Raw genomic sequence first — 265,245 nt, 5'->3', positions numbered from 1 at the left:
GGTATATACATATATGTACCGCTGGAATGGGTCCCTTTTTTGATACGTCAAATATATCAATGGGGTGCAATTTTACCGAGGAAATATATCAATAGGTAGTAATTGACCAATTGTGATATATTTACGTACTATTTAGGCTGATAAATATATGAATGGGTTATGATTTCGCGGTGAAATATTTGTATAGGTAGGGATTTCACAATTATTCAATATATGAATGGGGGGGGGGGGGGGTGTTTTTTAAATCCCAGCTGCACAACTGTAGCCAAAATTCCATGTTGAGACACCACCCCCCCCCCCCCCCCCGTGAAAATGACAAACTGAAATGCTTGTCATACTATGGCAACAATCAACTATCATAAAACAGATAGCTTATATAACTATCTGTTTTATGATAATATTTCTACCCATGATTTCTTAGTTGAAAAACGAGATTTGGGAAGATCACATAGAGAGTTTTTCACTGATAACGGCCTAGACTCAGTGTGGTCAGTCGCTCAACTATATACAGCCGGCATGTATATACTTCCCCTAGAAATGGACTTCTGATAATATATAGTATATGGTACTGTATATGTCTTTAGGATTACTAGTACTTACGTTGAAAAAATGGCTGTGAAATCCATAATTAGGCTTATATAGTTAGAGGTTAAGCTCTTCAGGCCAGAGTATTTACAGTGGAGATTAAAAGAACCATGATCGAGATGTAACCAATCTAATTTTCTTGCTGTATCAATATAAGAAAATTTTTATAACATTATACCTACCATATTTATTCATTTTAATATGTCCGCTAATAACCATGCAGCGTGTCTAGTTTAGCACCGAGCCATGGTGTTTAGCCCCAAGTGTAACTAGGGAATAAAATTATGTTCATTTAGGTTTTCTTCCGACCGGCAGTAAAACCCTTGCCAAAGTGGGGCGTCCGTTTGGATAGGCTGGATGTACTAGTTCGCATTCACGTGCGATCAGAATGGGGACGTTTAATCCGAAGCCTCGTGTAAAGAGAGTGCCACGTTTTTTGCACGTTAAGAATCCTCGTAACAACTCTTTGAGGGAGGCCATAGCTAGGTTGCCTGTTGCAAGGTAAAATGGCATACCCTAATTTTCCAGTGGCAGTCCAAATTATCCCGACCTTCATCCCGGATGGCCTCTATTACAGCACCTATCTATTGCACTTATTATTAATTTGTTCTTGTCCTGAACATGGATGAACTATTTGCCACTGGACGTTAAGCAACTAATAAGAAATCAATTATGCCACGGTGTTTTGTGGCGTGTATAGTAATATTCGCCGTAGTTTTTCTCTACCACAAACAGAAAGTATGCTCTTTTCCAATTTCATATTATACCATTTATATTATTTTACTAAAGTACTTTTATAAAGGGCTATTTTCCTTCACTAAACGCTCTAAATTTTGTCTGGCTGCGTACATTTTGCTACATGGGATTTTATGACAAAATTTGTCATCTTTGTTATCATCCCCTCAATGGACCTTTAATTGGATTGATCTAATACAATTATTATAGATAGAAAACTTCAAGCAAAAGACAGCCGCTGGTCAGCGTTCCATCTGAATAATCATATGACAGCTTCTGCGTTCCGCATACCGTACACATTTATAACTATAGACACTCCATGCAAAAAGCCTGTGTCGCTCAACTGGCAATTGGTACAATGCAACGAGAATGTTTGTATTGAATGGAAATTGTGTGGCCCAAAATCTACTCTGACTGATAATTTTTGCTGGACAGAGTTTCTGTCTATATATATATATATACCCTTTATAATTATTAGATTAAAGGTGCATTAGCTGTCAAATTCATGTTCACCGATCTGACTCAAATTTTTATATTTGATTTATAACATACTAAAACTTGTATCCAAATTATAAAAAGTATAAAATAAACAATTTACGATGCATGTATTCTGTAATATGTATCACCGCTTCGTGTGTATTTTATTCTAGACGCCATCTAATTAACCATGGAGGTGACCATATAACCCGATATAAACATTCATTCATTCATATCTTTAATTCCTCATAAATGAGATTCAATGAACATATAATTAATGAATATAAGTAAACGTCATAATTACACACAAAATATTAGTATAAGAGCAAAATATAAAGTAAATACACAAAAGATAAATGACTGTTTATACAAGCAATATTTATAAATACTGATGCAGTGACACATCATGTATTGGCACATCTAATAACACTGTCTAAGAGATCGACTATATTCTGCTACACGCTGGATAACATGTGCATGACACAGCTTGAGATACTGAACCGATTCATCTTTGTTTGAAAAATTGTCAGTGGTTTTCGACCGAGTAACATTTGAAACAGGATTTCGTCGTCATACATGCTTAATTCACAGTAAAGCTGCACTGGAAAATTGTCAACTAAAATGTCCCACCAGACTTCGCGCTGCGCATTAGTACTTGGGCAATTACAACACGCGTGTACATAAACATCTTTAAAATTCATTGTACATATATCGCATGTATTACTTGTTGTATTTGGTATTTTAGTTAGTAATTTAGTGATTAAAAGGGAATTTTTAATCTCCTTAAAAGAATTTGAGTGTTTCCAAAATTCCGTAATAGTCACTGACGTGTGAATATTCCTGAAACGTGTGAAATTGTCATCAGAATTAACACGGTTTAACCAATTGTTTAACTGTATACTATCAACTGCGCTATAAACGATAGACTTCCAAATTTGTTTTGATGGGAATGTTCCCTCTTCAATATAGTCAAGAAGGTAACTAATAAGTCCATACTGTTTTAAAATGTCAACGAAATCAGGAATAAATCCGTAGTGTTTCCTTTGAGAGTCTACAAAGAAAGTAAACAATCTGGTGAGAAATATTCTCTTAGAAAGAGAGGAAATGTCTAAGATACACAGTTTTTGTAGGAATATGAGTTTTCTTTTGTCAATATATCCTGTTATTGGATGAATACCAAGAATACTTTCGCACATATCAGATCGAGTCGACGTTTTCAAGTTGAGAATATGTTTCCCGTTTGAATGGTTTTACACTAGTAATTTTTTGGGGCCCTTTATAGCTTACTGTTCGGTGTGAGCCAAGGCTCCGTGTTGAAGACCGTACTGTGACCTATAATGGTTTACTTTTATAAATTTTGACTTGGATGGAGAGTTGTCTCAATTGCACTCTTACCACATCTTCTTATATCTATTCACTATAAAATGTTGAAACCGGTTTAAAGTAGCTTTGTCATAAGATTTCATGTTATTCCACATCTCACACCCGTATAAAACACTGGGTAGTATCACAGTTTTATATATAGTTTGAGTAATACACACGGATTCGTTGCGTTTGTCTTTATACCATTCAACGCAAAGTATGCGTTTCTGCCTTTTCTGCTTGAACTTTCAGTTCTTTGATTTGATTTAAATCGAGAGTTTAGTTCTATACCTAAGTGCAGATAGTTATTTGCTATCGAGATACGTTCATTACCAATTAACCATGGAAAATTGACATTGATCTCTCTTGTATTTACAGAAAATTGAATAATACACGACTTATTTGCATTGAAACGAAAACGCCATTTCTTTGAATATTGGTTACACACATTAAGCATACGTTGTAAGGATACTGGAGATGTGGCAATACATGATATGTCATCTGCAAGAGCTGGTGCACAACAATTGATATTGAAAATACCTGTATTTGGATTAAATTTTTCCAGATCACAAATTAAATCATTTATAAATACTAAATACAATAAACCTGAGAACACACCTCCTTGTCGTACACCTTCTAATACAGAGAAAAAATCTGATTGACATTGATTGACAACAACTGCACTTTTCGTATTATAATGGCAGTCATTAATTATTAACCATAGCTTGCCATTTACACCAAGTTTAAACAGTTTGTACATTAAACCTAGCCTCCACACCGTATCAAATGATTTCCTGCTATCCAGGAATGCTACAAAAATTTTACTAAATAATTCAATATTATGAAATATAGTTTCATGTAAATTAAAGGATGCAGTAAGACATCCGAGATATTGAAGGTCACATGAATACGGATTTAATAAGGTCGAATAATTCACTTGCAAGTTAATAATTCATCAGCAATGTTTCTTAGCTGATTTTGGCAAAATTGAACCATAATTGAAAAGATAAAAGGGGTTAAAATTGTGATCTAGTACTCCTGTAATGTTTCATCATATTGATTTATTTGAGGATCTCGTGCTGCGGTCATTTTTTTTGTCACAGTAGTATTCTATCTTTGTAATTTTTTAAAAATGTAATGTATGTTGTGTATAATACACTAAAATTGGTTGAAACAATACCATCTAAAAACTACTGTAATGAGTAGACTGAAAATTTCGGACAATTGACATGTCATATTAGTAGATATTGTTGTGAAATGATGCCCTTTATGGGTTCTTGATTAGATTAATAAAATTCTTATCTTATCTTATCTTCTTATTGTCTTGCTTTATAGAGTTTCCCTCTACTCTAATTTTAGCCGAAATCGCGAAAATTGTCTTTTTATGGCAATAACTCCTATACGAACTCATCAGATGTTTTTGATTATATTACCTTATTTGAAGATCTTATTTTGCTGTTTATTGTTTCAATCTTTCTATTATCAATTTGGACAACATCATGAACATGGGTAAAAATTCGTCAATGAAGGGCTATTATTCATATACGAAGTCAACTAATAATTAAAGTCATATATTGATTTATTAGTAGAATAGAGAATGGAAACGGGGAATGTGCCCAAGAGACAACAACCCGACCAAGGAGCAGAAAACAGCCCCAGGCCATCAATGGGTCTTGAACACAGCATGAAATCCCACACCCTGACGGTCTTCGGCGAAATGGACGCCACTATTAACTCCGAAACATACAAATGAATCAAAATATAAATTACACACAAAACTAACAAAGGCTAGAGGTTCCTTGTATAGCAGTTTCACTCTATGATATTATGATTATAGGAACAAATGGACCGATGTTGAAAAAGTAGTCATTGAAGAGCAATTACTCCTTTAATGCGTCGTATGAGTGCTTCACTTTTTTTACAATTGCTTCACTGTTGAAGTAAATTAATGACATTTTCCTGTAAGAATAACGGCAAAATTAAGCCATTTGACATCATTGTAAAAAATCCAAATTTGTAGCAAGAAGTTCAAATTTTGTTTTTAAATAATTTATATCATTAAAGAGAAGACACATTAAGGATTCTGGGGATCGAAGCAGCTAAAAAAACCACTGAGAAAAAAAATTGAATATCGTCTTGTAAAGATTATTTTCCATGTGACATAAGTACGTCCGTTCGTATGTTCCGAAATTGGTTTAGTTTGCCTCAACCAAATGTTATGAAACTTATACACAATGCTAATTACCATGCACAAAACACAGATCAAGTTTGAATTCTGGTGGCATCACATTTACTGTTCTAGAGTTATGCCCCTTTACAAATGGAAAAATTGATGAATTTTTCATTTCTGTTCTCTAACTTAAGTTTGCCTCAACCAAATGTTATGAAACTGTTATAAATTAATAAATATATCATTAGAATGCAATATCTAAAACGCATTATTTTAAATAAATGCTTGTTCATCTGGATGTTTTATCAATACACAATCAAATTGTTTTTCAATGGCATTAAATGGTTTCTATTCACATTTAATTTTTTTTTTAAAAAAGAAGAAGATGTTGTATAATTGTCAATGAGACAACTGGCTCGTTTTCTTGACAATCCCTATATAATCTTTTTTGAGGCAATCTTAACACGATTTGAATACACAATCATATAGGAGAACAATTCGATTACATTGCACTTTAAAGAGTGTATAAAAACAATATTTAGAATACTCCACGAATTCGACCACTTGATACGTCAAAACGAAATCTAATAATATATTTTACATCAAACCGAGTTTCTGTTATCTAATTTCTTGAAACTAAATACACGAATAATAATATGTGCGCTCAATAAATTGGAAAGTTTGCACCTTTCAAGACCCATTAAATAGTTTTGAAATACATTCATTACTTAAATTATACATTGGCCGTCAAAAAGAAACTTGTTGATGACAAAAATAATCAAAACGAAAAGTGTATAAAATGAAGAAAAAAAACCCAACCAAAAAACTACTTTTTATTTAATTGCCTTTGTCAATCTTTTATCACTAGCTTTTCATCTCAATTTAAATTTATTGAATCGAAACAATATTAAATACAAAATCAATAATTTCTTCACAAAACGATAAAGATTGTTAGCTTTGAACAGGTACTTGTATGACAATTAACATGTCAGCTTCAGGGTATATACCTGTGGATATATGATGGAAACGATGTTGGAAGCTTGTATTATTTTGTCAAAAACAGGAAAGGGTCAATAAATATGACATTTCCGAGATTTCGTTTTCAGACATAAAAGTTTATTGTCATAACGTAGAGAGAACCTGCTTCTGAAATGACGCATTCTCACTATCTCCGAGCTCATGTTAAATGTCGAAACAATTAAAACGGGAAAAAACCCAACGGACTGGTTTATGCTAAAACAATAACAACAAGAAAATAAATATTTCAGACAGCAAGAAACAACAACCACATAATTACAAGTAATTTGTTCCTGACTTTATAAAACAGAACTAGAAACCTTGGCATGCGGCGGTGTTAAACAAGTTGGTGAGTGCTCAAATCTATCTTAATCCCACTGAACCTGGGACAGTGGTATAAAAGCACAACACAAGACCAAACTGTTGAAATTAGTAGGAAAAGGCTTCCTTGTCAGATGGGCACGAACTGACTTATCTACAGAAGACAAAAGATCTAAAGTACCGATCTGAAGATAAATTATCTACCAGTAAACATCCAACATACATATAAAGATAAAGAGATGTGGTATGATTGCAAATAAGACAACTATCCATCAAAGTTCAAATGAAATGGAAATTGAAGACCCATTGGTGGCCTTCTGCTGTTGTCTGCTCTTTGGTCGGCTTGTTGTCTCTTTGACATATTCCCCATTTCCATTCTCAATTTTATGTAATCAATTATAGGCAAACCGTACGGCCTTCAGCAATGAGAAAAACACATACCGTATAGTCGGCTATAAAAGGCCCCAACATGAAACTATTCAATTGAGAAAACTATCGGCCTAATTTATAACAAAACAATTTACGAAAAACAAATATAACAGACATTAACCAACAACAGCTTATTTAACTAGAGGAATTGTGTTGTTATCCTCACTCAATGTATACTGTTAAATTCAATAATTATGACTGACTGTCAATGGATGTTTCAAATTAAAAAAAATGACAGACATTCTGAATTCTCGAGGTACCAGTTTTATATATATATACTTTTTCACTTTTTTGGTCTTTTGGAAAATGTTGTTTGTGCTGTATTTAGACCCCTTTAACAAGAAATTTGTTTTGCATGCACACGTATAAAAATTGCGGTTTTTATCCAACGCAATCATAGGTTTGAACGTTGTTTTCAATTTAGACTTGTTTATATTTTTTCGTTTGGGCTTGTATTATATTTGCCTTCGGGTTTATATGATCCGTTCATCCTATTTCGACTCTTTCAAAATTCAAGAGTCTATCCTAAATTGAGGTAAATTATATGGCCTTCCAAATAACGTTTCGATTCCTAACATCACTGAAGAGACATTAATTGTCGAAATCCGGATATGGTGTTCAAAAATCTTTGCACCTTTTGTTTGCGGTATACCATCTTTTCCGCAAGTTTATTGTTTTCTGTTTAATATTAAATTTATAATTAAGATCCATTTATTACATCGGTGATCCGTTTATTTGGCAATCGCCAATGGCAGTCAGCAGGGTTTAAGAACATTTGTTGTTCGACCTGTTAGTCAAATGCGTTTTGTTAAAATATACTTTTTCACTTTTTTGGTCTTTTGGAAAATGTTGTTTGTGCTGTATTTAGACCCCTTTAACAAGAAATTTGTTTTGCATGCACACGTATAAAAATTGCGGTTTTTATCCAACGCAATCATAGGTTTGAACGTTGTTTTCAATTTAGACTTGTATATATATATATATATATATATATATAAAAGAACCGTAAGACAGCGGCTTTCGGCCAATTATATGTGAAATAGTTGAACAAAAATGCCAATTACATTTCAGTCAGTTTGATACTCAATTCATTTTGAATAAGAATATCTATTTTTATTTATATGCATTTTTCATTTACCAGTTTGGGTAAAACAACTCGCGCCGTTTCAATGTTTCAACTGGGACTAATACACCAGGTTTCAACAAAGATCGAATAGGAACTCCGGCCTTCAATTAATTTTACAAACTGCACCAAAATACAGAAAACATGATTCTAAATTATCTTATCGATAACGTCTGGTATTAGTTTTCACTGAAGTTATCTTTACAGACCAGCGTGTGTTAAACCCCTTAATTGTGCGTCTTATCGCATATGTCAAATTAGCAAGTGACATCATATGGAGAGGACGGGTTATCTTCCTTGTCGATACAAATAATTGTTTTCAACTTGGGTTATCTCCCTTAAACCGGACAGATTCTTGGCAATGATCTGGTCTCTTGTGGAGAGTTGTCTCATTGGTAATCATACCAAATCTTCTTATTTTTATATTTAAGTACTAGTATAACATGATTAGTTTTGATTTAATTGATCAATAGTCAATTAATATCTATGTAAATGGAATAAGTGATTTGTAATAATAAAAATATATGATATGACCCATTATAAAAATAAGGAGATGAGGTATGATTGCCAATGAGTCAACTATTCAACAAAGTTCAAATAAAGTGGATGTAAGCAATTATAGGCAACCGTACGGCCTTCAACAATGAGAAAACCCCATACTGTTTAGTCAGCTATATAAGGCCCCAGCATGAAAAATATGAAACAATTCAACTGAGAAAACTAACGGCCTAATTTATAACAAAACAATTAACGAAAAACGAAAACCAAATATGACAGACATGAACCAATGACAACCACAGAACTACAGGCTATGGACTTGGGACAGGCACATAAAGAATGTGGCGGGGTTAAACATATTTGTGAGCTCTCAACCCTCTCCCTAACATGGGACAGTGGTGTAACAGCACAACATAAGAACAAACTATAAAAACCAGTCGAAAAAAGCTTAATTCATCAGATCGATACAGAGGGAAAACATCAAACATAAACACAGACCGGACGTGGAAGGGTATTTATTCATCCCTCATCCCCAACAAAAAAAGGGCACTAAGTACAGATCTGAGAGTACTCGCAGTTACTGACAGCTAGTTCAAAACCAATAACAAATAATAAAAATATCATGTATCTTAAACTAAAATATCAATCAGTACACATCCAACATCCAATAGATTTAGTGTAAAGACGTCATCAACAGAGAAAAACATGACCTTGTGCAATGCCAAAATAAAGGTATCGACAGATTGTAGTACCGTCAAAGTGCATATGTGTATAACAATTCTATTTAGTATGATTTTAATTTACTGATAACAAAATCAATATTTATACCAATAAAACAATATTCAAAGATCTATTTATTGTTTGTTACTTTGCACCCTTTACTGGACAGCACACTTCTATGTATATAATAAAATGCTCCGCGGGGCGCAGCTTCATACGACTGCAGAGGCCGAACCATGAACAGTTGGGGCAAGTATGGTTACTACATTTAAGCTTGATATAGCTCTGAATTTGGATTGTGATTAAATATTCGACACATCATAGGTTTCTGACCCAGAATGAATGTGGTCAAGGACTGAAAAATTTGAAATTGGACTTTTACCTATTATTGTCCAATATCCCAAATCTACATACATAGATATAAGAAGTGCCAATGAGACAACTCTCCATCCAAGTCAAAATTTATAAAAGTAAACCATTATAGGTCAAAGTACGGTCTTCAACACGGAGCCTTGGCTCACACCGAACAGCAAGCTATAAAGGGCCCCAAAAATTACTAGTGTAAAACCATTCAAACGGGGAAACCAACGGTCTAATCAATATTAAAAAACGAGAAACGAGAAACACTTGTGAACCACATCAACAAACGACATCAACTGAACATCATATTCCTGACTTAAAACAGGTGCAAACAATTGCAGCGGGTTTAAACGTTTTAATGGTACCAAACCTCCACCCTTATCTGAAACAATAGTGTAACATCACAACATAGAAAAACACACTATAAAATATCAATTGAAATGGCTTAACTCAATCAAAAGACATATAAACACCAGTGAACATACACTGAACAAATAAATTTGATCTATGATACAATGTAAATACAAAATAAATAAACTAAGGGAAGAATAATAAAAGTAACATGTTATACCGCTGTGAAATGTTAAACAATTTAAGAAAAACAATATGCTCGAACAAAAATATCAGCCATTTGCAATTACTTTAAACACAGGTAAATGAAAATAATTTTGTTGTTAGGTATACGTGTACAGTTCAAATGGAGAAAGGAAATATTTTTACGAAATAAATAATTTTGATGTTCATAGTACGAAGAAGTGAAATTTATAGTAATACCAAACACTTATCAAAGCTGGTATATAGACCAGATATAACACCGAATAAATAAACATTAAATAACAAAAAAGCATTACAATTAGTATCAACAGGTCAAATAAACAAGAAAATACGATTTGAGAGTACTCGCAGTTACTGACAGCTAGTTGAAAGCCAAACACAATTAATAATAAAAAATCATGCATCAGAGACTAAAATCAACTAAAAGACATCATAGGGATTTAGTATTTTAACGTCATGGACTGTCACAGTCAAAGAAGACATGCCTTGTGCAATGCCAAAAAATAAATGTATCGACAGGCAGTAGGATAGTTAGGAGTTAACCTCTTTATAGATCAAAATGAACGTGGGTGTATCTTTATACATCCCGTTTGAAAAGAATACAAATTTAGTTATGTTTTAATTTGCTGATGACAAAATCGATATTAGTGCCAATGTAAACTTTATTCAAAGATCTAATTATAACATTGGTAAGATAACATGGTTAGATTCAGCATAATAATAATAATAATAATAATTTCCAAAATAACTATAGGGTTACATATCATTTCTCATTATCAAAGAACCCCAAGAATTTAATGTTTGAAGAAATCAAACAAGTTGTATTTTGGACCCTTTTGACCTTAATGTGGACCAATTTAATAACAGGGCCCAAAATCGAAATACAAGGTAAGATTCAGCATATCAAAGAACCCTATATATACAATTTTTGTTGAAATCAAACAAAGGTTATTTTTGGACCCCGACTTGGACATATTCAGCATATCCAAGTACACCAAGAATTTAATTAATTTATTTATAGATGGACAATGTAAGCTAATTTTTTCAAGGGGTTCGCTTCATCAAAATAAAATAATATATATATAGATATCAAGGATTTGTATAGTATAGTTACTATGCAAATCCTTGTAGATATATATACCATACCATTGTTTGTGTTTTTTATGTATTTTCTTTTTTCTCTCAGAGCATTGGGACAAGTTGTGCTAGAGGCTGCATCCAAATCCAAATATTTTCACACAAAACTTTTACACAATATATTGCTATGTCCTTTTAGCACCTGCCCTTGGTGGCTCCTGCATTTGGATAACTACATATTAATTTTATTTGTGTGCATTAGCCACAAGGAGGACTATAATATAGTAATTCTTTTTGAGTATTAGTTTATGCTTGTGTTGTAAAGTGTTTAAGTGTTCATATTTCTGTGTATTGGCTTGAGTGTCCTTTAAGCACCTGCCCTTGGTGACTCCTGCATATGAACAACAATACTATTTGTTCATATGCATCAGCCACGAGGAAGGACTTGACTCAAAAGCATTTTTTATAATGGATGTGATGCTGCTTCTGGTGCATGGTCAATAAAACACTAAACATACTGGTTTACATGACTACATGTATTATTAACTCAATTTATATTTCATGTTTTTTTTAGTTGTATTTCTTTTCTTTTTTATTTCCTTGTGTATTGTCTTTTGCAATTGTGTGATATAAAAAAAAATCAATGTACTGACTATGCCTATAATGGGTCCTCTATTGGAAATAAAAAAATTATCTATATAAATAGCATTCTGAAAATTAATATATACAGAATAACAAACAAACCTACAACGAAGTTCTTCAAAAAAATTACCAGAAAAAATGAAAAGAACAATTTCCAAAATGGCATCAAATGATGATGGATTGAAAATCAGCTTATCAGCCATGCCACTTAGAAAACTCAAAATTTTCAAATAAATTTGTCACTCCAATTAGTGTGTTAGTTGATGAATACCACGTTTTGTTTTCTTGATAATATTTGGTAATTGCTGCATGAATGAATTAATAGTAAATACACAACACTTATCCATATTTATAAATGTGAATATTTAGTTAATTACAAATGTAAGTATGAAATACAAATTGTTTGAAGTTTTTATAGGAAGCAAAAATAAAAATTTCATTTTTTTTTTTAATATTAATAAAAAAAAATTATTCAAAGAGGATTATACAGTTAGCTGTAAAACTAATCTTCCCTGGGGCCCTCTTTGATATATAACAAACAAAGAACTGCAAAATAATCAAACAACTGCACACATAAGCTAATGTGTAGGGAAATAATAATCACAAACTTTCTTTCATCCAAATTAATATTAAATTTCCACAATAAAAATGTTAAAATAAACAAAATTTCAATTAACTTCATTGTTCCTGTCTTGGAGTGGTATTAGTATCAGAAAGTGGACACAATCATCTCTATACATGTAATATTATCCGTCCCTTTATTAGCATGAGAGAACAGATTTACAGCTCTACTTAACCATTTTATAATTGAGAGAAGATATGAAACTTTCATTCAGAAGGGTTTAGATTAAGACTGAATAAAAAAGACTTTTAAAAAATCTACAAAACTTACCTTTATACATAATTTCTTCTTTAAAATTAGATTGATTTGATGCTATATTAACTATGACTCTACCTACAATGTCTATTAATTGTGCAATACATCTCTGAATTTGGACTCTGATCAAATATTTGATATAGCATAGTCTCTGGCACAGAATGAATGTGGTCCAAGTACTTAGATAATTTTAAATTTAACATTTACCAATTATGGTCCAATATCCAAATTCTTAATACATGCTTGGAATCAGCATACTAAAGAAATTCAAGAATTCACAATTTTTGAAGGAATCAAACAAAGTTTAATTTTGAACCCTTTGGACCTCAATGTGGACCAATTTGATAACGGGACCCAAAATCCAAATACACAGTTAGATTCATCATATCAAAGAGCCCCATATATTCAATATTTGTTGAAATCAAACAAAGTTTAATTTTGGACCAACTTGAAAACTAGACCCAAAATCAAAAATCTAAATACATGATAAGATTGAGCATATCTAAGAACCCCAATAATTTTCCGTTTTTGTGTTTCATTTTGGATACTTTGAACCTTATTGTGGACCAGTTTAAAAAAAACCAAACTCAAAAACACTGTTAGATTGGGCACAACAAAGATCAACAATAATTCATTTTTTGATGAAATCAAACAAAGTTTAATTTTGGACCCTAATTTGAACCAACTTTGAAAACGGGGCCCAATATCAAAATTCTAAAACACTGTTAGGTTAGGCATATCAAAGACCACCAATAATTATATTTTTGATGAAATAAAAAATAGTTTAATTTTGGACCCAAATTTGGAGCAACTTGAAAACTGTGCCTAAAATCAAAAGTCGAAATACATGCTTAGATTCAACACATCAAAGAACCACAAATATTCAATTTTTTAAATATTAAACAAAAGTTTAATTTGGGACCCTTTGGACCTTAATGTGGACTAACTTAAAGACAGGCCCAAAAATTACAAAACTAAATATTCAGCATATCAAAGAAAATCCAATAATGCAATTTTTGATGAAATCAAACAAATTTTAATTTTGGAACCTTTTTTAAGACCTTAATATGGACCAATTCTAAACCTGGGCCCAATATCCAATTTTATTTTTTTACGGTTATATTCAATATGTTAAAGAACCCCAAGAATTCAAGACTGAATTAAACCCCATTGTAATTGGTCAAGAAATTAGCAATTCATACAAAGTATTACAAAAGTATTGTTTTTTGTCCCTTTTTCCTAAACCGTTAGGGTCATAACCCCCAAAATCAATCCCAACCTTCCTTTAATAGTATAAAACCTTGAGGCACGATTAAATAGCAATCAATAGACTTATACTCAAGTTATTGTTCAGAAACCAGAAAATCCTAGTTTTTTTACCCCTAATCCCTAAACAATTTGGGCCATGACTCATAAAATCAATTCCAACCGTCCTTTTTGAATTATGGAACCTTGTGGTGAAATTTCATAGAGATCCATACAGTTATACAGAAGTTATTGTCCTGAAACAAGAAAAATGCTTGTTTTTGGACCCTTCTTACTAAAAAGTTAAGACAATAACCCCAAAAACCAATCCCAACCTTCCTGTTGTGGTATGGAATCTTGTGCTAAAATTTCATATAGATCCATACACTTATACTCAAGTTATTGTCTGTGAACCAAAAAATGCTTGTTTTTGGCCCTTAATTACTTAACAGCTATGACAATAACCCCCAAACTCAATCCCAATGTTCCTATAATGGTATGGAACCTTGTGCTAAAATTTCAGAGAGATCCAAGTTATTGTCTGCGAACCAAAATGTCTTCTGACTACGACGCAGACATCGCCACAACATAATGCGAACACAAAACATTTTGCGGTCGTAAAAAAATGGGTAAAAAACGGTATGGGGTTTACTCATAAGTGAAGACCGTACGGTGACCGTTGGTTTGCTTCAATCCACTTCATTTATAATCAGTTTTCTCATTGGCAATCATACATCTTATCCTTTTATATTGCAATGGCAATAACTTGTATGGAGTCAAATAACAATATGGTACATGTCAACTTAATAGTAGACCCTGATCTTGCTATAGTCTATCTACCAGATTACACCAAAATATGCGTCTTTCAAGGGCAATAACTCATATACAAGGTGAACTGGATTTTTGTCATTGAAATGCTGATTTTTTTTTAGGTTGGCTAAGTTTCTGCATTAAAGTCACAATAATTGGTAAACAATCGTCTTTCAGGGGAGAACCAAGTGCACACGTTAAATGTGTCAGAATTATGAACATTCTTCCTTTGGCAGGTATTGTTTAAAATTTTGAGTGGTTCTGACTATTTGCATTTTAAGACAAATCCAGTAGGTTAGTCAGCTCCAGCACTGTATTTAATAAGACCAGTTTAAAACTAAATAAACTAAGGATGACTGGCCAAGTTTGGTTGCAACTGACCAGTAAGTGTCAGACTTGCGTATAAGATGACATATAAACTTCAAAGTTCTGGCAATAGTTTCTTCGGGTCAGGCCAAATAAAATGGGTAGGGTTTATAACTCTGAAATTAGTTTAAACCCTGCTATATATTCATGTGACAGTCTCAAGTTGGGAATTTCATCAGTGGTAGCTTTTGTCTCGTGTATATATTTTTTTTAATCAAGTCACATGTCATTTACTTAGTGTAGATGGATTGCTAATCATTGACATTACAAAGAATCATTTAACCAAATACTTTCTATTTTGTGGATCATCTTACTCAACTTAATTTCTGATCAGTAGACAGTACAGCATGAAAATGGGATTCAAATCAAGAGATAGTTAACATAACAATGTCCCTTTCGCTTCCTGAACATAACTATGCAAATTGTCAGTCATCAGACCATGACTGAAGGGTCAAATAATCTTCATGGAAGAAAAAAAGAACTGAGTTCTAATGTCCCCCACGTTGCACATAATTTATCTATTCAAAGTACAAGGGCAGTAAATAAATAAATGTGGAATGTGTCCATGGGACACAGATGATGCCCCAAGCTTGCATATAACGTTATAAAGTGACATAACTCAAGAACGGCATAAGACGCTACCCAAATTTAATACTTGATCTGAGTTTTGTGGTAATAAGAATTGTGTATAAGTTTCATAACATTTGGTTGAGGCAAACGAGAAGGAAACGAAAAATTCAGCAATATTTCCATTTGTAAAGGAGCATAACTCTAGAACGGTAAAAGTGACGCAAACTTAAGTTAGAGAACGGAAACCAATTTCGGGACGCAGAGGGACAACAGTAAAACTTAATGCCCCCTACGCTACGACGGGGGCATACAAATACACCTTTTTTGTTCTTTAAATTGTTCATAAATATCTTGGAGAAATAAATGCTTCAGAGCAAATTCAATGTGATTTCCGATCATTGAGATGGGAGCCATCTCTGTGGGCCCCGCTGTAAATAACGCGTATTAAAAAATGTGTATCTTTACCATAGGACATGGGGTTGTCAACTGAAACCAAAGTTTTAGACCTTGACCTTTGACCTAGGAAGTTGTACATACATTATGACACACCCTCTGGTGTTGGTTAATATACATGTCAAGTATAAAGTTTGAAATCATAACGGTTCTCTAGATATAGAGCGGACACAATCTGTTACGGACGGACGGAAAGACTGATCACTATATGGCGGGGCCCTAATTAATATTATATTAAAGGGGCACAACTCGTTAAAAATACTTGATGAGCACTTCTTTTTGAAAGTGTCAAAGACATTGCTGATATAAACCTGTGATACAAGTTACATAAAATTTTGGCAAGAATTGTACACACGAGAGCGCTAACGATGCAACTTTCCATATAAATAATATTTCCAAGGGGCATTACTCCTTAAATAAACTGCTGCGCCGAGCGCAGCTTGACACGACCACAGAGGTCCAACCCTGCACCGTTGGGGCAAAAATGGACACAATATTCAAGCTTGATACAGGTCTGAATTTGGATTGTAATTAAATATTTGACACATTATAGGTTTCTGACACAGAATAAATGTAGTCAAAGAACTTAAAATTGGTTTTATGATTTGAATTTATATTCAATTGAAGATTTCTTGCTTTTGTGCAATACACTGTGCTGTTGCGCAATACTTAGTAAATCTGTTTTCAGACTATATACAAAGAATTAGCAATTGTGACCCCCAATTTTTTTTGGGAAAATTTAAATTGACAATTTCTTAAATCTTGAAGGAATAAATGTGAATAGTGTCCACATGTGGCACTGATGATGCCCCCGCTTGCATATCATATAGTTATAAAGGGACATAACTGAAGAACGGTTAAAGTGACGCTACCCAAATTTGAACTTGATCTGAGTTTTGTGGTAATAAGCAGTGTGTGTACGTCTCATAACATTTGGTTGAGGATAACTTAAGTAGAGAACAGAAACTTAAAATTCAGCAATTTTTCTATTTGTAAACACGCATAACTCTAGAACGGTTGTGTATAAGTTTAATAATATTTGGTTGAGACAAACTAAAGTTAGAGAACGGAAACGAAAAATTCAGCAATTTTTATGTTTATAAAGGGACATAACTCAAGAATAGTAAAAGTGTCGCCACCAAATTTCGTACTTTAATTTCTGTATTATGTAGTAATAAGCATTGTGTATAAGTTTCATAACATTTGGTTGAGGCAAACTAAAGTTAGAAAACAGAAACAAAAAAATTGTACTTGATCTTAGTTTTGTGGTAATGAATATTGTGTATAAGTTTCATAATGTTTGGTTGGGGCAAACTTAAGTTACAGAATGGAAACTAAAACTTTTGCAATCTTTCGATTTATAAATGGACATAACTCAATAATGGTTAAAGTGACACTACCCAAATTCAACTTGATCTGTGTTTTATCAGTGGAAGTCAAAATTATCATTGCATTGTATAAAGCATTGATTGTAGTTGATTCAACTATAATCTTGGACAAAGGAAGATAACTCCAATTTTAATAAACAGCTGCGCCATGAGCGCATGATACGCCCGTCGTCTTGTGTGTGAATTTTTATGCAATAATCATAAATAGTTTCTGACATACGGCGCGACATGCGAACCCCCCTCCCCCCCCCCTTTTTTTTTTACAAAAAACTCAATATCTCTAAAATAAAATCTTGAATCAAAACCAAAAAGTATAAAGATCTTTAGATTAATATAACTAAGTGTGTAAAATTTTAAGCCATAATCATAAATCGTTTTTGAGATACGACGCGACATGTGAAAAACCCCTCCCCCTTTTTTTTACAAAATACTCAATAACTCAAAAATAAAATTTTGAATCATCACCAAAAAGTATACAGATCTTAAGATTAATATAACTAAGAAGTGTGTAAAGTTTTAAGCAATAATCATAAATTGTTTTTGAGATACGGCGCGACATGTGAAAAAGAACACACACCTGTTTTAGTTACCAAGTCCCGTAACTCAAAAAGTTTTAATCTGATTTTCACCAAAAAGTATACAGATCGTTTGACCATCATAAGAAACAAATATGAATAAGTCGTTCTCAAGTTACGGTGCGACATGTTTACGCCGGACAGACAGACATTTGTATACCATAAAACGTCCCGTCAAAATTTTGACGGGTGAATAAAAATTACTTGATATTTAAAAGAAAATAAAAATTTTGCAATTTTTCCATTTATAAAGGGGCATAACTCTAGAACGGTTAAAGTGACGCCACCAAAATTCAAACTTGATCTTTGTTTTGTGGTAATAAGCATTGTGTATTAGTTTCATAATATTTGGTTGAGGCAAACTTAAGTTAGAGAACGGAAACTAAAACTAAAAATTTTGAAATTTTTCCATTTATAAAGGGGCATAACTCTAGAACGGTTAAAATGACGCCACCAAAATTCAAACTTGATCTTAGTTTTGAGGTAATAAGCATTGTGTATAAGTTTCATAGCATTTGGTTGAGGCAAACTTCAGTTAGAGAACGGAAACTAAAAATTTTGCAATTTTTCCATTTATAAAGGGGGCATAACTCTAGAACAGTTAAAGTGACGCCACCAAAATTCAATTCGATCTGTGTTCTGTGGTAATAAGCATTGTGTATAAGTTTCATAACATTTGGTTGAGGCAAACTAAAGTTAGAGAACGGAAACCAACTTTGGGACGTACGGACGAACAAGGGTAAAACTTTATGCCCTCTCCGCTACGGCGGGGGCATAAAAAAATTTAAGAGACATCAATACACTTAAACACAAGTTATTGTCTGAAAACTAGAAAAATGCTTGTTTTATACCCTTTTTGGCCCCTAATTCCTGAACGGTTTGGGCAATTACCCCCAAATTGAATCCCAACCTTCAACTTGTGGTATTGAACCTTGTGGTACAATTTTAGAGCAATCAAAATACTTATACACAAGTTATTGTCCTGAAACTAGAAAAATGCTTGTTTTGGGACCTAATTCCTAAACGGTTCGGACCATCACCTTCCTTTTGTGATATTGAACCTTTTGGTCAAATTTCATAGAGATCCATACACTTAAACTTAAGTTATTGTCCGGAAACCAAATGTCTTCGGACGACGACATGATAGCAATACACGACCCCAAAAATTTTTTGCGGTCGTATAAAAATAATTGATCAGCACCGAGTTTTGAAATCGTTCAAGACATCGCTAATAAAAACCTACAATAAAAGTTTCATAAAAATCTGGCAAGAATTGTACACGAGAGCGCTAACGGTGCAATTTTCCATATCATTAATGTTTCCAAGGGGCAGAACTCTCTCAATAAAATGCTCCGCTGGGCGCAGCTTGATACGACCGCAGAGGTCGAACCTTGAACAGTTGGGGCAAGTATGGACAAAACATTCAAGCTTGATACAGCACTGAATTAAATATTTGACACAGCATAGGTTTCTGACACAGAATGAATGTGGTCTAAGAACTTAAAATTTTAATTTACCTATTCAAACCATATCATTATTATTTGCTTTTATATATAAATCAGAAATAACCAACTTAAAATGGAAAATTTTAAAGAAAATAAAATGCTCCGCTGGGGCGCAGCTTGATACGACCGCAGAGGTCGAACCCTGAACAGTTGGGGCAAGTATGGACACAACATTCAAGCTTCATTCAGCACTGAATTTGGATTGTAATTAAATATTTGACACAGCATAGGTTTCTGCCACAGAATGAAAGTGGTCTAAGAACTTAAAATTTTTTAATTTACCTATTCAAACCATATCATTATTATTTGCTTTTATATATAAATCAGAAATAACCAATTTAAAATGGAAAATTTTAAAGAAAAAAAAAGGAAAAAAAAAATCCCCCCCCAAAAACTTTTTGAACCCCCTTATGATCCATCACCCCCAAACTCAATCCCAGCCTTCCCTTTATGGTATGGTACCTTGCAGTACAATTTCAGAGAGATCCATACACTTGAACACAAGTTTTAGTCTGGAAACAAGAAAATGCTTGTTTTTTGGCCCCAAATTCCTAAACGTTTAGGGCAATTACCCCCAAACTCAAACCCAGCTTTCCCTTTGTGATATGGAACCTTGCAGTACAATTTCATAAAGATCCATACACTTACACACAAGTTATTGTCCTGGAACTAGAAAAATGCTTGTCTATTTGCCCTTTTATGGCCCCTAATTACTAAAATTTTGAGGGAATTACCCCAAAAATCAATCCCAGCCTTCCCTTTGTGGTATGGTACCTTGCAGTACAATTTCAGAGAGATCCAAACACTTGAATACAAGTTGTTGGCTGGAAACTAGAAAAATGCTTATTTTTGGCCCCTTATTCCTTATCTTTTTGGGCAATTACCCTCAAACTCAATTCCAGCTTTCCCTTTGTGATATGGAACCTTGTAGTACAATTTCATAAAGATCCATACACTTACACACAAGTTATTGTCATGAAACTAGAAAAATGCTTGTTTTTTGCCCCTTTTTGGCCCCTAATTCCTAAAATTTTGAGGCAATTATCCCCAAAATCAATTCCAGCATTCCCTTTGTGATATGGAACCTTGTGATACAATGTCAGAGAGATCCATAGACTTACACACAAGTTATTGTCATGAAACTAGAAAAATGCTTGTTTTATTGCCCCTTTTTGGCCCCTAATTCCTAGAATTTTGAGGCAATTATCCCCAAAATCAATCCCAGCATTCCCTTTGTGATATGGAACCTTGTGGTACAATGTCAGAGAGATCCATACACTTACACACAAGTTATGTCTGGAAGTTACAAAAATGCTTATTTTTGGCCCCTAATTCCTGAACTGTTGGTACCATAACCCCCAAAATCAATCCCCACCTTCCTTTTGTGGTATTGAACATTATGGTAAAATTTCATTGAGATCCATTCACTTAAACTAAAGTTAAGAGTGCGAAAACTAATGTGTCTTCGGACGACGACGACGACACCAACGTCCTACCAATATACCACAAAAATTTTTTTGCGGTCGTATAAAAAAGGAAGAAAAATCCCTCCCCCAAATTTTTTGAACCCCCTTATGATTCATCACCCCCAAACTCAATCCCAACCTTCCCTTTGTGGTATGGTACCTTGCAGTACAATTTCAGAGAGATCCATACACTTGAACACAAGTTATTGTCTGTAAACTAGAATAAAATGCTCCGCAGGGCGCAGCTTGATACGACCGCAGAGGTCGAACCCTGAACAGTTGGGGCAAGTATGGACACAACATTCAAGCTTGATTCAGCTTTGCATTTGGATTGTGATTATATATTTGACACAGCATAGGTTTCTGACACAGAATGAATGTGGTCTAAGAACTTAAAAATTTTAAATTGGACATTTACCTATTATGGCCCAATATCCAAAATCTTAATACATGGTTAGATTCAGCATATCAAAGAACCCCAAGAATTCAATTTTTGATGAAATCAAACAAAGTTTAATTTCGGACCCTTTTGACCTCAATGTGGACAAAGTTAATAACGGGGCCCAAAAATCTAAATACATGGTTAGATTCAGCATATCAAAGAACCCCATATATTCAATTATTGTTGAAATCAAACAAAGTTTAATTTTGGACCCCGATTTGGACCAACTTGAAAACTGGGCCCATAATCAAAAATGTAAATACATGTTTAGATTCAGCATATCAAAGAACCCTAAGAATTCAATTTTTGTTAAAATCAAACTAAGTTTAATTTTGGACCCTTTGGACCTTAATGTAGACCAATTTGAAAACGGAACCAAAAATTAAGAATCTAAATACATGGTTAGATTCGGCATATCAAAGAACCCCAATAATTCAATTTTTGATGAAATCAAACAAAGTTTAATTTTGGACCCTTTGGACCTCAATGTGGACCAATTTAAAAACGGGGCCAAAAATCTAAATACACGGTTAGATTCAGCATATTAAAGAATTCCAAGAATTCAAGAATAAAACCCCATTGAAATTGGTCAAGAAATAAGCAATTTATACGAAGTATCTTCTTTTGCACAATACTGTGCAATTAAATATTTCTTGCTATTGCGCAATACTGTACAATTGACAATTTCTTGCTATTGCGCAATATTGTGCTATTGGATATTTCTTGCTATTGCGCAATACTGTGCAATTGAAGATTTCTTGCTATTGCGCAATACTGTGCAATTGAAGATTTCTTGCTATTGTGCAATACTGCGCAATTGAAAATTTCTTGCTATTGCACAATACTTATTATATAATAATTTACACATCCTGTTTGGTTTGTATCTCCTACCATATCATTATTATTTGCTTTTAAATATAAATCAGAAATAACCAACTTAAATGGAAAATTTTAAAAGAAAAAAAAAAAGGAAAACCCCACCCCACCCCAAATTTTTTGAACCCCTTATGATTCATCACCCCTAAACTCAATCCCAGCCTTCCCTTTGTGGAATGGTACCTTGCAGTACAATTTCAGAGAGATCCATACACTTGAACACAAAGTTATTGTCTGGAAACTAGAAAAATGTGTTTTTTGGCCCCTTTTTTGGCCCAAATTCCTAACGTTTAGGGCAATTACCCCCAAACTCAAACCCAGCTTTCCCTTTGTGATATGGAACCTTGCAGTACAATTTCAGAAAGATCCATACACTTACACACAAGTTATTGTCCTGGAACTAGAAAAATGCTTGTTTTTTGCCCCTTTTTGGCCCCTAATTCCTAAAATATTGAGGCAATTACCCCCATCATCAATCCCAGCCTTCCTTTTGTGGTATGGTACCTTGCAGTACAATTTCAGAGAGATCCATACACTTGAACACAAGTTATTGTCTGGAAACTAGAAAAATGCTTATTTATGGCCCCTTTTTGGCCCCCAATTCCTAAACGTTTCGGCAATTACCCCCAAACTCAATGCCAGCTTCCCCTTTGTGATATGGAACCTTGTAGTACAATTTCATAAAGATCCATACACTTACACACAAGTAATTGTCATGAAACTAGAAAAATGCTTGAATTGCCCCTTTTTTGGCCCCTAATTCCTAGAATTTTGAGGCAATTATCCCCAAAATCAATCCCAGCATTCCTTTTGTGATATGGAACCTTGTGGTACAATGTCAGAGAGATCCATACACTAACACACAAGTTATGTCTGGAAGTTACAAAAATGCTTATTTTTGGCCCCAAATTCCTTTACTGTTGGTACCATAACCTCCAATATCAATCCCAACCTTCCTTTTGTGGTATTGAACCTTGTGGTAAAATTTCATAGAGATCCATTCACTTATACTAAAGGTAGAGTGCGAAAACCAATGTGTCTTCGGACGACGACGACGACGACGCCAACGTCATACCAATATACGACCACAAAAAATTTTTTGCGGTCGTATAAAAATGAGTTTTTTGGGCCCCAAATTCCTAAACGTTTAGGGCAATTTCCCCCAAACTCAAACCCAGCTTTCCCTTTATGATATGGAACCTTGTAGTACAATTTCAGAAAGATCCATACACTTACACACAAGGTATTATCATGAAACTAGAAAAATGCTTGATTTTTGCCCCCCCAATTCCTAAAATTTTCGAGACAATTACCCCCAAAATCAATCCGAGCATTCCCTTTGTGATATGGAACCTTGTGGTACAATGTCAGAGAGATCCATACACTAACACACAAGCTATGTCTGAAGTTACAAAAATGCTTATTTTTGGCCCCTTATTCCTTAACTGTTGGTACCATAACCCCCAAAATCAATCCCAACCTTCCTTTTGTGGTATTGAACCTTGTGGTAAAATTGCATAGAGATCCATTTACTTAAACTAAAGTTAGAGTGCGAAAACCAATGTGTCTTTGGATGACTACGACGACGCCAACGTCATACCAATATACGACCGCAAAATATTTTTGCGGTTTTTATAGTTCTGATTTTCGAACTTGTCCAAGACATTGCCGATATAAACCTATGATATAAGTTTTACAAAAATCAGCCAAGAATTGTACATGTGAGAGCGTAACAAGACCAGTATTTCTATGTCCCCCCGCAACGTGTTGCGCGGTGGACAATAAGATATGCCAACGCCAGCATAACTGCATCAAAATAGCAATGATCTACCATTAGATGTTCCTCTAAAACTAATCAAACTAATATTTTTTTGTGGGCAACAGCATAAATACATCATGCTTTCACAACTTTGTCATGGTAAGGCAAAACACAGGAATTTGGAAAAGCCTCATTACCTCTACTTTCAGTGGACAAGTAGTATATATTCTCCTGGTCACATTTGAGACAATGAAGTTAAGCATGCAAAATTATATCCAACTTTCACATTCACCGACTGTAAGCATCATAGGATTTTCTATGTAATATACGTTACAAAAGGTACTTTCATAACTTTAAATCAAACCAAATAGTAACCCTTTATTGGCAAAAATGTTTTGGGAGGCTAATTTTTAAATTGCAATCAATGACAATTAGGTTTAGTGTAGTTAACTTTATTGATCAATTGCACAAAAATTTCTTTCCTGTAAGTGTTCCATTTAAAAGGTAAAATGTTTGTTCAGTTTAATTTCCACCACGTAGACGCAATACCAGATGTAGTGTGGATTCCTTTTGAATGTTGTAGTCGGACAGGGTCCTTCCATCTTCAAGTTGTTTTCCTGCGAAGATTAATCTCTGCTGATCTGGTGGAATACCTTCTTTGTCTTGAATCTTAGCTTTGACATTCTCAATAGTATCTGATGGTTCAACCTCTAGTGTTATAGTTTTGCCAGTTAGTGTTTTGACAAAGATCTGCATACCTCCTCGAAGACGGAGTACAAGATGGAGTGTTGACTCCTTTTGAATGTTGTAGTCAGACAGGGTCCTTCCATCTTCAAGTTGTTTTCCTGCGAAGATTAATCTCTGCTGATCTGGTGGAATACCTTCTTTGTCTTGAATCTTGGCTTTGACATTCTCAATAGTATCTGATGGTTCAACCTCTAGTGTTATAGTTTTGCCAGTTAGTGTTTTGACAAAGATCTGCATACCTCCTCTCAGTCGGAGTACAAGATGGAGTGTTGACTCCTTTTGAATGTTGTAGTCGGACAGGGTCCTTCCATCTTCAAGTTGTTTTCCTGCGAAGATTAATCTCTGCTGATCTGGTGGAATACCTTCTTTGTCTTGAATCTTAGCTTTGACATTCTCAATAGTATCTGATGGTTCAACCTCTAGTGTTATAGTTTTGCCAGTTAGTGTTTTGACAAAGATCTGCATACCTCCTCGAAGACGGAGTACAAGATGGAGTGTTGACTCCTTTTGAATGTTGTAGTCAGACAGGGTCCTTCCATCTTCAAGTTGTTTTCCTGCGAAGATTAATCTCTGCTGATCTGGTGGAATACCTTCTTTGTCTTGAATCTTGGCTTTGACATTCTCAATAGTATCTGATGGTTCAACCTCTAGTGTTATAGTTTTGCCAGTTAGTGTTTTGACAAAGATCTGCATACCTCCTCTCAGTCGGAGTACAAGATGGAGTGTTGACTCCTTTTGAATGTTGTAGTCGGACAGGGTCCTTCCATCTTCAAGTTGTTTTCCTGCGAAGATTAATCTCTGCTGATCTGGTGGAATACCTTCTTTGTCTTGAATCTTAGCTTTGACATTCTCAATAGTATCTGATGGTTCAACCTCTAGTGTTATAGTTTTGCCAGTTAGTGTTTTGACAAAGATCTGCATACCTCCTCGAAGACGGAGTACAAGATGGAGTGTTGACTCCTTTTGAATGTTGTAGTCGGATAGGGTCCTTCCATCTTCAAGTTGTTTTCCTGCGAAGATTAATCTCTGCTGATCTGGTGGAATACCTTCTTTGTCTTGAATCTTGGCTTTGACATTCTCAATAGTATCTGATGGTTCAACCTCTAGTGTTATAGTTTTGCCAGTTAGTGTTTTGACAAAGATCTGCATACCTCCTCGAAGACGGAGTACAAGATGGAGTGTTGACTCCTTTTGAATGTTGTAGTCGGACAGGGTCCTTCCATCTTCAAGTTGTTTTCCTGCGAAGATTAATCTCTGCTGATCTGGTGGAATACCTTCTTTGTCTTGAATCTTAGCTTTGACATTCTCAATAGTATCTGATGGTTCAACCTCTAGTGTTATAGTTTTGCCAGTTAGTGTTTTGACAAAGATCTGCATACCTCCTCTTAGACGGAGTACAAGATGGAGTGTTGACTCCTTTTGAATGTTGTAGTCGGACAGGGTCCTTCCATCTTCAAGTTGTTTTCCTGCGAAGATTAATCTCTGCTGATCTGGTGGAATACCTTCTTTGTCTTGAATCTTAGCTTTGACATTCTCAATGGTATCTGAAGGTTCAACCTCTAGTGTTATAGTTTTGCCAGTTAGTGTTTTTACAAAGATCTGCATACCTCCTCTCAGACGGAGTACAAGATGGAGTGTAGATTCCTTCTGAATGTTGTAGTCAGATAGGGTCCTTCCATCTTCAAGTTGTTTTCCTGCGAAGATTAATCTCTGCTGATCTGGTGGAATACCTTCTTTGTCTTGGATCTTAGCTTTGACATTCTCAATAGTATCTGATGGTTCAACCTCTAGAGTGATCGTTTTGCCAGTAAGTGTTTTTACGAAGATCTGCATTGTCTGAAAATTAAAAATTAAATGATTAAATAGAATGTCAATTGATAAAGCATCATAAAGGAATAATTTTCTAAAGACTAAGTAACCTTTTTAATGGTCAGAACTATTGTTTTTTACAGTAGAAAGCTTGGATTAAGTGGTTTTTTTTCTTGAATACCAACTACCGTACACACAATAAATGTACAATGTTTAAATTTTGTATTTTTTCAAAACAGTTTTGTGTTTCTGTGTTGTGTGATGATTCACTGTTGTATTTATTTATAATCATCAAAATATCGCAACTATAGGACCAAAATAAAACAGAAATTCATGCATTAGTATGCCTAGCATGCCCCTACTTGAAGTTGGATTCAGGACGTTTCTTAAAACAAGAAGTATGCGTAAAGATCAGAAAAGCTCTCAAATATAACAACAACTCACTGCCGAGCTGCTGATTGCATATAAAGAGATAAAAGAAAATGTGGTAAAACATTCTATTAATAAACAGCTGCGCCATGAGCACATGAATTCAACAAAGTTTAAGGAAAACTGCTCAAAGCATTTTTGAGTTATTTTGCGAAAACTGGAAAATCCCCCTTTTTGAAATGAATAAAACCCCACAACTCAAAAACATAAAATCTAAAATTTATAAAACTCGAAAAGGAGCTCATGTCAATATATATAAACAATTCACCTAAGTTTGTTGCAAATTGGTTAAAGTGTTTTTAAGTTATTGTCCGAAAGCGTTTTTGAGTTCATGTCTGACATGTTGACAACGGACAGACAGACAACGGTATACCATAATACATTCTGTAAACCGGCCTTTAATAATGAATGGGAGAATATTTTGACATAATTGTAAGCTAATTAAACATATTGAAAAATTTAAAGTATTGAACAACAGATTGCAAGGGTCTGCAAGATCAGCAAATCCTGTCATTTGTATTGACTGACTTCAGGTCAACTGGTGCAACTCAGTCATACAAAACAACTCTAAATTGGTGTGTTACTGTTAGTGAGGTATAAAATGCTTCAGTTTAGTGTTTTCAGTTGTACCCTTTTGTAGTGAATAAAACTACAATAGAAAATTCATACATGTAGGTCAAACTGACAAAAAAACAAAGGCCAAAATAAAAAAAATATACTTGTATTAAGGGGTTTTTTTTGCCTTAAAGTACCTACCCCGAGTTATGATGGGCATTTCTTATGGTGAACCTTTCTAAAATTGAGGTTTTAAATAATATAAATTGCCAAAAAAAGTCATAAATGATATTAAATCCACATTTTTCTTGTTGAAACCAAAAATATGTACGCTACAGGACAAGAGGTTCAAAGGAAGTGTACATATCTTTTGATTTGTGTTACAATAATGCTTCCTTCTTGAAGTTTAACAGGAAATCCAGAAAATCAATATCTGTTTCCCGTAGTATTAAAAAGGTTACAAGCCCCTTATTAAATTAAAAACCCGGAGAAAAACTGTTTCTAACAAGCAATTCGACTTCGACATGCAAATCATTGAAAGTATAGTTTATGTAGTCCATTGTACTTCTGCGATACCACCATCGCGCTTCAACGCCTTCAGTGACAAACCATCGCGGTTCAGAGTCCAACATATATTCTCATTTTTTCTAAATAAAAATGGATGGTTCAAGATTGAATGTAGGACAAAAAGTCACGGACGAAAAGTCACAGGACAAAAAGTCACAATTCAGTTTTGAGATTATTTTTCTCTGAACAAGAAAACACTAATTTAAAAATAAATTTTTGATTTTTTCTTGAACTAATATGAAGCAACTTTGTAATTAAAATGTATTCAATAAATATCAATGATGACCAAATAATTGTTATGATAACAAAATGTCAAAGTGGTTTGGCACTTAAATGGCTTCATGGTGCCAAGAAATATATCATTTGCATGATTAAAATTTAATCATTTTTCACTTATCAAGGCTTATGAACAATTTCCTAAACTTAAAAATGAATAAATGTAAAAAAAGAAATTATTTGAAGATCTGTCTCTTATATATTCAAACAATTGTCAACAAATTATTTGTGACTTTTTGTCCTATCCAATTTGTGACTTTATGTCCTGTGACTTTCTGTCCGTTTGCCTTCAAGTCAACAGGTAAACAACATGATTGACGTCGAAGAAACCTGGCATAGTCTAGTTCGTTCAAATGAGATGAATTTGTAAAGTGTGACAGTATCCATGCGAAATTAATGGATTTGATTCTGTTTGAAGAGAATATCGAATAGAAATATATAAAAAAAAAATATTTTCAATATGGCGACTGAGAGTGAATAATAAGTTATAACCCCACGTAATGTCTAAATCCAGAAAACAGACAGAAATAAGAATGGTATTGCCATACGTATTAACTATCTTTTGTCAAAAAATTAAAAATATTGTATTACACTTACCAATCCTTTTACGTTATAGTTTTCTTTAGTAGTGACTGTTTTCTCTTTGTCGTTAGTTGCGTCTATGCAGGAAGATGGCGGGTTTCAGTATTTATACAGGTCATGTGACTATTTTTATCCTTTGTGATTGGAAAGTTCTAGACATTACGTCATAATTATTACTAAAGTTAGACTTCTTGCAATATGATCCAATATGTTCTATTTTTAAACCTAATCTGATAATTTTTAAAATTAACATTTCGTTTCAGTTTTTGTGGTAATTATTTTTGATTTTTTACATCTTTTTAGGATGTCGATCATCTTGTCTTCTTTGAACACTCCTGAAGAAATGATGGAAAAAATCTCAGGACAAAATAGAGGAGTTACAACTTACTGGATCCTTACTACGGGTGCATCGTGCTGAAGAATGCGTGCAAAAAAAAATAGAAGACTTTTAAATGAGTGCACTACTCAGGGTCCGTGTAACACTTATCAATTCAAAATTTCAAAAAGTTTTGAAATTTTAGATTTTTGGAATTTTGATCAAAGTTTTAAAATATCAAAATTCCAAATTTTTTAAAAATTTTGAAATTTTGAAATTTTCACCAAATATTTAAAATTTTAAAATTCTAAATATCGTTTTTAAATTTGATAGTTTAGATATTTGATCAAACTTTAAAAGTACTAAACTTAACGTGCAGTTTTGATTATTTCGCTTTTTGAAAGTTTGATTTTTTCAATTTTTGATTAACATATCAAAAATAGAAAAGGGGCGAAAAGAGGGGTACCTGTAAACACGGCTCTGATTATGATCATTCTTAGTTGGGAATAAAAAAACACAAAGTATATCAAATCAGTTTTGATTACAAACTAAATAATTAAAAGGAGAATTCGGATTTTTATAAATCATATTAGACATCACAGTATCCTGAAATTTTTAATGTTGTGCATCTATTAAAAAAAAATTTAAACCTATTTAAACCGGCATCAAACAAGTTGATTTACTTTTAAAAAAAAATCTCTAATATTTGGTGTCCCCAGCGCCCAACATTTGGGAGTAACAGTGAAAACTGACCAACTCGCAGTAAGCCAAATAGTATTATTCGACTTTTGAGCGTTCCTGATGAAGGTAGATAAAAAAAAAAAAGCGCTTCGGTCGCATGCAATTTTTAACGTTTTGTTTTCATTTTTTATCGATTGCATGACGATAATATATTGCCTTTTATGATTGATTTCAGTTCCAATAGATATAAAAAGATGTGGTATGATTGCCAATGAGACAATTAACTCTCCATCCAAGTTACAATTTATAAAAGTAAACCATTATAGGTCAATGTATGGTCTTCAACATGGAGCCTTGGCTCACACCGAACAGCAAGCTTTAAAGGGCCCATTAAAATTACTAGTGTTAAACCATTCAAACGGGAAAAACAACTGTCTAATCTATATAAAAAACGAGAAACGAGAAAAACTTATCTGAAACAAAAGTGTAACATCACAACACAAGTATTGATACAGAAGGAATACTGAATTTATGGTGTCGCAATTAACGTTGTGATAGGCGTGCTTCAGCTAGCCCCTAGACAAAAATGTGTACTAGTTCAGTGATAATGGACGTCATACTAAACTCCGAAATATAACAATGAACTTAAATAATACAAGACTAAAAAGGCCAGAGGCCCATGAATTGGGACAGGCGCACAAATGGGCGGGGTTAAACATATTTTGTGAGATCTCAACCCTCCCTTATAACTCTAGTTAATGTAGAAAAAACAAACACACAGCAATACGCACAGTAAAACGCACTTTACAAGAAGTCTGAGTCCTACGTCAGAATAGGAAACAAAAGAAACTAATCAAAATGACAATGATATATAAATTAACAAAGGACTACTAGCAGTTACTGACATGCCAGCTCCAGACCTCAATTAAACTAATTGAAAGATTATGTCTTCATCATATGAATATCAAGCACAATCCCTTCCTGTTGTATTTATTGCTAATTTGTTATTGTCCTGAACATGCATGAAATATATGCCACTGGCAACCAACAATCGATCATTTAAAATAGTTCGTTTACATACAAATTACAAAGAAACTTAGGTTTCAACTGCCTCGTGCAAAGTAGCCCTTAGATGGATTTTGATATGGCCAAACACCTTTTCAATTGTTTCGGTTCTTATATTTACTTGACTTTCAAATATTCAGTTTTCAGCGTTCTGTAGGTGAATGCTTTAATTAAAATTCAGCGTTTTTTCGAGAGCAACATTGGTGTATGGCCAAAAATTAAAAATCCATCATGCAGACAGCGTGGCACTCTCTTTACACGCCCCATTCTGACTGGACAGGTACTGTCTTCTTTTACTTTGCTGAAAGTTGATTGTCGTACGATAACTTAAAAATGCACAAATAACAAATACGGAACTATCCCTTTATACAAAAAAAATCTCGTTTCCTTTTATTTGCTATTTAAAAAAAGTGGCGGATTGAGGACCCCTAATCGAGCTACGTATATGATAAATGCATATACTTTTTACAAGCATCAGTCCAAACGTTGTCTACAAAATAACCATTTAACTTCAAAAGTAGGGGTATGGTTGTTTTGTCGAGGTGAGATTTTTTTTTTCGCGCTAAGCGCGAACAATTTTATTGAGTTTTTCAACGTAATTAATCAAATTATTTGGTTCATAAGTTAACACTATATGGCATGGGGAAATCTGGATACAGAATATTTTTTTTTGTCCTCTGCTTGTACAGAATATTTTTTCCCCATCAAATTGGGGATCAGAATATTTTTTAGGAAAAAGACATATCCCCTTTGAAGTTAAATGATCGTTCCCTGACTAGTCCCCACCTTTTCAAATTCATTGATCCGCACCTGAAAAATGTACCATTATTGTGGGAGGTCAAATATAGTGTCACCTTAGTGACAATATTTATATTTCGGATTCCCAAATAGATTACCATTTATCGCTGATATAAACTTTTAAAAATTAATTGCAATTTTCAAAATGCCGACACTTACAAATGGATTGATGAGCGCTTAATGTACAGCGGCAACTATTACATAAGTATGCAGACTGAAAATAATGTTAATAGTATACGTTTATATGATATGAATGTGTTCAGCTTTTACAAAACCAGAACGATGAGTTTGATGTTAACGTTTACTTTATTTGGCCTTTTTAATTTTATTTGACTGTATTGGCCTTTTTAGCTTAATTTGATTCGAGCGTCACTGATACGTCTTTTGTAGACGAACGCGCGTCTGGCGCAAATACAAAATTTACATCCTGGTATCTACCTATGGTGAGTTTATGTAGATACTTTATAACAGTATCCTGGCTCCAAGCTACTAATATTTGGTCTTACTCTTAAATTCAGCGTAAAAAAGATATCAACAACCACCCACATTCGAGGCTAGCAACACGTTCATTGAATTCATTTTTCCTACTGTACCAATACTTAGAACTAAAATCAATGATACAAGGCAACATATGATCGTCATGCAATCGATAAAAAATGAAAATAAAACGTCAAAAATTGCATGCGTCCGAAGCGCTTTTCTGGATCTACCTTTATCAGGAACGCTCAAAGCCGAATATTTGAAGGCCAACAATTTATAAAGAACTGAAATAGTTGATTAAAAGGTTAAAGGTGATCGTTCAAAATCTACAAGCAATGATTTCATCTGCCGACATGATTGCAGAAAGTAAGAAGTCGTAGAGCAAAACAGAAAAATTTGAAATCAAATTTGAGATAACACAACGTGTATTGAGCCATTTTATTGCTTAAAGTTCAGTAGAAAATATATATACATACTCAACCTAACCATACTATTTGACCTACTGCGAGTTGGTCGGTTTTCACTGTTACTCCTAAATGATGGGCGCTTGGTAAACCACATTGTTCTGAATTATTTATCTGAAACGCTATAAAGCTTATGTTAGAGATTTTCAAAACGTAAATCAACTTGTTTGATGCCGGTTTAAATAGGTTTACATTTTTTTTTTCAATAGATGCAAAACCTTAACATTTTCAGGATACTGTTATCTCATGTGATGTCCAATTTGTTTTAAAAAAAAAAACTTCTTCTGTAGATTATCTATTTTGCACTTAAAAATGATTTGCTATATTTCGTGATTTCTTTTCTAAGGTAAGAATCATCATAATCAGAGCCGTGCGTCTTGTTTTAAAATGAATTCTCTTCTTTTGAGAAATATTTATTTTGCTGTCCAATTTTTAACCACTTTCAACTGTCTGCCTCTGGTTTTATTTTATACATTAACTTTTATGTAACAGTAAGTGACTAACTTTTCACTTCATTTTGTTTCGCTTCGTTCCGCTTTTATTTCGTTTCGCAGTTTATAGGTATACTTCGTGCTTTTTATTCCTAACTAAGAATGATCATAATCAGAGCCGTGTTTACATGTACCCCTCTTTTCGCCCCTTTTCTATTTTTGATATCTTAATCAAAAATTGAAAAAATCAAACTTTCAAAAAGCGAAATAATCAAAACTGCACGTTAAGTTTAGTACTTCTAGGTTTATAAGTGGTGGTAAAATTAATGTACCAATTGAGAAGTTTTATGGACCAGATAGTTTACACTTATCAAACCAAGTTGTCAGTGTATTTGTGGCTAGTATTAAGTATTATATGAAGAATATTCTTCAGGTCACTGAAACACTGAAATGAAACAACAGGCGTCAAAACCTGGAAGAGGGCATAAACAAAACAGACATGAGCGGTCATTGGTTTATACATCTATGCTCAAACCAAACTCATAGTGCATATCAGAGAGCAAATGACCAATCACCTATGTCCCCCTTTTTCATGTACCCGTGGGGACCAGGATATAATTATAACCAATGACGTATCCCCTCAAATGAATGACTTTAATAGGCGATACTAAATTTACATGAAGATTTCCTAAACTTTATGACTTTATGATTTTATGATGTTATCTATCATGTTGATAATTTAAGTAAAAAGATTCCTTGAATATTTAGTATTGTGTTGTGGGTTATAAAGACAAAGACAATTATAGATGTTTGAGAGAGTGATTTGGACATTTTGGGTACAAAAAAATCTTACAATTACAAAAGTAAAAAATGTATGAATTGTGTTAGAAGAATTACATTATACTGATTATATATATATTGTACATGTATTGTATTGTTATGAAAATTTGAAGTACTTTATTGTCATGACAATTTATTTAATAAATATATGTAAAATTAGTTTTGAAATTTAGTGAAAACTATTTCTTTTACATTTTCATCAGAAATGTTGAAGTCTATTACTCATGAAAATAAGAACCAAGTGATGGTAAGGAGTAAAACAACTACAAGATCACCCCTTTTTTTATTGTAATTATTATTAATTACTTTGTATAGAAACTTGATTAGCCGAAGTTTCTAAATTTAGATTATCTCCTTTATACCATGCATACCAGAGATTGGCGTGTTGTCGTTATATTATAATGCAAGTGTATTTACAAAAAAAAAGTTATATATGTCACAGGTTCTGTTCCATTTTGCTTTGTTTATTATTGCTTCAAATGTGTTTAGGAAAAGCAAAAAAATCGCGATTACACATTGGTTGTTGGAATATAAATGGTCATAAAAACAAGGGCTTTGACAAATAATGTGACCCAAGATTTGTAAATGAAATATGTAACAAAGATATTGTTTGTTTAATTGAAACTCATTGTTCTCTAGAAGAATCCTTTTCACTAGATGGTTTTATACCAGTTCATCTTACTAGACCTAAATCTAAAGGCACTCAGTATAAACGTATAGGAGGAATCTCTGTTTTTGTTAAATCAGAATTACGACCAGGTGTACAATTTTTGAAACATGTAAATAATGATACCATATCACAGGCACTTGTCTCAGAAAAAAAATTCCTATATACCTTAATATAACACAAGGTACTTAACTCGCATTTTTGAAAAATGTCACCCGGTCGCGAAATTCCGTTATATTTCGATTTGTCAACCCAGCTAAAACTTGTTATGACGTAAATCTACATTGATTTATCTGTGTTATATTAAGGTATGTAGGGATTTTTTTTCTGAGACAAGTGCCTGTGTACCATATGGCTGCAATTTTGCAGAAACGTTTTTGGAATGACAGATGATATTTTTCTTTGTTATATCTGTAATCCTCCAGAAAACTCTTCATATAGAATAGAATAGAATATTTTTATTTCCCAAATTACAGGGCCCATAAAGGGCATAAAATCAGATACAATTGATTTACATAATTGGAAACAACAACAATAATAGTCACTTGTAAATATATATTTAGTATATTAGCATTGGTCAGAATCAGAGCCAAAAACCACATATATATTGTGAATAAAACAATAAAATTACATTATATGCATTCATTCTCAAATCATTTACTTGACTTAGTGTCAATATTCATACCTGATCTCCTTAATTCAAAACAGTCACAAATATAACAGCCCAGTTTTTCTATAAAAGTTACATTTTCTTGGGTCAAGAGCCATAAAAATTTAGAAGATTTATTTAAATTTTTAAAATTATAACAATTGTTAGAAATGTATTGAAAAAAATCTTCCCTTTGAATATCATAAAGAGGGCACTCTAACAAAAAATGAAGCTCATCTTCAACTTTACCAAGTGAGCAATTTGAACAAAGACGCTCAGATCTGTCTCAATTTTTAAAGAGTGAGCGCTTATTCTTAATTTACAAATTGACTGTCTTTTTTTTAAATCCTGTAGTTCTAAATATTTTTCTTTTTTTAAACAATTTTTTATAGAAAAATAAGTACCAAGCTTCCCTTTTTCAGAGTTAATTGTCTGATACTTCAGTCTATTCCAAAATGTTATAAATAACTTTCACATAGTTTATTTTTAACATACTGACATAAAGAACCAATTGATTGTTCAAAATTTGGAAATACAATATCTCTCTGAATATAATCTATACTAGAGTACCATGTATTTACATTAGAAATATGTAATTGTTTACAACACATAAATGCATCAAATAATAATCCTTCTTTCAAACCTTCCAGTCTATGACAATATTTTAACATTGATAAAATTATAGTAAAAATAAATAGGAAATCTACCAAGCTCTGACATCACAGCTATGTTACTGGACTTTCTGTTTACAGAATACAAAATCCCTACAAGAAGATATTTTTGACCTTATAGAGAAAGATATTTCCAACTACTCAGATTCCGGAAAATTTTTATTAGCAGGGGATCTAAATGCCAGATCTTGGGTAACTTTCTTGTACGTTACAGTATGGATGAGGTTTTGTCCACACGTGGTAAAAGTTTAAATGAGATTTGTATGCAATCTGGATTGAGAATATTAAACGATCGTTCCCCAGGCGACTTTACTGGCGACTTGCTACACACCAAATGGTAGCAGTGTTGTTGACTATTTTATATCCTCTGAGAATTTAATGGAAAATATCTTATTTTTTAAAGTACATAATTTTTTGGGTGAGCTACCAGATCACTGCCAAATTTCAGTAATGTTAAAGATAGATTGTAAAATTAAGAATACCGTGAATGATAAGACACAAATCCCCCCATCAACTTATATATGGGATGAAACTTCACCTCAAGAATTTCAAACTGCCTTATCATCAAATGAGATACAAAACAAAATAAAAGAAAAGAACTTAATGAAAATATTTATGATAATACTGATACTTTTGTTTCTGATTTAAATTCCATCATAACATAAGCAGCCGACATCTCCCTTAAACTAAAACGCCACAAAAAAGAAAAACCCCAAACATTTAAAATAATATAAGACAACCTAAATGGTTTGATATATCACTTACACGCTTAATAAGACGACAATTAGATAGTAAGGAAAAACAGTGGCGGATCCAGAGGGGGGCGTAGAGGGCGTACGCCCCCCCTTTTGCTTGCACTTTTTTTTTTGTAAAATGATTAATCAGACTAGACTTCGTGAACTTTGCCATTTCCCGTGTATTTCATTTTTATGTGACAATACTTTACTTATAAAGATATTTTTCGCTCGTATTTACTGTAATATATTACTAGTACTGATTATGTCAAAGTCATGTGATTCACTACGGTGGAGTTGACCAGTGCGTCGAAAAAAACGTCACTCAGTCATTTTGAAATTCAAATTTCAGTAACACATTGCTTAGGCTGATAAGCATGACACCTTCAAAGCGACAAAGGATTTAGCAAGAACGTATTGACTTCTATTTCACAATTCCGCCAAACAGAAAGTAATACTCTATTACACTCTCATGAAAAAAAATTCCACAGCAGTATTATTTACCTTCGAAAACATGTTTAACCCCACACGCCCCAGCCTATTAATAACATAGCTGAATAATGATCCTCAGTCAGTAAGCTCTAGATAGATTTAAAGTCTAAGGTACGGACCATTTGATTTTGGGGACAGTCTGAGATATTTGAGAGAAAAAATTCTGACCCTGATTTTTGCCTTTAACAAAATTTCTGGCCGTATCAAGATTGAAAACAATAATCTTGTCCACTTTTTTGCTATTAGAAACAAAAATTTCCAACAGAATTATTTAGCATTAAATGAACATGATGAATAAAAAACGGGTGTAATTTTTTTGGGGCCGGGGGTTTGCATGTAAATCCCATATCTGACCGGAATGTCTGTTTCGTCGAACTAATATTTTGAATACTTTTTTCAAGGCCCGACTGCAACCTGCCTGCTGAGTGTGGCCTTTATGTCGCCACTTGTCGACCGTCATTCATAAATTCCTTGTCATTTCAGACTCATTCGTATCCTTTGGTTGATTTGGAACCCCTCACTTCCCTTGTTAGGTGAAACATTTCAACCAAACATTTGGATAAAAATTGCTTGTTTTTCTTTCTTAACTCGTGTCGGTCGTATTGTAAATGTCATTGAATAGACTGGCGTATATCTTGTTTACAACAAGAAATCTGTGAAGTTATGCTAACTAAACATACAACAAACGAGTATTTTCCATGTCCATTTTTTACTGACAAGTCCCACATCAAATATATTAGTACATAGCCGTTTGGATCCAATCATTTTATAATAGACAATTAATGGGGAGAATACGGCATCAAAAATGTCCAACCTTTAACTACTAGTATAAAATATACATGCCCCACGTCAGGAACCGTTTAAAAAGTGCATTTTACACTAATTTTATGTTTTTTAGCCAAAAAAAGGTCCAAAAAAATTTAACATAATTCGCCCCCCCCCCCCACCCCACCCCACCCCCCTCCCCCGTTTCCAAAATCCTGGATCCGCCCATGAAAAACTCCTTAAAAAATATAACAAAGATCCAATTGTTAGGACATCTTATTATTCACTAATAAAATTGTACAGAAGAACTAAAAAAAAAAAGAAATTAAAGGAATTTAGACGAAGTGTTATGGACGAGCTTGACAACCTACAAGAAAGACTAGTAATCCTTATAAATACTGGAATTTACTAAAGGATTTATCTAAAGATAAATACAAATCTACATCTCCAGACTTTCCAAGTAATACATGGTTTGATTATTTTAAAGAGCTAAATAAAAGTAAAATTAATACAACCGATAACAATTTTATTCAACCTTTTAAGCAATTGGAAAAGGAAAAAATATTTTTCAGAAGTTGACTTCCAGATTAATGATAAAGAAGTAATTGCAGCAATATATACATTAAAAAACAAGAAGTCAAGTGGCTTTGACATGATCTTAAATGAAATGCCTAAATGTAGCCAGTCATTTCTATTAACAAGTTTTAAAAAACTATTTAATCATATGGTGGTAACTGGTTCCTTCCCTACTATGTGGGCAAAAGGATTGATAGTGCCAATATTCAAAAGTGGTTCTACTGGTTATCCCTCAAATTATAGAGGTATAACCACTGGAAGTGCACTACGAAAACTATTTGCAAAAATATCAAACACAAGGCTATAGAGAATTTTTTATGTAAAAGAAATATGATATGTAAAGAACAGATTGGTTTTTGCAAGAAAAAGAGAACAAGTGACCATAGGTTTGTTCTCAAAACATATATACTCAAATGGGTCATACGCTTCTCTCTTCTTGTTTCGTCGACTTCAAAAGGGCATTTGATAGAGTGTGGCATATGGGTCTCTTCTATAAACTAAGAAATATGGTATAAGTGATTTATATTATAATATTATTAAAAGCATGTATCAAAAGACTGAGTTGAATGTGAGAATTGGCAGATCTCACATGACGGACTCCTTCTCATCTAATATATGGGGTTCGCCAAGGGGATCATGATATTAGTCCTAACTTTTTAAAAATTATTCATTAATGACCTGCCCGAACTATTTGATAAAACTTGTGACCCAGTTCAACTTGACTCAATTCAGTTGATGATGTAGTTTTGCTATCTGAAACAGCAGAAGACTTACAAAATTGTTTAGAGAAGTTATGTCTGTACTGTAATAAATGGGGATTAGAAATTAACCTTAAGAAAACAATCAGTTCAGTGGACCGTGAAATTGGGGTCAAAACTCTAATTTGGCATTAAAATTAGAAAGATCATATCATAGGGAACATGTGTACTAAGTTTCAAGTTGATTGGACTTCAACTTCATCAAAAACTACCTTGACCAAAAACTTTAACCTGAAGGGGGACACACGGACGGACGGACGGACGGACGAACGGACGCACAGACCGAAAAACATATTGTCCATAGATTGGGCATAAAAAGTTAACTGACAAAGGAGATTTTTATTTTGAAAAATTATGCAAAGAACTGCAAACTGAATCAGTCCATTCCAAAATCTGTAAATTTTCACTGGGAGTAGGAAAAAGAAGCACAAATATGGCAGTGGTAGGTGAGCTAGGGAGATACCTATTATTTATTGAAAAGTAAAATAACAAAAATACCGAACTCCGAGGAAAATTCAAAACGGAAAGTCCCTAATCAAATGGCAAAAGCAAAAGCTTTTTTTGTGATTTTACTTTTTTTTCAAACACATCAAACGAATGGATAACAACTGTCATATTCCTGACTTGGTACATGCATTTTCTAATGTAGAGTTATAGAGAAGTTATAGTTAATATGTTTTCATACTTATCACGTTTAACAAATACAGAGGACAAATCATTGTCTGAGGCCCTCCTTGTATCAAAATCCTTATCAAACCATAGTAAGAAAAGTTGGTATAATTCTATGAGGTCATTAGCAAAATACTTAGACAAAGATTTATCACATTTTTTAATACGAAATCCAATTTGTTCGAAAACAACTATTAGATATAAATTTTACTGTTAAGAGGACCGTTTTTTTTTCTTGTAAATCAAAATCAAATAATTTTATTGGTGTAAATTCCAATATAGGAATGATACCAGCTGACATTTACAACATACAAATGCAAAAAATAGACAAAAATAAACAAAAACAAATATACAGAGACATATTTTCTCAATGATAAGAGACACATATTTTATATCTACATTGCGTGGAGGTGTTATTCATACTATATTATTAATTCAAGCTATTACAATAAGCTTTAATACTACAACAGTTCTTAACAACATTGTGTTTGCTTTAAATGAATGTTCGAATCATACATATCGCTTATTCCAGCTACACATACAGTACAAATGTCAGTATCATTACTTTTCAAAATGAAACTAAATTTATCTTGTTCAGACATATTGTCAAAAGATGGAACTATATCACTTAAATTACAAAAGAGTATATTTCTATTAAATTCTAACGCTTTATATTTAATGAGGAAATGGAATTCATCTTCAATTCCATCCTTGCAAAGTGGACAAATTCTCTGTTCTAAAGGCGTTCTAGTATATCTACCAATTTCTATTAGTAATTTGCTATTACTAATTTTAATTTTTACCATTTTAGAAATAACACTTTTGTTAAGGGTCCAGTAGGAGATAGTTTTCTAATTCGAAATTATTTTTAACTTTGCGATACGTTCTTAGTTTATTACCATGACTATCTTTATTAGAGTCACAAAAAAGAGCTCGTTTCCAGGATTTTATAAATTCCTCCTCTAATTTCTTTTGAAATGAAAAAAGTAATTTTGTCTTTGACATAGTATTTTGATTTTCCCAAACACGCCGAAACCCAAGTTTACCTAATAACACTTTTATTTTACTACAAAAACCATTAGACAGGTTAAAGTTTTTACTGTATGCTTTCTTTACCATACTCTCACTATTCATATTAATGATATGAAGCCAGAAATTAATTGTATTTTTAAGGGCTGACAATGAAAGTGGGAATGAACATAATTAAGAGAGTACGGCATTATTAACAGCACCTTTATTTACACCCAATAAAAAATTAGCAAATTTGATTTGAATCTTATTTGGACTAAAGTTTGTATAGTTTGACTCGATGGTAGTATTTTGTTTCACTAAACTAACAGTAGCCCAAACTTCACTGCTATATAATAAAATTCGTAAGGGTTCCGCGGAACCCAGTGTCTCGCCTACTTTTGCTGTTAATCGCAGGCTCAACAAAAATGAGGGAAAAAAATCAATAAAAATACTCCTTTAGATACTATCTTTTGATTGTAAGAAGCTTCTGTCAAAGTTTGGTATAAATCCAGGATAGTTTATGAATCTAATAAATGTTTTAAAAACTTTAACTGCAGACTGTATTTAATGTTAACTGGAAGAAAAACTAAGTCCATTTATAAGTAAAATACGGATAAACAGGTACAAATTTTAACAAAATTTCCTTCTAGATACTAGCTTTTGATCATAAACAAGCTTCTGTCCAAATTTGGTACAAATCCAGGATAGTTTAAGAAAGTTATTAAAATTTTAAAAACTTTAACCAGAGTGAAAATATTGTTTCCTGGCAGAAAAACTAAGTCCATTTATAAGTAAAATACGGAAAAAAATGAATTTTTTTTTAACAAATTTACTTCTGGATACTATCTAATGATCATAAACAAGCTTCTGTCCAAGTTTGGTACAAATCCAGGATAGTTTAAGAAAGTTATTAAAATTTTAAAAACTTTAACCACAGAGTGAATGTATTGTTTACTGGCAGAAAAACTAAGTCCATTTATAAGAAAAATACGGAAAAAATGAATTTTTTTTTTTAACAAATTTACTTCTGGATACTATCTTATGATCATAAACAAGCTTCTGTCCAAGTTTGGTACAAATCCAGGATAATTAAAGAAAGTTATTAAAATTTAAAAAACTTTAACCACAGAGTGAATGTAATGTTTCCTGGCAGAAAAACTAAGTCCATTTACAAGTAAAATACGGAAAAACAGGAATTTTATTTTTACAAAATTTACTTTTGGATACTATCTTATGATCATAAACAAGCTTCTGTCCAAGTTTGGTAGAAATCCAGGATAGTTTAAGAAAGTTATTAAAATTTCAAAAACTTTAACCACAGAGTGAATATTTGTGGACGCCGCCGACGACAACGACGACGACGACGACGACGACGCCGACGCCGACGCCGACGGAATGTAGGATCGCTATGTCTCGCTTTTTCGACTAAAGTCGAAGGCTCGACAAAAATAGGTTTAAAACACGAACCAAAAAGCTTTAATTGTGGTAGTAAATTCATCTTTTCAGAAAATAATAATTTTCTTATACAAAATATAGCTTTGCTAGCCTTTTTAGATAACTGATCAATTGCTGTAGTAAAAGTAAAAATTATACCTAGATACTTGTATTTATCAGTCAGCTCTAGTAGTTTTCCATTGTAATAGAATTGGTGTTTTTTAATTATTTTCCCTGTTTTATTGAATATTATAATCTTGGTTTTATTAAGATTAACAGATGATTCCATTTATCACAAAATATATTTAATTTATCTAAAGCATTTTGCAGGCCAGATGCAGATTCTGATATTACTACTAAATCGTCTGCATAATGAAGACAAGACACTTGTTTATCACATTTGTGGTCAAACGTTTCAACCAGTTCATTTATATACAATGAAAATAATGTAGGCAGGGCCGTAACTAGCCTCTTTTAAAAGTGAGCCAAATATGTTTGCCGAGCGGAGCGAGGCGAAAACATTTCCGGCAAGGGGTCTAGGGGCCGCTCAAGGCCCCTAGAGGCATTGGGGGAAATGACGCAAAATCGTGCATTCTGAGCGTTTACCGGACCCTTTCATAATCTAAAACGCAAGTTTTGTTTCAATTTATTTTTTCGACAATATTCTGGTCTCAAAGAAAATATATAGATTCAGTGTACGACTTTTTAGTTTTTAGGGACAACATCAAAAGACCGATATGTAGGATAAAGCAATAATCGTAATTCACATATATATAGTCAAGTGTGTGGCTGCTGTCTTTTTTTTTGTTTTTTTCTTATTGAGTTTTGGCTTGCAGAAAACGTATTATACCTGTCAATTCTGTTTTTTTTTTAATTAAGTTAAGAGGGGTTGATTATCATTGATATAACTATGTGAATTCAGTTTTTATAACACATTTCAATTACAACTTGATGTAATTTCTAACTGGGATAAAAGGGTACACTCATGAAAACTGTTCTAAGACCTCATTGCTTCATTTTTGTGCAGTTTTAATATGTATACCGGCTGATTAATGTCGGATATGTCTGTTCTGGTCTTGCATTGTGTTTAGACTTTGGTGTTATATTTTTGTGACTTTAAAATTTATTCACAGTACAATACTTTAAGTACTGCTTAAGTTGCAAGGGACCGTCTTGACCTTGTTGTAGGGTATGAATGATTCGACGAAATTTATTCACAGTACAATACTTTAAGTACTGCTTAAGTTGCAAGGGACCGTCTTGACCTTGTTGTAGGGTATGAATGATTCGACGAAATTTATTCACAGTACAATACTTTAAGTACTGCTTAAGTTGCAAGGGACCGTCTTGACCTTGTTGTAGGGTATGAATGATTCGCCAGGGCCGTAACTACATTGAGGCAAATGAGGCAAATGCCTCATGTTGGAAATTAAAAAAAAAATAATAATAAGTTGAAACAAAAGCTTGTCTTCATATCAAATTGTTTTCACGGCGAGTGTCTTGCAAGAACCTCTGACGTCGCCCCTGTTTTTTCGAGATCCATGTTTCTCATTTATTTTTAGTTTTCAGTGTTGATTGTCTATTGTTTGTCGTAATGTGTCTAATATCAGTTCCCAGTGTTGTCTTTTGTTCAATGGTTGCCCTTCTTTATGACTATTCTCCTAGTGTTGAATTTCATTTGTAAATTAGTAATTTTGTTTTAAACTTGAGTTTTATCATATTTAAGGACCTTTTGTCTAATTTTAAAAACCGCTTTAAATTGTAAAAATAATTGAAATTAGCTCTCGACTTTTTGTTCTGAGGCGGCATTAAGCGAACACCAATAAATCAATCGATCTATATGACTATGGTTTCAGTTGTCTAAAAGAGGGACGAAAGATACCAGAGGGACAGTCAAACTCATAGATCGAAAACAAACTGACAACGGCCATGGCCAAAAATAGAAAGACAAACAGACAAATAATAGTACAGATGACAGAACATAGAAAACTAAAGACTAAGCAACACGAACCCCACCAAAAACTGGGGGTGATCTCAGGTGCTCCGGAAGGGTAAGCAGATCCTGATCCTCATGTGGCACCCGTCGTGTTGCTTATGTTATTACAAATCCGGTAAATAGTCTAATTCGGTAGGTCACATTCGTGAAAAGGGAAGGGTATTGTAGTTACGACATAAGGAACATATCCGATATCATCTGTGAAACGGTTATTTCATAACGGTCAACCAACTCGTGATGGCGTCTAAATTAATATTCCTTGTTGTGAACGTTCATTCTATGCTTTGCGTAGACTTAAGACTTTGGAAAGATCTACGATAACTAGTGAACGGTCATGTGTGGTTTGCCAATATAACATGCCCACCGATGTCCAGATATTGTTCGAGAAAATGCTTTGAGAAGATACGATGCTACCCGTAACCGGACATTAAAAAAATGTCGTTATTCCATGGAAAATTAAACTTTATGTTAAATAATACAAAACTGGCTCTCTTTTCAGTAAATAAATACTAAAAAGCTGACATGGGTAAAATTAAAGTGAAACAACCCAATTTCCCGGAATAAGATCATTTGAAAAGAAAATAATGTATTGCTATATGACCTTTTCAATTGAGGGGATAAACTTGTTCATGCCCTAAAACAGAAAATAAAGGGATACGGAGTAAATGCCCATGGGACAAAATCGCACACAATACGTAGAAAAAATACAAATTATCAATGAACAGGACTTTTATTCCTGTTCTTAATCTTGACAGTCGCTGGAGGGTCTTCCGGCAACAATGAACGATTTGGCAAATTCATGAAATCAAATATTCCCTGAATATACAATTTTTCCTAAATCCATTAAAATTGGAACCTACAAAAATTAAAGAATCCACAGTATTGAAAAAAAGTTTCCAGATGGTAGCTTGAGTTAAACTTACAGAGATTAGTTATAGGGAAGGGGAAGAAGACTATTTATTTTGGGATTAACAGGTCAAATGTCACATATTAGAATAGAAAAAGAAATAAAATAATATTTTTCAGAAGGTAGCTTTAGTTTCCAGTGCTTGATAGGAATGAAATGAATACAAATGTAATGGAAAGAAAAGAAACCCATACATTTTTATGTAAAAGGCCACGGTCACTGTTATCAAAAATATGAAAAAAAATGTTTCTGGATGGTAGCTTGAGTTTCCCTTCAAAAAGTTGATTGGAATATGAAACTTGTACATATGGCAGATATATGGAAGGAGAAGAAACATATTGATTTAAGGGTCAATGTGACAAAGATCAAGGTCAACCCTTGAAATAAATTTTGTTTTTTATCAATAAATGCAAATCTTGGGCATCAGTGAACAGTGCCACATTTTTACTTGTTTTGACTGTTGTAATAATATTTTTATTGTTAACAAGAGATCTGTAAAACCATGGTTGGTATATATGAAATAAATATCTAAACTTAAATAATTTAAATTGTTTTGTGTTTTACAGTTATTAAAAGATGAGAGATTTCTCTGTTATCTGAACACCACTAATATATTATTAAGATTTATACATGATACTAAATCTTGTACCTGATTATTTGGAACAATAGAACTTCTTAGGTGTGAAGAAGTGAGTAGTTTTTAGAGGAAAATTTTAATAGCCTTTATGGTCATGTGAGAGACTGGTTTAGTTTTTAACTCTAAATTATTTTCAACCTAGTTTTATTAGCAGAAGACTGTTCCTGCATGTATTTTTAGAAGATGTAAACCTATCAGAACTTTTAGGTATGTATATAGATAGTATCATAATTTAGATGCAGGTAATTATAATGCGAAAATCAAATTGAACTAAGACATATTTGCATTATAAAGACAAAGACCTGATAGATAGAAACATGTTTAACTAGATTTCTGTGCAAAGAGATCACAAATTTTGCAAACGAAAAAAATGATATCCCTCCAATTGTTTACTTGATTTATTTCTCCTATACCTTGGGGATATTCATAATGTTGTAAACTTATTAATATGGTATTTGGGAGGCATACATGCCTTTCTTTAAAGAGGTCATGTATTCATCCTGACCAGGTAAAACCAAATACTTTAGATCTTATAGGAGTAAAACAAAAGACTGGTTAGATGAGCGACATGTTTTTCTGCAGACTGTTACCTTATAATCTTGCAAGTGGACATTAATAATATGAATCTCCCTCTTTTGCCAATATAATGCAGAATGTACTCATGTCTCATTAACATGTTATTTTCCGGAATAGTATTTGGCGCTGGATGTTAAGTATCTATCCAGAATTTATCATCTTCATAATATTTTTAAAACCTCATAATTTATATGAACAAAAGGTTAAAAAGGAGATGTAGGATACATGTCAATGATCATAAGACAGCAGTCCAAGTACAAAAAAATGTAATTTATTCCTTGAAATGTCTTGACATTTAAAAATCAAATATATATTTTATTAATCTGTTATAGATCTAATAAAGGACATAATTTAACCAACTTAGCTACTTCTCAAGTTGATGCTTTTAGAGATAGTCATTGTTATGGATTTAAGATAGCCTCCTTCACCTTCAAAGGTGCTAGACTCAATGTATATAAGAAATCTCAGATGGAAAAAAAAGTTTGTATGTAAATAATCCCTGATAATCAAGAATGATATGAATTTGATGTAAGTTTTACAGCATCATTGTTTTACTATTTCAGAGCTTTAAGGGATGAAGATCAAACTTCTACAGTTCTATAACTACAATAGTTGTAAAATTCTTGTACATGTACCAATAAGCCAGCTCTCGGTAAGTAGATTTGTTATTGTTATTTTGTTTTGTTTTTTTTTCTTTTGGGGGGAGGGGTGACTCACAGCTTTTGTAGTTGATTATGCTGATATTGTTTAATGCCCATAATATACATATTTCTTTATTCCATTCTTTACATGCATTTTGATAATGGTTGTGTCCAAGAGGGTGGGATAATTAAAAAAAATAAAATTAAACTGCAAAAAATCCTTATAGAATTCCATATACAATGTACATTGAATAGCAGCATTTGTTTGTTGAAAGAGAGAAACTTAAATAATTGCCAGTTTTGAAGAGTAAGTCTATAAGAATCATAATACTACTAGTTTTTCCACTATTTAAAGATGTCAGTAAACAAGATTTTTTGGAAAGTTATCTTTCCTGTTAAGACTAGTACTGTGTACCTGACATGTTTCAAATCTCCCAATGTCATTACTGGAAGTGAAAATGACAGCATGTCATTAAAGAGTTGATGATGATGATGGGTGGCTGCTTAACGTCCAGCGGCAAATTAATATGCATATTCAGGATGAGAACATGTTTTAATGTAATATCAATATTTACCTTGCTTTGTACTAGTTGAAATAGACATATTCACATAACAGACTGTTTTCATTTTGTCTCTGGTGGATAGATGTCTCATTGGCAATCATACCACATCTCATTATATTGTATATTATAGTTATTTATCATGTGATGTTTTCAATACAAAAAATCCTCTCATCCAACCTACTCAAAGATCAATTTTTTATGTTTTTACAGGACCTCAAAATCATGTGAAGGTAGATTGATGTTAAATTTGAAAGTTTCATAGTGTATGTATTTATTTTTTTTTAACTAAGCTAACCTAAATATCAGTGGTTATACGTGTCGGTTAGTGTATGGAAAGGTATATACTATGAAATTTAGAGCGAGGGGCTTGCCCCGAGCTCTTAATTTCATAGTATATACCTTTCCATACACTATCCAATTTAGCACATATTTACAACTTGAGTAATCCTGTAATTAGTCTATTGATATGTTTTGGCTGACTAGGTGTAGCTCATGTACGTAGTTTTGTAAATCTACTCACTAGCATCATTGTAAAATATTGAATCCAGAATGAAAAGATGGTAGCTGCTGGTGTAAGTATGTTTTTTGACATAAAGCGGTGTTTTACTATTCATGTACTTCTTCACATGGTAAGATGACAAAATAAATTGACCAAAAGCAGGCAATAATTAAATTGCAGTTGAAGCTTTACATTCTTGAAAACATTTTTTCAATTTCACCTAAAAACTAAAACTATAATAAATTTTACACATATAGATAGTTTGCACTGGCGGATCCAAAAAGGGGGAGGGGGAGTTCAGGAGGGGGATGGAAAACGCCCTTTTTGTGATGATCAATGCTTTTGAATGAGGACATACAGTTGGACCCCCCTTTTATCTTAGGTTGGAGCCCTTTTAAAAATGACTGGATCTGCCCTGGTATGTACTCATAGGTAGTCTAGTGGATAGTTTACATGCATGAAATATTTGTCACTGGACATTAAGCAACCAATAATCAATCAATTCATGACGAAATATATCAAATTGCTGTAATTTTCCTTCACAAGGTTTCATGGTTCACTCTTTTTTGTGTACAAAGTAATTGCATGGAAGATAAATGATTACAATTTTCAGATGGCGTTGTACTCTAATCAAGGTATAAAAAAAAACATATGTGTTACTCTTTTTTTAAATGAAAGAAACTTTTAATCGTCAAAAACATTTTTAGATCCAAAGATTAAATAGTAGGATGTTTAAAAATCAATTTGAAAACTAATTACAAACTATTTAGTTTAATTTGGAACACAGCATTTATTTCAAAATAGCCAGTAGCAATTTTTGTTTTAATATCTTGATTACGATACAATGAAATCTTACCCTTGTGGTCATTCATGCGTAGTTACTTAGTACATGGAAAAAGTATGTAATATGAAAATTAGAAGGCAAATATAAGCAATTTGATTGGACGAGAAGTTGTAAGTATGTGCTAAATGTACTCATTTAAATGCTTTGGCCAATATCATGCATAGTTTACAAAATTAATATTATAATGCAGGTTCTTGGAGCCTCATGTTTTAGGTTTTTCTGTTCTTAGATTAAAACGTTGCCCTTTAGGGCTATTCTTTATCATCTGAGTAAAATTCTGTTACATAATTTTGTGAAATACCTTTGTCAGGTAAAAATATTTTTCTACACAGCCAGTTACTCAAGTGTGAAGTGAGTAGATGTGAGTGAAAAGGTTTTATTACCTGTAGGAGGTTAGGATTTGGCTTCATATCAGTTTTAATTGATCTTTACTTGGACAAAGACCTGTATTTTTTCCTTAGAATTTTTTGGGGACATGAATATGTTTAAAAGTGTATGAGGATTTTAAGGTATAATTTAGTTATTAGTTAATTGCTTCAATGTGATCTGTTGTTGACTTTGAACTTTCAGTTCCAACAAATTATTTTTGAAGAATTGAATGATTTAACAAATTTTTCATACAGAATTAGATTGGATGTGAAACAAAATGATGACTTTACCCCATTTCTTCAAGTTGATTGATTTACCAGAGATGTACAAAAATATTCCAAATGTCTGTGCATGTCTACAAAATTTACAAAATTACATGTAACCATGTAATATTCATCTAACTTGACAAGAAATGGCTTCCAAATAATATCTTCAACAAAAGGAATAGAGGTCACATTCATGTATCTGTCTAAGGGACCATAAAAGTTTTACCAATTGAATTTAAGTGAAGTTTTTGTACTGGTTGGGCACAACCTACCAAATACATTTATGTTGAAAACCCTGAATTGTAGGCACATCATTGACTAAATGTATATTGAAATGTGTTGTGGTGAGTTTGAATTTTTCCCTCAGCAAGTAGATAGTTCTTAATATAACATTTTTTCTTAAATTGTTTAATATTAAATGTTTCTTTTCAGTTCTTGGATACTATGAACTTAGTCATCTAAATTGGTGTTCAGATGCATTTAGGAAAGCCATACAGTATATCAACTCCTTTGAATACAAACATGTTGTTTTTCCTCGGATGGTAGACCAAGTGTAAACAGGTATAGTCAAATAGTTTTTTTAAAAACTTATTCAAACTTTTATTTTTTACAACTAACAGGTTAATCAGATAATGCATTTTACTTTATATACATTAACAATTAGATTCTAAGTTTCTCTGCTGCTTAAAAAAATATACCCAAATTAATTAAATCATTAATATTTGAGACAACTGGATTACTGTAAATTCAGAAACTATTGCGTGCATTTATTATTGCGATTTTGTCATTTTAGACTAAAATGCGATTTTAATTTATGCGATATGGAGAAAAATCCTGTTTAATTAATATAAAAAAATTCAAAATGCGAGTTTAAATTATTGCGATTATAACCCTGTCGCATTTTTCGCAATAATAAAAACATCGCAATAATTTCTGAATTTACAGTAGTTTATTTGCCAATGAATTTCTCCAATAATTCTTTTTAATATAATTTTCTCAGATTTGACTACCATTATATTTTGGACATTAAAGTATAAAGTGGTATTCATCTTCCATAGAGCTAGTGCTACAGTTTGTACATATATTATTTTCATTCAAAAGTTGAAATAAGTTGAAAAAAAAATTTGAATGTATGAAATTGTACTTTCTGTGGCTACTGAAGTCAGTTATACAGACGTAAATTTTACCAAGGAGGTAATACATATACTCCTTGATTTACTTAATAAGTACCCTTATTAAAAGCTTATCATATGTAGTTTCCTGCATGTGCAGTATGGGAAATGATGAGAGCAAATGGGTGAATGGCTCCAGTGGCGGATCCAGGGGGGGGGGGGGGGGGGGAGGGGGGGGGGGGGGTCCGGGGGTTGCATTTGAATGGGGACATATAGTTGGAACCCCCTTTATCCTGGGTTGGGAACCCCCCTTTTTAAAATGGCTGGATCCGCCCCTGGGCTCCAACCTGTTTATGGTTCATCATAACCATTTGTCAAACATGGCTGGGTTTACACTAAATATTTTATTCAGATTACAGACAAACCTGTGCAACTGAAAAATTTGAAGACCTGGCAGGATTAAGATATACAAAAGTAAATTGCGTTTTGTTTTTCAGAGAATTTACAAGACTATCCAGAAGAGTCTCATTTTGATGAATTCGTTCACAGAAACATTTACAGACACCTAGACCTTAAAGTAACCGTTACAAATATTAAAGAATCATCTAGTTGTATTCATCAATCAGTTAGAGCTTAAGTTTGACAGCATTGAAAATGACTGATAAGGTATGTATTGGTTGAAAATTTTACATTTGCCCTAATCTTTTCCCATAGGAAATCTTAAGTAGTTTTCAGTTGCTCTGTTTGATGCACTTACACACACATTTTTGGTGCAGCATTAAAAGATTAAAACATCCAAATAGTTTAGAAACTTTTGCATAGTTTATCCTCAACATTAGTGGCTATATGTATCAAGTATTTCAAATACTCTTTTCTAAGGACAGAAACAATTATTTATTAATCTTAGTATAGAACTAATACTTTATATCATGGCTAGTAAATGTAATCACATGAGAAGAAAAAGGATGAAATCTTTTTTGGCAATTTGTGAAAAAGATGTACATATGTTTGTATAATAACATCTTTTCGGAAATTGTAAAGATGATGCAGTCCATCATGCATTGCAACTCATTCACTGGATAAATGACCCATGTGTAAAAAAAAAAAGTAATATTTTAAGCAATTCTATTTTATACTAAATCATGCATACCTGTAAAAGGTATTTTCCCAGACCTATTAAGCCATGAACTAAAATGCTTTACCAATTGATCAATTTGAAGAAATGAATTCAAACTGAAATTTGGTAAAACATTTTAGCAATTGATATTGTGAAAGGACCAAGCCTTTTAAATAAGCTAATAAATCTGAACAGAGAGAAAGAGTAGATGACTTGGTTTGACAGTGTAAATAATACTGGCATAATAAGGAGATTTGGTATGATTGATATTGAGACAACAATCCACTGCAAGACTGAAACATAAGGTTATAAACAGCCATAGATCACTTAACAATGACCTTAATCACACTTCAAATGATATAAACATGCATGTTTGATAGAGTTACAGGATAATATTAATATTTGGTTGGATATTTGTATTCTTTTTGAAATAAATATATAGAAATTAGGTGAAATATGGCATTGATTAAAGGAGATGTGCCAAACAAACCATATGTCTTAGATACATGATTTTTTTTATTAGTTATTGGCTTTGAACTAGCTGTCAGTAACTGCGAGTACTCTCAGATCTGTACTTAGTGTCCTTTTTGTTGTTAAGGATAAGGGATGGATAAATACCCTGCCACGTCTGGTCTGTGTTGTTGTTTGATGTTTTTCTGCTTTGTATCAATCTGATGAGTTAAGCCTTTTTCAACTGATTTTTATAGTTCTTATATTGTGCTGTTACACCACTGTCCCAGGTTAGGAGAGGGTTGAGCGCTCAAAAAGTATGTTTAACCTCGCTGCATTCTTAATGTGCCTGTCCCAAGTCCGGAGCCTGTAGTTCAGTGGTTGTTATTGGTTTATGTCTGTCATATTTGTTTTTCATAAATTGTTTTGTTATAAGTTAGGCCTTTAGTTGTCTCAATTGAATTGTTTCATATTTTTCATGTCGGGGCCTTTTATAGCCGACTATATGGTATGGGTTTTTCTCATTGTTGAAGGCCGATGGTTGCCTATGATTGCTTACATCCACTTCATTTGAACTTTGGTAAATAGTTGTCTCATTTGGCAATCATACCACATCTCCTTATTTTTATATATGACTAAGATTTTAAGTTTCCATCCTTTCAAATATTAAAAAAAAAACCCTGATGTTTTAAAGGAACCCAACAACTGAGCAGATAGCAGAACAGTATTCAATGACCTTAAAGAGTAAGCAATGTGTACAGTAAGACAGCTATCTATTTGGTTACCAAAGAGTATGGTAAGAACCTCATCTATAATTATACATGGTGAGTATTTTTTTTGTTGGTTAAAATTATGCATCATGATACTATAATTTTTGTCTTAGATCCTCATTATGTAAAAAAGGGATGCAGTGATAAATCAACGAGGCAGTAACCCAATGAAAATAAATAAACACACATCCAGAGGTCTTCAACCATAGACTGATGTTTATACAACAAGTGAAGTTGTAAATCATCCAAAGTCTAAAACATTTGTGAATAAAATGAACAGACTAACAATGAACTTATATGAACACCAAATTCTGACAGGCACATAAGAATGTGGCAGTTTTTAAACACGTTTTTTTTATATCTCTAGCTCACCCTTAGTAATGAATTCTTGCATTTACTGAAAGCAAGCTCAAAGTTCTAGACCTGTCGATATGAAATCTTGTGCAATGCCTAAACCAAACTACAAAATTTCATGCAGAAAATGTTTTTTTTTTTTTGAAAGACTTCAAATTTTGAATTAGCTAATTAATGTTTCTTTTAAAAAAAATACCGGATGCAAATACCTATCAAACAACAACAATATTTTGAAAATCAATGAGTTGACGCCAAGAGAAAAATGTCACTCTTATTATTTCATTTAATACTATCTCATTGGCCTTAAAGATTATTTCTATTTCAATTGCTCTGGTACTTTTTCAAGTTTTTACAAGTGAATGGAAGTTGTTTTGATGAAGTTTACCTTTAATCAATGGGAGATAACTTTGACCACATGGATTGAAATTTTCAAAAATCAGTGCTTATATCTGTGATAAACATTAAGATTATCATTTCATTCTGACTAGTAGTAAAATTTTATTTCCATTTGTTTTTGGCATAGAAATTAATACTTTTCTTACAGTTAAGCAATTATTGCCTTCTTTATAAATGTTTTGTTTTCTAATTTTTACTAAGTTGTGTCAAATATGTCAATTCTAAAATATTTCCACCATTTTAACGTATGTCAGTGAAATTGATTTTTATTTTAATTTTTACTTAATTTATCAATTGTATTTCAATACTTGATAAATTTATTCAAGTGAGTTATTTCACATGTATGCTTTTTCTAATTTGTGGTTTTGTTTGAAACAAAATTGTATTCATTAACCAGACATTATATTTCTTTTCTTCTCAAATGTTCTTTTAGTTAGTGTCTGGTATTCATAATTGATAACTAAGATAAATAAATACAGAAATTGTTTATATAACATTACCCTTTGCCATGCTTTCATCAACAAAAGAATTTTTTCATTTTCCACAAAAATAAGGCTATGATGTAGGATGCCATTCTTCTAACAAAACATCACAGCATGGAGACCCACGTCAGCACACTAAAATGTCAAATGTGTATCCTACATCTTAAAACAAGTATGATTTTATAAATGTTCAAATACAAGAAGAACTTTGATTAAAAGATTTTTGCTCATTTCTACTCTGTAGAGATTATTTCACTAACACTGCACTTTTGACTGATACACGAAAACAAACAACATATATATTTGAAGTTGAATGGCACTAGTGACGACTTGGTTGAGGACATGGAAAGCACTTTGTCATTGTTGGTAGTTTTATCAGCTTTGACCTCTTGAGTCACAAAGAAACCCTATGTTCGTGGGGCATTTTTTCAATGCTAAACATCTGATTGACTTTGACTGTAGATTTATTTTTAGTTTCTGCAGAGTATAAATGGGTTTGATCAAACACAGCTAATTGATGTCAATATTTGATAAATGTTCACCATTTTTTACTATTAATAGCAAGGCTTAGGGTTTGTGCACTAGAATATACTTTTCATCATAAGGAGATGTCACTGTTTTTAACAATTTTGTAAAGCTAAGCATGATGTTGATAAGTTAGACACACTTAGGAGCAACACCTTTTTTCTTCGAGCTTAAAATTGTTACAAAATTAATTTTCTTGTGTAATTTAGCCAGCTTCCACTCGCTTTTTTAAAGTTTGAAAAAATACATTTAGAATATTTATCACTTAAAAGGTCATACGCTATGATTTAGACAAAAAAATAACATCTTTTTTTTTATAAACATTTATTAAAGTGGAATAATGAAGTAATAATTTGCTAGTAGCAGGCAGTTTGGTTAAATTTTGTAAAAATGAGTCCAAAATATAACTGATATATTATTGTTTTCCAAGACAAAATTCAACCTCATTTTGGTCTGTATGCATGCAACATTTAATTTGACCATTGTAGTAGATGGTTGCTCCCCTTGGTCAGATATAAAACAGAAAGGAATGTCAAAATAAAAAAAATGAAACAAGGGAACCACCACAAAAAACGGTTTTACTGACTGATTTGGCCCACAAAGATTATTCCTTGACAGGTTAAACTCAAATGTTTATGCTTCCACTTTTGATTAGCTTGAGTGCAGTTATTTGAAAAGTATAAATCTTATATTGTATTTTGACAGCTGTTATATTGCTAAATTTTATGCAAAAATGAAGTAAAAAACTGGAATCATTTTTTTGTAGCTACCCTGGCCCCTTTGAGCCAAGTGAGCTTTTCTCATCACTTGGCGTCTGTCGTCCGCAGTCGTCGTCTGTTATTTTTTACAAAAATCTTCTCCTCTGAAACTACTAGACCAAATTTAACCAAACTTGGCCACAATCATCATTGGGGTATCTAGTTTATAAAATGTGTCTGATGCCCCCACCTGCCAACCAAGATTGCTGACATGGCTAAAAATAGAACATAGGGGTAAAATGCAGGTTTTGTCTATTATTTTGAAAACCAAAAGTCAAATTTTGCTGATATAGCTAGTAGACTGTCACTCTTAATAGGAGTGATTGCCATTAAATAAGGATTTTTTTTTACCCTCTTTTTGTGTTTTAAGGAAAAACTAAAGATGTTAGAGTTATTCCTAAACAGACCAAAAGATCAGCAATAGAAGATCAACACAAAAGAGATTTTTTTAATGAATTCTTCTTGTCTGCAATGTTGGAGAGTGTCCTTTGTTGAATATGAACATAGACCTCTAGTTTTTTAATATATTTAGATTTTATAAAGGTTTGAAAGTTACTCCAAAGAATAGAAAATAAGGTTGGTTGATCCATTTTATACTTTTGTGTGTAATGTTGTATATATATTTATATTTCATTTCAGATTTCACCCACAAATGTATAATTTATGATTATGATTTTTTCAGATGCAGCCAAGAGGATGTTAGTTATAAACCTTGAATATGGCTCCGTTGTAGCAGACCAGGAAGAGTGGCATATAGTTTCCGCAACTCTATACAATAGTAACAAGATCACTCTACTCTGAGCTTGTTAAAGGGCCTGTTTGATGGAAGTGACACCAACGTTCTCCAATACACTACTAATTTATAAATTTTATTTTTGTTACAGAGGCAGACGAGAGGATGTTTCAGTCATAGACCTTGAATTTGGCTCCGTTGTAGCAGACCAGGAAGAGTGACATATACATTCCGTAACTCTATACAATAGTAACAAGATCACTCTACTCTGAGCTTGTTAAAGGGCCTGTTTGATGGAAGTGACACCAATGTTCTCCAATACACTACTGATTTATATTTTTTTTTTGTTGCAGAGGCAGCTGAAAGGATTTTTCAGTCATAGACCTTGAATATGGCTCCCTTGTAGCAGACCAGGAACAGTGGTATATAGATTTCCATACGTCCATATCTTTGATGGAAGTGACAAAATTTTCTCCAACAATTCACTAATGTTTATCATTTATTTCCATTTCAGAGTTCTTACAAAGATGTATAGGGTATTTATTATTTCTGACTGTCTTTATGTGTGTTATTGTTTGTCTTTTAGAAATATCATGTGGTATTAATGTCAATGGGATAAAACACACAGAAGAAATCAACTTAAATTCCTTTAAAAAGTATCTGTGCCGATAAAATTCTTATCAGAATAATTAAAAAATAACTACATGTACATTTAAAAGTAAAAACAATCATGTTTAGTAGCCAAATGCAGGCTGGGAACAGATATTTCTGAGTGAGAAATCATTGATTTCTGAAGTAAATGGTGTAATTTGAGACTGAACTCCCTGGAACACAAAAATATATCCTACCTCACAAAATTTAACATATGAGATGTCTTTATTTTCCTCTTTTTTCATGAAGCAGTGCACAAAATTTAATGAAGTAGAAGGTATACATGTCCTAGAACATCTGGGAATGGCTTATCTCTAATAGTATTTCCACAATAATCATCAAGATCCAAACAGTCAGGTATAATGATCAACAGAGATAAACAAAAAAGGAAGATACCAAAAGAAATGACGGACAATAGTCTACAAAACACTACACCCAAAACAAAAAATTGTACAGCACCAACCCAACCAAAGATGAGCAATGATCTCTGGCACTGCAGAAGGGTAGTAAGTATTTGATATGTTAACTAATTTACAAATTGACAAAGTTAATTGTTTTTTTTTTTCATTCATTTGCACAAAAGTTTCTTTAATTTTAAATGTAAAATACCTTTTATGATAAGTTAAAGATGGCACACTATATGTAAATACAATTTTCAACTTAAAGGTTATTTTTCATCTGTTACTTTGTATTATCATGTATACTATTTGTTATCTCATGGACATATTCCCAATGTCTCCATTTATTCTAACAAAAATTGTCAAAATGCAACATTAATCTCTTGTATGTTTTTTTCATTTCTTTCTACAAAATGTATTAATTTTTAATTTCCATTGAACTAGTAAAAATGATAAGTAAATAATTTCTTGAATAAAAAATGAAATGTTAATTCACTTGAATATACTTTAATCCACCAATATAAACAAAAATTTGCAAACCTTTTTCATGCATCAAATAATTAAAGTATTAAATGTGTTAAATAATAGATAATGAATAACAAATTTCTATATTTTTTTGAAGTAAACAATGGTATACTACTATGAATTTTTACATTTAAACTGTTCCAAAATTTAATCAATGCACCTTTTTTTACAGAAAATATTAAGTCAAGTTGCAGAGGCAGCTGAAAGGATTTTTCAGTCATAGACCTTGAATATGGCTCCCTTGTAGCAGACCAGGAACAGCAGTATATAGATTTCCGTACGTCCATATCTGTGATGGAAGTGACAAAATTTTCTCCAACAATTCACTAATCTTTATCATTTATTTCCATTTCAGAGTTCTTACAAAGATGTATAGGGTATTTATTATTTCTGACTGTCTTTATGTGTGTTTTTGTTTGTCTTTTAGAAATATCATGTGGTATTAATGTCAATGGGATAAAACACACAGAAGAAATCAACTTAAATTCCTTTATAAAGTATCTGTGGCGATAAAATTCTTATCAGAATAATTAAAAAATAACTACATTTAACAGTAAAAAAAATCATGTTTAGTAGCCAAATGCAGGCTGGGAACAGATATTTCTGAGTGAGAAATCATTGATTTCTGAAGTAAATGGTGTAATTTGAGACTGAACTCCCTGGAACACAAAAATATATCCTACCTCACAAAATTTAACATATGAGATGTCTTTTTTTTCTCCTTTTTTCATGAAGCAGTGCACAAAATTTAATGAAGTAGAAGGTATACATGTCCTAGAACATCTGGGAATGGCTTATCTCTAATAGTATTTCCACAATAATCCTCAAGATCCAAACAGTCAGGTATAATGATCAACAGAGATAAACAAAAAAGGAAGATACCAAAAGACAACACACAACCAAAAGAAATGACGGACAATAGTCTACAAAACACTACACCCAAAACAAAAAATTGTACAGCACCAACCCAACCAAAGATGAGCAATGATCTCTGGCACTGCAGAAGGGTAGTAAGTATTTGATATGTTAACTAATTTACAAATTGACAAAGTTAATTGTTTTTTTTTTCATTCATTTGCACAAAAGTTTCTTTAATTTTAAATGTAAAATACCTTTTATGATAAGTTAAAGATGGCACACTATATGTAAATACAATTTTCAACTTAAAGGTTATTTTTCATCTGTTACTTTGTATTATCATGTATACTATTTGTTATCTCATGGACATATTCCCAATGTCTCCATTTATTCTAACAAAAATTGTCAAAATGCAACATTAATCTCTTGTATGTTTTTTTCATTTCTTTCTACAAAATGTATTAATTTTTAATTTCCATTGAACTAGTAAAAATGATAAGTAAATAATTTCTTGAATAAAAAATGAAATGTTAATTCACTTGAATATACTTTAATCCACCAATATAAACAAAAATTTGCAAACCTTTTTCATGCATCAAATAATTAAAGTATTAAATGTGTTAAATAATAGATAATGAATAACAAATTTCTATATTTTTTTGAAGTATACAAAGGTATGCTACTATGAATTTTTACATTTAAACTGTTCCAAAATTTAATCAATGCACCTTTTTTTACAGAAAATATTAAGTCAAGTTGCAGAGGCAGCTGAAAGGATTTTTCAGTCATAGACCTTGAATATGGCTCCCTTGTAGCAGACCAGGAACAGCAGTATATAGATTTCCGTACGTCCATATCTGTGATGGCAGTGACAAAATTTTCTCCAACAATTCACTAATCTTTATCATTTATTTCCATTTCAGAGTTCTTACAAAGATGTATAGGGTATTTATTATTTCTGACTGTCTTTATGTGTGTTTTTGTTTGTCTTTTAGAAATATCATGTGGTATTAATGTCAATGGGATAAAACACACAGAAGAAATCAACTTAAATTCCTTTATAAAGTATCTGTGGCGATAAAATTCTTATCAGAATAATTAAAAAATAACTACATTTAACAGTAAAAAAAATCATGTTTAGTAGCCAAATGCAGGCTGGGAACAGATATTTCTGAGTGAGAAATCATTGATTTCTGAAGTAAATGGTGTAATTTGAGACTGAACTCCCTGGAACACAAAAATATATCCTACCTCACAAAATTTAACATATGAGATGTCTTTTTTTTCTCCTTTTTTCATGAAGCAGTGCACAAAATTTAATGAAGTAGAAGGTATACATGTCCTAGAACATCTGGGAATGGCTTATCTCTAATAGTATTTCCACAATAATCCTCAAGATCCAAACAGTCAGGTATAATGATCAACAGAGATAAACAAAAAAGGAAGATACCAAAAGACAACACACAACCAAAAGAAATGACGGACAATAGTCTACAAAACACTACACCCAAAACAAAAAATTGTACAGCACCAACCCAACCAAAGATGAGCAATGATCTCTGGCACTGCAGAAGGGTAGTAAGTATTTGATATGTTAACTAATTTACAAATTGACAAAGTTAATTGTTTTTTTTTTCATTCATTTGCACAAAAGTTTCTTTAATTTTAAATGTAAAATACCTTTTATGATAAGTTAAAGATGGCACACTATATGTAAATACAATTTTCAACTTAAAGGTTATTTTTCATCTGTTACTTTGTATTATCATGTATACTATTTGTTATCTCATGGACATATTCCCAATGTCTCCATTTATTCTAACAAAAATTGTCAAAATGCAACATTAATCTCTTGTATGTTTTTTTCATTTCTTTCTACAAAATGTATTAATTTTTAATTTCCATTGAACTAGTAAAAATGATAAGTAAATAATTTCTTGAATAAAAAATGAAATGTTAATTCACTTGAATATACTTTAATCCACCAATATAAACAAAAATTTGCAAACCTTTTTCATGCATCAAATAATTAAAGTATTAAATGTGTTAAATAATAGATAATGAATAACAAATTTCTATATTTTTTTGAAGTATACAAAGGTATGCTACTATGAATTTTTACATTTAAACTGTTCCAAAATTTAATCAATGCACCTTTTTTTACAGAAAATATTAAGTCAAGTTGCAGAGGCAGCTGAAAGGATTTTTCAGTCATAGACCTTGAATATGGCTCCCTTGTAGCAGACCAGGAACAGCAGTATATAGATTTCCGTACGTCCATATCTGTGATGGCAGTGACAAAATTTTCTCCAACAATTCACTAATCTTTATCATTTATTTCCATTTCAGAGTTCTTACAAAGATGTATAGGGTATTTATTATTTCTGACTGTCTTTATGTGTGTTTTTGTTTGTCTTTTAGAAATATCATGTGGTATTAATGTCAATGGGATAAAACACACAGAAGAAATCAACTTAAATTCCTTTATAAAGTATCTGTGGCGATAAAATTCTTATCAGAATAATTAAAAAATAACTACATTTAACAGTAAAAAAAATCATGTTTAGTAGCCAAATGCAGGCTGGGAACAGATATTTCTGAGTGAGAAATCATTGATTTCTGAAGTAAATGGTGTAATTTGAGACTGAACTCCCTGGAACACAAAAATATATCCTATCTCACAAAATTTAACATATGAGATGTCTTTTTTTTCTCCTTTTTTCATGAAGCAGTGCACAAAATTTAATGAAGTAGAAGGTATACATGTCCTAGAACATCTGGGAATGGCTTATCTCTAATAGTATTTCCACAATAATCCTCAAGATCCAAACAGTCAGGTATAATGATCAACAGAGATAAACAAAAAAGGAAGATACCAAAAGACAACACACAACCAAAAGAAATGACGGACAATAGTCTACAAAACACTACACCCAAAACAAAAAATTGTACAGCACCAACCCAACCAAAGATGAGCAATGATCTCTGGCACTGCAGAAGGGTAGTAAGTATTTGATATGTTAACTAATTTACAAATTGACAAAGTTAATTGTTTTTTTTTTCATTCATTTGCACAAAAGTTTCTTTAATTTTAAATGTAAAATACCTTTTATGATAAGTTAAAGATGGCACACTATATGTAAATACAATTTTCAACTTAAAGGTTATTTTTCATCTGTTACTTTGTATTATCATGTATACTATTTGTTATCTCATGGACATATTCCCAATGTCTCCATTTATTCTAACAAAAATTGTCAAAATGCAACATTAATCTCTTGTATGTTTTTTTCATTTCTTTCTACAAAATGTATTAATTTTTAATTTCCATTGAACTAGTAAAAATGATAAGTAAATAATTTCTTGAATAAAAAATGAAATGTTAATTCACTTGAATATACTTTAATCCACCAATATAAACAAAAATTTGCAAACCTTTTTCATGCATCAAATAATTAAAGTATTAAATGTGTTAAATAATAGATAATGAATAACAAATTTCTATATTTTTTTGAAGTATACAAAGGTATGCTACTATGAATTTTTACATTTAAACTGTTCCAAAATTTAATCAATGCACCTTTTTTTACAGAAAATATTAAGTCAAGTTGCAGAGGCAGCTGAAAGGATTTTTCAGTCATAGACCTTGAATATGGCTCCCTTGTAGCAGACCAGGAACAGCAGTATATAGATTTCCGTACGTCCATATCTGTGATGGCAGTGACAAAATTTTCTCCAACAATTCACTAATCTTTATCATTTATTTCCATTTCAGAGTTCTTACAAAGATGTATAGGGTATTTATTATTTCTGACTGTCTTTATGTGTGTTTTTGTTTGTCTTTTAGAAATATCATGTGGTATTAATGTCAATGGGATAAAACACACAGAAGAAATCAACTTAAATTCCTTTATAAAGTATCTGTGGCGATAAAATTCTTATCAGAATAATTAAAAAATAACTACATTTAACAGTAAAAAAAATCATGTTTAGTAGCCAAATGCAGGCTGGGAACAGATATTTCTGAGTGAGAAATCATTGATTTCTGAAGTAAATGGTGTAATTTGAGACTGAACTCCCTGTAACACAAAAATATATCCTACCTCACAAAATTTAACATATGAGATGTCTTTTTTTTCTCCTTTTTTCATGAAGCAGTGCACAAAATTTAATGAAGTAGAAGGTATACATGTCCTAGAACATCTGGGAATGGCTTATCTCTAATAGTATTTCCACAATAATCCTCAAGATCCAAACAGTCAGGTATAATGATCAACAGAGATAAACAAAAAAGGAAGATACCAAAAGACAACACACAACCAAAAGAAATGACGGACAATAGTCTACAAAACACTACACCCAAAACAAAAAATTGTACAGCACCAACCCAACCAAAGATGAGCAATGATCTCTGGCACTGCAGAAGGGTAGTAAGTATTTGATATGTTAACTAATTTACAAATTGACAAAGTTAATTGTTTTTTTTTTCATTCATTTGCACAAAAGTTTCTTTAATTTTAAATGTAAAATACCTTTTATGATAAGTTAAAGATGGCACACTATATGTAAATACAATTTTCAACTTAAAGGTTATTTTTCATCTGTTACTTTGTATTATCATGTATACTATTTGTTATCTCATGGACATATTCCCAATGTCTCCATTTATTCTAACAAAAATTGTCAAAATGCAACATTAATCTCTTGTATGTTTTTTTTCATTTCTTTCTACAAAATGTATTAATTTTTAATTTCCATTGAACTAGTAAAAATGATAAGTAAATAATTTCTTGAATAAAAAATGAAATGTTAATTCACTTGAATATACTTTAATCCACCAATATAAACAAAAATTTGAAAACCTTTTTCATGCATCAAATAATTAAAGTATTAAATGTGTTAAATAATAGATAATGAATAACAAATTCCTATATTTTTTTGAAGTATACAAAGGTATGCTACTATGAATTTTTACATTTAAACTGTTCCAAAATTTAATCAATGCACCTTTTTTTACAGAAAATATTAAGTCAAGTAAAACAATGACAAATGATGACTCAATCTTACTGCATGAAAACACTGATATTTTGAATGACAGTAGAGGGAAAAACTCATTCATTCAATGAGAAGGGGAGGTAACTCGTATGAAATGGTAATACCAATCTGAAGCAGTATTTCAATTCATTGATCCAATTGTGCTATAAATTTGTAATTATAAATTCAGGGACACTATGCCAAGATAAAAGTCATGTATATTTTGCCCTTTGGAAAGTTGAGGGAGTACTATATTATACCAAGGGTATTTTATTATGATATACTGCTTGAATGTGATGCTATCTGAAATGAAATCAGTTTGCATAGATGAAAAAACCTACTATGATGCTGGGGTCAATACTTCATTTTCAGATTTACATTCTATGATTATAATAAATATTCACCATCAAAATTTTTAATGATATTTCTGATAGATTATGATGAGCAATTTTTAATTGTAAAAGTTTTCATCTTATTAATCATAGCAGTAGACAAATGATCATTTGATCCATGATAGCCAAGGACATAATGCCTACTTAAAGGAGTTCTTTTAATATACTCGAAACATGTTATTATAAAAATATAAATTAACAATACTCTTCTAAAATATTTTTACCATTATTCTGATAATTTAAAAATATCAATATGAATATACCAATGATATATTTAAGTAGTAGTTCCTACATATTACATTCATGTCAATGGGTTCTTCAATAAGTTTATTTTATTTTAAAACATACCAAAAAGTATTTCCTAATACATGTTAAGGTAAAATTTATCAATGAAATTTTAATTTTTGGGGTTAGAACAGTTATTTTTAGTGTGCAGTTCATGAGTAAAATGTAGTTTGAATTTTGACCCCCCAAAAAAAGAAACAATTCATGCATTCAGTAGTGATGTATAGATAAAAAAAAAAATTTTACTATAAAAATTGGAAATTTAATGAATTAAAAATCAGGAAGAAGATTGATTTAATTTGATTACAACATGCAAAAAGTATTCCCCATTATTTTACAATTGAACTAAATTTTCTTCTGGAATGCTGTAAAAAGATTTGTCCATAATTTTCAATAGTTAAATTAGGCATAATTTAATATGCAACAACCTTTGAAGCAAAAATTAAGGTTGGAGATTAACCCAGGGTGGAAAGCCCACTTATTTAATTTGTTACTTTATTATCAAAGTGGTCAATGCAGAGATGGTGATAGTTGCAATGACTTTGGATGAGGTTTATTAGGTTGTAATACACTTCTGGGTATTTTCAACAGTCTGTCATTTGATCCATTGATCGACAGATATCTTTTTAACCAGTTTTGAACATTGTCTTGTTAGCTCTATCAGTGCTTTTTTTTAAAGATAAAAATGGGTTGGCAAAAAAGTACAGGGAGTTTAGTTTTTTGCACTGCAATTAAAAGTTATGATTAAAATAAAAATTTCAGATTTATAATGAAACAATTTTCTTAATTATTTTTCTATTTTCAATACATTGTGATTGTCAAATTAGAGAATAACACTTACTTAACATTAAATTAATCTATGGTCAAGGGCATTCACAGTGTCATAGCTGAACATTTATCTATCTTAAAAGTTTTTTGTAGACTAAGCAAATATCAAATTATCATTTCAGAAATACATTGAGCTTGGAGCGCTGCGTCTCTACTAACATTTAACATAGTTTCTTTTTGGTGTAGCTTGCAGTAGGGTCTGGTTATATCTTCTGTTTCTTCATTTGATTTTTGGATGGTTTTATGGTTTTCAAGTATTCAGAATATGGTGTTTTGCATTCAAAGGAACTTTTAAATGTAATTCTGAAATGAAATATATATTTGATATTTTTACAGTCATTTATATTAAAAAAGAGAAATGTTAGAGCATAAAGCTGCTTTGAACTTTGAATCTGTACAATAGTTAAACTTTTTCTAATTCTCAAAATTATGTTAAAAGCAAATATCTAAATTGTATTTGATATACATGTATTATGATGCATTGGAAATGGAAAAATTAAATATACTTGTATATCAAATTGAAGTCAAGTATAGTTAAAAAAATATCAAAAAAGTGATATTTATTTTAGCATCTTCAAATTTATTGCTGGGTATCTGCTTCTTCAAAGCACTGATTGCTAACAAGGTAATCGTGAAGTAAAAGTAACATTTAAAAAAAATTATAATCTAATATTGGATATATCTCTTATCTAAAATACAATCACTTAATACTTTGACCAAAAGGGAAGAACCATTATTTTAATAATTTCCAATATCCCCCAAAAAAACCTTCATTCTGAATTATCTGAAACTATCATCATCTCCCAGATTTATTTCAAGTATTTATTCTTAATATGATACAGTAGGAATATCTCTTTTTTGCTTCAAATATCTCATACCTTGGGTTAATTTTCAACTCTCACCTTCAGCACTAGGCTTTCGTTCAGACATTGAATGATTACTTTAGTTACATGGATTCATGGTTTTGACCAATTCTCCATACAAGTCTATAAAAATTTATTTTTTCAAAAACTTCAATTTGTGGTTCACCTGAATCCACAAAAAAAAATGAGTAACCGGGGAATAATAATGAATCCACAGTATTCTCTTTTTGCAAACAACATACTTGTAATCAAATTTCATCAAGATGCAAATGTAAATTATTTTTTTTTTTTGCTTTTTCTATACACAGCTGTAAACGAGTACTATGTAGTAAGGGAGATAACTTGCCTTAATTTTGATTTTATCAAATTAATATTTTTAAAAATTAGTTTTGGGAACAGGCTATTTTTTTATATCTTTGTCCATTTAGCATCAGATTTGACTAAATTCATTGTAATTTTATTCTATTTAAAAATATAGAGTAACTATTTTGTTTAAAATTATTGTAACATAATTGACAACTTGTTTTAATTTAATTTTTTAATCGCATTTAACAATTGCTCATCATGATTTGTAGACAAGAGTTGTAAAATTTGGATTTTAATCCTTTTTGAAACTTTTTCAAAAAAATGTTTCCTGGCCAATCCAACAGGAATCTGAGGGCTTTATTTTTAATGGAGATCCTACTTTAGTCTCATTAGTTCAAAGTAGTTTCCAATTAGTTCATAGTAGTCCTTGAACTGCTTTCATTATAACAGGGATCCTATTCAAGACTCCCAACAATTTTCAAGTATTGCATACAATTTGTTGTATTAACCAAGCAGTTTTAAATACAAATTTTTCCAGACTCTGGGGGTTTTAATAATTGCTAATTAATCACTTAATGACATTAAAGAAAACCTATTTTAGTTTTTACTTGGGATCTGTTTCCTTTCCCAATAGCCAAAAAGAGCTGTATATTGACTGCAGCTGGTTCTGTTTTGACTGTTATCCTTTTTAGGAACCAGTGATTCCCAAGAGTTACCTTGTGTCAGTTCATCTCTATTAATTTCAAGATATCAGTGATTTTTTTGTGGAGTCATTGGAAGCAGTCGTATGAAAAACAAATTTTCATACCACCAATCTATACAATTCCTATATATACCCCTATGTTTGAGCTTTTGATTTTGCCATTTGATAAGGGACCTTCCGTTTTGAATTTTCCTTGGAGTACGGTTTTTTTGTTATTTTACTTTTTATGCTATCAAACTTAATTTGGGAACAAAAACATTATTTTTTTAATTGTAAATTTTGGAACTATTTTTCTTCAAGTATTATAGTTTGAAAAACAAATTTATTGAAGGATCACATGCAATTTGAATTTTGACAATTATTTTTACTATCTTTGGGTTCACAATTTTTCTTGTCCTTAATTTAAAGATTTCATAGTCCATAGTACCATTTTGCATCATATTTGTATTTTTTTTATTTCAGTGTTTCTTGTACCAGTCCAAACTTCACAGAAAGATTGAACACATGTTGAAGTTGTGTACCTGCTAGTATGGAGTTGCTTGAGGAATTTTTCCCCATTTTTCCAAAATTTATGAACTTAATAATTTTTTATCAAAATTTACAAAGACAGTACCAATTTTGTGTCAACTCCTGCAGTTTTCAATCTAGATCTTTTAAACTTCACACAATGATTGCACAAATATATAAGTTGTGCACTTGTTACTGTGGAATTGTATGTTAAATTTTTCCCAACTTGAGAACTTTTTCATCTAAAAATTTCAAAAGAAGGTAACAATTTTTGTTTTTAATCCATGTCTTTGGAACTTCTCAGAGAGTTGCATATCAATTGAGGTTGATCATCATCCCCCATTTTTACATTTTATATTTCCATATGTATAAATTTCGGTAGAGACCATTCTCCATTGTTTATTATAAAAGAACAATCTGTACAACTCAGTTATTTGAGGCTTTGATCAATTTTTGGAATATGACTACTATGTGCATGATGAGTAAACCTTAAAAGAAGGGATATTTTATTAAACTATGCTTCAAAATATTAAAAAATGTTGGTGATTTATAGGTGTCAGGCTATTACTATATTGTTCTTTTTTTTATTACATTTGTATAAGTATTAACATATCAGATGTCAGCTAACTAATAAAAAAGCTATTATTTAGAGCTCTGTAAATAAAAAAAAATGTAAACATAGTTCTAAATAATACTTTTAATGGGAAAGAGAAATTCTGGGGTACCAAAAACATTTGGTAAAAGTTACCTGTATACATCTGGTATTTTTACAGTATTTTATGAATGAATTAAATAAATTATTTGTATTTTACATTTTACAATATGAGTAGCAATGAATGGAAAAAGAATATGTTGTGAGATGCTTTGGAACAATCTTGTGAAAATTGTATATTTGATTAGATACAATGGAAAGGACATTTCATTAAGTGGATAAAATGAATTCAGTGAACTGAACAGCATAAAATCCTATGTGGAAAAGCATATAAAAGTAGCCACGGTAGCAGCTCCAAGGAAGATGGTTAAATAAATCTTCAACAAAGTCTGAGGCTTTACCAAGAAAATTATAAGGCAAGTTTAATTAAGCCAAACAACTTCTATACATTATGTAAATAATTTTATAAAAAGTGTATATTAAGACAACAAACATCACCCTTCTAATCTTATGCATTCATAACACCATTGACGAATTAATTTAGGTACATGGACAAGATTTTCTATTTAAATAGCAATACTAAATCCAGAATTAGTACAACTTCAAGGGGAGACTACTACAATGAACAGCAAGATGTTTTCATTCAATGGGAGATAACTCATTGTAAAATATGCAGATGATTTGTCTTTTTGAACAATAAAATATGTTTAAACTAGATGATTTTGTGTGGAGTTGAAATTCAAATCATAAACTTATAAGAGTTTCCATCTTTTATATTAATTTTACAAACTGTTGTTGATGTTATACTATTGTGTACATGTAGTAAGAAATCAGAACAAAATTTAGCTAATGTCGGAGAAAGGGAATTGTAAAATATGTAAATATTCAATTTTAATATTTTAGGTTCTTTTTGTAAGATGTTTTCATGGTGTGGGAATAAGACTTGGTGGTCTAATACAGCTAATATGTAGGTAGGTACCAGTATATTGTTTTGAAAAAAAAAAATGCATTATAAAAATTATTTGGAAATGTGCTCTTGGCTTAAAAATTTGAGAGTTTGGTCAATAGTCTACTCTTTCTTTTATCAGTACAAATATATGTGTAAATTTAAGGATCTAACTTGATTATTTAGTTTTTGGGTTGTTAGATTGCTGTCTATACAATTTACATACAGTATAACAACAGTGAATCTTTTAAACAATTTTGGTATAACTAAGCATTTTATATTTCAGGTTAGCATCACAGCTTGTCCGTAAGGATTGAGGCTGAGAATGGCCATTGGAGCTGACTTTTATGGTAAGAACCAATACATAGATTTTTGAACTATTCAGCCAAGAGCATGTAAATACCCTAGATTTTTATTATGCAGAGAAGATCATCTTACATTTCAATTTTTCTTAAATTATAACTCTATATATAATCCCAAAGGAGGTATCAAGATGAATAAGGACAATCAAAAATTATATTGGTACTTAGAAAATCTATCTGTTTTTTTTATGCCCCACCTAAGATAGTAGAGGGGCATTATGTTTTTCGGTCTGTGTGTCCATTCGTTCGTTCGTTCATCCGTCCTTCCGTTCGTCCGTCCATCTGTCCCGCTTCAGGTTAAAGTTTTTGGTCAAGGTAGTTTTTGATGAAGTCCAATCAACTTGAAACTTGGTACACATGTTCCCTATGATATGATCTTTCTAATTTAAATGCCAAATTAGAGTTTTGACCTAAATTTCACGGTCCACTGAACATAGAAAATGATAGTGCGATTGGGGCATCCGTGTACTATGGACACATTCTTCTTCTTGTCTAAAATTGTCCCCATATAAAATGTGAGGTGGTATGATTGCCAATGAGATAACTATCACCCAGAGACCAAATGACATGGATGTAAGCAACTAAAGGTCATTGTATGGCCTTCAACAATGAGCAAAACCTATACTGTACAGTAAACTATAAAAGTTCCCAACATGACAAAATGTGAATTCAAACGAGAAAACCAACTGCCTGATTTATGATTGAACAATGAAATAAAATCAATTATGTCAAACATCAACCTACTACTTATTTGTCATCCTTTTTTGCTAATAAAGACTGGTAGTTTAAAATTTATGTCAACAGTTGAACACACCACTTTAAAACAAAGTAAAAGAAATGTTATATACATCATAATTAAGTATTGTTTTGACAGATATGTTTAAGAATGTATATTTCTTTTTCAGGTAACTTTAACTGTGGCTGAATGAAATTATTGTGTGAACTAACAGCACAGAATGTAAATCAGACAATTTTTGTGTATGTTTCAAAAAATGTGTATAAATTTTTACAAAAAAAAAAAAATGTGTAAAGATTCTCCATTTTCAACAAGATTGGAAGTTGAAGGTTAACTTGTATTTGAAATTTCAAAAATTCTCTTTATTTTTTCCATTCAAACCCATGGCTATATTCTGGTATCTATACTCATATCCATTATTGGTTTAACACTTTTTTTTTGTCATGCTTATGGATACTGAACTAGTTTTTTTGTATGTAGTTTTGTAATGATGAGTTTATAGTTCAGATCCTTATTCATTATTTTCCCCCCTGTGACTAGATTTGATTGATACTTTGAAAATGAAGTGAAAAGGACAAATTTTACAATTTTACTTGTAGACCTACTTGAGATGTCTTAATAATGGTCCATGTGTAGTCAAAACACTTCCAGTAGGTTAAAAATGGAGAATCTAAAAAAAAAAAAAAAAGAAAAAAAATTATTTTATTGAAATGTGCTTTTGGGGTTTTCTGAATTGTTAGATATATAAATTTTTTCCAACTTTTTGTTATTTTTAGCAGGGTTTTTGGCTAAAAGAAATTTAAAGATTATTTCACAAGAAGCATAGTAAAGGAACATCTTTGTGAAAAAAGATTGCTTGATTGATTTTTGGTGTGAAACACCACTTTCAGCCCGATTTGTTATATCTTGGTGACCGTTTTTTTTATTGGTTGAGGTAGAGTAACGAGAGAGAAACACCAACTTTCCCCCTGAAAACTGGCACTCCTAGTCAATTAAGATTTGAGTGGAACACACCTACCACATGCTGGGTTTGAATTCTTAACCTCAGTTTTGACAGGCTAGTGATACAGTAGTTGAACTACTTAGACCACTCTGCCACCAAGGCCCCTAGGTGAAAATTGAAGTACTAAATATGTTATTGAAATGTGTTGTATTTTTTATATTAAATTATTTTTTAATTTTAATTATACTATATTTTGTATTTTTGTTAAATATAGAAAGGATGTGGAGTTCCAACAGGGTGGAATATTCAGGGCAAAGGGAGGTAATACCCGTTTAACTCCTCATACTTGAATTTCCTCAGTGTATACGGGAATATAACTTTTTTTTACTTATATATTCACTTTTGTATAAGTTTTCTTTAAATATCAGATGTAAACTAGCTAAAATTGACTATTATTTAGAGTTCTGTAAATAAAAAAAATGTAAGCAGAGCTCTAGATAATAGATTTGGAGGGTGGGAGAATTCATGGGCCACTACAATTGATTAGGTAAAATTTTCAAAAAAAGGTGATTTTTTAAAAGTGCATCTGATATTTTTTATATATATAATTTTATTTCTAAAAGCAAAAGGACAATAAGATAATGAGGACATGAACCACCTGAGCCAGGAGACAGCCCTAAGGAAGATGGTCAATTAAATCTTCAACCAAGTCTTGAGGCCTTACCATGAAAAATCTGTGGTGAGTTTAATAATATTATTATAGGCTATTACAATTATTTGTTTATTAAGGGGTTTTGTTTGATTTTGAGGATATATACATTATTGCATAACTGTTTTTGTCTTGCTTGTCTCAGTATGCGAGACTTAGGTATTACTATCCAGCGGCGATGTAAACTATTTGTATAAAGATTTATATTTCAGAAGGTAGAAAACCTGGATGCTTCATATCTTGTATGCAGATACCTTATGTGGTCCGAGTACACAGTTATCGTCCTTTGATTTTCGTTGTCCACACATATATAGTCCCTAGTGTGGACTGTGTTACTTGCCAGTTTTTTTTATACCCCTTCCAAATTTATTTCTCCATGTTTTATGCCTCAAATAGCAAGAAGGGGGATGAAATTACACTGTAAAAAAATTTGGGTCATGAATTTTAAGGTAAAGTAGTGATTTGGTCCAGCTGAAAAAGGTTAAAAATTAGCACTTCGGAAGCTGTCAAAAGATTTCAAGACCCCCTTAACATAAAATTGTCCATATTTTGAGTTAGAGCCGATGAAGTTTTCTATAATTTTGATATAATTTGTCCCAAAAGTAGTACAACACACTGTAAAAATATTATTGAGAAAGCGCAGGTGGGATTTTTTTAATTTTCATTTATTGTCTAAAAGATATGCACTACGAAATAACTCTGTACTCGGACCATGTAAGGAAATTTTCGTCTGTCATATGTCCATTGTCCTTGACCTCATTTTCATGGTTCAGCGACTGCTTGAAAAAAAAAGTTTTTTTGTCATGTGAATTTCTCACTTATTATGAGTAAGTACCATAAGCAATAGGTCAACTATATTTGGTGTTTAAAAAAATTGTAAGGTGTATATGTCCGTCTGACAGGATTTATCTGACCTTGACCTCATTCTCGTAGATCTTTAAAAATGTTATGTTTATGTGATACTTGTAGTAAAACCTTCATCTTTTAAGACTTTCAACATAGAATCAATGGTCATTAAAGCAGGCGAGACATTTCAGCGTGTGCACTCTTGTTTACAACATAACAACTGTAATCATTTGTATTAAATGTATTTGTTTTCTACCTTTAGTATCAAGTTTACATATTGAAGATAAAAATATATAACAAATTTATAAGAAATAAAAACATAGCATAATTTTGCCTTCTTAGACATAGTTTGATCTTTAAAAAAATAGCATAATTTTGTCTTCTTAGACATAGTTTGATCTTTAAAAAAAGATTTTTTTTTTTATTTTAGGTTGTTGAAATGACAGTTTTCATGGTGTTGGGAGTAAGACTTGGATATCTGATACTGTTAACATGTTGGTAGGTATTCAAGCTTTTTAGAATAATTTTATAGTATTTGACAATTTATAAAGGTTTTAAGTACCAAGAAAGGAATCATACAATATGATGAAATACAAGTTGATTTTTTCTATTGCTAATTTTAAACCATGAGCTTATCGTTCAGTATACCAAATATTTTATTCCATGGATTTTTTTTTTGTTATCCTAGTACTATTTAAAATTTATTTTGATTTAGAAAAGTTTAGAATAACTGACCAACTTTGTATTGCAGGTTAGCATCACAAGTTTCCATAGGGTTACTAACCCGTTACTTGCTGGGATAGTAATTACAGCTGTGTTTCAGGTGAGAATTTATTCAACATACAACTTAGAATTTATTTATGCTATCTAATGTAAAATGTTGTACCTTTACTTTAGAAGTGTATCCATATTCAGTGATATTTTTGTCTCGCTTGTCATTTGATAAATGTACCTATCACCAGGTACTGAATAAGAGATAAGAAGGGGAGATAACCATATATTTTGCCTTTCATTCAGTCTTACATATTTTCATTACAAATTTCAAAAGAATTTATTCCTACATTTTATCATGGAGAAAAATGCGACAATAAAACAACAACCAAATAACAAAATAATCACTAATTTTAACTTTTTATAAAGTGAGTATGACAATAGTATATGAATTTATCAGCAGCCTCAGCATTCATTGCGTTTTATATATCAAATAATTGTTCAGGTATTTGAGGTCGTCTAAGTTATGTCCAGAAAGTTGTCTTTTGTGTATTGACTTTTTCATATTTACAATAGTTGCATTTTTTTGATACATGTACCATATATTTTGGAGTAATCAGTAAATATAAGTAGCAAAAAAAGAGTTCACATTCATTGATATGTTTTTTTTAATTCAAAAATTGCCACTTAAATTTTATTACATACCCTTAAGATTACTTTGATATTAAGAATTAAGAATTAAAACTTAATTTCTTTTCAGTTGAAAGTGTTACTGTTGCTGCCTTGTATGGTAAAATCCTCAGATAATAATCCTGCAAACCAATTGATGAACTGTTGTTATCTTTTTTTTAGACAGTAGTCTTGTAAGCAGAATAATGAATTGTTAATAAATTTTGTTTTTATTGCTGTATTGAGTAATCCAAATTATAAATATTTTTTTATTATTTTTACTTGCATTTGATTATTGTTTTGTGATTGATGAAAAATAAAACTGTGAAATAATAGTCATTTGAGGGGTCCCAAAGGTATGCCATATAGTTTCACAAAGTACCCATAAAACTTACATCAGTTTACATATATTTTTAAAGTTATGTATGTGTTAGTCTTATAAGTGCTTTGTGAAATGAATTTTGCCGGTTACAAACCAATAAAGTAGGACTTTGATGGCCAAACACCAAAGAGAATATAAAACAAATCCCCTGTTAAACATTTACAGTATTGAGTTTTTGACTCCAAATAAAAATGTTTGCCTATTCGGTTGGGTTTGACTCCCTTTCTGTACATTTATATAAATAAATGGCTGTCAGTTTTATTTATTGGTTTTGTTTATACATTATAAATGTATTATTCAGCATCTGAGGCCACTCAAGTGAAAATAATTACACTTTTTTTGTAGTTTGTTTTATTTTTTCATTTTTATGTGATTGATGTTTATGATTTTTCTCCATCATAATTTATATTTTGAGGAATTTAATGTTCATCTTTTGAGGATTGTGCTCAACTTCTTATTTACCCCACCCAAGATTACTCAGAAACCTGTAAAATTATTTTTACCTTGATTTTGATGGATGGCTGTTAAATGTCCAGTGGCAAATTAAATGAAGATTTAGAATGAGAACATATTAATGTGATATGAATATAGACCCTGCTTTGTACTAGATCACCATGCTGAGCTGGATTTTTAATGTGCTAGTTCACAATGTAACAGTCCCCAGGAAGACATTTCACCCTACCTGGACACAACATTCTGACTACGAGCTGAAGAATATTTGCTCTTACTCCTAAATGCAGCACAATTTGCAGAGGAGAATCAAATACCAATTTTCATTTCTTTGGTTTGACTAATTCGTGGATCAAATACTCTTCTGCCCTAGAGGCTAGCATGAAATGGGCTGTTGGAGAAGATTTGTCTGTCTGTCTGTCCATCATCATCTCTCATCCACAGATTATATACTATTGGTAGATTGTCATTGAAACTTTCAGATTATCTTCTGTAACTAATGGCAGTGTATTTTATTTTATTATAATGAAATTTTGGGGTTCCCAATTGAAATGAATGGACCTCCTAAATATTTTTATTCACTTTGGAAGCATGTCCTACAATTTTATCATGAGAAGGATAGGTTGGTTTGAATATTTTTTATTGTTTTTATTCTGCTTTTAATCTTGTTTTTAGTAGTTGGATCTCATTATGACAAAATTTTCATAACATTGACGAGAATTCTCAATATATTCTACTTTAAGACACTAGTATATTACAACTGCAGCTTTTAAGTAAATTTTATACGGTTTTGCTATAACAAGATTTGTGTTTTATCTAGTTTTATATTATTTTAGTGGTTTTTATGTGATTTTATTTGTTTTTATTGTCAAATCTTGTTATACCAAGCCTTAATGTGATTGAATTTGTGGGAAATGATGATAGATTTTGCTTACACATGCAATACAAAATATTTATTTAGTAATGAGATCTGACATTTTTATGCTTTTAACTCCTCCTGAAAATGATAAAATAGAAAATAAATACATTAAACTATTGGTGCAGTCCTTGAAAATTGACCTAATTGCAAGATTTATGGTTCAGAATCTGCTCTAACTATAAATCTATGTGCATATCAGCTGAACCATCCTATCCTTCAATACGAGTAATAAGATGTAGGAAATAGAAACATTCATTCTTCAATTGGAGAACCTTTAGAAGTGAAAAAATGGTACACATGTCAACAGATACTGAAGATTATTTGAAAGTTTAGGTAAAATCCATTTAATCCTTTAATTGTGGGTTGAATTTGTAGATGGATGAGCAAACGGATCATACGCTTGGTCACTAGCACATTTCCTAATGGATAAATCAGACTATGAAATAACAACTGCATACTAGTTATCTCCCTTCCTGGGAAAAAAGTACTGGTTCCCTAAAATGAAAAAAAAATATACTAGATTAAAAAAAAATAACTTTGCTTAGAAATTGGGTGGGAGTAAAGAACTTTATATTATAAAGCAGCTTGGGGTTAAAAATGTGGAATGAAAGGCAATTAACTATTTCCTTGGTGATCTTATAAATTTTGCACAGATTAAGATATTTAGATTATTTTAATTACCCGGTAAATAAGTTGAGTACTTCTCAAAAAATAATTTGATTCATGTATTTTTTAATATTTTTATATTGTAGTTTTACCATAGTTTTCCTTTGTATAAGAATTATTATGTTTTTGAATGTTTTTTTAAAAGTTGAGACAAACTGAGGATTCTATCTTTTTATGGAATTCTATTATTTTGTTATAAGTTTGGTATTAAATAATGGAAAGCCTCAAGTTTATATATTAAGCAAAAAAATAGTCACTTTAGAAACCAATGATAACAAAATTTCATACATGTGTCTCAAAACAGACATAATTTTCTAAAACAACCAGTCTTAGAACTGGTATCCAGGAAGTCATAAAGAATCCTCAGTACTGTCATTTATTTTGTATTGTAATATTTTGCTAATGATACCAAACCCATGATGCAGATCCTTTTCCTCCTTTTTATTGTAAAGATAATGTAAACTGGTCAAAATATAAAAATAAGAAGATGTGGTATGATTGCCAATGAGACAACTCTCCACCATAGACCAAATGACACAGAAATTAACAACTAAGCATTATCTCACTAGTAACAATTTGTTTGATACACACACGATGGAGCAGATTGTGTTTGGTTTCATTTTGGGTATTTTGTATCGATGCATGATAATAATGTAAATAAAATTGGTAAATAAAATTTATTTGAGAAAACCCATCTTATATTTTATTTGAGTCTGGATGACCAATGGAGGGGGAAGAGGTTTCTGCGGTCAACGGTATGTCACATATGATTTATATTTCCATCACTTGGTGTCTATCATCATCATGCTTTAAATGTTTTTAAATGGTCATGAAACTTCTTGGCTAGTTAGAACAAGACTGGACACAAATGAGGCATTACTTTACAGAATTGTTCATTGGATTAGCTGATTACCTGATTGGCTGCCAATGCTTTAAATAGATCAAGAATGCTAAAATGATCTTATTGTCTTGTCTGTCATATGCAAAACATTGACCAGGGATACTTATCTGGTGTGGGAGGCGTCTGCATAAAACTTCATTATCCAGATGGTAGAAGAGCTGAATAATCCATATCTGGTATGCCTTGTGGTCTGAGATTTTCACCTGGCATATGACCATTGTCTTGACCACATTTTTAAGGATCAATAACCACTTAACTGTATATTTTTTATGCCCCACCTACGATAGTAGATGGGCATTATGTTTTTCGGTCTGTGCGTCATTCATCCGTCTGTCCTGCTTCAGGTTAAAGTTTTTGGTCAAGGTATTTTTTGATGAAGTTGAAGTCCAATCAACTTGAAACTTGGTACACATGTTCCCTATGATATGATCTTTCTAATTTTAATGCCAAATTAGAGTTTTGACCCCAATTTCACGGTCCACTGAACATAGAAAATGATAGTGCGAATGGGGCATCCGTGTGCTATGGACACATTCTTGTTTAAGATATAAATTTGAGTGTTTATGTGTAATAAGGACAACTATATTTTGTATATAGATTTTTCCCACACTAATTCATAAAGTAATTTATATATTCAATAGATAGAACGAATGAATTTTAACAATGAGCAAAAACCATACCACACAGCAAGCCATAAAAGGTCCATGTCTAACAGGGTTCAACTTACCTTGACCTAATTTACTTTTTTTTTTGGTTGACATTTAGTTTATTAATATCAATATTAGGTCTGTTTCTTGGTATAGATCAAATATACATGTATTTGGTGTTTAAAATGATAGTAAATTGAACATGTTTGTCCCATGAGGTTCATATGACCTTGATCTTATTTTCAAGTTTTTGGTCAACATAGTCTTTATCATTAGGTCCCAACTAAAGTGGGTGTATAGAATGATTGTAAGGTGTACATTTCCGTCTAACAGTTTATCTGAAATTAACCTTATTCACATGGACCATGGAAAATATTATCTTTTTATTGAAACCTTGGTCCTAAAGACTTAACATACAATTCAATTATCATCAGTTACATAAAAAGGACAATTCATTGTGTGCATTCTTGTACAAATCATAAAATCAATTTCCTTGAACATCTTTTAAACATTTGGAATATGATTCACACATGGCTGTATCTGCAAAAATATATCATAGTTTGTCTCCCTTGCAATGCATAGGATATTAGATGTTTTTAAAGGATCCTAGGATATTTTTGTGGAGCCTGCCATTTTGGAAGGGAAGCTAAATCGTCAACAGTTAAAGATAATTGAAGCAAAATTTCTTTTTCTTTTTTCATTTTACTGATGGATGGTCTTAGTTTTTTGCATATAACATTTACATATAGACATGGATTAAATTTTTTAGACATCAATTACTTAGTTAAATCCTTTAGGGAATGTCATGAAACTTGGACAGAGTTACTGCATTTGAAAGAATTTTTTACTGATGGAATATTCATAAGGTTATAAATGTTTGTCTGCAAATTAAAGTCAATATTTTGTATGTAAAGATGAATACCAGGGGCTGGAATATCATTTTGTGAGCTTTGCTTGCTGTTACCTTTGGTATGAAATAGGTATAATGAATTATTCATAGCTTGATATTATGATGGTAGAAGAAGCCAAATAACAGATTTGTTTTTAAAGTTTACGACCAAATGACACTGACAGAAGGTTATGACGATGATGGTCACAATGTGATAGCAATAGCTAACCTGGCCCAAATTCTCCTAGTCGAAATGTAAGCAAACTTTATTATGTAAATTTTCAGGAATTTAATTTTACATTTGTATCTGGGGATTTGATCCATGAAAACACTGCTGCTGTTGCTAAAAATAAATAAAAAATAGCTGTGCTGTACAACTTTTGCCTTATTTCTAAAAAAAATAATGTAGTTAGTACAAAACTGACTTGGTAAAAAGGATCAGCAGGTCAATTTCTATCCACCATGAAAATTTTAGTAAAATTGGACACCCTAATTTGGAGTACTTGTTCCCTTAAATGTACCTTTTAGCTCACCTGGCCTTGTGAGCTTTTGCCATCACTTGTCGTCCGTTTTTATCTTCCATAGTCATAATTTTTATTTAAATCTCCTCTGAAACTACTAGGCTAAATGTTACCAAACTTAACCTAAATGTTCCCAAGAGTATCAAGTTTAAAAATGTATCCAGGGATTTGATCCATCTACAAATATGGTCGCTGTTGCTAAAAAAAAGAAATAGGGATAAAATGCAGTTTTTGACTTATGTCTCAAAAACTAAAGCAGTTAGAGCAAATTTGACATGTCAAAATAATTAGAAGGTCAAGGTCTATCTCCTGTAGAATTTTCATATCAATTGGACAACCAATTTTGAGTTATTGCCCCTGATATGCCAATTGTTTTGCAAATTTTGCAGTTTTTGATTATTATCTTGAAAACTTTAACAGATAAAAAGAATTTTGAACAGTAAACATGACCAGAACAGTAAGATCTACAAATAATTACTTGACAAATGACCCTTTATATGAGAGAATCTTTCAGTAGTAAAACTGTTCAACAAAAAAGTTAACATGGACAAATCATGTATTGACTTCTTATAGGAGTTATTTCCCTTGAAAGTCTAATTTTACTATTTTTGTTTTTTGCAGAATTTATAATAGATATTAAAAAGCATTGTTGAAAGCAAAAGTGTTCAAGCAAAATAAAATCTACAAATTGTCAATAGACTGCTTAAAGGAAATATTGCCCTTGAAAGTTGGATTTATCCGTTTTTTAAACTTTTAGAGAAACCGTTATAGATAGAGAGAAACTTAATTGTAACCATGTTGAGGTCAATAAGATCACAAATAAGTCAACATGGCTGAAATCGTCATCTTCAGGAGTTATTGCCCCTGAATCGCCATTTTTACCCCTTTTTATGATTTTTTTTGCAGTAACAAAGACAGAGAGCAGCAATTCATTTCAGAATTTTCAGCAAAATGAGATCTACAAATAATGCTTGTAAAAGATTTTTTTTTTACATTTTTGCAGTTTTTGCACATACATTTTTTTGGACTATGATAGATAGAGAGAAACAGTTAAAGCAATAAAAAAAAAGCATATTAAGATCTACAAATCAGTCATGATGACCGAAATTTTCCACAGACTCCTTATAGAAGTTATTTGCTTTGAATGACGATTTTGATCCATTTTTGCATTTTTGTCAAAAACTATAGGAGTTAAAAAAAAACTTTCAAATGCAAAAAAGATCAGCAAAATAAGATCTACAAGTAAGTCAACATGACCAAATTGTCAGACTAGTTATAAAATTTATTGGCATGTGAGCATGTGAGCGAATCAGGCTCTTAGGAGCCTTGTATTTGGAAATTTCAGTGTTTTTATATGACCCAAAATTTTTGAAAAGGGGCCAAAAACCAGCATTTTTCTTGTTTCAGGACAATTTTTTTTCTTGTTTCAGGACAATAACTTGTGTATAAGTGTATGGATCTCTATGAAATTGTACCACAAGATTTTCAAATGGAAAGTTGGGATTGATTTGGGGGGTTATGGCCCAATCCGTTTAGGAATTAGGGGCCAAAAAACTAGGATTTTGTAGTTTCCGCACAATGACTTTTGAGTATAAGTCATGGCTAACATAAAAACATAGGGGTAAAATGCAAGTTTTATCTATTATTTTGAAAGGGGCAAAATATATTCAGAATGTTGAGCTCTACCTATTGTCCATTTTCGTCAAAATTGGCAGACTACTTATAGGGGTTATTGCCCTTGCATGAAAAATTTAACTATTTGTTTTCCATTTTTGTCTATTATCTTGATATAAAAGATACAGAAAACTTTAAATTGCAGAAATGATCAGCAATACAAGATCTACAAATAAGTTTTTGCATGGCCAAAATTGCCAGATGACTCCTTATTAGAGTTATTGCCCTTTAAAGACGATTTTTACCTTTTTTTCCTTTAATATCTTACAAAAATCTTTTTTTCTAAAACAACTACGCCAAATTTAACCAAATTAAGCCACAATCATTATTAGGGTTTCTAGTTTAAAAAAATATTTCCGATGATCCCGCATGTAAACCAACATGGCGGACATGGCTAAAAATAGAACTTAAGGGTAAAATGCAAGTTTTGTCTATTATCTTGAAAACCGCTATGAATAGAGAAAATCTGAATGGGGGCAGAAATGATCAAAAAGTTGAGATATACCTGCTGTCCATTTATGTCAAAACTGTCAGACGTTTTCTTGTAGGATTTATTGCCCTTAAATGTCAAATTTTACCTTTTTTTTCCATGTTTGCCTATTATTTTGAAAACTATGATAGATCTAATATATAGATATGAAAAAATGATCAGCAAGACAAAATCTACAAAAAAGTCAAAGGCTGTAATCGTCAAAAGAATAAGTGCTCCTTATTGACGAGTTTTATCATTTTTAGGGGGGGGGGGGGCATTTTTGCCTATTATCTTGAAAATTAAAATAGATATATAGAAACTTTAAATAGCAAAAATGATCAGCAGGACAAGATCTACAAGTACATCAACATGACTGAAATTGCCAGTTAACTCTTTTAATAGAGTTATTGCCCTTTTGTGGTGATTTTTTACCAAAAAGTGGACATTGTTGAAGATGCAGGTGGGCGACACAGGCTCTTTAGAGACTAGTTATATTGCCGTATAAATTTCATTATTTGAATTATACTGCTAATATCCAAACAGCTCTATATGTCAACAGTTTATGATAGCTTAGATTAGACTCAGATTTTACCTTTCCATTTAGTGTTTCCAGCATCAGCAATTGTCGTTTTCAAAAAACACGAGATATGTATTTGATGTATAACTGCAGTGTAGAAGGACTTATAAAAAGAGTGAGAAAGAAGGACATTCTTATTCTATCGGAAGTAAAGATATGATTGTAGGCCACATAGTGTCGTAAAACTGTCTTTCAGGAACAAATGAATTCACCCTTCGAAATTAAAAGTTTAAGAAACGTGGTATATTGCTATATTGTATCAACATTGTCTTCAGCTGCAATATACAGGACCGAATAACATCAGTTTGAAACTGATTTTATAGTTATTTACGAGATTGTAAAATTTGAAGGATTTGTACGCGATATAAAATAATGTAACGCATTAACCCCATTTTTTGTAGTTTCAGAACCTTGATTAATTGCTTGACGTCCAGTGGCAAATATTTCATGCATGTTCAGTTCTATAACGAATTAAACAATGCATCAAGTAATATAGAAATAAAGAAATGTTGTATGATGGCTAATAGGTAATACAAAGGATAGACAGGAATAAAGAGCGGGAACGTGTATGTCTTTCGGATACAAATGAATTCATTTTGGTTAGAGACGTCCTTTGATGAAAAAAAAATACAAAAATTTAACGCTGAATAACATTTTGATGTTATGAAAATATGTAAAATCGTGTAGAATGAAATAAACAATAGACTTTTTTATATTCAAATTTCAAAAACCTTTAGATTTTGACTCAGTGAGTGACAAAAATACAGGATAAATTAGCCATACCTCTGTTGCCTTACAAAAATTTGTAACATGCACCTACGGCCTTCAAATTTGCGCGTAAAAGGGTGAGAAAATTAGATAGATTAGATATAAAGTCCAAATAATGAATAGAACGACAACATTGATATGGAGACTTGCTTTTTTCACTATCTTTATAAAGTTTTGAATATTTTGTCGATTGATTGTTTTACCCCACATCTCCTTTTAAACAGATTTTAAAGTATCTGGTTTGGATTTTTTTCTCTAGAACAAATGACCATTAAATTATAAATCCACACAATGGAAAAAAATTAAAAAAACCAAACTAGACTATAAAAGTGAGTCGAAAGATACCAAAGGGATATCTAAACTCGTCAGTCGAAAACAAACTGACAATGCCATGACAAAAATGAAAAACGACGAAAAGACAAACAACAGTACAAAACACAACACCGGAAACTAAAGACTGAGTAACACGAACCCCATTCAAAAGCGGAGGTTATCTCAGGTGCTCCGGAAGGGTAGACAGATTCTGCTCCACCCGTCGTGTCACTCATGTAAGTACGAACCCGCTAATGATTCTAATTCGGTAGGTCACATTCGGGGAAAAGAGGACGGGATTGTGGTTACAGCAAATTGGAAAATATCCGTCGTCACCTGTGAAACAGAAGCCCACCTCCGGGTACGGGATTTTCTCACTGTGTTGAAGATCCATTGGTGGCCTTGGGCTGTTTTCTGCTCTTTGGTAGGTGTGTTGTCTCTTTGACGCATTCCCCGTTTCCATTCAAAATGTTATTCCATAACGGTTAACCAACTCGTGATGAAGGCCGTAAATAGTTTGAATGAAACATTTCAACTTCACCATTAGGAACTCTTGGTTCAATAGCTTCCTTGTAAGCAGCAACCCTCTATCAAGTAAATCACGATAGGAAATGCAAGCTCTGGAATATCGTTTCAGCTGGGAGATATATACTCCATATGCAGTTGCTGCTGGTATGTTGCTACATAGAAATAAAAATTTCACAATTGGGAAGCTGAAATCATCTCTTTTGTCGTAAAGTTGTTGCTATTGATGAGTTTTTAATAATAGAAATGATATCTCTTTCTTGATAACGCGTGAGCTTTAGGGGAGTTTCCTACCTGACTGGGATGCCCTTTGCCCTGGACCCGCTGGGGCCCCCAGACCCATCGCCGAGGTTTGGGCGTACACGTAAAAATTGCCTAGCTACGCCACTGGTTTAGAAAGCAATTCTTGGAAGAGTACAGTCAGGCAATGAATTTTAAAAGACCTTACATAAGATAAAAAAAAATGTCTGAACCATATTAAGATAAACTTAAAAAAAGGCAGGCAACTGATAATTACAAGATTTAGAACTAGCCGCTGTCATAAATTTGAAATTGAAAGAGGGAGGTATATTGGTATAAAAGATGAAGACAGAAAGTGTAAGATATGTAAGAACGCAGTTGAAGATGAACTACATTTTCTTTAAAGTGTCCTATTCTGAAACTACAAGATCTCAACATCTGTCTAATTTAAATCTAAATTCAAAAATTGTTCATAGTTATCTGATGAGATGAAATTTGTTTGGATTCTTGAGTCTGAAGATTTGTTTGTTACTGCAAACTTATCTAAATTATTGCACTCCCTATTTAAAGAACCGAAAGAAACTTCTAGAAAACGAATAAAGCTTATAAATTGAATAAGAAAACGTATTTCCCCCCGGTCACAGTGGCTTCCAAAATACTTAATAACTTGTCAATGACATTGTAAATATGTTACTTTGTTTAAATGTGTTTCATGTTTTTGTTTAAATGTACTTCAACCACTCTAATCATTCTGATCATTTACTTTGCTTTTTTTTGTGTAATAATTCTTTTATTATATTGCTCAAATCATGTTTGGGCACCATATGACTGGTTAATAAGAATGTCTTATCTTATCTTATGTTTAGTGAAATTTCCAAATTTGAAACTTTCAAGATTGTAAATAATAGTTGACGTCTTCTAAAAGTTAATAATAAAACTATTAAATATTCTCCTAGATACAGTAATATATCAATGATAATAATTATATTTATTCAGGCCAGTTAATGGCAATATATATAAATGCAAATTAGAGTTGGAAACAGCTGAATAAAACCTAACGAGATATAGTAATGGTTGTGGTTATAGGCCTGTATAATGAATGCCCCTGGATCTCATCATAGCTTATGCTTCAATATATGTTTTTATACAAAGCCGAATTCAAATAAAGTTTTCTATTTCTATTTCTAAAATATCAGAAAGCCAAAGGTCAGAATATAAACATTATTTTTTATGTAAGATGTTTTAAGCTAGACGAGCAGTAAAATTAATGAACTGCATGGTAACATGCTGTTTGGTTTTTTGCAATCTGATTATTTTTAAACAAATGCATATCCTGTGTTCATGCTTTGCCTCCTTGTAAACATATGCAAGTGTTTCTAATCAATTGTTATGTGCCCTCCTGGTGCCTTAATTTGGTGAATCAAATTCGTCTTTTCTTCTTCATAGTATCTGTAGTTTAATCAGATTTGGGTTTGTTGTGACATTGGAAGCATATTGCTGAAATATGACTTAAATCAGAGACATATATATACAATCTGTATAAAATGTCTCTGCTTAAATGTAAATGACCGTGAATGGTGTAGATGTCTGCTTAAATAATTCAAACGTAAGAGTTGCTACTTTAATCATGATCGTGCTTTAAAGAAGCATGTTTGGCCCGGCTTTATTTCTATAAACTTGCTATACTTTCTTTGAGCTAACCTAGCTGGGACAGTATATTGTCAGCTATCCTCTTCACAGGAGCTAACAACACAACACCCGAAATATGTAGAGTTATTTAACATATGTTTTCAACATGATAAACAAGTATTTATATCACATTTCATGTTCCTGATTGTAATTCTAAATTTTAAAGACCTCTATAAAAGGGGCATTAGCTACGAGATATAAACTTGAAAAAATAAAATATGATTTCTCTTTTTGTTCAATCATTAATGAAAGTGAAATAGTGAAATAGTGAAATGATAATTCGCTTTCAGCATCCAATTTGGTTCAATTTTGTCAAAATATGGCAAGAAACATCGCTGATGAATTACTCACTTGCAAGTGAATAATTCGACCTCATTATATCCGTATTCATGTGACCTTCAATTTAACCCCTGGAGATGGGTTTACCGTTACGTATGTATTCAGCCTAGAAAGGAAAATAATGTTAGCATTGAAAGTGAAACAAGGATGAATCATTTGATTGACTGATTCGATCCACAAAAAATCATTCTTATACAGGTTAAAACGATGATAAACATACTTTTAACCTACAATATAAATCACACAGACCAAGAAAAATCCAAATGCACGTGGCCGCTATCTATTTATATTTTTATATTTATATTTATGTTTATATCGTGTTATATGACCATCGGCAGTTTTGGGAGGTCAACTCGATGACGTGTAGACAAAAATACACACAAAATGTTGATACATATTATCGAGTCCATGCATTGTTAATTTTTTATTTTAGACTTTTTGTAATTTGTATATACCTTTTAGTATGTTATAAATCAATTATGAGAAGAGTCAATTCAGTGAACATGAATTTGACAGCTAATGCCCCTTTAAAGAGTTCGAATGGGTTCTATGGGTCTGGATGGGGTTTACAGAAAAGAGAACATTGTGTGAAAACTGATGAATAAAGGACAAAGTTTGAAAGTACAGAATAGAAAAAAATAGGCAAAATTAAATGAAGAAATAGAGAATAATTGGGTGCTAAAATATAAAGAATAGAGAAAATGGGCAAAATAAACAAATAATACAGAAAATGGTATAAAAAAATAAAGAATAAAGAAATTTAAGGTCCCAATCCAAACTCTCTTGTATGCTTTCCCGTGAAATTTAGTTCAAAGATTTTCAAAGTTGCACATATTCTCGTTGCACGAGGCTTCCGGACATTTTTTGGGTGAAAATGCAATTCAAAATCAAAATATATAGTTATTAAACTGTAGACAATTATATTAGCTTTTTAAATCCATTTCAATTTTAAATCTATATTGAGCCATTCCATAGAAATTACTTAAAATATATCAATTTTCTCTTCCGTCTTTTCCTACTTCCGTGTTTTAGACATTCTCAAATTATTTCACACAAAAACTGATGACGTAAACACATGTGCAAACATTTTCCCACAACTAGTTAAGCTTGGATAAATGAAATGCCGCCTAAATATAAGTTCCAAGAAGGTAGTTAATGAAATCATTAAGTAATTGAGTGAATCTGACATTTATAAATAGCTTGGTAACCTGTCTTTTCACTGCGATGGATTTTTTTTGTTTCGGCAAGGATTTCGGTGAAAAATACAAACACACCAAAATTATCTCGCTTGCACCAAAAAGTATAGTCCAAATAATTATAACGTCTTGAAAGGCTATTTTATTGTTTGCTTTGACGCTTTCCTGCAAGACGTCATAATTATTCAGACTACAAAAAGTCCAGAAATCCCCCCTTACTGGAAAAAGTTTACATGTCATGCCTGAGTTTTCTTTTAGAATCTTTATCAATTTATTATTTAGGGGAAGATCCTATAATAACTATTATGAGACAGGTGTTGCCTGTGAAAGAGGACGAAGTCTGTATTAAGAATTTTTATCTTCATTCTATTTATTGTTGTCATTATTCTTTTGGTAATCTTAGATGCACATTTGCTGGAAACGGGTAACACGAATCACCAAATAACACCGTTATTAGCCAAATAACAATGGTATCCGGTCGTTCCGGCCCCAAACCGATCCGGCCCCAAGTCAATCCGGCCCAAAGTCGATCCGGCCCAAGTCGATCCGGCCCACGTCGATCCGGCCCCACGTCGATCCGGCCCCATAATAAATGATAAGGAATAAACTATATAGACATTTAATCAGTATAAATGAGATTTGTAAAAAGTATCAATGATGGATGACAACAGGTCAGTAAAGTATGAATATATTGGAGTACCAGTAAGATGAAAGATTTAAAATTTTTAAATGGTTGTGATTGTGTCTGTTTGTATAGCAGCTTCAGCATAATAATATTAAGGTATTTTCCTTGATAACTTTGAATGTCATGGCGATTTTTTAATTATTTAAATCACACAAAGAAGAGATAAATAAATATTTACAATCCAATGAAACCTGTAAAGTTTAACTCATTATAATGACTTGTTTAATCAAATCATTAGTCTATAATAATTGGTTTGTTTATTCAACTATAAATGTCTGATGATTGTGAACTAAGGTAATGCAACTTGTAATCACTTAATTCAATCAAATCCTGATTGATTAAAGTTACGTAATCAACAAGGCCTTTATAGTTTGATCTTTTGTTTGGTGTTATGTCTTATAATAATTATTTGCCGGTATTTTTTTTTCGGGTAACATCAGAGGCTTCTATAACACTTTTTTTTTTTTTTTTTGTAATATCGAATGTAGTCAATACATTTATTTTAAAGTTGACAATATTTTGAATAGTTGTGTGTAGATAAAATAAAAACAAGTTATATGAGTATCCATTATTCTTTATTCCAAGATAATAAATAAACAATTACACTGCTAATTACTGCTGATTAATGTTGATGTCTTTTGATTGTCCTAAATTCTGTTATATACGTTTTTAATATAATTATACCCAATAATTTTGAAAACTTGTAATGAAAACATAATCAACCTAGTTGTTTTATACTCATGTAAAGACAATATTTGTCAAAGGCCTATTTTTTTTACCGTACTGCAGTACACATTTTACATTATAATAAAATTCTATAACATTTATGAATTACAATTAATATATATCTTTATTTTTATTCCTTATAAATATATTTTTATTGGGGCCGGATCGACTTTAAATATGGGCCGGATCGACGTTGGGCCGGATCGACGTGGGCCGGATCGACTTGGGCCGGATCGACGTGGGGCCGGATCGACATGAAAGCATAACACTTGTAATCACCGAATAACACTTGAAATTTTAATATTAGCACATATTGGTGACATTTAAACATTGATAATTAAATAATATTGTATTATAAGTGTATTTTATAACTTAAAAATTATTTATAGAAAGCAGGTAAGTTCATAAAGATCGCATTAAATATTAGTGTGTATATCCAACATGGCGACCAAGGAAAACACAATGGGAAGAATAAAAGAATGATTGCATACAATCCCTCAACGTGTTCATTTTAGACCACCAAAGTGGAGCCCTCACGCCACGTCAAGGCAATGAACAATGTGAGGGTGGGCGCCTCCCCTTTAAAAAAAATATGGAATATTTAACTGTTTACAATAATAATTTTTGTGTTTATAGTTATTAAAAAAATAATATTATATTTTTTAATTTAAAAATGGAGAGTAACCAAGCCCTTTTAAAACTAATAAGATATCCTGCACAAGGCACGGGCTTATCTGTTATAGTCCGCGAAAACAATTTATTTAGAAATTATTGTAAAAAATTAAAACTACTAAGATATCCTGCACAAGGCACGGGCTTATCTATCGTAGTCCGCGATAACAATTTATTTAGAATTTATTGTAAAAAATTAAAACTACTAAGATATCCTGCACAAGGCACGGGCTTATCTGTCATAGTCCGCGAAAACAACATTTAAAATTTATTGTAAAAAATTAAAACTACTAAGATATCCTGCACAAGGCACGGGCTTATCTGTCATAGTCCGCGAAAACAATTTATTTAGAATTTTATTGTGAAAAATTAAAACTACTAAGATATCCTGCACAAGGCACGGGCTTATCTGTCATAGTCCGCGAAAACAATTTATTTAGAATTTTATTGTGAAAAATTAAAACTACTAAGATATCCTGCACAAGGCACGGGCTTATCTGTCGTAGTCCGCGAAAACAACATTTTATTTAGAATTTAATTATTTATAATTTCATTGTATAAATTTAAAACTACTAAGATATCCTGCACAAGGCACGGGCTTATCTGTCATAGTCCGCGAAAACAATTTATTTAGAACTTATTGTTAAAAAATATTTTCTTCAAGTTGTACCTGAAAACATGCGCAACAATACTATACATGCATTATTTATCCAGTCTATAAAACAGCAATGGGGAACAGTAAAAGAAAAATGCATTAAACACAATACAAATTAACTGCATAAACAATACAATATACTTACTTAAACATTAGGAGAAAGCAATTAAAATAGATTATTAACATACATTGGTTGGAACGTATACATGTACCTACCAGTAAAAAAAATATACACAATAAAAAAAAACAGCATGAACAATATAGAAATGTATACACAATACAAACAAAAAGCATGAACAATTTGAAAAAATATACACAATACAAATAAACAGCATGAACAATACATAATCATTATACAATATACTTACCAATGAAACAGAAGAAGAAAGCAGTTAAAAGTAGGTTATAAACATACAATGGTTAAAAAGTTCAACACCATTCAAATAAACAGTATCAACAATACAATATACTTACCAATAAAACAGAAGAAGTAAGCAACACAGTAAGTGCAATAAAAATATAAACAATTAAATAACACAATAAACTTTTTTAAAACAAGTCATAATTTACCCACTGCTGTAATAATAATGTAATGCATGTATAGTATTAAACACACAATCAGTTCAGTCCTTCTTCTTTTTGAAGGTTGTTGTTCTCTCGTTTATCTTTCTTTTACGTTGTCCGATTTTCTTGCCCAATGCTCTCGGCTTTATGACATTCATCCTGCCATCTGTGGATGTAATTACGCGCTTATCGGGAGGAATGTAGCTCTTGAATCTCTTGGTCAATCTTTCTCTTTCTTGTACGGTTTTATTTACCCATGAAGTTGCTGTTATTTCGAAATGTTTATGCGAATCAGCCACACGGTACTGGCCCCTGGACACCAAAGCACGCTGTTGGACAATACTCTGTATATACAGTACATTATTTAATATTTTATTTTCATAGTTCTTCCCTTTGTATGCATATGCAATCATTCTTTTATTCTTCCCATTGTGTTTTCCTTGGTCGCCATGTTGGATGTACACACTAATATTTAATGCGATCTTTATGAACTTACCTGCTTTCTATAAATAATTTTTAAGTTATAAAATACACTTATAATACAATATTATTTAATAATCAATGATTAAATGTCACCAATATGTGCTAATATTAAAATTTCAAGTGTTATTCGGTGTTTACAAGTGTTATTTGGCTAATAACGGTGTTATTCGGTGATTCGAGGTACCGGCTGGAAACTGTATGACTTACAAGTTGGCAACGTCCGTCAACAGAACAGGAACAGGGTAATGCTTAAGCGCAACCATTGAGAAAAAAAAAAGTTAACGATTTTGAGTTCATTAGTATATATAGACGACTTTAGAATCATGCACTTTCCTGTAAATTTCCTATGTCACAGTGCTTTTTTTGTTACCTCACAGTAATAATCACCTACATGTATTTAAGTAGTACAAATAAATCCCTAGATTAAGTGATTTAATTTTATTGTACCTTTGAGGTTCATGTGGTCGTGGACCCTTTGGCTAAAATGGCTGTGTTTTCACCTCAAAATTTACCAAGTAATTTAACTAAAGAGAAGTTATTAGAAATACCTACACATGATAACTTTTGTCCCTCAGACTACAAGGGGGAAATTTTCATTGTCAGAGGAGATAAGCCATGAATGTTTCTCATTGATTGACATAAATAAATTAAAATGTAAAATACAAAAAAAAAACATCAGTCAAAATTCATATATGGTACATTTTGTACAGACCATGATAAATTATTTTATTCATGAGATTATGTTTTCTTGTGACAGTGTCTTGCAGGAAAAAACACTGAACGAACAGGATTGAATGTATGCTTAAGTCTTTATATTGCACATTTTCAAAAATTTGTTTAATGCTTTTTAGTAATATATCAAAGCTTATTACCATTCAAAAAAATGCTATGATTTAAGGTTATTTTGACTATCTCCTTTTTCTTAAAATCCAGGAGCTTCCATGGGGCGTTGCCACCCTGCTCCACTTACGAGGCTTCACATCCGACCTGACTGGTGGCCTGAGCAGCCCACTGGACCCCTCGCTTGATCTGTTACTTTCCCAATTTCATCAGTTACTTAAAACATTATTGAAAACCCTCCTTGAAGGATACCGGATATACATGTATGAACATTAATTTAACATTGAAGATTTAGTCACATATTAGTGATTATTGTTTTTCTTTTCAAGTAAACATGAAAGTAACAAATTAAATATCTTTTACAGGAGAAAAGGTTCTTTGTTTCCATGGACCTTTATTATATGAGGCAAAGGTATGTATTTGTATTATTCTCCTTATGCTATATACATATATATTTAGTTATGATGCACAAACACATGTTTATTTTCTGTAATAATTCTTTCATTGGCAGCACATTAATAGTAATCTGTTTTTATTATTTTAGAATAAGTTCTACACTCCCACACCTGAAATAGTTTTGGCTAAATAAGGCACTGAACATACCAACTTATGTTGTAATAATAGATTGTTTTCTGAGAAAAGGTAAATTTTAAAAATAAAATCATACAATATAAAAATAAGGAGATGTGGTATGATTGCCAATGAGATAACTATCCCCCCAAAGTTCAAATGAAGTGGATGTAAAGTTAGTTTTTTAGAATTTAAAGTCTTTGTTCTTAATTTCCTTTTTCAGTGTGTTAAAGCAGAAGTAAAAGACAAAATAGTGAGATACTTCATTCACTACAATGGTTGGAATAAAAAGTAAGTATTACATGTACAATTTAATCATTATAAGCAAACAATTTGACACACATTATCAAATTAACTGCCCGATAAAACGACCCTGAAACACAAAAAGGTCAATTTTTATATGACCGCACAAAAATTTGCGTTTGTATATTGCTATCATGTCGTCGTTCGAAGACATTTGGTTTCCGGACAATAACTTAAGTATAAGTGAATAGATCTCTATGAAATTTAACCACAAGGTTCAATAGCACAAAAGGAAGGTTGGAATTGATTTTGGGGGTTATGGTCCCAATTGTTAAGGAAGTAGGGGTCAAAAAGGGGCCAAAAAAGGCATTTTTCTTGTTTCCGGATAATAACTTGTGTATAAGTGTATGGATCTCTATGAAATTATACCACAAGGTTCCATACCACAAAGGGAAGGATGGGATTGACTTTGGGGGTTATGGCCCAAACCGTTCAGGAATTAGGGGCAAAAAAGGGGGGAAAAGGTTTTTCTGGTTAATGGACAATTACTTAAGTATTAGTCTATGGATCTCTATGAAATAGAAACACAAGGTTCCATACCACAAAGGGAAAGTTGGGTTAGACTTTGGGGGTTATGGATCAAACCGTTCTGGAATAAGGGGCAAAATGGGGGGGGGGAAGGAACAAGGTTTTTCTGGTTTCCAGACAAATACTTAAGTATTAGTCAATGGATGTCTATGAAATTGTACCACAAGGTCCCATACCACACACAGAAGGTTGGGGTCGATTTTGTGGTCGTGGGTTGTGGCTTTAATCATTAAGAAACTAGGGGTCAAAAACAAGACTTTTCTGATACTGGCTAAGCTGGGTTTTTTTTTGACATTTTTAAATAGGTCTACATTGAGGTCCAAAGGGTCCAAAATTAAACTTAGATTTCATCAAAAACTGAATTCTTGTGGTTCTATGATGTGCTGAATCTAACTGTGCATTCAGATTTTTAATTTTGGGCCCTGTTTTCAAATTAGTCCATATTAAGGTCCAAAGGGTCCAAAATAAAACTTTGTTTGAAATCATGGTTTTTTTTATATGCTGAATCTAACCATGGAATTAGATTTTTGATATTGGACGATTAAGTAGATTAAATGCCCCATTTCAAATTTTTAAGTTATCTGACCACATTTATTCTGTGTCAGAAATCTATAATGTGTCAAATATTTAATCACTATCCAAATTCAGAGCTGTATCAAGCTTGAATATTGTGTCCATACTTACCCCAACTGTTCAGAGTTCGGCCTCTGCCGTCGTATCTAGCCGCTCCACACAGAGCGCATTTTTTTCTAATGAAATGTTGTATGTATGGAGATTGTAACAGAAAGAAATGGATTTGTACTGGAAGTTGAAGAAATGTAAAATTTTAGCAAAAGTTAGGGAAAGTATATTTAAACAAATTGAAAATGAAGTAAATTTTACAAACAAGAGAAATTCAATCAAAATTTGACAAAGGGTAGCAGAAGTACTTTATGGAGTTAATGAACAATTTTTACCAACTCAAGTATGCATTTGTATGTCATAATATTAAATTTATTGTTATTTTTGAAAGCTTTTTAATGCATATTTTTTTGTAGCTGGGACGAATGGGTACCAGAAACTAGAGTATTGAAGTGCAATGAAGCTGGACATCAAAAACAAAAGGAACTACAAAAAGCTCACCAGTAGGTTTTATTATAACATAAAGTTCAAAATAGAACATTCCTGAAATGCATGGTGGAGTTACAGCTCTTAGATTTGAAAATTGTACTTGACTGGGGTTTTTTTTGTAATGCCTGTAAATCTGAAGCTGATTAGTTGTGTAATGAACACTTTTTTGCACCTGTCCCAAGTCAGGAACCTATGGCCTTTGTTAGTCTTGTATGTTTTTTAAATTTTGGTTCATTTATATGTTTCGGAGTTTAGTGTGACGTCCATTTTCGCTGAACTAGTATACATTATTGTTAAGGGTTCAGCTGAAGCCCACATGTGGGTGCGGAATTTTTTGGCTGTGTTGAAGACCCATTGGTGGCCTTTGGCTGTTTTCTGCTCTTTGGTCGGGTTGTTGTCTCTTTGACACATTCCCTGTTTCCATTCTCAATTTTATTAAGTTTGCATTTCATTCCAGTTAACCTACTTTTGGCAGAATTAAGGCACTTTGACTTACTGTGGATTCATTTATTTTCGTGGGTACCAATTTTAGTGGATTAAGGAAAACTTACATGTTCGTTGATATTTAATTTCGTGGTTTTGTCGAAGTCTGCATACAAGCCTATGGAAAATTTGTTATTCGTTGAACATTTAATTTCGTGGTTCACCTGTTCCCACGAACTCCACGAAAATTGGTATCCAACGAATAATAATGAATCCACAGTATAAAATTTCATGAACATTTTACTTCTCAAAACTTTTTTGGTAAGGCCTGCAGATCTGGAACTGATATTTGCTACATAAGTGTATAATGATGTACAGAACTCATTTGTTTCGTCCTGGTTGACGGACTTTAGATAGAATTATAGCTGACTTTTTTTATAAGGCTGATGATGGAGACATTCTTGTTATATTAAAATATCTAGTTCCTCTCTGTATCATAGCATTTACTGATTACATGAGATTCATTGTGGTGGATATACTTGTGACATCATCACAGTCCGTTGACTTAAACAATCATGAACATAATAGTTTTCTTCTCCTTTCTCAGCCTTCGTTGAAGATATTGTGCTGATATTTGGTTCAAAAATGTCTGATTAGTTGTCAAACACCCTTGAGTTTGAAAGACCATTGATAATCTGTTTATCTCTATTTTTCCTATGATGTCGTTGATGTTTACATTGACAACAGCATGTGGGTCCTTAGTTTCTAGCGATAATTTTCTATCTCAAGTGAGTAGCATGATATGAAAAATTATCACAAAACAAGGTCAGAGGAATAATACACAAAATATCAATAATGTTAATTATACAATCATTAGATGTATTAATAAAGAACTGCTGAACCAACGCCTCCTAAATTTTGTGCTGGTAGAGTTCCCTTAAGTGGATACCAGATTGTATGCAGGGTTGACAGATAAAAAATTAAATACCGCTAAATTGACAACAACACTAAAGTAAACTGCAACTATTATTGGTCGACATGTTTCGCAGATTAGATCAGTGTCTTCAGGACAAAGTATATAAAATTAGAGTCCCTGAAGTACTAAGAAATGGTATCAGGTATGGGACTTCATAATAATATATTGTCTATTGTTGACGTTGCTATAGGATTCTATATGACATTATGTAATGTTGAACAGAAAATGAATCAAACATAATACAATGAAAATGAAATTATTAAAATTCAGAGTTAATCTATTATTGTTGTAATCTTTATCTGGAAAAAAATGTTTTAAACTATTCTGTTGTTGTCAATTTAGTGGTAGTGAATCATAAGATTTATAAAAATTTAAAGAAGCTGGGTGAATGAAAAGTGTTTCAATCTCTTACCTGAATATTTCTGCTAGACAAAGACTAGTAATAATTCCATAACAGAATAAAACTAGCATAGTTTCTTTAGAAAATCTGAGTTATCTCAAAATAAGCTTCTTTTAATTTCAACCCTAGCTATAATTTTCATAGTGCTTTCTTATAATTTGTGTTTATCAAACCTCATCTTATTTTTATCATCTTAGCTTTTTCAAGTAATTTGTTTCACTATTCTTATGTTAACTATTACTTGTAGACACACACTTATAAGTCATTTATTGTAAATTTGAATAAGTTTTTGTTTTGTTTTGTAGAAGTCAGAAAAAAGCAAAAGCAGCTGCTAGAAAAGCTGAAAGAGAAAAGGAAAAAGCTGAAAAACAAGATAAAGACAAGAAAGATAAAGACAAAGATAAGGACAAAGATAAAGACAAAGATAAAGACAAAGAAAAGGAAAAAGACAAACATAAAGAAAAAGAAAAAGTTGAGAAAGAAAAGGGAGATAAGGAGAGACCAGCTACACCTACTGTAGAGAAGCTGAAGAAAGAGAAAGCCAAAGAGACACATAAAGACCAGCTACAAACACCAGACAAAACAAAGAAAGATAAAGAAGATAAAGGTAATGGAAGATTAACTACACACACTGTAAAAAAATGAAACCAGTTACACACTGTAAAAAAAGGAGACCAGTTACACGTACTGAAAAAAAGGAGACCAGTTACACACACTGCAGAAAAAAGGGACCAGTTACACACACTAGAAAAAAGGAATTAGTTACACATTACACACACTGTAGAAAAAAGTGGCTAGTTATACATACTGTATAAAAAAGTGGCTTCTTACTCACACTAAAGAAAAAAGGAACAAGTTACACACACTGTAGAAAAAAGGAACAAGTTTCACATACTGTAAAAAAAGGTACCAGTTAAACACTAGAAAAAAGTGTCTAATGACACATACTGTAGAAAAAAAGTGGTTTGTTACACACACTATAAAAAAAGTGGCTACTTTCACACACTGAAAAAAGGGACCAGTTACACACAATGTAGAAAAAAAGGGACCATTCATACACTGTAGAAAAAAGTGGCTGTAGAATAAATAGTACATTAAGAGACCAGTAAAACATACTGTAGAATAAATAGTACACAAATGAACCAGTAACACATAGTGTAGAAAAAAATAATACACAGTGTACAGTAACACATAATGAAGAAAAAAAAAATAAAACATAGAGAACAGTAAAGAAACCAGTAACACTGTAAAAATAATGCATGAAGAGACCAATTACACATGCTGTACAGGGGTTGACAATAACACTAGCTCAACACCCAGGGGAAGTATTTCTTACTAACTAGTGAATTTTGTGTTACGAAAAAGCCTAATGAACTAGCACAAAAAATGTTGTCTAATCATTTCTTGCATAAAAAGTAATGTGATTGAAAATTAATTTTGAAATTACTTGTATAACATTATTATGTTGTTACCTTTCCAGGGAAGGAGAGTACTACTACTACACCTGCTTCATCTCAAGATTCTACTGCAGATACCAAACGTAAACGAGGACGGGTAGACACACCAGTAGATACATTATCAGTCTCATCAGTGGTCAGTTCATTATACTTATAACATTTTAGATTTTTCATAGAACAAAATAACTTTAACTTATAGATAGAAAAATAAGAAGATGTGGTATGATTACCAGTAAGACAACTACCCACCAAAGACTAAATGCAGAGGATGTTAACAACTATTAGGTAAACTATTGCTTCAACAATGAGCAAGCCCATCCCATATAGTAAGTTAAGGACCTTGTGTGACAAAATGTGAAACAAATCAAAAGAGAAAACTGATGGCCTGATTTATGCTAAAAAAGTAAATTAACAAAAAAAATATGGGTCAAACAGCAACCAACAACAACCACTGATTTACAGACTCCTGAATGTGGACAGGCATGTAAAGGATATGGAGGGTAGTTTGAAAATCAGAAAATTATATACAAAAAAAAAACACAAATTTCTGATCTAAAGAGCCTTTCCTGAAATTTCATTTATATTATTCTTATGAGTAACTGCTAAATAGATACTTGACTGTATATTCAGTCTTCTTTTTTCAATAGATTCCTTTGGCATATAGCTTAAATTTTAGAACAATTGCATAATTCCTTATATAAATTCCTTTGACGTATTGTTTTACTTTGAGGGTAATTATACTTTAACTCTTTTGACATATATCTTAGATTCCTTTGACATATTGGTTAATTTGCAGGCATCATCACAAGAAAGTACAACTAGTCATGCTAGTATCACATCTACTCCAACAACTGTTGATCAAAAGAGAAAGAGAGCTAGGGCTGAACCTACTGTAGAAACGGTAATAATCTTATAGAAATGTACATTAAAGGGAAATTTGCATTGTAAGATCTCTCACTTCTACATTTCTTGTCAAATCTTTATGAAATTAATATCAGCAGTGTCTATGATCAGCATATATCAAATTTTTTTACTGAAGTTATGCTCCTTGGAAATGTTTTTTTTTTTTCAAATATCATTTTCCTTAAATGAAGTCCCTTGTTACATGTAAAGTCTTTGATCATGATATCTTCTTAGTTGTGTATAATTCACCAGATTTCTACACACCACAATATCTTTAATATTTGTATATACCATTATTAGTACATTGTAATACAATGTTATTGACTATTAACCCAATTCTGAAAAAGAAAGCGAAAAGCCTGCAACAAATAAAATATTACAAACATGCTGTACTTTTGTTGTTATTTTGCTGTTATCATTCAATGTATGTAAAGTTCAGTTTTGTCTATCCATGTCAACAGAACGTTTCAATGTCAATTAATTGCTATTTGTTATTTTATAGGAAGAATCGTATATGACAAAAATTGAAGTAAAGATAAAAATGCCTGATGAAATGAAGCCTTACCTGGTGGATGATTGGGATTTAATAACAAGACAGAAACAGGTAAATACTGGGGTAGTCATAGCAACAGTTTGTTAGATATTAGTGGACGTCAGGAAGAATTAGGTTTGGTTCAGTATAAACTGGTTGAATTCAAGTCAGTGGAGTAGGTCATAATGAAATGGATTCTCCATTTAGTGTGAGGGCCACTTTTTAAACTAGTTTCTTTAGGAAGATGTGGATACCAGCTACACTTCTGAAAAACTGTGATCATTTGAATACTTGATAATATCTGAAAACATAATTGTTAAAATTGATCTGAATATGAAGGGGATCCCACCTGGTTGCAACATTTTTAGAAAGAAAATAGCATCTACACAATTCTCATTCCTCTATATTATTTATATTTTTGCATATATTGTTTAACCTGCTGTCTGTCTGCAAATATGATACACAGCTTGTTTACCATACCACTGGTACCTTTGTATTTTGAAAAAAAAACTTTGGTGCAAATATTGTATACCAAATGCTTGTTTGTTTAGTTTATTACAAGATTATAAAAGTTTTACATCATCAATTAATAGGAAACATTTGATTGTACATCACATATTTGTCAGCCTAATTCTCTTTCAGTTAAAAAAAAACAGAACTGTTTTATACTATTTCAATACTTTCAAAAGTCGAAAAATAAACAAGTGCCTCTCAGTAAAAACTGTTTTAGGGGTCTTTTACCCCTAGAGGATAAAGCTTACTTGCAATAGTTGGTTGTTAATAAGTAAATTAGTTGTATGTATACGACGTTGCTTACAAGCTTGTAATTTCTGAAACATTTTTGATTCTGTGAATTTAATATCATAAACAAAGAAAGTATATTCTTCTGTTATTTAAGGTTTCTAGTAAATAATACAATGAAACTAAGCCAGACAGCGTACTTTGATAATAAGGTTTAACTATCAGTGGGATGAAAGTAAGCCAGACAGCATACTTTGATAATAGGGTTTAACTATCAGAGGGATGAAACTTAGCCAGACAGCATATTTTGATAATAAGGTTTAACTGTCAAGAGGAATATTGAATACCAGTATGTTAAGTTAATGATGTTTTAATTGTAGCTTGTCTCCCTGCCATGCAAAACAACAGTTGAATACCAGTATGTTAAGTTAATCATGTTTTAATTGTAGCTTGTCTCCCTACCATGCAAAACAACAGTTGAATACCAGTATGTTAAGTTAATCCTGTTTTAATTGTAGCTTGTTTCCCTGCCATGCAAAACAACAGTTGATGATATCCTTGATGAGTATGTGAAGACGAAGACAAAAGGAAATAATCCTAACAAGTAAGTGTTAAACAGACCTTAATACACACATATCTTAAGTGTTAAAGAAGGCATGATATACAGAAGAAAAAACGACAAATTAATGCAACATTTGAACAATGAAATAAACTTATTGTTAGGAACTGGTATATTTACATATCTATATCCAGTTTAAAAAAAGATAATTATTTGAAAGCCATTAACCAAAGATGGACTTGCTGTACAAACATTTGAAAATACTATTTCAATACTTTCAAAAGTCAAAAAATAAACAGCAACCCATGTTAAGATTGAATTTTCAGGTTATGTTCTGTATTTCTGTAATCTACAAAATGAAACAAGTGCCTCTCAGTAAAAAGTGTTTTAGGGGTCTTTTACCCCTAGAGGATAAAGCTTACTTGCAATAGTTGGCTGATAGTTACTTGTTAAATGTTCTGTATAATTGGCACATAGGATATAAATAAGAAGATGTGGTATGAGTGCCAATGAGACAACTATCCATCCAAGTCACAATGTGTAAAAACTAAAAAATTATAGGTCAAAGTAGGGCCTTCAACACGGAGCCTTGGCTCGCACAGAACAGCAAGCTATAAAGGGCCCCAAAAAGACTAGTGTAAAACTATTCAAACAGGAAAACCAACAGTCTAATCTATATCAAAAACAAGAAACACTTATGAACCACAACAACAAACAACAACCACTGAACAACAGGCTCCTGACTTAGGACAGGTGCATAAAAATGCAGCGGGTTTAAACGTTTTAACAGGTGCCAACCTTCACCCTAACCTGAAACAGTGGTATAACATTACAACATAAAAAGACACACAATAAAATATCAATTGAATTGGCTTAACTCTATCAAAAAGACAATACACAAAAACAAGTAAATATATACTGAATGAATAAGTTTGATCTATGACACAAGGAGTCTTGTTGTAACTCTTTATGGTCCTTGGTTGTTTGTAATGAGGCTGATTATACTGTTTTTAATCAAGATGAATAAACTTTATAGAAGACTTGAAAGTGAAAACATGTAACATTCAAGTTACTAGTCATAGATTTTATACGAAAAACATGGTTTGAGATAATATTATGTTAATTTTGGCCAAAATAAACAGAGACCATAAGAGATTTGGTTCTGTACAATTATATGTATTAACTTTGGTGTAAAAAAAAATGTGAACAACACTCAAATTAAATATTTCACCAAATGTAAACATTGAAGATATTTAAATGAACAGTTTAATACCATGGCTTCCAAAACGGTCATATATTCCGGACATTTATAAATTTACCAGACATTGTCCGTCTGGGAAAAGCATGAAAAGGTCATGTACTTTTAGTTTTCAAGGTTTCCTTAAGAGACGATCCTTTTAACATAATTCAAAATTGGAAGTTCGATCTTTTTGATCCGACTTTTTGCCTTAAATAGCCACACATTTCCGGTCATAAGGTGACATGATGATTTTGATCCGACCTTTTGCCTTAAATAGCCACACATTTCCGGTCATAAGGTGACATGATGATTAAGCAAACCCTACTTTAATACCTTATCAATTTAATCAAGGTTAATTAGCTGTCGGACAGCTAAAATTTACCTGTTCAGGTGACAGGTAAACTATTTTGTACTGGACATTGATTGGTCTATTCAAAGTTATTTTCTTACATTTCAGCGGTTTGCATCCAATCAATTTAGTCACAAAGATTAAAATTGTCAGAAATACCTTTATAAATATGATTTGATGAAAATTTTTAAAATGTTTTAAATGAAAAGTCGTCAGAACCATGTTGTTCGAACTAGTACACATGTGCACATGTGCGCAGGTGGGAAATTTAATTATGCATCCTAATTCTTCAAAAATGCTAAAATTATTATTGATACCTTTATCTAACGTTCATTTCGAGTATTTTCTTGAAGAAATAAAGTGGAAAGAGCTACTTAAACTCAATCGTGCTTTGTAAACGTACATGGATTTTACGTATCCGTCTCTGGTCTATGTTTTACCATTGTCAAGTCAACATCGGATATTTGGAAAATGTGCTTTTTAAAAACGAAAGTGAAGTTTTTGACAACGTTATTTTGCACAAATAAAGAGTCTAAGGCAGATATTAGTAGGCTGATGTTGCACACTTCGAATGATGCACTGTCAATTTAACAGTTTACGTCAGAACATCGAATTTATATCAAAGTAAAGTTTGATATCGTTTTTTTTTAATGTCAATCATTGGTTATATGATGACCAACTGATTACCATGGTCAATAATTGCCTTTTGTTATTAAGTCTTAAGGGATTAAAATCGGGATAAGACAAAATGTCCGGCTGACTCAAATATTTTTTGGAAGCGCTGTTTAATACAAGTTTAGTTTGAAATATCTATATTTGAATCACCATTTTTTGAAATGCAAATTACTTCAAACATATATCTGTAATAAAAATTATTAAGCATGTTGAATGCATTATACAGTAATATTTTGTGACTTATATAATTTGAAGACAAAAATAGCATGGCCTGTTAACACATAAAGACAAAAATATCATGGCCTGTTTACACATAAAGACAAAAATAGCGTGGCCATTCTAATTGATGCCGTTAGTTAAGCATATCTTTCTCTTCTCCAGAGATGCCATAATAGAGATTACACAAGGTATCAGAGAATATTTCAATATCATGCTGGGAACACAATTATTGTACAAGTTTGAAAGACCACAGTATGGAGAGGTTAGTTATGCTTAATTTAAGACATTAGTTCAGAAAAATGAAGTTATAACTGATTATTCAATTTGATGTTTAGTGAAAGATCTCAAATAGTGAAAAGTGACTTATGTTCAATTGGGTGTTTAGTAAAAAGACATCAGTGAAGGGACATAAAGTATTTTCAGTTTTACTTTTTGGTGTTTTTTGAGATAAATAACTTCTTCAGTTTTACATATTTGTAAATGTTATGTATACATTAACATACACATTGCCCTATATATGTCCTTGTCTCCGGTGGACCATAGATGTCTCATTGGTAATCATACCACATGACCATAGATGTCTCATTGGTAATCATACCACATGACCATAGATGTCTCATTGGTAATCATACCACATGACCATAGATGTCTCATTGGTAATCACTGGGCCTCGGTGGCCGAGTGGTCTAAGTAGTTACTACTGTAATCACTAGCCAGTCAACACTGAGGTTGTGAGTTCGAACCCTGCTCGTGCGGGTGCACTCGACTCCAATCTTAATTGACTAGGATTGTCAGTTTTCCTATCGAAGGTCGGTGGTTTTCTCCGGGCGCTCCGGCTTCCTCCACCAATAAAAACTGGCCGCCACGAAATAGCCCAAAAGCGGTGCTTAAAAGTAGTGTTAAAACACCAAAAATCAAATCAATCATCATTGGTAATCATACCACATCTCCTTATTATTTTTAATTGCATTTGTAGTGACTGCTTTTTTTCTTAGTTAAGATTGAATACAAAAGAACTCATACAATGTGATTTAATTTGGTGTTTGATAAAAGAGATCACCTGGACTCCTCTAAAGAGAAGTGTTCTTTGATTATGTGGGATGTATAACTACACAACCATTTATGGTCAGAATTGAAACATTAAATCTGATGCCTTGTTGAGATAGAATGCCACATTCTTTGCATATTAAAGATTAGAATTTCTGGTCCTTAATTTCAATCCGATACTATGCAGAACTTACCCAATGCTCTTTTCCTTAATATTCATGAAATATTTGTAACTGGACGTTAATCAAGAAAACATCAATTAATGAATCTAACTAGAAAAACAAGTAATGTTAATTTTTTTATTCATTAAAAGACATCTATAACATGAACATAGTGAGGTGAGTTTTGTTAAATCTAGCATTTATTGAAAGACTTTTTGTATGGAGGGGTGATTTATGTTCTATGTGGTGCTTGTTGATATAAAAATAAGAAGATGTGGTATGATTGCCAATGAGACAACTCTCCACCAGAGACCAAATGACATAGAAGTTAACAACTATAGGTCACCGTACGGCCTTCAACAATGAGCAAAACTCATTAGTATCAAAGAATGAGATTTTGCTCAGTTTTTATACGACCGCAAAAATATTTTTTGTGGTTGTATATTGGTATCACGTCGTCGTCATCGTCGTCCGAAGACATTTGGTTTCTGGACAATAACTTTAGTTTAAGTGTATGGATCTCTATGAAATTTTAGCAAAAGGTTCAATACCACAAAAGGAAGGTTGGGATTGTTTTTGGGGGTGATGGTCCCAACCGTTTAGGAATTAGGGGCCAAAAAGGGGCCACAGCAAGCATTTTTCTAGTTTCAGGACAATAACTTGTGTATAAGTATTTTGATTGCTCTGAAATTGTACCACAAGATTCAATACCACAAGTAGAACGTAAGGATTCATTCAAAAGAAAATTCTCTTCAAATATTGTTCTTTTGGAGGGGGAGGGTAAAAAAAAAATTTTGGGGGGGGGTCAATTTTTTTTCCCTAAAGATTCCAAAGAAAAAAATTGGGGGTCACAATTTTATTTTGCTAATTGGTTTGTATAGAGTCTGAAAACAGATTTACTAAGTATTGCGCAACAGTTGCACAACAGCAAGAAATCTTCAATTGAATATAAATTCAAATCATACAACCAATTTCAAGTTCTTTGACTACATTTATTCTGTGTCAGAAACCTATAATGTGTCAAATTTTTAATTACAATCCAAATTCAGACCTGTATCAAGCTTGAATATTGTGTTCATTTTTGCCCCAACTGTTCAGGGTTGGACCTCTGCAGTCGTATCCAGCTGCACTCGGCAAAGCAGTTTATTTAACTTAAAATTACAGTTTGAAACACCTTATTTTTTAGTAATTTTTTTTACAAAATTAACAAAATATATCAAAGACCTTAGTATTGAGAAGTGATTATAGTGTGTTCATGTCCTGTGTATAACATATTAGATATACTGATAGGAAGGACCTGTATATTATAGTGTGTCCATGTCCTGTGTATAACATAATAGATATACTGATAGGAAGGACCTGTATATTATAGTGTGTTCATGTCCTGTGTATAACATATTAGATATACTGATAGGAAGGACCTGTATATTATAGTGTGTTCATGTCCTGTGTATAACATATTAGATATACTTATAGGAAGGACCTGTATATTATAGTGTGTTCATGTCCTGTGTATAACATATTAGATATACTGATAGGAAGGACCTGTATATTATAGTGTGTTCATGTCCTGTGTATAACATATTAGATATACTGATAGGAAGGACCTGTATATTATAGTGTGTTCATGTCCTGTATATTACAGTGTGTTCATGTCCTGTGTATAACATAAAGATATACTGATAGAAAGAAACTGAGAATCACTAGAACACTAGAATGCTTGACAAAAGATAAAGCATACACCAAGTATAAGTCTTGAATACAGACGACATGTTAATAGAAGTCAGAGAAAGATTGGACTTTGGAGAATGATAGTATTTACCTTAACTGATGTAATAAGTTAAATGTGATAAAAGTCAATATGATGATGACAAGTTATTCCTTCTGTTTTCAGATTCTCAAAGATCACGTAGACACACCAATGTCAAGTATATATGGATCCATACACTTGTTACGACTTTTTGGTGAGTATGGTGTTGTTGTTGTATCAATAAGTATTAATGTTTCAAAGAACAACAAATGTTTTAAAGTTGGATCTATAGTCTGTAGACAAAGGTATAAGAATCATATCCAAAATTTGATTGAAAAGAACACTTTTTAATTTTGTGCGTCCAAAGTGCTTCTCTTTATTGATCTTCATCAGGAACGCTCCAACCCAAACATTTGAAAGCCAAGGATGTATAAAACCTAAACATCTGAAGAGCTAAATAACAAAACAGGACCTAAAACCTAAACATCTGAAGAGCTATATAACCAAACAGGACCTAAAACCTAAACATCTGAAGAGCTATATAACCAAATGGGACCTAAAACCTAAACATCTGAAGAGCTATATAACCAAACGGGACCTAAAACCTAACCTTCTGAAGAGCTATATAGCCAAATGGGACCTACAACCTAAACATCTGAAGAGCTATATAACCAAACGGACCTTAAACCTAATCATCTGAAGAGCTATATAACCAAACGGGACCTAAAACCTAAACATCTGAAGAGCTATATAACAAAACGGTACCTAAAACCAAAACATCTGAAGAGCTATATAACCAAACGGGACCTAAAACCTAAACATCTGAAGAGCTATATAACCAAACAGGACCTAAAACCTAAACATCTGAAGAGCTATATAACCAAACGGGACCTAAAACCTAAACATCTGAAGAGCTATATAACCAAACAGGACCTAAAACCTAAACATCTGAAGAGCTTTATAACAAAACGGGACCTAAAACCTAAACATCTGAAGAGCTATATAACCAAACGGGACCTAAAACCTAAACATCTGAAGAGCTATATAACCAAACAGGACCTAAAACCTAAACATCTGAAGAGCTATATAACCAAACGGGACCTAAAACCTAAACATCTGAAGAGCTATATAACCAAACGGGACCTAAAACCTAAACATCTGAAGAGCTATATAACTAAACGGGACATAAAACCTAAACATCTGAAGAGCTATATAACCAAACGGAACCTAAAAAGTAAACATCTGAAGAGCTATTTAACCAAAAGGGACCTTAAAAAAATGACCAAATGCATCTAGGGTTAACTTTTCCTCAGGGAGTTGGAACTTTATTTTATCAATGGAAAATTTAAGAAAAGTTGTTTAAAATCATGTCAGTACCTAAGCACTGACTACTGAGTTACTACAATAAAATAACAAAGAAGCTTTCTTCCTTATTCCTATTGTTGATTCAGATTGTACTGTTACAAAAATAATTGTATAGAAAGCTATAAGAATCAGCTTGTTCAAATATCTTTTTTGATTTTCTGACACAGAAATATTGCCCACTTTGCTTAGGTTATAATATAACAGCATACAAGATACAAAGTATTATGGTTATATATCTTTTTACTTTTTAGTCAGTGAGTAATCTGTTATCAGTATTTTTGTTGCCTGAGTAGCATTTTCAATCAAATGTTAATTGTATATAAATTATTATTTTCAAACTTAAAAATGAATTATGCGCTGACGTCATACAACAATAAGCTTTGTCAAGATGCTGTCAATGAGTTTGCATCATAACGAAGTGACAATCTGTAGAAAAAGATGTCGTCCCTTGAACTTTCTACTTTATTTATTGATTGATTGATTGATTGGTGTTTAACGCCACTTTCAGCACTATTGTGCTATTTTGTGGTGGTCAGTTTTTATTGGTGGAGGAAGTTGGAGTGCCCAGAGAGAACCACCGACTTTTGGTAGGAATACTGACAGTCCTAGTCAATTAAGATTGGAGTCCAGTGCACCTGCCCTGTGCGGGATTCGAACTCATAACTTCAGTGTTGACTTGCTAGTGATACAGTAGTCGGACTACTTAGACCACTTGGCCACCGAAGCCCCCTCTACTTTATTTACATTAGAAATCAATGTAATGGGAAAAATAACTAATCTAAGTATTCAATTATCAAAAATATTCAACTAGTTATTGATTCAATAAATCTATGATAATTAATTCATGTGCTAGTAGCATTCAGGTATTAAGGTTTTGTTTTTGGTCCTATTTGAATTCTTTGATTAATTATTCCATATTTATTACTATGTTACCTTCAATATAAACAGTTTAATGTTTGTTTTCTAGCATTACTTATATGTCACTATCCTGATATATATTTTTATATTTCTGTAATCATTTCAGTAAATCTTGGTGGTTCATTAGCCTATACAGCATTAGATGAAAAAAGTATCCAACTTTTACTGACCCACATACAGGACTTCCTCAAGTAAGATAATACATTTGTTTACATACCTCAGGTCTCAGGTCATTTTTGGTCATTTGGCATTCCTCATTTGTCTTTTGTTGTTTACATTAAAAAAATGATCTCTCCTTCTCAAAATGCCAGGCTACCGAATTCAGGCTTGTTTAGTCCATGTATTAATTCTCCAAAATTGAACCTGCCAGACAGGGGTGCTGACTATAGAGTACGATAAGTAAGAAATAAGAGAAAAAAATTGATTTCGCGAGGTTTGTTTACATTCCGCCATGTTTGTTCTTGAAATTGTAGAGGGCACTCTTATCATTTTCAAAACTAATAATTTTACCTAATCCATATTAATATGTAATTTTTATTCAATATCAAATATAAATTATTAAATTTCAAAATTAAATGCTTCACTACAAATTTCTGGTTTCTTTACTTTTATTGAGAACAAAAGCAAACTGCAATGGTAAACAATTTTTTAATTTGAAAATAAGTTATTTATCTATTGTATATCTGAGCAAAAATCAGTGGCTTTGGATATTCTTTTAAATATGATTTAACAAACCACATGTCTTCCTGTTTTACAAGTTGAAGTACAACAATGTACTTCTTTTCAAGGTATGTTTGAATGTTTCCTATATAAACATTTGAATGGACCAGTTATACAATAATAAATCAAATTAAACAGTCTTGTAACAATTTCATTTGCCTTATTTGAAGTAATTTAATATTTTTCAGATATATGCATAGAAATACGTCAACATTATTCAATCAGATAGACTATTACACTGTGGCGCCACCAGATTATCATCGGAAAGCTATATGAGGACAGTTGGCATCTTGTTTTATCAGATATTTGGCAGGCTCAAATGAGGACACATTCAATATAGTTTTGTCATTCATTTTATCGTACTGCCTGTGACAAGAGTTGCTAAAAGTAAGACATAGGTATGCTATTCATGCAGGGGAGGTAAATACTCGTACAGAGCTTTATGTTTCAGTTGTTAGATAGCTAGAAAATGTTTTATTTTATACATACATGTAGCTTCTTCTAGTTACATCTTCTTATTGGCATACATCAGTTTTCCTCTGTACCATTTTCATGGTTCATCGACTATGTAAAGGAAACCAGCAGCTCTGTCAACAGCTCTATTTTCTGTGCCTGTTCTTTTCCTCTAGAAGTATTTCTGGATGGTGATTTTCTCAGGTAGAATAAATAATTGGCAGTCTTAAAAATAATCATGCTCTTGTCTGTCTGACAATAATTTATGTTACCATTGCCTGAATTTTACGATTTATTGATTAATGTTAAGTTTTCCGAATAAGGTTTATCAGTTTTAGTTAATAGGTAAACTATAGTTGATCTATACAACTGATTTAAGTTCAAACAGGGATTCTTGACCTTGAACTCAATTTCAGAGTCCTGATGAGAAATTTATTATCTACACTTGGGTCTGTGAAATCTTTGAAGGCATACATCTCCATTTGACCTTGACCTAATTTTCATGGTTCATTTAATAAAGTTTAGATAAGTTTTTCAGTTGTCTCCAGTAAATAAAAAAAAATTGTCTGTAGATTAGAGGGGTCACTTGGCTTAACTTTTTTAGTTGTTATTCAAGAGTAACACAAAGTTTTGGTGATTACGTCAATTACTTTTGATAGTAATTAACTATGTATATTACCTGTACAGATTTGTTGTAAAGGTGTACAATACTGTCATTGATTTATATTGTTGTTTTTTATTAGGTTAGAGATTTTCAGTTACTTCAAGATGTAGGTTTTTTTATATATGTAACTTTATTTTAACTGTTAAATGATTCACATTAAGTTCATAGGATTTATTTGTATCCGGTGTTTTTATAGGTAGGAATTGATATCAGTCGTCTATTATGTGACTCCAATTGTACTTGAAGCTTCACAGACTTTGATATATTATCTCATAATCAGCTAAGAAGGCAATACCTTTCTGCATGTCAATTCTTCTAAAATATTGGATTAGTAGGAAAAACCAATTGTGTTCATGATTTATTTTTTTTCGTAGTGATGAAAGATCATCTATCTGTTTTATCTTCAGTCTAATAACATGAAAATATGAGGGACTAGTTGATGTAAATGTATATTTGAGAGTGATATTTTTTATACAAGAGTTTTTATATGGAAAATGTATGAGTGAAAACACAAAATGTGTTAATTGATTTGAATAAATGGCATAATATGTAGTTTTGATTTATTCATGATGGATTGAATTTATTTTTTATTCTTCCTGAAAATGCACGAGTATTTCAACTAGTCTCATTTCTTTGCATCAACTGAATATTCTGATTATATTCATCATACAGTCTTACTCAAGCCATCTTATGACCTGTACTATTGGCCAGATATTTCTATCTACTTTCCAAGACTTTAATGTCAACCATTTTGTGCCTTAAATTATTGATTTAAAAGAGTAAAACAAACGAACAGATTAAATTTAATCAACTATCTGTTCTTATTCTTTACAAAATTTTCATGTTTTGATTACCTCCCTTTTTTATTTGTGTTAATTTTATGATACGGAAAATCAGTATTACCCAATATTTATATTAAGCATGACATCACAATGGGAATTAGGCTGTGTTTTATTAAATTGCAAAAGTCATTGGAAATGAAACTACTTTCAATAGATATGTCCTTTCGTTAAATTCCTGTTGCAGTGATGCTCCCTTTACACAATAAAACAATCAGAAATCAGTGAAGTTTGAAACTACTTCCAATTGATATGTAATTTCATTAAATTCCTGTAGCGGTGATGCTCCCTTTACACAATAAAACAATCAGAAATCGGTGAAGTTTTTAAGTTTTTTCTGTAATTTAACAGTAGTAATCTGTATGAAACTTTGATACTAAAATTTCTTAGGAAAATGGAGAACCTGAGTTGATGTGTAGTCCTCAATCACCACAAAAGCCAACTAATTTGTCCTCAGTCACCACAAAAAACCAACAGATTTCTCCTCAACACAAAAACCAACGGATTTGTCCTCAACAAAAAACCAAAGGATTTGTCCTCAACACAAAAACCAACTGATTTGTCCTCAACAAAAACCAACATATTTGTCCTCAACACAAACACCAACTGATTTGTCCTCAATATACACAAAAACCAACTGATTTGTCCTCAACAAAAACCAACTGATTTGTCCTCAACACAAAAACCAACGGATTTGTCCTCAACGCAAAAACCAACTGATTTGTCCTCAACACAAACCAACAGATTTGTTCTCAACACAAAAACCAACGGATTTGTCCTCAACACAAAAACCAACGGATTTGTCCTCAAAACAAACACCAACGAATGTGTCCTCAATCAACACAAAAACCAACTGATTTGTCCTCAATCAACACAAAAACCAACAGATTTGTCTTCAACACAAACAGCAACTGATTTGTCCTCAATCAACACAAAAACCAACTGATTTGTCCTCAATCACCACAAAAACCAACTGATTTGTCCTCAACAAAAACCAACTGATTTGTCCTCAACACAAAAACCAACTGATTTGTCAACACAAAAACCAACTGATTTGTCCTCAACACAAAAACCAACGGATTTGTCCTCAACACAAACACCAACGGATTTGTCCTCAACACAAACACCAACTGATTTGTCCTCAACAAAAACCAACGGATTTGTCCTCAACACAAAAACCAACTGATTTGTCCTCAACACAAAAACCAACGGATTTGTCCTCAACACAAAAACCAACGGATTTGTCCTCAACACAAAAACCAACTGATTTGTCCTCAACAAAAACCAACGGATTTGTCCTCAACAAAAACCAACTGATTTGTCCTCAACACAAAAACCAACGGATTTGTCCTCAACACAAAAACCAACGGATTTGTCCTCTTCAAAAACCAACTAATTTGTCCTCAACACAAAAACCAACTGATTTGTTCTCAACACAAAAACCAACTGATTTGTCCTCAACAAAAACCAACGGATTTGTCCTCAACAAAAACCAACTGATTTGTCCTAAACACAAAAACCAACTGATTTCTCCTCAACACAAAAACCAACAGATTTCTCCTCAACAAAAACCAACTGATTTGTCCTCAACACAAAAGCCAACGGATTTGTCCTCAGCAAAAACCAACGGATTTGTCTTCAACACAAGAACCAATGGATTTGTCCTCAACAAAAACCAACTGATTTGTCCTCAACACAAAAACCAACTGATTTGTCCTCAACAAAAACCAACGGATTTGTCCTCAACACAAAAACCAACGGATTTGTCCTCAGCAAAAACCAACTGATTTGTCCTCAACAAAAACCAACGGATTTGTCCTCAATCAACACAAAAACCAACGGATTTGTCCTCAACACAAAAGCCAACTGATTTGTCCTCAACAAAAACTAACTGATTTGTCCTCAACAAAAACCAACGGATTTGTCCTCAATCAACACAAAAACCAACGGATTTGTCCTCAACACAAAAACCAACTGATTTGTCCTCAACAAAAACTAACTGATTTGTCCTCAACAAAAACCAACGGATTCGTCCTCAATCAACACAAAAACCAACGGATTTGTCCTCAATCAACACAAAAACCAACGGATTTGTCCTCAACACAAAAACCAACGGATTTGTCCTCAACAAAAACCAACGGATTTGTCCTCAACACAAAAACCAACTGATTTGTCTTCAATCACCACAAAACCAACGAATTTGTCCTCAATCAACACAAAAACCAACGAATTTGTCCTCAACACAAAAACCAACTGATTTGTCCTCAACAAAAACCAACTGATTTGTCCTCAACACAAAAGCCAAACGGATTTGTCTCCAACACAAGAACCAACGGATTTGTCCTCAACAAAAACAAACTGATTTGTCCTCAACACAAAAACCAACTGATTTGTCCTAAACAAAAACCAACGGATATGTCCTCAACACAAAAACCAATTGATTTGTCCTCAACAAAAACCAACGGATTTGTCCTCAACACAAACACCAACGGATTTGTCATCAACACAAAAACCAACTGATTTGTCCTCAACAAAAACCAACGGATTTGTCCTCAATCAACACAAAAACCAACGGATTTGTCCTCAATCAACACAAAAACCAACGGATTTGTCCTCAACACAAAAACCAACTGATTTGTCGTCAACAAACACCAACGGATTTGTCCTCAACACAAAAACCAATTGATTTGTCTTCAATCACCACAAAAACCAACGGATTTGTCCTCAACACAAAAACCAACGGATTTGTCCTCAACAAAAACCAACGGATTTGTCCTCAACACAAAAACCAACGGATTTGTCCTCAACAAAAACCAACGGATTTGTCCTCAACACAAAAACCAACTGATTTGTTTTCAATCACCACAAAAACCAACCAATTTGTCCTCAATCAACACAAAAACCAACGAATTTGTCCTCAACACAAAAACCAACTGATTTGTCCCCAATCACCACAAAAACCAACGGATTTGTCCTCAACACAAAAACCAACTGATTTGTCCTCAACAAAAACTAACTGATTTTTCCTCAACAAAAACCAACGGATTTGTCCTCAATCAACACAAAAACCAACGAATTTGTCCTCAATCACCACAAAAACCAACGAATTTGTACTCAATCACCACAAAAACCAACTGATTTGTCCTCAACACAAACCAACGGATTTGTCCTCAACACAAAAACCAACTGACTTGTCCTCAACAAAAACCAACGGATTGTCCTCAACACAAAAACTAACGGATTTGTCGTCAACAAAAACCAACGGATTTGTCCTCAACACAAAAACCAACTGATTTGTCTTCAATCACCACAAAAACCAACGAATTTGTCCTCAATAACCACAAAAACCAACGAATTTGTCCTCAACACAAAAACCAACTGATTTGTCCCCAGTCACCACAAAAACCAACGGATTTGTCCTCAATCACCACAAAAACCAACGAATTTGTCCTCAATCACCACAAAAACCAACGAATTTGTCCTCAATCACCACAAAAACCAACGGATTTGTCCTCAATCACCATAAAAAACCAACGAATTTGTACTCAATCACCACAAAAGCCAACGGATTTGTCCTCAATCACCACAAAAACCAACGAATTTGTCCTCAACACAAAATCCCAACTGATTTGTCGTCAACAAAAACCAACGGATTTGTCCTCAACACAAAAACCAATTGATTTGTCTTCAATCACCACAAAAACCAACGGATTTGTCCTCAACACAAAAACCAACGGATTTGTCCTCAACAAAAACCAACGGATTTGTCCTCAACACAAAAACCAACTGATTTGTCTTCAATCACCACAAAAACCAACGAATTTGTCCTCAATCAACACAAAAACCAACGAATTTGTCCTCAACACAAAAACCAACTGATTTGTCCCCAATCACCACAAAAACCAACGGATTTGTCCTCAACACAAAAACCAACTGATTTGTCCTCAACAAAAACTAACTGATTTGTCCTCAACAAAAACCAACGGATTTGTCCTCAATCAACACAAAAACCAACGAATTTGTTCTCAATCACCACAAAAACCAACGAATTTGTACTCAATCACCACAAAAACCAACTGATTTGTCCTCAACACAAACCAACGGATTTGTCCTCAACACAAAAACCAACGGATTTGTCCTCAACACAAAAACCAACTGACTTGTCCTCAACAAAAACCAACGGATTGTCCTCAACACAAAAACTAACTGATTTGTCGTCAACAAAAACCAACGGATTTGTCCTAAACACAAAAACCAACTGATTTGTCCTCAATAACCACAAAAACCAACGAATTTGTCCTCAACACAAAAACCAACTGATTTGTCCCCCAATCACCACAAAAACCAACGGATTTGTCCTCAATCACCACAAAAACCAACGAATTTGTCCTCAATCACCACAAAAACCAACGAATTTGTCCTCAATCACCACAAAAACCAACGGATTTGTCCTCAATCACCATAAAAAACCAACGAATTTGTACTCAATCACCACAAAAGCCAACGGATTTGTCCTCAATCACCACAAAAACCAACGAATTTGTCCTCAATCACCACAAAAACCAACGAATTTATCCTCAATCAACACAAAAACCAACTAATTTGTTTATGTAATTAAATACATGCATAGTTTTTGTCTCGGTTGCGATTAAAGTCGCAGATTGCAAGACATTACTACCCTGTGGCATTTTCATGGTTCACTGGTCAAAGTTAAGTTTTTGTTGTTTGATCTTTTTCTCAGATACTATAAGCAATAGATCAGATGTATTTGGTGGATGTAGGTCAGTCAATTAAAAAAAATGCCTTTAAACCAAGTATTGTGAAGTATGTAAAAATAAACAAAAAATAAAAAAATCAATACTGTTCCACCCACATGTTGCGTATTGTTACAAACTTGAATTTTTTGTCCCCAAGGGTATCACCATCCCAGTAGTCAACACTTTTGTGTTGACATGAAATATCATTAATATGTTCATTTTCCATATAACATGTTGAATTATTCGAAACAATGAGGTTTGTCTATCCCCAGGTACTTATTGCCTTAGTCGTCTTTCGCACAACTTTTCGGAATTTTCGGTACTTGATGGTATTGATGTTTTTTAACTAACAAATGTACGGATTTCAATAAAATATGAAAAATTAAAAAAAAAAAAAAAAAACTTTTCGGAATTTTCAAGCTCTTCAACTTCGTATTTGATTTCGCTTTCCAACATTTAATTCAAGTGCCACTGACAAGTCTTATGTTGATGGTATCTTCGATGAGTTTATTTACAACCACTAGGTCAAAGCCACTGCTGGTTGACGTTTATTCCCGAGGGTACCGCCAGCCCAGTAGTTAGCACTTTTGTTATGCCCCCGCCGTAGCGGTGAGGGCATTAAGTTTTACCCTTGTCCGTCTGTACGTAAGTACAACCCACAATTGGTTTCCGTTCTCTAAATTGAGTTTGCCTCAACCAAATGTTATAAAACTTATACACAATGCTTATTACCACAAAACACAGATCAAGTTTGAATTTTGGTGGCGTCACTTTAACCGTTCTAGAGTTATGCCCCTTTATAAATGGAAAAATTGCAAAATTTTTAGTTTCTGTTCTCTAACTTAAGTTTGCCTCAACCAAATGTTATGAAACTTATACACAATGCTTATTACCACAAAACACAGTACAATAAAATTGAGAATGGAAATGGGGAATGTGTCAAAGAGACAACAACCCGACCATAGAGCAGACAACAGCCGAAGGCCACCAATGGGTCTTCAATGCAGCGAGAAACTCCCGCACCCGGAGGCGTCCTTCAGCTGGCCCCTAAACAAATATGTATACTAGTTCAGTGATAATGGACGTCATACTAAACTCCAAATTATACACAAGAAACTAAAATTAAAAATGATACAAGACTAACAAAGGCCAGAGGCTCCTGACTTGGGACAGGCGCAAAAATGCGGCGGGGTTAAACATGTTTTTTGAGATCTCAACCCTCTCCCTATACCTCTAGCCAATGTAGAAAAAACAAACGTACAACAGTGCGCACAGTAAAACTCAGTTTAAGAGAAGTCCGAGTCCGATGTCAGAGTAGGAAACAAAAGAAAATAAACAAAACGACAATAATACATAAATAACAACAGACTACTAGCAGTTACTGACATGCCAGCTCCAGACCTCAATTAAACTGATTGAAAGATTATGTCTTCATCGTATGAATATTAGGCACAATCCCTCCTGTTAGGGGTTTAGTATTATACCGTCATAAAATATATGAGAAGAACATAACCCGTGTCGTGCCAACAACTGGTTTTAGAAAAAAATATGTTTAATTCCGATGCAAAGACCCTATAAGTGAATCAATATTATATTAAAGCCCAAATATGCAATCTTTAATGACCTGACAACAGTATCGTAACTATATCCCTTCTTAATAAGTCTGCTTAAAGGTTTTGTTAGCTTTTGAGGTGAATACTGACATTTTTGTGCTTTGTAAAGAATATTACCATAAGAGATTGGATGTGAAATACCCGAACGTATAAGATGTCTGCATGTTGAGTTATATTTACGAATGATGTCCTTATACCGATGATAAAATTTAGTAAATGTTTTGACTAGTTTATGATATCGAAAACCCTGGTGTAATAATTTTTCAGTAATATATAAATTTCTCTCGCTAAAATCTAATACGTTGTTACATACACGAGCGAATCGTACAAGTTGAGATATATAAGCACCATAAGATGGTGACAAGGGAACGTCACCATCTAAAAATGGATAATTAACGATAGGAAATGAAAAATCATCTCTTTTATCATAAATTTTTATATTAAGCTTCCCGTTAATGAAATAGATATCAAGATCGAGGAAAGGACAGTGGTCATTGTTAGTATTAGCTTTATTTAAAGTAAGTTCAACAGGATAAATTTCTTTAGTATACATACTGAAGTTGTCATTATTGAGAGCCAATATATCATCCAAATATCTTAAAGTATTGTTGAATTTTTGTATATCAGATGTTGTTTCGATGGGTCTTTGCTGATTTTAGTCATAAATTGTAACTCATAACAATACAAAAACAGGTCCGCAATAAGTGGTGCACAGTTAGTCCCCATTGGAATTCCGATAACTTGACGATATACGGAATCTCCAAAGCGAACAAAAATGTTATCAAGTAAAAATTCAAGGGCAGATATAGTATCAAAGCATGTCCAATTGACATAGCTCTTTTGTTTGTTGCTACTAAAAAATGACCTAAAAGAGTTTGAACATATGTATTCGCATTCCGACTTTTTAAATGCCCATTTAATTAGATGTGTGAATTTTTTCTTAATAAGAATATGAGGCAAAGTGGTATATAGGGTAGAAAAATCAAAACTTTGAACAGATTCAAAATCACCAATATATGCATGCAATTTAACAAGTACTTCCAACGAGTTTTTGACACTCCAAAAGTAGTTAATTTTTGAATTTTGAATTTTGGTGGCGTCACTTTAACCGTTCTAGAGTTATGCCCCTTTATAAATGGAAAAATTGCAAAATTTTTAGTTTCTGTTCTCTAACTTAAGTTTGCCTCAACCAAATGTTATGAAACTTATACACAATGCTTATTACCACAAAACACAGATCAATAAAATTGAGAATGGAAATGGGGAATGTGTCAAAGAGACAACAACCCGACCATAGAGCAGACAACAGCCGAAGGCCACCAATGGGTCTTCAATGCAGCGAGAAACTCCCGCACCCGGAGGCGTCCTTCAGCTGGCCCCTAAACAAATATGTATACTAGTTCAGTGATAATGGACGTCATACTAAACTCCAAATTATACACAAGAAACTAAAATTAAAAATGATACAAGACTAACAAATGCCAGAGGCTCCTGACTTGGGACAGGCGCAAAAATGCGGCGGGGTTAAACATGTTTTTTGAGATCTCAACCCTCTCCCTATACCTCTAGCCAATGTAGAAAAAACAAACGTACAACAGTGCGCACAGTAAAACTCAGTTTAAGAGAAGTCCGAGTCCGATGTCAGAGTAGGAAACAAAAGAAAATAAACAAAACGACAATAATACATAAATAACAACAGACTACTAGCAGTTACTGACATGCCAGCTCCAGACCTCAATTAAACTGATTGAAAGATTATGTCTTCATCGTATGAATATCAGGCACAATCCCTCCTGTTAGGGGTTTAGTATTATACCGTCATAAAATATATGAGAAGAACATAACCCGTGTCGTGCCAACAACTGGTTTTAGAAAAAAATATGTTTAATTCCGATGCAAAGACCCTATAAGTGAATCAATATTATATTAAAGCCCAAATATGCAATCTTTAATGACCTGACAACAGTATTGTAACTATATCCCTTCTTAATAAGTCTGCTTAAAGGTTTTGTTAGCTTTTGAGGTGAATACTGACATTTTTGTGCTTTGTAAAGAATATTACCATAAGAGATTGGATGTGAAATACCCGAACGTATAAGATGTCTGCATGTTGAGTTATATTTACGAATGATGTCCTTATACCGATGATAAAATTTAGTAAATGTTTTGACTAGTTTATGATATCGAAAACCCTGGTGTAATAATTTTTCAGTAATATATAAATTTCTCTCGCTAAAATCTAATACGTTGTTACATACACGAGCGAATCGTACAAGTTGAGATATATAAGCACCATAAGATGGTGACAAGGGAACGTCACCATCTAAAAATGGATAATTAACGATAGGAAATGAAAAATCATCTCTTTTATCATAAATTTTTATATTAAGCTTCCCGTTAATGAAATAGATATCAAGATCGAGGAAAGGACAGTGGTCATTGTTAGTATTAGCTTTATTTAAAGTAAGTTCAACAGGATAAATTTCTTTAGTATACATACTGAAGTTGTCATTATTGAGAGCCAATATATCATCCAAATATCTTAAAGTATTGTTGAATTTTTGTATATCAGATGTTGTTTCGATGGGTCTTTGCTGATTTTAGTCATAAATTGTAACTCATAACAATACAAAAACAGGTCCGCAATAAGTGGTGCACAGTTAGTCCCCATTGGAATTCCGATAACTTGACGATATACGGAATCTCCAAAGCGAACAAAAATGTTATCAAGTAAAAATTCAAGGGCAGATATAGTATCAAAGCATGTCCAATTGACATAGCTCTTTTGTTTGTTGCGTCTAAAAAATGACCTAAAAGAGTTTGAACATATGTATTCGCATTCCGACTTTTTAAATGCCCATTTAATTAGATGTGTGAATTTTTTCTTAATAAGAATATGAGGCAAAGTGGTATATAGGGTAGAAAAATCAAAACTTTGAACAGATTCAAAATCACCAATATATGCATGCAATTTAACAAGTACTTCCAACGAGTTTTTGACACTCCAAAAGTAGTTAATTTTTGAATTTTGAATTTTGGTGGCGTCACTTTAACCGTTCTAGAGTTATGCCCCTTTATAAATGGAAAAATTGCAAAATTTTTAGTTTCTGTTCTCTAACTTAAGTTTGCCTCAACCAAATGTTATGAAACTTATACACAATGCTTATTACCACAAAACACAGATCAATAAAATTGAGAATGGAAATGGGGAATGTGTCAAAGAGACAACAACCCGACCATAGAGCAGACAACAGCCGAAGGCCACCAATGGGTCTTCAATGCAGCGAGAAACTCCCGCACCCGGAGGCGTCCTTCAGCTGGCCCCTAAACAAATATGTATACTAGTTCAGTGATAATGGACGTCATACTAAACTCCAAATTATACACAAGAAACTAAAATTAAAAATGATACAAGACTAACAAAGGCCAGAGGCTCCTGACTTGGGACAGGCGCAAAAATGCGGCGGGGTTAAACATGTTTTTTGAGATCTCAACCCTCTCCCTATACCTCTAGCCAATGTAGAAAAAACAAACGTACAACAGTGCGCACAGTAAAACTCAGTTTAAGAGAAGTCCGAGTCCGATGTCAGAGTAGGAAACAAAAGAAAATAAACAAAACGACAATAATACATAAATAACAACAGACTACTAGCAGTTACTGACATGCCAGCTCCAGACCTCAATTAAACTGATTGAAAGATTATGTCTTCATCGTATGAATATCAGGCACAATCCCTCCTGTTAGGGGTTTAGTATTATACCGTCATAAAATATATGAGAAGAACATAACCCGTGTCGTGCCAACAACTGGTTTTAGAAAAAAATATGTTTAATTCCGATGCAAAGACCCTATAAGTGAATCAATATTATATTAAAGCCCAAATATGCAATCTTTAATGACCTGACAACAGTATCGTAACTATATCCCTTCTTAATAAGTCTGCTTAAAGGTTTTGTTAGCTTTTGAGGTGAATACTGACATTTTTGTGCTTTGTAAAGAATATTACCATAAGAGATTGGATGTGAAATACCCGAACGTATAAGATGTCTGCATGTTGAGTTATATTTACGAATGATGTCCTTATACCGACGATAAAATTTAGTAAATGTTTTGACTAGTTTATGATATCGAAAACCCTGGTGTAATAATTTTTCAGTAATATATAAATTTCTCTCGCTAAAATCTAATACGTTGTTACATACACGAGCGAATCGTACAAGTTGAGATATATAAGCACCATAAGATGGTGACAAGGGAACGTCACCATCTAAAAATGGATAATTAACGATAGGAAATGAAAAATCATCTCTTTTATCATAAATTTTTATATTAAGCTTCCCGTTAATGAAATAAATATCAAGATCGAGGAAAGGACAGTGGTCATTGTTAGTATTAGCTTTATTTAAAGTAAGTTCAACAGGATAAATTTCTTTAGTATACATACTGAAGTTGTCATTATTGAGAGCCAATATATCATCCAAATATCTTAAAGTATTGTTAAATTTTTGTATATCAGATGTTGTTTCGATGGGTCTTTGCTGATTTTAGTCATAAATTGTAACTCATAACAATACAAAAACAGGTCCGCAATAAGTGGTGCACAGTTAGTCCCCATTGGAATTCCGATAACTTGACGATATACGGAATCTCCAAAGCGAACAAAAATGTTATCAAGTAAAAATTCAAGGGCAGATATAGTATCAAAGCATGTCCAATTGACATAGCTCTTTTGTTTGTTGCTACTAAAAAATGACCTAAAAGAGTTTGAACATATGTATTCGCATTCCGACTTTTTAAATGCCCATTTAATTAGATGTGTGAATTTTTTCTTAATAAGAATATGAGGCAAAGTGGTATATAGGGTAGAAAAATCAAAACTTTGAACAGATTCAAAATCATCAATATATGCATGCAATTTAACAAGTACTCCCAACGAGTTTTTGACACTCCAAAAGTAGTTAATTTTTGAATTTTGAATTTTGGTGGCGTCACTTTAACCGTTCTAGAGTTATGCCCCTTTATAAATGGACAAATTGCTAAATTTTTAGTTTCCGTTCTCTAACTTAAGTTTGCCTCAACAAAATGTTATGAAACTTATACACAATGCTTATTAACACAAAACACAGATCAAGTTTGAATTTTGGTGGCGTCACTTTAACCGTTCTAGAGTTATGCCCCTTTATAAATGGAAAAATTGCTAAATTTTTCGTTTCCTTCCTCTAACTTTAGTTTGTCTCAACCAGATGTTATAAAACTTATACACAACCGTTCTAGAGTTATGCGTGTTTACAAATAGAAAAATTGCTGAATTTTTAGTTTCTGTTCTCTTCTTAAGTTAGCCTCAACCAAATGTTATGAGACTTACACACAATGCTTATTAACCCAAAACTCAGATCAAGTTCAAATTTGGGTAGCGTCACTTTTACCTTTCTTCAGTTATGTCCCTTTATAACTATATGATATGCAAGCGGGGGCATCATCTGTGTCCACATGTGGACACTATCCACATTTATTTTGACATGAAATATCAAATATCTAGGTGACACCAACAACCCTAGCAATCTTTTTCCTTAGAGCTATCAATCTCTTGGATATGATTATTCTGAAACCACTGGCTCGATTGAAATCACTTTGGTCACACTTTTTCTTAGGGGTTTAAAAAGTAAAATAACAAAAATACTAAACTCCAAGGAAAGTTCAAAACGGACAATCCTCTATCAAATGGCAAAATCAAGAGCTCAAACACATCAAACGAATGGAAAACAACTGTCATATTCCTGACTTGGTAAGTTTCAATTTTTTTCTTGACGTTCCCACTGATCAAACAACATGGCAGATATTAAATTGATATCTAATAAAAACGTTGGGTTGAAACTTTTTCATGCCAGTCCATGGATTTTAAAAATAACGCATTTGAAATAAAATGAGAAGCCATCCGGAGCTTGTAAAAGTCAAAAGAAGGACAGACAACAGCAGAGCAAAAAGAAGAAAATACAAACACTTGTATGAATCAATAATACTTAAGTAAGTGTACCTTCTTCCTTCATTACCTTTAAAACATAACATCGAAAGGGGATACATTTAGATCACAGAATTTAGCGTAATGCTGAAAATCCCCTTGAGAATTAGGAGGAAAAAATACTTTCTGCGCTGATAATAAAGTTCTTATGAGTAGAGTCTGTCAGAATGATGTGGCATTGATCGGAGATTAAAAGAATAAATCGTTTTATCCGCCTGCGAACTAGGAGGGAAAATATGTCTGCGCTGATAATAAAGTTCTTATGAGAAGTGTCTGTTAGAATGATGTGGCATTGATCGGAGATTAAAAGAATAAATCGTTTTATCCGCCTGCGAACTAGGAGGGAAAATATGTCTGCGCTGATACTAAAGTTCTTATGAATAGAGTCTGTCAGAATTATGTGGCATTGATCGGAGATAAAAAGAATAAATCGTTTTCTCAGACCTCCAATAACCAGCTGCTAACATTGTTGACAGAAGAAGAATTGAAAATTGTTCAAAAGAAAGCCATCGCTCTTACTTTGATTCTTAGACAATTTAGAATAAACAGTTTTGATAAATGTATTGCAAAGCCCAGTGTCTTTGGTGAGTTTTTACAAATCCACGAAGAAATGGATTTTAAAAACAGTTCTTTAACTCCCTTTTTCAAACGAAAAAGGTCTTTCTGAACCTTTGTTTCCTGAAATTTAAGGATTTGAATAAATACAAACCAATGTTTTAACATGACAGAGTTCCCTGAACTAGGGAACGAAGGAACAACAATTAGTCTGGAACCTTTTCCAGGATGTTGATTCTTAGACAAGAAAGAAGGCTCAGTTAGAAGTAAAACTGAAGACATGTCTGCTGAAAACCACTGATATCAGTGACCGCTGTGGATAGTAAACTTGGAATTGATAGTAAATAGCAAATACAAGTTATTTGTAGTATATGTATGTTATCATAATACAGAAAAACGCAAAAATAATTGAAATTAACAGAAAACGAAGAAATAACGGATTGTGGAAAAAAGGGGGAGGACCAAAAAAAATTGTCCTGTCTCCAAGTACCTATGAGGGGAAGGAGACCCAAATCTGTGCGGTAATGGTCACCAAAGAAATTGAAATCTTGAGTGAATTCTTTCATGAAATCAGGATACCCAACCTGCCGAGAATTATATAGATAATAGATATAGCTTCTTGTGTCGACCTTGATTCGTCTCTACCTAATCGATTTACGAGATTTGAACATCGATAAACTACTGTCGTCTTAATTCCATAACGCTGCTGGTTGACTGTTAGTCCCGATGATATCATCAGCTAAGTAGTCAGTGTTGACTGTTAGTCCCGAGGATATCATAAGCTAAGTAGTCAGTGCTTCGGCACTTACATAATTTATAACAACTATTTTATAATTTCCCTTTGATAATTTAATAAAATAAGGGTCCAACTTCATCAGGCAAAGTTGACATGAATTTGGCTGTTCTGTTGGGGTTACTTTTCGTCATAGCTCATAACGTAGAACGTATTTATGTTTATACAACCCTGCTCTCACATGTTTAGATTTGAGGGCTTCTAATGAAGGTAAATCCAGAAAAGTGCTTCGTTTAGATTTGAGGGCTTCTAATGAAGGTAAATCTAGAAAAGTGCTTCGTTTAGATTTGAGGGCTTCTAATGAAGGTAAATCCAGAAAAGTGCTTCGTTTAGATTTGAGGGCTTCTAATGAAGGTAAATCCAGAAAAGTGCTTCGTTTAGATTTGAGGGCTTCTAATGAAGGTAAATCCACAAAAGTGCTTAGTTTAGATTTGAGGGCTTCTAATGAAGGTAAATCCACAAAAGTGCTTCGGACGCGAGACATTTGTATAGTGTTATTTTCATTTCCTAGCACCGGGTCGATACCACTGTAGGTGAACTGTTTGTCCCTAAGAATATCATCACATAATGTATAGCAACTAATTTTAAATTATCCGTTGATATATTTAGAAACTAAAGATTCCAACCCCCACAGGCAAAATAGACTTTAGATGAATTTTGCTATTCTGTGTATGTCCCTTTTGGTCCTATAGCTCCTAACGTTTCTACATATGTTCACCAACCCAGTTGTCAGTTCTTCGGTACTGATATTCACCAACCCAGTTGTCAGTACTTCTGTACTGATATTCACCAGCCCAGTTACCAGTACTTCGGTACTGATATTTACCAACCTAGTTACCAGTACTTCGGTATTGGCATGAAAAAATTGCTTGATTGAAATTTGTTGTTATCAAATTTTGGAAGTTATTTTAAATAAAGGAATATCTCTCTCATGCAAAGCACTCATTCCTTGTCCAGATTTGGTTATACTTAAGGTCATATCAACTTTTCAAATATTTTGGTCTCGATCTTCACTGAAGTGACATTAATTTTCGAAATGCGCATCTGGATCAGTAAAATTGGTGCCGTTTATGTTTTTATACACCACTGGCTTTTAATTGGTAAGGTTTAGGCGTCCTGAAGGAGGAAAGTCAAGAAAAGTTCTTCGGATGCACGAAATTTATAAAATGTTATTTTCATTTCCTAAATGTGTACTCTCACTGGGGGGAAGGAAAGAATGTCAAAGAGAGAATCGTTCAGATAAGATTGTATGAAAATAAACCGAGTGTATAAAAGCGATACTATCGCCTGAAAAAACGGTAAAAGTAAAAAAAGTCGTAGAAGGCTAACAGGCATAGATCGAAACTAGTACACCTTCCTACCAAAACAAATCCCAGAAATTTGCGGAAACGCGGCTGTCTGGTCCAGAGACGTAGTTCAAATTCCCATATGAAAGGTTCCTCTGAAGAACTGACAGAACTCACTTGTCTTGAATATTTTTAACCATTGTTTTAGAATAGGTTATTCTTTCTAAACATTGTGACTTTTTTTTCCCTGCTCGCTCGAATTTTAGGAAAAGGAGTTACGAAAGTTCCCCTTCCTCTAGAGGCAGTACTGTCGGAGGGCAGGACCATAACCTACCCTGATTCTTCCCCTTCACCACTTTGTTTTTTTTTGCCATTGGATGAAGCAGAAGGTTTAGGGTAGCTGTCAATTAGTCTTGCATGCATTGACCAGAAGATGGACTAGGAGCCTTCTTATGATAGGCATTAGACTGAAAATTTGAAGTGGAAATTAACCTTCCTCACTACATCAGTTACCTGTATATCAACCTTCACAGCTTTTAGAGCTTTATCTACTTCTTCTTGAAGTTTTTTCTGCTAATGAAAATCGTCTTTGTGATAGTGAAATAGTCCAAAGTTTCCAAGTTGGGAAGCAAGAAGGCTTTGGCCCGCATGTAAGAGGAGGGATTTTTGGTCATCGAAATTTTCCCCTTAGTCCATTAGCAAGTCAATTGCCATGCAGGGCGGATCTATAACATTTTTTTGACGGTTTAATGCTAAAAAATTGTATATTTTCCAATCAAAGAGGGGGTGGGGTGTACGCCCTCTACCCCCCTGAATCCGCCACTGATTGCAGCTGCCAACAAATGTTCAATGCTGTTCAAAGGACGTTGTACTTTAATTGAGACTATTCTTAGACTTAGTCAAAACAGATTTATATAAACACAATCATTGTTTCATTCTACAGCTTCAACGCATAATATGAACTAAAAAGTATTATTATACTTTCCCATGGGTCTAATAATCATTGAGTCTTTCTAAATGAAAGAAAGAGGACCAGGGCCAACGTACTTGCAACCTAAATTTTTGCTTGAATAATCATCTGCAAAAGATTCATTCACGTAAGCAAAAGCACACGTTGCTTGACTTTGGAAATGGCTTAACAAGGTGAAGGATTTGTAGCTCTTAGAATTATCCTCAATACAACCCGAACCTGAGCAAGCCATGAAGTCAGATGGGGCACGTATGTAACGATGTGGAGAACACACATAGGAGCACCTGAGTACTCGCGACGTATTGAACACGCTAGACTGCTCAAAGCTTCCCTATGCCCAACTATAGAATGGTCATCCTCATCATGTCTACTGAAGCATGTGTACCAACTATGGAAATTGAAGGGTTAGACCTTCCAGGGGCGTAGCTAGGCCAATATGATGTGTACTCAATGCCAGAGGAGGAAGTGAAACTGTAAGGGGTTTGGGGGCGCTGAAGGCCCCCAGAAACTCTGGGTAAATGGTAAAATCCTGCATTCTCGCAATTTCCTGGGACTTAAAATGACCTCACCGAAATCTTATTTTCATGAGTAACAAGTCAACTTTTGAAAAAAAAATGAATATTGATTAGAGAAAAAAAACAAGTACTGTTGGCTTAGGAATTTGGATTTTCTAATGTGTAGTGGGTTGAGCTTGATTAAATTAAATTAAAAATGTCATATCATTAAATGATATTCGTTGCTAATTAGTTAAGGTTAAAAGGGGTGGTAAAGGGTGGTATTTGCATGGAAAAAACGTTAAATACAAAGAAGTAAAAACAATTTCACGATGAACGTGAAATATTTTCGTCCATGAACGTTGATAAAAAAGTACTATATAACGAACGCATGTCATAGGTTGGAAACCTTTACATGTAACTGGCAAATATATAATATTTACGTTTTAAGTCCCGAAATCTATAAGGAAAATGATCAAATTATTTCCTATTTCTTTTTATTAACTTCCAAAACGATAGTCTTTTAATTTTACCAAGCACGGAAAACAAGGACTTTAAATCTCGAAGCATGGAAAATAAGCACTTTTAATCTCGAAGCACGTATAACTAAGTTAGGGGAACACTTTGAACGAGGCACCCGTCTTGCACAGCTGAACGTACAAATAAACTAGAGGCTCTCAAGAGCCTGTGTCGCTCACCTGTATTTACTGATGCTTTGGAAATCATGTAAAATAAGGTTAAAATCATAATTAATAGTATTAGATATTAGATATTATAATGATATCTAAGATGATAACAAAAAACTGCAAAATTTTTGTAAATTTACTAACTCAGGGGCATCAACCCAACAACGGGTTGTCGGATTCGTCTGAAAATTTCAGGGCAGATAAATCTAAATCTGATGAACATTTTTGCCACCTGTCAGATTTGCTCTAAATGCTTTAGTTTCAGAGATATAAACTAAAAACTGCATTTTACCCCTATGTTCTATTTTTAACCAAGTCGGCCATGATGGTTGGAAGGCAGGGTCATCGGACAAAATTTTTAAACTAGATATCCTAATAATGATTTTGGCCAAGTATGGTTAAATTTGTGTCAGTAGTTTCAGAGAAGAAGATTTTTGTAAAAGATTACAAAAATTTACAAAAATTGTTAAAAATTGACTATTAAGGGCAATAACTCCTAAAGGGGTCGACTGACAATTTTGGTCATCCAACTTATTTGTAGATCTTACTTTGCTGAACATTATTGCTGTTTACAGTTTATCTCTATCTATAATAATATTCAAGATAATAACCAAAATCTGCAAAATTTCCTTAAAATTACCAATTCAGGGGCAGCAACCCAACAACAGGTTATCAGATTTGTCTGAAAATTTCAGGGCAGATATATCTTGACCTGATAAACAATTTTACCCCATGTCAGATTTGCTCTAAATGCTTTGGTTTCAGAGATATAAGCCAAAATCTACATTTTACCCCTATGTTCTATTTTTAGCCATGGCGGCCATCTTGGTTGGTTGACCGGATCACCGGACACATTTTTTAAACTAGATACCCCAATGATGATTGTGACCAAGTTTGGTTAAATTTGACCCAGTAGTTTCAGAGGAGAAGATTTTTGTAAAAACAGACGACGCCGGACGACAGACGCAAAGTGATGAGAAAAGCTCACTTGGCCCTTCGGGCCAGGTGAGCTAAAAAAGTAAAAACTCGTTGATCGTCAATTTAAATTTAAAAAAACGGCAAGCACGATGCACGAAAATTACCCTTTACCAACCTTGTTAAACTTAAGTCTGACTGGACTGTTTAAAAAAATCTGTTATGACGACGTAATATAATTAAGACTATACATACCTCACAGGAAAACCATGAGAATGAATCGGTGTTCATGGTCTCTTTATAACGTCATATTTTATTTCGCCAGTTATTTTGAAATCTTCAGAAAAGATGTCAGGACTGGGTAAGGAGGCATAGAATTGTTTTCTGACACCTCGAGGACCATTTTAATTGTTTGCATCAGCAACATATAATCATGATGCTGGTTCCGTAAATGAAAAGTAATTTCAAGAATGGAATATAGCTACAAAGTGATTATTAACATGTTTAATTTGTAAAATAGTTTTTAATTTAATTTATTACTTTAGTTTTATTTTTACTAGATTTACCATATTTTATTTTTGTAAAATTTTCGATGTGTACGCAATTGCGTTTTTGCGTACGGGTTGATACACGCCTGCCTTCGGCTGGAAACAAAAGTAAAATTTTATTAATAAATCGTTTTTTGTTTTGGGGTATTTTTGATTTTTTGTGTATTTTTTTTTTATAAAAGTCGAAAAAAATTTTAGTCCTGATATAAACCCCCTAAACTGAGCCTCCTCATGGGGTTTTTGATTATGTGATTACTTGGCCGTTTGTATAGTGATTATTTGATTAGTTTACCCAGAGACATTCATATATTATATGTCTCTGGTTTACCAGACCAAATATTTCATGATTAATTATTTGATAATCTAGGACTGTACTTTTAATGATTATGTGATTAAATTGGCAAAACTTTTGTGATTATGTGATTACTTGGATGCCCCCATGAGGGGCTTCTAAACTGATTGAACTGTCAGTGTCTGAAAAATTTTCATATTTTCGCGGTATTTTTTTTATATGTTTATTTTTGATAAAACCCGAAAAATCCGAATGTACCCTAACCATAATATCACGTGATCTGACGTATTTTGCAAGTTTCGAAGATGGCAGCGAGACCAAACTGGAGCTCGTTGCCCAGTGTCCTTATTGTGGATATTTTATCCTACCTTTCGCATAAAGACAGACTGAACGCTTCATCAAGTTGTAAAAGATGGAGGAACTGTCTTTTTCATCCATTATTTTGGCAAAAGATTAATTTCAGAACAAGTTATTCAGACAGACAGAGGACGAAGTTTTTGACAGACAGATGTGGGAGATTCGTCAGACAAGTGGTTATAAATTTTGACTCCCACAACCACAAAGAAGTTCGTGAATGCTCACAGATCTTAGATGTACTTTGTGGAAATAAGAATCTAACAAGTTTTTCGTTGTTGCCTTCGAGTTGTCACATTGAATGGCCTGATACACAGTCAACGTATTTTATTGACAGGTAAGCGCCATGACGTAAATATTTACAAATACCAGCTGTGACCTTTAAATAGTAATTCAACCAATCAAATTTATTTTAAGTTTAGATCATAACTGTAAACAAAAGCATGTGCATGAACAGATGTTGACAAAGTTATTGAAATTGTGACACTTTAATAACTAAAATTCATTTTCAATATAGATTTTAAGAAAAACTTAAATGGCTGCTGCCAGCAGGTTAACTTCATATATTCCTCCTATCTAGGGGAACCACCACCAGATAACATATGTTGTAAAGAGAAACATTTAACACACTGAATTGCAGTCTGATTAAAATCAAACCTCTCACTTGGTATCGTTTATTTATGTGTCACGCTCCAACACACGACATATAACATGTATAAATAACGGATCTCCTGTAGTTGGTGATCGCAATACTGGTATACTAGTATTGTGCACAATACTGGTATAAAAATTTTGTACCAGTATTGTATTCCAGTATTGTACCAGTATTGTGTTTTTTTTTTAAATAAACAATACATATATATAGGTTATTAATCTTTTATTAAAGGTGTCACATATACATGTATATGCATAATGATATTATCATATGACATGACAATTTCATATGGAAGGATTGTATGTTTAACTGATGATGCCATTGATGGTACACTAGCTGTGAATGTAATCAAAGAAAGTGTTAAATCATCTGATGTTTTTTTCTTAAGGGAACCGTACTGTCTCAGCATTTTAACAAACTCTTTACTTTCTTCTATGTTTTCTTCCAGCTCTCTATTTCCAAGTCTCAATAGTATATGTTAGTGAAGTTTATATTGACATTAATGCTGTTATAGCTACTGTATCATCAGCATTGGTATTGTTTATTTCTTCTTCAGATGGCATTTCTGCAACCCCCACTTCCTATATTGATATTTATGCATTCAGTCTGTGGACTTTCTCTTACGCTTACTAGATTACAAGCTTGTTTAGATAACACCTGTACGGCTCTCTTACTGTAGGAGTGCTTGTCTAGTATTAGTATTTGAGTATTTGTACCAGTAGATGTATCTGCTACAAATTGTATTGCCCATGGTTCTGAATCAACTGCTTTAACTACCCTTAACAATCATGTAGACAAACAAGTTAATTTGATTATAATCAGGTTCCCCTATTAAGCAACTTTTTATGTTTAATGGATATTGATATCTTTTATCATGTTTATTGTGAAAGATTGATAAGAAAATAAAGACAAACAAATGCTTAGAATCTTAGTATACATGTATTAAAATATCTGTAAAAAATATACGATCGCATACATGTAAATGCTGAATTTACAGTGTTATAGTGTAACAATTTGCTTGAATTTATTAAATAATAACTCAGATAATAAAGCTTTATTTTTTTTATCTAAATTGAACTAAATAAAATATAGAAATATGATAAAATTATTAGCAATTATTTATATAATTATCAATTGTTTGAATAAGATGAAGTAATTACAATAATTTTTATGCAGTTAAGCTGCATTATGCGAGCACCCTAGATTTGTGTCCTACCCAATAAATGCTAAAATACTTGCCATTGTTATTATCTAGCTGGCTACTACGTTATATATAACTAATTGAACACTTTTTTAATACTTTTAATTCTGGATTACAAAAAATATGACCAGAAAAACCTTAAATGATCGTCGAATCACCCAAAAGTTTTGAAGTTGCACATAGGAAGTAGTGCTCATTAGGAATCCTTATGTAGTTTATTATCGCCTGTGCTTTTGGCTAAGATGTCAAAGAACAATTGTATGAAATATTTAATCGCCGAAAATCTCTAATCTCAAATGGCAAAAGTCGTAGGAATATTGTTTGTCGTCAATACGTAGTACAACTACGTCAGTAGTCTATTATATAATAAGTTTAACTGTTCATGCTGTTGGCGGCAATTTCAAATTAGTAGACGAAATTTTCGTATCTTTTTAATTTGGAGGCAGGGGTTTAAACTAGCGGTGGTCCGAGGTCCGCGACCTTCCACTTTTGTAATAGGACTTTCGACTTGGTAACTAGCTACGCCCGACAGACCTTCCACTTGAAAGAAAATAAAAAATAACTTTGCAAACCTTTTCACCAAAGTCTCCAAATAAACGATCTCAAAACTTATTTTCATCATTATTATTTATGACAGCGATGTTCATTTTGTTCAACCGCTAGCTTTATACAGAAAGTCGCCGACAAATAATGTGTAAATTCGAGTAAAATCGTATCTGACTGACAAAAACAACATTGTAAACACAATGACAATGGATGCCGTGAAGACAATTATAATATCGGATCCACTCCGGAAGCGGATATGGGTAATTCCGGGTTTTGGCAATCAACTAAAAAAAAAAATCCAGGCAGGTGACAAAATACATCTATGCATGGTAAATGAATATAAACACTAGAATTGAAAACCAAAAGATATATGTAAAAGAAAGAAAAAGCAGAAAATATTTTATACAGAAAGTCAAAATTACCTTTTGACAAATTTTAATGTCAAAATCCAATACAATGTGACAGCTGGTCACAGTATATCTAACAATATATATATTCCTGGTCACAGTATAAATTTTCTTTATCAGTGATAAATGTTGATAATGCATGTAAGATGCTTTTAAAGTGTAAACATATTACTGCAATTTTGAAGGGGTATAGTTTTCTAAATTTGGATGGTTATATGTCTCTGGTTAAAGTAGCTGGAAGTTTCTTACTTTATTTTCACAAATAATGCACCTATATTATATAATACCTGAATGTAAGCAAATCATATGATATATAGGTGGCATCCTTTGGGCCACTCTACCCCTCCTGTTTGATAACTTTGATACGGATGAGATCCCCACCTCTCAACCATATACATTCATGTATGGGACTATATAACTAAAATGAAATTAAATATAGGGGAGTTCCTGGGGTCACCCACCCCCTCCTGTTTGGGAACTTTTGAAACAGTTGGGATCCCCACCCCTAAACCATATATATTCAAGTATGGGACAATATAACTTATCAAATGAAATCTAGGGGGAGTCCATGGGGTCACCCACCCCTCCTGTTTGATAACATATAAATTATTTGCCTTAATAATTAATTCATTAGATAAACATAAATGTACAATATATGAATGTTAAATGTTGAAGCAACATTGCCACAGTTTTCATAATTACGTTTGCCTTGGTTTTTGGTTAACTGCCTCAGCGCTTACAGCGCTTTGATTGTTTATTTGTACAAGTATAGTAATTATTTTTAACTGGTTGTTAATTGATTTCACAATTATCCTCTATAATCTTTTTGAGTTCATTTAATCTCCCTTTGATCTTTAATATCTAATTTTGCTTAAATTTCATTTTTCATTCTACACCTTAAAGTATAGTGAACAATACAACTACAATACTGGTATATCAGTAATGTACCAGTATTGTTGTTTTTTTAAAAAAAAGTCACAATACTGGTACAAAATTTTTATACCAGTATTATGGACAATACTGGTATACCAGTATTGCGATCACCAACTACAGGAGATCCTAAATAACAATAGTAAGCGAGAGGTTTGATTTTAATCTTGACTGAATTGGTACATATACATTCCTACCCAGTCCCCCAGCATGGCCAGGCAGGTCTTATCATTAGAGAGTTAACTTTTTCCAAAACATCAATATATACCATGCAGTAATTTGTGTAAAACATAAAAGCATACAGGATCACCTCAACAGCTGCTGAATAGCTCATCCGAAAAATATAACATATGGTAATAGAGGAAAGCGGCAAATTCAACCGTAAGGATCTAGGAAAGAAACCACCAATTCATTAGGAGAACTTCTAAAAATCCTCAAACACCACAAGGATTGGTCTGCAGGTGCGATTCCAGGATTTTGAAAAAGGGGGGCCATCTGGCAAGCCGATATGTGGAGTGATACTTGTAAAAAGTCTATGTATTTATTAGGGATGTCAACGAGTACTCGAGTATTCGACTATCGCTCTGTAGTACAGAGTATCGAATACCAAAACGATACTCGACTAATCGATTGATTGTTAGAATATTGCTGTCTTCTTTAATTATTTATATAAAATATATCTTCTTGTGAACATCGTTCGGTAAATTAAGAAGGCATCACTGACTAATCATACTAGTAAATAAAATACATTTTATTTCGAATGCTTGTGCTAAATTGACATTTAAAATGCCTCCGAAAATATGTGTGTTATACATAGGCTTACACTTTAAACTAAACATGTCTTAGCCATTCCGTCACATTGTACTGTCAGATTAAATATTTTCGTCTGCAAGACTGTAATTCACAAAGTTGCAAAACCAACTGTCCCCAAAAAACATGAAAAAAGTTGACAAGAAAATGTTTCCAAATAAAATAAATACGTTGCATCCTCTGGTGGCCCTCAGTGAATAGTTAAACTTCTAATCCATACCCCTATTGTAAACATTAATTTTGTTTTCTTAACGATTACCAAAAACTATTGTTTGATATGGTTTTCCTTGTTATCATTTTTTAAATAAGTGTTCATTAAATTATATTGATTAGATTATTGTTTTTTACTTAATTAGTACATGTACATGTAGGTAATGAGCTTTTAATTAGGGTGTTTAATTCCTTGTCCCAGATACTTGTGTAGATGGTTTTTCGTCCGTTGAACAACAAACCACAGAATGTAAAAGACTAATTTTTGTGTTTCCGTGTTGTAGATATATTTCCGAGCAATTACTCAAGTATCGCTCGATAAAACCAACGGGTACTCGATAAGTAATTGTTCGCAGAGTTGACATCCCTAGTATTTATCGATATCATATATGAAGCTCCATAAGGGGGAGCCCCTGGACCTTCCCCCTAAATCTGCCTCTGGTCTGATTGTTTTCCAAATTGGAAACTTCTAATGAACCCAACCTGACGAGTACCATGTGCATTATTATACGACCACTAAAATGCGGTCGTATAATGGTATGATATCTTCCTCGGAAGACGTTTAATTTCAAGACAATAACTTGAGAGTATAATTGTATCATGTATGGATCTCTATGAAATTTACAACAAGGTTCCATACATCAAAAGGAAGGTTTGGATTGATTTTGGGGGTTTTGTGTCAAAAACAAGGATTTTCTGGTTTTCCAGAATCCGGACAATAAGTGGAGTATAAGTCTATGGATCTCTATGAAATTGTACCAAAAGGTTACATACATGTACCAAAAAAGGAAGGTTGGGATTGACTTTGGTGGTTATGGCCCTATCTATTTAGGAAAAATTAAAGGGGCCAAAAAGCAAGTATTATCAAAATACTTTGTATAAATTGCATATTTCTAGACCAATTTCAATTGGGTTTAATTCAAAGTTGAATTCTTCAGTGTCCACATGTGGACACTATACACATTTATTTTTTTATGAAGTGAACCCCTTTAAAAACTTAGCTAATATTGTCCATTAAGAAATAAATTTTTGGTGTATTTGGATATGGTCACACTCCAAATTCAGAGCTGTATCAAGCTTGAATGTAGTGTCCATACTTGCCCCAAATATTCAGGGTTCGACCTTTGCAGTCATTTTAAGCGGTGGCCTGCATTTTTATGCCCCCATTGCAGTGGAGGGAGCATTAAATGTTACCCGTGGCCATCCGTACGTCCCAAAATTGGTTTCCTTCCTCTTATTTTAGTTTGCCTCAACCAAATGTTATGAAACAGTGGAATATTATATCATTTGCAAGTTACTATAAAATGTATATCTTTGACCATTTTCATGAGGTACAGCTACATTGTAATGCAAAACTTAAGACAATCCGAAATTTCTATAAATAATACTTTTGTTTTCAGGTTTTTAGACTGCATTGAAAGTATTATAAAGAACAGCAAAAAACTGAAACACTTTTCCTTGGGATTTGCAGAAGAGTTACTAGAACATTCCAGTATTATCCTTGACTTACTTGGAAGGAACTGCTCACGTATGTTAGAAAGTCTTCACATTGCCAGCATTAAAGAAGATTCAGAGAACTATGGTATTATTGATCTCAGTGCATCACAGTTCCTAACATTCACAGCCTTGAGACATCTTAGTGTAGACTATGATCATATGAGTAATGAACTTCTCTCAGCATTTAGTTCAGGCTGTAAAAACAGACTGGAGACCTTAGTTGTCAACGTTCATGGAATTGACTCAGAGCATGAGAAAGTGACAAACTACTCTTGGATTGCAGTCAGGAAGAACTGCCCAAAGCTGGAGGTGACTGTCAACTTGATCCATTCCTATGATGGTGTACAGGGCCTTCTAGACATCCTTCAGCCAGCCTTACCTCTAACATGTTTTAGACAAATGTTCTGTACAGATCTCAATCCATCTGCCATCAATTATTTCTCATCACATTACAAAGACACCCTCAGATCAATTTACATCATTGATGGTTTGAATGATGGCTTTCCTATACCATACTTTAGTCACATGGAAGAAGACACATTTGTCATGTTGGCTTGGAGATGTACCAAACTTGAAGAATTTACCTTGCTTGGTTTGTTTTGAATTAAGATGTTTAAGTTTTACCGTTTTAATTTCATTGACGTCTTTTAAGAATGAGCCATATTGATCTTTTTTCAAGAATTGAAGTACTCTTAGTATCACAAATATTCCAGATCAGTATTTTGTTTTAATATAAGAATGTTAAAATTATAACCGTGAACGATAATATGTAACTCAAATTCACAATTTTGATACATGTAGAATTATTCTGTTTAAATTTTTTTTTCACATTTCTTAATATACCTGCATGTTCTATAAATGTGATTAAGCTATCTTTAAAACTCTGTTTTTAGGGTAAGATCAGATATTATATTTATGTATTACATTGTAGACTGTTTTGTAGGGTATGAGATTTTGGATGATGATATAATGGCTATCGCCAGACTACGTGGTGAGCAGTTGAAGAAATTTGATATTCCTCTGTCATGTATTGCCACTTTGGATGAAGATGAAGAAACACCAGCTCGATATGCTTATGTGGATGATGATTTTGTAGTCAGTGTAGGTTTTGATTATATATGATAGATCGACGTGTTAATAAACTGCATGCCTGGGTAGGTGTATGTATAGTGCTAAACTGTGTATTTCCATGGCTTCTAAAAGGGTCATATACATGTATTCCGGACATTTATAAATTTACTGGACATTGTCCAACTGGGAAAAGCATGAAACAGACATCTACTTTTAGTTTTCAAGGCTTTCTTAAGAGACGGTCATTTAACATAATTAAAAAAAATTGAAGTTTATGCGATCTTTTGACCTGACCTTTTGCCTTCATTATGAACAGCCACACATTTCTGGTCATAAAAGTGACATGATGAATAAGTACTATCAAAACAAACCCTACTTTAATACCTTCTCATTTTAATCAAGGTTAATTAGTTGTCAGACAGCTGAAATTTACCTGTTCAGGCGACAGGTAAAACATTTTGTGCCAGACATTGATCAGTCTATTCAAAGTTATTTTCTTACATTTCAGCGGTTTCAATTTAATTTATTTAGTCAAAAAGATTGAAACTATCAGAAATATGTTTATAAATATGATTTGATGAAAAATTTAAAAAGGTTTTAAACGAAAATCGTCAGAACCATGTTGTTTGAACTAGTACACGTGTGCGCAGGTGGGAAATTTAATTATGCATCCTAATTCTTCAAAAATGCTAAAATAATCATTGATACCTTTATCTAACGTTCATTTCGAGTATTTTCTTGAAGAAATAACGTGGAAAGAGCTACTTAAACTCAATCGTGCTTTGTAAACGTACACAGAATTTACTTATCTGTCTCTTATCCGTGTTTTACCATTGTCAAGTCAACATCCGGTATCAGAAAAATGTGCTTTTTAAAAATGAAAGTAAAAGTTTTTGACAAAGTTATTTTGCACAAATAAAGAGTCTAAGGCAGATTTTAGTATGCTGAGGTTGCACACGTCGAATGATATACTGTCAGTTTAACAGTTTACGTCAGAACATCGAATTTATATCAAAGTAAAGTTTTAATATCGTTTTAATGTCAATCATTGGTTATATGATGGCCAACTGATTACCATAGTTGCCTTTTGATACTAAGTCTTAAGGGATTAAAATCAGGATATGACCTAAAATGTCCAGCTTGCTCAAATATTTTTTGGAAGCCCTGGTATGACGTCACATAATCAATATCAGTCACGGTTACAAGGGCTTCATCAAACCCCTAATCTGTATGACGTCACATAATCAATATCAGTCACAGTTACAAAGGCTTTATCAAACCCCTTATCTGTATGACGTCATGTAATGGATATCAGTCACTGTTACAAGGGCTTTATCAAACCCTTATCGGGGCCTTTATGGCCGAGTGGTCTAAGTAGTTACTACTGTAATCACTAGCCAGTCAACACTGAGGTTGTGAGTTCGAACACCGCTCGTGCGGGTGCACTCGACTCCAATCTTAATTGACTAGGATTGTCAGTTTTCCTATCGAAGGTCAGTGGTTTTCTCTGGGCACTCCGGCTTCCTCCACCAATAAAAACTGCCCGCCACGAAATAGCCTAAAAGTGGTGCTTAAAAGCGGCGTTAAAACACCAAAAAATCAAAATCAAATCAAACCCCTTATCTGTATGACGTCACATAATTGATATCAGTCACGGTTACAAAGGCTTTATCAAACCCCTTATCTGTATGACGTCACGTAATGGATATCAGCCATGGTTACAAAGGCTTTATCAAACCCCTTATCTGTATGAAGTCACATAGTCGATATCAGTCACGGTTACAAGGGCTTTATCAAACCCCTTATTTATGTTTTGCGTCATGTCGCCTGAAAAAAACATATAAATTAGTTGGACTTGAGGTACATGTATATGATAAAGTGTATATGATATTGCTTTTTAAATATCACACTCTGTATCAACCCTCAGCCAATATTATCCGTCGAGCAGAGCTCTTGGGATTATATTGTTGTCTATTGTTGATACAGGTGTGATATTAAAAAAGCCATATGATATTCTCTATTTATATCCTAATGTATGGGGTTCAGTAAAGGGGATGAATATTGTCCATGATTATATTATTTTTTTAGATGACTGGCAATCAGGACATTTAAAAATCTCTTAAGGGCTCATTGCCCATCCCAACCTGCTGAAGAGTACACTATTAATTATACAAAAGTCTTCTTTGTTCAACTGATTGTATCTTATTATTTTGATAAAATCTCTGAAGTAATTATCAGTAGGGAAATAAAAACTGAAGAAGTATATATGTTACAGTGAATTTGTATAATCAGGGATTATGTAGAATCCCTGATTTTTCAGAGATTATGTAGAATCACCAAAATCATTAGTGATTATATATAATCCCTGAAAATGACCAGTGATTTTACATAATCACTGAACATTAATATAATTATTCTACAAATTCCCTAGTATGATTTCAGGGATTATCAATAATTAAAAGATCCTGTGTTTGATAAAAATTAGATAAAGATAACTTGTCATTTGTGTTTTCTTATTCCTTGAAAGTTTAAGTATTTAAATTGTTTAAGGGCTCCTACCATCTCTTATATTTCATATAGATAACACTCTTTACATCATTACACATTAACATAAGGTTGGGGCTGGTGGGCATGGATCTAAAAAAAATAACAAATCTTAAATATCTGAAGATGATATGCAATTTATTTAATTTCAAGTTCATTATGGTTTTCAAAGATCATTTATATGACAAAAAATGTTCAAACTGTAAATCCACAGTTCATTTTATTTGTAGTAAAACAAATGGTGAGGAAGGTTATGAAACATCTGTGTGTATTTTGTGTTCAAATGAACAAGAAATTCAAACTGAGAGAACTGAAGCAACTAAATGTATAGAAAAATTCGTAAGGGTTCCGCGGAACCCAGTGTCTCGCCTACTTTTGCTGTTGTCTATATTTTCAGTGTGATAGGATCATGCACATGATAGATTAGTTTAACAGTTACTGAAATGGTTTATGTATCTAATAAATGTTTTAAAAACTTTAACTGCAGACTGAATGTTAGCTGAAAAAAAACCAAGTCCATTTATAAGTAATGTACGGATAAACAGGCAATAATTTGTTTTTAAATTTCCTTCAAGATACTAGCTTTTGATCATAAACAAGTTTCTGTCCAAGTTTGGTACAAATCCAGGATAGTTTAAGAAAGTTATTAATTTTTTTTTAATTTTAACCACAGTGAATGTAATGTTTGTTTTTTAAAATATTGTGCTTAATATTTTAATATGTTGTGCTTAATAATTTAGTATATTGTTCCTAACATTTTGATATGTTGTGCATAACATTTTAATGTATTCGAGGTTATCATTTTAACATTTTGTGCTTTACATTCTACAATCTATATGTTTATAATGATGTTTTAATATGATTTTAAAGAATGAATTATTTAAATTTTATTCATTTTCTATATAAATGAAACTAATTCTTCATTTCAGTTATTCTGTATAATCCCTGACTTTTTTTCTAGTGATTTTACATAATCCCTGAAAATTTTAGTGATTATATATAACCCCTAAACTAACCAGTGATTCTACATAATCCCTGAAAATTTTAGGGATTCTACATAATCACTGATTATACAAATTCACTGTAACATATATATATTAGTTGTACTAAACCTTTTTATTCTTTCCCACAGGTGTCTAACAGCTTAAAGTGGCCTTGGTATCCAAAAGAAGATAGTGAACTACCATTAGCAGTATTTGATGCTCAAGCTGACGCTGAACTAGCCTACATTGAGATCCTACTGTCTGACCAGCAACAGAAGTGACAACGTACAGCAAGCACTTACCAAAAATATTATTGGAATAGCTGAAGTTGGGGAAATTTTCTTTATCAGTACAACATGAATTTATTGGTTTCAGTTTTGTCTGTTTATTGTAATATATACTTTATATACACACAAAAGATATTTTGTTAAAACATGTTTTTTTTTATTGACATGTTTTTCATTTATATTTTATTTTGACCAAACGTTTCAGTTATCTTTTAGATGTCAAATTAACTCAATGTTCCTTTAAAAAAAACATTGATGTTTAACGTAACTCATGATAGTATATTAGTAATAACATAAAAGGAAAATCTCAATGAAAAGTATGTGAATGAAAAAATGAATAAACATAATGACTCATTAAAATGGATTAGGGAAATTTAAGATCCATGCAATGATATAATTGGTTGGTTAATAACATTGTGAGTAGGGTTTTGATATCATCACACTGAAGTCTTGTTTAAGGAAAGTAATGGATAATTAAAGCAAAATATAAATTTGTCAATTCTATGTTATTATTTTGTACCCTTTGAAATTACTTTATGACTTTGATACTTAATAGAAATCATATTATCATTTTTATGTTGTCAGATCTAATAATACCTCTCAGTTTAGCCTTTTAACATCAGTAAATGATTTATAAGATTACATATACACATGTATAAACTAATAGCTGTCCTCACTTTGGTAAGTGTTTTCTGGTTTTATGAAAATCATATATAAGGACACCATCAGAATCAAAAAGTATTTTGCTAACCATCTATTATAGTGCTTTAATGTAGTTCTAGTCAATTCTTGCCGTATTTATTGTAATAAAAGATCATTCCAGTAGTCTTAATAAACATGTTGACTCAAAGAACTTTTGATATATACTATTTTGTTTAATTTTTATCATTATGAAGAATCTGAGAATATGGCAAAGGTTTTAAAATTATATTGGAACAATATGTTATCAAAATAATGTGATAGACATTGTGATCTTTAAGTATGAGGTCATGTGATACAGAACCATACGTGCCAATTATAGAAATAGATCTGAGTGCAATATTTTGTGATACATCTTAATACCACAAGAAATGGTGGGATAAAGAAACAAACGATTATTTTTATTTTATAATCTAAGATTCTGATGTTTTACTCCTATATATCCTGTTGTTGTGAATTTTGTGCTATATTTTATGTGCTTGAAGAATTTTACAACTTTATACACCATCAAAGTGCATTTTAATTCCATTGTTGTTTAGTATTAATATTCTTTGATGAAAAAAGTGAAGGACTTTATATTAAAGTTTAATTCAAGAATTAGGTCAAAGTAATTTTTAGCTTCCATTTGCTCCTATTCAATTTTTTCAAGGATAAAAAAATATGAAATTATTCTATCTTACACATCTTAATGTTGCAAACAAATCAAAGGACTAATATTTAAGTTAGAATGGACTTCACATGTAAACCCTCATGCAGCTCAATGAATAATTAGGTCATCTATACACAACTTTTCCTGTAAAGATGTATATTTTAAATATATGTGAGGGAAAATTGCATTAAAGTGGTAAATAGTACATCTCTTGTTAACCTAGGTGTAGCTAACTAAAGAAAGTCATCTCCTTTTATTTGTTTGTGAATTGCTGCTTAAGTGAAATATATTTTCCTTCATTTCTTTCATCAATTTAGGTGAACATGAAAAAGTAGCTAAATCAGCAAGTAAAGAACTAGCTACAATTTTCAAAGGATAAGTGCAATCAAAAATAAAAATTTAGAAAACCAAGATCTAAGTTTTTAACTCAATGTTGTTATTTGATTTGTTATTTATTTAAACATCCTTGTTAACTTTGGTCCATTTTATACACTGAGAGACCAAATATTGTTGATTTTTACAAAAAGTTCCAGCACATTCATATAGCAAGCCTTTGGTATATTTATTAAAATGGGCATTTGTAAAGGCGTAAGAATATCAGGTTTTCAATCTTACAGAAATATTTTCTTCAGTGGTTGATATTTACATTACTACAAGGGATCATTGCTGGAGTATATATAACTGCAAGTTCATATTCCATTGTTGACTAACAACAAGTAATGTTTCATGTTAGTAGTTGCATTTAAGACTATTTTATTGTAAACATATAAAGAGAGATAATTGTTAAACAGCAAAGAACTAGGCAAAGCATAAAGACTTGATATATTCTCTTGTTGTTAGTGCAACATTTTGGGGGAAATTATGAAATTTAACAGGTTTGAAAACTGGATATTTCAAGTACTGCTATATGTGGATATGTGTTTTAACAACTTGATGTAAATATGTAAATAAGTTTTTTTTTATTAAGTTTGTTGTTTTATTTTTATTGTTCTATATTATAGATAATTACCAGTGTTTTCTGAAATTTTCATTATTTTAACAAATATTGTGTTAGAAATTACAAGCTTGAAATCTCTTGGATGTTGTCATGAAATTTTTCATACTAGGTTATTTTTTTCTGCATCATGGGACATTTTTATGTAAAAAATGATTTAGAGAGCTAGTAATATGTAGTACTGTTGTAATTTCAGTTCAATAAAAAGCTAAAATGCCATAGCTTATAAAAATATAAACAATCTAACTTTGGTTTCTCTAGGCAGTTATGTAAAATTATGATTCCATGTCTGTTTGATGTGCCAATCTGAAAAAAGTTATTGGAAATCTAAAACGTAATTTAAAAAATTGTTATCGGGAATTAACAAATTGTGTGAAGAAAAATAAACAGAAGACCTGAAATATGAAAGATGAAATAAAAAAAAACTCCAACATACAACACATCACAATGAAGTTGATACATCATGTCAACTTACTACAACTATATTAACACAATCTATATAAGTATGGTAATAATGTGTTACAGTAATTGATTACAGTATTTGTTATAATAATGAATGAACACATGTTATATATGAATCACAAAGTCAGTTGAATTATACCACAGTCTTTCTTTATACATGTATTACATTGTCAAAGATCTTTGTGTGGGACTCATCCTTAAATGATCTCAAATATTCAACAGTCCCATTTAAACATGTATGTACAAAGTTTTTACTGGAGAAAGACGAAGAACATATCAAATGAAGTTCAAATGTGTTTGTAAAATCTTTACAGAATAGCATGTAATGTGAATATTTGTAAAATCTTTACAGAAAAACATGTAATGTGAATATTTAAGCCATCTCTTTAACTATTGAAATATGCCAAATCTGTAAATTGACAATGTTTATTTTTAATTTTCCCTTCTAAAATGATAAGGTATTAAATACACTACATATGTGGGGAATATATTTGTCATCTCAGTACTACTTTTCACATTTAGGATGCGATAAAGTGTGGATGAAAGACATTTGTAATAAAATTTGATACAATTATTTCAATCTCATCCATAGGCAAATGATAGCTTAATATTGAATACAAAAAAAAAAAATAACAGATATTTTTTTTTTATTATTCTATCAGTATGAAAACGATTTCTTATTATTTTCTTGAATTATGACAAGATTTAACAAAAATTTGATTTTGTTTGTACTTTTCGGCATGCATATTCTATTGAAAAATCACATTATTTGATATGGAACTCCCTAGTATGTTGGTTACTTACTTATAAGAATCTCATATATGTTTACAATGTCCATAGTAAAATAATTGTTGTCATTAATATCGTGACAGTGAGTCATAGCTTTTGTTATAGATATGTAAAATATATTATAAATTATGTCAAAATAAGATCATTATAAATACGGGTAACAAACTTGATACGATGTGATGTCATACACGGGTGATATATAGAAATTTATATTAATGTTATAAACATGCCTTGGTCAATCATGCAATTTGCTGATGTTTGTAATTAAATTGTTATCAAGATCCTGAAGAAACTTGACTGTCAAAGGTTTATTCATAACTTATATATTACATAATCTTCGTGTATTTCAAAAGTACACTTCCGTACAAAATTATTGACATTGTCCAGAAGAAATGGAAGTAAAGATGGATGAAAGAAGAATTTTAAATGTTTATGGCCATGCCAATTGAACTTACAGTTCTTTAGATACTCCCTCACCATTTTAGTGAGATTTTATTTTTTCATAAATGAAGACTTCTCTGCATCTTTCATTTTAGATATTTTTGCAGCTATAGATTTGATACAAAATTTTGGAAAATTTTACTTAAAGCTCAGTATGTGAAAAATGAAAATTTTGCAAACGAATACAAATTAGAAAAAAAACACATATATTCAATAAATATTTATATGAATATCCATAGATTATTATTCAGAGGAGGGAGATAAATAGTTACTTATTGGCACATTTAAAAAAAAATCTTAAGTTCATCAAAAATAAAATTTGTGTTGCTTTTTGATACAATGTGTTGTAAGTTTTGCTATAACGAGTGGAAATGATAACTGCTATCTAATTACAAATTCAATGTATAATTTGTCAAATGACCAACCTTAAATAGTCAAGTTTCTGATGATTGAATGTATAAGTAAGGAAATATTTATTAAGCCTTAAGAAGAAGTGTGAGAGGTTGTAAGCTAACAATTATGGAAAACTAACTTACTAATGTGGTGTAAAATTAGACAAAACTTTATAATGTGACCAACTAAGAAAAACATGTGGAATGTATGTTATTTAATGTTGTGTAAATAGTGTGTATACATATTTGTTATTATCTTTAAATCAAACATTCAATTAATGTAGTATCTAAGGGTCTATCTCAGCTCATCAGCTGAACAAAAACTGGATCAAAATAAACCGAGACTAGTCATTTGACATTATTAAATTTATAAAAAGACAAACAAATCTATCATTGGTGTTTAATATATGCTTATTCCTTCTTCTAATGATAATAGTTGATTGCAAAAAGATTTTTTTTAAAAATAGTTTTCTTCAATTGTAGATAAGTTGAATTTAACTAGGGATAATGTTACACTGACAATTTTCTTATCACACATTTACAAGTTTTAGAAATAGTTGATTGATTGAACAAGGCCTGAACTTTCAAAGGTGTAAAACATGATGGAATGTTCATCCAAGATGAGAAAATATTTTAGAAAAGAGAAAATGATACCTAATCACTGATGAAGACAAGTATGTTGACATTTGGCCTTATATTTGTGTACATTAAAAACACTCATTTTTCTGACCTTTTTTTTCTTTCTGGAAACTGGTGCAATTTTCTGGTCCACAGACAACAGATAAGCACAAATAAATGTCTATTATCTAAGAGAATTAAATGTTTCAGATGTATTTTCTTCAAAATCAATATTATTAGAATTACTTGTAAGCCTTATTTAGATCAGACAAATCTCATAATGGCCCTCATACTTCCAGAAAAGAAGGGGCATTAATAGCAGTTTTGTTTGCCAACACATAGGATTTATAGTTTGAGGAAAAAAATCATATTATCATTATTGTGTGATAACATTACTAATGATAATTTTCAGTACAGTAAAAATTATGATCAAGTATTAATTTTATGCATTTATCATAATTTTAACACTAACAAAACATATCCCACTGTAATGGATCATTGAAATTAAATTTTTTGAGCATTGAAAGCTATCACTTTTTTCACAGGATGTTTAGGGTCAAACTCCTCATTATCTACTGTGAAACACACCATGTATCATGCATTAGTCTAATATATTGTCTTAGTATTTATTATACCAAGTGAAGAATATTTAAGTGAAAAACTTGTTTGTCTATATAGCTATGTAGTATTGCTATGCTTGTCTCTCATTTTTATGACCTAATTATGGTTACTTTGATCTTGTCCTAAATATGCATGAAATATTTGGCACTGTTGCCACTGTATGTTAGTAAACAAGATTCCTTAAATCAATGTATAACAGAATTTTGAACATTTATATTTAATTTTAACTGGTTATTACCTGTTTTACTTACATATATATATATATACACGATATTTGCCAAACTTGATTTCTTCCACCATAAATGTATCAGCATAACAGTGAAAATGAGAATGTCATTTGAAGGTCATGTTTTTGCTCAGAACTTTTGGAAGAGAAATAGTGAATATTATACTTGTTGGATTAAAAGGACAGTGTATGTGCATTTTAAAAATGTTTTGTTTACTTAGTAAAAGATTATGTGAATTAATGAATGATATTTAATCTTTGTCATCTGATAAGAATTATCCAATATCAGATAAGGGCATTTGAAATCAATCATACAAGAAATGTACAGGGAATCAGGAATACGCCAATTTTTATCAAATAAATCCCTTCCTGGATGTTATATATGCTTGTGTAAAATGATGTTGTGTATATAGTTGTTTTATTTATGCTTTAATTGTTTGATGTATCCAATGCTCTAGAAAGGAGCACAAGGTGCTGAGAACATCAATGGGGAGACAACCCATGAATCAACAAATAATGCTTGTTGATTAATATAGTATGATTATTCTTAAATAGTTTTAATGGGAGGTTTGATACAAACTGCTCGAACAGAAAGATTTTGTCATTTAACTTAATCTATGTGAGTTCATGAAGAGGAAATACATATGTGAAAAATCATTAAACAAATTAAGCCCTCTTCCACAAACTATCTCATGTACATGAGATATTTTTGAAATGTAAAACATGAAGTACTGTTTAAAAATGAATTAGTGTATTGAGAATGGTTCCTATTGAATAATCATACTATATTTAGACAACCAAGTAAGAATGATCATATTGTATAAAATATTTTGTCAATTGTGTGATTATAAGAAAGACACAATAACATCAATCACGATGGACTTGTGGTAAAAACATTCTAATACCAAAATGTGTTCAAACGAAGTCAACACCGAAACATGTGACAGTCAATCTAATATACATTAATAACCCAAGTAGGAAGTCATTTTTATAATACGATCTCATCTAGGAAATTTTTCATTCATTGAATTTTGCCCCTTTATAACAATTCAAAATTACCTACATCAATGGATAAAAATGGCATTTCTTTGATTAAGTGTTGAATATTTTCTCATAAAAACACTGCAAGTATCTTTTAAAATGTATGTGTTTTGACATCTATCTGCATTTAAAAGGGAAAAAGGGACAAAAATCAAATGAAAAGTTTCTTATATACATCCTCATTTGTCTTCCAGAAAGAAAATGTACTTAATACATTGTGATGTTAATACAATGTGTTGTAAATGTTCAATGGTCTGTATTAATTATACAAATTAAAAAGGATTGTTCTGTAATCAAAGTATGATTAGGGAACGTTTTAGATTTGAACATCATTGCCATTAAAGTAAGAAAAATGTATAGATATATGTATTGTTTGTTTCAAAAATTGGAAAATAAGACAAATAAAAAGCTACTTGACATTCCAACATATAAAGCTTGATTTACATGAAGAAAAAAACATTCCATGATTGACTGTCTCATGATATATAGGTACATATAATGTATATCTGTTACAGCTTATATTATGTGCTTATTAAGGAACCTTGGCAATGGATACCAACTGTCTTTCATTAAGTCTAGAGAGATCCTGTCATTTGAACTAGTCATCAGACAAGATACGGCACTGGTGACAGGTGCTATCATTTACAGTAGCTAAATAAACCAATTTATTTCACTCTTACTAGCAAGGCATACAGTAACTATGTTTGTAAATAACAGACTGTAGATGTTAGTACCAAAAACTGAGTTAATATTCTAAGCAAATTTTCCATTCTAATGATATGGTTATACTATTACAAAATTTTGTTTTTGACATTAAGACAATAAATCTTAAGTGACTTTGTGCTAAATAAAATTTTTCTAATTGTTAAATAGTACTCTTTTGGTATAAACCATTTATAGTCTTTAAGTCAGTGCTCAATAAAGGTCTTCAAAGAAATGAAATGGTTTATTTAGCTATTGTATTATGTTTTGTTTTAAAAACATACCAGTTAATATCAGTTTATAATAAAAGTGCCAAAGTCAAGTCCATTAAAGACTCATGCCTTTGAAACAACTTGTTTGTTTTATCTTGTTATAAGTAGAATTGTTACACAAGAAAAAGTTTTATGATTTTATGTATATTATGGAAGTTGATATCTGAAGTACAATAAAGATGAGCATCTGTGCTCCATATCTGTGTTTATTATTTTACTTAGTGCCTTCATTATTTTGTCAAAAGCAGGAAAACTGAAATACATGTATACTGGATTAAGAGCACAAACAGTGTCAATAGGCCGGAATTGAGAGAACAATTCTTGATGAAATTTTGTGATAAAGGATAGCATGATGTAATTAATATAGACCAAATAAAGTCAGTTGTGTGAATTATAGATGTGAGGTATATGTCAATTAGACATCAACCTAACAACACATTAAAACCGAAAAAAGACATCTACTAGTAATTCAACTAGAGTCAACAAACAGCCAGTAAAGGCCAAGTGTTGTAAACATTGGTTAACCTGTAAATTGGTCGAGACGTTTTCCAAATTGTGTGTACAGATAAGAAGAAAAATTGATTGATGTTTACTTTAGATTGTCTTAGTGTAATAAACTATTTAGGGATGAGATGAATAAAAAGATATGCAGTTGAGGATCCAGGAGGATTTTTCCAGATTGATATAATTGTCATATGATGCATCCTTTTTTTTTCCATGGCGAAGACGTGTGAACTTCCTTTTCGTTTTTGTTCATAACTAATTTCTGCATTTTATTTGGCAGATTGCTCATTTTCATTCGGTCTTGGGCAGTATGGTTTATTTTTTGGCTCTTGCAAGGCCAGGATATTTATTTTCAACACCCCACCTCCAAGTCAAATGGTCATTCCCTAACAAAAGATAATAGAATTTGCAATAAAATTAAGATCAGAAGCACTTAAATCTATAAGGATAATACAAAATATAAACAATATCAAAATTTCAATGAAACCTCCTGCACAGATGTAAATAGCCATGTTTACATTAAATGATAGTCTTTCATTACAGCATATAGAATTGGTGTTGATCCAAAATCCATGATGGCTGCCATTTCATTGGATACTTTGAAAATCTCCATGGCCATCATCCTATTTATATAAATTCCATATATGATAAAAAGGTTTTGGTTAACACTAATGAGGCAGCAACCCAACAGTGACAAACAAATCAGACAACTACTTGCTTATAACCATCATCAACCTGTCACATTTTTCCCATGAAAAAGGGGGGGGGGGGGGGGGTGGAACCCCCCCCCCCTTTTTCATGGGAAAAATTTGGTTGATTATATAGGGAATCACTGAAGCATGACTGTAGCGGGCCCCCTCTTATGCAGGTAGTGGGCCCCCTTATAAAAAGTTCTGGATCTGCCACTGATTTTGTATGTTTAGTGGACTGTGAAATTGGGGTCAAAACTCTAATTTGGCATTAAAATTAGAAAGATCATATCATAGGGAACATGTGTACTAAATTTCAGGTTGATTGGACTTCAACTTCATCAAAAACTACCTTGACCAAAAACTTTAACCAGACGGGACAGACGGACGAACGAACGAACGAACGAATGCACAGACCAGATAACAATGCCCTTACTACTATCGTAGGCGGGTCATAAAAATGTCTCAAGTCAGGAGACTGTTCATTGGTTGTCGTTGGTTCAGGTCTGTCATGCTTGTTTTCATAAATTGCAGTTATAAATTAGGCCATTTGATGTTTCACTTTCTGTCATTTGAGAGCCTTTTATAGCCTTTTATAGCTGAATACACGGTATGAGTTTTGGTCATTGTTGAAGGCTTACAGTGACCTATAAATGTTTACATCCACATCATTTGAAAGCTCTGTTTTTGTCACCGGAACAAAAGTTTTTAGTATATAATATCATTCCAAAATCTACATGTCTGTTAGGCAGGATTCATCTGACCTTGATCTCATTTCATGTATCAATGATGAAAGTTAAGTTTTTGTGGTCAGAGGAATCTCTCAAATATTACAAGCAATAGGTAAACTATCTTTGGTGTTTGGAATGATTGTAAGGTGTACATGTCCTTCTGCCAGGGATTATCTGACATTGACCTCATTATATGGTTCATTAGTCAATGTTTAGTTTTCTTGGTTATGTCCATTTCTCTGATACTATAAGCAATAAGTAAACTATATTTGTGTGGATGAAAAGATTATAAGGTGTACATGTCAATCTGCCAGAGTACATTTGACTTTTCAGTTTATTGATGAACATATAGTTTTTTTTGGTATGGTCTGTTTCTCATATACTACATGTATGAGCAAATGTGTGCTTTGTATCGATCTGACTAGTTAATATAAAAATAAGGAGATGTGGTATGATTGCTAATGAGACAACTATCCACCAAAGTTCAAATGAATGGGATGTATAACCTTTTTCAACTGATTTTTAGTTTGTTCTTATGTTGTGCTATTAAACTACTGTCCCAGGTTAGGGTATGCTTGGATGCCCAAGGACATGTTTGACCCTGTCACATTCTGTATGTGCCTGTTCCAAGTCAGGAGCCAGTAATTCAGTGGTTGTCATTTTTTGCTGTATATCATATTTGTTTTTCATTTATTGTTTTGTACATATATCAGGCTGTTGGTTTTCTTGTTTGAATTGTTTTACATTTGTCATTTTGGGGCCTTTCATAGCGTGCTATGGGTTTTGTTCATTGTTGAAGACCATATGGTGACTCATAGTTGTTAACTTCTATGTCATTTGGTCTTTGGTAGAGAGTTGTCTCATTGGCAATCATACCATATCCTCTTATTATATTAAAATAAAATTTGTTATTCTATCCCCACAATATGTGCACCAAAATATCCATATTTATAAGTAATCACCCATTAAATATTTTCGCCAGTAAAATTATTCAATAATCCACATTTAGGAACAACTAAAAATGATGAAAAACAAACAATAAAAATTGAATTATGTAATGTGTTCAATAGTCACTTCAAGTAATACAAATATGTTACACACAAGTCACATTTTCATCTGTTTATACAGTTTATGCTCAATAATTTACTATCATCTTTTATATACTACAAATTAACATTAATTTTATATGACAAGTTAGAGTCTGGTGCAATTGTTTTCAGTAGTCTTTGTTTCATTTCTTTCCAACGATGTCTGTCATTTCTGGTACAGCCTGCAATTAAGATCATACATGTGTTTTATTATATAAATAAAAGAACAGAGTTCCAATATCCCTCGCGTTGCACATATTTTATAGTTCTAAGGGCATAACTCTTTTAAAAAAAGTCGATCGTCCACCATTATAGAACTTGTCCGAGACATTGCTGATATTAACCTATAGTATAAGTTTTATAAAAATCTGGCAAGAATTGTATCTGTGAGAGCACTAACAAGACCGAACGGACGGACGCCCAGTATTTCCATGTCCGCGCAACGCATTACGCGGGGAACAATAAAGCTGCATTGAGCTAAGGTTCTAATATGCAACTGGGATTATGTTGACCTATTTTAACTATTTGAATTCAAATCTTTGATTATATATGTACATGTATGACACTAACAGTTTAGCTGAAATTGCATAAAAAGAGGAAAGGAGTATGGATTAAAATGAAAAAAAGGCAAATTTAATTTTATTGCCTTTCTGTATATTATTCCCTAATGCTCATCAATATATAAACTCCATTCTCTCCTCTTCATAAATTATAGCAAATATATAGACTCACACCATAATTTAGATATGTTGTACTGCATATCTGAGTTAAACAGAGCTTAGTGCCAAATACCAAGATATATATATGTAGTTGCTAAGAAAAAATGTGACAAAACATTACAAATGCATTATGATTAGAGGAGACAGATATATTCTGCAAACAGGAAGAAGATAAATGATGGGACTTACAATTCAATACATTTGAGAAATAAGCAAACAAACCATATATATATAAAAAAAAATTTAAAAAATGTATGTATATTTGTTACATATGGAAAAAGTTTTATAACATAACTAGCAGATAAGTGACAGGTTTGAAAATGAATCACAAAGCCAAGATCACCTAGATAAAGTTTGATATGTTATACTAGGAAGCTGTGATATGTAGTTCCTTGGAAAAATGTACAAATACATGTGACCTGAACCAGTCAGTGAAGAATGAAACATATAATTGTAATTCAATTAATCCCCATTACCTTCCCAGTATATAAGTCATCAATTACCATAAATCAAGTCCTGATACCTTAACTCCCTTTACCTTAAATAAGTCCTGAACTAGTCCATAATCAGCTACTTGAAATATTGGTGCTTCTGGGTCTTTATTGATAGCTACAATAACTTTACTATCCTTCATACCAGCTAAGTGTTGTATGGCACCAGATATTCCTACAGCTACATATAGATCCTGTAAAAAAACAAGGAAAGAGGATTTCAGTTTCTTACTTGAAAAGAAGTGCTTATAGAGATATGTCTCTTATTTCATTTTAAGACTTAAAATTGGAATTGGGGTTCACTTTTAGAACTGGGAAAATTACTTTTTTTCCTTCCCTTGTCAGAATTTGTTAATATTTTCTCCCCATATTTTTTCAGTACTTTAACTTAAATAGTACATTCAATTTGACCTTTTAACTGATACAAAATTGACATCAATAAATTCAAGTAACTTATTAAAAAAATTGATGATAGACCTGATTTTGATAATCTTTACATTACCAATATTTTTGATTTTGAGAAACGTAATGAAGTTTCAAGTTAATCATAAATTACGAGTGAAATTACGTATCCATCTACGGGATTTTTTTTTTTATCAAATGGCAGGAAATCATCTTATTTTTAATTTCATTACATGTAAAAGTGTTTGAATATTAACTGATAATAATTTCACTCGTTTAATTTGGCATAAAATCATTTTGCATTATACTATTTTACTATTAAGTGTCTATTCTGTCTTTGCTGAAAAGTTATTTAATAATGAAATAACTTGTCATGGAATATAATTTCTTTACAATATTAGTTCTGAGCTTGATCACTACTGTCAGGTGTGAAGAACACAGGTAAAAGTGATTAATATGGCAATATATCATACTATAACTGAGTGGCAGTTTTATGATTGAAAAATTCGTAAGGGTTCCGAGGAACCCAGTGTCTCGCCTACTTTTGCTGTTATCTATGTTATGCACATACATGTAATAGATTTACAGTTAATGAAATAAAACGTTTGAAATGTATGAAAAAAGTTATGCTTGTAAAAATGAATACAGTATGCAATCAAATCTATAGATTTATAAAAGAGTTGAAACATAAATTTATTGAATGAACAAATGATAAAGAAGATAATTTTTACATTGTTTGATGATTAATCCCTTAATTCAGACGACGACGGAATGTAGGATCGCTATGTCAACAAATCAAAGTCTTGATACTATCTTATGATTGTAAGAAGCTTCTGTCCAAGTTTGGTAAAAATCCAGGATGGTTTATGAATCTAATAAATGTTTTAAAAACTTTAACTGCAGACTGTATGTAATGTTAACTGGAAGAAAAACTAAGTCCATTTATAAGTAATATACGGAAAATCAGGAAATAAATTTTTACAAAATTTCCTTTTAGATACTAGCTTTTGATCATAAACAAGCTTCTGTCCAAGTTTGGTAAAATTCATGGATAGTTTTAGAAAGTTATTAATATTTTAAAAAAATTAACCACAGAGTGAATGTAATGTTAACTGGCAGAAAAACTAAGTCCATTTATAAGTAAAATATGGAACAAGATTTTTTTTTTACAAAATTTACTTCTGGATACTATCTTATGATCATAAACAAGCCTCTGTCCAAGTTTGGTAGAAATCCAGGATAGTTTAAGAAAGTTATTAAAATTTCAAAAACTTTAACCACAGAGTGAATATTTGTGGACGCCGCCGACGACGCAGACGGAATGTAGGATCGCTATGTCTTGATTTTTCGACAAAAGTCGAAGGCTCGACAAAAAGCATTGCAAAACAAAAATTAGTGCAAAATGGTGATTGAAAAACCGGATCTTAATAAACTTTATTTTGTGACTTAAATCCCAATCTACCATTGTAGTAAATGTAATTATAAATCTTCACAGAGGGTCATATTCCCTGTCAGTGTTTTATATCCCTTGAGGCACCAGTGCCCTCATTTTAACATTACTATTCTTATCTTTGTTTATGTTCATAAGGGATATGTAATCTTTACCCCTGTCAAGGTAAACAATCAAATTGCATGATTAGCCTGTACAATATTAAGTTATATTCATATAAATACAATCCCACTTACTGGAGCAACAATTTTTCCTGTTTGTCCTACTTGCATATCATTAGGAACAAAACCTGCATCTACAGCTGCTCTGGAGGCACCTACAGCGGCTCCCATCTTATCTGCTAAATCATACAACATCTTAAAGTTCTCACCATTCTTCATCCCTCGACCTGTAACAAGTACAATTATTGTAATCACAATGGACTTCTACTTCTTCATTGTCTGATAGAATACACAAATTTAACATTAACAGCATGGATCATGTTTGGTTCAGCTTATATCAAAATTGCAACAAATGTAAACAGAATTGTTTCTTTTCAACGACAGCATTGACTTTTACTTGTTTTTTTTTGCTTTCAAATGCTGCTTCATGTATTTAAACATTCTACTAGCAGTTATCAGGTAAAAAAAAAAAGTTTAATTTGACAAAAAGTATGTTTCTCTTTTTCTACAAAGGACAGTTTAAATTAAAAAAAATGTGGATAGTGTCCACATGTGGACACAGATGATGCCCCCGCTTGCATATCATATAGTTATAAAGGGACATAACTGACGAACGGTAAAAGTGAAGCTACCCAAATTTGAACTTGATCTGAGTTTTGTGGTAATAAGCAATGTGTGTAAGTCTCATAACATTTGGTTGAGACTAACTTAAGTAGAGAACAGAAACTAAAAATTCAGCAATTTTTCTATTTGTAAACACGCATAACTCTAGAACGGTTGTGTACAAGTTTTATAACATTTGGTTGAAACATACTAAAGTTAGAGAATAGAAATGAAAAATTCAGCAATTTTTATGTTTATAAAGGGACATAACTCAAGAATGGTAAAAGTGTCGCCATCAAATTTCGTACTTAATCTGTAATATGTAGTAATAAAGATTGTGTATAAGTTTCATAACATTTGGTTGTGGCAAACTAAAGTTAGAAAACAGAAACAAAAAATTTGTACTTGATCTTAGTTTTGTGGTAATGAATATTGTGTATAGGTTTCATAATGTTTGGTTGGGGCAAACTTAAGTTACAGAATGGAAACTAAAAATTTAGCAATCTTTTGATTTACAAAGGGCCTAACTCAATAATGGTTAAAGTGACACTACCCAAATTCAACTTGATCTGTATTTAATCAGTGGAAGTCAAAATTTAACATTACATTGTATAAAGCATTGATTGTAGTTGATTCAACTATAATCATGGACAAAGGAAGATGACTCCAATTTTAAAATTACTTGATATTTAGAAGAAAATAAAAATATAGCAATTTTTCCATTTATAAAGGAGCATAACTCTAGAACGGTTAAAGTGACGCAACCAAAGTTCAAACTTGATCTGTGTTTTGTGGTAATAAGCATTGTGTATAAGTTTCATAACATTTGGTTGAAGCAAACTAAAGTTAGAGAACGGAAACGAAAAATTCAACAATTTTTCCATTTGTAAAGGGCATAAGTCTAGAACGGTATAAGTGACGCCACCAAAATTCAAACTTGATCTGTGTTTTGTGGTTATAAGCATTGTGTATAAGTTTCATAACATTTAGTTGAGGCAAACTAAAGTTAGAGAACGGAAACGATAAATTCAGCAATTTTTCCATTTGTAAAGGGGCATAACTCTAGAACGGTAAAAGTGACGCTACCAAAATTCAAACTTGATCTCTGTTTCGTTGTAATAAGCATTGTGTATAAGTTTCATAACATTTGGTTCAGGCAAACTAAAGTTAGAGAACGGAAACCAATTTTGGGACGTACGTACATACGTACATACAGACGGACAAGGGTAAAACTTAATGCCCCCTCTGCTATGGCAGGGGCATAAAAATCTGATCTATCTGAAACAACACAACTGATATAGCAATTCTATTTATAGTTTTCCTCCATTCAATGCAAACTGTAGGAGAACTTGTTGACATATTTCCAGGGGTCCTGGTTCCCCCTTTATGGTTGAAAGTTTTTGTTATTTTCTCCCTTAATTTTATTTTTGGTTGACCCCATTGAAATTCCCCCTTTTAATGAAAATCCTGTTAAGACAGTCCCTCTTAATCAATCTGATCAAGAGATAAAGTAAGAAGTGCATTGCTGCATATAATTATAAATAATGCTACCAATTTTGGTTTATTTCAATGTAAGAAGTAAAAGATTTGGAACTAAGACCTCCACATATGTAGAATTTCCTGAAGTCCATGCTTTGCACATAGTATGAAGTAATTCAGTTAAGATTTTTTCCATTGCAATGAAAAACATATGTTTGTTGTATGAACAAACTTTCTGATATGCAATAATGATTAGTCCCACATCTTGGTATTGGAAACCTCAGGAATTAATTTTATAAAAATAAAAGAACAGAGTTCCAATGTCTCCCGCTTTGCACATATTTAATATTTCCAAGGGGCATAACTCTTTTAAAAAAGTCAAACGTCCATCATAGAACTTGTCCGAAATTTTGCTGATATTAACCTATATAGCATAAGTTTTATAAAAATCTGGCAAGAATTGTACCTGTGAGAGCGCTAACGAGGCCATTTTCCATTTTTCCAAGGGGCATAACTCTTTTAAAAAAATTCGATTGGCCACCATGATAGTACTTGTCTGAGATACTGCTGATATTAACCTATAGTATAAGTTTTATAAAAATCTGGCAAGAATTGTAACCATGAGAGCGCTAATGAGGTCATTTTGCATTTTTCCAAGGGGCATAACTCTTTTAAATAAACTGCTTTGCTGAGCACAGCTGGATACGCCCGCAGAGGTCCAACCCTGAACAGTTGGGGCAAAAATGGACACAATATTCAAGCTTGATACAGGTCTGAATTTGGATTGTAATTAAATAATTGACATATTATAGGTTTCTGAATAAATGTAGTCAAAGAACTTGAAATTGGTTATAGGAATTGAATTTATGTTCAATTATAGATTTCTTGCAGTTGTGCAATACACTGTGCTGTTGTGCAATTCTTAATAAATCTGTTGTCAGACTATAAACAAATAAAATTCAATTTCTTCTTAATGTCATATTTGAAATTTATGAAAATCCATAGGGAGATTACACCAATAGCTATAAATAATTCACCAAAGTTTCATGAGAACTGCTGAAAGCATTTTTGAGTTATTGTCCAAAAACTGGAAAATCCCCCCTTTTTTAATGAATAAAACCCCATAACTCAGAAATGTAAAATCTAAAAAAATTTATAAAATTCTAAAGAGAGCTTACATCAACAGATATAAACAATTCACCAAAGTTTCATGAGAACTGCTGAAAGCGTTTTTAAGTTATTGTCAGAAAACTGGAAAATCACCCTTTTTTTTATGAATAAAACCCTGTAACTTAGAAACGTAAAATCTAAAATTTATAAAAATCCAAAGGAAGCTCATATCAATAGATATAAACAATTCACCAAAATTTCTTGCAAGTTGGTGAAAGCATTCTTGAGTTAATGTCAGAAAACTGGAAAATCCCCCCTTTTTAATGAATAAAACCCCCAAATTCGGAAACGGTAAATCTGAAATTTATAAAAAACGAAAGGGAGCTCACGTCAATAGATATAAACAATTCACCAAAGTTTCATGCATATTGATTAAAGCTTTTTTGAGTTAATGTCTGACATGTTGACGACGGACGGTCAACGGTATACCATAATACCTTCCCGTAAACGGGCGTATAAAAAAGTTGATTGGCCAACATGATAGTACTTGTCTGAGATATTGCTGATATTAACCTATAGTATAAGTTTTATAAAAATCTGGCAAGAATTGTACCCGTGAGAGCGCTAACGAGGCCATTTTCCATAAATTTAATATTTGCCACAGGCATAACTCTTTTATAAAAAGTCGATCGGAAACCATTATAACACTTTTTAGAGATATTGCCGATATTAACCTATAGTATAAGTTTTACATAACTCTGGCAAGAATTGTACCTGTGAGATCGCTAACGAGGCCATTTAAAATAAATTTAATATTTCCAAGGGGCATAAGTCTTTTAAAAAAAGTCAATCGGCCACCATGATAGAACTTGTCCGAGATATTGCAGATATTAACTTATAGTATAAGTTTTATAAAAATCTGGCAAGAATTGTACCCGTGAGAGCACTAACAAGATGTGACGGACGGACGGATACAAGGACGCACCCCCGGTATTTCCATGTCCCCTGCAACGCGTTACCAGGGGGACAAAAAACTATGGAGGTTTAAAAATAAACATGTGAAATAATTCTGTCAAGATTCAACTGGAGTTTTCATACAGATGAACTTTTGTGATATACATAACAACACAACAGAAGGGACAATACGTCTCCCTGCATATGTGGGACAGAAGTAAAAAGACAACTGATATACCAAACTTTGACAAAGCATAACTATGACATACTAAACTAGAAGCTGTAAAGAGCCAGTATTGCTCACCTAGGTCTATGTGCATATTCAACAATGGGCTGTCTCCAACATTGTAGACTAGAATAGAATTCATGACAAAAGTCTCTTTTTTTTGCTCTAGTATTGCTTATAATTCTTTCTGTTTACAGTTTATCTATCTTCTTTAGTATTTTCTCAAAACATAGAAAAGGGTAAAAAAATACTCCTATCAAGAGTCTATTAACAAGTCTGCAAAATTTAATTTATTTGTAGATCTTGTCTTGCTGATATTTTTGCTATTTAAAGTGTCTATCTATCTATTACAGTTTTCAAGATAATAGCCAAATACACCAAAAATAGGTGAAAAATGTCACTAAAGGGTCATAATTCCAATAAAGAGTCGATTAACAATTTAGGCCATACAAATTTTTGTAAATCTTGTCTAGCTGATCATTTTTGCTCATCTTATTTTATATCTGTATGACTCAAATCTATGGCAGGTTCCAAATCTATGGCAGATTCCTAATATATGGCAAATATGACGTTACAAACGACAAACAAATCAAATCTATGGCAGTTTTTTGTTTTCTCCAAATCAATGGCAGATCTTGTAATTTTCCGGGAAAAAGAGTCACATATAACGTCACAATTAAATAACGCCATATTGCGTAGTCGCTGCTGCTAAGGATGGTGGAACCCATAGATTTGAACACCATTTTATATAGATTATTTTTTTTATTTGTAGAATGTAAATCAAAAACAGATATTTAACACGGGGCTCACATATTTTTACAAACAAATACACAGGGAAACACTTTCAGCTTTCCCTCTAGAACAATTTGTCGATGGTGTGACCTTTTAATCACAGGAGGGACAATATATGCTGTACCGTCCGAATCCCGCGATGAAGAAAGGCACCGCTGTTTTAGTAGAGGAAAGGAGTTATAATAAATATTTTAGCGTCTACGGCTGGCAAAGTATATAAAGTGAGAGATGAAATTACAGGATATACCACTTTGACTTAAATCGACATCAGTTAAAAAAGATTAATTAACGCTCAAATAAATATTATGTGAAAAGTCAAACTGTTTAATTCTTTTTATAGAATAAAATGCTCCGCTGGGCGCAGCTTGATGCGACCGCAGAGGTCGAACCCTGAACAGTTGGGGCAAGTATGGACACAACATTCAAGTTTGATACAGCTCTGAATTTGGATTGTGATTAAATATTTGACACAGCATAGGTTTCTGACACAGAATGAATGTGGTCTAAGAACTTAAAATTTTTATTTACCTATTATGGTCCAATATCCAAAATCTAAATACATGGTTAGATTCAGCACATCAGAGAATCTAAAGAATTCAATTTTTGATGAAATCAAACAAAGTTTAATTTTGGACCCTTTTGACCTCAATGTGGACCAATTTGATAATGGGGCCCAAAAATCAAAATACATGGTTAGATTCAGCATATCAAAGAACCCCATATATTCAATTTTTGTTGAAATCAAACAAAGTTTAATTTTGGACCCCAACTTGGACCAACTTGAAAACTGGGCCCATAATCAAAAATCTAAACACATGTTTAGATTCAGCATATCAAAGAACCCCAAGAATTCAATTTTTGTTAAAATCAAACTAAGTTTAATTTTGGACCCTTTGGACCTTAATGTAGACCAATTTAAAAAACGGGACCCAAAATTAACAATCTAAATACATTGTTAGATTTGGCATATCAATGAACCCCAATAACTCAATTTTTGATGAAATAAAACAAAGTTTACTTTTGGACCCTTTTGACCCCAATATGAACCAATTTGATAGCAGGGCCCACAAATAAAAAATCTAAATACATGGTTAGATTCAGCATATCAAAGAACCCCATATATTCAATTTTTGTTGAAATCAAACAAAGTTTAATTTTGGACCCCAATTTGGACCAACTTGTAAACTGGGCCCGAAAACAAAAATCTAAATACATGTTTAGATTCAGCATATCAAAGAACCCAATATATTCATTTTTTGTTAAAATCAAACTAAGTTTAATTTTGGACCCTTTGGACCTTAATGTAGACCAATTTGAAAACTGGACCCAAAATTAAAAATCTAATTACACGGTTAGATTTGGCATATCAAAGAACCCCAATAATTCAATTTTTGATGAAATAAAACAAAGTTTAATTTTGGACCCTTTTGACCTCAATATGAACCAATTTGATAGCGGGGCCCACAAATAAAAAATCTAAATACATGGTTAGATTCAGCACATCAAAGAACCCCATATATTCAATTTTTGTTGAAATCAAACAAAGTTTAATTTTGGACCCCAATTTGGACCAACTTGAAAACTGGGCCCGAAATCAAAAATCTTAATACATGTTTAGATTCAGCATATCAAAGAACCCCATATATTCAATTTTTTTAAAAATCAAACTAAGTTTAATTTTGGACCCTTTGGACCTTAATGTAGACCAATTTGAAAACTGGACCCAAAATTAAAAATCTAAATACACGGTCAGATTTGGCATAACAAATAAATAAATGTGGTCAAAGATTTTACAAATCTAATGCGCTAACTGTGCAATTAAAGATTACTTCTTGAAATTTTTCAATATTTGAAATTTGAAAAAAAATTAATATTTGAAGAATAATTCTTTTTAATTTCTGAAATCTGAAATGAGAAAAAATTGACCCCCCACAATTTCTTTTTACCCTTCCCCCCTTTTTCCCCCAAAAAATTCTTTCCCTCAAGATATGGTCATAATCTCAATTCAAATTTCCAATGGAATTTGCAACCATAATTACCCATTTAAATTTACCATAGTGCTAACTTAATCTATTTTATAATATAATTTAAAATATGGTGTCAAATCTTTCATATGGATTTTTTTGTAAAAAAAAAAAAGATGCAAAATTTGTAGATATTTTTACTGGTCTTCCTTTATAAATATGCATTTCTTTAAACATAATTTAAAAGCAGTGTAAGGGAAGTAATCAAAATGTTGTATGTGGATTACCCCCCTTACACTGTTTTAAATTGTCTTAATTGTTCATTAACCATTACTTTATACATAATTTAAAAGCAGTGTAAGGGAGGTAATTCAAATGATGTATTTGATTTATCTCCCTTACACTGCTTTAAATTATGTTTTGTACTAAAGTATTTGTTCATATAAAAATGCTTGTTTTGTGCCCCTTTTTTGGCCCCTAATTTCTAAAATTTTGAGGCAATTACCCCCAAAATCAATCCCAGCATTCCCTTTGTGATATGGAACCTTGTGGTACAATGTCAGAGAGATCCATACACTAACACACAAGTTATGTCTGGAAGTTACAAAAATGCTTATTTTTGGCCCCTAATTCCTTAACTGTTGGTACCATAACCCCCAAAATCAATCCCAACCTTCCTTTTGTGGTATAGAACCTTATGGTAAAATTTTATAGAGATCCATTCACTTAAACTAAAGTTAGAGTGCGAAAACCAATGTGTCTTCGGACGACGACAACGTCGATGCCAACGTCATTCCAATATACGATCGCAAAATTTTTTTGCGGTCGTATAAAAACTGCTTTCTTTTTGTTTTAAGGGACTTCCATTTTACTAGATGGTTTAATAAATGGATTAAACAGGTACCATGCACAGATTAGGAAATGCTTATTTTTCCGAGGCACATCATTTTAATCCTGAAATCTTTATTATGGTATATCACTTCTACATTATCTACTTTATGGTTGCCCTCACGATTTGGTTGACCATTATGGAATGTTTATCTCACAAATGTTTATAGACATGCTCCCGTTGTCGTTCATTTCCACTTGTTTGAGACAAGTCATTGATCGTATATGTACTGCCTTGTTCTCCATTTGCACAAAATCTGCCATAGATTTGGAAACAGCAAAAATCCGCCATAGATTAGGAAATTACAAAACTTGCCATAGATTAGGATTTTAAAAAATCTGCCATAGATTTGGGATGGCATGACGTCATATTTACCATAGATTTGGAATCTGCCATAGATCTGGAACCCACCATAGATTTGAGTCCTACATATCTATCTATTATAGTTTTTAATATATTAGGCGAAAAGGCAAAAAATTGTTAAAATTTGTCATTAAAGGGCAATAACTATGATAAGTTGTTGTCAGATGATTTCAAGTATGGTAACTTATTTGTAGATCTTGTCTTGCTGATCATTATTTAAGTTTCTCTCTATCTATAATTATTTTTCAGATATTAGGCTAAAACACAAAAAATTGGTAAACATCATCATAAACAGCATTAACTCCAATAAGGGGTTGTCAGATGATTTCAACAATGTAATCTTGGATGAAAATCTTGTCTTTTTTGCTCATTTAAGTTTCTATCTATCTATTATTATTTTTCAGATGTTAAAGAAAAGGCAAAAATTTTATAAAAATTATAATTAAGAGCAATAACTCCAATAGTCTTCCGATGATTTCGACTATGAAAAGTACTTATTTGTAGATCTTTTCTTGCTGATCATTTTTACTATTTTAAGTTTCTCTCTATCTGTTATAATTTTCAAGATAATAGGCAAAAATGAAAAAAAAAAATGGTAAAATTCGTCATTTAAGGGCAATAACTCCCATAATAAGTTGTCTGACAATTCTGATGTAAATAAACAAGATCCCATCATTTTCAACATTTCTGCCCCTTTCAGATTTTCTCTATTCATAGCGGTTTTCAAGATAATAGACGAAACTTGCATTTTACCTTATGTTCTATATTTGTCCATGTTGACCATGTTGTTTGGCAGACAGGGTCATTGGACACATATATAAGTGATAAATCTTACAACTAAAAAATTCATTATGGGTTAACTAGTTCTTTAAGAACAAATACTTAATATCTTACCTCCAGATATTACTGTTTTTGCTGCAGTGAGTTCTGGACGATCACTTTTACTAAGTTCTTGGGATACATACTCTGACACATCATTTTTTACATCTGCAGATGGTGCTAAAGAGAAAAGACTTTTTGTTGTGTAATTCTATGACTAAGATGTTAACCAGTATTAAATAAACTGCTTCGCCGTGTGCAGCTGGATACGACCACAGAGGTCCAACCCTGCACAGTTAAGGCAAAAATGAACACAATATTCAAGCTTGATACAGGTCTGAATTTGGATTGTAATTAAATATTTGACACATTATAGGTTTCTGACACAGAATAAATGTAGTTAAAGAACTTGAAATTGGTTATATGATTTGAATTTATATTCAATCGAAGATTTCTTGCTGTTGTGCAATACACTGTGCTGTTGTGCAATACACTGTGCTGTTGCGCAATACTTAGTAAATCTGTTTGTAGACTATATACAAAGAATTAGTAAAATAAATTGTGACCCAAATTTTTTTGGGGGAAAATTGATAATTTCTTAAATCTTGAGGAATAGCATTAAATGAACGCAATTTTTTTGCGGTCGTATAAAAACTGTGTCAAATCATCAGATAGTTTACATGAATATATAAGATGTACTTTGAGCTATTCCTTACTAATTAAAATCCTGTTCAACATTGTTCTTTTATTTAATAAAACTTTCATATATGTGCATAACATTCAAAAGATATTTATAATAAATGTTTTCAGCAAACAGGAAGAAGACCATTGAAGGAACTGAAAACATATCACATGGTATAGCATAACTTGACAGAGCCTGGTGCCATTTATCTAGAAGCTATGACTTGCAGTTGATTAGAAATGCTACAGAAATATGCTATGGACAGAGGGATGTAGGGACAGACAGACAGAGAGATGTAGGGACAGACAAACAGAGGGATGTAGGGACAGACAGTCAGAGGGATGTAGGGACAGACAGACAGACAGACAGAGGGATGTAGGGACAGACAGACAGAGGGATGTAGCGACAGACAGACAGAGGGTTGTAGCGACAGACAGACAGAGGGATGTAGCGACAGACAGACAGGGGGATGTGGGGACAGACAGACAGAGGGATGTAGGGACAGACAGAGGGATGAAGGGACAGACAGACAGACAAAGGCAAACCAGTAGAACCTCTCCTTTGGAGTGGGGAAATAATAAAATATGAAAAGTTTTTTGGACTCATCAAAAGTTGAACTGTACAATATTGGCTGGCTGCATAATTATTGTTCTTAGCAAAGGAAATGTATATGTAAACTCATTCTCAACATGATGTTAAAGTAAATTTGGTTGCAATTGGCATATTTTACAGATCTATGACATAAATTATGTGCATATAATATAACATCATTCTTGTTTATTCACAATAATTACAATTCTAAATTCAAAAATAAAATGCTCCGCAGGGCGCAGCTTGATACGACCGCAGAGGTCGAACCCTGAACAGTTGGGGCAAGTATGGACACAACATTCATGCTTGATACAGCTCTGAATTTGGATTGTGATTAAATATTTGACACAGCATAGGTTTCTGACACAGAATGAATGTGGTCTAAGAACTTAAAAATTTTAAATTGGACATTCACCTTTTATGGTCAAATATCCAAAATCTAAATACATGGTTAGATTCAGCATATCAAAGAACCCCAAGAATTCAATTTTTGATGAAATCAAACAAAGTTTAATTTTGGACCCTTTTGACCTCAATGTGGACAAAGTTGATAACGGGGCCCAAAAATCAAAAATCTAAATACATGATTAGATTCAGCATATCAAAGAACCCCATATATTCAATTTTTGTTGAAATCAAACAAAGTTTAATTTTGGACCCCGATTTGGACCAACTTGAAAACTGGGCCCATAATCAAAAATCTAAATACACGGTTAGATTCGGCATATCAAAGAACCCCAATAATTCAATTTTTGATGAAATCAAACAAAGTTAAATTTTGGACCCTTTGGACATCAATGTGGACCAATTTAAAAACGGGGCCCAAAATCCAAAAACTTAATACACGGTTAGATTCAGCATATTAAAGAACCCCAAGAATTCAAGAATAAAACCCCATTGAAATTGATCAAGAAATAAGCAATTTATACGAAGTATCTTCTTTTGCACAATACTGTGCAATTGAATATTTCTTGCTATTGCGCAATACTGTACAATTGACAATTTCTTGCTATTGCGCAATATTGTGCTATTGGATATTTCTTGCTATTGCGCAATACTGTGCAATTGAAGATTTCTTGCTATTGCGCAATACTGTGCAATTGAAGATTTCTTGCTATTGTGCAATACTGTGCAATTGAAAATTTCTTGCTATTGCACAATACTTATTATATAATAATTTACACATCCTGTTTGGTGTGTATCTCCTACCATATCATTATTATGTGCTTTTAAATGTAAATCAGAAAAAACCAACTTTAAATGGAAAATTTTAAAAGAAAAAAAAAAATGAAAAAAAGAAAAAAAAAGAAAAAAAAAATCCCCCCCCCCAAATTTTTTGAACCCCCTTATGATTCATTACCCCCAAACTCAATCCCAGCTTTCCCTTTGTGGTATGGTACATTGCAGTACAATTTCAGAGAGATCCATACACTTGAACACAAGTTATTGTCTGGAAACTAGAAAAATGCTTATTTTTGGCCCCTTTTTGGCCCCCAATTCCTAAACGTTTCGGGCAATTATCCCCAAACTCAATTCCAGCTTTCCCTTTGTGATATGGAACCTTGTAGTACAATTTCAGAAATATCCAAACACTTACACACAAGTTATTGTCATGAAACTAGAAAAATGCTTGTTTTTTGCCCCTTTTTTGGCCCCTAATTCCTAAAATTTTGAGGCAATTACCCCCAAAATCAATTACAGTCTTCCCTTTGTGATATGGAACCTTGTGGTACAATATCAGAGAGATCCATACACTTACACACAAGTTATTGTCTGGAAGTTACAAAAATGCTTATTTTTGGCCCCTTTTTGGCCCCTTATTCCTTAACTGTTGGTACCATAACCCCAAAATCAATCCCAACCTTCCTTTCGTGGTATTGAACCTTATGGTAAAATTTTATGGAGATCCATTCACTTAAACTAAAGTTAGAGTGCGAAAACCAATGTGTCTTCGGACGACACCGACAACGACGACGACAACATCATACCAATATAAGACCAAAAAATTTTTAATTTTTGTGGTCGTATAATAAATCTATTTTAACTACTTAAGAAGTCTTAAAAAATAATTAAATACATAAGATATATGTTGAACAATCTAAGACATTCTGTTAATTTTAGATATTCAAATATCAAGAATATTTTGTAGACCTTAAATAATTCCCAATATTTACCATTTTCTGAGGCAGCATTCCCACCTTCTAAGGCAGCAGCTTCAAATGCAGTCCCTCTGACAGATATTATCTTTAAACTGTCTTTAGACTTCAGTGTTTGGATGGCATTACCTACATAACATTACAAATACACATCATCGTCTCTATGTATGTAATTTTTGTATTTGCACAACCTAAATGTATGTACCAGTGGTTGCTTACCATATAAAGTCTTGTTAGCAACACAATCATTATATTTCTGGTTTATTTATGGCATAAAAAATATTGATTACGGTAATCAACATGGTTATTTTACTGAGAAACAGACCAAATCCTGAAACTAAATCTGACAACTGATGAAGTTAAGGCCAAACAGTACAGATGAATATATTCTCCTCACAACAAATCTACATAAGAAACATTGTTAAAACACACCTTCATCCTGCTTATTTAACATAAATACTGGAGCATGATAAAATGAGGCCAAGGTCGAAATACAATGATTTGGTAACAAGATATCATCATGAACAAGCTCTGTACAATTAATACACAGGACTAAAGATAAAAATATACACCTTACTACACAACTGCACCCGATTCTAAATCTTGTACATTCAAATCTTATATTCATAGACAAAATGTGCCATTCCAAATATAAACTTCATCAAATTTTACAAATATAAGCTTTCCATTTGTATTCTGATGTAAAAATTATATTACATGTATCAATAATACAATAATGCCAATGTTATATGTTTAGTCTTATTTCATTGGTGAGTGTCATGGAAACCAAGACATGTATACATCTATAAACCAATTTTATGACTCATGAGCTGTATAATATTTTTGGTCTGAATGATGCTCAGTTTGCTTGAAAAATGAAAAATAACCATACCTGCATAAATAGTTCTTATAAATGTTTCTTTGTCTTTTATACCAATTATATCAGAGATAGGGGATACATCAAGTTTGGCAGCTAACCGAGGTAACAAACCCTATTAAAATAAATTTATAATCAGATATGTTCAATGTAATTCATGTATTATAAAATTAAATTAGTGATTGGCATTATTCAATCTACATTCAATATTTGCAGATACATGCTACTAAAAGTCATTTGTTCTCTTAATAATCCAAATTTCTAGCTTACAATATATTCTGTCTAAATAATCCAAAAAATTCTTAATTATAAAGAATTAATGTATCAACCTACACTTACAGAGAGTGGAGTTACTTTTAGTTTTATCTAACCAATGTAAAGGTGATCCTTTCCCGTCTCAGACTTTGATTTTAGAATTCCTCATAATCATATTCCTATCATAATTAATGAGAAATTGGACTTCTTTTCTCTTTATATTGTTAATTTTCCTTTCTGTAAGATGGTGATGAACTCTTGTCTCATTCTTATTAAGTATAGATTTATAAAATGGATCCGTTGCCTTGCATATGCATGAAATATTTGCAACTTGTTAACCAATCCCTTAGTCACATATGCACCTGTTTATAGAGACATTTCAGTAAAAGAGGAAGGACACCAATAAAAGATGCTAAGAAAGCCTACTGAAAATAGTCAGAGTAATGACATTTGTTTCTCTAATCATCCTATCAAATGTTTGATCATGAATTTTACTAAAGATCTTCTAAATTTATACATGGTTGCACTTATATGTGCCAACACATGCAGAACAACAAAGAATATCTAATTTGTATAAAACTTAAATGTGTTATGAATTAGGGTAAGTGAACCAATTTTTTATGAATAAAAAGTAAAGGAGGACAAGTACAAATGTTTAGATCAGAAAGAATAAGAGAAAATATATGACACATTATTCAGCACTGATGAGGTACTGTTAAGGGGTAAACTTTTACTATAATCAGATAGTATAACACAAGAAAATGAAATTTAGCTAAAGAAAACAATAATAATAAACTTTAAAGGCTGTGGATTGTGCATTAGGTCATGTTCTAGAAAACATGTTTTGAAGTAATGTTTTGTTACCTTTCCCATTGCTGTCGCTCCAGCTAATATATGACTAAAGTTGAACTGTTTCTGTGTGGCCAACAATAAAGGGGTTAATGACTCTGTAGAAAAGAAGCATACAGTTCATAAGAAATCTCAAATTCATTATACACATGCAGTCAACTTAAACACTACATGTAAATAAAAGTAGATGTGGGGTAAATGTGAACAATAAAATTCAGAATACTAACAGAAAATATATACATAAATGTATCTAATACTGCATCATATTTGCAATTATAAATCCACAACAGATTTTACTTCAAAGTAGTGCAATTTTTCTCCAATTGATGTGTCATCTGTCATTCAATTTAAAAGAAGATTAATAAAGTTAATATCATTTGAAGGTGAAGAAAAGAGTAAAGCATAACATAAAACAATAATATATGATTATTGGGACAAACTTTAACAAAGCAAATAGCAATGCCAACTTATAGTGAAAGTTGTTTAATGTTTTAAACAATCAGGTGATACAATCTTTTACCTGTGATTAAACAATCAGGTGATACTATCTTTTACCTGTGAAAGTCTCTCAGACATTAATATTCCCTCTTCCCTCACATCAATCATATGGATAAACCAAATTGATTTGAACTGGTTCAAAATTTGATCCATTATTAAAGATTAAGAAATGTCTTTATCCAGACAGCAGCAAATGATCCTATTCTGGTTATATTTTACCACTTATTGCAAATTGTTATATAGTGTAGTCAATGTATTAGTGAGAGTTTAAACATAATCTAATAAAATGCTCCGCAGGGCGCAGCTTGATACGACCGCATCGGTCGAACCCTGAACAGTTGGGGCAAGTATGGACACAACATTCAAGCTTGATACAGCTTTGCATTTGAATTGTGATTAAATATTTGATACAGCATAGGTTTCTGACACAGAATGAATGTGGTCTAAGAACTTAAAAGTTTTAAATTGGACATTCACCTATTATGGTCCAATATCCAAAATCTAAATACATGGTTAGATTCAGCATATCAAAGAACCCCAAGAATTCAATTTTTGATGAAATCAAACAAAGTTTAATTTTGGACCCTTTTGACCTCAATGTGGACAAAGTTGATAACGGGGCCCAAAAATCAAAAATCTTAATACATGGTTAGATTCAGCATATCAAAGAACCCCATATATTCAATTTTTGTTGAAATCAAACAAAGTTTAATTTTGGACCCCGATTTGGACCAACTTGAAAACTGGGCCCATAATTAAAAATCTAAATACATGTTTAGATTCAGCATATCAAAGAACCCTAAGAATTCAATTTTTGTTAAAATCAAACTAAGTTTAATTTTGGACCCTTTGGACCTTAATGTAGACCAATTTGAAAACGGAACCAAAAATTAAGAATCTAAATACACGGTTACATTCAGCATATCAAAGAACCCCAATAATTAAATTTTTGATGAAATCAAACAAAGTTTAATTTTGGACCCTTTGGACCTCAATGTGGACCAATTTAAAAACGGGGCCCAAAATCCAAAAACTAAATACACGGTTAGATTCAGCATATTAAAGAACCCCAAGAATTCAAGAATAAAACCCCATTGAAATTGGTCAAGAAATAAGCAATTTATACAAAGTACATGTATCTTCTTTTGCACAATACTGTGCAATTAAATATTTCTTGCTATTGCGCAATACTGTACAATTGACAATTTCTTGCTATTGCGCAATATTGTGCTATTGGAAAATACTTGCTATTGCGCAATACTGTGCAATTGAAGATTTCTTGCTATTGCGCAATACTGTGCAATTGAAGATTTCTTGCTATTGTGCAATACTGTGCAATTGAAAATTTCTTGCTATTGCACAATACTTATTATATAATAATTTACACATCCTGTTTGGTGTGTATCTCCTACCATATCATTATCATTTGCTTTTAAATATAAATCAGAAATAACCAACTTATAATGGAAAATTAAAAAAAAAAAAAAATCCCCCCCCCCAATTTTTTGAACCCCCTTATGATTCATCACCCCAAAACTCAATCCCAGCCTTCCCTTTGTGGTATGGTACCTTGCAGTACAATTTCAGAGAGATCCATACACTTGAACACAAGTTATTGTCTGGAAACTAGAAAAATGTGTTTTTTGGCCCCTTTTTGGCCCCAAATTCCTAAACGTTTAGGGCAATTACCCCCAAACTCAAACCCAGCTTTCCCTTTGTGATATGGAACCTTGTAGTACAATTTCAGAAAGATCCATACACTTACACACAAGTTATTGTCCTGAAACTAGAAAAATGCTTGTATTTTGTCCCTTTTTGGCCCCTAATTCCTAAAATATTGAGACAATTACCCCCATCATCAATCCCAGCCTTCCCTTTGTGGTATGGTTCCTTGCAGTACAATTTCAGAGAGATCCATACACTTGAACACAAGTTATTGTCTGGAAACTAGAAAAATGCTTATTTATGGCCCCTTTTTGGCCCCCAATTCCTAAACGTTTCGGCAATTACCCCCAAACTCAATTCCAGCTTTCCCATTGTGATATGGAACCTTGTAGTACAATTTCAGAAAGATCCATACACTTACACACAAGTTATTGTCATGAAACTAGAAAAATGCTTGTTTTTTTCCCCTTTTTTGGCCCCTAATTCCTAAAATTTTGAGGCAATTACCCCCAAAATCAATCCCAGCATTCCTTTTCTAATATGGAACCTTGTGGTACAATGTCAGAGAGATCCATACACTAACACACAAGTTATGTCTGGAAGTTACAAAAATGCTTATTTTTGGCCCCTAATTCCTTTACTGTTGGTACCATAACCCCCAAAATCAATCCCAACCTTCCTTTTGTGGTATTGAACCTTGTGGTAAAATATCATAGAGATCCATTCACTTAAACTAAAGTTAGAGTGCGAAAACCAATGTGTCTTCGGACGACGACGACGCCAACGTCATACCAATTACGACCACAAAATTTTTTTTTCGGTCGTATAAAAATTACAGAAGAGAATTGCAAGAATAATATCAGATACATATTATATTACTCCTTCTTCAGCTGTTATGTAAACAATTAATCTGGACAACACTTGAATTATTGGGTTAATTTTTTATTGGTTCAAGTTAAATTTGTTTTAACCATTTCTATATTTTCACTTCCCCTGAGAATGAATACAAAATAAATTTTAATGATGACTTTTGGTCTCACATCATTAAGTTAGTATTTACCTGGAAGAAATCCTTTAAATGCCTCATTGTCTGCCAATAATACCTTACTGACACCTGGAATTTTACTGACTTCTTCTGCAACCTGTTCATATAAAATGTGTAGAATACATAAATGGCATGGAAGCCACCAACACTGTGGTAGCATTTTCCTATAACATGGATTATGAACTCTCAGACTCTCAATCTCATTAACCCAAAACCTTATAATCAAAATTTATCAATACAAAAATTTACCTGATATATTGTAGTACAGATCTATAATTAATATCAAATTTCATGAGAATTTTAAAAAGAGGAGAAAAGTGGTTGATCACACATACTTTGTGCATGCCATAGGTTAAGCAATGTAGCTTATGTATTTATCTGTTTATTGAGCATATTCAAACCAAAAATTTCCCAATATTGAATCTCCCTTTTCTGAACATTCAAACAAATGTAATATTAAAAAAATTCCTCCTGCAAATGATGTTTTCATTTCACGTTGTGCCTATTTAATTTTCAAGGTCTTTTGTCATGCATGTGAAATACAGTGACTTCCTTAACAGACCAAAAAATCTTCTTTCAGAGAATACTCAGATACAATTGTTATTGAAATATGTTTCCCTAATATCTGCTTTGATTTATAAAAATACAGGATTTCAGTACAATGTGTGCTGCATGTGAAGATGCTTACCAAGTTACCCTTTATAAGAACTTTTATACGAGTTTGTATTGACCAAACGTGTTGTTTTGCAATAAATAAACTCATCATAGATACCAGGATTAAAATTTGAATGCCAGACGCACGTTTCGTCAACAAGACTCATCAGTGATGCCCCAATAAGAAAATTTTAAAAGGCCACATAAAGTATGAAGTAGAAAAGAATTGATGACCCAAAATTCCAATAAATTTGACTTACTGGGGGTGTTTTAATTTGTATTTTTCTAAGGATACATTCAAATTGGTTATCTTCTCATCATTATTTGAAGTACTTATAAACAACAAATTGACTATCCATTGCATTGAGAGCCTGGGATTTTATGATAAAGAGTTAAACAAAATGTATAATCAAAGTGCTTGTGAGCACTGAAGGTAAAGATTGCTTTCATTTTGCAATTTGTGAATTATTATATAAAACATTGAATTGTATTTTGCTGGGGAAATTAAAAATTTGAGTTGGAGTTATCTTCCTTTGTTCATGATTGTACATTTATAGTTGAACCTATTTGTATAACAGATTCATACACCATGCATTACTTATGTAATTTTTAATAAAAAAATGTATGGTAATTCAAATACACATTATATAGTGTCTTAAATATTAAAATATAACATATCATAAATAAATTGCATGACAGTAAATAATGATCACTTCATTGCACTATTTTGTTTGAATAATCAAAGGTAGTGATAAACCTTGGAAGATATAGATATCAAGTCAGTACCATAGGGTTTTGATTGCATTTTGTGCAATCTTTACCCAAAAACGTACCTTTGAACATTGTGTACCAGCAACCAGACATGTTATATCACCTCCTATTTTATTGGCAGCTGTTATTGTATTCAGGGTGATAGGTATAAGTTTCTGATTGTCATGCTCAGCAATAACCAGTGTACTCTGATACCGGCCAAACAAATATACCTTTAAGAACAAAAAACATATATTATATATTGCAGTATGCTCCAAATTACAGTAATATCTTCATTTTAAAAATGGCAGGTACATGTACATTAGTATGCTTGAATACATTGTAGTTACTTTAAAAATTCAGGATGTCAATCCTACTTAGTACAATACTGAAACTGGATGCCCAGTCGATCAACTTGATCTTTGTGCACTTTCAAAAATGGCCACTCTTCAGCATTGTAGACTAGAATATAATTCATGACTAAAATCTTTTTGTTGATCCTGTCTTGATGAAGATTTTACTGTTTTGAGTTTCTATCTTATATAGTTTTTGCCCATAATGAAATAAAATGCTTCGCTGGGCGCAGCTTGATACGACCGCAGAGGTCGAACCCTGAACAGTTGGGGCAAGTATGGACACAACATTCAAGCTTGATACAGCTCTGAATTTGGATTGTGATTAAATATTTGACACAGCATAGGTTTCTGACACAGAAAGAATGTGGTCTAAGAACTTCAATTTTTTTAATTTACCTATTATGGTCCAATGTCCAAAATCAAAATACATGGCTAGATTCAGCATATCAAAGAACCCCATATATTCAATTTTTGTTGAAATCAAACAAAGTTTAATTTTGGACCCCAACTTGGACAAACTTGAAAACTGGTCCCATAATCAAAAATCTAAACACATGTTTAGATTCAGCATATCAAAGTACCCCAAGAATTCAATTTTTGTTAAAATCAAACTAAGTTTAATTTTGGACCCTTTGGACCTTAATGTAGACCAATTTAAAAAACGGGACCCAAAATTAAAAATCTAAAAACACGGTTAGATTTGGCATATCAAAGAACCCCAATAATTCAATTTTTGATGAAATCAAACAAAGTTTAATTTTGGACCCTTTTGACCTCAATATGAACCAATTTGATAGCGGGCCCACAAAATAAAAAATCTAAATACATGGTAAGATTCAGCATATCAAAGAACCCCATATATTAAATTTTTGTTGAAATCAAACGAAGTTTAATTTTGGACCCCAACTTGGACCAACTTGAAAACTGGTCCCATAATCAAAAATCTAAACACATGTTTAGATTCAGCATATCAAAGAACCCCAAAAATTCAATTTTTGTTAAAATCAAACTAAGTTTAATTTTGGACCCTTTGGACCTTAATGTAGACCAATTTAAAAAACGGGACCCAAAATTAAAAATCTAAATACACAGTTAGATTTGGCATATCAAAGAACCCCAATAATTAAATTTTTGATGAAATCAAACAAAGTTTAATTTTGGACCCTTTTGACCTCAATATGAACCAATTTGATAGCAGGCCCACAAATAAAAAATCTAAATACATGGTAAGATTCAGCATATCAAAGAACCCCATATATTCAATTTTTGTTGAAATCAAACAAAGTTTGATTTTGGACCAACTTGAAAAGTGGGCCAAAAATCTAAAATCTAAATACATGTTTAGATTCAGCATATCAAAGAACCCTATATATTCAATTTTTGTTGAAATCAAACAAAATTTAATTTTGGACCTCAACTTGGACCAACTTGAAAACTGGGCCCATAATCAAAAATCTAAACACATGTTTAGATTCAGCATATCAAAGAACCCCAAGAATTCAATTTTTGTTAAAATCAAACTAAGTTTAATTTTGGACCCTTTGGACCTTAATGTAGACCAATTTAAAAACGGGACCCAAAATTAAAAATCTAAATACACGGTTAGATTTGGCATATCAAAGAACCCCAATAATTCAATTTTTGATGAAATCAAACAAAGTTTAATTTTGGACCCTTTTTACCTCAATATGAACCAATTTGATAGCGGGTCCACAAATAAAAAATCTAAATACATGGTTAGATTCAGCATATCAAAGAACCCCAAGAATTCAATTTTTGATGAAATCAAACAAAGTTTAATTTTGGACCCTTTTGACCTCAATGTGGACAAAGTTGATAACGGGGCCCAAAAATCAAAAATCTAAATACATGGTTAGATTCAGCATATCAAAGAACCCCATATATTCAATTTTTGTTGAAATCAAACAAAGTTTAATTTTGGACCCCGATTTGGACCAACTTGAAAACTGGGCCCATAATCAAAAATCTAAATACATGTTTAGATTCAGCATATCAAAGAACCCTAAAAATTCAATTTTTGTTAAAATCAAACTAAGTTTAATTTTGGACCCTTTTGACCTTAATGTAGACCAATTTGAAAACGGAACCAAAAATTAAAAATCTAAATACACGGTTAGATTCGGCATATCAAAGAACCCCAATAATTCAATTTTTGATGAAATCAAACAAAGTTAAATTTTGGACCCTTTGGACCTCAATGTGGACCAATTTAAAAACGGGGCCCAAAATCCAAAAACTTAATACACGGTTAGATTCAACACATTAAAGAACCCCAAGAATTCAAGAATAAAACCCCATTGAAATTGATCAAGAAATAAGCAATTTATACGAAGTATCTTCTTTTGCACAATACTGTGCAATTGAATATTTCTTGCTATTGTGCAATACTGTACAATTGACAATTTCTTGCTATTGCGCAATATTGTGCTATTGGATATTTCTTGCTATTGTGCAATACTGTGCAATTGAAGATTTCTTGCTATTGCGCAATACTGTGCAATTGAAGATTTCTTGCAATTGTGCAATACTGTGCAATTGAAAATTTCTTGCTATTGCACAATACTTATTATATAATAATTTACACATCCTGTTTGGTGTGTATCTCCTACCATATCATTATTATTTGCTTTTAAATATTAATCAGAAATAACCAACTTAAAATGGAAAATTTTAAAAGAAAAAAAAAAAGAAAAAAAGAAAAAAAAAAGAAAAAAAAAAATCCCCCCCCCCCAAATTTTTTGAACCCCCTTATGATTCATCACCCCCAAACTCAATCCCAGCCTTCCCTTTGTGGTATGGTACCTTGCAGTACAATTTCAGAGAGATCCATACACTTGAACACAAGTTATTGTCTGGAAACTAGAAAAATGCTTATTTTTGGCCCCTTTTTGGCCCCCAATTCCTAAACGTTTCGGGCAATTACCCCCAAACTCAATTCTAGCTTTCCCTTTGTGATATGGAACCTTGTAGTACAATTTCATAAAGATCCAAACACTTACACACAAGTTATTGTCATGAAACTAGAAAAATGCTTGTTTTTTGCCCCTTTTTTGCCCCCTAATTCCTAAAATTTGGAGGCAATTACCCCCAAAATCAATCCCAGCATTCCCTTTGTGATATGGAACCTTGTGGTACAATGTCAGAGAGATCCATACACTTACACACAAGTAATGTCTGGAAGTTACAAAAATGCATATTTTTGGCCCCTAATTCCTTAACTGTGGGTACCATAACCCCCAAAATCAATCCCCACCTTCCTTTTGTGGTATTGAACCTTATGGTAAAATTTCATTGAGATTAATTCACTTAAACTAAAGTTAGAGTGCGAAAACTAATGTGTCTTCGGACGACGACGACGCCAACGTCATACCAATATACGACCACAAAAATTTTTTTGCGGTCGTATAAAAATTATTATAATTTATATCTTTAAAACGACGAAGATACCAATTCGGCTAGTTATTCTTATCAGATACTGAAATCTGAGTGATTGATCAGGTGTCAGAGTTTCCCAAGAGAACACATTTTGTTTGCTATAAAATCCTATGTTGAATAAGCACCAGACTCATTTAAAAATATAAGGAATTTATTTTAATTGTTTAACTGGGTAGTGATGAAATTTGAAAAAAAAGGCAGGACAGGAGTTTTGAGTAAAAAAAAAAGGCAGGATGAGCAACTTGGCAAAAAAAAAAGAAGGCAGGATGACATTTTTTGTAAAAGAAAGTCAACTAATGAAAAAAAAGGCAGGACCAAATAGAGTGAAAAATAAAAAGGCAGGACAGATAACAACTAAAAAAAATGCAGGACAAAATTTTTCATCCTAGCCCCCCACCATAAAAATCAAATGGTAGCTCCCTAAAAGTAATTTTGAGTTTCTGTATAAAATATTTCCAGCTTTTTCTTTTTTTTTTCCATATATATTTTGGTTTTGAATTCTAGTGTTTATATTTCATCATCAACATGTATTTTGTCACCTGCCTGGAATTATTATTTTTTTTATTGTATTTGACTGGCAAATAAGGAATTACCCTTATCCGTCCACGGAATCTGACCCGGTATTGTAATTGTCTTCATTTCCGGTTTATGGCATCCATTGTTTTTCAATTTTTTGTCAGTCAGATACGATTTTACTCGGATTTACACATTACTTTTGGCGATTTTCGGCATAAAGCTAGCGGTTGAACAAAATGAACATCGCTGTCATGAATAAGAAAGATGAAAATAAATTTTGAGATCGTTTGGGAATTTTGCTCCCAAAATTGAGAAAAATGTAGGGTATTTGCCATTGGGAATGGGTCCGAATACTAGACCCTGTGGAATGCTAGAAAAATCCATGCACTCCTTCATTATAAACATGTTACTGTAGTTTGTCTGAATTTTGTTGCCATTACCATTTGTAACCGGAGCTAGTTATCCTGTTTAGTTTTCATTGTAAATTTCTTTAGTGTTTCCAGGAACATATATATTGACGGGACTTGATACTACCTGATTGTAGTCGATTTTATCGTCGTGCCATAGTTAATAAAGATACGATACAGAAACGGACATGTGTTAAAAACGGACTCGCTATTATCCTAATAATTTCTGATATTATCAATAAAATGTCATTCAAACTAGTTTTATAGTGATGCTAGTGTATCAAACTTGTATTCTGTCACTTCAAATTTGTTAAAATCGCAAGCATTTCATCACAGAATTGTGCAGAATGCAAACCAGGTAATAAAAAAATGGCGGCCATTGCCGCGATGATTTACAAATTCCCAAACTATTATAAAACACTTCACATCAAATAAATCAAACTTATTTTGGTAATTTTATATGACAAAATATATCTACTAAATGATAAAACTTGTATTTATTTACAATTAGAGTTATGTGGTTTATTTGTTGAGCAGTTCTGATAGTTTTTCAGTCAGACGCTACCAAAATCCGTAAATCTTGGGAAGTCTCGGGGAGTCCGAGATTTTATCAATTTTATACTGAAAAGCGTATCAGATTCATTTCCCGTTAGATATACTGTTCCCAGGTGTTTCTGTGTAAATGTTGATATCCTTTTTTGTCCAAAGTTTAAAGATCGTTTCCCAAGCGTAAATATTATTATTTAAAATGAAAAAGGTGGAAAGTCCCATGACATTGCACAATTATGTTCCAAGGCTCAATGGCCACACATTTATTGTTAATGTGTTAGTGCCAAGGATTTGTCTTACTATACAAATCCTTATTAGTGCTAATAAAGTTATCGTATATTATAAAATACTGTATATGCATATATTTTATTTCTTTGCTTAGATTATGTTAGTATTAAATGATAATTATTATTTGTAAACTCTCCTTTTGGGACATTGACTAGAAAATGAGATATTTGATTTATATAATCTGATAATTTTACATAAACCAAAGGTCAAATTTGCAATTGACGCATTATCAACCTGTGTAAACAATATAAGCACAAAAAATAAAGATCACTTTTTGAAATGAAATGGTTTAAAAAAAAAAAGTATTATCGTTAGTTTACCGTCTGATTAACTAATTTTGTTCTGCAGCACCTCGAAAACATTTTTATGCAACAATATTTTTTTACTCCGGAAGTGATCCTACTGTTGAAATATTAAACCAAACGCGGACAGAAACGACTTCCCCCGTGAGGATCAAGATTGACTTGCTTCCCTGCTTGCTTCAAGTGCAAGATGCCAAAACCTCAACAGATAGATCATACCCCCGAAGCTAGCATAACTACACCAAAAGAAGACATTGCTAATGTTCCCAAATTTGGTTGGAGAGTAAACTTTGACCATGAATGCAAAGACAAATGTGATCCATTTGTAAAACCCAGACTCACCCACATTCCTGAATTAATTGGCCTTAGCTATAGGTAACAGTTGTACATTGTCAGGCAGTGTATTATACAACATATTATACAGAGTTCTTGTAGGAATTTTCTAGGATGAGCTCTGAGTCAATTTTATAAAAATTTTGTTGAGTCCAACCATTGAATTGATCCTGCTTGATTCCTATTCATTGCTGCAGTACCATTGTTGCTGGTTTAAGACTGGTGAGGTATTTCATTGAAAAGTGCAGTTGCGCACACATCAAAGCAGCATGCCGCTTTGGGCTAAATCAAGAAAGATCTATGTTTATTACAAAAAAAATTTGTGTGCTTCATTGCACCCCTTATTTGCTCCAGTGCTATGGTCCAGGGTGCACAACATTAACTTTAAAAGTTATAATTGGTAATTCATGAAATCTTCCCTTGTAAAGAATAAATTTTGTTTACTGATCAAGATGTAGATAGAAACTTATGTTAGGGATTTGATATGGATGTAAAAACTACAGAAATCTGTTATTTTCTATGTTACGTCCATCTATATTTCAAGGCATAATTAGCACATATTTCCTCTTTCTATACCGCTATGGCAACTTTTCTGTTTCTAACAAACTTGGACATTACATTTGCACAGAAAATTTACCCTATTATTGCAAGAATATGTCTCTTACATGAAGTCGACTTTCCACATGAATTTTGTATTTTTTCACATTTTTTGTCAAGTCACATATAAAAATAAGGTGATGTAGTACTGTATGATTGCTATCCATCAAAGTTCGAATTAAGTGGATGTAAGCAATCATAGGCAACCGTACAGCCTTCAACAATGACTTTTGGAGAGATAACATGTGACAAAAAAAAAGACCAATTTTCTGAAATATTCAATCATCTTTCATATAAGTCCAATATGGCCTTTGTATGAGCTATGGTGCGAATGCTCTATTCAATTGAACTTTTTCTTGGATAGTGTCTTTTTCATAAGTTTAGGGCTAAATTGCCTGAACTTGAAAGGGTTAAAGAACTCTTGCATCACCTCTTATTGGTCTGTAGGAGGTATGTTCATGATGTTGCAAGAAAAAATCATTACTTGAAATATTTGTCAATGGACATTGAAGCAAACAACAATTAATCTATATATCAGAAAGATGCAATTGAATGTCAAAAAGCTTAAAACTCATACATAGGACACAAAAAATAGACCTTACCTATTTGTTCTGTTGATTGTTACAGATATATGAAAGTATGGATAAAGCACAAAAGACAGGGAAGAATAATGTTTATAGATCATCTGAATCAAGTTACGCACAAGCCTATTTATGGTAAGTATTAACGGTAGACATAATTATTGATTAACTGAATCATAAAATTGAATGGACCAATGCATCAAGTGTGATATGGGGGCCTCAGTGTCTGAGTGGTCTAAGGAGTTCATCTACTGTTTCTCTAGTCTGTCAACACTGCGGTAGCGAGTTCGTACCTCTCACTTTGCAAGTGAGTTCAACTCTAATCTTAATTGACTTGGATTGTCAGTTTTCCTACTGAAGACCAGTGGTTCTCTTCAGGGACCCAGCCTTCCCAAAACCAATAAAAAACTGACCTTAGTATAGCTCATAGTTCTTAAAGTGGCATTTAACACCAAAAATCAATAAAGTGTGACAGGATATTTCTCCACTCTAAATAGTTAAATTTTTCCAATTTGAAGGCTTGCCAGGCTATTTAAATATTTCAAATTGAACTGTCCAGAGTGGAGATGCGTTGTATTGCATGAAATTCGATGGTGGATTAGGTTACTATAATGTTTTTTTTTCCATCGATCTTTTTTTCATGTCAACAGGTATGGTTACTTTTTTTTCGTGATGTCACAATAACATGCGAGATACATGTATTTGTCAATGAGCAAACAAATAACAAAAGTCATCAAAAGGTCACTTTTAAGCAAATTTGACAGGTCAATGTTTAACAATAAACCTAAAGTAAAGGTCAGAGGTCCTTTTTATACGACCGCAAAAAATTTTTTGGGATCGTATAATGGTATGATGTCGTCGTCCGAAGACACATTGGTTTCCGGACAATAACTTTAGTTTAAGTGAATGGATCTCTATGAAATATTTTAAGAAGGTTCAATACCACAAAAGGAAGGTTGGGATTGATTTTGGGGATGATGGTCCCAACCGTTTAGGAATAAGGGGGCCCAAAAGGGGCCCAAAACAAGCATTTTTCTAGTTTCAGGATAATAACTTGTGTATTAGTATTTCAATTGCTCTGAAATTGTACCACAATGTTTAATACCACAAGTAGAAGGTTGGGATTCATCTTAGGGGTTATGGGGCCAACAGTTTAGGAATTAAGGGCCAAAAAGGGGCCAAAAACAAGCATTTTTCTAGTTTCCAGACAATAACTTGTTTGTAAGTGTATGGATCTCTGTGACATTGTAACACAAGGGTATATATCACAAAGGGAAGTCTGGGATTGAGTTTGGGGTTAATTGCCTAAAACATGTAGGAATTAGGGGCCAAAAAGGGCCAAAAAGAAGCATTTTTCTAGTTTCCAGACAATAACTTGTGTTAAAGTGTATGGATCTCTCTGAAATTGTACTACAAGGTTCCATACTACAATGGAAAGGCTGGGATTGAGTAATGGGGTTATTGCTCCAAGGAGGATTTCAAAAAGTGGGGGGGGGGGGGGATTTTTTTTCCAATTTTTTTAGGTGATTCATATTTTTTTTTTTTAAATTTTCATATTTCGAATTTTCGAAAATTTTCGAGAAGAAATCTTCCATTGCACAGTATTGGGCAATAGATTTGAAAGATCTTTGACCACATTTATTTTGTGTCAGAAACCTACATTATGTCAAAAATTTGATCACAATCCAAATTCAGACAGTATCAAGCTTGAATATTGTGTCCAAATTTGGCCCAACTGTTCAGGGTTCGACCTCTGCGGTCGTATCAGGCTACGCTCAGCGAAGCATTTTATTAATAGGTGCTACTGCTACATACTATGTGCAGGTTCAGATTCTACATACAGTGTAAATATGCTCACATTTGATATTGTTGTTTCTCATTTGCTTCACATTATCATTTTTGTGTCTTTCAGAAGTTAACTTAGAATGGAAAAAACTAAGGGATAAATATGATGAAATACCACAAAATGTTGTAGGACTTTTTTTTTCAAGAAGAATTCTTTAAGTATACTTGTACGTAGTTTGCAGGTGGTCTTATAAGGGGAATAGGTTGCTGAATGGTTCAACCTTATATATCTAACATGTTATCTATTTGGCAATATAAGTTGTGGGCCAATTGACGGAAAGTTGTGTAGATATAATTTTATATGTTTATTACCAGGGGTTGAGGATTTTTATGATAATTATAATAATTCTGCAGATGTTTCATGATATCATACAGGCAGAGGTGGTCCAATTGGTGGCATGGATTATGGGACTGTTGGGTCTTGGATTGTAAGGAGAGTTCTTTATATTTACATATTTTACAGGCTGTCCTATAGGTGGTATAGGTTGTGGTACCATTGGTCGTGGCTACCGAGGGGAATTTTGTAGATTTCAGATGGTTCCAGGGATATATGAGCATACTATTGTTCCAGCAAATTCTGTAAGTACAATTATAATTGCAATATTTATGACCTGTGTCAAACTGAAGGAGAGGGGTATACTGTTGTACTTCTGTTTGCCATCTGTGTGTCCATCTGTCCGTTCCATAAAAGTTCTGTCACATTTTTCTAAGGAACTACATATCAGAACTTCCTGAAATTTGATGTCAGGTTTCATGTGAGCATGCTATACTGTGTAATGCGCTTTCACATCAATCGCTTAGCAACTTCTTGTTAACTGAATACTTTTATATTCTTACACAATATGACCATGTATGACGTTTTGTTGCATTTTTCTCAGGAACTATGAATTTGAACTTTCTGAAATTTGGTATCAAGCCTTTTTGAAAAGTATTTTGATGTGGAGCAAATATATGAAATAGGAAAATTGTAATTTCACCATAAAAAACATTAAGATATGAACCTATGAAAAATTGATGGTGAGACCTTAATTCTATAATATATGATCATGGTTAGAATTTTTATTAAGTATTAACTTCACTACACAGTAATTCAAGATAAGAGCTGCACGTTATAAAACACCATCCACATTGGACACTGGTTATATATGTTGTGAAAGCAAAAAGTATTTATGCATAAAGTTTGCTATCCTGTGGCCTTGTTTAGCTTACGGTACAGATTTTGCTTATTGCTTATTTTCGATGGTTATATGATGACCTGTAATTGTTTACATCTTTGTCCTTTGTATCTCATTGGCAATCATACCACATCTACTTATTTTCATATTATGTTTGTTTCATGTATTTATCTTTTTTTTGTAGTTCATCTTGTGTATACGAAAGAACAATAAAACTGTTTATCAAAAAGTCCTAACAGGAGGAAAAGGGAAGCACTTGAAATCATGGGAATGGGGATTTCCCAGACAGAATGCTACATACCATGCACTTTATCCTCGATCATGGACGGTATATGATATACCAGAGTTTAACCTCAAGCTTACATGTCGTCAAATATCACCTATCTTCCCTAATGATTACAAGGTAGGTTATAAACAGATTTTCCTAACTGACGTAGATCATTACTTGACAAACTTATATATGTTCTGTATTATTTATTATTATGAGAGGATCAAATTAGCAAGCAACAATCACTAGAGCAGAGTTACATGTGTATACATTTGCAAATTTAATTTAAAGAAATTATTCCTGTTTGAAACAATTAAAAAAGATCTGTTTTGTATTTCAGGATACTAGTTTTCAAATGGCAGTTTTTTATGGTCTGTAGAAAATTTGTTTGTAATTCAGGATACCAGTTTTCCAAAGGCAGTTTTTGTATGATCTGTAGAAAATATGTTTGTATTTCAGGATACCAGTTTTCCAATGGCAGTATTTTTATGGTCTGTAGAAAATATGTTAATGTTTCAGGATACCAGTTTTCCAAAGGCAGTTTTTGTATGGTCTGTAGAAAATATGTTTGTGTTTCAGGATACCAGTTTTCCAAAGTCAGTTTTTGTATGGTCTGTAGAAAATATGTTTGTATTTCAGGATACCAGTTTTCCAAAGGCAGTGTTTGTATGGTCTGTAGACAATATGTTTATGTTTCAGTATACCAGTTTTCCAATGACCTGGAGATCAATCTGTAGATATCTCTTCGGTTTGTCTGTTTCCGCCGAGAAGCCCGGTGGTTTTCTCTGAGTTCTTTGGCTTCCTCCACCATAATAACAGACTTCCCGGTGTCCTAACACACTCCCTTGGTGTTGGGTTGGTGATGGTCCATGGTGGTGGGTTGTATATAAGTAAGTAACACATCTCCATTAATCCTTATAGGGAGTGTACAGGGATTCCACTGTACCCTCGCAGCTCTCGAGGGGTGCTTCGCATATCGGAAGAATTTACATATATACATACAATGGCAGTTTTTGTATGGTCTGTAGAAAATATGTTTGTTTTTCAGGATACTAGTTTTCCAATGGCAGTTTTTGTATGGTCTGTAGAAAATATGTTTATATTTCAGAATACCAATTTCCAATGGCAGTTTTTGTATGGTCTGTTGACAATATGTTTGTATTTCAGGATACCAGTTTTCCAATGGCAGTATTTGTATGGTCTGTAGAAAATATGGGACAAGAATCATTAGATATCAGTATCACATTTACATTTAAAAATGGTAGAGGTGTGAAGGAAGATTGTAATCCTGGTAACTGGACTGAACCATTTGAAAGTGAGGCTGAGGGGCAGAAGGTTGTAGGAATGATGATCAGACAGAATATACGTGACATGAAATGTACATACGGTATAGCTGGCGCTTTCAAGGTATAAATTAATGCTTGTTGATAAATGATTCTAGAACACTTTGTGAGTACTAGTAAGAATAAGCCAAAATCACAAAATAAAACAAATGGAGAAGTTGTGTAAATTGCATACAAATTCATTGAGAGTGCTTTATATGTATTACAAAAGAATGACTTTGGATGTAAAACAGTGATGTCTTATTGTAATTCATTCATCAGTTATATGTTTGAAGGGGGGAAAAAAGAGAGAGAGAGCAGTCTCTTTGTAGTTTATACAGAGAGAGAGAGCAGTCTCTTTGTAGTTTATACAGAGAGAGAGAGAGAGCAGTCTCTTTGAAGTTTATACACAGAGAGAGAGCAGTCTTTTTGTAGTTTATACAGAGAGAGAGAGAGCAGTCTCTATGTTGTTTATACGTTGTTATAAAATACTATGAGAAGAAAGCAGAAATTTGTTATGAAGAATTTTTCTCAAAATCTAACATGGTGGATGTAAACAGACTTTGTGAAATCCAGATTTTCTCTTAAATCATGCTTGTAATACTGTATAATCCGTGTCTCTGTCTGGCAATTGGAAGACTTTGTATTATATATGCCCAAATTCAGTTATGTTTTAATTAAAGTCATAAAAAAATAGAATGACCTAAGTATCGATCAAATGGCATTTGGGTTTAATCAGTAGACATGCTGTTTTGAAATTTTGTAAAAAATTAACAACATTTTCAGGAAGAATATACTTATTGATTTCCTAGTCGAATAAAAATTGATAATTTCACCTTTGAAAGAAGTCCTATAATTTTAATCCTCTGACATCATACAACAAGCGGTGTTTTTGAAAAACACATGCCTGAAGAACAATGATGAATTAATGTGTTGTGTTTACTCTTTGAATATCTTTTGATATTTGAATTCTTGGATTAGCTATTTTATAACTATTTGCACAACTCCTTGCTATTTGTTAATCTTTATTTATTCCCCTTTATAGACTGGTGTAGATGTAAGTACAAAGTCACAGTTCAATCCTAAAGGATCAGGACAGGATTTATGGGAAGATCTCAGTGATGATGGAAAATTAAAATCAGCGACAGGTATTCAATTTTAATCGAATTATTCCCCCCAAAATAGCAGTAGTACTTCTCCTTCTATCACATAGAATCAAAGTCACATTATTTTGTCATACCTACACAGATTCAAGTTCACATTATTTTTTTCTGAGATTAATTTACATATTTTTATCGTACATCAGAATAGAAAATTATCATAATGGTTGAATACCTTACCAGTTATTGTCAGAGTTGTGTTTTAATATTCTTGAAAAGAAAGTCTGCTTAGAAAGGGCCAGTTACTGTCTTTTATGAATCAATCTACTAAATGATAGAAATTATTCCTTGATCAGAACTTTAACGTCACACTTTCTATAGCAAGAAGAGCACACATATCAGGTCAAATAAACCAAACACTTTGTCAGTCTTGTAAATGTATATGATAAATAGATTTAGAAGTTATTTTTTGTCTCTTAATTTGAATATCATGTTTCTTAAAAATAAAAGTTACCATATTTACTTTATACCAAAATGTCCCCAATTTATGAAACTGCATTGTGTTCCAAAAGAAAAATAACTTCTGCTAAACATAAGTTTACGTAGGATTTTGGTGATGGCCTCATGTGCAAGTATGCTTGAAGAGGACTAAGTAAGTAAATAAACAAAAGTTTGCTGGTAGTTTTGATTCTTTTGCTCAGTGTGTTTCAAAATTTGACAGATATTGATACTGACATGGTTGAGGGTCTAACTAAAAGAAATTATATAGCATTGCTAAGAAAACAAACAAAAATACAGTAAACAACAAATTGCTGGATACCTTCACTTGGTTGATATGCAAGACTTTGCCATTTTAGCATATGGAAAGGCACTTCAAAATTTGTATTTGGAAAAAGGAGGGCAGGCAACACATGTATTTCATACAAGACTCACTTCTCACATATTTTTAATTGTAGATCAAAACAAAGATCAGCCCATAGTCAATTGTAAGACACTTTACTCTGTCATGTTGAAGGTCTTACTGAATATTTTACAGTTTCTACTAAATCTAGTCCTACCGTCAAAAGGTAAGGACATGTATTACAGAACAGTACTTTACACTGTATTGTTAATGTTTTCTGTCATTTGTCCCTCAAATCAATGTTTACATGTTACAATGTATAACATTGACTTACTGTCTGTAGTTTTTAATGCCATGCATTGTCTGTCATCAACAATTCATATTCTTGTTCTCTTTAAAGATAATCATTGATAAATAATTTTTCAGTATTTGAGGTTCTTAAAAAGGTATTTTTAGGGTAATGACTAAGTTTTTGATAAAATACATCAGTGCTTATCTTATCCTAATTTCTTAACAAATGTATCATGTACTCATTAATTTGAATAGTGTGCTTCATAAAACAATTCAAACACTATTTTTTTGTTTGTTTCTGTAGAATGACTTTATTTTTTTTTATAAAAGACCCATTTCAATAATTATTAAATATGAAATAAATTAAATTGAAATTTGTAGACATTGGTTATGTTGAACTTATCTTTAAAGTTTTGTCCTTGTTATATTTACAGCTGTTGACTAAAATATGACATATATCAACCTTGAATGGAGAATCATTTGTATATTTTTTTAGAATAATTCTAAATACCATTATATTATTTTAATTGCTGACATTTCAAGTATGTGTATATAACAAAACTCTGAGCTATTGATAGAGTTCTTTTTTCAGAAATTCAAAATTTTAAGTATTTTAAATTGACATTTTATGTAAATATTTGACACCATATCAAACTGCACCAATTACCAATAAGCAATTTCCCAAATAAAGCAACCAAGAATCAGGGTGTGTTTGAATATACTTTTTGTATTACTCACTTCTTTATAAAATTATTCCCATTTGAAAATTTGTGCATTGCTAATAGAAACTATGTAAAGTACTGTTCTTGCATGCCTTTACAAGTGGTTCCCTTTCTTATAGATTTTGGGTATTTGAAATGTTACTGCATGAAACTTTACGGTAGAGGCTTGCATGGCTAAGATTTATTACTTAATTTACAGTTTATATTTCAGAGCTTCATTATTGTGTATAAGTGAAGTTGTTTTGTAAACAGTGCAAAAAGTGAGAATATGAAAATAAAGAGATGTGGTATGTTTGCCAATGAGACAGCTATCTACAAAAGTTCAAATGAAGTGGATGTAAAAAGTAAATTAACAAATACAGAACTCCAACTGTCATATTCCTGACTTGGTACAGGCATTTGTAAGCAATTAAAGGCAACCGTACAGCCTTCAACAATGAGAAAAACTCATACTGTTTATTCGGCTGTAAAAAGCCCCAACATGAATAATATGAAACAATTCAATTGAGAAAACTACATGTATTTGCCATTAAATCAACCCTCAATACATTGAGTGGCACATGTACTTCATATTTTATATAGAAAAAAGCATACATTTGTTTAATGTTTTTGTTCGTTCATTTTGCCCTTGTGTTGATATATACCTTAGAGGGTATACCTAACAGAAAACTTTATGGGACTGGATGTGCATGTTTATTGCTTAATTTACCTTTATATGGAGATTGTACCATTGTGTTCAAAGTTGCCCTAAATCATTAAAAAATATGTATTCAAATTTTTCAAATAGGCAGAATTGACTGTTGAATCTATGTTTTTTTATTAAGCATAGCTGTTTAAAATATATAAGTTTTATGTGATGTACAGTCCTGAAATGACAGTAAATTCAATGAAATAACACTGAAGTAATCTTCACATAAATGCGTATTTTGAGTTTATTTACTCGCTGGGAAAATTATTTTTGAGGATGCTTGTGCTTTATAATTTTTGTTTAAAATGTTTCAGAAATAAGTCTTTTTGAGCGAAAAACTGATAAATCTTGCTCATGAATTCACAGTAAAATTAAGTCTTCATTTCCATGTTTATTTATAGTTTTCTGAATATCCTCATTCTCAAAATCTGATATTTGACATTGTCATGAGTCATAATAATCACCAACCTGATGCAATAAAACTGGGTAAATTTGATGTCGTTAAAATAAGTATGATTCTAGTATATGAAATTTAAAAATATTTTTTTCTCTGTTTTTCTGTTACAGAAAGAAGTGCTTCAACAGGTAAAGGATCTGAAATAGGATCAGCTGTATGTCTATATACCACAGTAAAGCCAGGGGACAAAGAAGATCTGGAATTTACACTCACATGGGACATGCCTGTTGTACATTTCAAAGCTAGAAAACATAAGTATCTAAGGTAAGGCATTAGTTGTGGTCAGATTTCCCATGTTAAATCATGAATCTTTTTTATTTTCATATGACTTATATTTTTGTATGCTTTTTTTCTGAATGACAATTTACCATTCATATTTGTAACCCTGTGTTATTATTATTCTTGCTTAATTACCAGCAAAACTATTTGGAATTGTCCTTTTGCTTCAGTTGCAGGAATTTCTACATTTTCTTATGTAAAGTTTTCTGTTCAGATTTGGAAATATTCTAGCAATAGATTATTGATATTTTGTATGGTGTTGCTGTAACATTTTAATATCTCAAAGATAATTTAGAGGTCAGACTCCTTAGTTACACTTTATAGTTATACTCCATTGAGGTTGTTGTATCACTTACCATTGTTTATGATGAATAGTTAGGTAACACAGTGCATCACATTACTATTTATTATATGGCTGTGATGCAAAACTTTATTTATGATTATGATTAAAGGTTTTTTTTGTTTGTTTTTTTTAACACAGAAGAAGAATATTGAACAAATTTCATATGCTTTATAACATAATTTAAAACATAATTTCTGAATTCAAAAGGGTATTATAAAAGATCATAAAAACTATTGTATATTTCTCAGTCCCTGTTAATATTTTGTGATTTTACAGACGGTATGCTCGTTGGTTTGGTAGTTCTGGTGATGCATGTCCACAGCTGTGTAGTTATGCCCTGAAAAACTATCCTATGTGGGAAACAAAGATTGAAGAATGGCAGAATCCAATTTTATCAAATAAGTAAGTACACAATGTAGCTCTTTATAACTATTTATATAAAGTATGTGTGGAAAAGTAGAAAACAACTGTCAGTGGCAGATCCAGGGGGGGGGTTCCGGGGGTTGGAACCCCCCTTTTTTTTGATGATCAATGCATTTGAATGGGGACATATAGTTGGAACCCCCCCTTTATCCTGGGTTAGGAACCCCCCTTTTATAAATGGCTGGATCCGCCCCCGACTGTGCATTTGTGAAGTATTTGTTTTGTGTATTTTATGAAGAAGAAATATAATGTAATCAATGAACAACTTTTAAATTTGGAAAGAAGTCAATGATTTCCAGACTCTGAATTGAATTTTTCATACCAACAGAACTTTGTACCTTTTTTATCCATTATAAATTTACCAGCTTGCTATATCAGCTTTATTTGTTGGTTATACTTTTATCTTTCAGAAATTTACCATCCTGGTACAAGTCAGCTTTATTCAATGAGTTATACTTTGTCAGTGATGGTGGATCTCTATGGTTAGATATGGCTGAAGAGAAAGATGGGCAGATTCAGAGAAAGATCAGTCCAACAGAACCAGAGGTTATACAAGAATATGGAAAATTTGGCTATCTAGAAGGTACATTAGATGAAATTGAAAACCTGTTCATGTTAGAATGTTATACCAAAACAGTGAAAAGCATTGTAACTCAAAAGCATTAAGCCAACTGATGTTGTAAATTTATTGATTAGCTGATATTTGTCTTATTTCTAATAAAGGATCAGCCATACGTTATAACTCTCCATCAATATATTGATTCAGTAAGAGAACAAGTTCAGGCTTATAGGAAATTTGTCTTGAAAGATCATAACGATAGTGGTCATGTTTAAGGTTCCACTAAAGTCAAAATATAGGACACTTCATAAACATCTAAACTTTGCCTGTATTTTTCAACCTATAATGAATAAAATCCTAAACTATGGGAACATATGTTCATTTAAACATATTTAACATATACACACTGTGTAAATTGTAAATAAACTTGAAATTGTTATGTTGTGGCCAAACCGGTTCTTTGGGTGAACACAAAATTTTCCAAAAAATCTAGAGGCCTGCGAGACAACTTAATTTGTTTAAAATTGGTAATATAAATAATGCAGGGCAAGCTCATGTTGATTTTTCAGAAAATGTATTGATTTTCGAGTTTCAGTTAATTTCATGTATCTAGGTGAACGGATATCGAAGGGTCAATACAGAAATTGGACAAATATGCCATTAAAACATATGTATGTGACAAATCAACATGAGCTTGCCCTGCATTACATGTAACAGTATTCGTCCATACCAATTTTAAACAAATTAAGTTGTCTTGCAGGCCTCCAGATTTTTTTGAAAATTTAGTGTTCACCCAAAGAACCGGTTTGGCCACAACATAAAAATTTCAAGTTCATTTACAATTTACACAGTGTGTATATGTTAAGTATGTTTAAATGAACATATGTTCTCATAGTTTAGGACTTTATTCATTATAGGTTGAAAAATACAGGCAAAGTTTAGATGTTTATGAAGTGTCCTATATTTTGACTTAAGTGGAACCTTAAAGACACTTTGGACCTGCTCTTTCACATTAAGTTCATGAGGAGGATGTCAAAAGGGAAACAAATTCTATATAAATACCTATTATAAAAAAATGATGTTTTTCTGAATTTTCCTTTTTTTGCAATTGTTTTGCAGTTAGAGAAGACAGGAATTTTTTTTTTAAGATGTTAGCTATGTCAGAATATAAAATATAAAATAGTGATTTGGGCAATGACTAGCAGGTACAAGATCCTTACTATCTTCAAAGTTTAAACAAGTGCTTAACTGCATGAATTGATGCAGGGGCTTGAAGTAAGACAATCAAACATTCAATAACTTAATGGAATCATATCATACCTGGTAATTAATGTGATAGAAGAAAAAAACAAATAAATACAGGTAAGTACAAAATTTATACAGTGGAAAAGTACATAATTAGTATATTTTGGTAGAATGGGTATCTTAATACATTTGACCTATCATATTTTAGTTATGTACCACATTCAAGACAATCTGTAAATCAATCTTAATGTTCAATATGGCACAAATACCTATATTAAGATGTTCATTTACAGGACATGAATATAGAATGATTAACACCTACGATGTCCACCATTATGCTTCCTTTGCCTTCATCATGTTATGGCCTAAGATTCAACTGTCTATACAGTATGATATGGGTGAGTTATAGAAAAATTATGGTATTAAAAGTAAAATAACTAATTATTAAGTACATTTAGTATATGCTATTAGAGGCCAAAGATTTAGCTACTATAAATTCAGAAATTATTGTGTGCATTTATAATTGCAATTTTGTCATTTTAGACCAAATTGCGATTATAAATTTTGCGATACTGAGAAAAATTCTGCTTCTTTCATATAAAAAAAAATTCCAAAATCCAAGTTTAAATTATTGCGATTACAACCCTGTCGCATTTTTAGCAATAATAAAAACATCACAATAATTTCTGAATTTACAGTATCTTTTCTGTACACTAGCTTATCATACACATGGAGAAATTTTAAAGACTTGCAAAGTACTTTTATCTTAATATATATTTATAAAGTGTTGTGTTAATGGACAAAGATTCAGAATTAGTAGCTTACTTGATTGATAAGAAAATATGCTTATAGCAGCTGACTCCAGTTAATGTTTGCATTTATAGCTTCCAGGGGTATTCTTTTTCACAAAGTTCTTGTATATGTATTATCCATGACATAAAGACCTATAATGTAATTTTAATAAAATCAATTATATGCTATATTATTTATCATTCAGCCACAGCAGTAATGTCAGAAGACACAACTCCGATAGTATTTTGTATGGAAGGAAATCGAGGGATCTATAAAACAAAGAATGCAGTACCACATGATCTAGGAGATCCAGGTAAGGTACTCCTACTACAGGAATCCAATAGTATAAAAGGAAGGAAACTAAGGCATGTAGTAAACAAAGAATGATGCTCATCATGATATAAAGAATCCATATAGACGACTTTCGAATTCATGCACTTTCCCATACATTTCCTGTCACAATGTTTTTGTTATTACGTCACAGTAAGAACTGATTGTTCGAAAAACTCGATTACACCAATTTACCTCGGGTCAACCGGTGTAACTCATTCATTAAAAACAACTTGAGAGTCGTGTATAAGATACTCCTATAATATATTCAAGGGAAGAAAATCAGGCTGTATTTATTTAAATTCTAAAATTTATTTAACTTAAATATTTTCTAAAGTTTTGTGATAGCTAGTTATGTCATGTGGGAACAACCTGCATCCTTTTGATAGCAAATTTGTTTCTATAATACTTTGAATTTCCATTTATGGCTAAACATTGCAAGGATACAACAGAACACCACTTGATAAATATATATACCTACAGATATTTTAATGACACCTTTTCCTTAAATTGATCCCAACTTTTATGAATATAGAAATGAAATGTTAATAACCGGCTGATAAACCCATAGTCTATAGTACTTGATATCAATTTTTTCTTAACCAGTCTAGGAAATTAGGAAGTTGTTTTTATTTCATTCCTTGATGGTAATGTACTGTTGCTTATTTTATCGTTCAGATGTTGTATGCCTTAGATTTTAATTGCTTTATATTTTCATTACTAAAAATACGGTAAAGAATACTGACAACTTAAACTGGTCACAGCTTTGAATTTTATAACAAATAAAGAGATTTTTATGAGTGTAATTCTACTTACAGGAATCAGTAAAATACTAAGTAATTTCACATACTACTTATCATGACATTGTCATTTAACAAAAACATGTGTGTACAAACAATGAGTCCTAAAATAATGTGAATTTTCCTCATCCTATTCATGACAAGATCACAAAATGATTGCTACTTTTTTGTTGAGATATAGAAATATGTGGTTTAATTTGATGTGATATATCAAACATTACAGAGGACGAGCCCTGGGATAAAGTGAATGCCTATATTGTACATCCTACACATGACTGGAAAGATTTAAATCTTAAGTTCATCCTACAGACTTATAGGGATTATAGTCAAACAAAAGATACAGATTATCTCAAAGATATGTACACTGTGTGTCAGGTAGGTTCTGTTGGATAGGTTTTTACAAATAAAAAATGTCTGTAGAAAAATCAATCTGATTAGAATACAGATTCTGTGTCCAAGCTTTGCTTAGTAGGATCTGATAACACTCCTTTCTACTTTCTGCTGTAATGACTATTGGGGATCCTCTGGTTTTGTTGGATTAAGATCAAGGAATAGTAAATGGCCTATGTCACAGATTTTGGTAAAATATTGCATATTCTTTTGTATATAATGGTTTGATATTCTAGCAGAAATGATAATCAGAGCACTGCTTTAATTCACTTGAAATCACTCTTGTTTGACAGTTAATGTCCCTTAATAAATTCTGTTGTTTTTTAGGAAACATCTTTATTTTTTTATTTTAATAGATATAAACTGAACCAATGTGGTAGCATATTATGAACAACTATAAAATGGAACACAAATTATACCATTTGATGTTTTAGGTACTCTGTTGTGTTTTTTTTTCATACAAGATGGGTAAATCCACATGCTGTCTTATTTTTTATGGAACTATTCATGACAATATTTGTTACCCTTTTGATGTGGAAAGAAGAGTTATTAAAAGTCTTATACAATTTAGTTTGCTTGTTACAAAAAAGTTTTCCAATGCAGCATTAACTGAAAAAGATGTTGATGTATGGACAGATAAGTGTTTGAATGAAATATTTTTTTAAGCTATTAAAGTAAAAACTTTAAACTACATGTCTGAAAAACATAGCATATGACCTTTACTATAAAATGTATATCTGTGTATAATACTGTTACAAGGAAGAATTTGTGCAACTAATTAGTTCAGAATTATTTAAGTGATAAAGCTTCAATGTGGATTTTTTTTTTGCATTTTAGGATAAATGTAAAATATTTTCACTGACAATTTCTATACAATAAACAGTCATTTCATCACTAAAGGTATAGTTCCTGTTGTACTTGTATTAATCAGAACAACAGTAGTTCATGAAGATTACCATACTGCATGATAGTTACATACCTGTCAACCTCTGAAACTGAAAATGCAGGTCATGACCTGCATTCAAGAATAAATGTCAGGTCATAACGCATATGAACTCGGTCCAATTTTAGTATTGAGAGTTTTTTTTATATACTATAACTTATACATGTACCAACATATACATGTACCACTGAGTTTCCTAAAAATAATCACTTTTGTATTTGTTAAGTATAAAAATATTTATCATTAATTAATTATCTTTCTTAAGAATGCCCTTTTATTGTTTTATTCACACTAGTTTACTTTTTTTTATTAGTGAATGTCATAAACCCCAGCTATACATGTAATTAGAAATCAATTATAGCTTACTCCTATACACAGGTGGAAGATAAATAGAAAGAAGTTAGAGTGTTTCCTTTCAGTGTAATATCTAGAGCATATGGATTTGATTTAAAGCTTTTACAATTAAGTGATTATTCTCTCCAACAGAAATGTATTAAAAGGTTCAAATTGTTTTAAAATGATTTTTACAGGATATTTGATATTTGCAAACGGCAAATCTTTTAATCAGGACATAGAATTGTATGTCAAGCTTGGCTGGCTTCAACTTTCTGGGGTACAATTAACAAACAATCCTCAAATTATTACTTTTCAATCAAATGTAATGTTTTGATAGCTGTCATTGGCACGGTAAATAAGCAAATTCTAAATTCAATTGTTTACCTTTTCAAAGGAAAAAACTCTGAGAAAACCGAAAGTATATTTGACTTCTAAATACCGTAAACAATACTGGTCAGATATATGGGTGAAATTAGGTCATTTTCTGAAATCCCGGGTTATTTGAATAAACGGCGGGTATTTAAAAAATCCAGTGTAAAGGGGGAAATTCTCGGGTGTAAGCCGCAGAATACGGGTCAGTTGACAGCTATGTAGTTACAGTAACTTGCATTATTCTTAGCTACATTTAAACCATTGTCAAAGTTGATCAATATCAAATAGGAAAGATCTGATTGTATTTATGTAAAGGCTGTCATGTAAATATGTATATCAGCTGTGATGTATTTATGTATAGGCTGTGATGGAACATGCTAGACAATGGGATACAGATGGTGATGGTCTGATAGAAAATGGAGGCTATGCTGACCAAACCTTTGATGCTTGGACAATGACTGGTGTGAGGTACATTCAGTAAAAAATGTTATATTATTTTATTATTTGAAAGTTATATTTTGCCTTATTTAGTGATTTCATTGGTGAGCATCATGGCGACCACAAAATTTATACATGTTTAAATTAGTTTCATGATATTGTGACAGACCAAATAGTCCTGTAATTGGTCATAAGATATTTGATGTGGGAATAATTTTCTTTTGATTTTATTGGAATATTAAGTAATAAAGGTTATCTTGACAGAGTTTATTGGTGTGGCCTTTCACTCAGAAACTTGACATAAAATCCTTCTAGGACTAGGTTTGTTTAGAAATTTTTTCAATCCCTAATTTTATTGCAGTTGTGTCAACGTCCTTCTTAATTTAACTTTATAAAAGGAGCTAAGTCTGATCAGAAACTTTTGAATACTGGATATATGTAATCTGATTTATGAATTAATTTCAAAAAATTGTTGGTTTGGATCCGTTGATTTAAAAGATGCATATCATTCTGTGAATGTTGCCAAGAATGACAGAAAATACTCAAGATTTTATTCATATTGGAATGAAATTTTGTATGAAGTGAATTTTCCAAGTTTACACACAATAAATCCTTCAAATCAACCATTATTACTCTATTGAATTTGACCAGGAACATATATGTTAGATATACTGTTCCCAGATTTTACTTTTGGCATTGCATCAAGTTTCTCTAGATTTGGATTTCTTACATTGTCAGAATTTAATTTCACTGGATTTTTGATTTCTTACAATTACACAGTCTGAATTTGTTGCTTCGTCAAATCTCTAGATATGATGACACAAAGGTATTATTAATTTGGTTTATCTTACAGATGCTAAATAAGGTATTATATGTTTACACAAATGTATCATTGATATATTTATTTGATAAAAGTAGAAAAAAATGTCAGTTTTGGAGGGAAAAAAAGGAAAATTGAGATGCCAAAAAAAATATTGAAACTTTTGCTTGCATGAAGAATTTTATTCCCTGTATCTTAAACAAGATACTATCAATAATAATTTGAATTGTAACAATAACTGATATTGTAGTGCTTACTGTGGAGGTCTATGGCTAGCAGCCCTGAAGATGTACATAGAAATCAGTAGGATTGTTGGTAATACAGAGGAAATGAAGAAATATACCGAAATATTAGATAAAGGCAAAGAAGCATTTGATAAAAAATTGTGGAATGGTAAGTTTAATGAGAAACTTGTATTTTCTTTTATTTTGACATCTGAGCACTTATTTTATGGACAATATAATTTATTATTCCATTCTTCTGTATAGAGGAATTTTAAACATTGATATAAGTTGTTTATAAGCAATAGTTAATCTTAACAAGCTACATGTCAACAAATTATTACTTGTCTTATTAGTCAATCTCATAACCTAAGGTGAAACACTGGCATGCTTATGTAAATTTTTTTATGTTTTTATTTTGTTAGGAAGTTACTATAATTATGACTCCAGTACTACCAGTGGACATGATGATAGTGTGATGGCTGATCAGCTAGCTGGACATTGGTTTCTAAGGGCCTCAGGCATGGAGGATGCAACTGTAGGAATACATTAATATATAGAATTATAAAATATTTATCATTGATTGTCCTGTCAAAAAAGTCAAGTATTTTTATACCCCCACCGTAGCGGAGTGGGCATTAAGTTTTACCCTTGTCCGTCTGTCCGTCTGTACGTCCGTACATCCCAAAGTTGGTTTCTGTTCTCTAACTTTAGTTTGCCTCAACCAAATATTATGAAACTTATACACAATGCTTATTACCACAAAACACAGATCAAGTGTGAATTTTGGTGGTGTCACTTTAAATGTTCTAGAGTAATAATAATAATAATAATAATAAATTCTTTATTTAAAGAGGGTAAACTCAGTTAGTTACAATAAACTAATCTTCCCTGAGGCCCTCACATACAAATTACAATACAATCAAAAACAGATATTTACACATAGTTAATTTACAGTCAATTAGTTCAATGTAATATTACTAACATGATCAGATATAAGGCTGTTCAAGATGCACATGTAGTCAAAAAATCAAATAAAAATAAAAATAAAAGAATATACAAATACATTGTAGAAAACATAATCTTATCAGGACTGTGTTAAGTACTTCTTGATACTTTGTTTAAAAGTATAAGTGTTTGGAGCTTTACCCATTTTGTGTGGTAGTCCATTCCATAACACTGATCCAGAATAAACAAAAGATTTCTTAAATAGCTCAGCTTTTGGCTTAGGAACTATCATATTACCTTGAGTGACACCTCTCAAGGAGTAAGGATTATTATCTGATTTCAGTTTAAACTTTTGAACTAGGTACATTGGAGCTTCCATACGCATACATTTATGTAGAAGTAAATATTTGTGGTATTTGATTCTATTGTCAACTGTCATCCACCCAAGTTCTTTTAATGCCCCTTTACAAATGGAAAAATTGCTGAATTTTTCGTTTCCGTTCTCTAACTTTAGTTTGCCTTAACCAAATGTTATGAAACTTATACACAATGCTTATTACCACAAAACACAGATCAAGATTGAATTTTGGTGGCGTCACTTTATACGTTCTAGAGTTATGCCCCTTTACAAATGGAAAAATTGCTGAATTTTTTGTTTCCGTTCTCTAAATTTAGTTTGCCTCAACCAATGTTATGAAACTTATACACAATGCTTATTACCACAAAATACAGATCAAGTTTGAATTTTGGTGGTGTCACTTTAACCGTTCCAGAGTTGTGCCTGTTTACAAATGGAAAAATTGCTGAATTTTTCGTTTCTGTTCTCTAACTTAAGTTGGCCTCAACCAAATGTTATGAAACTTATAGGGGTAAATTCAGTAAAAAATCTCCCATTGACTGTAATGCTAATCTATGTCTTGAATTAAATTTATACCTGATTTACCTTTAGAAATTGGAAGCTTTCATATATCATTCATGAAAGTACAAATGTAGCCCTATCTTTTGCAATAATAAAAACATAGGGTCATGCGGCATTTTTGGGCATTCACATGGCCTTGTTTACAAACACTGTAGATTCACACTTAATTCCTTTACTGACCCCCATTACTTTTCAACCCTGTAGTAAAAAAAATTTAGTACATTCAGCATTCATTTTTTAATTTTTTTTAACTCTAGTTTTGATCCATCTATCAAAAAATATTTATTACAAACATTATCTACCAATTAGAAGAGCACAGGACTTCAGTTTTGTACAGAAAGCTCTCCCGCAAATGGGCGGTCCCTGATGACGTATATTTATTTACTGAATTTACCCCTATAAGGGACTTTTTAACTTCTTTTCCTATTTTTGTTGTATTAATCATGTAATGTATCCAATTTTCAAGTTCCAGTTTCAATACAACATTCATAAAGGCTGAACTTGTAAAGAGGGAGGAAAATTTATACTACAGCCCATACTGTGGCCAATGTATATTTGGTATATAAAGTTGCACATTGACTGTTTTTAAAAGAATGGTGTAAAATACTATGCTTAATAAATATGAATTGTTTTCTGTGTTTGCTTTGATCAGTATTGCAAGTACATCTAGGAACTAAAGTCTTGATGTACTCTTAGTTAAATTTTGCCTTATATGGAAGATTTTAATTAAATACCCTGAAAAAGACCACAAAAAGACTTTTCAAAGGTTTTTTAAGCAGTTTCATACCATAAAAAACAACAATTATGTTTCATTTTTCTAAATCTGTGTTTTAGTTACTTGTAAATTTCACAAAATGTCATTGACAACCACTCTGCAGGAATTCCTGTTACCCCAACATCTGGATGGTTTCTTCGCCCAAACTAGATGGACAAAACTGAAGTAGAAAAAAGTGCCAAATATGAAAAAAATAAGACTGGGTATGACTAAACTTTGCATTTGGAACATAAAAGTAACAATTTAGAATATTAAAAAGCAATTATTTAACATAGCAATCCAATTACAAACATTTCAACACTAGTTTTATAGATGAAGGGTATATAATCATGAAAAGTTGTCTAGTATTTTTTTTTACTTAAAGAAACGCAATGAATTATGTAAAAATAAATGAATATCTTCATACGGTCAGATTATTCGAGTGTTAAAATACTTGAAAAGTGCTTATTTACAACATGATCTACAACTTAACATGGGGAACACAGCTAAAAAAAATACACTATGTCAAAGGGAGGTAATTCTGACTTTCCATATGATTTTACACATTATTAGGAGAAATATGTGCAGAATGTGATTTAAAATGGGGAGAATATTTATGCCTTTTAATAATATCATAACTCTCAAGTGTAATTTCTATTGTTTCTTTCAATCTGGACACAAAACTGATTTTTTACCATATACCCCATGCTTCCTCCCACAGTACACTCAGAGCATCCTGGATAGCCGCGGTTAAACATAGAAATTTGTATAAAAACAACTTTAACTGGTTCCAAAAGGCTTCCATTGCATTAATATTTACAGGAAATGAGTTTTGTGATTATTGTGTGGCCTTGAACAAGTACAGTGACAGAGTGCATATTTTCCTATAGGGGTAAATTAAGTAAAAAATCTCCGGCTGACTTTAATGCTAATCTATGTCTTGAATTACCAATCAGAAGAGCACAGGACTTCAGTTTTGTACAGAAAGCTCTCCCCCAAATGGGCGGTCCCTGATGACGTATATTTATTTACTGAATTTACCCCTACACACAATGCTTATTACCACAAAATACAGATCAAGTTTGAATTTTGGTGGCGTCACTTATACCATTCTTCAGTTATGTCCCTTTATAACTTCATATTATATGCAAGCGGGGGCATCATTTGTGTCCCATGGACACATTCCCCATTTATGTTATATCGTGCAATCAGATTTCAGAAAAAGTCTTGTATAGGTAGATCTGAAGTATAAGACAAAGCTGCCAACTTTCTGAATAACTATATCGACTTATAGTCCAAAAATTATGGTAATTACTGCATTCTAAATTATAAAAATAAGGAGATGTGGTGTGATTGCCAATGAGACAACTATCCACCAGAGTTCAAATGAAGTGGATGTAAGCAATTATAAGAAACCGTATGGCCTTTAACAATGAGAAAACCCCATACCATATAGTCAGTTATAAAAGGCTCAGACATGAAAAATGTAAAACAATTCAAACGAGAAAACCAATGGCATAATTGATAACAAAACAATATATGAAAAACAAGTATGACATATATGAACCAACAACAACCACTGAACTACATACTCCTGACTTGGGATAGGCACATAAAGAATTCATACAAATTGGCTGATACATTCTTTTCTTTAATCAATTTTAATAACCCGGTAGATTTGATTCACTTTTACTCAACTTTTTATATTGATTTGATAATTCTGTTATGTCAATTTCTTTAATATTTGCTGATATATATTGCCAATTGATCCATCTTCTAATTAGACTTAAGATTTATTAGATTTTATGTATCAAGACAAAAGCTTTACTGGATTCTTAAAACCATTATTTAGTAATTATTTAAAATATTCCCTAATTAGGCAGCCCTCATTTATCTCACAGATTTTTCCACCAACACATGTAAAGACAGCTTTGAAGACTATATTCAAAAATAATGTTATGGGATTTGAGAATGGTAACATGGGAGCCATTAATGGAACAAGGCCTGATGGGAAGATGGATATGAGTAGTGTTCAAAGTGAGGAATTCTGGGTAGGAGTCACTTATGCCCTTGCTGCAAATATGATTCAGGAGGTATGTTTTAGTCTAAGATGAGATAAAAAGTACATAAGCACTCAAACTTATAGTAATGTTATTGAATAGCCTTATGATGTAAATGGTGTTCGGGTTTAATGATATTGAATAAGTATTTCATATGGGACATCATCACGGAGCGAGTGGTATACTGCAATCGCCTTGTCTCTCAATCTCTCTGTCCATCCAATTCTCTATCTGTATACCGTCTTTTGGTATGTATAGTGCGCACATTTATAACCTGGGTCATGTTTCTTGTAAGAGGGGTGCGCATTATATATGCCTACAAACATTTTCTTAGCCTTTTTTCAGGTCCGAACTCCTGACAAAGAAAAAAACAGGTGAAGTGAAGAGTACGGAATTTTTCGCTAATTCCTCGACTTTTATTATGTTTTACATGTTATATTTGTAATATGTATCTTATTGTACTTGATATGTCATTTTTATTCAAATAAAATACATTTTATATCTCTGTAGTTTTGTTCGTTTATCGTGCAAATTTGTCCATCTGTTTGCAATCCCGAAGTTTGCCATGACTTAATAAAGACACCATGAAGCTTTTGTTGTCGGTTAATTTAGGCTCTGTGTTTCTTGTGGTCATAACTTACTGTTTTGTATGTGTTCATCATGGAGAGTAGAAGATAAGTGTATGAAAATTGAATAAACCAAGCTCGTTTTGAAAAGATAAACCGCCATTTTTTTTTTAATGTATCAGGTGATCGCCAGTCATGTGACTTAATATTGTAAAGTGATGATTCAGTCTATGAGAATTTTTTTTTTTTATAAATACGTTTCTACTTTGTAACTTTTAAACAGTAACAACTGTTTAAAACCGTTCAAGAAATTATGATTGAAAACATGATTATCCCATAATTGTAACCTGAACGAATTTAATTAGGAACAAGGTAAACCTGTCATTGATTGTTTTGACATCGATTAGACCCATTGATTGAGGTGTGATAATCCGGATTAACAGCTAGAATCAACAAACAACAAATAAAAATTATGAGATTTTAACAATTTATTTCAGCACTAATTCATAACATAAAATTAAATAATACAAGATAATACAATTCCGTATTAATTACGTATTCCGTACGGAATTCACCGACATCGGTGACCATTTAAAAAACTTCTAGTTTAGACTTCCTGTTTGCCAACAAACGACAAACATTAACTTGTGGGTTATAAAAAGAAGATAACTATTAAAATTCTTTATTCAGCTACAATAAATTCTTTCCATGATATTAATCATAACTTCTCATTAATTCCTTGCCGAAAAAAATCACGCTCAAGCAATTTTACCGATTTTGGAGCTGTGACTTTTCCGAAAATGTCTATGTGTATTATACGAAGAAAAACTTTTTTTCTCAAGTTTCTTGGACCATAAAGGGGGTGCGCACTATGCATACCAAAAGACGGTATCCGTTTATCATATTGATATTGATCAGCACACTACGAAGCCTTTTTGAGCTTGTTTGCTGCACTCACTCAATACAAAGCTGCATATTGTGACTTTTAGCTTCTATTTTATGCTGGTTATGCTTTTGTTTTGATGAATAATATTCCAGCTCCCAGCTTTTTGTAAAAACAATATTTAAAAAGAAACAACTCAATCAAATATTTTATTTTGTGTAACTTTCTGAATACCATTTTAGTGCTGGTTTCTGATTGGATATCATAAACTTTTTGTAATGCATACATGTATTTATGACCTGAAGTCATTGAAATGTAAACCTGAAAGGGATGTTGAAGTGATGACATAATGAAATAAATTTCTGTTACAGGGTATGTTGGATGAAGCCTTCCAAACAGCATGGGGAGCTTACCATACATGTTGGGAAACATATGGCCTACAATTCCAAACACCAGAGGCCTACATGCTTGACAGAAATTACAGATCCCTGGGCTATATGAGACCACTATGTGTTTGGGCCATGCAATGGGCTTTAGAAAAGTTTCATCCACAGTTAATGAAGTCCTAACTATGTGCAATATGGACTTGGTGATGCTATAAAGTTTTTTGTGTTCATATTGCTCAGTTTTTACACATTTTATTTTCAAAGCCACACGTTTTTTTTTGTTAGATCTTGTTTTATACAGCTGAAATAAATATATTCATAGACATCATTTGGTCTCTGGTGGAGAGTTGTCTCATTGGCAATCATACCACATATCCTTATTTTATACACTCAGTCATTCCACATCTGAAATACATGGAAAAAATGCAGTGTTCGAGTAAATTTATCATGAAATATAAGATAAATCAGTTAAAAGCTTTCATCACCAAATTTTTTTACATTATTTGATTGAATTAAATTTTCTCGAGATTTTTTTAAAGATGTTTCATTTTTGAATTCTTAAGTCTGCATTTTGATCATGAGCAAATAAAAAATCTGTAAAAATATCAGAAAAATAATGGCATGACAAAAATCATAATATGTTCACATGAAATTGTAGGCAAGTATTTGATACTGTACGTCATGTTATTGCTTGTAATTTGTTGAATTTTAATTAGTAATAATTATGTTATTTTTTTTTTACAAATATTTATTTGATATTAAATAATTAAGCTTCCATATATACACAAGTGCAATTATTACAAATCGTAAATGTTAGATTAATTGTTGTTTATATTGTTATAGTGTTTTTAAAAGATATATCTTTTTTTGTTTAATTTTTGTTTTCTTTCGTATTGCTTTAAAGAATAATTTTACATTATTTTCCCACTAGTCTATGCTTTAATTGTCAGGTGGTATCTTTGGTTACAGTGGGAATTATACCAAAATATTGTAGTTTTTGACATGTTAAAAGCATATAATTAACAAATATTACTTGTCAGATTTTTATCTTCATTATAGTAATCAAGTTTCTCAAACTTTATTTACTGACAAGGATATGAAAGAAAAAGGGTAATTAAAAAGGGTATTTAATGAGATGAATAATTGATTTGAGATGTTAATAAATTTGAAAGCTCAGAAGTAGTGAAGAAATGAACTCAGGTATGTATATTCATGTACGAGTTTCATTGTAATAGTATACATTGTTTAGGCTACCTCATCATACTTGACATCATACCAGCATAAGAAATTTCCTTTCCTTGAGAACAATTCAAGATATAACTTAACCATGATTAAAGTAAAGTACAATAATCAATACCCAATTGATAAAAGCAAATAAATATTTTAATTTTCTGTAACCCAAAAATGCATGTTTTTTATAATTGGACAATTGTTTATTCTTGAATTATACCTTGTTAAATTGCGCCATTAAAGGCATAATTACCTAAAACCATGGAATTTTATGATTGAGGTTATGTTTGGTCCAACAGATTTCTATAAAAATGCTACGGGTTGCAATTGATATTAATAATTGGAATACATGCATTAGTCTTTGCAAGGTACTAGATCCTATTGATTCTTACATTGTCATCTAGATACAGAATCAAACTTAGTCATCTTTAGTGATAGCAAGCTAAATAATCTTTATCTTAATGGAACTGCGACTCTTTTCACAATAAGTCTTACGAGTAAAATTACTCGTAAGTCATGAACATTTCAGTATAACTTACGATGAATTTAATCGTAAGATTTTTTGTGAAAAGAGCCGCTGTATTTGATCTTTTCATGATGTTGCTAGTCAATTGTTTCATTTATTTCTCTTTAATGTCACAGTAACATTAAATTGTGACTGTTCTTCTTCTTTGTTTATATACAAATTATTATTTATCTTATTATAGTTGATATATGTTTAGATTTTTAATTTTGTTACATTGCCTGGTTGTGTTGTATCATATTTTCAAGCCCTGCACTTTATTTCTAATATGTGTATTGTAGATCTTAAAAATGTCTTTTGTTTCTGAAAGTAAGGAAACTTTTGTTAATCTCATGAGCAGGCAGCAATCCACCAATACAAAATATAGAAATCATAAGAGGAGATTGATGAGTACTCAAAACAAATGTATCCCCTTGTCTCAAGTTAGGAGCATTTTCAGTGCTTTGACTTCATTTTAAACCATGTTTTTCAGTGGTAATACAATGGACAGGCAGCTCCATCTGTTTGCCTGAAATAACTTGAGAATCATTCAACCAATACTTTTCAAATTTGCTGAAGACAAAATGGATGTCTATAAGTAGTTATAACAATTGAATTGTTTCATATTTTTCATGTCGGGGCCTTTTATAGCCGACCATACAGTATAGGTTTTTCTCATTGTTGAAGGCCATACGGTTGCCTATAATTGCTTACATCCACTTCATTTGAACTTTGGTGGATAGTTGTCTCATTGGCAATCAAACCACATCTCCTTATTTTTATACAAACTCAATTTTCTTATTTGAAAATTTTTCATGAAAGGCTCCTCTTTTAAAAAAAGTGATGCTGTTACTGTTATATCTCTGACATTTTGACCTTCTAGCATGTATTAAATTACACCTTTTATCAGCTGAGAATCTTGCGTTATTTTTTTACCTTTGAAATGTTTTCAAATGTATAGACACAAAGAATGATATTGTAAGAAGTGGAAAAAACCTAGTTTCCTTATGTTTACTTTAAATGTTGAATCTGTCTTATATTCTCAATAGAATCACTTTTAAAAGTTTAAAATTTACATGCGTAAGATACACATCAGCCTCATAGTATGATATCACATATTAGTGACCTCCATGACATATATGGCCATTTAAAAACTTCTGTGTTGTAACCCACTACATTTTATGTGGTAGACACTCCATTTTATGTGGTAGACCCTCCATTTTATGTGGTAGACACTCCATTTTATGTGGTAGACCCACCATTTTATGTGGTAGACACTCCATTTTACATAAAATCCTCCATATACTGTAAATTCAGAAATTATGGCAAACATTTATTATTGCGATTTTTATAGAATGGACAATAATGCGAGATTAACTATTGCGATTTCAGGAAAATCTGCATACAGATATATGTATCAGATATGAGAATGCGAGTTCTTATTATTGCTATAATCACCAAGTTGCATTATTCACATAAATAAAAACCTCACAATAATTTCTGAATTTACAGTATACAATTAACATATAGGAATATATTGAATTTATATTGTAAACATAGAAAATTGATCAATGATATACATTTATTGTTAAATAAGGTAGTTTTGAAGTGATATTATCCTTAGAAATCCATTGATCTTTTTTTGTGATTTTATTAGAATTATATTATTTCTAAGTAATGATATTAAAATGTCTAATACAGAGGTCATACAAAGTTTAAATTGAAAGGGATATTGACCTCCTGTGATGTCACAGCGCTTATCAATGGCTTGTGATCTTAACTTGTTTTTAAGGAATTATGTTGTTAAAGTAGAAAAGTATAAGTTGAACCCTTTTAATTTCATTTCAGAAAATGAGATGGATTTCATGTATTCTGTCGTTATTGCTGTGAATTCAACATTCACTATTAGAAAATATGTGTTTTTTTAAAAAACAAAAGTAAAGTTTCTTGTCAGTGTGTTATTATCCCAATAAAGAGCACTTTGCAAGTATCAACCCACTGAGGTTACACACTTCAAACAATGCACTGTCAGTTAACAGAACTTTCAATGTAAGAGGTACCGTAAGTTCTCTTAATCTATATCAAAAGTACCCAAAATTACTATTACCTTGATTGCCTTTTGTTACAAAATTTAAAAAGATTGAAACTGGATTTTAAAAATTTCCAGCTGTCTTAAATGTTTGAAGCCCTGACCCTAACCAATACTTTCTAACAAGTTAAAAAGGTGTAAATGGTTTTCTCTTTGAAACCTAGTGTTTGCTAGAAACATAAGATAAAGCTGTTGTTCAATGGAAATAATATCTTTATTGTGATTTTAAGATATGCCACTTTCTGATCAACTATTATATGTATAACAGTTGAGTATAAATAAAATGTGATTTTTCATATTTTCCAGAATAAATAATAAAATAGTTTCTCTTTCATGTTTTGCATACTTTACATCACATACACAAAGGGTTTGTTTTGTCGATGACATTGAACTTTTTTCATCACATAGCATCTGTCGTCCGTCATTGTCCATTAACTTTTACAAAAATCTTCTCCTCTGAAACTAATCAGCCAAAGTTAACCAGACTTGGCCACAATCATCATTAGGATATCTAGTACAAAATTGTGTCTGATGGGGAAACCTGTCAACAAATGCAAAATTCTATTATTTTGAAAACTGCTATGAATAAGGAAAAAAAGACTAAACTAAAATGTTCAAAATGATGAGATCTACCTATTGTCTGTTTACATCAAAACTGCCAGACAACTAATAGGAGTCATATCCCTTAAATGCAACTTGACCAATTTTTATACCACTGCAAACAATTTTTTGCATTCGTATAATTCTATGATGTCATCGTCGTATTCGGCGTCATCGTTGTCCAAAGATACATTTGGTTTCTGGACAATAACTTTAGTTTTAGTGAATGGATCTCTATGAAATTTTACCACTACAAAAGAAAGGTTAGGATTGATTTTGGGGGTTATAGTACCAACAGCGTAAGAATCAGGGGCCAAAAAGTGGCCAAAAACAAGCATTTTTGTAGTTTCTGGGCAATAACTTGTGTGTAAGTGTATGGATCTCTCTGAAACTGTACCACAAGGTTCCATATCACAAAGGGACGGCTGGGATTGAGTTCAGGAATAAGGGGCAAAAAAAGGGCCAAAAACAAGCATTTTTCTAGTTTCCAGACAATAACTTGTGTTTAAGTGTATGGATCTCTCATAAATTGTACTACAAGGTTCCATACCACAAAGGGAAGGCTGAGATTGAGTTTTGGGGTAATAACTCCAAGGGGGGCGGGGGTTCAAAAAGTTTGGGGAGGATTTTTTCCCAATTTTTTGGGGGGTTCATATTTTTTTTCTTCAAAAGTTTTGAAATTTCAAATTTTTTGAAAAGTTTCAAGAAGAAATCTTCAATTGCACAGTATTGGGCAATAGCAAGAAATCTTCAATTGCACAGTATTGCGCAATAGCACATTATTGCGCAACAGCACAGTATTGCGCAACAGATCAGTACTGCGCAATAGCACAGTATTGCACAATAGCACAGTATTGGGCAATAGCAAGAAATCTTCAATTGCACAGTATTGGGCAATAGCACAGTATTCTGCAATAGCAAGAAATCTTCAATTGCACAGTATTGCGCAATAGCAAGAAATCTTCAACTGAAAATAAATACAAATCTTTTAACCAATTTCAATGGGATTAATTTAAAGTCTTTAATTTTTGGGGGTTCTAACCTTGTATTACTATTTTGGATATTGGGCCCCATTTTTAATTTGGTCTACGTTGAGGTCAAAAGTAAAAATAACAAAAATACCGAACTCCGAGAAAAATTCAAAACGGAAAGTCCATAATCAAAGGGTCCAAAATTAAACTTTGTTTGATATCATCTAAAACTGAATTATTGCGGCTGTATGATATGCTGAATCTCATTTTGCATTTAGATTTTTTATTTTGGGCCCTGTTTTCAAATTAGTCCATATTAAGGTTTGAAGGGTCCAAAATTAAGCTTTAAAATTGAGAATGGAAATGTTGTTTGATTTCAACTAAAATTAAATTTTTGGTGTTTTTTTATATGCAGAATCTAACCATGTTGTTAGATTTTGGATATCAGACCATTCTAGGTAAATTAAATGTCCCATTTCAAATTTTTAAGATCTTTGACCCCATTTATTTTGTGTCAGAAACCTATATTATGTAAATAATTTGATCACAATCCAAATTCAGACAGTATCAAGCTTGAAGATTGTGTTCAAACTTGCCCCAACTGTTCAGGGTTTCGACCTCTGCGGTCTTATCAGGCTGTGCTCAGCGAAGCATTTTATTTTATTCAGCCATGCTGGATCTATGTGATCAATCTATAATTGGAGATGGTGCAAAATTCTAAGTTGAAGACATGTCATGAAAATAATTATGTGTTTCTATGACTTGCAGAAACTTTATACACCATTTTAAACTTCAACTGCCAACTTTTGATATGTTATTTTCCCTTTATAAATCCAAATTTATATTAAATTGCCATTTATTAATTAATGTGGAAAATGTGATTTATCAAATATAAGCAGTTGATAAGAATACTGAAAGTGTTTTATCGGTATTTTATGTTTCTGTAAGCCATTGAATAAAATTTGGTTCAAGATGTGTATTGATATCAGAGTTGATTCCCACACTTATTGATATGGCTATTATTTCCACTCTTGCATTAGGCAAATGATATTATTGATACAATACCAATATGATGGACAGCTGCCACGATGTTCAAACAATTACACTCAAAGATTGTAGGTATTAATTGGATTTAAACTCCACTCAAATGCAGTCCTAATTGACTACAGTTATATTAATATATCATGACAGTTGATAATCATACTGGTATTGAGGTCAAGAATTTGTGTATCCAATTTATTACACATCTAACTGAATACAGAAAAATCTTGACCTCAATAGTTGTAAAATCAATGTCATAATCATCTGACATAAGTTAATAATTAAAGTATATTTAAGTTATAATTATCAGTAATTTGGTTGGGAGCAATAAAAACAATTACATGATAAGATTGAGAATGGAAATGGGGAATGTGTCAAAGAGACAACAACCCGACCAAAGAACAGAAAACAGCAGAAGTCTTCAACACAGTGAGAAAATCCCACACCCGAAGGCGGGCTGCAGCTGGCCCCTAAACAAAAATGTGTACTAGTTCAGAGAAAATGGACGTCATACTAAACTTCAAAACATATAAATAAACTAAAATTAAAAATCATACAAGACTAACAATGGCCAGAGGCTCATGACTTGGGACAGGCGCAAAAAAATGCGGTGGGGTTAAACATGTTTAGTGAGATCTCAACTCTCCCCCTATACTTCTAGCCAAAGTAGAAAAAAAACAATACACAGCAATACGCACAGTAAAACTCAGTTTAAAAGAAGTCCGAGTCCGATGTCAGAATAGGTAACAAAAGAAACTAAGCAAAATGATAATGATACATAAATTAACAAAGGACTACTAGCAGTTACTGACATGCCAGATCCAGATCTCAATTAAACTGATTGAAAGATTATGTCTTCATCATATGAAAATCAAGCACAATCCCTCCCGTTAGGGGTTTAGTATCATACCATCATATAATATATGAGAAGAACATAACCCGTATCATGCCAACAACTGGTTTTAGAATACATGTGTTTATTTCCGATGCAAAGACTCTATGAGTGAATCAATATAAATACCAGAATATGCCATCTTTAACGACCTAACAACAGTATCGTAACTATATCCCTTTTGAATAGTCTGTTTAAAGGTTTGGTTAGCTTTTGAGGCAAATGCCGGCATTTTTGTGCTTTGTAAAGAATATTACCATAAAAGATTGGATGTGAAATACCTAAACGTATAAGATGACTGCATGTTGAATTATATTTAAGAATGATGTCCTTGTACCGATGATAAAATTTAGTAAATATTTTGACTAGTTTGTGATATCGAAAACCCTGGAGTAATTATTTTTCAGTAATACAGAGATTTCTTTCGTTAAAATCAAATACGTTGTTACATACACGAGCGAATCGAACAAGTTGAGATATATAAACACCATAAGATGGTGACAAGGGCACATCACCATCTAGAAATGGATAATTAACAATAGGAAATGAAAAATCATCTCTTTTATCATAAATTTTGGTATTAAGCTTCCCGTTAAAGATATAGATATCAAGATCCAGGAAAGGGCAGTGTTCATTGTTAGTATTAGCTTTATTTAAAGTCAGTTCAGCAGGATAAATCTCTTTAGTATACATACTGAAGTCGTCATTATTGAGAGCCAATATATCATCCAAATATCTAAAAGTGTTATTAAAGAACTCTTACCTGAGCATTTTCTGTATATTCCCCATTATATTGCTATTTAACAGTAGATTGTAATAGGTATTTGTACATGTGTATTTGAATAAAGGAAATGTAATTTTTTCCTTAACGGAGAATGAACACTGATTTAGATAAAAGTTAGTTTTTTGTTGTTGTTAAGAAAGCGCATTTTTAATGCCTCTTCCTGGAAATAATTGAGCAAAAATAATTAATGGCAAATAAAAAATATGCTACATATTTGAAGATTTCCCCTAACTTTCTTGTCAAAATCGTTGAATTTCAAATGTTTCTAACAAAATATCTGACAGTGTCTTCAATTGAAATATTGCAAAATTCTCCATCTTTTAGCAATAGAATAGTAACTTTACAGTGAGATTATGGTAATGAAGATAACAAAATAATTATTGAAGGTATGGTCAGAAAAATTGTCAGACTACCTACAAAATTGGTTGAATCACAACATCCATTATGCTTTGATTTTCAATTTTTGCCATTCAAAAAATCATTACAGTGAGAAATTTTAAAAGCAACACTGATGAGCAATGCTCTACAAATAGCCGATATGGCTGAAATCATTTGAAGACCCCTTAAACTTAAACAAGCAAAAATGATCAGCAAGACAAGATCTTCAAATAAAAGACGATAGTTGAATCATTTGACAACTCCTTATTGAAGTATTTGCTCTTTCCTACTTTTAGTGTTTTTGCCGATTATCTTCAAAATTATAGTGGGTTCCCACTTTAAATAGCAATGAGATCTACAATAATCAACATGACCAAAATTTTCTGTCAACTCCTTATTGGAGTTCTGACTTTTTTATGACAATTTTCACCAATGTTTTGCCTTTTGCCAATTATCTTGCAAATTATAAAAGATAGATGGACACTTTAGATTTAAGAATTATCAGCAAGACAAGAAAAAAAATGAGTAATTTTTTTTTAGAAATAGTTAGTGCACTCTTGATAGGAGTGATTGTCCTTAAATGAAGATTTTGTTTACCCTATTTTATGATTTGGGCAAAAACTAAAGAAGATAAAGAGAAACTGTTAAGAGAAAAAAATATCAGCAATACTAGATCAACAGACAACAGATTTTTGTCATGAATTCTATTTTAGTCCACAATGTATGGGAGTTCCCATTGTTGAAGATGCACATAGACTAGATGAGAGACACATGCTCTTTAGAGCCTCTAGTTCTCAGTTGACAGAGAATTGAATGTTCAAGATTTAATTGAACACTGCTTTGTTTTTGCTTGAATCTAGTTCATTTATTTTTTGTGTTTGGATCAGTCCATATAATAGATATAGTTCACCGATTGGTTTTTCTCTTGGATCAATCCAAATAAATATAGTTAATGAATTGATTTCGCTTGGATTAATCCAAATAGATATAGCTCATTGGTTGTTGATTTGCTTGGATCAATCCAAATTTATATAGTTCAAAGATATTTGTTTTGGCTTGAATCAATTCTATATAAATATAGTTCAATGATTGTTGTTTTCGCTTGGATCAATCCAAATAGATATAGTTCAATGATTGTTGTTTTCGCTTGGATCAATCCAAATAGATATAGTTCAAGGATTGTTGTTTTCGCTTGGATCAATCCAAATATATATAGTTCAATGATTGTTGTTTTGGCTTGAATCAAAAGAAACAAATAGATATAGTTCAATGATTGTTGTTTTTGCTCGGATCAATCCAAATAGTTAATTGATTGTAGTTTTCTCTTGGATCAAACCAAATTTGAAAAGTTCATCGATTGTTGTTTTCCGCTCGGATCCATCCACATCAATTTTAGTTCGATGCTTGTTGTCGTTGATTGGATCCATTCATATAAGTTTAGTTTACTGCTTGTTATTTTTTACTTGGATCTTTCCTAATATATATAGTTCACTGATTGTTGTTGTCTTAATGCTAGTTGTTTTGAGTTTGCTTACAAAACGTATGTGATTTTAATTGGTTGTCTCATTTACTACTTTGTCCAATGGGTACGATCATTGTTCAACTGCAGTCTTCAATATTATTTCTTCTTAATCTATGAACAGATTTTGTTGAAATGTTGAAGAATTTTTCTTTACATAATTACATTTTAGCAAATTTTCAGCTTTCGATAACAATTTTGGGGATTTTTAGTACCCAAACATGGACTGCTGACTCTAATATTTAGTACCTTGATACGCCTGTTTTGGTTTAAAAGCATTGTATCATTGATGTATACCCAAAATCTCTTTTTATTCGTATAGATTATGTTTATGTTGATGGCTCATACTCCTCTCACATTTAACAATTCACATAAACCACATGCTTAATAAGAACATTTCCATGGATAAACAGACATGAAAGGCATGGTATCAAATTCTTTAACCTGAATATTGAAAACAGGATTTCCTTAAAAAGACAAAGTATGACACCCCATAGTCCTTCAATAGATAATAAATACAGGAAATCATAAAAAAAAATATAAATTTATTGCACATAAAATAAACAAATGCTAAAATGTTACAATAAGTTTTGAATAACTATATATAAAAATTACATAACTTGCTTTGCTTAAATTATCTAAACAACATTCAATATTTTGCATTTGTTAAAAAACAACCTAGCTATCATAGATTAGAAAAAAATATTATATGGATATGTAGATCCTTAGATACATACATACCACTCTTTGAGACCCAGATATAATAATGTTAATATAAGGTTCTAGAACACTTAGCATATGCTTTAATATTCTAATTTTTGTTTATAGAAATTTCTATTTTAATCCACACTGCTGAATGGTTTTTTGAATTTTGTGTCTAGCTATAGTAGTTTAGAAAAAAAGAATTTTCATATGTAGTGTATAGGTTACCTTGTCAACTAGAAAGAATTTCCTTATAAGTATGTAGCTAACCTAACCGAAAATAGAAAAAAAAACTGATATGCCTGGAGCTGAATTAGGTCGTACTTTGACCTTTAATGGTTTACTCTTTGTGTATTGTGACTTGGATGGAGAGTTGTTTGATTGGCACTCATACCTCATCTTCTTATATCTATATAATAATTTTATTTTATATAGTTAAAAGTTTATGTAGTTGAGAACATGAAGAATTTTCTTATGTTACATACCACACCCAATTGTCGAAAAAAAGAATAAACCTGTGAAATGTGTATGCAAAGAAAAAGAACATTTTTTGATTGTGTGTAGCTCACCGTACCAAGAAAATAAATTCTTATATAGTGTAGCTAGCCAAATTTCAAAGATTATTCATACGTAGTCATAACAAAGAAAGAAAGAATTTAAGAATGTAGCTACATAGAAACATAAACAAAAAAAATCAATTCTTTGAAAATAGGCAGCAACAGCGTTGTTGAACAAATGTTGCAGTGGAAGTTCTTCACACGCCTTTCAATTTAAAACCCGTTATAAAAATGAGTAAATGAACACTTCATAAGGAATTACTTCGTTATCTTAGTGCAATCAGGGGTGTATGGAGTTCAACACCGGTGTAACATTGTGTACACCCATGATTACACCACTAATAATATTATGTATAAATATAAATTTACACTACATGTATTTCTACAGAATGATACAAGAAAAGTGTTTCCCGTGCATAACTCCAGATCTTCGAAAAGTGTTTCCGTGCATAACTCCAGATCATCGAAAAGTGTTTCCCGTGCATTACTACAGATCATCATATTTTGCAAAATTAGTTTATGGCACTTAAATTAAAGCATTAGCTTCCAGATTCATTTCCATCGAGATTTCTCAAACTCTCAAATTCGATTTATAACATATAAACGCATTCAAAATTACACACTTTGATTGAAGACAATAAACAATGCATGAAATTGTAAAAATAATCAATATTTTGGGACTGTATGACATCATGTTGATGATATACTCTAGTAGTAACATACTCAATAACATGATTCATTATTGGTGACATATATTCTAGTAATAACATACTCAATAACATGATTCATTATTGGTGACATATATTCTAGTAATAACATACTCACTAACATGATTCATTATTGGTGACGTATATTCTAGTTATAACATACTCAATAACATGATTCATTATTGGTGACATATATTCTAGTAATAACATACTCAATAACATGATTCATTATTGGTGACATATATTCTAGTAATAACATACTCATTAACATGATTCATTATTGGTGACATATATTCTAGTAATAACATACTTAATATCATGATTCATTATTGGTGACATATATTCTAGTAATAACATACTCAATAACATGATTCATTATTGGTGACGTATATTGTAGTTATAACATACTCAATAACATGATTCATTATTGGTGACGTATATTCTAGTTATAACATACTCAATAACATGTTCATTATTGGTGACATACAAGCTAATAATAACATACTAAATAACATACACGTTATCGGCGACATACAAGCTAATAAAAACATACTTAAATAACACGATTCATTAGTGATGACATACAAGCTAATAATAACATACTTAATACCATGCACTTTATCGATGACATACAAGCTAATAATAAAATCCTTATTAGCATGATTCATTATTTGTGACATATATTCTAGTAATAACATATTCAATAACATGTTCATTATTGGTGACATACAGGCTAATAAAAACATACTAAATAATATGACGTTATCGGTGACATACAAGCTAATAATAACATACTGAATAACATGATTCATTATTGGTGACATATATTCTAGTTATTACATATTAAGTTATATAATTCATTATTAAGATTTGTGATATTTTCAGTGAAATTAGGTTTATGATATTTCTCCATGAAATATATTTATAATTACCTCCGAAATAAGATTTATGGTATTTCCCACTTAAGGATGTACTTAGGTGAGGTTTTTGAATTTGTGTCAGATGTTCGGACTCCTTGGTTTTTTCCCATACGATACAAGGTAAAATATTTTGCCCCATAACACCCATTTATCTTTTCATATAAGACTTATTAGTTCATAAAAGGTCATTTGCCAAAATTTAAGCAGATTCTTGATTTCTTTTCTTCTGTTTTGAGACCAACATAATACCAATGCAAATATAAGGAAAAAGTCCGAGTCAGCCTTTTCCCGCCATATTTTAAAAATCAAATATCTCGAAAAGGAGCTCTATGACCTATCAATATTTTTATCTTATTTTGTTCCTTAACTAATGCTCTTTCGACTTATAGTATGAATTTTAAATTCTTGATTTTTTTAATTTAACCTAAGTACATCCTTAAATAAGGTTTATGGCATTTCTGACTGGAATAAGGTTTAGAGCTCACTGAAAAAGTGTTCATGGTCATTCTCTCTGAAATAAGGTTTATTGTATTTCCGACTAAAATACGGTTCATGGTACTTCCGACTAAAATACGGTTCATGGTAGTTTTCACTGACGAAAGAGTTATGGCAATTTTCACTGAAAAAAAGTTTATGTTAATTTTTACTGAGAGATAAGGTTCAAAATATTTTTCGCAAGCATCAGATTTAAAGTATTTCTCACTAAAATGGATTATGTTATTTTTCACTGAAATAAGGTTGATGGTATTTTTCACAGACATAGGCTACATGGTATTTTCACAGAAGTAAGATTTATGGTATTTCTCGCTGACATAAAGTGCATGGTTTTCCTCACTGACACAAGGTGTAAGGTATTTTTCACTAAAATATGGTTTATGTTATTATTTTTTTTGAAATAAGGTAACGATGGTCATTTTCACTGAAATGAGGTTAATTGTATTTCTCACTGAAATCAAGTTTATGATATATCTCTTTTAATTACACCTTATGTAAGAATCCTGGGTTTTGATTGGTTGATAGCCAGTGTATTTTTCACCAATTTACTTTTATCAAATGAATATCATTCATTTTAAACAGCGCCGGGGTATATGCAAAAAGGATATGCCTTTTTCACCCTCTCTGCCGTGGTATTTCCCAAAAAATACTCTATCCGACTGGACGCTTGTAATGTCACGATCATCAATGTGTTTTGTACGTTAACATTCGGTGTAATTAAACAGATATAGCATGTTCTTGGGGGGTATTTGCGAAAAATACCAGTCTTGAGAATGAATTTCCCTCGCCTTACGGCTCGCGAAATTTAACATTCCCTCGACTGGTATTTTTCGCAAATACCCCTCCTTAACATGATATATCTGTTCAAAAAATTAAATTGTTTTCTCTGAAATAAAATTGAAGATAGTTCTAATTGAACAAAGATTGAGGTTATTTTTCATTGAAACAAGGTTGATGGTATTTCTCACTGAATAAAGATTTATGATATATTTCATTTAAAGAAGGTTTAAAGTATTTCTCATGAATAAGGTCTGATTGAAAATCCATTGGAAACTTTTGTATCTTTGAAATCACTACAGCATTCTTAAGTTTATTAGAAAGTGATTTCTTATAAGCATTATCAAATACAACAGTTACATTTTAACAATGCTGATGTTTCTGTTGTATCTCACTGTTTAGTGACACTTTCATAAGATGGCGGAGGAGCAGCTGGTACTTCTGGTGGATGATTCAAATCAATTTTAACATCTGATGGTCCAGTTGGTCCTGATGGGTATGAAGCTTCTGGTTGTGGATAAGGTCCAGGAAATTGCTGCTCAGGAGGAGGAATACCTGGTCCCATTGAATAATCTGTGATTGGACCCTTTGGATAGCCTGAGGTTGGTCCCATTGGATAGTCTGTGATTGGACCCATGGAATATCCTTCAACAGGGCCCATAGGATAGCCAGAAGGATTCGATCCCATTGGATAAGCAGGCCCAGCATAAGGGCTTGTTCCCATATTTACACCAGAATAGTTTTGACCTGCTTGATATCCTGCCTCCTCTCGAGCGGCCATGTTTTCCCCTAAAATCTGTCGAAAGGTCCTTCTACCAATAGGAAAGTTTCCCCTACCAAATCTATATTGATTTGTACATACATAATATACTGTATAAATGTTTAAAACTAAACAAAGAAGCACAAAAACTAATATAGGTATAGCAACACTTCTATACTTTCCTATATCCGAATCACATGCTATGTCATAATGCGAAAACGGGCTTCTATGACAACTTGAAAAAACTCCCGATACAGAGGTAAGGACAATCCCAACAAGGCAGGCTATGAAACCAAATATCATTATAGGAACACTGTAAGATAACTGAAAAAAAAGTAATTACACTTGTACTTCAACAATATAAATACTGATTATAATGTAGATTTTATCAATAAAACTAATCAAGTTAAGTGTATCTTGTAACTGTCACATTGACATTTGCCACGTGTATTTATTATATGATAAATAACAATACAAACAAACAAAAATCTCAGTCATGACACTTTCTAAAACAAAAAATACAACTTGTTACTGATAATAGAATTTACACTTAAATGAATTCATTCATTTAATGTTGAAACTTAATTTCAGAAGCATGAGAAGGATAATGCAGCTGTAGAGACTATAATTGCTATACATTTCATCCATCAATCTAATTAATGTAACCTGACTGCAATAGCTTTATGTTTTTTCTGCCTTCTCTTAAAATGTGCTATAAAGCAAATTAAAATCCTGCAGCTGTATATGCAAGTTTAAGGATCAGTTAAAGAAAGATTGTGGAGTTCTTGTTTTACTTCAAATAAAAATTTTATCAATGAAATGGGGCAGTCTTAATTATACTCAATTTTTGGCACGAATCATACTTTTATTTTAAACTGGTTGCTCAAATATACCATCGACACAAATGAGTCATGGCACAAAAAGATAAAAATACATGTCATATCTCCAAATAGATTATTATAAGAGCCTATCACAGTTTTTGTACAGAGAGCGAAGAAGGAATAACCAATCCTACCTAAAAGGATGTCCTTCTTTTGTATATTAAATCCTAGATCTAGCATTCATATATTACATACAAGATCTCATACCAATATAGCAAATATGGGGTTTCAGATTCGTTTATTACACATCTTATCTCCAAAAAGTATATAACATACTAGTACTCGATCTCCCACTCATATTTTTGCCATTGTGTTGCCGGTTTGTCGTCTCCAGCTTATGAGTTTGAATGTCCCTTTGGTATCTTATGCACTTTTTCACTTCCAAATCTCCAATTCGTATACCGATCTCCCATTCAATTATTACATAAGGGATCTCCCTTAAGTATACTACAACCAAGATTTCCCTTTGTATGCTACTAGGTAACATACCAGATCCATTAGTAAATTGAATACCGTATCTCCCTTTAGTATATAAATAAAGGCAACAGTAGTATACCGCTGTTCGAAACTCATAAATCGACAGAGATAAAAACAAATCCGGGTTACAAACTAAAACTGAGGGAAACGCATCAAATATAAGAGAACAACGACACAACAAAAACACAACATTAAAATGTAACACAGACAGAAACGTGACTTGACTGATATGACAAACCAGATCTCCCATTAGAACATTACGAACCAAATCTACCTGTTATATGTTACATAACAGATCTCCCATTCGTATGTTACAAACCAGATCTCTCATAAGTATATGACATTACAGTTCTCCCATTAGTATATTACATACCAGATCTCCCGTTGGTGTATGACATAACAGATCTCCGATAAGTATGTTACATACCAGATCTCCCATTAGTATATTACATACCAGATTTCCCATTAGTATAGTACATACCAGATCTCCCATTAGTATGTTACATACCAGACCCCCCATTAGTGTATGACATACCAGAATTCTCATTTGTATATGCCATAACAGATCTCCCATTAGTATGTTACATACCAGACCCCCCATTAGTGTACGACATAACAGATCTCCCATAAGTATATTACATATCAGATCTCCCGTTAGTATATTACATACCAGATCTCCCGTTGGTGTATGATATCACAGATATCCGATTAGTATGTTACATACCAGATCTCCCATTAGTATATTACATACCAGATCTCCCATTAGGGTATGACATCACAGATCTCCAATTAGTAAATTACATACCAGATCTCCCGTTAGTATGTTACATACCAGATCTCCCATTAGTATGTTACATCCAGATATCCAACTAGAATATTACATACCAGATTTCCCGTTGATGTATGACATAACAGATCTCCCATTAGTATGTTACATACCAGATCTCTCATTAGTATATGCCATAACCGATCTCCTATTAGTATGTTACATACCACAACTCCCATTTGTGTATTACACAATGGATCTCCTATAAGTATGATACATACCAGATCTCCCATTAGTATGTTACATACCAGACCCCCCATTAGTGAATGACATAACAGATCTCCAATAAGTATATTACATACCACATCTCCCGTTGGTATATTACATACCAGACACCCCATTAGTATGTTACATACCAGACCCCCCATTAGTGTATGACATAACAGATCTCCCATTCGTATATGCCATAACAGATCTCCCATTAGTATGTTACATACCAGACCTCCCATTAGTGTTTGACATAACAGATCTCCCATTAGTATATAACATACCAGATCTCCCATTAGTATGTTACATACCAGACCCCCCATTAGTGTATGACATAACAGATCTCCAATTAGTATATTACATACCAGATCTCCCGTTAGTATATTACATACCAAATCTCCCATTGGTGTATGACATAACAGATCTCCGATTAGTATATTACATACCAGATCTCCCATAAGTATATTACATACAAGATCTCCCATTAGTATGTTGCATACCAGACCCCTCATTAGTGTATGACATAACAGATCTCCCATTAGTATATGCCATAACAGATCTCCCATCAGTATGTTACATACCAGACCTCCCATTAGTGTATGACATAACAGATCTCCCATTAGTATATAACATACCAGATCTCCCATTAGTATGTTACATACCAGACCCCCATTAGTGTATGACATAACAGATCTCCAATTAGTATATTACATACCAGATCTCCCGTTAGTATATTACATACCAAATCTCCAATTGGTGTATGACATAACAGATCTCCGATTAGTATATTACATACCAGATCTCCCATAAGTATATTACATACAAGATCTCCCATTAGTATGTTGCATACCAGACCCCCCATTAGTGTATGACATAACAAATCTCCAATTAGTATATTACATACCAGATCTACCGTTAGTATATTACATACCAGATCTCTCGTTGGTGTATGACATTACAGATCTCCCATTAGTATATTACATACCAGATCTCCGACTAGTATGTTACATACTAGATCTCCCATTAGTATATGACATAACAGATCTCCCTTAGTATGTTACATACCAGAATCACCCATTATTATGCTACACACAAGACCTTCCATTAGTACGTTACCTACCAGATCTCCAACCAGTAAGTTACATACTTGACTTCACATTAGTCATTTATTTAGTAAATTACATACCAGAACTCTAATTAGTATTATACATTCGTCACCTCCCGTTAGTATTTTGTTTACCAGACCTCTGATAAGAATGTTACTTACCAGACCTCCATTAGTATGCTACATACCAGACTTCCCATTAGTATATCACAAACCAGACCTCCCATTAGTATGCTTCATACCAGACTTCCCATTAGTATATCACAAACCAGACCTCCCATTAGTATGCTACATACCAGACTTCCCATTAGTATATTACAAACCAGACCTCCCATTAGTATGCTACATACCAGACTTTCCATTAGTATATCACAAACCAGACCTCCCATTAGTATGCTACAAACCAGACTTCCCATTAGAATATCACATACCAGACCTCCCAGTAGTATGATACATACCAGACTTCCCATTAGTATGCTACATACCAGACTTCCCATTAGTATGCTACATACCAGACTTCCCAGTAGTATGCTACATTCCAGACTTCCCATTAGTATATCACAAACCAGACCTTCCATAAGTATGCTACATACCAGACTTCCCATTAGTATGCTACATACCAGACTTCCCATTAGTATGCTACATACCAGACTTCCCATTAGTATGCTACATACCAGACTTCCCATTAGTATATCACAAACCAGACCTCCCATTAGTATGCTACATACCAGGCTTCCAATTAGTATATCACAAACTAGACCTCCCATTAGTATGATACATACCAGACTTCCAATTAGTATATCACAAACCAGACCTCACATTAGTATGATACATACCAGACTTCCCATTAGTATATCACAAACCAGACCTCCCATTAGTATGTTACATACCAGACTTCCCATTAGTATATCACAAACCAGACCTCCCAGTAGTATGATACATACCAGACCTTTCGTATGTATGTAACATTCAAGATCTCCCATTAGTATATACCGGATCTCTCATTAGTATATTACATACCAGTTTTAAAAGGACCCCATTATCATCTGTTTTACTTGATATTCCTTTCCTGTAAAAGTTGATGAAATATATTCCTTGTAGAAAAAACTGAAAATAAAAAAAAAAAAATAAGGTTAAACCTATGTAAAATGACTTTATTAAGGGTACATTTGTTATTACTAGTATGTGAAGTTTCAATTATATTGCTATAGAGTTCTTTATCAGGTTTTATGACAAACACTGCAGAAATGGGAGTACTTTATCAATGACAAACACATCAGAAATGGATGTACTTTATCAAGTTTCATGACAAACAATGTATAAACAATAGTACTCTATCAAGTTTCGTACAAGCACTGTATAAACGGTAGTACTCTATCAAGTTAAACGACAAACACTGTATAAACGGAAGTACTCTATCAAGTTTTATGACAAACACTGTATAAACGGTAGTTCTCTATCAAGTTTCATACAAACACTGTATAAACGGTAGTTCTCTATCAAGTTTCATGACAAACAATGTATAAACGGTAGTACTCTTATCAAGTTTCATGACAAACAATGTATAAACGGTAGTACTCTTATCAAGTGTCATGACAAACACTGTATAAACGGTAGTACTCTATCAAGTTTCATGACAAACAATGTATAAACGGTAGTACTCTTATCAAGTTTCATGACAAACAATGTATAAACGGTAGTACTCTTATCAAGTGTCATGACAAACAATGTATAAACGGTAGTACTCTATCAAGTTTCATGACAAACAATATATAAACGGTAGTACTCTTATCAAGTTTCATGACAAACACTGTATAAACGGTAGTACTCTATCAAGTTTCATGACAAACAATATATAAACGGTAGTACTCTTATCAAGTTTCATGACAAACAATGTATAAACGGTAGTACTCTATCAAGTTTCATGACAAACACTGTATAAACGGTAGTACTCTATCAAGTTTCATGACAAACAATGTATAAACAGTAGTACTCTATCAAGTTTCATGACAAACACTGTATAAACGGTAGTTCTCTATCAAGTTTCATGACAAACACTGTATAAACGGTAGTACTCTTATCAAGTTTCATGACAAACACTGTATAAACAGTAGTGCTCTATCAAGTTTCATGACAAACACTGTATAAACGGTAGTACTCTTATCAAGTGTCATGACAAACAATGTATAAACGGTAGTACTCTATCAAGTTTCATGACAAACACTGTATAAACGGTAGTACTCTATCAAGTTTCATGACAAACAATGTATAAACGGTAGTACTCTTATCAAGTTTCATGACAAACAATGTATAAATGGTAGTACTCTATCAAGTTTCATAACAAACGCTGTATAAACGGTAGTAATCTATCAAGTTTCATGACAAACACTGTATAAATGGTAGTACTCTATCAAGTTTCATAACAAACGCTGTATAAACGGTAGTAATCTATCAAGTTTCATGACAAACAATGTATAAACGGTAGTACTCTTATCAAGTTTCATGACAAACAATGTATAAACGGTAGTACTCTTATCAAGTGTCATGACAAACAATGTATAAACGGTAGTACTCTATCAAGTTTCATGACAAACACTGTATAAACGGTAGTACTCTATCAAGTTTCATGACAAACAATGTATAAACGGTAGTACTCTTATCAAGTTTCATGACAAACAATGTATAAATGGTAGTACTCTATCAAGTTTCATAACAAACGCTGTATAAACGGTAGTAATCTATCAAGTTTCATGACAAACAATGTATAAACGGAAGTACTCTTATCAAGTTTCATACAAGCACTGTATAAACGTTAGTACTCTATCAAGTTTCACAACAAACACTGTTTAAACGGTAGTACTGTATCAAGTTTCAAGACAAACACTGTATAAACGGTAGTACTCTATCAAGTTTCATGACAAACACTGTATAAACGGTAGTACTCTATCAAATTTCATAACAAAAACTGTATAAACGATAGTTCTTTTATTAAGTTTCAAGACAAAATCTGTATAAAGGTAGTACTCTATCAAGTTTCATGACAAACATTAGTAAAAGTAAAATAACAAAAATACCAAACTCCGAAGAAAATTCAAATCGGAAAGTCCATTAAATGGAGTACTTTACCAATCTTCGTGACAAACAGTGTATACATGAGAGTTCATTACCAAGTTTCATTACAAACACTTCATAAATGAATGTAATTTATCAAGCTTGGCGACAAACACTTTAGTATTGGGAGTACTATAACAAGTTACTGTGACTTGACTATAGGTGTTGCTGTTTACCTTTACCTATTGTTCAACCAGTTTTTAAAATTGACCATACAATTGGGACATTTAAATTGACCAGCTGCCAGATTTAAATCTCACTGAACCAGTAAGAATCTACATTGATGGATTTACCTATGAAAGGTCCATGAAGTGACTTTAACTGTTCAGTGGTTAAATGTTGTTCAAACTTTAAACTGACTATTGTTTATTTATAGATGAAAACAGCAAATTTTCAGGAAAATATCATTTGATATTTAAAAAAAGACTCATTTATTCCAATAACAATAATATGATAACAACAATAATAATGTAAGGCTGTTATTAGGAAATGAAATTTAATAGTAAATGATCAATTAAAAAATGTTGTATCCTGACCCATTTGAAATTATAAATAACATAACATGCCTAGTTTAAATGGTATATGGTATGAAAAAAGCTTGAGTATGGCCACAATAAACGATTCCATGTTCTAATTTTTGCTATAAACTGCTGATTTTTTTTTAATTTCATTTCCCAATGTTTTTCTTTAGAGAATCGTAAAATAAATAATGGAAATAAGCATTGAAATTACAGTCATTTTTTAAAATGAATATATTCGTTGATGGCCATACAATTGCCAAAGAAACATAACATTTAGAAGGAAAAGGAGAGATTTTTACTTTACTGTCATTTCAAATTGTAGGAGTGAGCAAGCCAGAACAAGAATATATGTTTTTTTTTCTTGCAGGGTATTTAATTGCATGTCATATAATGCACTACATTTCCTCTTAATTTTTTCATAGCCAAAACTACGAGTGCTTAGATTTCTTTTATATTGTTGAAAAGACCTCTTTCATCTCTTTGGCTTTTTCTAATGGGAGATAACTCAAAATATTTTATTTTACTCTTGTGGAAATCTGAATTATTTTATAATTTCCATAATTTTTCAGGATTACTAAACACCAGAACAAATGTGTGCATTCTTTCATTTAGACATTTGTTCAATACTTATTGACATGAGCCTTGTACAAAAGATTTATGCATGGTGAAATATAACAAATAATAGTCATGAATTAACTGTTTATTCATTTATTTATTTACACTGATTTGATATTCCATCCAGTATTCCAGTTTCACTATTTGAAGTAATTTTAAAATATTTTCCAGAATCTATTAACTTTTTGGAATATTTTCTTACATTTTTCACTATATAACTAGATTTGTTTTCTATATCCAAAGTATTCTCTTTGATTTCCCATGATATAAATATATATCCCAATTAAACAGGTGCATAGCCTTTAAATTATATCCAGAATTTTGTAATTTTTGATTATTTCCAATATCACATTACAAATGTTTTGGATATTTTATTCATATTTTTCCCTATATCGCTTGATTTTACTATATCCACAGTATTCAGTTTTTATTTTTTTCCCACATATATCGTGGAATATATCATATTCAAAATTTTTATCCTCATGTTATGAATTTTTTGGGAATATTTTACTTTTATTATTCACTTTATCACTAAATTTGACTCTATCCACTGTATTCACATTTCATTTCATTTCCATGATATATATCCAATTTAAACAGGTGAATCCAGAATTTTATAATGATTATTTTCAAAATCACATTTAAACATTTAAAGCCACAGAAACATGTTGGTTGAACTTATTTCTTCTACTTGCATTCCAGTTTTGAATTATTTTACCTTTTTGATTAACTAAATCCCAATTTATAAAAAGTGAATTCCCTTGAGAGAACACAGTATTGGTATGCACAAAAATCCTAATAGATTTCAAAGAAAAACACTGCAAGGTATAATCCATTTTTTTTTTTGACTTTTACATGTATATCATCATGTGAAAGCCACATAAAATATTTTGAATGAATTATTTCCTCCTTGATACATTTATGACAATCCAGTCAAAATCACATTTTAAGAAGAAAAATTAAATGGCATACAAGAAGTGAATTCAAATAAAATAAATCCCAATTTTTTATGCACATTGATTCCAATAGATTTCAAACAATGCGAATAATAATCCAAAATGAAAAAATTGAAGGGATATATGAAGAAATGCATAACATATATCCATCTAAAACTGAAACTGAAAACACCTGAATAGATATTTCTTGTTTCACTGACAACTGGACAATAATATGTATAAGGGTTAACAATTTAAATATTCTTTTATTATGTAAAACAGTTTTAATTTTCATAAATATTACATGCTGTTAAGAAAATCTTTTGACTGGTTTAGATTTTTGGGTATAAATTAGATTAATCATCTATATTGGGGAGTTAAAACAATGAAAACCAATGATATTTTCTTCCCTATCAATTTTATGATAGAATAACCCTAGGTGAAGAAAAACTTCAGGAAAAAAGCATGCTGTAAGGTTGGGTTAGGTGAAAAAAAAACAGTACAGGTAGCATCAAGGTAGACTCAACTCTAACAATACCAACTGGTCAATTTAATTGTCCCAATTGTATTGTCAATTTTACAATCTGGTTGAACAATAGGTAAAGGTAAAGAGCAACACCTATAGTCAAGTCACAGTAATGACAAACACTGCATAAAAAGTTAAATAACAAAAATACCGAACTGCAAGGAAAATTCAAATCGGAAAGTCTCTTATCAAATGGCGGAATCAAAAGCTCAATCACATCAAACGAATAGAAAACAACTGTCATATTCCTGATTTGGTACAGACATTTCCTATGTAGAAAATGGTGGGTTAAACCTGGTTTTATAGCTAGCTAAAGTTCTCACTTGTATGACAGTTGCATAAAATTTTATTATATTGACAACAATGTGTGAACAAAACAAACAGACACAATAGGTAAAAATGTCAAAAATAGGGGTACAGCAGTCAAAAAGTAAAATAACAAAAGTACCGAACCGCAAGAAAATTCAAATCGGAAAGCCCCTTATTAAATGGCAAAATCAAAAGCTCAAACACATCAAACGAATGGAAAATTTTGTTATTTTACTTTTTGTTGCAAGAGCTAGCAAGAATATATGTTTTTTCCCTTTCGGAAAATTACTAAGTGCTAAATGTAACACAGCCAAAAACGAAATCAAAATCGCAAAATGACAGAAATTCAAGGAGAATAAAGCAATTTACACTCAAAATCAGTTATACGTAGTTTTCTTATCAAATGGAAAATTTTGTTATTTTACTTTTTGTTGCAAGAGCTAGAGTATCTTTCGTCCCTCTTTTGTAATTTCCCAATCTTCTTGATTCGGCGTTTCGATTCTTCTAGTGCAATAAAATATGAACTAACAAGGGTTAAAAAGGAACTTTCAACAGAACAGAACAAAAGTGAAGAAAAAGACAGACAAGATTAAAACAGTAACTTTTAGTACAAAGTGTTTCAGCTAAAAATGAAAATTTAAGTGCAAATGTTCTATTTTTTACAAAACGACCAGAAATGAAAATGTGTTACTATAGACAACTGTCTAAATAATGTAAAACGGATATAAAAGTAAAATAGCAAAAATACCGAACACCAAAAATTCAAAACGGAAAGTCCTTTATCAAATGACAAATTCAATAGTTCAAACACATCAAACGAATGGAAAACAACCGTCATATTATAAGAGTTAAGAATTAGATCTCCAAGGAAAACTACATTTCGTATACGACATGCAACAAAAATTCGATGAAATCTAACACTTATTGACACGAAAGAAAGAAATTTAGTTCAAAATTGAAAAATTATTCTACGGATGCTTCCAATAGGAAGTGAATTTAACTTCAATTTCACTGTTTTTTTCTTTCTTACAAATTCCTCTACCAACATGCATAAGTTATATATTTAAAACTATCCTTCTCATCAGTTATCTTATTACTCATAATAATGAGTGATATATCTTTCATGACAAAACATATACATTTCTTGTAATAGTAGGGTGCCAATGTCCAAAAAGTCCTCTAGTTAACGAATTTAAGTTAACGGGTAACACACGGCTAATTTCTTTTGCAAATTATAGGAAAATCATTATATTTTACAATCATGATTGTCGTCGTAAGTTCCCATGGTCACAATTTTCTAAATTTCTTGTTTTTACAGGGTACCCCCAGATACCGTATTGTACGTGGAATCTTTAACACGAAAAATAAAATTATTACGCTCTTTGTTGGTGGTTTAAATAGTACTTATAATATAGTTTATACATTAAATATATCATATAACAAAAGCGGAAAGTATTTAAGCGATTTTAGTATAATTATTTCAGCATTTTAGTAAGACTAAAATTTAACCCGAAATTTACCACATTTTCATCGAAAGCAAAATTATAACGTGTATCATCACGATATTTTTTACTCTGATGAAAGCAATAAAACACGGTGCATGTGTGTGCCAAATTTCATGTGTGAAATGAAAGTAGTTTTGAAGAAATTAGCAATTAAAAACAAAAATTAAGTCAACATTTTGACATTTATTAAACACGGATTATCCCGTGACATTCATCATTTTGTTGCTTACACTATTAGGTCATTAGGTATAGAACCACTAATTCAGGCCCGGTCGGAAAGAACATACAAGAAAGTAGTACATATTGTAAACAAAATAGTTCCTACGCATAGCTGTATCTTTGTCAATAGTTGGAATATTTGGGTAGTTTTAGTATCAAATGAAAGCTTGGGGACTTGGGATCACTGTAGAATCCTTATTGAAAGTTTTATTTGAATAATAAAGAAGTATATGAAATTTTAATAGGAGGGCTCATTTGGACTGTTGTTCAGATCAGAAGTTCCTGTTTTTGTACTATCAAACTTCCGGGAACCAGTACGCTCTAATATGCAATTAAAGGTATGTTGATTTTTTCAGCACAAGTCAGGATAAGGTACAGTTTTGACATGAAATAACTGCCACTTTATTTGAACTTAAGACAAAGTAGCCATTAATGCTTGAATTTGCAGAATTTAACATAGAAAGCAATGGGGCTATGAATTAGTGGTTTTATACCTATTACTGACAGGCATGTGAAATTCTATTTTTAGAAATCATACCCTTTACAGTGAAAATTGGTCACATTTGTTGTCAGAAATCATGTTACATTATTTTTTTTATGTAACAATTATGTTAGTGTCAAGTTACAACCCTCAAATTGCTAAAATAAGGTATTATAGCCTTTTTTGGTCATTTAGCATGCACACAGTTAAGATTTTACCCGAAATTTTAATTTTTGGATTATCTAACACTGAAACCAATGACTTGTATATCATGACTAGTTTACAGTATAAATATTGTTTTGGTCAAATTATCTAGTGGTCATTTAGCATGCACACAGTTAAGATTTTACCCGAAATTTTAATTTTTGGATTATCTAACACTGTAACCAATGACTTGTATATCATGACTAGTTTACAGTATAAATATTGTTTTTGGTCAAATTATCTAGTGAGTGTTCATGTTTTATTGTGTTTCTTAGTGAATTACTTATTTCAAGGAAAATTGGTGTATACTTATGTAGGAAATCCAAAACCTCACTTGAAATGCATTTTATAACCATTTTAGCAAGTTGTCTAGCTTGGAGATACATAAATTGCTCTTGTTGATCCATGTTTATACATAAAAGTATGATTTTTTTACCAAATCACTCTCCTTTTCCAACATGTAGAAAAAAGGGGGGACAAAATTATCAATTATATTTTATGTTTGGACCACTGTATTTATATTGAAGGAAGAATCTCTGATAAAAATAAACATATAGGTAAGAACACTGTTATTTGAGTAGATATTAACAAATCAGAGCTGGGAAAAATTGAAAAAGTGTTATATCTGTCACTATTAGTATCCATAAGTAGTTTTCTTTGTTTAACGCATATGCTACTACCAGTCCAATTTGAGCTTGAATTCAGTGATATAGTGTTTTGACAAAAGCTTGATGTGTTTTTCTATGCTAGAAATAGATCATAGAAGGAAATTAAGTCAAGCAGAAGTCAATATAACAAGTTTGGTGCTGTTATAGGTATAGAACCACTAATTCAGGCCCGGTCGGAAAGAACATACAAGAAAGTAGTACATATTGTAAACAAAATAGTTCCTACGCATAGCTGTATCTTTGTCAATAGTTGGAATATTTGGGTAGTTTTAGTATCAAATGAAAGCTTGGGGACTTGGGATCACCGTAGAACCCTTATTGAAAGTTTTATTTGAATAATAAAGAAGTATATGAAATTTTAATAGGAGGGCTCATTTGGCCTGTTGTTCAGATCAGAAGTTCCTGTTTTTGTACTATCAAACTTCCGGGAACCAGTACGCTCTAATATGCAATTAAAGGTATGTTGATTTTTTCAGCACAAGTCAGGATAAGGTACAGTTTTGACATGAAATAACTGCCACTTTATTTGAACTTAAGACAAAGTAGCCATTAATGCTTGAATTTGCAGAATTTAACATAGAAAGCAATGGGGCTATGAATTAGTGGTTTTATACCTATTACTGACAGGCATGTGAAATTCTATTTTTAGAAATCATACCCTTTACAGTGAAAATTGGTCACATTTGTTGTCAGAAATCATGTTACATTATTTTTTTTATGTAACAATTATGTTAGTGTCAAGTTACAACCCTCAAATTGCTAAAATAAGGTATTATAGCCTTTTTTGGTCATTTAGCATGCACACAGTTAAGATTTTACCCGAAATTTTAATTTTTGGATTATCTAACACTGAAACCAATGACTTGTATATCATGACTAGTTTACAGTATAAATATTGTTTTGGTCAAATTATCTAGTGGTCATTTAGCATGCACACAGTTAAGATTTTACCCGAAATTTTAATTTTTGGATTATCTAACACTGTAACCAATGACTTGTATATCATGACTAGTTTACAGTATAAATATTGTTTTTGGTCAAATTATCTAGTGAGTGTTCATGTTTTATTGTGTTTCTTAGTGAATTACTTATTTCAAGGAAAATTGGTGTATACTTATGTAGGAAATCCAAAACCTCACTTGAAATGCATTTTATAACCATTTTAGCAAGTTGTCTAGCTTGGAGATACATAAATTGCTCTTGTTGATCCATGTTTATACATAAAAGTATGATTTTTTTACCAAATCACTCTCCTTTTCCAACATGTAGAAAAAAGGGGGGACAAAATTATCAATTATATTTTATGTTTGGACCACTGTATTTATATTGAAGGAAGAATCTCTGATAAAAATAAACATATAGGTAAGAACACTGTTATTTGAGTAGATATTAACAAATCAGAGCTGGGAAAAATTGAAAAAGTGTTATATCTGTCACTATTAGTATCCATAAGTAGTTTTCTTTGTTTAACGCATATGCTACTACCAGTCCAATTTGAGCTTGAATTCAGTGATATAGTGTTTTGACAAAAGCTTGATGTGTTTTTCTATGCTAGAAATAGATCATAGAAGGAAATTAAGTCAAGCAGAAGTCAATATAACAAGTTTGGTGCTGTTATAGGTATAGAACCACTAATTCAGGCCCGGTCGGAAAGAACATACAAGAAAGTAGTACATATTGTAAACAAAATAGTTCCTACGCATAGCTGTATCTTTGTCAATAGTTGGAATATTTGGGTAGTTTTAGTATCAAATGAAAGCTTGGGGACTTGGGATCACCGTAGAACCCTTATTGAAAGTTTTATTTGAATAATAAAGAAGTATATGAAATTTTAATAGGAGGGCTCATTTGGCCTGTTGTTCAGATCAGAAGTTCCTGTTTTTGTACTATCAAACTTCCGGGAACCAGTACGCTCTAATATGCAATTAAAGGTATGTTGATTTTTTCAGCACAAGTCAGGATAAGGTACAGTTTTGACATGAAATAACTGCCACTTTATTTGAACTTAAGACAAAGTAGCCATTAATGCTTGAATTTGCAGAATTTAACATAGAAAGCAATGAGGCTATGAATTAGTGGTTTTATACCATTAACAAAGACAGTGGTCATTCAATACATTTCTCATTTTGGCTTGTTGTGTGGTTGATATATTTGTTTTGAATAGCCAGCTCACTTTGTAAATTGTTATTTTCTTCTGAGGAATATGTTTTGTGTCTGTTTTTCAATACTTTAAACTTTTTATTGAATAGATATTTTTGTTATAATTGTAGTATAAGAATAAAATCGGTCGGTTTCATTTCACACCCGGAATGTGGCACATCAAGCCTATGTTATGGTCTTGCATGATGTTTTCGACCTAAATCCCCCTCGGTGTGAACGACAACAAAAATGTATCACCGTTCGTGCTTTAAATTATACACCAGCAGACACAACTGCAATAATTGCAAAGCTGAATTGGCGCTAGGTTTGTCCGAGCAAACCACTGAATATGCTGAAGCCAATGACCTATATGTGCGAAGCTGGCAGCAGGGAAATTTTTTTCCGGATTGACCTTTTTTTTCATTTGTGGCTACGCATGCATATTTTTTTCCGCGGCGTTGCTGCGCGAAAATTTTATTTTCACTTTTGTACACATTTACATCCTCAACTTTCCTGTATTTCAAGTTGCAGAGTATTCATTTTCATCCGGTCTTGTGCAAAGTCATTTATTTTCAGTTCATACCAGGCCAAATTATTGATTTTCAAAATCCTCCTCCCTTCCCTCCTTTCGAAATCAAATGGTCGTCCCCTTACTGAAAGCTAACGAAAGGACGTCATCAATTAATAGTCTGAGAAAAGTATTATCATAAACATAATTACCGTAAAAACTAGGATTCTACTGGTACAGCATGTTTACTAACTGACTGAATTATGTCGAAATTCTTAGAGAAAAGGATTATACATTCTTTATATGCCTGTCCCAAGTCACGATCGAATCGGTATTTGAGTGGTTGTCGTTGGTTCATGTCTGGTTTTTTTTTGGTAAGTTGTTTCGTTATAAATTAGGCTGTTGGTCTTCTCAAATGAATTGTTTCAATTTTTTTATATCCGGGCCTTTTATAGCCGACCAAACGGTATGTGTTTTCTCATTGGTGAAGGCCGTGTGGTTGCCTATAACTGCTTACTTCCACATCTCCTTATTTTTATATTATACAAGTATTACATAAAATTAACATTTATTTATCAATGTTCCATGTAAATGAGGTACGGTCAGATGAACTCTGCCACAAAGACATGTAAACTTTGCTACCATTCCATACACCAAATATATTTGACCAACTACTTATAGTATCTGAGACAAGGACTTGACAACTGAAACTTAACCTTGTTCACTGATCCATGACATGAGGTCGAGGTCAGGTGAACCATGTATGACCGACATGTAGACACAGGCACTTGTCTCAGAATTTTTTCCCCTAAATACCTTAATATAACAGGAAATTTTTTTTCTGAGACAAGTGCCTGTGCATGTAGACCTTGCAAGGATACCATATATTAGTAACCAAATATAGTTATCAAAGATGCAAAGGATACCAAAGGGACATTCAAACTCACAAGCGAGACATTCACATGACGAAAAAAAGCTATACAGTTTTTTAGCAGTCACTAAACCATGAAAATGAGGTCAAGGACAATGCTTGTATGACAGACGGGGACTTTGTAACACAATGGATCTATATACAAAGTATGAATCATCCGATTCATCTACCTTCTGAAATATAAAGATATACAAATAGTTTACGGTGTTGCCGCCGCCACCATCAGATTGTATGCTGTATGCCACTCATTCTGCGACTTGCTTCGAATGCGATTTAAAAAAGAACAACTGAAATTAGCTCTCTTACCTAAACCTGGTCGATGGGCTTTCTACTAAACAGTAGATAATGAAACGTAATAGCTACTGCTAGCTTCGGCAATTTTTCTATGTCGTTTCAATATGATTAAAATTCTGATCTATTTTAACTCGCGTGCTCGTATATATAAGCTCATATGAGGATATCGAAATCAGAGATCTATATTTTAATTAGATTGTTGTTGTTTACAACCCTCATTTTGTAGATAATCTTTGACTTCATGTCAAATGTAGGCCAATTTATGCTCAATAAGGCATATAAGTGCGTAAGATGTAGTGATTAATCTGTTTCTAATTGTCATTTTGTTTTCATATATACTTTAACAGAAACCCTCCCCCTCTTTAATCGTTTGCAGTTTTTCTTATTTCTATAAAGCAAAGATATACTCAGACCTGCTAATTCAATCCATTCTGCGTTAATATTACTAGTTTTGGTAATTGTATGTGCTTCCACACTCACAAAAATAAAATTGGATATTTACCGAGAAAATCATTACGAACACCTATCAAAAGACGAAAATAACATTTTGGGAGGGCAACTTTAAAATGTTAATATCTAAAAAAATATCTATAGAGATCACTTGTATCGAATCTTATGTAAAAATTCTGAATTTGAAAATTTTAATAGGTCAAGGTCACTGTTATTTAACAGCAGAATGAAACTTGTAAAAGTGCATCCTATAAGTACAAATGCCAATCTCGAACCATATTTGACAACATAAATATCAAATTAGTCCTAAATATAGAAACTATAGTTATAACCCTTTGAATTATTCTAATTTCTTTTTCTATAAACGCATATATGTAGGGGCGGCCAGCTGTCTAAACGTGACTCTGCGTTTTCCTTGAAAAATTTTAGTTTTGACCTTTGACCCAAATTTAAGAAAATCGTGACCACTGAAGACAACGACGACATCAATATTTCGATGAGGCTTGTTCTCCTCTTTCCAATGATATCAAATACAGCCGTGTGTTATTCCGTTAACCCAAATCGATCAAATTCGTTGACTGGGCACCCTACTATAAGCAGTATCTGAACCATGAGTACCAGGACAACGAACACATGACAAACTAAAACTTCGTAACATCAAATTATTCAGTGAGTATGGAATAAAAAATGTTTTACACATCTAGCATGAATTATCAAAACACTTTTTAAAGTCGTTTTCTACACTTTTTTTTCTAAATAAGCTGTTTGATATGATAACTTCTTAATCATATATATTAGAGATTTGGGGACTTTTGGTTAAGATCCATGACCTTTGACTTTAAATTGACCTCAATATTTTGACCTTCGTTTGTTATTGCTATAACATTTTAACTGAAAGAGTTAGAAATAGAAAAAAAGAGCAAAATGTTTAGAACATTATTTAAAGCAAAAATTTGATACATTCAGTTTAAACCAATCTGATGACATTTATAGGAGTTATTGCCCTTTTGATACTTAGAATAATGACTTATAGCTTCATATTGGAATATGATAAAGATATGGGGTATTTTACTTTAAGTTAAGAGACATCAACAGGAGGTGAACTGGTCCAAACCGAAAGTAGCCATTTTTGTACTAATTTCATACATAATACATAGAAACGATATATTTTTCGAATCAGCATAAAGTCACCAATCATACGAAACTGGAAATGACATTGTGTAAACTGGAAGTAGCAAATTATCTCCCTTATTTCAAGCAAAAGAACATGGATACCATATTTTTTGGACTCAGTGTTGAATGTTGGCTATCAAATGACGCAAGAAGTTACTTTTCTAAGCCTTACTTAATACAAAGTTTCAATAATCTATATATGAATGAAACTAGCGAAAGCTTAGTTTTCTCCTAATGCCTTAAATGACTTTTTAGACCGGAGATTACTGTTTTTTTCTAAATATTGTATGCATTTTATCTCATATCTTTATTCAATATGAAAATAAGGAGATGTGGTATGATTGTCAATGAGACAAATATCCAACAAAGTTCAAATAAATTAGATATTAGTAATTATAGGAAACTGTACGGCCTTCAACAATGAGATAAATTACTACCGTTTAGTCGGCTCTAAAGGCCCCAACATACAAAATATGAAACAAATTAATTTGAAAAAACTAAGGGCCTTATATAACAAAACAATTTACAAAAAACAAATATGGCAGACATGAACCATTGACAACCACTGAACTACATGCTCTTGACTGGGAAGTAGGAACAAATGTAAAACGGAACAATCGAACAAACAGACACACCTATCACTACATACGGGCCACTTAAAAGGCATGGCGTATATCAATATACAATTCATGCTGGTTGATAGCAATAGCTTAAACCAGCTCTCTGGGTCATGTAAGCTAACCTTTAGTTGTTACTTCTATGTCATTTGGTCTCTGATGGAGATTTGTCTCATTGGCAATCATACCACATCTTCTTATTTTCATAAACATATCCAATAAGAGCCATTTTCAAATGTGTCCTTCAATAAATTATTCCTGTCAATTTTGTGAGATGGATAAGCAGAAGATAATATAATGTCCACATGGTTCAATGGGAACTTTCATCGCAAGATTACTGCCTTGCATGTGCCATCTTTCAATGTGCTATTCAGATTATTAGTTACATGCAGTTTTACATCAATTTGCTTAGAATTTAGAGAAGTAACAATTCAAAAAGTGGACAAATATAAGAATAGATTACTCCGAATTCGTTTTCGCTGAATCGATTTATGACTATTGGACAGCGGTATACTACTGTTGCTTTTTTATTGCCTCTGGTGGCACTATTTTCAACCAAAAATAAAAAAAGCAAAAAGCAAAAAGTAAAAAACAAAAATACCGAACTCCGAGGAAAATTCAAAACGGAAAGTCCGTAATCAAATGGCAAAATCAAAAGCTCAAACACATCAAACGAATGTGTTTTATAATTGAACTGTCAAACAAGTTGGAGGTTTAGCTAGCTATAAAACCAGGTTTAACTCACCATTTTTTTTTAAATGCCTGTACCAAGTCAGGAATATGACAGTTTGTTTTCACTGGTTCCGTTGATTGATATTTACGGACTTCCCCATTTTGAATTTGCCTTGGAGTTCCGTATTTTTGTTATCCTATTTTTACATTTGTCTTGTCAAGTTTGGTACAAACAGACATGATATTGATAAAATTTGAAAAAAAAACAAAGTCACAACAAACAGATAGATAAAAAATGACTGATGTCAAGTGATGACAACATCTCATAGTCAGATCGACCTTTTACGCCATATGCAGTGAAAAATAGTTATTCTAATATGAATAAATTATTTAGCTTTGTGGACGCAGCTTTATTTTAATTTCAATAAACATTGATGGTGATACACAACAAAAACATTGATGCACATGCAAAACATCACATTTCAAATTGCAACATCAAATTTATTTTGAAGGACGCAGGAGATCAAAATCAACATTTTTTTATGATGTTGCTCACTACGAAATAAAATAAAAACATTCTATAAAGTAAGTCTGCATGTATTTGAATGATTTTGATTTTGCTTCATTAAATCAGAATGGCTGTAATTTCGAACATGTCTTATAGGTAAGATTTTAAGTACAAAAGTTTAGAATTTTCTTATTTGAATCGTTTTTTGTAAAGACATTGTCAAAAATAGTACCTACCAATGTTAAAATGAGCATAGAGTATGAAATATAAGAAGTTTTTCGTACAGAAAGGAACTACTTACAAAGCCACCGGCAATAAATGCTCCTGCATAATATTCACTTTTACCATATATAGCACCTGATATCCCACAAATCAGTAAGGAAATGGCAAATATAGCTTCTAAAAGACCAATTATTATGAAACTCTTGAATACTTTCTTTCTCTCCCTTCTCTCTGCCTCAATCACTGGAAAAAAAAAAAAAAAAACTAGAATAACACCAATTTACCATTGTTGGCTGGAACTAAATAGCAAGTTGTAAATATCTATTGTAAATTAACAATTTTAACTTAATTGACAGTAATAAAATATACATGTTTTAATTTTCATTGAAGCAAATAAAATATGAATATGTTTCTCAAGACTTGTAATTAAAAAAAAAATTAAAGTATTTCACTGTATTCCCCCCCGCCCCCCCCCCCCTAAAAATTAAGATTTTGGTCTGAGGTAATCTGCATTTAGTTATCATAGGACAAGAAGTGTTGAAGGACAGATAGATAAACAGACCCTTATAAAGAAGCAGGCTATTCACAGTGAAGGTTTTATAAAAAATATCTATCATAAACTTTGTAAATACATTTCAGTGTTGTAGTATTTAATTGTAAATTTAAAACATGTCCCAAGTGAGGAGCCTATAGTTGTTGTCGTTGGTTTATGTCTGTAGTATTTTTTTTGTAAATTGTTTTGTTATAAATTAGGCCGTTAGTTTTCGTAAAAGAATTGTTTCATATTTTTCATGTCGGGGCATTTTAAAGCCAACTATATGGTATGGGTTTTTCTCATTGTTGAAGGCCGTACGGTTGCCTTTAATGGATTACATCCACTTTATTTGAACTTTTCTGGATAGTTGTCTCATTCATAATCATACCACATCTCCTTATTTTTATATGTATGTAAAATGATAACCATTTAAGTTTGATTTATGTATGAAAAAATATGAAAAACTATGATTTAGAAGTGTGATGAAACAAAAGCTCACGCGCTGAAATGTCTCGCCTACTTTACTTATGATTGAATTAATGGTGATAGTCTGTAAAATGAAGGTTGCAAAACAAGTATCATATACTAGTAAACTAACATTATGATCAATGATCTATGTAAATGAGTTCAAGATCATATGAAACCTGCCAGACAGACATGTACAGTTTATAATCATATCATACGTTAAATATAGGTAGTTAATCGCCTATAGTAACTGAGAAACAGACCTGGTTATTAAACCTGGACATTGACCAACGAACCATAAACCATAAAAATTAACCAGTAGACGGGCAGAAAATAAGGCCAATGTCAGGTGATAATGTCTGGCTGACAAAATCTCTTCATGAACAATCTCCATTCTAGTTTTTTTCATAGTAAGTGCAATTTGGGATATCAAGACGTCGGGATTACGGTAATTTTTACAATTTTCTAAAACAGCTGTCACAGTCTGAGGAAAAGATAAACTTGTCATACTTTAATACCAAGTTGAACATACCTTCTTGGGTAGGACTATTAGCCATTTTACATAAATCAATTCATCTATTTTGCGATCTCAGCTGGTATAACATTCAGATATAAATCTTATCTACTGAAAAAAAAAGACTTCTGTTATATGCGTAGCTTCTCAGCTGAAGATTAAATATAGCCAGAAGAATAAGTGTGTACAGTATGTGTATTTTATACAGACTGAATTTATTTGTGAAGTATAGACTTATCAGAAAACAACATCTATAAAGACATAACAAATTTGACATTTTTTACAAAAGATAGATTTTGAATTTCTAACATATATATATGATCAACATTTTTGAAACTTGTCCAAGAAGGCATTCAAAAACAACAAAATTGAGTAAAATAAAACTTTAATTCACAACATTTGCATTGTTGATGTTTTCTAGTTTATGACTGATTGAGTTATGATATAATTACGCAGGATTGAGTATAATTGCTATAAGAGAAGCTCTGGTGGTGTAGCAATACAGTAGAAAAAGGAGATGGCTGACGAAACTTTAGTGATGGCTAATGAAAACAATAGAATACAAGTTATAGGAGATTTGTGTAAAATTGGTTTTAAATGTTGTTATGCGAATAAATTCCTGGAAGACCAACTTCACTTTATTTTTTCTGTGGGGTTCGTATTGCTAAGTCTTTAGTTTTCTATGTTGTGTTTTGTGTACTATTAATTGTCTGTTGGTCTGTTTTAGCCATGGCGTTGTTAGTTTATCTCTATGAGTTTTAATGTCCCTCTGGTATCATTCTCCTCTCTTTTATACAGAAGGAGACTGAAACCACACCCTTGTGTGTAATTACTGTAAACATGCCGTTTGACAACAGCGATGTGGAAAAAGAAAAACAAAGATACCTTGGAAGGTAAGAAGGAGGAGGAGAAAATGTAGGAGCACTCATGACATACTACTAATTGAAGACTTTAATGGGTCAGCATATCGCCCAAAAACATTTCATGCTCCTCTATTCATAACACATCCATAGCTGAAAATTTACTCAGAGAAAGAAACTTTTTCCGTCATAACAGGAATTCTTATGGATATATCGACTATATTTTCTCAACAAAAAATAAAAATACACCAAAAAGATCAGATCTCAGATATAAAAATATTGCTATGCACATGTCAGAGCTACAATCAAAAGAAAACTAGCTAGGAAAGCCACCAAACCAAAATCAGTCATTGTGAAATAATTGAGGAAATGCAGTCTACAAAAATATCGAATAACCATATTAAACTTCGAACTAGCAACACAAATATTGGTTTTAGTGCAAATACAACAATGGACAATCTCAAAATTCATTGTATACTCATAACTCATGACTAAAATCTTCTTTTTACTGATCATTTTGTTCTGTTTAGTTTCTGCCAAAAACAAAACCAGAATGCACACGATAAAATGTCTCACGTCCTGTACTGACCATGATTGATTTAATGTTGAAAGTCTTTAAAATGAAGGTTTTACTGCAAGTATAAAACAAGATTAACAATATCAATGGTCGATGACAATAAGGGTCAAGGTCAGATAAACCCTGGCAGACATACATGTACACCTTATAATAATTTCATAACCAGATATTGTTGAGCTATTGCTTATAGTATCAAAACCAAGCCAAACTGTGCAATTACTGAGCAACGGCCCACGAAAATGAGGTCAAGAACAAATGATACCTGCCAGACTGACATAAACACCTTACAGTCATTCCATACACCAAATATAGTTAACATATCGCTTATTGTAATTGAAAAACAAGCACAGACACAAAAACATAATATTGAACAGTGAACCGTGAACAATAGGTCAAAGTCAGATCAAACCTGCAAGACTGACACTTACCCATTACAATCATTCCATTCACCACTATATAAATAACACATAGCTGAGAGGGTGATAGAGCAGATTGTTACCTCGAGAAAACATTGTCAACTGAGGCGAAGCCAAGGTTGACAATGTCTTTTCGAGGGGTAACAATCTGCTCTATCACCCTCTTAGATATGTGTTATTTAATTTATTATACTGAATGTTCTGTTATTACTGTCTATTAAATTTCAAATTCAAAGTAATAAACTATGACGTCTTGTACATAACAACCATCCGTATTTAATAAAGCGCACACTTGATCAAGCGTCTCGGAACCGTGAATGGTAATAGAGTATTTACCATAGGATAGAGTACATTGTATCCCTCGTATTAACCAATCAAAATCTGGCTTTTTTGCATGAAGTATAATAAATATATTTGCCCTACTGCTTAAAGTATCTGAGATACGGACCTAATCACCTAACCTTAAGCTGGATCAATGATCTTTGAAATAAGTTCGAGGTCAGGTGAACCCTACCTGACGGACATGAAGACATTGTAACGAACCATATACCAAATATAGTTATCCTATCACTCATAGTAAGTGAGAAATTCACATTTCAAAAAAAAACTTACTATATCTTTTTTTCAAGCAGTCGCTGAACCATACAAATGAGGTTAATGACAATAGACATATGACAGACGAAAACGTCATATCATTAGGTATCTGCATACAAGGTATGGAGCATCCAACTCTTCTACCTTCTGAAATATAAAGCTTTATACAAATAGTTTACGCCGCCGCTGCCGGATAGAAATCCCTATGTCTCGTATTCCGCAATTTTAGCCGCAGGCGAGACAAAAATGAATAAAACTCATCACTCAAGGGCAGAAATTTCCATAGAACTGAACTGTCAGTTTCGGCTTTGTTTACCTATTTTTTTAATGTGCCTTGCTAATAATTTTTGCTGTTTACATATTCTATCTATCATCAGTAGTTTTTGCCAAAAACACAAAAAGCAATAAATTCGTCATTTAGAGGCAAAAAGTGAATAACCCCTTTAAGCAGTCACCTGTTAATTTTAATATTTAAGATAACAGTCAAAACTAAAAAAAAATAGGATAAACATTGTCATTATAATGCGATATTGACCATGTTGACGTATCTTGTCTTGCTAATCTTTTTTTCTATCTAAAGTTTCTTTCTTTTTATCATAGTTCTTAATAACAGACAAAAGGGAGAAAAAGGTAACAAATCATCATTAAAGGGCGTTGACTCATATAATGAGTTGTCTGATGATTTCAGCTATTTAAACCCATTTTGGCTGCTGGACCACAATTATTTTCAGGGAATATGCCAGTTGTAATCTTCGGAAAATTTATATACCAAGTAAGGAAAATGGCAGTTGTTACCTTCTGAAAATGCAGGTACCAAGTCAGGAATATGACAGTTGTTATCTTTGGAAAATGCCTGTACAAAGTAAAAAATATGCCAGTTGTTTTCAAGTCGTTCTTTTGGTTGGACTTCCTACTTTTGAATTCCCCTTTGAGTTTTATATTTTTGTTATTACATTTTTGACTTATAAGTAGATCTGGTCCTGAAATAATTGTGTAACTCATAAGTATTTAAGGATACCCTAAAAATATAATTATGGAGCTCCATCAATGTTCAGAATATCCTTCATTTTATAAAAAAAACCCTCCTGAAATTAAGCAATTTTGACCGATTATTTGTAGAGATCCTAAAATTCAAATTGTTGAGAGTTTTCGAGATATTAGACAAAACGTTCTTTTATTCCCATGTCCTATTTTTTAACCATTCAGGCCATATTGGCTGGCAGGCGGGACCATCAATCACAATTGTTTAACTAAATACCCTATGATGATTGTGGCCAATTTTGTTAAAATTTGGCCTAGTAGTTTCAGAGGAGAAAATATTTTGTAAAAGTTGACTACTGACAGACGAATGATGCCATGTGATGAGAATAATATATTTGACCCTTTGGGCAAGGTGAGTTAATAATGCAAAATGCATACAATGGAGATGTACCCGACTACAATAAATCAGTAAGAATAAAATGCAATTGGTAATCACATCGGAAAAGGATATATCAACAATTACTTAAGAAAAGTATTCCCTATTGAAAAATGGAGGAACACAAAAAGACAAAAATAACTGCTAAACTCACGGCTTGTGGCGATCAAAAAGCTATATTGGCAGGCTCATGAATAAGCACATGGCTCAAAAATGGAAAAAAACTGGTCAACCAAAAATGACAGCAGCTTCTTCTGACAAAGACTATGAATGGGTAACCAACAAGAATATTCTTCGAATGTGGACAAGTTATTTTAAAGAATTATATACAATCCAGACTATAGACAGGACTATTCAGACAGTTCAACCCACCATTTTTTTTCTTAAAATGTCCTGTACCAAGCCAGGAAAATGGCCATTGTTATATCATAGTTCGTTTCTGTGTGTGTTACATTTTAATGTTGTGTTTCTGTTGTGTCGTAGTTCTCCTCTTATATTTGATGTGTTTCCCTCAGTTTTAGTTTGTAACCCGGATTTGTTTTTTTCTCAATCGATTTATGAATTTCGAACAGCGGTATACTACTGTTGCCTTTATTTTTGATTATCCTGCAAAATCCTATTATAGAAAAGAAAGAAAAAAGCGGAAAGTCAGAATTGAGTCAAAAAAAAGGAACAAAATACATAATACTTTAAAAAAACGAAGCATTGAAAATCCCCATATATTGATTTAATCTTAGCCAAACAATACAATAAAGCTGTTTCCGAGCTTCTACCGCTCATATATATATTCCGTTTATATACAGTAATATATCAAATTGACACACAACAATTAACGAAAGGAGATAGATCTACAGACACCGGTACTGGGGGAAAATCTGGATAAAAAAAAACAGCAAACCATAGGTGAATAACACTGACCAAAATCCTTGAGTGTATCATTGCCTAGGACAGATATAAAAGTCCATCACACTGAAACCCAATTACAATGAGAATTTTTTAGAAACCATTCCTACGTTATTTGCGCACATCTGGCATCGGAAGTTATAATACAATCTTGTGAAGATAACCAGGCAATCCTGCTGCTAACTTTTGATGCAAAAGAGGCTTTTGATAAGCCCTATCAGGACATACCATTCACCAAGATCTATCACTATGGCATTGAATATGAAATGTGGATTCTGCACTAGAATATGTATAGTGAAATGAGCATTCAAGTAAAATATTGACTTACTTGAAGATCATATTTTGAAACATTTTAATATCGAAATATTCTCTCTGTCAACTAGTTTCCTAAGCAAATGCAAAAAGGGTAAAATCATCATGTAAAGGCACCAACTCAAATCTTAACTGTTTTTTTTTTTTTAATTTCTCTTTATCTGTTCTAGTTTGCCAAAAAAATGCGAAATTTACTAAATATTTACTTTTCAAGGACAAGAACTCCATGTTTGTTGGTGGGTAAATTCTAGGATAAACCTTTGAAACCGGATATCCTACGAAACATCAAAGTAAAGTTTGATAACATTTGGCATAGAAGTTTCTAGTTTCAGAGAAGAAAATAATAACAAAAAAGTTTACCCCGACGGACGATCGGACGAGGATGTATGATGGACATGACCTTTCAGGCCAGGTGAGCTAAAAAGGTACCATGACATTCTTAAAACTGTCAGAACTGGTCTCTTGTGGAGAGTTGTCCCATTGGCAATCATACCACATCTTCTTTTTTATATTATATATACTTTATTACATGTATCATAGATAAATAATGATAAAATATACCTCTACCAGATACCTGTACACGTATGCATGTGATGCGGTTCTGGAAGGTGTTACACATCTAGCTCCTGTTACCAGTACTTTTAAAGGTGATAAGACCATATCTGTTATGCAGACTTATTCAAATGATCGAACAAAGTCCGTTTTCAGAGACAAAGAAGCTACGAAGTGTCAATCGTCTCTTCACGATAAATATGCTGTTGTTCCTCCGGGCAAAGCTTCAAATAATATTGTTTTTGTATGTAAATCGTACTACTATGAGTGTCTTGTAACTGAATTAGGAATAAATTACCACTCAGGTATCTCACATACAAAAAGATTTCATTTGACAAGGATGAAATTTTGGCGAAACATAAGTCCTTCATGGCTTCAACATTACATTAAACAGCAAATCTAAGGACTTACCTTGTTTGTATTGGATACCCCAGCTTCACAAAACTCCGTACAAACAACGGTACAAATGCATGTTCTAGAAAGGAATTGCCCATTAGATTGACAAAAATTCTGGTCGCAGTTAAAGAGGGTCTTCAGAAATACTGTGAAACTGTTTACTCGCACAGTGGTATTAACAAAATGTGGATTCTAAAAAACTCTACAGAACTTCTTGATAATTCTAAATCTCGATCTTTCTCTGAAATTAATTCTATCAAAACTTATATTTTTCAACCCCTGTATACCACCTTTCTATATGTGAAATTGAAAAATAGTCTAAAAGTAATAAACCACAATGCTTTTCAATATATAAATGACAGCATTCGCTATACATTTATTGCTTTGGGATACCATACGGCATATTTTACTAATAGTGAACAAAAAGGTAAAACATGCTACACAGAGGAAACTAGTGATCAGTATGCTGGAGTTTCTCATTGACAACATATTTGTTGAATTTGGAGGAAGACTTTTTCAGCAAGTTGTTGGCATTCCTATGGGAACGAAGTGTGCGCCTCTTCTTGCTGACCTCTTCTTATTTTCATATGAGTCAGAGTTCCTTCCGACACTTGTCAAAAATAAGAAAATCAGAGAAGCTCGATCATTTAATTTCACATTCAGATGTATTGATAATGTTCTTTTCATTAAGAATCCAAAATTTTCTGATTGGGTTCCATTAATATATCCTCTAGAACTAGAAATTAAAGAAACAACAGACACGGCTTCCTCCGCCTCATTTTTAGACTTATACTTCGAATTTGACATAAGTGGTCATCTCAAAACCAGAATCTATGACAAGCGAGACGATTTTAATTTTAAAATTATAAATGTTCCCAACCTTAGCAGCAATAAACCATCTTCACCTGTTTATGGGATATACATTTCCCAACTCATTCGGTATTCAAGAGCTTACTGCTGCTACTCAAACTTTATCAAACGCCACCAGTGTCTGAGCAGAAATTTGATGAGCCAAGGATATGTCAAAGAACGTTTCGTCCTGTTTCTAAAAAAGTTCATTGGAAGATACCAAAACCTTGGTGATACATATTCCGTATCAACTTCACAAATAGTACATGATGGTTTTGAAGTATAGATTCAAGGTACTGACGTTGTTTATCATCTTATTTACGTGTTCAAGTTCCCTTTTTTTGTCCTTGTATATTTTGAACCTTTACTGTTTATCCATTTTTGTTTATATACTTATGACGTGGATCAGTACTTATACATCCCGCCATTGTGCTATGGTCAATTTTGAGTTCTTGTCTTTCATTTTTACTTATGTACTTTGTCTATATTGGTTTTTGTGTTTCTTTGTTGGAACAGTTATTTGCTTTTATAGTGATTAAGATTGTATTACAATGTTGACTGATGTACCCCAATTTTTGACGTTTTTACCTATTATGTCTGTTTGTTTTGCTCACACATTTTTGTCAATATAATGGAATAATGGAATTATATGCGACTGTCATACAAGTGAGAGGTATTTACTAGTTCGAAACCAGATTTAATCTACCATTTTCTACATAAGGAAATGCCTGTACCAAGTCAGGAATATGACAGTTGTTTTCCATTTGATAGATGTGTTTAAGCTTTTAATTTTGCCATTTTATAAAGGACTTTCCGTTTAGAATTTCCATTGGAGTTCGGAATTTTTTTTATTTTATTTAACTTTAAACAAGGAACAAGCAAAAAGTAAAATAACAAACATACCGAACTCTGAGGAAAATTCAAAACGGAAAGTCCCTAATCAAATGCCAAAATCAAAATCTCAAACACATCAAACGAATGAATAACAACTGTCATATTCCTGACTTGGTACATGCATTTTCTTATGTAGATAATGTAGGATTAAACCTGGTTTTATAGCTAGCCAAACCTCTCACTTCTATGATAGTCGCATACAATTCCATTATATTGACAACAATGTTTGAACAAAACAAACATGCATAATAGATAAAAATGTCAAAACTAGGGGTACAGCAGTCAACATTGTGTTATAATCTTAATCACTATAAAACAAACTAATATGTAAACAAGGTTAAAAACAAAAAGGCATATAGACAAAGCACATTAGCAAAAACGAAAGACAATAGTACAAAAGTTTTACCTAAAAATAGCACAATAACACAATGACGGGAATAGACTAAACAGTAAAATTAATAATTTACAAAGACAAATAAAAGAATACTATAACGTTATTTAGATGATAAACAACACCAGTACCTAGAATCTATACTTTAAGACCATCGTGTATTATTTGTGAGGTTGATACGGAATATTTATCAATAAGGTCTTGGTATCTTCCGATGAACTTTTTTTTAAAAAAGAACGAGACGTTCTTTGAAATACCCCTTGTTCATCAACTTTCTGCTCAGACACTGGTGACATTTTACAAAGTCTGAGTAGCAGCTGCAAGCTCTTGAATACCGAATGAGTTAAGAAATGTATATCCCATATGCAGGTGAAGTTGGTATATTGCTACTAGGGGTGGGGGAAATTGATAGTTTCAAAATTAAAATCGTCTCGTTTGTCTTAGATTCTGGTACTGAGATGACCGTTTATGTCAAATTCGAGGTATAAGTCTTAAATTGATTGAGAACTGAAAACAAATCTTGATGAGACAGGATTGAAATGAAAATTCTGCCGCCCAACAAAATGCAGGAAATAATTGTGCACAAAAGCAAAAAATCTATTTTTCAAGCGAAATCTTGCGTCACCTGACCCCTCCATAATATGTAACGGTCATTCCAAAGATATTTATCTGCTTCTTACAGGCGTGCATATGTGAGCTTAATTTAATCCTGTGATTTTTGTTCCAGAACTTATTTCACATTTGGTAAAAAAAAATTAGTTCCGGAACAAATTTTACAGTGCTGGAACATATTTCTTTATTATATATATTCCGGGTAAAAATTTACTGCGATATAAATGTCACGCTGGAACAAATTTTTTTTGTTACACATACCTATTATAGTATATACTATACAGTAAGGGATTTGCTCATTTTTGAAGGTTGTACGGTGATCTACAGATGCTTTCAGTCACGTCCTATTGTCTTCGGTGGATATTCTAAATGGAAATCATACTACATCTACTTGACAAAGTTACTACCAAGGTGAAGTTGCACACCAACCTGTATTTTACCGGTCTGGATATAAACCTTTTACTTCCTTTTCAAGCACTATATATAGTATAACATGTAAGATCAGAAAAATACCTGAAAAGAATCACAATAAACCAAAAAAATACTACTTACGTCAGATCCTGAGATCATATCATTGGCAAGTAACACGAATAAAATTCAGTCTGAATCTGAAATCGCACTATTACAAATAGTCTCTACCAGACAATTTTACAGTGTCTTATAAATATACAATCATGACTAAAATATGATTTGTGCTCCTACTGGAAAGATCGCCTAGGTGTCTTCTATTTTAATGAATATAATAGGCTTGTGCGTTTTTTGAATTTAAATAACAACTTGGTAGAGCGCAATTTGATATTATAATGAAACGAAGGGTCAAGGTCTTGTCACAGAAGTTGTTTATTTGTTAAATAATTTTAAAAATAACTAGAAATAAATAAGTTGGGTTTTAAATTTCTAAAAATAAATAAGCTGGGTTCACTCACTGTTGTAAATGCTTTCATAAACTCACGTGTAATTTTTAGTGTACATTAATGCAGACTCTAAAAAGAATTGACTTACTAACAGTTACTTATCCATACTGATATATATTGACCACAAAAGGATGAAAGTTAACTACTTCTTCGTTCCAAAAATACCAATTTGTTTAGTGTTGAACAAGTTTTAGATTTTTTGTTTAAAGTATAAGTGTTTGGAAAATAGTACACTTTGTGAATTTAGATAATGTTATAATCTTATAAATCTGAAAGGACAGAAGCTCATTGATTCAAAACTTTCAAGGAAGAAGACAAAAAAAAACCTTAATCATAATATAGAGTAAAAAATTTCTGAAAACGAATGATATTTTTATTAAAGTTTGATGTAAAGGCTATTGTTTGAAAATATCAAATTTTATGTCCGACATGTTATGTTTATTGTATTGTAAAGTAAGAGTATCAGCATAAATGGGTAATCAAAATTAGAGAATGCTGCGTATTCACATAACATGTGTATCCCTTTGTCTCAAGTAATGAACCTTCCACTTATTTTTTTATCCGGGTTTTGGGGTAAAACATTTTTCTGTGCAATAGATTGAGACCTGTTTGTTCAATGCGTTTCAAATTTTAACATGTTGTTACTGATTGTTTAACAAATTCAGGGCAATATAAAGAAGTTTAAAATTCCATACCTTTTTTCAAATATTCTTGATTAAAGGGCGCTCTAGTTTAAAAGATGAAAGATTTTGACGTCAATCAGCCTTATATTGTTACATGTAACTCCGTGATACATGTGGAAATTACTGTCAAACCTGCTTACAACACCAGTATTACGCAAAAAAAAACTGTGTTGATGAGCCAGGGGTATTTCAAAGAACGTCTCGTCCTTTTAAAAAAATTCATCAGAAGATACCAATTAAGACCTTGTTGATAAATATTCCATATCAACTTCACAAATAATACACGATGGTCTTGAAGTATAGATTCTAGGTATTGACGTTGTTTATCGTCTTAATAACGTTATAGTATACTTTTATTTGTCTTTGTAAATTATTACTTTTACTGTTTATTCTATTTTTGGTAATATGCATTTGACCTTGCGCGGTAATTATACACCCCGTCATTATGTTATTGTGCTATGGTATATTTTTGTATTCTTGTCTTTCGTTTTTGCTAATGTGCTTTGTCTATATGCCTTTTTGTTTTTCTTTGTTGACATATTTCTTTGTTTTTATAGTGATTAAGATTATAACAAAAATGTTGACTGCTGTACCCCTATTTTTGACATTTTTACCTATTATGTGTGTTTGTTTTGTTCACACATCGTTGTCAATATAATGGAATTTCATGCGACTGTCATACAAGTGAGAGGTTAAGCTGGCTTTAAAACAGGTTTAATCTACAATTTTCTACAAAGGAAAATACTTGTACCAAGTCAGGAATATGACAGATGTTATCCATTTGTTTGATGTGTTTGAGCTTTATGATTTTGCCATTTGCTTATGGACTTTCCGTTTAGAATTTTTCTCAGAGTTCGGTATTTTTGTTATTTTTCTTTTTGTTAGTAACAGCATTTCATTAACCAAATCAATTGTTATATATTTTCTTATATCCTTATATCTTGATCAATCTAACAAGTGTTACTTGATTTTTATACAATGTGCCGAATACTGTTTGATGTAATTTCATATGTTTCATTTTGAAAAATACAAAAATACAAAAAAGAGATATAGTTCATTTTTTGTTGATTTCTCCATGTTACTTGTTTGTTTTGTGCATGGATCCATCCAAATACTATTCTAATGATCAGGATGTTCCTATCCTATCATAACTTATACATAAACCGCACCCATTGCGGCTACAATTTTCAATTGCGAACACTTAATGAGGGATCTCAATACGGACGACTTCAAGTCTTAACCTCCTGATTGCATTTGTGTTCCGCATTCATATATTATCCGGACGGTGGCCTAAAAATTGTAAACATTACCGCCTTAAAAAAATCAATAGTCGTAGGACCATAAATAACGTTAGCTTAAATCCATAAACTGAAAACACAACTTGAAATACTCATGGATTCAGTCCAGGATTAACTAAAAAAGAAGACGAATGGGCTATGGCTGCGAAGTCGTTAATACAAATTGTATTAAAAACGGAATGGGTCTATGAATTCTCATGGTATACTTATCTTCAAAAATGTTGATTAACACATGTCCTACCTCCATGACAAATATGTAGTTTCCCCCGCTGATATAGCCGCGAACAACATCATTTTTGTGTGTAAATCACATTCCATAAACTACTTGATAACGAAATTATGTATTGACAATTCACCTGAAACTCAACATATATATTAGATAAGATACATCTGTTTATTAAAGTGTCACGTATTGACTGCAATAAAAGAATTAAAACACTATATACACAAATAATACAACAGCCAATATTCAGCCAAACCTCTGACTTACGAGACACTATAAACCAAATAACTATTTACAAATTAAAACAGCGTAACAAATAGAACAAAATGTATTTATCATCTAAACAAAAGAATAAAACTAAGCATATACTTCCATGACACTTACAAATGAGAAAATCCTGAGCAATCATAGGTCTTTTCTACGTTCCTGACTTTCAACCACAAATGAAAAAGTAAACTTAACTTTACTGTACAGCATAACGGAAAAACGCTTGCAAAATATTTTTATCAATTTTATCAGCCATCAAAGTCGCGCTTCAGACTTACAATGAAACTACCTACTCTATATGCGGTGTGAATCAGATGTGGATACTAAAGAAATTCACAGATCTGTTATTGATATTATTTTAATTATAAATAAAAGTATAAGACATTTGAACTTTACCCTTTACACCAGTATGCACCTTTCTAAAAATCAAGACATTTTTGAAAGAATTAGTCACTTAATTGCATTAAAAAGAACAACCAACGCGATACACACGTTTTTTATTTAAGAGGAGATAAATCCCGCTTTGTGAAAACCTCTCTGATCAAAAACGAAATATTCTCTCAAACCGACAACATCAAGATGCTTGATTGTTAGATTGACAATATTTATGTTGCGTTTGGAAGACATTTTTTCCCACAAACAGTCGGCATTCCTGTATGAGCCAACAATGCACAGTCTGCACGAAGAAAAGGAGTCTTACTACGGACTTTTTTCATTTATTCAGATAAAGCAAAGCAGATTACATACAGTTACTCACAAGTAAGAATGAAACGAAGTTAGCATTATCTTTTAACTTTAAATTCCGCTAAAACAATGTTCTCTCACTTAATAAATCGGATTTGGTAACTATGGTGAACGCATCTGTTCCATCAAACCTTTTAAATAAAGGATACCACATATACAGTTAATTTTGCCTAATATTCTGACAAACATCTTTCGTGAAATACCCCAAGTTTTTAGTAGGGTTCGTGTTGCTTAGTCTTTAGTTTTCTATGTTGTGTCATCTGTACTATTATTTGTCTGTTTGTCTTTTTATTTTTGGCCATGGCATTGTCAGTTTGTTTTCAATCTATGAGTTTGACTGTCCCTCTGGTATCTTTCGTTCCTCTTTTATAGTCAATTGAGAACAAAACTTAACGATGAAAGAGTTGATTTTAGCTTCAAAGTTATGAACTTCCATTGGTCTGCAGCGGCTGCATATTGAGTATATATGTAACACTCCCAAACGTGTCTATCCTCCCAAACGTGTCCGATTCCCCCAAATGTGTCTATTTCCCCCAAACGTGTCCTTTAAAGTTGACATCGCCCAAACGTGTCCGATTTCATAACCCTCAAACGTGTCCGATAATTGTTATTCGCCAAAACGTGTCCACTTTAAAACGCCTGAACGTCTCAAAACTTTAAGCGCTATTATGTTCTCAGTCCTAACTAAGATAAAAGCAGCATTCAAAAGACATAAATCCAGAAGTATTTTGGGCACAATTACCAGAAATTAAAAAAAAGGAACAGACTTGAAAGAAGAAATTCAAAATTTATAAGCATTAGTTTGTTCAACGCCAGTTGTTTATATGAAGCATAATTACAAGATTGATTAGCAACATATAAATAACTCTTGAATGTTGCCTGTTTAATGTCGAGTGGCAAATATTTCATGCATATTTAAAGCAAACATAAAAATTAGTTTAATACAGTTACATTAATCTTTTACTAAATAAATTATTTTGTACTAATAAACTGTGGTGATGCCTTCCTAAATTAATCATGTATGAGGATAGTGCACGGCCGCTTCCTGCATAGGTGTTTTACAATTTTTTCAATAGTTCTGCTTTTTTAAAAGCTCTTGAAATTATGAACTGGTGTTCAGGTTTTATATTATAAATTTTGGGTCTCGAGCATCACTTAAAGACACACAAACAAGAGACATTACGTCCAGTGGCAAATATTTCATGCATTATCAGGACAACAACATATTAACAATAAATACTATAGGTAAGTTTTATAATGAAAGGCGGAAGAATATTTTCCGGGACTTTGGGATTGTACCTTTATTATTCCCGGAATTTGGGATTTGGCCTAAATGTGTACGGTTATGAGGAATTTACACTAATCGGGAATCGGAATTAAATAATAATTTTTAAGAGAGGGGAAAGACCTATTTACTTTTCGAGACTTCAGTATGACACTCCTTCATTCCCCCCTTATATAATAGATATAAATAAAAGAAGATGTGGTATGATTTCCAATGAGACAACTCTCCACATGAGACCAAATGACTCAGAATATAACAACTATAGGTCACCGTTCGGCCTTCAACAATGAGCAAATCCCATACCGCACAGTCAGCTATAAAAGGCCCCGAAATGACAATGGAAAACAATTCAAACGAGAAAACTAACGGCCTAATTTATGTACAAAAAGGACGTTTGAAATTAAAGTTGGGGAAATTCTAACTGCCACTAGATAATAAGGGTATATGTATTGGGACAAAAATGTTGCCTTGCAACATACCACAGACGGCACCCTGAAAAAGTTGTTACGAGGATTTTAATGTGTAGAGACTTGGCATTCTCCCTACAGAAGGTATCTGATTTAATATCCACATCATAACATGACATTGCTGCGTACTTTTACATCCCGCACAGCCGAACGGAGGCCCCACTTTGGCACGGGTTATACTGTTAGTTTGATAAAGACCTAAAGGATTGTATTTCAATTTGCAATGAAATAGTAAGAGGAGTATACGTCAATGAAAGAGCAATAACCAAATAACGGGGGACACGTTTGGGCTTTTTTATAATATGGACACGATTGAGCTTTCAGAGAAATAAAAAAAAATAGGCTTCATATGGACACGTGGACACGTTTGGGCGGTTTTATAAAAATGAACACGCTTGGGCGTTTATAAAAATGACACACTTTAGCGCCCTTTTACAACTAGTCATGTTTTGGAGTTCGGTGACGTTATATGGACACGTTTGGGGGAATCGGACACGTTTGGGGGATGGACACGTTTCTGAGTGTTACATATATATCACAGTCGTTACGATTTTCCAGATCTTGCGTTTCTTATCATGATTTCCTTGATAGATAAATTGATTGATTGATTAGGGTTTTAACCTCTCTTTCACCATTATTTAGCTATTTTGTAAGAGTCAGTTTTTAATGATGGGGGAAGCTGGAGTGCCCTAAGAAAACCACTCAGCTTTGGTAGGAAAAATAACAATCCTAGTCAATTAAGATTGGAGTCGAGCGCACCTCCCACGTGCAGGAATCGAACTCACAACCTCAGTGTTGACAGGCTGCTAGTGATATAGTAGTTTGACTACTTAGACCACTCGGCCACCGAGACCCTTTCCTTGATAGAGGGATCCTGCTTACAAAGAAGCAATATAACCATTAATTAAAAGTGGAAAAGTTGATGTCATCTCTTCGTAAGTTTTATGGACGGCATAACGAATTGTTTAACAATCATGGAATATCTGGATCATAGATTTCCTCGGATGTATTGCAATTGTCATTACCACAATCCAAGTGAGAAAGTTTCTAATGTGGATTCCAAATGGTTGAGATATACTCTAATTTTGGTCTGTCAAGAGCTTTGAATGCACGAGCTTTAGCTGTATTTGGCAAAACTTTTAGGAATTTTTGGTCCTCAATGCTCTTCAACTTCGTACTTTATTTTGCTTTTACACTTTTTTGATTCGAGTTTCACTGATGAGTCTTTTGTAGACGAAACGCGCGTCTGGCGCAAATACAAAATTTCAGACCTGGTATCTATGTTGAGTTTATTTACATAAAATCATTATTGGGATTCATCAAATAAATCCAAGTGACTGAATTTCTTTTGATATTGTATTGTCGATATGTTTATTCAATTTTAAGTTTGACTAAAAAGTCCGGCCCAAACAATTTGTAAATTTAACTTTTGACAATAAGTGATAACGTAATTTGAAAACGAAACATTTTTTTTTGTATTATAATGAGAATATCACGTTTATTTGGGAGAAAATGTTTCTAAATATATTATATCAAATCTGTGAAATAATTAAACTCAACAGCAATCAAGGAATTATTTCAATTGAAGTTTTCATCAATAATTTAAGAAAGTACAGTTTCTGAGGATCATGCCATTAATTAATCTGAGCTTTGAATATATGATATAGGTCAGACGGACAGACATATATATATATGCTATTTGCAATTTATCTATAAAGTTTATATTGTGTAGGGTCAGTTTAAAAACTGCAAAGAACTCCTTAGTGCAGTCAGCCCTTTGATTCCGCACTAAAGACACGTTAGCAAGGTTTTATATGCACCAAATCTAAACAGATGTAATTATCATAGATAATCTGTCAGGAATTTATAAAAAGAATTTAAGTTGTTATTATTATCATTGTTGTGAATTTATTAATCTATTTGATAGAATTTTATCAAAAGAACATTAAAAGGTTAACATTGAAGAGAAGATCAGAAGAATTTAGAATTAATAATAAAGACCAATAATGTTAAGATTTCTTATGCATTTCAAGATTTTGATAATTTATTCTATGACTCCAGGGACTTAGGTATATGACAGAAGGGCTGAAATCCATAACTTAACAGTAGCAACTATGACATTGACGATACGACGGATGCAGCAAGTAATGACTTTATTCATTGTTAAGTCTGTATTCTATTTCCTGTGGTTTATCGATAAAGATTCATGTACCTTGTTTAGCTAGTTGATTCTTGTTTAGGTGTTCCTCATGATTAAGTAAACTGTGACTTTGTTAGAACTCCTCTTTTTAAAAGGTGATCTTGGTGATTCTTTTATACCCTGTATTTGTAGCTCTCTTGTTTAGGTGTTCTCTGGTATTCTTTTATACCCTGTATTTGTAGCTCTCTTGTTTAGGTGTTCTCTGGTATTCTTTTATACCCTGTATTTGTAACTTATTTCTTAACATACTCTTGCAGTGTTGACAACCTTGACAATAAACGTGACCTTCAGACTTGGACATTCCTATAAGATTGAAACAGACAATCCAGTATAACCAAATAGTATATCAATGCGTTTGCTGCTGACAACAAGATTATTTAATTTCTATTTTTTATTAATAAAATATATAAATAATTTGGCCCTTGGGAGTCAAGTACTCAGCAAAGGGAAATTTAGCTCCAGCCCTGTCGATGACACTTGGTATAGATGGACCAAGCCCCATGGACATGGACACTCCGTCAACCAACCGGAACCAGATGAGTTCCTATAAGGGGATGAAGCGTTGCTCCATCTCATAGCAGGTGGCTACGATAAAAGGGGGTTAGATTGACGGTGGAGAGAGAAACAAATGTAGATGTATTACATTTAATGACTTGGGGGAAATGAGAAATTAGACCAGTGGTCAATTTCGAAAGGGAGTTTTGAAATTGAAGAAAACCACTGGTTTGCTGAGACTGCTCCCATATACAGTGAGTAGTTGAAGGTGATTAAAGGGAGGTGGGTGGGTATTTTGTAACTTTATGATAACTAATGTATGACTTTCCCTGTCAGCAGCAAAACTCAAAATGAACAACTACCTAGCATCCTGGGGAAATTCGAGAAGGGTATGTATCACTCCTTTGCCTTATAACCAAATAAGGAGTGATCATGCAGCCAGAGGCATGTCAGTACCAAACATTTGCTACACACATGCAAACTATGATGTGTCATCAATAAACAACACTTATACATAATATAAGCTTCTATTTAGAAATGCTTGTACTGCAGATTTTACAGGCTGATTTTGTTGTTATAAGGATTGCACGGACTATTGTAGTAACTTGATAACTTTGTCAGTTGAAATAATCCTGAATAAATGTAGGTCTATTAATTCATCAAATTAAGTTAGTCTTTTTAAATAATGTTTTATACATTATTTCATAATTTAATATATTCATTTATGTATATTCTTGTATATTTTCATGTTTTATTTCCATACATAGAAGTATTAACAATTCAAGAAAGATCATAAAAAATATTAAGGAAGAAAAACTAACTACCTATTTGTTTAGGAAAAGATTCCTAAATATTTTTGCAGACAAATTTAGAGTTTTTGAAATAAAATTTAAATGAACATGTTTTAGCTTAATGATGTAATAAAACACATTTAAAGGTTTATACTATTCCACATTTGAAAAAAAAAAACAGTTGACTATTTTTTCTGGTTCATATTCATAAAAATTTGAAATAATACTATTAATAACACTTCCTTACATAATATGGCAAAATATTATATTTGAAAACATCGCTTCTCGTCATTAGTGGGAATTCAAATTCCCTTTAGTGCACTAAGAAGTCCTCAATGGTGTTTTGACGTATCATGTATAGTTAATGGAGAACATACCACATCATCCTAAACACTTAACGCATGGAATTTTATTTTTTTCAACTTAACAGATTGAGCATAAACTTTAGGCTAAGGCCATATGACATGTATGCAATATTTCAGAAGGCATACAGGGTATACTCAACTAATCATCATACCAAGTATTGTTAACATGTCGTGTATTGTTACTGAGGAACACAACTCGTGAAAAAGTAACAAAGACATTTGAAAAATTACAGTCAAGGTCAGTTGACAATGCCTTGCTGTCAAGGTCTCATCATAAACATTTTCCATACAGGTTTTTTATCCTATATATAATAAACAGTACTTACCCTGTTGGGTAGAACTGTCTGCCATTCTAACTAAATCAGCTTATTTGATTTTCAATATCAGCTTATTTAGTTATCTTATATACTGAAAATAAATTTCTATAATTTAAGTCAAAGATCAAATAATATCATAATAATTAATGTGTTTAGTATGTGTCATTATGAACTTCACTATTTAAATGTCATATGTCTAGTCAATAAATAAGGTACAATGCTCACATATTCTAATTTTATAAACCATTTAAGCAATATAAAAAAATCATAAATTCTTAATTTATTTGTGAAGAAATGTTATAATACATATGTATGTAATTATTAGAAAACAACAAGTAAATATTCCTTATTAGCTTGAAATTAATAATAAAATTGACATTTTGTGCGAAAAAAGGCAGTCATTTCAAATTTATGTTATATGAATATGAAACTTTTCCAATTGGATATAATACAGTCAGGACAGTTTGGAAAATTGTGTACTTAAGTTGTGTCACAACACAACAAACAAAATAACTTGTAAAGAAGGCATTTGTTTTTTTAAGTTTAGAACCGATAGCGCAAAGAACTGTTTTTCTGAAAGTATTTGTATAGTTCATTCTTCCATGTTGGAGTCTCCTTGTATACAATGTAGATGAACAATGCAACAAAGCATGTAAACAGCATCTTTCAAACATTTGATTTCCAATAATTAATTTGGTGACATAAAGCTCTTTTTAGTGAAACCATTATTGCAACAATCTGCATTTATTTGCTACGAATATTTCAAAAAGGGGGCGAAGAATGTTTACAAAATGGTTGCGATTACCTGAAGGGGAATAAGAATTTTCTTAAATATTGAACAAAATAAAGAACAGCAGGAAAATATCTAAGTCAACAAGTCTCGAACAATGTGACAAAATTTTTTAAACAATTCCATATTACCAGGTACACAACCCCATTATGTACCATCTTTCTGTGAAATTTTAGGGATCTTTATTGATAAATGTAAAGGTTGAAAACCGTTACTCTTATATATTTTGATGAAAAATGACCAAGTTCTAATGTCTGGAAAAATGAGAAAAAAATCCTCATACTTTAATATACATGTATGTGCAATTTTCTTGTGACATTTCACGGATCTGGGTTGAATTCTATAGAAGTTTATTACACAAATTAGGTACCCATTTTCACCCTGAAGCAGGTAAGAACTGAAAAGCAGACATAATTCATGTTAAAAATCTGTAAAAATATTTTTGAGAATATCCTACCCTTAACAATTGTTAGTCGTCAGAACATTGCTCTAAGACACAGAATCCTAAAACGGCAAAAGGAAATATAACACAATAAACTCCTATTTTCATCAGATCATTGGCAAATAAACTTAAGTCTAGTCTGAAATCACACTGTAATAGTAGTGTCAGTGTATACTAACTTCTTCTACTACTTGCTTATGAGTTTAAATTAATTAGATAGTGCGGAACGAAACGAATTTATTATTTTGTTTTATTGTTCTGCCTGTAAAATACACATATCATCACCGCATGACATATACATAAGGGGATGTGGTAGGGTTGTCAATGAGACGACTATCCTTCACATCCTTCACAATGACGTGAGTGTAAGCAACTACAAATGACATCGATTTATTAGGAAACAACAAATACATTGCATTTTTACCTATCATTTACAAATTGTTCGTGTTTGTTAAGTAATTGAAAATATCTGGTGATGTATTATGTTTGTTGATTTCATTTCTGAAGTACACAGTATAAATTTAATGTTAGATGAATATTGTGTTGTTTCATGCATGAAAATAAAGAAGTTTAGTGAGTAGTCCAATGTAGTTCCTGGTATGTTGCTCTAAATTGAAATTTAGTTCGAGAATTACATAGCGTACTGTCGATATAAAAAACTTTTACATTCTTACCTGAGATATGTATTATTTTGGGTGCATGATATTGACAATTACAACATGTATAAGACAAGTTAATCATAATTAATAAAATACACGAATGAGTTTTTTTTTAAATGTTTATGCCTCCTTTATATTATATCAATCAAGTCATTCTTTAACTATTTTTTTTTAAATTGTTTATTGTTAAAACTCAGAATTTTTAGACCCCCTTGTTGGGGACTGTAACTACTAGAGACGGCTGATGTGTTGTCAAATTGTACTCCAATCTTGTAAATATGCTTGTTGATTGTTGATCTATCACAAGTAGATCCTATCAAACTAACATAAGCAGAAAACTTAACATTGAAAATTGCTAATAATTCAGTCACTGGACCATGTCCTAGGGGGCAGGTCCTCAAAATAGTCATCAAACTGATATGTACTGATAGTATAGCAGCTTCATACAAATAATCATTGATATATCACAAGTAGATCCTATCAAACTAACTTAAGGCTGAGAGGTCGTTGATACAAATCCGAATTAAGATACTAAATGGGTCTATCAATACCCACGCTACGTATATTTTTAAAGACCCAAATGTTGCAAAACACTTGTCCTACCTCCATGACAAATATGTTGTTGTCCCCGCAGAAAAAGCCTCAAACAACATCGTTTTTGTGTGTAAATATCATTACATAAACTGCTTGATAAATGAATTAGGTATTGACAATTCACTTGTAAACTCAACATATACCCTCACGACACTTACCAAAGAGGAAATCCTGGATAATCATAGGTCTGTTCTATGTTCCTTTGGAATTTCAACCAAAGATGAAGAACTGGATCTTCCATCACTGTATTAGATACCTAAACTACATAAGTGTCCTTACAAACAACGGTATATTGCTGGGTCTTCCAAGTGCTCCACGAAACCTTTCTAAACTATTAACTTCTATTTTATCAGCAATCAAAGCCGGGCTCCAAAGTTATTGTGAAACTGCATATTCTAGAGGTGGCGTGAATCAGATGTAGATACTAAAAAATTCCAAAGATCTTTTAGAGTACATACAATCTAAAACTCTCTCATCTTGCAATAGTATTAAAACATTTGACTTTTCTACACTTTACAAAGGTACTCCCCATTCCAAACTAAAAGACAAATTGAAAGAGTTGGTATTACTTTGTTTCATTAAAAAGAATGGCGAACGTAGATACAAGTATCTTGTCTTGGGGAGGGATAAATCCTACTTTGTAAAGAATCACTCTGATTCAAACAAAAAATTCTCTGAAACTGATATTATCAAGATGTTTGATTTCTTGATTGACAACATATTTGTTACGTTTGGAGGACGTGTTTTTCAACAGACTGTCGGAATTCCAATGGGAACCAATTGTGCCCCTCTTCTTGTCGACTTGTTTCTTTATTATTATGAGGCTGACTTCATACAGGAACTTCTTAGGAAGAAAGATAAGAAGTTAGCAATATCCTTTAACTTTACGTTCCGCTATATAGATGATGTTCTCTCACTAAATAATACAAAATTCGGTGACTATGTTGAACGAATTTATCCCATCGAACTAGAGATAAAGGATACTACAGATACAGTTAAGTCTGACTCATAGCTTGACTTACATCTAGAAATTGACAATGACGGTCGGTTGAAAACAAAACTTTACGACAAAAGAGATGATTTCAGCTTCCCAATTGTGAACTTTCCATTTCTATGTAGCAACATTCCTGCAGCGCCTGCATACAGAGTATATATCTCCCAATTGATACGATATTCCCGGGCTTGCATTTCCTATCATGATTTCCTTGATAAAGGATTGCTGCTCAC

At 32.2% G+C, this 265,245-nt stretch overlaps 5 protein-coding genes and 4 long non-coding RNA genes across 39 annotated transcripts; 4 read left to right on the top strand and 5 right to left on the bottom strand.

Annotated features, from left to right (window-relative positions):
* Positions 1 to 20,555: 20,555 nt before the first annotated feature.
* Positions 20,556 to 23,387, bottom strand: LOC127732936 (uncharacterized). The gene is made up of 2 exons (XR_007996510.1): positions 23,149 to 23,387; positions 20,556 to 20,634 (listed from the first exon to the last, which is right to left on the bottom strand). It is a non-coding gene; the product is annotated as an uncharacterized LOC127732936 (long non-coding RNA).
* Positions 23,388 to 24,841: 1,454 nt separating this feature from the next.
* On the bottom strand, positions 24,842 to 29,524 carry LOC127732905 (polyubiquitin-C-like). 2 transcript variants are annotated; one of them, XM_052242114.1, is made up of 3 exons: positions 29,384 to 29,524; positions 26,758 to 26,986; positions 24,842 to 26,529 (listed from the first exon to the last, which is right to left on the bottom strand). In XM_052242114.1, exons 2-3 carry the CDS (start codon positions 26,981 to 26,983, stop codon positions 24,926 to 24,928), a joined length of 1,830 nt encoding a protein of 609 aa, XP_052098074.1. In that variant the 5' UTR covers positions 26,984 to 26,986; positions 29,384 to 29,524; the 3' UTR covers positions 24,842 to 24,925. The 2 variants fall into 2 exon arrangements, with proteins under 2 accessions (XP_052098074.1, XP_052098073.1); XM_052242113.1 differs by having other exon boundaries at positions 24,842 to 26,986.
* Positions 29,525 to 69,767: 40,243 nt separating this feature from the next.
* On the top strand, positions 69,768 to 71,699 carry LOC127732939 (uncharacterized). The gene is made up of 3 exons (XR_007996513.1): positions 69,768 to 69,837; positions 70,099 to 70,162; positions 71,080 to 71,699. It is a non-coding gene; the product is annotated as an uncharacterized LOC127732939 (long non-coding RNA).
* A 16,087-nt stretch (positions 71,700 to 87,786) lies between these two features.
* On the top strand, positions 87,787 to 110,459 carry LOC127732916 (mortality factor 4-like protein 1). The gene is made up of 13 exons (XM_052242128.1): positions 87,787 to 87,907; positions 92,946 to 92,992; positions 93,374 to 93,441; positions 95,019 to 95,105; positions 97,196 to 97,497; positions 98,371 to 98,483; positions 99,144 to 99,248; positions 99,753 to 99,854; positions 101,042 to 101,127; positions 103,728 to 103,827; positions 106,668 to 106,737; positions 108,913 to 108,997; positions 109,715 to 110,459. The coding sequence occupies exons 1-13, from the start codon at positions 87,880 to 87,882 to the stop codon at positions 109,800 to 109,802; spliced, it is 1,281 nt and encodes a 426-aa protein (XP_052098088.1). The 5' UTR covers positions 87,787 to 87,879; the 3' UTR covers positions 109,803 to 110,459.
* Positions 107,050 to 107,686, bottom strand: LOC127732942 (uncharacterized). Of its 3 annotated transcripts, XR_007996517.1 has the most exons (4): positions 107,590 to 107,686; positions 107,506 to 107,547; positions 107,380 to 107,421; positions 107,050 to 107,128 (listed from the first exon to the last, which is right to left on the bottom strand). It is a non-coding gene; the product is annotated as an uncharacterized LOC127732942 (long non-coding RNA). The 3 variants fall into 3 exon arrangements; XR_007996516.1 differs by having other exon boundaries at positions 107,506 to 107,686; XR_007996518.1 differs by lacking the exon at positions 107,050 to 107,128 and adding an exon at positions 107,215 to 107,253 and having other exon boundaries at positions 107,506 to 107,686.
* A 20,246-nt stretch (positions 110,460 to 130,705) lies between the features above and the next one.
* Positions 130,706 to 150,009, top strand: LOC127732914 (F-box only protein 33-like). Its single transcript, XM_052242126.1, has 4 exons — positions 130,706 to 131,102; positions 136,925 to 137,613; positions 137,965 to 138,122; positions 141,769 to 150,009. The coding sequence occupies exons 1-4, from the start codon at positions 130,717 to 130,719 to the stop codon at positions 141,898 to 141,900; spliced, it is 1,365 nt and encodes a 454-aa protein (XP_052098086.1). The 5' UTR covers positions 130,706 to 130,716; the 3' UTR covers positions 141,901 to 150,009.
* Positions 150,010 to 152,775: 2,766 nt separating this feature from the next.
* LOC127732920 (electron transfer flavoprotein subunit alpha, mitochondrial-like) lies at positions 152,776 to 181,244 on the bottom strand. Its single transcript, XM_052242134.1, has 10 exons — positions 181,161 to 181,244; positions 175,352 to 175,501; positions 173,880 to 173,961; positions 170,672 to 170,754; positions 169,568 to 169,667; positions 168,694 to 168,804; positions 165,322 to 165,426; positions 156,123 to 156,274; positions 154,082 to 154,228; positions 152,776 to 153,006 (listed from the first exon to the last, which is right to left on the bottom strand). The coding sequence occupies exons 1-10, from the start codon at positions 181,200 to 181,202 to the stop codon at positions 152,968 to 152,970; spliced, it is 1,011 nt and encodes a 336-aa protein (XP_052098094.1). The 5' UTR covers positions 181,203 to 181,244; the 3' UTR covers positions 152,776 to 152,967.
* A 34-nt stretch (positions 181,245 to 181,278) lies between these two features.
* Positions 181,279 to 210,324, top strand: LOC127733861 (non-lysosomal glucosylceramidase-like). Of its 2 annotated transcripts, XM_052243278.1 has the most exons (18): positions 181,279 to 181,517; positions 182,700 to 182,788; positions 184,962 to 185,077; positions 185,858 to 186,076; positions 187,109 to 187,348; positions 188,309 to 188,411; positions 189,320 to 189,430; positions 191,473 to 191,626; positions 192,261 to 192,386; positions 192,818 to 192,990; positions 194,505 to 194,609; positions 195,209 to 195,316; positions 196,357 to 196,508; positions 198,536 to 198,642; positions 199,683 to 199,825; positions 200,079 to 200,191; positions 204,176 to 204,367; positions 206,155 to 210,324. In XM_052243278.1, exons 1-18 carry the CDS (start codon positions 181,333 to 181,335, stop codon positions 206,350 to 206,352), a joined length of 2,634 nt encoding a protein of 877 aa, XP_052099238.1. In that variant the 5' UTR covers positions 181,279 to 181,332; the 3' UTR covers positions 206,353 to 210,324. The 2 variants fall into 2 exon arrangements, with proteins under 2 accessions (XP_052099238.1, XP_052099239.1); XM_052243279.1 differs by lacking the exon at positions 189,320 to 189,430.
* Positions 210,325 to 223,213: 12,889 nt separating this feature from the next.
* Positions 223,214 to 252,346, bottom strand: LOC127733859 (uncharacterized). 27 transcript variants are annotated; one of them, XR_007997194.1, is made up of 9 exons: positions 252,037 to 252,346; positions 245,177 to 245,305; positions 242,730 to 242,822; positions 241,277 to 241,440; positions 225,350 to 225,696; positions 225,188 to 225,295; positions 224,864 to 224,971; positions 223,990 to 224,528; positions 223,214 to 223,719 (listed from the first exon to the last, which is right to left on the bottom strand). It is a non-coding gene; the product is annotated as an uncharacterized LOC127733859 (long non-coding RNA). The 27 variants fall into 27 exon arrangements; XR_007997198.1 differs by having other exon boundaries at positions 242,730 to 242,819; XR_007997212.1 differs by lacking the exons at positions 245,177 to 245,305; positions 252,037 to 252,346 and adding an exon at positions 248,754 to 249,090 and having other exon boundaries at positions 223,214 to 223,397; positions 223,614 to 223,719.
* Between the last annotated feature and the right edge of the window lie 12,899 nt (positions 252,347 to 265,245).

Source organism: Mytilus californianus, unplaced genomic scaffold (genome assembly GCF_021869535.1).
Source record: "Mytilus californianus isolate M0D057914Y unplaced genomic scaffold, xbMytCali1.0.p SCAF_3, whole genome shotgun sequence".
Taxonomy (NCBI): Eukaryota; Metazoa; Mollusca; class Bivalvia; order Mytilida; family Mytilidae; genus Mytilus; species Mytilus californianus.
This window is presented reverse-complemented; position numbering and strand designations above follow the sequence as displayed.

Bases quoted from the DNA above. Each gene is read 5' to 3' on its own strand.
- LOC127732905 (XM_052242113.1), bottom strand. From the start codon at position 26,983: ATGCAGATCTTCGTAAAAACACTTACTGGCAAAACGATCACTCTAGAG.
- LOC127732916 (XM_052242128.1), top strand. From the start codon at position 87,880: ATGCCGCCTAAATATAAGTTCCAAGAAG. The intron at 87,908-92,945 runs GTAGTTAATGAA...TATCTTTTACAG, and splicing joins TAAATATAAGTTCCAAGAAG to GAGAAAAGGTTCTTTGTTTC. The intron at 93,442-95,018 runs GTAAGTATTACA...ATTTTTTTGTAG, and splicing joins TACAATGGTTGGAATAAAAA to CTGGGACGAATGGGTACCAG.
- LOC127732914 (XM_052242126.1), top strand. From the start codon at position 130,717: ATGGCAGCGAGACCAAACTGGAGCTCGTTGCCCAGTGTCCTTATTGTG. The intron at 137,614-137,964 runs GTTTGTTTTGAA...ACTGTTTTGTAG, and splicing joins TGAAGAATTTACCTTGCTTG to GGTATGAGATTTTGGATGAT. The intron at 138,123-141,768 runs GTAGGTTTTGAT...TCTTTCCCACAG, and splicing joins ATGATGATTTTGTAGTCAGT to GTGTCTAACAGCTTAAAGTG.
- LOC127732920 (XM_052242134.1), bottom strand. From the start codon at position 181,202: ATGTTTTCGAGGTGCTGCAGAACAAAATTAGTTAATCAGACG. The intron at 156,275-165,321 runs GTAAGATATTAA...TACTTGTTACAG, and splicing joins AAAAACAGTAATATCTGGAG to GTCGAGGGATGAAGAATGGT. The intron at 154,229-156,122 runs GTAAGTGGGATT...GTTTTTTTACAG, and splicing joins CAGGAAAAATTGTTGCTCCA to GATCTATATGTAGCTGTAGG.
- LOC127733861 (XM_052243278.1), top strand. From the start codon at position 181,333: ATGCCAAAACCTCAACAGATAGATCATACCCCCGAAGCTAGCATAACT. The intron at 198,643-199,682 runs GTACATTCAGTA...CTGATATTGTAG, and splicing joins TGGACAATGACTGGTGTGAG to TGCTTACTGTGGAGGTCTAT. The intron at 204,368-206,154 runs GTATGTTTTAGT...TTTCTGTTACAG, and splicing joins CTGCAAATATGATTCAGGAG to GGTATGTTGGATGAAGCCTT.